The 288358-nt window shown below is 46.0% G+C and overlaps 2 protein-coding genes, 1 long non-coding RNA gene and 2 pseudogenes across 5 annotated transcripts; 3 read left to right on the top strand and 2 right to left on the bottom strand.

Annotated features, from left to right (window-relative positions):
* Positions 1-16931: 16931 nt before the first annotated feature.
* MNX1 (motor neuron and pancreas homeobox 1) lies at positions 16932-22224 on the bottom strand. Its single transcript, XM_021936486.2, is given in 4 exon segments — positions 16932-17290; positions 17896-18056; positions 21209-21451; positions 21454-22224. Coding segments are annotated over 4 exon segments (1203 nt in total). The 5' UTR covers positions 21899-22224; the 3' UTR covers positions 16932-16936.
* Positions 19069-27885, top strand: LOC108584811. The gene is made up of 2 exons (XR_002521262.2): positions 19069-19659; positions 27360-27885. It is a non-coding gene; the product is annotated as an uncharacterized LOC108584811 (long non-coding RNA).
* Positions 27886-147036: 119151 nt separating this feature from the next.
* On the top strand, positions 147037-263877 carry UBE3C (ubiquitin protein ligase E3C). 3 transcript variants are annotated; one of them, XM_031664970.1, is made up of 20 exons: positions 147037-147432; positions 175088-175141; positions 180167-180241; positions 181442-181588; positions 186847-186962; positions 191219-191376; positions 194060-194213; positions 194650-194870; positions 196374-196525; positions 199629-199816; positions 216143-216229; positions 221469-221626; positions 221774-222006; positions 231600-231704; positions 235660-235747; positions 238222-238319; positions 240340-240472; positions 245701-245948; positions 247720-247802; positions 263717-263877. In XM_031664970.1, exons 1-20 carry the CDS (start codon positions 147367-147369, stop codon positions 263853-263855), a joined length of 2703 nt encoding a protein of 900 aa, XP_031520830.1. In that variant the 5' UTR covers positions 147037-147366; the 3' UTR covers positions 263856-263877. The 3 variants fall into 3 exon arrangements, with proteins under 3 accessions (XP_031520830.1, XP_031520831.1, XP_031520832.1); XM_031664971.1 differs by lacking the exon at positions 263717-263877 and adding an exon at positions 257664-257767; XM_031664972.1 differs by lacking the exons at positions 245701-245948; positions 247720-247802 and having other exon boundaries at positions 263717-263837.
* On the top strand, positions 205128-206229 carry LOC108584783 (annotated as a pseudogene).
* On the bottom strand, positions 211434-212776 carry LOC110742927 (annotated as a pseudogene).
* Positions 263878-288358: the final 24481 nt, after the last annotated feature.

Raw genomic sequence — 288358 nt, 5'->3', positions numbered from 1 at the left:
CTGCACAGAGGCCGAGTTCACCAGAAGGTGACACTTATCTTGAATAGAGCTGGACAATGATGAAAAATGATGTTTGCGTGGTAAGATGATGAAAGAGAACAGGGCCAGTTTAACATGTCCTAGGATGCAGGGGGAGTTCAGAGCTCGGGGGCCGTGTGTTTGGGGAAACAATGGCCTGTGTGTCCCACAGGCCAGGCGAGCTCGGGCGCCAGAGTTAACCAGTGCTGACCTTGACATGTTCAGATGAGGATGCCTGGCCCCAGGCCTTCCGTGGCCCCCTCCCCATTCTCCCCAGCAAAGGTTGACCTTTCCAAGCATGACTGACCGTGGCTACCGCGGTGTTTCCCTCCCTCCTGCTCTGGGGAAGGAGCCATCAATCCCTCGCGCACCCAGGGCCACCAGGGCTGCTCCCACCTGGGGCTCACACTGATGTAAGGTGAGGCCTGATGAGCCTGGGCTTCACCAAGCAGAGCCAGGCCTCAAGCCCACGCCCGGGCAGCTTCAATTCTGGTGGAAGGAAAAACGATCAAGACTAGCTTTTAATGTATTTTCTATAGAAAATCATTGAGAATGGGCTGGGCATGGTGGCTCACACCTGTGATCCCAGCTACTTGGGAGGCTGAGACAGGAGAATCATTTGAACCTGGGAGGCAGAGGTTGCAGTGAGCCAAGGTTGCCCCACTGCACTTCAGCCTGGGCAACGAGCAAAACTCTGTCTCAAAAAAAGAAGAAAATGATTGAGAATGGTTTATTCATTTCATGTTGTCAGAAGTGTTTCCAAAGAAAAAGGGCAAATTCTTCCACTTATATTAGTATTATGTTTGCCGGTTAACATTTGGCCATGTTTGCTTTTCCTGTGGTTTTTCAGTACACATGTATATACAGTTACGGAGGGACCCATTTATAGCCACGCATGTTCTGATGCGATTGTTTGAGTACAGACATGGCGATGCTTCACCTGGTAGCCTCAGCCGGCAGCCTGGGAACGACAGCGTCCTCCACGGCACCACAGCACCTCTCGACCAGCTTCCAGTCCCGGCATTCTTCCTTAAAACTAAGACTTCCTGTGCCGCTCTCCCTCTGTCCCCCGCAGAGATCACTCTGCTCATCTTTAGGCCACTGAAGTAGTCCCGGAGGGCCTGGGTCCGCGAGCTTGGTGAAAAGCGATGCTCCGACCTCCTCATCTGTGACACTCGAGGGCTCCTCGTCCACTGTAGCAAGCGCAGAGGACGCGGCCCGGGCAGTGCCTGCGGGGAGACGGCGCCGGCCTGGGCTGCGCGGTGAGCAGGGCTCCTCAGGCTTCCTGGGCCCTTGTCCTCCCAGGCTGGTGGCACTGTGTGCCTGTCGTAGGGGGGCGGGTGCAGGCGGCGGGAAGGCCCAGGTGTGGCTTGCAGGCCTCTAATGCCAACTGCACCACCTTGAAGCTCCACTCCAGCTATGCTGTGGCCCCATGGCCAGGTCTGGGGTCGTTTCTTATGACACCACCTGTCCTGTTTTGTTACCTGGTCCCTGCGCTAGTTAAAAAGCAAGTAGAAAGGTTAAGCATCACTTGTGCGGTCCCCTGGCAGCTAGGTGACAGCCCCTCTGTCAGTCACGTCAGTCATCAGGGCTAGAAGGGTCCAGGCTCACTGGACCTGTCCGGCCTCCTCCTGATCATCAGCAAGGGCACCACCCACTCTGAGCTGCTGTGGTCCATGACGCCACCGTTTCCTTCCTCTCTAATTGTTCAGGCAGGCCTGTGGGCCCACAGAATGACAGCCTCAAGCTCTGGGCCTCAGGGTGGGCCCCTGACAAGGATTCTGTTCTTACCACTGATCTTTCATGCTGATGGAAAGGCACAGGGCAGGCCGCCGGCCAGCTGTCGCAGGCTCGAGTGAAATCTGTGGATAAGTGCGGAGACAGGAGACACTGCACTGGTGACACCTCAGGGCCTCGGGGCCACACCAACAGGGGCCGGCTGGTGCCGTGACCCAGTCACAGTGCCTGTCTCTGTCATCAGCTTTTCCTTTTCCCCCATATTTTCACCTTGGTTAGAGGGCAGGAGGTCCGCTCGGTTTGCCAGCAACCTCACATTGATAAGAGTAAGGGCACTTCTAGCTCTCCAATCCTGGGATTTTATGAGATATGACGGGTTTTGTGTCCCTGGAAGGATGTAGGACTGTGCCTGTCATTGGGTTGGTTCTCATCTAGACAGAGCGGGTGCCTGTTTATTGAGCAGCCTGGGTCTCCACCCCCAGAAGTGTGCGTAGGAGGATCTCTAAATCCATTCTTTTCATTCCCCACTCTGCTGTGAATACTGTTGCAAGCATCCACATTAATATCTATTTTGTAATTCTTTTTTTTTTTTTCTTTTTTGAAACGGAGTCTTTCTCTGTCGCCAGGCTGGAGTGCAGTGGAGCAATCTGAGCTCACTGCAACCTCCACCTCCTGGGTTCAAGTGATTCTCCTGCCTCAGCCTCCCGAGTAGCTGGGATTACAGGCACCTGCCACCACACCCAGCTATTTTTTGTATTTTTGGTAGAGACGGGGTTTCACCATGTTGGTCAGGATGGTCTCGATCTCTTGACCTCGTGATCCACCTGCCTCAGCCTCCCAAAGTGCTGGGATTACATATTTTGTAATTCTTAAAAACTGATGGATGATCCAGGACATCTGTGCTATCTCCAGGAGAAGTATCCTCATTGAAAGTAAACGAAGCTTCTTTTTTATTGGCTGGGCATGGTGGCTCATGCCTGTAATCCCATCACTTTGGGAGGCTGGGGTGGGAGGACTGCTTAAAACTAGGAGATTGAGATCAGCCTGGGCAACAAAGTGAGACCCACCCCGCATCCATACAAAAATTTAAAAGATTAGCCAGACATGTTGGCAGGCACCTGTAGTCCTAGCAACTCAGGAGGCTGAGATGGAGGGTCCCTGGAGCCCAGGAGTTCGAGGCTGCAGGGAGCTATGATCATACAACTGCGTTCCAGTCTGGGCAACAGAGTGAGACCCTGTGTCTTCATTCTTAAAAAAAAAAAAAAAAATTGAAATAGAAAGTCAAGCAAGGCTTGCAAAGGACAAGACAAGACCCAAGGCTCTCAGGACCAGCCTAACATCTCAGAGCCCAGCACTGCACGGCAGGCACCTGGCAGCCACCCTCCATCAAATGGAGGCTGTTACTGTTTCTATTACTATTACTACTATTATTCTTCCTTAATTTTGCCCAGCCTTGGCCAAATCTCTGATTTCCTAGGAAGACTCAATCCCAAACAGATGTGTGCAAAGGTCTGATTATCAGACAGGATGCAAAAACAAAGCACGACACACCTAGACCTCCTGGGAAGTCTTTGTCCGGCACTCACTGCATGTGGAAAAGCAAGCTCAGACAACCAGGACTTAAAACACACTCATTGAACTCATCAGAAATGCAAGGTGATTATTTGAGATTTATTTTATCCTTGCATTCAAAATTCTGATTCGTGAAGGAAATGCAAGTCAGTCCGATTCCAAGCCAGCCGGAGCAACCCTCAGGTCGCCAGCACTCTCGCCCTTTCTGACTTCAAGGGACAAAGGGTTTTAAAGGCCCTCTGTTTTCTGAATCAGACTTAATAGGGCTGACGGAGTCTGGTTTCCTACTTTAGTAAGGGTGGAAATAACACTGATAAATCAAGTTCTGGTGGTGGTCGAGCCTCACACCCAGGCAGCGGAGTGCGGGCTGGGGAGCTTGCGGGAACGTGCTGCGCTGGCCCAGCTGTCCTGCCGCACCCACGGAGCACTCAACGCAGAGCTGAGAGACAGCGGGTCTGTCACACAAGATGGACTTCCAGAACTGTTCCTCCACCCCTGTGTGTGTGAAGGAATGAGTGTTCCTTTTTTCCTGCACGTTGACACCGTTAAAATGGTTCACATGAGGACCAGGTGAGGTGGTTCACACCTATAATCCCAAGGGGATTTGGGAGGCCAAGGCAGGTGGATAATTTGAGGTCAGGAGTTCAAGACCAGCCTGGCCAACATGGTGAAACCCCGTCTCTACTAAAAATACAAAAATTAGCCGGGTGCGGTGGCACATGCCTGTAATCCCAGCTACTGGGGAGGCTGAGGCAGGAGAATCGCTTGAACCCAGAAGGCAAATGTTGCAGTGAGCCGAGATCACGCTGCTGCACTCCAGCCTGGGAGACAGAGTGAGACTCCGTTTTAATAAATAAATAAATAAATAAATAAATAAATAAATAAATAAATAAAAATAGCTCACACAGATGGGCAGAAGGCTGTTCACCCGGAAGGTTCTGGATGGGTCTGGTCTTCCTCAGAACTCTGAGGCATCACGTGTGAGGCATCAGAAGAGAGTGGGATTTTCACTTTGCCGTCTTTCACTCCAGGGTTCCTAGTCAGGGCCTGGACGAATCTGAGTTTCTGCAGCTCCCTAGGGGCAGCTGTAGCGGCTGTTCTGCCCCAAGACCTGTAGGGACCCTCATCTTCCCACGGAGACAGGCAGGTGCCGCGGCCTCCGGGACCCACTGGCTTCCTAGCTGGGTGTTTGGGAAGCACCTGGAGCAGCAGAAACAGCCACTGGTGCTGAGGAGTCAGGAGAGAGAGAGCGGCGAATGAGCTCTGGCTGCCCGAGCAGATTCCACAGCCAAAGCGGGGCATCTGGGTATGGCGGGAGCTGGGTCCTGGCGGCTGCAGGCTGTGCACGTGGTCAGGACTCAGGGAGGTCCGGGAGTAGGGCCAGGACACCGGGGAGCACCTGGGAGCTGCTCTCTTCCTCCCCTGCTTCCCTCAAATCGATGTCCTCTAGTTCCTACGGCCTTGGGGGCTCTGAGGGAAGCGACTCTGCACACGGATGGCAGGAGCTCTGTGCCCTCAAGCCTGCCACCCCGGAGAGCTTCCCAGGGCCTGGAGCCCAAAGTGCCATTGAAGTCGCAGTGGGAACACCTTGCCAAGCTGAGGCGCTCCCTGCCTAATGGGATAATAAAGCACTTTGTCACCCGTGAGTGAGAGGTCTGATAAAAGCAAAATATTATCACACCATCTGTGATTAGGAGGCAGCTGCACACTGGAGACACAGCCACATTTATGAGTAAATAGAATTTGTTTCTGTGCTCTGATTATGAAGGTCACGGTGGTTTAACCCTGTTGCGGAGGCCTCAGATACATTATCTGCTCAAATAGAACTGGGAAAGAAAACACCGGCGGTCATTAAAAGCAAATTACCTTGTTGTACGAAGATAGAAGGGAGAAGGCCGCAGAAATCTTGAGGTGTGGGGCCCTGGGGGTGCCACGGAAGGGCAGCATCTCTGGAGGCACCTGCAGGCAGGAGCTGGGACATGGGAGTGACCTGCCAGTCCACCAGCAGCCAGAGATTCAAAGAGGTCCAGGGCTCCCTATGGCTTCCTGGAAAGCTCTCAGGGTATTTGTAGGCAATTTTGGAAGCTGCCTAGAGTGCAGGAGGTGAGGGTACCTGTGCCTTCTTTACCTGTGAAAACAAAAGGAAGGATTTCTATGAGATGAAATCGGCCTGTGTTTCTGGTTTTTATTTATTTATTTATTGAGGCAGAGTTTCACTCTTGTTGCCCAAGCTGGAGTGCAATGGCACGATCTCAGCTCACTGCAACCTCTGCCTCCCGGTTCAAGCCATTCTCCTGCCTCAGCCTCCCATGTAGCTGGGACTACAGGTGTGCACCACCATGCCTAGCTAATTTTTTTGTATTTTTAGTAAAGATGGGGTTTCACCATGTTAGCCAGGCTGGTCTTGAACTCCTGACTTCAGATGATCCACCCGCCTTGGCCTTCCAAAGTTCTGGGATTACAGGTGTGATCCACCATGTTCGGCCGTGTTTCTGGCTTTAAATGCATAAAAGGACTTGCTTATGTTTTGATGCATTGATGCATTGGTTTTATTTTCAAAGTGAAATCTCTGGCCAGGGGATCTCTTTGGAAGGGGGGCTGGCACAGCACCATCTCTATACTGGATACTGTGGGGAGTGAAAAAAAGAACCAAAACCTGGCCACAGGCACCGTGGCTCACACCCACAATTCCAGCACCTCGGGAGGCCGAGGCAGGTGCATCGCTTGAGCTTAGGAGTTTGAGACCAGCCTGGGCAACACGGCAAAACTCCATCTCTACAAAAAATACAAAAAAAAAATTAGCTGGGCGTGGTGGCATGCATCTGTAGTCCCAGCTAATCGGGAGGCTGAGGCAGGAGGATTTCTTGAGCCTGGGAGGTTGAGGCTGCAGTGAGTCATCATTGCATCACTGTACTCCAGTCTGGGCGATAGAGCCAGACCATGTCTCAAAAAAAGAAAAAAAACATATCTGGAATAGGCAGATTCATAAATGGAGATGACCAGGGGCTTGGTGCAGGGGCAGGGGATGTCATGGTTAATGGGTGTACAGTTTGTGTGGAGATGATGAAAAAGTTTGAGGTGTAGCTAGTGGTGATGGCTACATCGCATTTCAAGTGTATCTAATACCACTCAATTGTACACTTACAAATGGTTAGAACAATAAATGCTGTTATGTATATTTTACCACAATAAAAAAAAAAAAAAAGGACTAGATGGATGCAGTGGCTTCTGCCTGTAATCCCAGTACTCTGGGAGGCCAAGGCAGGAAGATCACTTGGGTCCATGAGTTCAACACCAGCCTGAGCAACATGGTCTCTGCAAAATTTTAAAGAATTAGCCGAGTGTGGTGGCATGTGCCTGTGTCCCAGTTACTTGAGAGGCTGAGGCAGGAGAATCACTTGAGCCCAGGAGCTCAAGGTTACAGACAGCCATGATCACACCACCGCACTCCAGCCTTGGTGACAAAGCAAGACCCTGTCACTAAAATTGAAAAACACTTTATTGCTAAAAAATGCTAAACGTCATGGCCCTTTAGCAAGCTGCAGTGTTTTTGCTGGTAGTCTTGCCTCGATGTGGATGTCTACTGACTGATCAAGATGGTGGTTGCTGAAGGTTGGTGTGGCTGTGGCAATGCATCTCCCTCCCTCCTTCCCCCCTCCCCTCCACTTCCCCTCCCCCTCTTCCCCCTCCCCTCCCCTCCCCTCCCTTTCCCTTCCCTTCCTCTCCCTTCTTTTTTCCTTTGTTAGGTAAAGGGTTTCACTCTGTTGCCCAGGCTGGAGAGTAGCACCACAATCACAGCTCACTGTAGCCTTGAACTCCTGGGCTTCAGCAATCCTCTGGCCTCAGCCTCCGGAGTAGCTAGGATTACAGGTATGCACCACCACGCCCAGCTAATTTTTTGGTAGAGGGCTCTCCATATGTTGCCCAGGCTGGTCTCGAACTCCTGGGCTCAAGCAATCTTCTCACCTCAGCCTTCCAATGTGCTGGGATTATAGGCATGAGTCACCATGCCTGGCTGTAATTTCCTAAAATAAGACGACAATGAAGTTTGTCACATTGATTGACTCTTCCTTTCACGCCAGATTTCTCTGTAGCATGCAATGCTGTTTGATAGCATTTTACCCACAGTAGAACTTCCTTCAACATTGGAGTCAATCTTCTCCAACCCTCAAATTTATGTAATATTCTAAATCCTTTATTGTCGTTTCCACAATGTTCATAGCATCTTTACCAAGAGTAGATTCCAGCTCAATAAACCACTTTCTTTGCTCATCCCTAAGAAGCCACTCCTCATCGGTTCATGTGTTATCCTGAGATTGCAGCGACTCAGTCCCATCTTCAGGATCCATGTCTAGTTCTAGTTCTCTTGCTGTTTCCACCACATCTGCAGTCACTTCCTCCACCGAAGTCTTGAACCCCTCAAAGTCATCCATGAGAGTTGGAATCAGCTTCTTCCAAACTCCTATTGTCATATTTTGACCTCCCCCCATGAATCATGAATGTTCATAATGGCATCTAGGATGGTGAATCCTTTCCAGGAGGTTTTCAATTTACTTTACCCAGATTCATCAGAGGAATCACTATCTGTGGCATCTGTAGCCTCACAAAATGTATTTCTCAAATAAGCACACTTGAAAATCAGATTTACTTCTTGATCCATGGACTGCAGAATGCATGTTTGTTGTCTGTGTTAGAAGACATGAAAACAACATTAACCTCCTTGTACATCTCCATCAGAGCTCTTGGGTGACCAGGTGCATTGTCAATGAACAGTCATATTTTGAAAGGAGCCTTTTTTCTTAGCAGTAGGTCTCAACTTGGGCTTAACCTATTCAGTGAACCATGCTGTACGCAGATGTGCTGCCATCCAGGCTTTGTTGGGCCATTTGCAGAGCACAGGCAGAGTAGATTTAGCATCATTCTTAAGGGCCCTAGGATTTTCAGAATGCTAAATGAGCTTCAACTTAAGGTCACCAGCTGCAGTGGCCCCTCACAAGAGAGTCAGCCTGTCCTTTGAGGCTTTGAAGTCAGACACTGACTTCTCCTCTCCAGCTATGAAGGTCTTAGATGGCATCTTCTTCCAACAGAAGGCTGTTTTGTCGACACTGAAAACCTGTGTATGAGGTCACCATCATCAAATACCTTAGCTGGATCTTCTGGAGAACTTGCAGCAGCTTCTCCATCGGCACTTGCTGCTTCACCTTGCACTGTTATGTTATGTAGACGGCTTCTTTCCTTCAACCTTACGAACCAACCTCTGCCAGCTTCCAGCTCTTCTTCTGCAGCTTCCTCACCTATCAACCCTCCCAGAAGGCCCTTGGAGTTAGGGCCTGGCTCTGGATTAGGCTGTGGCTTAGGGAATGTTGTGGCTGGTTTAATCTCCTATTCAGAGCACTAAACCTCTCTCCGTATCAGCAGTAAGGCTGTTTCTGTCTTATTATTCGGATGTTTACTGGAGTAGCACTTTTAATTTCCTTCAACAACTTTTCCTTTGCATTCACAACTTGGCTAACTGACACAAGAGGCCTAGCTTTCAGCCTATCTCAGCTTTCAACATGCCTTCCTCACTAAGCTTAATCATTTCTAGGTTTTGATTGAAAGTAAGAGATGTGTGACTCTTCCTTTCACTTGAACACTTAGGGGACATTGCAGGGTTATTACATGGCCTAATTTCAATATTGTTGTGTCTCAGGGAACGGGGAGGCCCCAGGAGAGGGAGAGAGACGAAGGATAGCCAGTTGGTGGGGCAATCAGGACACACACATTTATCAATTAAGCTCACCATTTTATATGGGCAAGATTTGTGGGACCTCAAAACAATAGTGACATCAAAGGTCACTGATCTTAGATCACATAACAGATGTAATAATAATGAAACAATTTGATACTTGTGAGAATTCTTGGTAATTGCAAGAATTCCCAAATGTGACACAGACATGAAGTGAGCACAGGCTGTTGGAAAAACAGTGCAGACAAATTTACCTTGTGCAGGGTTGCCACAAGTCATCAATTTGTAAAATATGAAATCTCTGTGAAGTGCAAAAAAGCAAAAAGCACGATCAAACGAGGTCAGCCTGTGCTTAATCTGATGACATGTGTGCATCTAAAGACCTGGAATAAATTAATCATGAGAATAAATGGACCAGGTAGTAAAAGGTAATACATACATATTGCAGACTGAAGAAAAAACACAATTTGCATCGCATGTCCTCACTCATTTGTGGGATCTAAAAATCAAAACCACAGAACTCATGGAGATAGAGGGTAGAGGCTGGTTACCAGCGGCTGGGAAGGGGAGTGGTGCTGGGTGGGGACGACAGGGACACGACATTGCCGGGTAGGTAGGGAGGGTTAATAATGGGTACAAAAAAATAGAAAGAATGAATAAGACCTAGTATTTGATAGCACAGCAGGGTGACAATAGTCAATAATAATTTAACTGTACATTTAAAAATAACTAAGTCTAATTGGATTGTTTGTAACACAAAGAATAAATGCTGGAGGGGATGGGTGCACCATTCTCCATGAAGTAACTACTACAAGTTGCTTCTCATGTCAAAACATCTCATGTACCCCACACATCTATATACCTACTATGTGTCCGCAAAAATTAAAATTTAAGGCCAGGAGCGGTGGCTCACGCCTGTAATCCCAGCATTTTGGGAGGCCGAGGCGGGCAGATCATGAGGTCAGGAAATCGAGACCATCCTGGCTAACACGGTGAAACTCTGTTTCTACTAAAAATACAAAAAAACTAGCCGGGCGTGGTGTCAGGCGCCTGTGGTCCCAGCTGCTCGGGAGGCTGAGGCAGGAGAACGGCGTGAACCCGGGAGGCGGAGCTTGCAGTGAGCGGAGATCTGGTCACTGCACTCCAGCCTGGGCGACAGAGCGAGACTCCGTCTCAAAAAAAAAAACAAAACCTGTGAACCTGAGTTAAAAGATACGTTTCATTATTATTATTATTATTATTATTATTATTATTATTATTTTGAGAAGAGTCTCCTCTGTCATGAGCTGGAGTGCAGTGGCACGATAGCTCACTATAACCAGATTCAAAAAAAAAAAAAAAAAGACATTAAAATTTTAAAGAAGAGATAATAAGATGTAGTAAAGTTATTAGGAACCACCCCATAGCTTGCATTTCCTTTTAAGAATTTACATCTACTATTAAAGAAACACTGCAAGTTTCCTATTACAGGGATGGCCCCCCCTGCTCTGAACAGCCAGAACCCTCAGCCTCCTGGGTGCGGCCCTGCCTAAAGCAGGGACATTGACAGACGCAGTTCGCAGGAGCCAGCTAAGCCTGAGGCTTAACGGGCCGGAGCCTCCTCTCAGGTGCCTGGCCTGTCCGAGCTTTCTAGAAAAGACGCTGGGCGCTCTCATGCCCCTCACAAAGTCCCTTGCCCGGGAACTGATCCTTACGCTTTTATTTTTTAAATTTCTTTTCTTTTTTTCTCTCTTTCCTTCTTTCTTTCTTTCTTTTTAATATCACCATCGAAGAGGACATTCTTTGCTTGGCAGAAAGGCCGCTGAGCGGGAAGGTGAACCGCAATGTTAACAAAAGGCAGATACGAAACTACAGGCTTTGTCATAAAAACGGGCTGTTTCTTCCACGTTCTCTGAGTAATAAAATATCTAAAATATTACATATCAATACTTTTTGTAAAAAAAAAAACGAGTTCACTTCTAGCCTGAAGCGCCAACACCCGTTCCAGGCCCCGAGAGTCCCTGTTCTTTCGCTTGCAGCGCCCACTTCAGCAGTTTCCTCCGGACCCGGACGTCCTCAGGGCGGCGATCGGGGGTGAAACGCCCCGGGCCGAGCCCCTGGGTCACCGCGTCCTGAGCCCACCCAGCAAACCCCGAGTCCAGGTCTGCGCGGCGCCCCCGACCCCGTCCCGGGCTGGAGAGGCCCCGCCCGCGGCCCCCGGCCTGACCCCGGCCCGCCCCGGCCCGCGGGCGATAAGGCCGCGCCTTTGTTCCTGCCCCCAGCTGGGTAAACCGCGCCCCGCCTCGCTCGCCGCCTCGGGGGCACCTTTGTCCGGCCCGGGGCGCGCATTGTCCGCACGGTGTGTACACGGGGAGGGGCGCCAGGTGCGCGGGCGGAATGTAGGGTCGGCGCGGGGCCGGGGGGCGGGCCCGGGGCCGGGGGGTCCTCAGGAAGCCTCGGCTGGGCCCGCCTCCTCCCCGAGGGTCCCCTGCGGCCGCGGGTGGGGGAGCCTGGGGGGCGGAGCGGGGCGCGCGGGGGCGCAGGGGGCGGAGGGGGGGCGCGAACCCGGGGACCCCCGCGCTGGACAAACCCGCGGCCGCCGTCCGTTCCTGTTGGGTCCAGCTTGAGACACACCTGGCGCGTCGTAAAGTGATTTACGAAGTGAAAGTGTGAAACCAGGCCACCAGCTGGAGGCCCGGCCGGCTTTAGGAGTTTTATTAGGTGCCCTATTATGGAAAATAAACTTTAATCCCACCATAAAAACCAAATCTGAAAAACATATTTGCCCTTGTGGTCGGGAACGCCGCGGCATTCCTGGTGGAGGTCACACCTCCGAGGGGATTAGTTTTATGGAGGGAGACCGCGCTCCGCAGGACTTTGATACTGGGGGGCTGGGGGGCGCCCCACGCGGGTCCCAGAGCCCCTCCGCCCACACTCCCCTCCCCCTCGCCTGGCAGCCCCCTCCAAGCCTGGGGCGCACTCAGCGCTGCCCTGCACAGGGGGGCACCGGGTGGCCGCAGGTCAGTTAACCCGGAAACGTGAGAGGTGCTGACCGCCCGGGCGCCCCTCCGGAGCAGCTCAGCAAGGAGAGGCTGGGGTCGGAGGGGAGGAGAGGGAGAACGGCAGAGAAGAGGAAAAGGAAAGAAGAAAAAACAACAAAATTATTTTTACAATCATTGTGACCATTCGTGTTAGTACCGGAGGGTTAACTATGAGCAACAGATACTAGAACTCTCTCATCTTCCCAAACTGAAACTCTGTCCCCAAGAAACACCGACTCCCCAGTACCCACCTCCGAACCCCACCAGCAACCACCATTCTCCTCTCTGAGTCTGACTCATCTAAACTGATATTTCCTACGATCTTGCAGCATTTGTCTTTTTGTTTATTTGCTTGCTTATTTATTACTATTTTTTTTTTAGAGATAGGGTCTCACACCGTGGCCCAGGCTGGAGTGCAGTGGTGCCATCAAAGGTCACTGCATCCTGGACCTCCTGGGCCCCAGCCAGCCTTCTGCCTTGGCTCCTCAGTAGCTGGGACGGCAGGAGGGCGCCCCCACGCAGGGCCAGTGTTTGGCTTTTGTTATTGGGCATTTCACTCAGCATAAAGTCCTCAGAGTTCATGGGTGTTGTAGCACGGGACAGGATTTTCTTCTTTTTAAAGCCTGAATAGCGCTCCGCCGCCGCCCTATGTGTGCACCACATTTTCCTCAGCCATTTCTCTGTTGATGGACATGTAGGCTGCATCCACCTCTTGGCAATTGTGAAGAGTGTTGCAATGAACTCAGGTGTGCAAATGTCTCTTTGAGATCTTTTTTTTTTTTTTCCCAATTCTTTTGGATATATACCCAGAACTGAGACTGCTGGATCATATGGTAATTTCATTTTATTTATTAAATTTTTTGAGACTGAGTCTTGGGAGCCTTGCCCTGTCGCCCAGACTGGAGTGCAATGGCACATTCTCAGCTCACTCCAACCTCCGCCTCCAGGGTTCAAGCACTTCTCTGCCCCAGCCTCCCAAGTAGCTGGTGCTACAGGCGCCTGCCACCACACCCGGCTAATTTTTTGTATTTTTAGTGGAAACGGGGTTTCACCATCTTGGCCAGGCTGGTCTTGAACTCCTGACCTCATGATCCACCCGCCTTGGCCTCCTAAAGCGCTGGGATTACAGGCGTGAGCCACTGCGCCCAGCCTGATTTTTAATATTTTTAGGGAAATTCTGTATTATTTTACATAATGGCTATGACATGTTACATTCTGACCACAGCTCCAACTTCTCCACATCCTCATCATGACTTGTTATTTTCTGTGCTTTTTGTTTGTTTTATATTGGCCATCTTAACAGGTGTGAGGTGGATCTGTGGTTCTGACTTGCATTTCCCTGATGGTTAGTGGTGTTGAGCATCTTTTCATATGTGTGTTGTCATTTCAAAATTTTATTTGGAGTCATGTCTGATCAAGTCATTTGCCCATTTTGGTTTTGTTGTAGAGTGGTGAGAGTCACATACTCTGGATATTAACCCATTCCCTGATTCGCATTTGGCAGATGATGTCTCCCATTTCCAGGTTGCCTTTCACTCTTGTTGATCGTCCTTTGTGGCGCGTACGCTTTTCAGTTTGATGCAGTCCCATTTGTCTATTTTTGCTTTGGTTGCCTTGCGTTCTGTATCAAAGAAGGAAAGTCACCGGATCGGCGAAAGGACAGGTCCACCTCCTTTCCCTTCGAGTTGTTTCTTGACTCCCTGACACCAGGGATGACACGGAGATCCAGGAGGGGCTGGAAAGGAGTCCCCTGGGCCTCCCTCTGGGGCGCGTGTGTGAAGTGTTTTCTTCAGTCACAAAAACGGCTTCCCCACATGCGTTTGCACGCCCTGCAGAATTCACCCGCAGCAAGGCGCCCCTTTCTAAGAACGGAGGAGAACCCACATTGGAGCGAAGAAAACGGTGGCCAAGAGGTGGGGGCCTCGGTAGGAGAGGGGGGCCCGGCTGGGGTTCCAGGGGACAGGGTCAGCTTTGGGTGGGTCCCCTCCATGGGGACCCAGCGCCCCGGGTCGCAGTGACGGCCGCCGCGGGGTCTCCCCCTGCGTACCTTCTCTTGTCTTTAAGGCAGTGAGATCCCTAGGCCTCTAGGACAGCTAGAGGACGGCAGAAATGAGCCGTGGGGGAAGCCTGGGCCTGTCTGAAAACACCACCTCAGCTCCCTCCGGGGCCTCCTGCGTAGACCTGGCTCCAGGTGCTGAGAACCCGATTCTTGAGGGCTGCAAAGACTTTCTCCCCCATACGCGGGGTCAGCTGGCGGCTCAGGTGCGGTTGGAGGCCTGGGCCCCAAGGGACCACCGCCCCAGGCCGAGCCGAGTCAGCGACCCCGAGAGCGGCGCCCAGGGGTGGGGCGCGCGCCTGCAAGGCGGGCAGAGCGGGTCCTCGAGACCGTTCATTAGGCAGAATGAATTGTTCACCGTGCCCGGAGTGGATGAGGACGAGCCAGTGATTATATTTAAATTTGCTATAATTGATTTGGGGAAGAGCTACTGTGACAAGAACGAATTGATCATTAAATTTATTAGCGAGATAAATTCCGCGGAGATTGAGCGGCCTGCTGGAGGCGCAGGGGCCGGCGCAGGTCCGGGGCCTGGCTCTGCTGGAGGACGGGGGAGGGGCGGCGCTATTAACAGCGTCTTCCTTTGATGTCGCTCTTTCCTCGCGTCCCAGAGGAAGCGCCTGTCCCCTGGGGGTAGAGGGACACACCCTCCGCAGAGGCCTGGAGCACCCCAGCTCCGGGCCGAGCCCCCACTCTTCCCTGGCTGCCCAGTGTTGGCGGGGGCGCTGAGGCTGGGCTGGCTGAGCCCAAGGGGAAAATAATCCCCAGATGTGGGGCCAGCGGGGGGAGAGATTGTTGCAGGCTGAATCTCACCAATGTGTTAGAAATTAAAAAGAAATGTACAGATTGCAGATTTTTAAAAACCAAAAAAAAAAAAAAAAAGCATCTGTCTTCCCCCCTCCCTCTGGTTTTCCCACCCTCGTTCTCTGGGCACTCTGCCTCTTCCCCCAGTGGCAAACCCTCTACCAGTTCCCCCAAACACCTTTGGACCCCAGGCGACGGAGGCCCAGCCCCTGCGCCAGCGCCCGGCAGCTGCTTCTGCCTGGACTCCCAGCAGCCGCGCCCCGGCCTTGGTTGAGGTTGATTTTATGGAAGGGGCCCGGGGTGATAATGAGTTGCCAGAGAGGATATTAATCTCCCCGCGCCCTGAGGCAGAGGAGTGGCTGCGCTCGCCCCGCGGTAATCACCCAAATGAAACGCCAGGCCCTTCTGAACTCATTTTATCAGCTGGGAGGAGGGGAGGGGAGGAGGGAGGAGAAGGGCACACGCAGGTGCTGCTGAGAAAGTGACAAACAGAAGGAAGGAGGAAGGCCCGGGAGAGGAGACAGGAGCGGCGTCCCCGTCGCCCGTCTCCTCCGGAGCCAGGAGAGGCCACTAGGTCAGCGATGGGGGAAGGGGGCCGGGAGGCGCGCCGGGCTGGGTGGGCCGCGGGCCTGTGCTCCGGAGCTGGCGATAGCGCGGGCTGAGCCCGCATGTGTGGAGCACATGGCGCTGGGCCTGGCCGCGGTGATTGATGGAGCGCGCTGCAGAGGCTGATTAACCCGGAGCAGCTGCAGCCGCGGTGTGGAGCGCTGCTGCAGTCCGCTGCTGTCCTCGCAGACGTGTTTGCACAGAGCCAAGAAGACCGATCCTGGCCAGTCAAGGAAGGTTCTGCCAACAGAGAGGGCCGGGGTCGAGGCGAGAGAAAAGCACCGGGTAATTCGGCGCGTTCCGGGAAATGTGCCTAAGTAGCGCCTGAGGTCGCAGGGACTCCAGATACTACTAACGCCTAGTCGTTTGAAGCTTATTTTCTGAAACGTCCAAATGGTGTATTTCCACTTCTGGAGCGCCAACGAAGCGACAGCCCGCAAGGAAAAAGGAAAATAAATAGAATCCACAGCTCCGCTTCTGAGGGGCACGTGTCCCGGGGCAGGTGTGCACCAGGCAGCCCGGCATGCGCTGACACCTGACCACAGGTATTTTTGCCAACACTTCACACTGCGACTCCCCAGCAGGCGCGGAGGTGGTCCTGACACCCACTTGAGACTCCGATTTTCACCCTCAGCTGCCAACCGCCGAGTAGACACCCTCCCCATCATTTCTACAAGCAAACAGTAGAGCCTCAAGCATAACCCCCAAAAACGCGTGCACGCTGATCCAGTACAAAACCAATTTATTTTACATTCCATCGTGGGCGATGGGAGAAGCTAAATAATAATTTAGCATGCATATGTAGACGTTTCTTTTTATATATAAATACAATATACAAAAATAAAGACAGTACAGTTTTGAGATTTCCAGCAGTTTGAACGCTCGTGACACAATCCCCCCGAACCCAGAGACGTAAGCATAAACCCTTTTTCTTTTTCCAAATACTCTGCAGAATGGCCCCTCCAGAGGCGGTTTCAAGTTTCAGAAGTCAGATAACACTGTGGGTTTCCGCCTTCTCGGACGCTGGGAAAGGGGAGACGGGAGGCTTCCCCTTGCGGAGGTGGAGGGTGGGGGTCGGTTCTTCTCACGGGCACTCGCACCTCCCCCAACACCAACCAAAATTAATTTTAAAAGAACCATCAAGTTGCAGGCCCCTGGGTCTCCCTCTTGCTGTTTCTCGAAGAGCGGGTGAGGCGCCCTGGCTTAAAAGGGAAGTGCCCAGGACCGGAGGCCGCGGCCGAATCCCTCCAGCCCCGGCCTCGGCGAGGGGTCCACGGGGCGGCTGCCGAGCTGGCTCTCGGGGCCGGGCCGGGTGGGTGCGGGCGCCGGGGCCTCCGGGAGAAGCCGCCGGCCGGGGCGCTCCTTGCGCGCCACACCTGCTGGGCCCCGGGGCTCCTACTGGGGCGCGGGCTGGTGGCCCGGCCGCGGGGGTGGCGAGTCGTCCTCCGAGGAGCAGTCGGAGGAGGCGGCGTGGGTGCTGGCGCCATTGCTGTAGGGGAAATGGTCCTCGTCGTCCTCGTCCTCGTCCTCCTCGGGGTCACTGTCCCTCAAGTCCCGCAGGCGGCGTCCGCTGCCCTTGTCCCCGGGCGCAGTCGGCCCCAGCAGCTCCTCCGCGCCCGGCTCCTCCGCTCCGCCCTTCCCCGCGCCCCCGCCGCCGCCCTTCTGTTTCTCCGCTTCCTGCGCCGCCTGCTCTTTGGCCTTTTTGCTGCGTTTCCATTTCATCCGCCGGTTCTGGAACCAAATCTTCACCTGCGGGCATAAGCGGGCATGAGAAACCGGCCACCGCCACCCCAGGGCTTCCTGTCCCCGGAGTCCCCCGGCCGCGCGCGCCCGGGCCCCAGCGGGTGGGCCCTGGAATGGCCTCAGGGTGAGACGACTTAGAAGTGGAATGGGGAGGGGGCTTGCAGCTTCCTCCTCCCCCCAACCCACCACTCAGCAGCAAACCCCAGAGCTGGGCTTGAGCTCCGTGGGAGCTAGGACTATGTCCCCAACGACCCGGACCGGGGGCTTTTCTACCCGCGCCCTCCGTCTGCGGAGGAAGAGTCAGGGCAGCTGGCTACGTCGCGGTAAATCTCAGGATGTTCCCTCATCTCTTTCTGGAACAAAATTTCTCGAATGCGGCCTGGGGATCACCTTCTTCAGAATGAAAGGAGGGGTGGTTAGGTGCTGACTCTTGGGCCCCACCCGAAGCTACTGAATCGGCGCTCTGGGCTCCTTAGATGAACCCGTGCACCCGCCGTCTTAACTGTCGAGGCGCAGCGCCATATGCCCCAGACTGCCCGTGGGTCACGAGTGCAGAGGTAACAGTGTCCCCTGGGAGGCCGGGATGTGTCGGGGGCGGGGAGGGCGCGCACCTGGGTCTCGGTGAGCATGAGCGAGGTGGCCACCTCGAAGCGCTTGGGCCGCGACAGGTACTTGTTGAGCTTGAACTGATGCTCCAGCTCCAGCAGCTGCTGGCTGGTGAAGGCGGTGCGTGGCCGGCGGCACTTCCCCAAGAGGTTCGACTGTGCCTGGGCTGGGGACCAAAGGGCAGTGAGGCCCACAGCCGGCTCCGGTCCTCGCCCCAGCCCCTCCCGTGGCTGCTGGTACCACTGCCCTCAAGGCCCCAGTGCTGAAGGCCTGGCCCTGCAGAGGGCAGGGCTGTTCCCTCACTATCAGTGCTCACTCCCCAAGGAATGAGGACTCAGGACCACCAAGTGGAAATGGGTGGTTTGGGGTTAATGAGACCTTTTTTTTTTTTTTTTTTTTTTTGTCTGGGAGACATCTGAGTGTCCCTGTTAAACAGGGTCCATCGCAGGAGGCATCCTCTCCACATGAGCCGGCTTTGGTAGGAGTGGATTGACCCAGAGGCAAGAGAAGTGAGGCCAGCTGGGGGCCAAGATGGGAGGTTCCCAGGAGTTCAAGGCTGCAGTGAGCTAGACTGCACCCCTGTCCTGTACCCTGGGTGACACAGCAAGACCCCATCTCTCAATAAATAAAAAATAATAAAATAAAATAAAGGAGCAGTGAGTGGTGAGAACCAAATCTCTCCCCCTCTCCTCACTGCGCCTTCCTAGAGATTCAGGCTCAGATCCAAACAGGTCTGGGAAGAGCTGGTCCTGCAGTTCCAGGTCTCCCTCCACTGCCTCCTTAAGACAGAAGAGGAGGAGGAGAAAAAGAAAAGGAAGGAAGGAAGAGAGGTAAGGAGGGAGGGAGGGAAGAAGGAAGGAAGGAAGGAAAGAAGGAAGGAAGGGAGGGAGGAAGGAAGTGAAGGAGGAAGGGAGAGAGGGAAGGAAGGGAAGAAGGAAGAAAGGAAGGAAGGAAGAAGGGAGAGAGGGAAGAAGGGAGGGAGGGAGGGAGGAAGGAAGGAAGGAATGGAAGGAAGGGAGAGAGAACGGGTGGAACAGGACCAAACCCAGGGTCCAAGTCTGTGTATGTATTCATTAGGGACCCTACCACCTTTCCAGTGTTTTTCTTGACATGCCCCCTCCTCAGGGTGCGGGTGGCGGGGGGGGGGGGCAAGGCCTGGGGAGACTGGAAGCCTTTTCAGGACAATTCTCATTACGCAAATTAAAGGCAGAGGCGCAGGCAGGATCCGGTTCTCTGTGTGTTCGAGGAGGCCTGCCCGGCTTTATTTACATAATTTTGCACGGTTACATCACAGAGAATTTTATGACCTCAAAACGAGACTTCCCTTGATTTCCCAGGAGCCTGACAAGTGTTGGACAATAAAAGAAAGAAAGCAAAGGAAAGAAAGGAGGCCAGCCCCAGGCCTGGATGAGCTCAGGTCCCCGGGGATGGGCAATTTGCTTTAGAGGATGGCCCACGCCCCCTGCTTTAGTCAAACAAGGCCCCGAATTCCCAACTTGACAATACATTAGAACTTTAATTAAAACATTGGCTCTGGAGGGACCATTTGGGAAATGCCATCCCACAGGCAGAAACAACCAATTAAAGAAACCAAACAGGTTTTCCCTGTGACCAGCGAGGAGGACTTCTCAGAACATATTCTGCCGTCTTTGGCACGATTATGCCTGCCCTTTTGGATTGCCAGGTGCAGATTCCTCTTCTGAACTTAAAGCTGGCTGTGTTTAGAATTTGGCCAACTCTAGGTCAACATTCGGAATCAAACAGGCAAGGTATGTTGGGAAAGGTGTCTCACTTTAATAAATTTTCTGAGTGACCTTGGGCTCCAGAAAGCGCCCCGGTGGCCAGGGAGTCCAGGGCCCTAGGAGGCCTAGGACCACGGGCCCCTGGGCTGGCCAGCCCCCTCCGTGGGCGACTTAGCTCCTTAGCTCTGGGAAATGCAGTTCATATTGGTGGCTTTCTATCAGAAGGGCTGGGCCGTGGGTCGGCAGCCAGGCCCAGGAGGGCGCCCTGGGTTTAAGCCCAGGCTGGCAGGAGATTCGCAGACCCAGAGGTGTCTGAGGTGAGGGGCAGCTTTCCCTCTTCCGGCTGGAGTCAGTGGGGCTGACTTTCCCAAGTGAGGGATGGGTGGCCACTGGGGCCTTCTTGGAGCTGAGCTAGGAAAGCCTGGGGCGGCTGTGGGCAAACAGCGTTCTGCAGGGATTTTCTCACTCCCTTGTGACTTCTCCAGCCTCTGGGGTCCTAGATTTTCTCTGTTTAGTCACAATCACAGCTTCCAGCAAAGGAATCTGAATTCTGGAGTGTTTATTTCTGTTTTCTTTTTTGCTTTTCCCCTGCTCTGCCTGCATCTCCCCAGTCTAAACAAATTCACTCAGACAGAAACAATGGGGTCTCTTTGTTTGGGTGTTCGGCGGCTGAAAGCGTTGAGCGGAATGCATCTTCTGCTCAGCCCGACTCAAAAGTAGCTGACCCCGATGGGGCGATCAGGGAGAGCCAGAGCCCCGGAGTCCCAGCCCAGAGAGTCCCCGTGTGCCAGGAAAGCCTGAGGGGCCCAGGCCTCTGGCGAGGTGTCCCGCCCGGATGGAGAGGAAGCTGCCCGAAGCACAGCGGCTCTGGGGTGGGGGCTCCCTCGGCCCCACCTTGGAGGAGCATTCGTTACCTTGTTGGGCGCCCGGTATACCAGGCCAGGCACCTACTCTTTAGAATCTCCCCATAGCTGGTTCAAGCCAGGCCACCTGCCTCGGCCATCGCACCCCGGATCCAACGCCCTTCCAGAGGAGGGCAGCGCCCTGGTAAAAGCCGGGGGTTCCCTGCGCCCTGGCCTTGCCTCCCCGGGCCTCGAAGCCTATTTCTCTTGTTTGCTGCTCCTGAAGCACTCCCTCTCCCTGGAGGGGCTGCGGGTGTCTCTAGCGCCCCGAATGGGGGACGTGGCCCAAGTTCCCTTCCCCGGTGATAAGCCCTGACCCCCATTCCCGGGCCTGCCTAATTCAGGGCGCTCTCCGTTCGCCTTGCCCGGCGACTTCCTTCTCTTGCAGCCTTCAGGTTAATCATTAGATCTCAGTCTCACACCTCCAACTGCCCCTTCCCGTTAAGAGAGGAAGAGAAGGCAAGGCCTGCGCAGGGCCATTTTAATAATTCGCCGCCAGTCTCACGCCTGGGGGTCCAGGCGAGTCCTCGCAGGCCCCGGGCAGAGCCGAGGCGGCTTTGCAGCGCTTCCCCCGCTCGCTGGGAGCCAAGCGAAGAGAGGGGCAGGCGGTGCCGGGTGGAGGATGCACGAGGCCCTCCCGCCCCGCGCATCCACGGGGGCCGCAGGGTACTCACAGTTAAAGTCGGGCATCTTGGGCAGGATCATGCCCGCGGTGGATGCGCGCAGCCACTGGTCCAGCTGGAAGGTGCCGGCGCCCAGCTTGATGGGGTCGGCGGGGTGCGCGGGGTGCGCGCCCTGCACCTGCGGGTACGAGTAGGAGAGCGCCGGGTGCTGGCCAGCCAGCGCAGCCGCCGCCGCCGCCGCGGAGTAGCCGTAGACCGGGTGGCCGTAGAGCGCCGCCTGCGCCGGGAGGCCATACGCGCCCCCAGATTCTGGCAGCCAAGAGCCAGCAGGCCCCCAGCGGCCGCGGCGGCGGCGGCGGCGGCGGCTGCAGCGGCCGCTGCGCCCGGGTGCGCGTGGTGGTGGGGGCCCCCGTGCCCGCTGCCCGTGCCGCCGCCGCCGCCGCCCGCGCCCAGGAAGCCCGGCGGGCGGCAGCGCGCAGTGCCGCTGACCAAAAGGCGCGGCGGAGACGGGCTCTCGGCGCGCAGGCGGTCGGCGGGCGCAGCCGGCGGCTCAGAGGACGCGGGGCTGCAGCTGCCGCTAGTCCCGCCGCTCGCCCCGCCGCCGCCCCCGCCACCTCCGGTGCCAGATGCGGCGGCAGCGAGGGACGTGACCAAGGCCAGCGGCGCGCTCTGCGCAGAGGCGGCTCGCGGGGGGTCCACCGCCAGCAGGGCGTCGATGCGGAAATTTTTGGATTTTTCCATCGGCTCGTTTGGGGTTGGCGCTCAGGGCCGGGTGGCGGGCGACGCGGCCGTGTGCGGGGTCGCGGAGTCAGCGCGTGCGGCGCAAGCCCGGGGTCTCGGTATTGTTATGATGGTGATTTGCCAATAATCAAAGTCGCCGCCGGAAACTCAGCCGAGGGTGACCATGGTCCCGGCGCCTCCTCCGTGCGGGCCCCGCCCCGGGCCGCGCTCGCACAAACTTCCACGCGAGTGCTTCCCCGCGTCCGGGCCGGGGAGCCCGGCTCTCTGCGCTCCAGCCCTTAGGCGACCGCGCCGAGGCCGCTGGCGCCGTGCTGGGGACCCGCGCCCCTCCGCGCACTTGAAGCTCAGCGCGGCCTCCGATTGGCGCGCGCAGCGGGGGCCCGGGGAGGGCCGCGGACTCCGCCATTGGCCGAGGGGCGCACCTGTCACCGTCCCGGCCGCCCGCCGCCCCGCCCCCGCGCCGCGAGGTCCTAAGCACCCCGGGCTGTTGCGCGGCGCTGGCGGGCGGGGACACCGCCGGGGAGTGGATACTCCGAGGCGCAAACTGGGGCCTCTGCCCGCCCTCCCCTGGGTGCGGAGCCGGACGGCGGGCACTGGCAACCCCCGGGACCCTGGAGAGCCCCGCGGCGGCCCAAGACCCGCTCCCGAGACACCTGGCCCCCTCCGGACTTGGTTGGTCCCTGGAGCCAGCTGCGCGCGTCCTTTCCGGCCTCCTTGTCGGCGCTGGCGTGGGTCCACGTCTGCCTCGCGGAGCACGGTGGTTCCACGCTCCTGAGCGCCCATGCTGAGCGCAGACCTGGCCGATTTGCGAGGCGACGGCAGCGCACTGAAGACCGTGGTGTTTCCCAAGCCCTCCCTGCTCCCGGGTCTCCAGGGCGCAGCAGGGGAGGGTTTTGTCCCTGTGGCCAAAGCTCTGCAGGTCGAACCTTATCTGTACTGGGAAGGCCCCGCATTTTCAGGTGTGTGTGCGGGGACGTGGGGGTGTAAACGCGCATGTGAGTGTGAGTTTGGCCTCCACGAGCCCTCGCTGGGAGCCCCTGCCACAGTCAAGGCGGAGACGGCAGATATGGGCGCCCTGGCCTGCAGGACCAAAGTCGGCTTGCAGACGTCGCCCACGTGCTTGCTCAGTGGAGCGGGTCCTCGGTGGCAAAGCTCTTCCTCGCTGCCGAGGGATGCCCGTGGGCTTGCGGGAGTCGAGGCCCACACACCTCGGCCCTGAAAAACCCGTAGGGCCCGTCATCCTTCGGAAGCCCTGCCGCTGCGACCCCCGGCCAGTCCCCGGGCAGGAGGGGGGAAAGACGGTCTCCTGCTGCCAGGGCCTCCTGGGAAGGGGAGAGGAAAGGGCTTCCCGTGAGTGACTGAGGCACGGAGTGAGCACCCAGATCTCACCCCTCCCCCACACGCACACTTCAAATATTTACAGTAAAACCACTTCCAAGGACGTTTTTGAAGCTGAGGGAATCAACACAGGGGTCGGGAAGTCAAGCGGCATCAACACCAGGCTTTGTCAATAGCGCCATTAGACCCAGTTATCTTCCCCAGCAAGCGTGAGAACCGGGAGGGAGTTCCAGGTTCCAGGGCTTCCTATGCAGGTGAGAGGTGAATAAAGGACCGGAAGGGGCTGTGGAGAGGGGAGAGAGCCAAAGAGAAACTCAGTGCCAGGTAAACTTCAAAATTAGCAGGCCAGGTTGCTACCAGAGGGATTTTTAAAAAGGCAAATAGAGAGACCTTGCCACTTCTCTTCAAAAGGCTTTTTACCTAAGCGAGAGTTGATGACAGTGACTTTGTTGGTGTGAGTGATATCTTTTTCATTATAACACAGGGTAGTTCCCAGATGCACAGGACTGGTTGGAAGGTTAGGAGGATGGCAATGGATGAATAACAGCAACTTGGAATAAATGTGATCCAGCTTTGCAGAGCGACCACTGGGAAAAAGAAATCACCGGCATTCACACGGAGTTTGTCGTGCCTTTAGATGTCTTTGTGGTGACAGAAATGCACTTCTGCCTCCAAGTGGAGAGAGGGAAACACTCGCATTTCTTGAACACCTACTATATGCTACGCGCTTTCTAGAATTCTCTTCCTTGATCTTCACTCTGACACTAGAAGGAAGATTTTTATCATCTCCATTTTCTTTTCTTTTCTTTTTTTCTTTCTTTCTTTCTTTTCTTTTCTTTTTCTTTCTTTCTTTCTTTCTTTTTTTTTTTTTTTTTTTTTTTTTGAGGTGGAGTTTTGTTCTTGTTGCCCAGGCTAGAGTGCAATGGCACGATCATGGCTCACTGCAACCTCCATCTCCCAGGTTCAAGCGATTCTTCTGCCTCAGCCTCCCCAGTAGCTGAGATTACAGGCATGTGCCATCAGGCCAGGCTAATTTTTGTATTTTTAGTAGAGATGGGGTTTCACCATGTTGGTCAGGCTGGTCTCAAACTCCCGACCTCAGGTGATCCACCCACTTCGGCCTCCCAGAGTGCTGGGATTACAGGTGTGAGCGACTGCACCCGGCCTATCATCTCCATTTTCTAGAGTACAGGTTTAGAGAGTTTGGGTGCCTTGTTCCCAGCAGGCAGTTCAGCCTTAGAGCTGGGAGTGGAACCAGGTCTGACTGCAGAGGCCACACTGTTCCCACCCTGCTGCCCTCGAAGCTCTCAGGTACACCCAGCCCGGAGTCCCCATCCCATCTGTTACTTTTTGGGTGGGGGAAGGCTTGTAAAGGAGACCAGAGATTCTTAGCCACCTGTCCCAGGCAAGAAGCCCTAGCTGTGACTCTGCCTCCCCAGGGTAGAGAACACAGCCTTGGCCTCCTCCTCCTCCAGGGGTTTGGTGCCAAGACTGCCTTGCCTTTCTCATCTCATCACCCCCGTCTGCTGGGGGCAGGTTGCTTGGTCCTGAGGTCAATGATGTAGGAAGCTGGGGGAAGGGAGTGACTGCAGAAGAAATCTCCCAGGATGGACCTTGGAGAAGATGCTATTCCTCTCTCCAGCCGAAAATACCCACTGCCAGGGTAATTTTAGTTGGTGATGGGGTGTGTAGTCTAGACTCATGACATCAGCCATCTCCCTCAACAAAATCACAGTGGGTGTTTTCTGGCTTTTTTTTTTTTTTTTTGTAACTCCTAGAGGAATGCATTTCACCCCTTTTTGTTCTGCGGTAACCATGGTCCAAAACCCCTTCACACCCTGTCTCGTGTTTCTATTCTGCCTGAGACCTGCTGAGGACACCTTCCTGAAAACACAGACAGGACAACATGTGTGCAGGTCCTTCAGGTGTCTGTACCACCTGTAGGGCTGTGCAAGGCTGTCCGAGGAGGCCTGGCATAGCAGCCCTGCGTTCTGTCCGGACCGCCCCTCTAGCTGAGGTGCCATTTCAGCAGTCTGAAGCTCCTTTTCTTGATGGATTTGTTTCTTTGTCTACAGAAGCAGCGGTTGGACCAAATGGACTCTAAGGTGCTACAGGGCCTTTAAAATGATCCGATGTTCTACTTATATTTAAGAATACGTTATATAAAGTGGAGGCTCTCTGTAAAGTTGCATGGAGAGAGGCAGGTGTGGGGGAGAGAGGGGGCTATCTGGGAAGTGTAGATCTTTGTGTGGTTTACAACGTGTGAGGTGGAGCCTGCTGGGTCTCTTCCTGTTCCCAGTATCTGTATTGATCCAGACCAGCTGGCTTTGGGGCAGACTGGAGCTGGGCTTGGGTCTTGGGAAGGGCCACAGAGAGAGATCAAAGGTCTGATCCTAGTAGTGCTCCCAAACCTGAGTCTCCAGGTGAGTTTTCCCTCCAGCGGCCCCAGGGGCAGAACTCAGCCCTGGAGAGTTCTCCCTAGAACTCTTGGTTTCTCAAGACAGGCAGAGAAGGCCTGGTGCACCCTAATCAGCTGGCTCCCACCGCAGCTCCTCCCTGCCCGCCGCAGGTGCCTGCTTTCTACAGGCCTCCTGTTAAGGAATTAAAGAGTGCCTGCAGCTGCCCTTCCTTCCACTACTTGGGAAGGAGATGGTGATTTCTACAAACCATCGCAAAAGAAAACACTATTGTAGTCTGTGTCTATTTACATCTGGACTTACCCACGCAACTGGGAACCTGTGAGGATTGGGGGAAAAACCTGTACATTCACATATTCACAAGATGCGAGGCAAGTATCATGCATTTATTTATCATGTAGATATTGCTTTTTTCCATGTGAAATGGAGCAGGTGCCTGGAAGGGCACTCAGTGGCTGAAACAGGGGGCAGATCTTGCGTTTCTAAAACTGAAGCCGAGGGCCAACAGAGAGGATTTGGCTGCAGAGGGGCCCAGGTACATTAGTCCCGTCTTGCTGAAGCCATGTGGTCTTCAGGGACTCACGCAGTTCCGTTTCAATGTAAACTTTCAAGGCTTTCTTAAGGAAACAGGCATGAAGATGCCGTGTAACTGGCCAGAGGTCGGGACCTAAGCACGTGTTTGAGATGAGACTGGCCTCTGGCACAGGAAGTAGCTTAGTACGGCTGGCGTGGGAGCCCAGAGGGCCAGGGCAGGAATGGTGGGAGATGCTCCGACCTCCTTCCTGGAGCTCAGAGGGAAGGAGGATCTGCGGAGAGGGCCTAGGGTCACTGGAGCTGGGGACATCTGCTCAGGTCCCCCCACCCACCCCAGCCCCTTCAGAGCCACGGGGCCAAAGGCATCGAGTCATTAGTGCTGTCCTTTGATCTGCTGACCTCCTCTATGACCCCTGGGAGCTGGGCCTTAAAGGAGTCTGGAAAGGGTGGGCTCAGGAGTAGCAACCCAAAGACTCGCAGCTCAAACCCTCAAACCGAGGCAGGGCCTGAGGTGGGCCCAGGTCTGCTATGTGCTCCCCTGTAAGGGTGTTCTCCCTCAGCCCTTCTTCAGCCCCTCCCTGCAACCTGGATTTCCTGTTGCCATTTTAGAGGGCACCCTCACCCCAACTCCTTTCGCAGGGCCAGCACCACCCAGGCTTCACCGGGAATGTGAGCCCCCCAGAACACCCCTGAGTCACTGGCTTGACCCTCTCCTCTGGGCCCAGCCCTGGCTGCAAACAACCAGCCACTACCAGGGGGTTTGGCGAGAAGTTAGGGAAATGCCACAGGATTTAAATCAGTCAAATTCAGTGACCCAAGGGCCTTCTATTTTTAGAAATTTCCTCCAGAGACACAAATCTCTGCTTCCTCCCAGACCTTGGGCAGCCTCCTCGATTCCCTGGACCCTGAAGGGAAGGGACAGGCCTGGCCACCCTGGGCTCAGCTGCTGGCCCAGGTCTCCTTCTGACACAAGGAGGTGAAATCCTTTCCAGCCTCTTCGAAGCTTCTTGTATCATAAAGAGAAACAAACCTTGGGAGGGAAGGGAGGCTCCTTTCATTTGAGCCCCTTTCATTGTTTTGGGGGAATAACAACCCTCCACAGAAATGAAAGCCTTCTCTAGAGTCTTTTTTTCTTTGCTACAAACATTTTATTTTGTTTTATTTTATTCCAGATTCACGCAGGGCCCTCTGCAGACTGTTGGCAGAAACAAGGTAGACACCAAACACATGCGTAAGCTGGACTTTTTCCAGAATGTGCTGCAACAGAACTACCCTCCAGATAGACACCAGCCTGTGGGCCACAGTGCTGCGCGAGTCTTGCAAAGAGATCTTGATGACAAGGCTGAGAGCACTGCCTGCACACTTTACCGGAGCCCAGCCTCCATGGAAAATATGTTTCGGAATCAACACTCTTTCCAAATACTCCACACTGCTCTCTGGTAGCATTGGCCTGGGCGCCCAGGCACCCCTTTAGAACCCACCTGTTCCCCCCACCCACCCCAGCGGGAGGAGGAGAGGGTTACACTGACAGATACGGGCAGCTCTGCAGCGCTGGAACAACGCAGACAACATATAACTCGACACGAGTCACAGAAGGTGGCGTCCATCGCGCCTGGATGGTGACTACTGCCCTGCAGGCTGCTGGGTGGGTTGAAACAGGGAAGAAGCACAAACACACACCCAGATGTGGCTCAGGGACATTTGAACGCTTCAGTGCGTGAATTTTTTTAGCGCGTTCTGACTCGAAATTATGACTGAATAGTGGCGCACTAATGTCCAAGTCCATGTTCGATAATGGCAGGAAGTCTGCGCTAATTGGTCTATTTAGTAGTTGCTGAGGTGGCAAAAGCTGCAGCTGCTGGCGGCTGAGAGGGGAGGGAGAGAGAGAGAGAGTGAGAGAGAGAGAGAGAGAGAGAGAGAGAAAGACCTCCTCTTAGGCCACTTTCCAGAGCTGTGGCAGTGGGGAGGGGGGATTCCCCAGGATGAGCAAATGGTGTCTGTGGTCAAGTTCACCTCTTGCAACCCTCCCCAAGCTTCTTCTCACAGGTGCACACATTCAAGGCCTGAAGAGCCCTCCCCACCCCCAGCAGTGTTCATGACCCGGGTTGGGGGTCCACCGGGGAGGGGCTGGTTTGCCTCGCATTCTTCCCACTCTTCCCCTTTTCTAGGGCAGCTTTTCTCTCTGCACCTCATCTCTCTCCCCTTTGCTTTCTAACCGGGTTGGGAAGCTAATCTGTCAAGAACCCGCTGCTTAGCTGGCGCAGTGGCACGTGCCTGTGGTCCCAGCTACTTGGGAGGCTGGGACAGGAGAATCGCTTGAGCCCAGAGGTAGAGGTGAGGCTGCAGTGAGCTAGGATTGCACCATGGCACTCCAGCCTGGGCTACAGAGCAAGACCCTATCTGAAAAAAAGAACCTGCTGCCCACCTCACCATTTGAACTGGGAATATTTTACCAGAGAGAATGTGGGCAGGGAAAAGCCACCCTCACACACAGAGTAAGGGTGTGTGGGGTGGGGGCAGATTTAAGATGGACTCTAGGCCGTTCCCAAGCTCCTAGAGTGCCCATCCCTGCCAGGAGGCCCCAGACGCTCAGTGGTTTCAGCGGCCTTCTCCTGCAGCCTCAGCCAGTGCTTACACCACACCTGGGAGCAGCCTGGGCCGCCCTCTGCCTTACGGAGGGGCAAACCGGCTGAGGACCCAGGCACCAAGAGTGCCACCGGCTCTAACTGCAAGCCCTGTAGACCAGGGCTGCGTCCATAATCGGGGTTGATGGCATTAGTTATTATATTATAACCTCCTTGTTGCATAATTCTAATAATTTCTTTTCCCACTTGGCCTTTGACTGGACTGGGCTCCTCCCGGTGGAACAACTGCGGGGTGTCGTGTTTGCAGCAGAAGCGCGCACTAGGATCCTTTTTTGCAACAGCGGGGCCGGCTTCTGCACACAGGCCCCTCTCGGCTGTTTCTGCAGAGACCGAGGTGGGAGGGAGAAAGACCCTCCAGCCCGCTGCTCCCACCCTCCCCGCAGTCTCCCGGGCCCTGTGCTGCGGGCAAGATAATTTGGCTAATGAACGCGTTAAAGGGCCCCTGGTGACCCGCCCCGGCTTCCCCTCGGCCCATCTGGGAAATTCCATTGAAAGGCTGGAGAAGGTTCCTCAGTCCGGCCGCCTTCTGTCGCTGCTAGAGGCGCGAACCCGGTGACTCTGGGCCCCTTACATTAAAATAATTACCCGGCGGAACAGGTGGCCCACTCCCGGCGCCTGGGCGCATCTGGGCCCCCGGAGCCGCAGCCCGGGAGGAGGGGAGCGGCACGCCCAGGGGAGGGAAGGTCAGGCCCACTGGGCCGGGAGCCGGGAGGGTAGAGAGGGGCTTTCCTAGGGACAGACGGTCCCGGGACACCCAGGCCTCCGCGGCCTAGCGGGCTGAGGCCTGAGCAGGGAGGCCGCCGCCCTCAGGAGCAGGTAAGCGCACCCCGCGCGCCGCTTGGGACGCACCTGGCCACCTGCACTGCCACCCAAGCTTGGGGTATGCGGATGACCCAGCAGAACCCCGACTCTCACCGGGCTCCGAGGTTGGAGCAACTCCTAACACTGGGCTCCGAGCTAGGGGCTTGCTGGAGGCGCGCTTGCCGCGCCGGCCCTCGGGGCTCACAGACGGGCACGCCAGACTGCGGCGAGCGCGTGGGCGAGCGTGTCAGGAGTGTGCGCGCGTGCGAGAGCGCACGTGTAGGGTGGCTTCCAGTCCTCCCTTCCCGCCTGAGAAACGTCCACGCGGAGTTCCAGGTCGGGCGCTGGGGAACGAGGTCCCGGGGACGCTGCTAAAAAGAGAGCGGCCAGCCCAGGCGCGGGGCCAAGCCTATTGCCAAAAACATATTACCCTGCGACATTCTGTAAATGAGATAATGATCCATAAACCCGGATGATAGATGTGGCGTGCCTGCGATGTCTTCTCTAAATGAGCTGCTCGCATCGACTGCTAATAATGGTGAGTTTATGGAAGCGATTTCAGCGCAAACTGCGAGAGGGTCTTCTTACTCTAATCAGCCTGCCTGAGCTAATGGACGAGGGGGTCAGGCTGAGAGTTATTGACACGCCCGTGCCCTTAACCTGTTTCCCAATAAAGCTGATTAGTTTTTGTCAATTCATCAGCTAACCACTCTTGCTGGAACTGCATCAAAGCCTTATTTGCTCAGGGGAAATCAACAAGTCACAGATCAGCTCCATTAAGGGGCCCGGCCGGGCTAGGACAGTCCCGGAGCCGAGGGACGCCCCGACGGACCTCGGGCCTCCCCCGAGCTTCGCAGAGCGGCTGACAGCGTGGCCCCCCTTAACTCCCAGCACCACGACCCGGATGCACGTAACTGTGTCTGGAAACTTCTCTTTCTCTGCAGGCGGAGCAGCGCCTGTGCGGCTCAGCGATATGGCTCCAAGGCTCCGGCCCTGGCGTCTGGGCTCGGTCGGGGACAGTTTCCACGCGAGGCGGAGCTTAGCTGGAGGTCGCAGGGCGGTGGAGAGCGAGGGCATGAGGGAGGGAGCTGGGAACCGCGAAGTGTCCGTGGCCAGGCATCTCTCCTACGCGTCCCCACGAGGCGACCTAAGGGGAAGAGTGCAGGACCCTGGGACCCCGCCCTGGGCAGCGCGGGCCTGAGCTTGGGGGACAGGCAACAGGGGATCAAACCCGCACCCAGAGCAGACCCCTGCTTTGCTCGGTGACTTCGCAAGCTCGTGGGAGGGAGCTGGGGGCGCCCGAGGGCACCTGGGCTGAGGTTGCAGTAGCTGGCTCCACCTGGGCTTCAGGTGAGCGGCTGCAGGAAGGGCCCTCGCAGGCATCCCTCGGCTTCCGCTGGCAGGAGTGAGCCCATCCGCTGCCGGCGGAGGTGACCCCAACGCCCTGGCTCAGGGGCGGGGAAGGAAAATGTGCGTTGTCTCTTTAAGCCCCCGGCCACCGCCACCTCCCGGCCCCATCCCCCTTCAATTTAATTTCATTAAAACAGAGCATGAATATTTCTATTAAACCTAAAATGAAATATGAAGCCATTTAGACTCTGCCTGCACCAATCACCCAGATTTATGACTTTTATTCATCACATCAAGAGCTTGGAAAAATGAATTTTCTTCACCCAGGAAGGAAATAAAACCTCAGGCTTGGTCATTTCCAGAAAGCTGTTAATTTGACCATGTGGTAATTACTTTCACAATTAACTAAAATACAAATCAACTTGACAAATTGGGCTAGTTTATATATTAATTAGCCCCCTTAAATTTATTCATTATGAAAAGACAATTTAAGGGGACCTGCAGTGTCTGTTTTATTGCAATAAATTATTGTTAGGAAATGGGTCTAATAAAATATCTTAATATTTAAGGATATTGTATATGCGGGGGGTATGCTTTATTGACAATTTCATTTTCCAATTAGTAATTTTGTTGTAATATATCTGCGAACCGGGAACTCCCGGGCAGGGAGGCAGGATTCTCCCGGCTGGGGCGGTCTGAGTAGCTGGGTCTGAGCCTCGGGCTGAAAAGAGTAAATTCTGCGGAAAGGGCCGCGTCCGATGGGCACAAACGTTCGGTTCGTAGCAGGAGCTACTGCAGGCTGCCACTGCACCCCGGCCCAGGACTCGGCACTCCCGAAGCCCTCCTCCCCACGCAGGCCGCGGGGGCTGATTTAACAGAATGTCGATAGAATCATTCGATGCCTTTTAGCTTGTGATCTTTATAAATGTCCCTCTATTAAATTAGAAAATGATTCTCTTCTCGTTTAATTGTATTCTTTCGTTTCTTATTTCCAATTAATTAGTCCTATCGACGTTGCAATATTTTAAGTGACTTGAGTCCGTTTCCAGTTAGAATATATGGGTCAGCACATGCAATTTTATACCCGCCAGAACTATATAATGTGGGTTTTAACTACTCGTTCCTCATCTGTCTTAAACATCTGGCCAGGATGCGCCACCCGGCCTCTTCGCAGCTCCTTCCTGGGGCAGGTGGGCACCGCGCGGGACCCTCCCAGGGGCTCCCGCAGGCGCCTCCCGCCGCCCGGGGTCAAGGGTCGGGCCGCCCGTAGCGTCTGGCTTGGGCCTTTACTTGGAATTCTTTCTGTTTAAGACTTGGTCTCAGCCCAGTGGTTCTGGGATAAGAAGACCCCGCAAAGGGTCCAGCCGCCGCGTTCCTAAGAGACACCTGCGCCGCACTGCGTTTCCAGCGGCGGGCGAGGAGAGCGGTGACTCCCCAGCCTCCCCGTCGGCCTCAGAGGGATGGCTGGCCCGTGCCCCTCCGCGGTTCACCTCCCCAGGCGGATCCGCGCAGGGAGAGCCCGGCGGGCCTGGGCCTGGTCTTGGTTCGGGGGTGCAGGCCAAGAGGGGCGCCAGGCCAGGCTCCCCTACAGGAGCACGTCCGCCCCACCCCCCTCCCTTCTTGCTGCCCTACAAGACTTTAAAATCAATTTTTAAGAGACTGTGTCTCCTCTCGACAGCCCCCTCGACCTCTCCGCAGGCGCCTGAGCAGCCCTGCACCGAGGGGCGCACCTTTGCTTTTGCGGGCTCCGCTGCGCGGGCACCTGGGCTGCACTCAGTCCCCCACCCCCACAGCCCTCCCAACTGTCGGCCCCATTTCGGCTTAAACGGGAGGGGTGCTTCACCTTTCCTTAATTAATTGACGAAGTCACGGATTCCTCCCGGGCGGATTTATGGGGCTGCGCCTGGTGCCGGCACCCGCTGCTCCGCATCTGCGCGCCCACCCGGTGCCGAGCCCCGCCCTCAGCCCCAGCCCTAAGCTGCGCCCGCAGGCCTGGCCACAGGTGCCCTGGCGGCCCCGCCTGGCCCGAGGGAAGAGGGTAACTGGGAGGGGCCCCGGCCGCCGTCCGTTCCTGCTGCGGGTGAGCACCGGGTCCCCGCGGGTCTTGCGCGGTGCCCCCCAACTCGGCGTGGGCGCTCGTCGGCCCAGGGTCTGGGGCGTGGGGGCATCAGCACGCGGCCCACTCTCCGGTTCCCTCCGGGCTGCCTAGCCCCGCGTTTTCCTAGCTGGGGACGGCGGCTTCCCCTGTCCGCATCGCTGCCAGGCCCTGCCACCCCAACCCCGGCCGCAATGGCTGGAAGCCGTGGCCTTTTCCTGGCTGCGAGAGTCGGTGGGGCGGTTTTCCTTCCGCCGGGGTCTTGGGTGCCCCTCAGCCTCGCCCTCCCTGCAAGGAGAAACCTGTCTACTGAGTGAATTTCTAAGCAGCTGATCCTTCGAGGCCTAAGACTCCTAGAGTGGAAAGGGTTCCCCGGAATACTAAGCGCGCCATCACCTTGGGTTTCTTCCCAGAGCAAGGAGACCCCCGTTTTCCCCAAGACCCGCGTCGTAAAAGGAGGAGAGGTGAGATTCACTGGGAGTCGTGAACCTGCCCCCAGCTCCTCCTGGGGCAGCCTCCCCTGGCCAGGGGAGGAGGGAGCCCTTCCCTTCAATCCGGGAAGGTTCCTTCCTGGTCCCTAGCTTTGCTCTTTGCAGGCAGGGATGGGACTGGCAGGCCTTGTGAAGAATTTTACCGTTTTAAATCTGGACCTAGAGGCCAGGTCGGAAAGGGGAAAGAAGCTGCGCCTTGCCGAGGGTCCTGTGGCCGGAGTAGCGCCCCTTCTAGAAATTGTCCCTCCGGGGAGAATGCCTGCTGTTACACAATGGCATTTTTTTGGGGGGAGAGGAGAATTTCAGGTCAACTGAAGCTAGCAGCCATTCCTTCAGGGCCTCTGGCTAAGATGGAAGGGGAGGGAAGGGCACTGCGGTCCAGCAGCAGGTCAGCGACTCCTCAGAAATCTCCAGCACTGCAACCGCAGGTTGGCCATTCCCAGCAGGAGCTCAACAGCTGACCGTCTTCCTGTGTGCACCCGAGTCCATCTGGGGGGAAATTCAACATTTGCTCATCTTCTCCTAATGTTAGCTAGTGTTGTCTACGGACAGGTTAAAGGGGAAAAAGAGTCCTTGGCGATTAAAGAACACTAGATGGCTGAAATCTGCAGAAATCGACGCAGCCGCCCCCTCCTCCCCCAGCAGCACCTGGTCCACCCTGGGAAAATCATTGGCTTTCTTCCCATCTCTCCACTCCGTCTGAACATGATCGGAGACATAGCCTAAGAGGCCAGCCCAAGGGTGACCTGCCAGACTTGAGCGAGTGAGCGCTCCCTGAGGCCACACCTGCTGGGCGTGTGAGGCGGTCCCTCCCCCTGCTGTGAGTGACACTGGCCTGCAGTCTTCTAATCTCAAGGCTCCAACGAGGCTATTTAACTGGTCCAGCAAGTGCTTTGTGTGACCCACTTGATGCTGAAGGATAAGGAGGTGGCTTAAAATGCCCTTTCTGTGCTCAAGGAACTGAATGCCTCCTTGGAGGACGAAAGTGTGCACATGTGAAAAACCAGAGAACAGGAGCAAATCCGGTACACAGACACCAGAGCGGGGAAGGAGTCAGACTTAAAGCCTGCTGTTTCTGCACGATGGGGTGTGTCATAGAGTGTGTTTCCCAGAGTCTTTCAAAGGGAAAAGGACATGGGGATGCATGGGCAACAGGACGATGTCCTGCTTGTGGCCCTGGTTCGTCATGTTATTAAACCATTATCTTGTACACAGAGATAATTTGCATCCTGTAGGCAGGATGAAGTTTGCACATTTCTGAGGAGAACTCTGGCCACACTAGCAGCTCAGCCCCTTTCCGTGTCTTCAGGAGTTGGTTCCAACCACCTGTCTACTTGGAGCACCTTCCCAGGCAGCTTACAGTCAGGCATCAGGACACAGGCGCAAAATACGCAAACTAATGACATCTGAAGGCAGGAGGCCGCTGGGACAAATGGAGAAGTTATAAAGCTGTGGGACTGAGAGGGAGAGAGCAAAGACAGAAAAACCTCAGGAAAGATCAGCTTCAGTTCGTACCCTAATGTAACCAATTACATAAGGAAATGTTTCCCAACTACTGGTAGGCAAATATTAAACATAAACACAACAAAGATAAAAATGTAAAAGCCAAAAGACAAACTACAGAAATGTAACCAGAAAAACACAAATCATAGCAAATAGGGGAAAAGGAGAGAGTGGTTTTTTTTTTAAAACCAGCTCTGTTAAAGTATAACTGACAAATAAAATTCTATATATTTAAGGTATACAGTGTGATGATTTGATGTACATATAATGAAATGATTATCACAATCAAGTTAGTTAATCTCACATAGTTACCTTTTTCTTTTTTTGTGGTGAGAACATTGAAATATTTCAGTAAATTTCAAGTATACAATACAGTATTAACTACAGTCTCCAGAGTTTATTCATCTTAGAACTAAAAGTCGGTGCCCTCTAATATCTTCCCATTCCCCTCCCCCTCCCCCTGCGCCTCCCCCCTCCTGGCAGCCATATTCTACTCTTTTTTTTTTTTTTTTTTTTTTTGAGACGGAGTCTCACTCTGCCGCCCAGGCTGGAGTGCAGTGGCGTGATCTCGGCTCACTGCAAGCTCCACCTCCCGGGCTCACGCCATTCTCCTGCCTCAGCCTCCCGAACAGCTGGGACTACAGGCGCCTGCCACCGCGCCCGGCTAATTTTTTTTTTTGTATTTTTAGTAGAGATGGGGTTTCACCGTGGTCTCGATCTCCTGACCTTGTGATCCGCCCGCCTCGGCCTCCCAAAGTGCTGGGATTACAGGCGTGAGCCACCGCGCCTGGCCTCTACTCTTTTTTTAATCTTTTTGAGACAGAGTCTCTCTCTGTCACCCAGGCTGGAGTGCAGTGGTGTGATCTCAGCTCACTGCAACCTCCACCTCCCAAGTGCAAGTGCCTCTCCTGCCTCAGCCTCCCAAGTAGCTGGGATTACAGGCATGAACCACCACGCCTAGCTAATTTTTGTATTTTTAGTAGAGATTGGGTTTTGCCATGTTGGCCAGGCTGGTCTTGAACACCTGACCTCAGGTGATCCACCCGCCTTAGCCTCCCAAACTGCTGGGATCACAGGTGTGAGCCCCTGGCCCATCATTCTACTTTTTGCTTCTATGAATTTGACTTTTTTAGATTCCACATTTAAGGGAGACCAGCCTGGGCAATATAGTGAGACTTTGCCTCTATTAAAAATAAAAAATTAGCCAGGCACAGTTCGCCAGCCAGGTGGGAGGATCACCTCAGCCCAGGAGTCTGAGGGTGAAGTGAGCTATGATCGCCCCACTGCACTCCAGTCTGGGTGACAGAGTAAGACCATGTCTCAAAAAACAAAACCAAGTATTTTTTCATGATCATGCTGTGTTTGTCTTTTTCTGTCTGACTTACTTCACTTAGCATAATGCCCTCAAGGTTCATCCATGCTGTCACAAATGGCAGGATGTCATTCTTTTTTTATGGCTGAATAATATTCATGTGTGTGTGTGTGTATCACATTTTCCTTCCATGCATTTGTTGGTAGGTTATTTCATGATGTGGTTATTGCGAATAATGCTATAATAACAATGGGAGTGCAGATGTCTCTTTGAGATATTGACTTTGTTTCTTTTGGGCATATACCCAGAAGTGGGATGGCTGGGTCATATGGGAGTTCTCATTCTAAATTTTTTGAGGATCCTCCGAGCTGGTTCCCACAATGGCTGAACTAACTTCCTATTCCCACCACCGGTGTACAGGGTTCCCCTTCCTCTCCACCCTCACCAGGACTTACCTCTTGTCTTCTTGATAATAGCCACGCTAACAGATGTGAAGTGCTGCTTGTGGTTTTGATGCACATTTCTCTGATGGTTAGTGGAGTTGAGCACCTTTTTGTGTCCTTGTTGGTCATTTGTATGTCTCCTTTGGAAAAATGCATATTCAGGCCCTTTATCCATGTTAACATCAGATTATTCCTTTTTTTTTTTTTTTTTTTTTTGCTATTGAGATGTATGAGCTACTGATATATTTTGGATATCAACCTTTTATCAAATATGTGGTTTGCAAATGCTTCCTCCCATTTCATAGGTTGTCTTTCCATTGTGTTGACTGCTTTTTTTGCTGTACAAAAGCTTTCTAATGTGATGAAATTGCCCTAGTTCATTTTTGCTTCTGTTTCCTGTGCTTTTGGTGTCAAATCCAAAAAATTATTGCCAAGATCAATATCAATGAGATTTCTCCTATGTTTTCTTCTAGGAGTTTTACCATTTCAGGTCTTAAATTTAAGCCTTTGATCCATTTCGAGTTAATGTTTGTGAATGGTGTAAGATAAGGGTCAAAGTTTATTCTTATGCTTGTGTATATCTATTCTCCAACACTGTTTACTGAAGAGATAATTCTTCCCCCATTGTGTATTCTTGGCATCCTTGTCAAATATTAGTTAACCTGAGCCAAGCGTGGTGGTACATGCCTGTAATCCCAGCGACTTAGTACGCTGAGATGGGAGGATCACTTGAGCCTAGGGGTTCAAGATCAGACTAGGCGCTTTAGTGAGACCCCATCTCTATAGGAAATGTAGAAAAAATATCAGTTAACTATACATGTGTGGGATTACTTCTAGGCCCTAGATTTTGTTGCATTAGTCTATGTGTCTGTTTTTATGCCACAACCATGCTAATTTTTATTACATAGGTTTACAATGGAGTTTGAAATCAGGAAGTGGAATGCCTCCTGCTCTGTTCTTCTTTCTCAAGATTGTTTTGGCTACATGGGGTCTTTTGTGGTTCCATATGAATTTTGGGATTGTTTCTCTACTTATACAAAAAATGTCATTGGGATTTTGACAGGGATTGCATTGAATTTGTAGGTTGCTTTGGGTAATACTCACATTTTAACAATATTAATTCTTATTCATGAACAGGGGTTGCCTTTCCACTTATCTGTAGCCTTCTGTGTTTTCTTCAGTGTCTTATACGTTTTAGTACACAGATCTTTCACCTCCTTGGTTAAATTTACATGGAAGTATTTTATTTTTTTGATGCTATTGTAAATGGGATCATTTTCTTAATTTCCTTTTAAGATAGTTCATAGTGTATAGAAAGGCTACTGATTTATGTATGTTGATTTTGTATCTGTCAACTTTACTGAATTTGTTGATCAGTTCTAACAGTTTTTTGTGGGGTCTTCAGGGTTTTCTATATATAAGATCGTGTCATCTGCAAACAGAGACAATTTTACTGCCTCCTTTCCTATTTGATGCCTTTTATTTCTTTCTCCTGCCTAATTGCCCTGGCTAGCACTTCCAGGACAATGTTGAATAGAAGTGTGACAGTGGCTATCCTTGTCTTGTTCCTGATCTTAGAGGAAAAGCTTTCAGCTTTTCCCCATTGAGTATGATGCTAGCGGTGAGCTTGTCGTATATGGTCTTTACTATATTGAGGCACGTTCCTTCTACCATATACCTAATTTGTTGACGGTTTCTTTTATCATGAGAGGATGTTGAGTTTTGTTAAACACTTTTTATGAATTGAATGAGATGATCATATAGTTTTTGTCCTTCATTCTGTTAATGTGGTATATTGTACTTATTGATTTGTAATATTGAACCATCCTTGCATCCAGGGATAAATCCCACTTGATCACAGGGAATGATCCTTTTAAAGTGCTGTTGAATTCAGTCTGTTGGTGTTTTGTTGTGGATTTTTGCATCCATGTTTATCAGGGATATTGGTCTGTCATTTTCTCTTCTGGCTATGTCCTTATCTGTCTTTGATATCAGCAAAATAGTAGACTTGTAAAATGAGTTGGGAAGTGGTACCTAAAAGAGAGTTTTTGTTTGTTTGTTTGTTTTGAGATGGAGTCTCACTTTGTCACCCCCAGGTTGGAGTGCAATGGCATGGTCTTGGCTCACGGCAACCTCTGCCTCCCGGGTTCAAGTGATTCTCCTGCCTCAGCCTCCCAAGTAGCTGGGACTATAGGCATGTGCCACTACACCTGGGTAGTTTTTGTGTTTTTAGTAGAGACAGGGTTTCACTATGTTGGCCAGGCTGGTCTCGAACTCCTGACCTTGTGATCCACCTGCCTCGACCTCCCAAAGTGCTGGGATTACAGGAGGAGCTACCGTGCCCGGCCAATAGAGATGTTTTTAAAATCTTCGAAATTGCCTTCTCTGGCTGCATCTCATGATGAATCCCGGGAAGGGACAGAGGGGAAGTGATGCCAGTCTTCACACTCCCCAATCAGAACGTCCGACCTGGGTGTGTGCAACGGACACAGGCCCCAACACACTGTGAGGGAGCAGACACCAGGAACTGACTTAGACAAGAGGCAGCAACATCTGAGACATGAGTGGATGGGGATCTAGTGGTGGGGAAAGAAAAAAGAGGGCGGAATTCAGGCCAAGGGAATTGTGGAATACTGCCAAATGCGTGATGAGAAGCTTTAGTATTTGCCTGCTGGGCATTAAAATACCATGAATCATTGACAAGAAACCAAACAACGCTGGATCTATATAACAATTTGAACCCATATTGCTCCAAGTAAAATCAAATTAGAAGCCTTTCCCCAATTAGGTTATGCAAACGCTGACACAGAGTAGAGTTGTGTGTGCGGCACACATGACGCAACACCCACCTTACACCTCGCACAGCACGGATACTCTCAAGCACACCCATCTCGACACCGGGGTTGTGTCAACATTCTACCCCTAGATAATAAATATGAGACACAGCACACACTGCTTTTAATTGCATCGATAAACTGGGATTAACCCCCCAAGTCAGGTTTCACTATTGCAATTAAATGTCCTCAAATAAATTGTTTCCTCAATAAACAAATGGAAGGGGCTGTGTTTGCCCTGAATAATAACAGGTGTAATATTTTACTCGCTAAAGTTAAGTATTAAGTGGAATCACTTGCTAGTCCTGATTTATTCCCTGAGATCGGAAAGTCATTTTTCATACGTCATGTGCTGCTTCGGTACTGTATAAACAGCTAATAATGCACTAAATCAACCTGGCACGACCTTGCATTTCACCTAAAGCCACCAAGCTTCAAAATCCTAGAGTTGGGTGTTCCCACGGGAGCCAAAGAAAATAGCTGTCCTGCAAACATCGCTGGTGGACTGGTCTTCGGGTTTTTGTCTTTAGCTTCTACAATTCAAAATGTAAGAATTCCATAAAAATCTCCGGAGTCGTTGAACAATTCAGCAGCTCTTTATGGACTGTGTTCTCACTGGTCTTCCGGTTGCTGCAGGAGAGGCTGGCAGGCTCAGCCTGTGGGAAGACCACAGTGGGAGGACTTCCCTTGTGCCTTGGCTGAGTCTGCACCTTCTATCACCCTGTCCCGTTCATCGGTGAAACAGCACAAGGTGTTCCTAGAGCGACATTTCTCACTTAATCACAGAAACGCTCACCTCATTTTTGATGTGTTTGTGGACGTCGCATAGTTTTCAGGGCTTTTGATGTACATAGGTGAAGTTGGTGTATCAATGCTGCCCTTTATTCTTAAGGGGAAAGGGAAGGGAAAAGATAGTGAAGTATCCTTGGAGGTTGGGGGTGAACATTGTATTGGTTCTCAAATAACTAGGACCTATTCTTTTTCAATAGCATAGAATAACATTCTTGTTCCAGAATAGTCTACAGGGGGTAGGCCAGCGTTTTCTAAATGGTGAGTGGTGATTTGTTGAGCTATTAATATTTAATATAAATTATTAAAATTAACTCATTACTAGTTGTTCATTTTATTTGGTCTTTTCAAATTTGTGGGTTTTTTCCCCCTCTGATCTCTTAGCCAGATGTTTAGTAATGAGAATTTGTAACCTATGTGTTTTGATGTTCATTACAAATCTCTCTCTTTTTTTTTTTAATACAGATGAGATCTTGCTATGTTGTCCAGGCTTGTCTCAAACTCCTGAGCTCAAATGATCCTTTCGCCTCTGCCTCCTAAAGTGCTGGGATTACAGGCATGAGCCACCACATCTAGCCATAATTCTATCTCAATTTGTCTGTATATGATCTTTCTAGAATTCATTTGTTTGCTGCTTAAACTTTGCGCCATGAAAGACTCCTTATTTCCCCCAATAACCTTATACTTGCATACCAAGCTGTATTTAAAGTAATGCATTGCTTTACAAAAATTAGTTAAATCCATATTGAGCTTCTTGTCCACGTGAGAGGGAGAACACATGTCCTGCACTGAGGCAAGCTAACTCCGTTTCCAATAAGAGATTCCGAAGACTAGCTAAGGCCACCTCTTGAAGAGAGAGTGCAGGATTTCAATTAAGCTTTTATAAGTAACATATGGGAATTACCAGGAAGACAGTGCTCTCCCCTTCCCCATGGCTACCTTCCTAGGTGCCTAGAGACCTGGACACCCTAGGTTGGGATTTATTGATTTAATTAAGGAGCAATTTAGGAAACCTTTTATTAATACTCTCATCATCGGCATCACTGTCACCTTTCCATCATTCTGAGTGATCACCACTCTACACTTACTGGTAAATCTTTCATACTTAGATCACCTAAGAGGAAAATACTTGCTGGGCTCCTCCACAGACAGAAAATATGCAGAGGAATCATGGTGCGACTTACATACATCAAAACAGCCCTCCTTTTAATCGATGGCCTATAGCTTAAGAGAGAGAGTTGGCCGGGCACGGTGACTCACGCCTGTAATCCCAGCACTTTGGGAGGCCGAGGTGGGCAGATCACGAGGTCAGGAGATCGAGACCATCCTGGCTAACACAGCGAAACCCCATCTCTACTAAAAATACAAAAAATTAGTCGGGTGTGGTGGCAGGCGCCTGTAGTCCCAGCTACTCAGGAGGCTGAGGCAGGAAAATGGCGTGAACCTGGGAGGCAGAGCTTGCAGTGAGCCAAGATAGCGCCAGTGCACTCCAGCCTGGGCCACAGAGCAAGATTCTGTCTCAAAAAAAAGGAAAGAAAGAAAAAAAAAAAAGAGTTTGCTTTCCCCAAACTATTATAAAACATTTTTAGATGATAGAGGGCATCAGATGCAGAAGATAAAATATTTAACACATAGGACCTCATTCAGACCATGAATATAGATCTATAGGTAGTTGTAAGCTCCTAGGAATACTTGATGGGAAATGTATTGATAATACAATTATTCTTTTGAAAGGAACTGCAATGATGGTGAATTTGGTTTAATAATTAAATTAATAAGAACAATTTGATTCAAACATGAGCCTTTTAATGATACACAGAGTTAATAATATCTGTCTTGCCACCTAAAGAGGTTTGGTTTTTTTTGAGATGGAGACTCGCTCAGTCGCCCAGGCTGGAGAGTGCAGTGGCACCATCTCGGCTCACATGTTCCTTGGCTTTTGGCTGCCGGAGTCCAGGGCTCAGCCTCTCCCATTTGTTCTCCTGGGCAGCCCCCAGGGGTCTCTGTGGTGAGCTCGCATCTCGGATTGCTAACTGCTGAGATCCTGGAGGGAGGCATCTCCTGACACTGCCCCCTGGTCACTGCTTTCACTCTTTCCAAACGCAGGTTTTTACTAGGCACAGAAAGTCACAGGAAGCAGGGCAGGCCCTGGCATTCCCTCAGAGGGAAGCGCTTGGAGGGGTGACTCGCCCAGAGCCACAGAGCTGGGGCGGCAGAGCCAGGTTGATGGCTCAGGTGTGTTTGACTGCAAAGCAAAGGTCCCCAGCAGTGGAGTCTGAGTCTCCTGCGCAGGGAGGGGCCCAGCCCCACCAGAACAGGGTGCCTGAGCCCCAGTTCAACGACGATGGCCAACATCACCTGGCAGCTTACAGCAACCCAACACTGTTTGAAATGCGTGGCAGCGTCTTATCTCATTGGAAGCATAGGAGGCATTATTATTTTCACCCTTACTTTTCAGATGCACAAACTGAGAAGAGGAACTTGCCCAGGGCAGCAGAGTGTGCAGGTGGCAAAGCCGGGGCTCAGAGCCTGGGAGTCAGGGACCTCGCTCTGCCAGGTGTCTGGAGTGTGACCCCAGCCAGCAGGCAGCTCTGTCACAGCCTGCGAAATGACAATGTGGGTGGCAGGCAAGGCCTCAGTGCTCAGCGCCCACAGGAGTCCAGGGGTGCTGATTGAGGCCGCAGGACCTGTGCCAGGCCGCACTGGCCAGGGCTGAGCCTTCAGCCTAACACCCTCCCCATGGATTAACCAAACACTAGGACCTCATTAAGGAGGCCCTGAGTACATCCCAAAGCCCCTTTCTGTCCATCTGCATGGGAATTCTCACCCCTCCTCCGTCCTTGTAGATACTAGATGAGGACAGCAGGTTTTCCTGCGGAAAGCCGCGGCCATCGCAATAGGGTCTGAAAGAGCAGAGCCTGGGCTTGCAGGGCCGTGGTGGTGGAGATCCCTCGGTGGGATCCGGGCCCAGGATGTGGGGTGGGAGGCAGGAGTGAGGTGGCTGTGGAGATCAGGAGAAAAGCAGGGATGCCGAGAGCCCCAGGGTAGAGAAGAAATCAGAAGAGGAACAAGGACTTGGGGAGCACTGTCAACGGGGGCAGGAGCTGGAGCCAGTTGTGTTGGGGGCCGGATTACTTTTCCCCTACCACTCCCAAACCCCTGCCCATCTACAGTAGTCAGGCGGTGCTAGGCTCTGAAACAACTGTGGAGCAAATTGGAACATTTCCAGGGCCCTGGACAGACACCTGAAGCAAACTGGAACATTTCCAGGGCGCTGGACAGACACCCAGGGCTTTGGGCCGACTTGGCCTCAGCCTGTGCAATAGGGGCACCTGTGGGTCCCTCTAAGAATGGTGGGGCTGTGTCTGCTCTGCGGCAGCTGGAGGAGAGCATGGGGTAGGGCTGGTGTGGCCAGGCGAGGGGACAGCACTGGGATCTCACAGGTGCAGGTGACACTGCCGTCTCCGTCTTTCCAACTACTAGACAATGTTTCATAAAGAACATTAATTTCCCAAGAGGTTTCTCTGTATTACTCTAATTGCTTTTTCCTTGACTAATTTTGTAAATTGCAACTTTACAAAAAAAAAAATACCCACAAATATTTCTAAATGAGAAGTGTCTCAGTGGGAATACAGCTTTCAGGAAGGTTTGTAATCTTTACATCTGGATTATATAGTACCCTCCTATTGACACTACTTTTTGATTAATATTGTGTATAACATTCCTTAATGCATCTGCAGAATTAATTATGCAGAAGCATTCAGGCACACAGACATTATATTGATGAAATGACGTTTTATTGACAAAATGACAGTTTAATACTGAGCTTTCCTGAAGCTGTATATCTAATCGATTGCCTTGGTTCTGATAGCAAGGTAAATCTGTCCTGTCTACTGTGTACTCTCGGCAGATCAATCTGGAGCCACATACAGTGTATTTCTGTACAGAATTCTGATTTTTTAAAAATTTTAAATTTTGAGACAGGGTCTTGCTCTGTTGCCCAGGCTGGAGTGCAGTGACGTGATTACTGCAGCCTTGACCTCTTGGACTTAAGCAATTCTCCCACCTCAGCCTCCTGAGTAGCTGGGATTACAGGCGTGCACCACCACACCTGGCTAAGTTTTGTATTTTTAGTAGAGATGGGGTTTCACCATGTTGATCAGGCTGGTTTCGAACTGCTGACCTCAAGTAATCCACCTGCCTTGGCCTCCCAAAGTGCTGGGATTACAGGTGTGAACCACCACACCCAAGCCTTACATAACCATTTTATTTCTTCATTCTTCAGTTGGTGGACAGTTGTATTGCTTCCATCTTTGGGTTATGATGAAAAACATTGCTATCAACATTCACATGTGACTTTTGGGTAGACATACATTTTCATTTCTCTTGGGGTCATATGGTAATTCTGTGTGTCACGTTTCAACGAACTGCAAAAGTATTGTCACCATTTTATGTTGTCACTGGCAGTGAGGGTTTCTCCAGATCTTCACAATACCCTTGTTATCTCTGTTTCACTGTAGCCATGCTAGCAGGCATGACTTGGTATCTCACTTTGGTTTTGATTTCATTTTCCCAGTGGTTGATTATGTCAAACATTCTGTGTGCTTATTGGCCATTTTTGGGTCTTATTTGGAGAAATATCTATTCAGATCCCTGACCCTACTTTTTTTTTTTTTTTTTTTGAGACCAAGTTTCACTCTTGTTGCCCAGGCTGGAGTGCAATGGTGCAGTCTTGGCTCACTGCAACTTCCACCTCCTGGGTTCAAGCAATTTTCCTGCCTCAGTCTCCCGAGTAGCTGGGATTACAGGCATGCACCACCATGCACAGCTAATTTTGTATTTTTAGTTGAGATGGAGTTTCTCTGTTGGTCAGGCTGGTCCCGGTGATTGACCTGCCTTGGCCTCCCAAAGTGCTGGGATTACAGGCGTGAGCCACTGCACCTGGCCCTCCTTGGCCCATTTTTAATGGGTTTAAACATTATTATAGGAGTTCTTAAAATATTCTGGATATGAATCCCTTATCAGATATATGTTTTGAAAATATTTTCTCCCACCAAAAGGGTTGTCTTTTTACTTTCTTTCATTTATTTTTCTTCTGTCACTTATGCTTTTATTGTCATATCTAAGAAGGCTTTACCTAGCCCTGATCATGGAGACTTGCTCCTATGTTTTCTTCTAAGAATGTTATAGTTTCGGCTCTTACACTTAGGTCTATCATCCACTTTCAGTTAATTTGTCTGGTGTGAGGAAGGGGTCCAGCTTCATTCTTTTGCATGTGGATATCCAGTTTCCCAGCAACATTTGTTGAAAAAGCTGTGCTGTAATTGTTTTGATATCCTCATTGAAAATCAATTGACCATAAGTGTGAGGGCTTGTTTCTAGACTCTCAGTTCTATCCCACTGATCCATATAGCCATCCTTAGGCCAGTACCACACTGTCTTGATCACTGTAGCTTTATAAGATGTTTTAAAATTAGGAAGTATAAGTCCTCCCATTTTGTCCTTCTTTTCTAAGATTATGTGGCCATTGGTAATCTTCCATATTCTTTTGGACCCACTCCATATAGTCTACCCCACCCCTTCCCTGAAATTCCTCTCATTATGATCTTAGAGACCACCATGTTGCTAAATCCAGTGGCCAATTCTCAGTGTCAATATTATCAAAGCTCTTTGCAACAGTAGACATAGTGGATGACTTCATCTTTCTGGAAGTGCTCTCTTTATTTGGGATCCAGGGTATCCCCTTTTCAGGCTTTTTCTATTCTTCACTCACTGCTCCTTCGCAGTCCTCTTTTCTGGCTCATCCCCATTTTCTCAAGCTTTGAGCTTTGGAATGTGCCCAGTCTCCATCCTTGAACCTCTTTGCTCCCTCATGTCAAGTCTCTCCTGGGGGCCTTCACCAAGTCTCATGGCTTCGGATGTCTTCTACTTAATGATAGCTCCCAACTTTATATCTCCATCCTGGATTTCTCCTTTGGGCTTCTGATTTGTGTGTCCAACTGACACTGACCTCTCCAGGTAGGCACTCTGTGGGCATTTCAAACTCAGAGCATCCAAGAATCAGACCTTAGCCCCCCCTCTCATCAAGATGCACCTTTCCTCTTCCTCAGGAAATGGCAGCTCCATCCTTCCTGTCACTCAGACTGAAACCTTGGGGTTACTCCTCACACCTCCCCTTCTCGCCTGCTTTTATCCAACCTGTCTGAAGATTATCTCAGCTCTCTCTTCCCACTAGATCTGGAATCCAGCAACACAGCAGCAACAGCACTCATGTCCCTGGTCCAAGCCCCTCCTTCCTTACTGGAGTAGAGCAAAGCCTCCTGCCAAGCCCTCCTGCCCTCCTCATCCCCATGCAGCCTCCGAGCTGGTACATGGAGAGGCAGTTGCAGACCTTCCTGCTCAAAGCAGTCCAGGGAGCAGAAGCCAGAGCCCCACAGAGGACACTCTTGGGGTCTTGCTATGCTGCCCACCTGGTCTTTTACTTCTGGCCTCAAGCAACTCTTTCAAAGTGCTGGGATTACAGGCATGAGCCACCACACCCAGTCTTCTTTGTCTTGTTTCTTGTCCACTCCTTAGAGTGTGTGCTCAATGAGACCAAGAATCGGATCTATGTTGTTCTCTGCTGAGGTCTTTGGCATCTGGAAGGGTGCCCAGGGCACGGTAAAGGCTAAAAAGAAAAAGTTAAATAAGTGAATAAATGTTTTCATTTGCATAAATGAATGTGTTAGCAGAATAATGACCCTCTTTCCCCCGCCCCAAGGTATCCACATCCAAATCCCCGGGACTTGGGAATATGTTGGGTTACATGGCAAAGGGTATTTAGGATGGAATTGAAAGTGCTGCTTGGTTCACCTTCAAATAGGGAGGGAGGGTGTCCTGCATTATCAAGGTGGGCCCAGTAAAATCACAGGGTCCAGACAGGGGAAGAGGGAGGCAGGAGAAAGGGGAGGGAGCCTGGGGAGGGGTGAGGGGAGAGGGCAGAGGGAGGCAGCTCGGCTGTCTTTGACCATGGAGGACGGGATGAGAGCCATGGTATGTGGGCACCTCTCAAGCTGCGGGAGGCAGGAAGCGGGTCCTCCCCACAGTCCCTGAAAGACCACAGCCCACGATGCACTGATATAACCCTGGGAGACCATGCAGGGCTTCTAACCTGCCGAGCTGGAAGAGAAGACATTCACGATATTTAAGCCACTGCGTTTGTGGCGATTTGGTGACAGTGGCCAGGGGCATCGATGCAGGGACAATGGTAGTGAGTCTTTAATTCAGCAATTCACTGTGGTCTCACGGGCTTCCACTGCAAACCTAGCTTCCGCCACAGATCTAGCTTCTACCCCAGAAATGTGTGGCCAGTCAATGGAACACACCCGGTTAACGGGTCGTTTCTACGCACCCAGACGTCTGTGGATTATTTTTTAAAAGGATATGCAAATATCCTTTAAATTATGATGTTTTATGCAATATTAGGCAAACTGTGACTATAAAATAAAAAGATGTGGCCAGGCGCAGTGGCTCACGCCTGTAATCCCAACACTTTGGGAGGCCAAGGCGGGTGGATCACGTGAAGTCATGAGGTCAAGACCAGCCTGGCCAACATGGTGAAACCCTGTCTCTACTAAAACCACAAAAATTAGCCAGGTATGGTGGTGGGTGCCTATAATCCCAGCTACTGGGGAGGCTGAGGCAGGAGGATTGCTCGCACTCAGGAGGTGGAGGTTGCAGTGAGCCGAGATCGCACCACTGCACTCCAGCCTGGGAGACAGAGTGAGACTCCATTAAAAAAAAAAATTAAAAAACATAAAAAGACTTAAAAACAAACTCCAGCGACATCTGCCAGGGCGTTGGTCTCCAGGGCGTTCTTCTCATGACCGTGACACGTGTGTGTATTGAACCCACCGTGTAGGCCTCCTGAGGCCTTTCTGGGCTTGCTTGCCTCAGTACATGTGACCTTGTGACTTTCTAGTCCCAGTTCACCCTTGACCTGACAGTGCCTCAACCCAACTTCATCACCCATATCTGGTGCTTCTAAAAATCTATTTTCCCCTCAGAGAATCAAGTTTTGTTACCATTGAGGAAACTTTTAATTTTTGAGATGGAGTTTAGCTCTTGTTGCCCAGGCTGGAGTGCAATGGCTCGATCTTGGCTCACCACAACCTCCGCCTCCCGGGTCCAAGGGATTCTCCTGCCTCAGCCTCCCGAGTACCTGGGATTACAGGCATGGGCCACCATACCTGGCTAATTTTGTACTTTTAGTAGAGATGGGGTTTTTCCACGTTGGTCAGGCTGGTCTTGAGCTCTCGACCTTAGGTGATCTGCCTGCCTCGGCCTCCCAAAGTGCTGGGATTACAGGCGTGAGCCACCACGCCCAGCCGAGGAAACATTTTTTAAAGGTGCCGTGAACTGTGGAGGTGATTCTGGAGCGGGTTTGGAAAGCACCCTGAGTTAGTGCTGCTGAGACGACCTCCTCCAGATCTTCTGCTCAACTGGATGTCTGCATTTAGTGTCAGGTAAGCCAAGCACAGTGGCTCACACCTGTGATCCCAGCACTTTGGGAGGCTAAGGCAGGCAGATCACCTGAACGCAGGAGTTCGAGACCAGCCTGGGCAAGATGGCAAAACCCACACCTATAATTCCAGCTACTTGGGAGGCTGAGGCAGGAGAATCGCTTGAACCAGGGAGGCAGAGGTTTCAGTGAGCCGAGATCACGCCACTGTACTCCAGCCTGGGCAACAGAGCAAGACTCTGTCTCAAATGAAAGTGAAACCAAAACAGAATGTCAGCTAAACCAGGGTCACATTCCCCACGGCGAGTCTGCTCAGACGGCCCTGACCAAGTACCAAGACAGATCCTTGAAACAACAGAAATCTGTTCTCACAGTTCTGGGGCTGCAAGTCGGAGATCCAGGTGAGGGTAGGGCCCGCTCCCTCCACCTCTCCCAGCTCCCAGGGGCTCGGAATTCCTGGTATTTCTTGGTTGCAGCTGCCTGGCTCCAACTTCTGCCTTTGGTGTCACAGGCATTCTACCCACCACGTCTCTGTGTCTGTGGGACCATCTTCTTACAGGGACACAGTCACATCGAACGGGGGGCCCATCCTACTCCAGCAGATCCTCATCACTAACCACGCCTGCAAAACCCTGTTCCCCAGTGAGGTCCCGTTCTGAGACACTGGGGCCAGGACGTCCACCTGTCTCTTGGGAGACACAATTTAACCCGCAGCGCCACCACCGAGGAAACGTACGTGTGCTGAAGACGCAAACCTAACACACAGGAGGCAGGAACCGTCTGAGGCAGCCCTCTGGCAAATGTCAGGCTGTGTGGCTCAGACCCGGCACAGCCTCCGCAATGGGAGCTCTGCGTGGGCTGGCTGGGGACAAGGACAAGCAGACTTGGGAGGGACGGGGTTTGGGCATCTGGGAGACAGGAACTCCTTCCCGGGAGGAAGACCGTGATGGAGGCGTGGAAGCGGATGTGAGCCGGTGTGCACTGGGCTGCAATGCGCGCTGCTGGGCCAGTCCAGGAGCCCACACTGTTGGGTGCTGGCTGCTAGAAGCCCACAGCAGGGGCCCGAGGCCCACCCCCTAGCCTCAGGGCACAGCTTCCCGTGTCCAGTCAAGGCTGCCTTACCCAAGCCCTGGCCCTGCCCATTCCATGCCTTCTCCTGCAAGGCTTCCTCAAGAACACGCTGCGAAAACTTGCAGGCGTCGCCCCCAACACAAGGGTTGCTGCTAGGGAAACTGCCCTTCAACAGGGCGCTCTGATCCACCTGGCGCATATGCTGTTTAGGCTGTCGAGGAACAGCTACTTCAGTGACTGACCCGGGGCCTCCAGCTCTTCTTCCGCCTTTAAATTCCATGGACATGGCGGGGCTCAGTGCTCACGCCTGTACTCCCAGCACTTTGGGAGGCTGAGGTGGGTGGATCACCTGAGGTCAGGAGTTCGAGACCAGCCTGGCCAACATGGTGAAACCCCGTCTCTAATCAAATACAAAAAGGAGTTGGGCGTGGTCAGGAGGCTGAGGCAGGAGAATCGCTTGAACCCGAGAGGCGGAGGTCAGGGTGAGCAGAGATCGTGCCATTGCGCTCCAGCCTGGGTGACAGAGCGAGACTCCATCTCAAAGTAAATAAATAAATAAATAAACTAACAAATTCCATGGACAGGATTGATGGGCGCCGTAGGACATGGAGCTCTAAGGTGAGCAGGTCGAGACTGAAAACCAGCCAGAAACACATTCCTAGGTGTGAGTTCACACTGTTGTTCTTTCTACTTCGGTCATTGATGGGGCAGTTCCGACTGCAGTGTGGAGAAGTAGCCGGTGAAGGAGCCCACGAGGAGCAGCCTGGGGCCCCTGGAGCTGTGTGACAGATCTCCGGGTGCCGGCATGGTGAGAAGGTCGCCACGACAGACACATGCTTTACTCCGGCCCATTAGCCCTCGTCTGCGTCTGCAATGAGGCCGGCGGCTGCGCTGCTTGTAACTGTTGCATCAGCACAAACATCTGACTCCTGGATGGACTGGCACTGGAGCTCAGAGTGTGATTAGCATAATGAAGTGAGGGAAGATATTGACGTTTTGTGTATCTGCAGCCTGATAATGTTATATGAAAAGGGATATCTACAATGCTAATGGAAATGTAATTGATGTAAAACTGCAATTCCTACAATGAACTCAGAAGGCAAAGAGCTTACTTGTAAAATAGATAAGATTAGAGGGAGCGGCAGGAATCCCAAGACATTAATCCTGACTGTATTTCTGGTGCCAAGCGCTAATAAGTAAGTGATTGTTTTAATTCACATAGGTATCACAATATTTATTGTATGCTCCAGATCAAGTTTGCCTGAGGATGAATAAATCAGTAAGAACATCTCATTACTTTATTTCTTCTCCCTCAGCAGTGTCTGTGGCACAAGCATGCCTGCTGTTATCGATGAGATAAGTGGAGGGAGGTGGCTGCAGGAGCCCAGGAGCGGGCATTCCAGGTGCATAAATAACACACAGAGATGCGATGCTTTCTGTGGCCCGGCCAAGCCCAGGCGGCCGGAGCTGTCAGTGGATGCACATTGTGGGCCATGATGTTGAGACTGTGGTCTAACATCTAAATTTTCTCTCAAACTCTTTGTGTTGCTTGAGCTGGGGGAACGTGTTTGGACTTCGGAGAAACCCAGGACACTGATGGCAGTGCTTGGGCAGGCGAAAACTGCGGGATCCCACACCCTGCCGTTGCCTGGGGCCCTGGTCTCCTGTCCCCTGCTCTCCTGGAGCCCCGGCTGGCTAACCCTGCAACTCCGCAGACCATTGGCTTCTGGCTGGATCCTGATAACAAAGGTACAAGTGAAAGATGGGAAACAGAAAGAAGGGTGACACCAGGCATTTTGAGTGTTGGTGCCTCAGTGGGCGTCCCTGGCAGCTGGTGGTAGACTCCCCTGTGACTCCAGCTGCTCTAGAGTCTGAGACTGAGTAATGTAGACAGTTGTCACACGATGGTAAGGATTTGCATATCCAAACACATCAAACATAGAAAAGGCACAGTAAAAATATGGCATTAGAATCTTACGGGATGATGGCCAGGCGCGGCGGCTCACACTTGTAATCCCAGCACTTTGGGAGGCTGAGGCAGGTGGGTCACTTGAGGTCAGGAGTTCAAGACCAGTCTGGCCAACATGGTGAAACCCTGTCTCTATTAAAAATACAAAAATTAGCTGGGCATGGTGGCGGGCACCTGTAATCCCAGCTACTCGGGAGGCTGAGGCAGGAGAATCACTGGAGCCTGGGAGGTGGAGTTGTGGTGAGCCAAGATTGTGCCACTGCACTCCAGCCTGGGCCACAGAGTTAAGACTCCATCTCCAAAAAAAAAAAAAAAAGGTTCTTACAGGACTGCTGTTGTCTATGCGGTCTCGAAGTGACCACGGTTACATCTGCTGTTGTCTATTGGGTCTCGAGGTGACCACGGTTACATCCGCTGTTGTCTATGCGGTCTCGAGGTGACCGCGGTTACATCCGCTGTTGTCTATGCGGTCTCGAGGTGACCACGGTTACATCCGCTGTTGTCTATGCGGTCTTGAGGTGACCGCAGTTATATGGCATATGACAGCACTCACAGTGCCTTCTACTCTCCTGGTTGGAGTCTGACTCCAGTCCCAGTCCTAGGTCAGGGGCTCCCGAGGTGCCTTCCATTGCTGGGCTATTTGGTGGAACCCAGGGGTAGCTTCACAGAAGAAAATGTTTCAATGAATAATGCAAAATATGTAGGCTTAAGAAGGAGAACACTTATGTTGGAATATACTTATCAAAACACTTAAGCAAATGTGTAGAAGAGCACTGTGTACACCTCTCTGTTAATGCACGAAATGACCAGATCTCTGGGAGGGTCTAATCCTGGCTATTTCAAAGGAATGACGTGTGTAAACAATGTTCTAGGATCTCTGTAAAAATGTGAGGCATATGGAGACGTCCGCACTAGTGTGATAGTAAGAATATCTGTGCTTTCTGCTGGTGACAGAGCCACAGGATGAACTCCTACAGCTGTGCTTTGCAGTTCACGTTCGTTATTGAAGGGCATGTCAGATTTTAGTTGGAAATTAGTGAAAATAAACATATAATTATTTCTCACTCAAGTTCATGGACTTCTAAATTTTATCCACAGACCTCTTGGGGGGTTCTCTAAAATCCAGATTAACAACCTTGCTGGAGATAAATTAAACGTTCCCTTGGATTTTCAGGCTAAGACCCACACTATTCTTCCCGTTTCAGCTGGTGGTGGTTTTTTTGTTTGTTTTGTTTTGTTTTGTTTTGTTTTGTTTTTTTGGTTTTTTTTGAGATGGAGGCTTGCTCTGTCACCCAGGCTGGAGTGCAGTGGCATGATCGCGGCTTACTGCAACCTCTGCCTCCTGGGTTCAGGCGATTCTCCTGCCTCAGCCTCCCGAGTAGCTGGGATTACAGGCACCTGCCACCATGTCTGGTTAATTTTCTGTATTTTTAGTAGAGACGGGGTTTCCCTATGTTGGCCAGGCTGGTCTTGAACTCCTGACTTTGTGATCCGCCTGCCTCGGCCTCCCAATCAGCTGGGTTTGAAGTGACCATCCTTCTCTCTCCCAACCGCACAGCTGCCTTCCCCGCGGCATCTGATTCCTTGCAGAGTTAAAGTCGTTGCTCTTTGAGGCTGAATATTCTCAGCAGGCACCTCTGTCTGGGCTCAACAGAAGTCCACATTTTCCCACGACAGCCCTTCGGATGTGAAAGGCTTGGTGTAACTTCCAAAACCCCCAGGCCTGTCCTCGCTAGGACGCTGTGAATCAGTGTGGGCTGGTCCTCTCCAAGCAGAACTCCACTTTTAATATTTTAGGGAAATTATAGAATAATATATTTCCTCACAGGAGACAGTTTGCTGGCCCCAGAAGAAGCATTAGTCAGCTGTGGCGCAAGCAGCTTTCTTTCCTAATGGAGCCCTGTGCACATATCTCTGGCCCCACTGGAGTTCTGAATTAGGTCACAGAGGCAGGCGTTTGCTCGAAGAGGCTGCCGAGCTCAGACCCGGCGAGATGGTGGCAGGCCTCCACCCACAGCCTCCCTCGATCACCAGAACCGTGGAACCGGAAGTAAAGGGAGGCAAACTGCTGACAAAAGAGGGAAAGAAGATCCGCTAAACCAGTTGTCCGACGAGCTTGTCTTTTTTTCCCTTTAATTAAGTGGATGGTTCAGGTGACAATTGTCCAGGTGACTTGTGTGTCTGGACCTTGCATTGATGGTGTGACTCACGGGGTCCTGCAGCCCTGCTCTTCAGTGACATTAGTACTTTCCCAGGACCCCAGTAACAAAGTGGCACAAACCCCACGGCTTGAACAACGGAAATGCGTCCACTCACAGCTCAGAGACGGGAAGGCCAAGGCTGAGTCGTGGGCAGGGCTGGTTCCTTCTGAGGCTGAGCAGGAGTCCGTCCCAGGCCGCCCTCCAGCTTCTGGACGTTGCTGGCAGTCTCTGGTGGCCCCGGCTCCTGGAAGCATCACCCCACCTCTTCCTGCGTGCTCACCTGGCCTCTCCTCGTGTACAGTCTGTTTCTGTCTAAATCTCTCCCTTTCATAAGGACACAGGCACACGGGATTAAGGCCCATCCTAGAGACCTCATCCTACCTTGATTACATCTGCAAACACCCCGTTTCCACATGAGGCCACCTTCACAGGTACTGGGGCTTAGGCTCCAATGTGTGAGTTTTAGGGGACAAAATTCCACCCATAACACACATGATCTCTCTGGAAAGCGGAAGCTTCTCAATGCAGAAGCAGCGTCTCCAAGGCCTTCTTGCCTCTCAGACACAGGGTTCAATTTAGAAGTACGAGTTGAGCCAAATTCCCCCAGCCCCATTTCCTGCCTGACACCCCATGCTCAGGTAAGTTGGCCAAGGACTGGAACGGCCGATGCCGATGGAAATCCATGCTTTCTCTGTGACACGCTCCCACCCCACTGCTTTTCTCCCGGCCTTAGAAACCCCCTTCAACCGTGGCCTTGGCGGTGAGCTGTAAACCAGCGGTGTTGGAGCTGACGCCTGTCAGACGGAGCAGTTTATCACCATACTCAGTTGATTAATACCTGCCAGCGGGCGTTCAGACGTGCTGCAGCGCTGCCCTGGAGTCACAGAGGTGTCTGTGCGCACAGGACTCCAAGTCTCCCTATCTGCTGGGCAGACCGTGAGGTAGCCGTTGGGTGAAGGGCGGAGGCATGTCAAGCAGGGCACAGCCTCTATGCCACGGTGTCTGCCCCTCACCAGCAGGCTAGGGCAGACTCCCACCCTGGCAGAGGCCTGGCAAGGCCGAAAGGACCTGAGGAACTGGAGAACTGCCTCCAGGCTCAGCTCTCCGCAGGCACGACCGCAGCTCCGGGCTCAGCTTTCCACAGGCACGACCGCAGCGTGACTCCAGGCCTGTCGTTCACCGCTGTGGCTCCCCATGTCCCCATCTGTTCACGAAGGGCCTGAGCTGGAGGAAGTCTCTGGCCCTTCCACTTCTTGTAGCTATTCAGTGATCCGGCAGCCTGTCAGGGAGCACAACTGCCTCTCACGCATGGGACCCACCTTCCAGGTATCAGCCCTGCCCATGACTCCAATGCCTAGTGCTGGGGCTGTACCCGGCACAGGGTTGGCATCGGTCTTCATCAGGGCCTGTTTGGTTACAAGGAATAGAAACCCACTCAGCCTGGCCTGGGTAGCCTGGGGCCTGCTGGAGGGTACCCAGGTCATCCCACAGACACCCAAGGCAGAAGCCAAACCAGGCCATGTGTGTCTCAGACACCTCGGGCTGTCAAAGACATGACTTCTCCCTGTTTCATGGGGGCACATGGTCTGTGCACATCCACCTGTGCGTGCCCACACCTCACACATGCACACATGTGCGCGCACACACACACACAGGCCTTCAGCTTGCCTCAGCACAGACTCCGGTTCGGTTCTGCTTGGCCTTTCATTCCAGTATGAACTGTCAACTGTTGACTCCTGAGCTCTTAGTTCAAGGTACCAAGAGAGAGAAGGAGTAAGTTGGGCTGATGCTCCTTGGGTTGTGTTTTCAATGTTTTCATCTGTGATCAGCTGTGGAAGGAATTTAGAATAGAAAAAATGGCAAAGACAAAGGCAGGGGCTGGGGCTGGGGAAGGGTGTGGCGGGAAGCCCAGGCAACCATTGGTATTTCAGTTTTGATGCTCAATGAATGTTGATTGATTGATTGATTGATGAATAGTCTCCGAAGGGGAAGTTTGGGTCACTGCAGTAGACAGCTGCTCAGCATCCAGAGCTCATGCTCTGGGGGAGGAACCCCCATGCTGAATTTACGTAAGAGAAAGGGGCCGGGCGCAGTGGTTCACGCCTGTAATCCCAGCACTTTGGGAAGCTGAGGCCAGTGGATCATGAGGTCAAGAGATCAAGACCATCCTGGCCAACATGGCAAAACCCCATCTCTACTAAAAATACAAAAATTAGCTGGGCGTGGTGGCAGGCGCCTGTAGTCCCAGCTACTCTGGAGGCTGAGGCAGGAGAATTACTTGAACCCAGGAGGCAGAGGTTGCAGTGAGCTGAGATCGCGCCACTGCACTCCAGCCTAGCGACAGAGCGAGACTCCGTCTCAAAAAAACAAAAAACAAACAAACAAACAAAAAATAGAGGAAGGGCCTGCCCAGCATCCAGATCCCATACTCCGGGTGGGGAACCCCCATCTGGGTAGGGAACCCCCATGCCGAGTCTATGTAAGAGGAAGGACCTGCGTCTAGCCCCTGTGAAAGCCAGAGGGACCCATCCACCCTCCTCCCAGCTCCTATGCCCCAGCTTGTCCAGTTGGACTTTCCCATGCTGGGCCTGGAAGCAGCGACACATGATGAAGGGACCATGCGGATGCGTCACAGAACTGCAGGCAGCTGGGGCCTGAGTGAGTGCCTGAGGGGAGCCTGGCTGTGAGTCTACCATCAGCAATGCTGCTCTCTGAGCCTACTCTCAAGTCTTCCCACTCATTCCATGATCTCTCTGATGTATTTCCAATAAATTCCTTTTTTTTTTTTTTTTTGCTTAGATTTACCGGTTCCTGTTTTTTGTAGCCAATAACCTCAACTAATTGGATTTAGTGGAAGATTTTTAAGTAAATGAGTGCAGGAATGCTGGCCGTGGATGGCCGAAGAAGCACAGAGGACCCTCGGTGGTCTCTCCTGTGGGGCACCTGTCACAGGCCAGTGCAGGGTGTGGGGAACCCAGACACGCTGCTGCCTTTCTGTTAGATCCAGCGGGGCTTGCTGTGGCTGGCCTTGGGAAGGAGGTGGATGCCGTCTTCCGTGCCCTGTGCACTCTCTGTTATTACCTTTCTGCTGCCTGTCTGATACGGTCAATGATTAAGCTGCATAACTTAAATATTTATTGAGTGCATGCCTTACTCTAAGCCAAGATGAGGAGCCCTTGGCCCAAGGTGCTACTAAAAACTACTATGATGAATATCCTTAAAAAGATATTTTTGGCCAGGCACAGTGGCTTGTACCTGTAATTCCAGCACTTTGGGAGGCTGAAGCAGGAGGATTGCTTGAGGCCAGGAGTTACAGACCAGCCTGGGCCACATGGTGAGCCCCCGTCTCTACAAAAAAATAAAATAAAATAGCCAGATGTGGTGGTGTGCACTTGTGATCTCAGCTACTTGGAAGGCTGAGATGGGTGGGAGAATTGTCTGAGCCTGGGAGTTTGAGCCCAGTGAGGTATAATCACACCACTGCACTCCAGCCTGGGTGGCAGAATGAGACTCCATCTCAAAAAATATATGTTTATATATTATCTATAATATATAATTATACAATATATATAATATGTAAATATATATAATATAAATTATATGTAATATAAATTATATATAATATATAAATATATAATATAATATGAATTATATAAAAATTATATATAATATATAACTACATATTTTTGTATAATTAATTAAATATTAATTAAATATTAATTAATTAATTAAATTAATATATGGATATTATATAATTATAATTTATATTATATATAATTTATATCTTATATAAAGATATATTTACAAGGACATTTAGAGAGGAATTCTTGGGACAGAGGGTATATTCATTTAAAATGTTTATAGGTAATACCAAATTGTCCACCAAAGAGATTGAGCAATTTGTGAAAAGCTTGTTTTTATACCTCCTTACTCCAAACTTTATCCTCTTTGCCAGTCTAGTAGGTGAGAAATAGTATTTCTTTTTGAGGCGGAGTCGCTCTGTCGCCCAGGCTTTGGGTGCAGTGGCCAGATCTCAGCTCACTGCAAGCTCCGCCTCCCAGTTCATTCTCTGCCTCAGCCTCCCGGTAGCTGGGACCCCAGGTGCCCGCCACCTGCGCCTGGCTAGTTTTGTATTTTTTTAGTGAGAGCGAGGTTTCACCGTGTTAGCCAGAATGGTCTTGATCTCTGACCTGTGATCCGCCCATCTTGGCCTCCCAAAGTGCTGGGATTACAGGCTTGAGCCACCGCGCCTGGCCAAAATAGTATTTCAATTTAGTCCTCCCTCCTCCCTCCCTCCCTCCTCCACTCCTCCCTCCTTCCTTCCTTCCTTCCCTTCCCTTCCTTCCTTCCTTCCTTCCTTCCTTCCTTCCTTCCCTTCTTTCTTTACTTCTTTCTTTCCTTTCTTTTTTTTTTCTTTTTTTTTTTTTGACAGTCTTGCTCTGTTGCCCAGACTGGAGTACAGGGGCACGATCTCAGTTCACTGCAACCTCTGCCTCTCAGGTTCAAGTGATCCTCCCATCTCAGCCTCCCAAGTAGCTGGGATTACACGTGTGAACCACCCACGTGTGGTTAATTTTTGTTGTTGTTGTTGTTTTTGAGACAGAGTCTCACTCTGTTGCTCAGGTTGGAGTGCAGTGGCACGATCTCAGCTCACTGCAACCTCTACCTCCTGAGCTCAAGTGACTCTCATCCTTCAGCCTCCCAAGTAGCTGGGGTTACAGGTGCCCGCCACCACACCCTGCTAATTTTTGTACTTTTAGTAGAGACAGGGTTTCACCATGTTGGCCAGGCTGGTCAAACTGTTGACCTCAAGTGATCTGTCCACCTTGGCCTCCCAAAGTGCTGGGATTACAGGCGTGAGCCACCGTGCCCAGCCTCAATTTAGTCTTAACTTGCATTTATCTTTCCTTATGAGTGATGGTGGGCATGTTTTCATCGATATAAAACCATTTGTGTTTCTTTTCCTAAGAACCATCTGTCCTTTGCCCATGTTTTTCTCTTGGATTCTTGGTCTTTTTCTTCCAGATCATAGGAGCCCTTTGCAAATTGAGGAGATTAGCTCTCAGTCTACTGTATGTGTTGTAAATGTTTATCCTCAGTTTGTCTCTATAATGGTTTGATTTATGCATTTTTCTTTTCAAAAAACTGTTACATTTTTATTTAGTCAAATTTATCAACATTTTCCTTTATGGCTTCCGGGTTTTATGATGTCTTAGAAACACCCTGAGATTATTAAAAGCACACGAACCATTCTTTCTTTTTACTCCGTGCATGAGCGCGGAGCCACACACGCAGGAACAGCCTGCCGCTTTCATGACCAGTGGCCGCATCCTGTGCTCCATGTGGCTCTACCCACGTCCTGCATCAAGGCAACGCCAGTTCTGGAACATTCTGAACACCGCCCCTGTTTGATTGGTTCTATGTTTTCTTTAAAGACACTGAAGATTTTAGAGTGGGGAATGGAGATGGTCAGATTCACATCTAGTAAAGATGGAAGATGATTCTGGAAGATGCTGTGGCAATTTGGCCACGAGGCTCCAGAGATGGCGGTCTCAAAGGGGAGCAGGAGGAGCAAACGGATCGGGAGGAATTTTTCTATTTTTTTCTGGGACATGTATTTTTGATGATGTAGAACTTATTTTCTGATAGAAAAGTAAACAAAACATGTAAATTGTTGCTATCTACTGTTCAGTGGAGATCTTCTGTACACCCATCCGGCACCCAGTTCACACCACATTGCTAAGAATGTGCTACATACACCCCCGGGGTTCCTTCACGGCGTGCACATAAACAATCCTGCATCTGTACACCCACAGGTCACCACGTGTGCATAGTTATTGAGTATATGTTAATAATTACAACTACTTTTTTTTTTTTTTGAGACAGAGTCTCGCTCTGTTGCCCAGGCTGGAGTGCAGTGGCGTGATCTTGGCTCATTGCAACCTGCATCCCCCCAGGTTCAAGCGATTTTCCTGCCTCAGCCTCCCGAGTAGCTGGGATTACAGGCACCTGCCACCACGCCCGGCTAATTTTTTGTATTTTTAGTAAAGACGTGGTTTCACTGTGTTGGCCAGGCTGGTCTTGAACTCCTGACCTTGTGATCCACCCGCCTCAGCCTCCCAAAGTCCTAGGATTACAGGCGTGAGCCACGAAGCCTGGCCTCCAGTCTTTGTTAGTTGTCATTTTTACGCTCCCAAGTTCTATGCTCATGTTTTGTTTTGTAATTATAATCAAATCTTCCACACTTTGTTTATAGGGTGATTCTGTAACTGGAAAATGCAGTAAAAGACATTTGCATTATTAGGGAAATACAAGTCGAAACCACAGTGAGACACCACTTCATACCCCCGAGGATGGCTATTATCAAAATCACGGGTAATAACAAGTGTTGGCAAGATGTGGAAAAACGGGACCCTGGTACATTGCCCACGGGAACGTAACGTAAAATGGTGCAGCCACTTTGGAAGCAGTTTGGCAGTTTCTCAGAAACTTAAACATAGGCCGGGCGTGGTGGCTCATGCCTGTAATCCTAGCAGTTTAGGAGGCTGGCGTGGAAGGATCACTTGAGCCCAGGAGTTCAAGACCAGCCTGGGCAACACAGAGAGACCCTGACTCTACAAAAAATTTAAAACTTAGCCAGACGTGGTGGTGCATACCTGTAGTCCTAGCTAACTGGGAGGCTGAGGTGGGAGGAGCTCTTGAGTGCAGGAAGTGGAGGTTGCGATGAGCCATTATTGTGCTGCTGTGCTCCAGGTGGGGTAACAGAGTCAGACCCTGTCTTTAAAAAAAGGTTTTATGTATTTATTTAATTTATTTGTTTTTTTTTTTTTTTTGAGACAGAGTCTCACTCTGTCACCCAGGCTGGAGTGCAGTGGCCGGATCTCAGCTCACTGCAAGCTCCGCCTCCCGGGTTCCCGCCATTCTCCTGCCTCAGCCTCCCGAGTAGCTGGGACTACAGGCGCCGCCACCACCCCCGGCTAATTTTTTGTATTTTTTAGTAGACTGGGGTTTCACCGTGTTAGCCAGGATGGTCTCGATCTCCTGACCTCGTGATCCGCCCGTCTCGGCCTCCCAAAGTGCTGGGATTACAGGCTTGAGCCACCGCGCCCGGCATATTTATTTAATTAAAAAACAAACAAACAAACAGTTAAACAGGGCTGGGTGTGGTGGCTCACGCCTGTAATCCCAGCACTTTGTGAGGCCACGGTGGGCGGATCACTTGAGGTCAGGAGTTTGAGACCAGTCTGGCCAACGTAGCGAAACTCTGTCTCTACTAAATATATAAAAATTAGCCGGGCGTGGTGGAGTGTGCCTGTAATCCCAGCTACTCATGAGGCTGAGGCACGAGAATTGCTTGAACCTGAGAGGTGGAGGCTGTAGTGAGCTGAGATTGTGCCACTGCATTCTAGCCTGGGTGACAGAGCAAGACTCTGTTTCAAAAAAACAAACAAAAAGTTAAACATAAAGTTACCATATGGCCACTCCTAGGTATATACCCAGGAAGAATGAACAAGTATGTTCACCCAAAACTTATTCATAAATGTTCACAGTAGCATTATTTATATGATAACCAAAAAGTGGAGATAACCCAAATATCCAGCGACTGATGAATGGATAAATGAAATGTGGAATACCCATGCAATGGAAGATTATTCAGCAGTGAAAAGGAATTATTGATAAACGCTACAACATAGATAAGCCTTGAAAACATCCTGCCACTGAATTGTACAGTTTAAATGGATGGTCTATGAATTACATCTCAATAAAATTGTTTAAAAATACACTTATTCAAGCCTGTAATCCCAGCACTTTGGGAGGCCGAGACGGGCGGATCACGAGGTCAGGAGATCGAGACCATCCTGGCTAACACGGTGAAACCCCGTCTCTACTAAAAATACAAAAAAAAAACTAGCCGGGCGAGGTGACGGGCGCCTGTAGTCCCAGCTACTCGGGAGGCTGAGGCAGGAGAATGGCGGGAACCCGGGAGGCGGAGCTTGCAGTGAACTGAGATCCGGCCACTGCACTCCAGCCTGGGTGACAGAGCCAGACTCCGTCACAAAAAAAAAAAAAAAAAAATACACTTATGATTTTATGATTATGTGATTCCCTTTGGAGCCAAACAGTATGCCTGGACCTATAAAAACGAAATGTAATGCTTGGCTCCCAAAGCTTTGCTGCTCAAAGTAGACTCTTGCAAACACCAAGGTCTAGGTGACTCTCTTAATTTTTTCTAGCTTTGCACTTATTGTCTAATAGACTTGTGCTTTGCTTTGTTTATATTTTTGTTTTTCAAATTTTATAATAATGTGTATGTGTGTGTACATTCTCCTTGTAAAATTTAAAATATTATTGAAAAGTCTACAGTCACTTTGATCACACCCACTGCTCTCAAACCCCCCAACTTCCTCCTACCACGCCTGTGTATACCCCCAGACCTTTACATTTGAATTTTCCTAAGTCTTCATGTATCTATAATAGTATACAATAATTTGCATCTGTGTATGTGTGTGTTTAGCAAAAACAGCATTCCGTGTCACGCTGCAGCTTGTCCTGTGCACTCAGCGATGTCCGTATTGGTCTCTCCTGGTTGGCCCCATTCTTCTCAGCTGCTGCTTAGTTTTCCATCATGTATCAGGGCCATAGTTCCTCCAGTCATTCCACTATGGCGGATATTGATATTTAGGTGCCCCAGAATCCTGTATTTCATGCTTTTCTCTTTTTGTGAATTCCTTTTTCATTTTGCTGGAGCACCACCTTGAGTAGTTTGTTCAAGTCTTGTGTGGCATGTCGATATCCATTTCTTGACCTCACAGATGGCTAATTGTTCATGTGCTATAGAATTCTAGGTTCAGCAACTTTTCCTCTGAGTTTTGGACACTTCATTTCGTTGTATTATTATATATTATCCCCAAGAAGAAATCTGAGGAGTCTTGTCACTTTATAGGTACCTTCTCCTCTCCTCCCAGAAGCTCTTAGGATTTTTTTTTTTTTCCATTTTTGGAATTCTGAAATTTCACCAGAGTGTGTCCAGGTTTGAGGGCATTTTAAAAATTAATTCTGCTGGTATTCTCTAGGTCTTTGTCATCCAGTAACATGACTTTCTTCTGCTCAGAGAAATTGTCTTCTATTATTTCTTTCATGTTTTATTTCTTTGATATTTTCTTTCCTTCTGTAGTCTCTTTTCTGTAACTCCTATTACATAGATATCAAATCTCTGTGGGATTTTGTTTGTTTGTTTGTTTGAGATGGAGTCTTGCTCTGTCACCCAGGCTGGAGTGCAGTGGTGTGATCTTGGTTTACTGCAACCTCTGCCTCCCAGATTCAAGCAATTCTTCTGCCTCAGCCTCCTGAGTAGAGTAGGTGGGACTACACATGTGTGCCACCATGTCTGGCTAATTTTTGTACTTTTAGTAGAGACAGGGTTTCACCATGTTGATCAGGCTAGTCTCGAACTCCTGACCTCGGGTGATCTGCCTGCCTTGGCCTCCCAAAGTGCTGGGATTACAGGTGTGAGCCACTGCACTTGACCCGCTATGGTTTCTTAATGTTTCTCTGATAATTTCCATCTCTTCATTGTTTTGCTCTATTTGGAGGGAAGATTCCTTCCCATTTATCTTCCAGTGTATCAACTTAATCTTCAGTGTACCAGTGAAGACTTTTATTTCATCAATTATATACTTCTTTCTAAAGATATTTTTGATTTCTCCTTCTCTGAGGAACTCACTCTTCTTTAGTGAAGCCACCCACTCTGTTGAGCGTCTCTGAGGATACTGGGAATTTTTCGCAGGTTTTATACTACCCTCCCGGTTATCAGCTGTTCTGCTGTTTCCTCTGGGATCTTCTTTCGCATGCTGGGTTTTTGGAAATGCCTGGTTGGTTGTGTGCTCCATGTGTTTATGAGACAGGGGCCGTGTAGGTCTCTGGAGCCGAGTTTAGTTTAGTTCTAGGGTTTAGTTCAAGAAAAGGACTTAGTTCTAGAAAAGCCTGGTCTTCTGTCTCTTCAGAGGTCCTTCGACGTCTTCCCTCTCCGGTTTGTTTCCTCAGCTTCATGAACACACAGCCTCAGCCTCGGCCTCAGCTCTGCACGTTTGCACAGAACTTCCCTCCCCCAGACGCTGCCAACAGGATGCAAAGGTTTCTAGGAGCGGGTAGGTTGTGGTGTCAACATATTTACATAAAACACCAGTGGGAATTTTACGGGTCTAAACTCTAGTTCAGAGGAGCTGCCACTCCAGGGATTTCACTTCACTTCCACATAAAAGAGCTACTGTCATGAAATTCCAAGGAATCCAGGCTCGCCAGGCCTGGCTCTGTGCTGGGTCTCCATGTGCATTACTCAGTGCAGGGTGCAGACGCCACAGTGACCGTCCCTGTTGTGAAGGTGGGAAATGGGTACTGTCATCGTTCCCAACGTAGACAGTGGGAAACGACTGCAGGGAGACACCAGGTGATCTGAGGCTGCAGAGCAGCATATGGCCCAGGTGGGACGTGAACCTGGGACCTGAGCTCCAGCCACTGTCAGTGGACGGCTGCACGGCTGCTTCCCTCCCACGGCTCCACCTGCAGGGAGGATCCCGTGCCTGTCCTCAAGGGGCACACAGACGGAAATGGAAACTCTGGGCTGCTCTCTTACCAGCCACGTGACCACAGACAGTGACATAACCTCTCAACAGCCCGCTTCTTCAGCACTGAAATGGCAGCAAGAATACCAAGCAGCTCCTGGGTTGTTGTGAGAATTCAGCCAGGGGTAGTGCATACAGCAGCCGCCAAATACATGTTCATTACCTGATGGTCTCACTGGGGTCATAAGACAAGGGGCCTGTGAAACAATCACAGAAAAAAAAAGCAAGAAAATATCACATTTTGCTAAATATACTCTGTCCCATGCTATATTAAAAATTAAACACCTCAGCCAGGTGCGGTGGCTCACACCTGTAATCCCAGCACTTTGGGAGGCCCAGGTGGGTGGATCACCTGAGGTCAGGAGTTCGAGACCATCCTGGCCACCATCCTGGCCAACATGGAGAAACCCTGTCTCTACTAAAAATATGAAATTAGCCGGGGGTGGTGGTGTATGCCTGTAATCCTAGCTACTCAGGAGGCTGAGGCAGGAGAATCGCTTGAACCCTGGAGGCAGAGGTTGCAGTGAGCCGAGATTGTGCCCTTGCACTCCAGCCTGGGCGACAAGAATGAAACTCCGTCTCAAAAATAAATAAATTAATTAATTAAAATAAAATTTTTAATTAAACACCTCTTGGTTAAATGAACTCTGATCCCATACCATAGGCTCTCAGGACACCGAGGTGGCTGGCACATTAAAGGGCAGTTGACTGGCCAGGCGCAGTGGCTCACACCTGTACTCCCAGCACTTTGGGAGGCCAAGGTGGACAGATCACTTGAGGTCAGGAGTTCAAGACCAGCCTGGCCAACATGGCAAAACCCCGTTCCTACTAAAATTACAAAAATTAGTCAGGCGTGGTAGCATGCGCCTGTAGTCCCAGCTACTCAGGAGGCTGAGGCAGGAGAATTGCTTGAACCTGGGAGGCGGAGGTAGCAGTGAGCTGAGATCGGGCCACTGCACTCCAGCCTGGGTGACAGAGCGAGACTCCATCTCAAAAAAAAAAAAAAGAGCAGCTGACCAAGAGACCAAGAGATCCACCAGTGGGTGGATGGAGAGCCCTCGGCAATCCGGGGGCCATTTACTTCCCATGACAGCTCGCACCTGGGCACAGGTGGGCCATCTGCCCTCCCAGGGGGCACCACCACCCTCCCTGCCTCTGCAGGAATGTACGAGCCTCTTGGGGAGGAGGGTGCAGTCTCACACTGGCCGCTAAGAACTCCTCTGCCTCCTCCAAAGTGACTTTCCGAAAGTTACCCTCCCTCTGTTCAGCACCCAGTGCCCCTCCCACTCCTTTCCGGAGAATTCTTTCTTTGTTGGAGCCCTGGCCTATGTAGCTGGGGCTCCCCCGTAAACACCCTGTGTGGTTTCACATAAAACAAAGGAGTCGTATAAAGAACCGAGTGCCGGCGCCTCCCCTCGCTCTGCGGAGTGTCTGTCCTCCCCCGTTCGTGCCTCCTGCCCTCCTGGGAAGAACCTGTCCCAATGTCCAAGTTGTAAGCAGGTACTCGGCTTAGGTTGAAATGGCCTAAGCGATGGCCTGGTACTTGGACAAGGCATTAAAGCCATTCTTAACACACTAAAAACAATACCACAAAGGTTGTTTCTGAATAAAAGGGAAGATCTTTGTGCACTGAATAACTCAGATTGGTTCTGTCCAAGGATGGCCTTGGGCAGGGTTCAGGCCCAGCTCTCTTGTCCCTCAGTCTCCGAAGGCCTCCTCTGGGAAATGCCATGACTGTGCCCTGACTAGACTCAATAAGGCCAGCTGGTACCAGTCCCTCCTTGAGGTCCCGCTCATCTCTGCCGGGGTGCCCGTCCCTCCCTGAGGTCCCACTCATCTCTGCTGGGGTGCCTGTCCCTCCCTGTGGTCCTGCTCATCTCTGTAGGGTGCCTGTCGCTCCCTGAGGTCCCACTCATCTCTGCCGGGGTGCCTGTCCCTCCCTGTGGTCCTGCTCATCTCTGCCGGGGTGCCTGTCCCTCCATGTGGTCCCGCTCATCTCTGTAGGGTGCCTGTCCCTCCCTGTGGTCCCGCTCATCTCTGCTGGGCTTACAGGGGAAGAGCCGCTCTACCGAAGCCACAGCGGGACTCACCTCCCACGAGGCAGCACTCTTGCGGTCCCCTCCCCGTGGTAAGGCACTTCCCACTTCAGTTGCTGGAGTGATGGTGGGGTAACTCAAGCCTTTGATCCAAGGTTGTTTACCTCCTCAGGGACACCGATAGCTTTCCTGAACAATGGCAACCCTCCAGGGTTCTCTTGGACCCAAGTCTAGTACCAGAACAATCAACTCTAAGTTGTTTAAAAAGGCTGTGTACATTAAAACAGCCATAAATCATGGTAATGAATCCCGCAGCATGGAGAGAAATCCATTATACATCTGATACGCGGGGCTATGACTTCAGGACTTGATGCACGCGCCCATGAGGGCATAAAATGCAGTATTAACAAACTGCCCATGAAGGAAAACGTTGCACTTTCAGCGGCTGGAGGGGAGAGAACCCACCCAACATGGAAATGCTTTATTATTATAAAATTTCTGGAGGCCAACAGTTCAGCAAGGAGGATTTATAAACACATCACTTCGCCTCTTGGAAGGATTTCAGCATAATTAGCTGAACCCCTTCAGCAAGGTGAAGCGCATCTCAAGTCTCTGGGGAGCCATAAAAAAGCGAGAAGTGGCGCTGGCGCGTGCGCACGAATTCACCACCTCTGAAAAGGCTTCCTGCTTTCCAAACTAAATGGGTCTGCCTTTGAGACGGGCAGGAACGGCAGGGAACGTCCTGAGCCTTACCAAAAAGCACGGGCGCTCTGAGCAGAAGTGTCGGCGCCAGGCCCGTGCCTGCCAGGCAGCCCAAGGTCAGCTGTCTTCTGAAATCCTTTCTGTTGGAAGTGAAAATGCTGATGCATTTCGGCACAGTCCTCATTTGATTTCCATTTGCAAATGAACAGGAATGATTTCTTCCACTTACCCTTGGTGATTAACCGTTGGCAATCAACATTGCACAAACAAATGAGCTTGCCCCAGTTTTCAACTTCATAAATTGGACACTTCAGAAATGCCACATCTCAGGTTTCTGGGTCACGTGTGAACAAGCCCAGGGTGAGTCTACAAGTCCTTAACCTTGTGTGGTTTCTGGGTCACTGTGAATAAGCCCAGGGTAAGTCTCCACAAGTCCTTAACCTCGCGTTTGGGTCTGGCGGGTTCTCATCTTGGGTCCCTTCTTTTCTGTTTTTAGTCCTGCTTTGGGTTCTTTTGAGTAGGCGACCACCTGGGCGACCTTCACAAAGAGCACTGAGACGTGTGGGTAAAGAAATGGCGGGGCTAATCGGCGGTGTTCATTCCAGGGTAAAGATGCCTCCAGGATTGTTCCAGAGGATCAACTCACTTTGGCTATTAGGGAATTCTGGTTCCCCACTAATCCCGGAAGTTTTCAGAGCAGTGTCCCCACGGTGGTCCGTGGGTGGACACCTTCTCCTTGAGGTGCCCGTGGGGAAGGCGTGGGGCGGGTGTGGAGCTGCTTCTCAACACTCCCTGTGAGCTTCCTCGGCATGGGGAGTGTCCCAGGCCCGCACTAGGCCACAGCGAGGGAGGCAGCCACTGAGACACTAAAGGACCCGTGTCTGTGAAGGAGGAACGAAAATCCACATCTGCAAGAGAAAACTTCCGGGTCCACATGTTTTTCTTACTATACAAACGTGACCACAGAAAGTCCATTTACGGTATTCAGGCTGGAACAAGTGTTTTATCATTGCCTGGGACCCCCAAGGGGGAAAGGAGACAACTTAGGACAGAAATGTGATGGATGGGAAGTGGTTAGAAGAAAGGAAATGGTATGTGTCTCCACTCAAATCTCATCTGAATTATAGCTCCCATAATCCCCTCGTATCATGGGAGGGACCCGGTGGGAGGTAATTGAATCATGGGGACAGGTTTTTCCTATGCTGTTCTCGAGATAGTGAACGTGTCTCATGAGATCTGGTGGTTTTATAAAGGATGCTCTCTTGCCTGCCGCCATGTAAGACATGCCTTTGTTCCTCCTTCACCTTCTGCTATAATTGTGAGGCCTCCCCAGCCATGTGTAACTGTGAGTCCATTAAATCTCTTTTTCATTACAAAGTACCCAGTCTTGGGTATTTCTTCATAGCAGTATGAAAATGGACTAATACAAGAAGTCATTTGGCAGTGGCAATTCGAAGATCTAGACATTTTACAAAAGAGGACAGTTTTATTCCTGAGTCCCTCCTAGTTTTCCCCCTTTGTCTCTGGTGGCTCCTGCTCCCTCTCCACCCTGCCCAGCAGGGACCTCCCTCAATCTGCATGCCCCACCCATCACTGACCTGCACAGAACCTTCCCTGGAATAGTTCCTGAACCTGTTGCTCTTCGTCCCCACCTCCCTAGTCTCAGCCCTCATCAGCACCTGCCTGAGCTTTTACAATAGCCTGAGGGTCTCCCCGCACTTATTAAATGTGGGTTTTTCTCAAGGTTCAGGCCTTGCTCTCTTCTCATTCTAAGCTATCTTCCTGTGCAACTAATCTAGTTTCATGGTTCTAAGTCCCAAATCTGTATCTTTACCCAAAACTTCTTTTTAGAGCTCTAGATGGAAATGTTCAACTACTTATCTGATGTCTCCACCTGGATGTCTCACAGGCCACTCAAATTCAACCTGATCCAAACTGGACTCCTCCTTACTCCCAGACCTGTTCCTCTTCTGGTGTGGTGTCAAGGGCGCACCATCCTCCAGCCAGCTAAGAAGCCAGACACCCAGGAGTCACGCTGGTGTTCTCCCTCATGATCCACCTTCTCATCCGACCCACCGCCGAAATGTGTGGAGTCCTCCATCCCAATGGCTCCTGAAATCTATTGCTCTTTACCCACCGTGGTCTCTGCCTTCCTCGATAACTTCCTAAGCTTTGGCAATTGCTTGCTGGTATCCCTGTATCGATTTTGGCTTTCTCCAATCCATTTCCCAAACTTTTCAACAACAACAAAGTCTTCTGATAGTTTCCTGTGCACATACAATCAAATCTAAAACTTATAACACGGTAGACAAAGTTCTGAGTGATTTGGCAACAACACAATGGACAAATAAATCATGATGTAGTAATTCAGTGAAACGCCATACAGCAAAGAGAAAAAAACCAACCATGGCTACACACAGCAATGTGGATGAAGATCTCAAAATACTTCAAAACGTTTTCTTTAAAAATGGATTGTGTCGACCAGGCACTGTGGCTCATTCCTGTAATCCCAGCACTTTGGGAGGCCAAGGCGGGTGGATCACCTGAAGTCAGGAGTTCGAGACCAGCCTGGCCAACATGGCAAAACCCGTCTCTATAAAAATTAGCTGGGCGTGGAGGCAGGTGCCTGTAGTCCCAGCTACTCAGGAGGCTGAGGCAGGAGAATCTCTTGAACTCGGGAGGCGGAGGTTGCAATGAGCTGAGATTATGCCACTGCATTCCAGCCTGGTGACAAGATCAAGACTCTGTCTTAAAAAAAAAATAGATTGTGTCTACTGAAGCTTAGCAAACAATAAATATAACAAAAATAAATGAAAACCACAAAAGAAGAAGAAAAATGTAGGAAAATAGAAAATATGAAAAAAAAAAGAAAAAAGAAAAAAATGGATTATAGTCTGGGCAATATGGTGAGATTCCATCTCTACAAAAATTTTTTTTTTAGTTAGCCAGACATGGTGGTGGCACCAATAGTCCTAGCTACTCAGGAGGCTGAGGTGAGAGGATCTCTTGAGCTTAAGAGGTTGAGGCTGCAGTGAGCCAAGGTCATGCCACTGAAGTCCAGCCTGGGTGACAGAACAAGACCCTGTCTCACCCCCTGCAAAAAAAAAAAAAAAAAGAATTGTGTTTGATAGTGGAAGAGACCATGCATATGTGGGAATGGGGCTTTGTAAGAAATTTCTCTACCTTCTGCTCCATTTTGCTTTGAACCTATTTTCTAACTGCTGGAATGCAGTGGCACGATCTTGGCTCACCGCAACCTCCACCTCCCAGGTTCAAGAGACTCTCCTGCCTCAGCCCCACAAGTAGCTAGGATTACAGGCACCCGCCACCATGCCTGACTTTTTGTTATTTTTAGTAGAGACAGGGTTTCACCATGTCGGCCAGCCTGGTCTCGAACTCCTGACCTCTAATGATCCACCTGCCTCGGCCTCCCAAAGTGCTGGGATTACAGGCATGAGACACCATGCCCGGCCCTACCCCCATAATAACTTTTTTTTTTTTTTACAGTTTCTTTTATTATTTCTGTCTCTTTATTCTTTCTTTTTATCTCTGTCTTCGTATTAGAGGCTTTCCTCAAATGTCTTGTGATCTTTGGCTATCAGTTCACATTTGAGAATGAGAGATACTAAAAAACTATTGAAAGCTTCGTGTGTGGTAGATTAAGAAAGCCACAGATTATTTCTCAAACTCCTGACCTCAAGTGATCTGCCCACCTCGGCCTCCCAAAGTGTTGGGATTACAGGCATGAGCCACCGCGCCTGGCCTGCCACAAATTATTTCTAATTCTCTTATTGAGAGGTAGACCTAATCTCCCGTCGCTTGAACTTAGGTCACCTTGTGACTTCCTGGACAAATGGAATATAGTAGAAGTGACTTCCAAGGCTTCCAAGATCATAGAAAGTTCTGGGCTTCTACCCAGGCTTCTTGCCATTCTTGCTCATGGAGTTCAGCCACCATGCTGTGAGGAAGCTCAAGCAGTGCCCTGGAGGGGCCCATGTAGAGAGGCACCAAGGCCCCTGGCCAACTTCCTGGATTGCACGGCCAGTCTACAGCCACGTGAAGGAGCCATTTTGGAGGCAGACCCTCCAGCCCCAGCCAAACCGCTCCAGATGACATCATGTGAAGGAAAAATGAGCTGTCCTCACTGAGACCTGCCCAAATTCTGGATTTGTATGGAATGTAAGTGATTGTTGTTGTTTTAAACCACTACATTTTGGGGTGGCTTGTTACACAGCAATAGACAACCATTCACCTCCTGCCTGGGTGCCAAGGGGAAGATGGCAAAGCGTGTTGCCACCCAGTCTGAGACTCATCTGCTCTTCCCACCTCCTTCCGCACTCTGTGTCCTCATGTAAGAAGTCCCTTTAGTTCAATTTCTCTAGAGATCTCCAGTCTCCTGCGGACGGCATTGCAGGTTGGGGAGGGGACAGGCAGGTCTCACGTCAATGCATCCACATTGCCAAACCATCCTGTGTTTGATGTACACGTGGCAAATAAGCACTTGAAGGTTGTTCAACATTGTCCTCCATCAGAGACACACAGATGAGTGCGTGAGACATCACTGCACATCTATCAGAAAGGTCAAAATCCAAAGCCAATAATACAAATGCTGGCAAGGATGCTGAGAAACGGGGCCACTTATACATTGCTGATGAGAATGCACATGGGTAGGGACAGCTGCTGTGGACTATAGTTTGGCAGTTCCTTTTAAAACTAGAAACGGACTTACCATGTGACCCAGCTGTTACACTCCTGGGCATGTATCCCTAAGAAATGAAAACTGATAGAAACTTGTGCACAAATGTTCGTACCAGCTGTATTTGTAATAGCCCCAAATTGGAAACTACCCACATGTCCTTCAATCAATGAATGGTTAAATAAATGGTGGGTCATCCATACAAGGCAGTGGCATTTAACAACAAAAAGGAACGAGCTATTGATATGTACAACTTGGATGACCCTCAAAGAAATCGGGCTGCATGGGAAGCAGATCTCAAAGGGACACAGACTGCATTCAGTGTTAACGTAATCATCAGGTTAGTGGTTGTCAGGGGTTAGGGATGGGGCAGAGAGGGTGGGTGTCTGGGGAGTCCAGGGGAGTCTTGTGGTGCTAGTCTAGTTGAATGCCTGATTGTGGTGGTTCCATGAAGTTACGTGTGTGGTAATGTCTTGTAGCTACACACACACACGCACACACATGAGTGCATGTCTAACTGATGAAATCTGAAAAAGATCCATGGATTGTACCAGTTTCCTGGTTTTGATATTATCATATAATTGGGTAAAAATTCAACACTGGGGGAGGCTGAGTGGAGAGTGTGTGGAAACTTTCTATACATTTCTTCACAACTTCTTGTGAATCTATAATTATTACAAAAGTAAAAGTTATGGCCAGGTGTGGTGGCTCACACCAGTAATCCCAGCACTTTGGGAGGCTGAGGCAAGTGGATCGCTTGCAGCCAGGAGTTTGAGACCTGCCTGGACACTGTAGTGAGACCCCATCTCTAAAAAAAAAAAAAAAAGCAAAAGTTAATTAAGAAAAGAAATAGGCTTGACTTCTGGACAATGATAAATAGTAACTTTAAAGAAACATGTGGACAGCCCTCCCTGTACAATCAAAGTCTCTCCTGTCCATCTTTATGCTCCTCATCATATACTCTCCAGTTTCCTGGGGAGAGCAATGCCTTGTCCCTCTGAGTCAGTGATGGCTACATCTCCTCCAGCATCTGTTTTCTTTTTCATCTTTAGTGATAGAATTTCTGATTCTTAGCTAGATATTTACCCACCCAGAATAAAGGTGACCTTTTCCAGCCTCTCTGGGATCTACGTGGGTTTGGAAGGAGGGCCATCTGCGGTCTCTAGAATGGACATTTGATGGGAAGAATCATGTCATTTGCCTCTTTCCCCTTCCTGGAAGGTAGGCGATGGCTGGAGCTCAAGTGTCCTCTTGAGTAGAAGAGGTAGGAGACACTATTATTCTGGATTTTCCATCCTCAGTCAATCCCATTCTTCACTTACACACCATCTCAGGCCTCTAAACGTACCAACCTCAGCCCAGAACTCTTCTCTCTTGATGTAGTTTGGCTGTGTCCCCACCCAAATTTCAACTTGAATTGTATCTCCCAGAATTCCCACGTGTTGTGGGAGGGACCCAGGGGGAGGTAATTGAACCAAGGGGGCCAGTCTTTCCCATGCTATTCTCATGATAGTGAATACGTCTCCCACGATCTGATGGGTTTATCAGGGGTTTCCACTTTTGCTTCCTCTCATTTTCTCTTGCTGCTGCCATATAAGAAGTGCCTTTTGCCTCTCACCATGATTCTGAGGCCTCCCCAGCCACATGGAACTGTAAGTCCAACTAAACATCTTTTTCTTCCCAGTCTCAGGTAAGTCTTTATCAGCAGCATGAAAACAGACTAATACATCTCTCTTCCATCTTTCTGCTCCAATAATGCCTCTTCGTTTCTAAGATCTTAGGTTGAATTCTGCTTCCTCCAGGAAACCTTCCCTGAGCTGAAACTCAGATGAGTTATAAGCCCCTTTTGGGGTGACTTCCCTTTTTATGATAGTTTCTCTTCACTGATAACTTCCGGCTCTCTAAAAACAGAATTACAGGGGAAGACCCCAGGAGCCATGTCTGTCTGTCACAACTGACGAGGGACGGATGGACCCTGACCCAGCCTGGGCGAAGCGGCGCTCTCTGCTCTGGGAGCTTGGGTTTGCGACCCAGCCTCCTCACAGGGTTGAGCCTGTGAGCCCTGACTAACTTGGGTGCTGTGGACAGCCATGCTGTGTTACACAACCTGAGGGGCAGGAAAAGCTTGTTTGCCGAGAGAAGACAGTGAAGCTGACCCAGAGGCGGAACAGAAACAGGGTCTACGAAGAGCGGGTGTTCCCACTCCCTGGTTTCATCCCACCAAGATGGGTCTCTGTCTGTCTCCTCGGTTCACTCAAACAACACTATCACCTTATTGTCATGGTACTACATTCTACCCCACTTTTTCTCTCCACCCCACCCAAATTGTGGTAAAGTACGTATAACATAATATTTACCATCTTAATGATTTGTAAGTGTCTAGTTTGGAGGCGTTGGGTAGCATTCACATTGCTACCCAACAATTCACATTGCTACACCATGACCGCTGCTGTGCACCCACAGAACGTTCATCATCTTGCAAAACTGACATTCTACTACCTTGCTTAAATAAGAAGCTGACTTCAATTGGTTTCCATTACTTGTAGGTAAGATTTCTAAGGCATGTGGGATTCTGCAAGATGTGTGGAAGTCATCAAGAGTTCCCTAGTGTTTCTGTGAGAAGCCGTGGGCGAAAGGCGAGTCTGAATGGGACTGAGGTAGGTTTAAAGTTAAACTAAGTTAGAATGTTACTTCCTTAGTGATAAGAAGATGCTGTGTGTTTCTGAACAGGGGCAATAAGTGTAAAACCGGGTCTTGGGAAGTCGGATTCAGCACTGATTCTCAGTAGTATAGCTTAAAGAAGAATATTTAAAAATGTTTTAATTGATATGTAATAATTGTACATGTCAATTAATGTATGGGGTACAGACTTTTGTTTGTTTGTTTGTTTGAGACGGAATCTTGCTCTCTCACCCAGGCTGGAGTGCAGTGGTGCAATCTTGGCTTATTGCAACCTCCGCCTCCCGGGTTCAAGAGATTCTCGTGCTTCAGCCTCCTGAGTAGCTGGGATTACAGGTATGTACCACCACACCCAGCTAATTTTTGTATTTTTAGTAGAGACGGAGTTTTGCCTGTTGGCAAGGCTGGTCTCTAACTCCTGGCCTCAAGTGATCCACCCACCTTGGCCCCCCAAAGTGCTGGGATTACAGGTGTAAGCCATCACACCCAGCCTGATATTTCAATATAGGTATACAATGTATAATAATAAAATCACAATAAGGAGCATATCCATCACCTCAAACATTTATCATTTTTTTGCTTTGGGAGCATTCAAAATCATCTCTTCTAGCTATTTGAAAATACACAGTAAGTTACTGTTAACTATAGTCACCTCACAGTGCTATAGAGGACTGTAACTTATAATTCCTATCTAGCTAGAATTTTATGTCCATTAACCTATTGCTTCTGTTTTTTCCTATTTCTGTGAAGAATGTCATTGGTATTTTCATGGGGATTGCATTGAATCAGAAGATTGCTTTGGGTAATACAGTCATTTTAACAATATTAATTCTTCCAATCTGTAAACATGGAAGGTCTTTCTCTTTTTTGTATCTTCTTCAATTTTTTTCATCAGTGTTTTGTAGTTTTTATTGCAGAGATCTTTCCCCTCCTTAGTTAAATTTATTTCTAGTTTTTTTTTGTTTTTGTTTTTGTTTTGTAGCTATTGTAAATGGGATTGTTTTCTTGATTTCTTTTCAGCTAGTTTATTATTGGTGTACAGAAACACTACTCATTTTGTATGTTGATTTTGTATCCTACAACTTTACTAAATTCATTGATCAGTTCTAAGTTTATTAGTGGAGTCTTTAGGATTTTCTATATATAAGATCATGTCATCTGCAAAAAGGGGCAATTTGACTTCCTCTTTTCCAATTTAGATGCCTTTTATTTCTTTCTCTTGCCTAATTGCTCTGGCTAGTATTTCCAGTACAATGCTGAATAAAAGTGGTAAAAGCAGACATCCTTGTCTTGTTTCAATTCATAGATAGAAATATTTCAGTTTTTCCCTGTTCAGTAGGATGTAAGTTGTGGGTTTTGTTGCTTATGGCCTTTATCGTGTTGAGGTACTTTTATGCCTGCGTTGTTGAGTTTTTATCATGAAGGAACATTGAACTTTATCAAATGCTTTTTCTCTGTCTATGGAGAGGATCATTTGGTTTTTGTCCTTCATTCAGTTGACATGATGTATCACATTTGTTGATATGTCAAACCATCCTTTCATTCCTGGTATAAATTCCACTTCATCATAATATAATCTTTGTGTTTGGTTTGCTAGTATTTTGTTGGAAATTTTTGTACCTGTGTTTGTCAGGGATATTGGCCCATAGTTTTCTTTTTTGAGTGTGTGTCCTTGTCTGGTTTTGGTATCAGGATAATGCTGGCTTCATAGAGAGAGTCAGGAATAATTTCCTCCTCTTCAATTTTTCGGAGTAGTTTGAGAAATTGGTGTTAGTTCTTCTAGAAAAGTTTGATAGGCTGGGTGTAATGGCTCATGCCTGTAATCCCAACAGTTTGGGAGGCTGAGATAAGAGGATCACTTAAAGTCAGGAGTTCAAGACTAACCTGGGAAACACAGGGAGGCCCTGTCTCTACCAAAAAAAAAAATATATACACACACACACACACACACACACACACACACACACACACATTTTGAAATGGAGTTTTGCTCTTGTTGCCCAGGCTGGAGTGCAATGGCGTGATCTCTGCTCACTGCAACCACTGTCTCACGAGTTCAAGTGATTCTCCTGCCTCCGCCTCCTGAGTAGCTTGGATTACAGGCGCCCACCACCATGCCTGGCTAATTTTGTATTTTTAGTAGAGATGGGGTTTCTCCATGTTGGTCAGGCTGGTCTCAAACTCCTGACCTCAGGTGATCCACCCACCTCAGCCTCCCAAAGTACTGGGATTACAGTTGTGGGCCATCATGCCTGGCTACAAAAAAGTAATTTAAAAAAATTAGCTGGGTATGGTGGTGCACTCCTGTAGTTCCAGCTACTTGGGAAGCTAAGGTGGGAGGAAAGCTTGGACCCAGGAGTTTGAGGCTGCAGTGAGCTATGATCATGCCATTGCACTCCAGCCTGGATAACAGAGAGAGTTCCTGTCTCCCAGAAAAAAAAAAATAGAAAAATTGGTACAATTCAGCAGCAAAGCCATCCAGTCCTGGGCTTTTTGTTGTTGTCATCGTTGGGAGACTTTTCAATACTGATTCAATCATGATACTCGTTATTTATCTGTTTAGGCTTTCTGTTTCTTCCTGGTTCAATCTTGGTAGGTTGCATGTGTCCAAGAGTTTATCCATTTCCTCTAGATTTTCCCATTTGTTGGCATATAGTTATTCCTAATAGTCTCTAATAATTCTTAGCATTTATGTAACATCAGTTGTAATATCTCCTTTTTTGTTTCTGATTTTGTTTGAGTCTTCTCTTTTCTCTTAGTTTGTCTAGCTAATAGCTTGTCAATTTTTTCTTTTCAAAAACCAACTTTTCATTTCACTGATATTTTGTATTTTTTGTCTCTATTTTGTTTAGTTCTATTCTGATCTTTTTTTTGGAAACAGAGTCTCACTCTGTTGCTCAGGTTGGAGTGCAGTGGCACTATCTCGGCTCACTGCAACTTCCACCTCAGTCTCCCAAGTAGCTGTGAGTACAGGCATCCACCACCACGCCTACCTAATTTTTGTATTTTTAGTAGAGACATGGTTTTTCTATGTTGCCCAGGCTGGTCTTAAACTCCTAACCTTCATGTGATCCACCCGCCTTGGCCTCCCAAACTGCTGGGATTACAGGCGTGAGCCACCGTGCCTGGCCTATTCTGATGTTAATTATTTTTTTCCTTCTACTAATTTGGGGTTTCGTTTGTTCTTGTTTTTCTAGTTCCTTAAGGTGAATTGCTAGGTTGTTTATTTGAAACCTTTCTACATTTTTGATGTGGGCATTTATTGCTATAAACTTCCCTCTTGAGTATTGCTTTTTCTGTATCCCATAGGTTTTGGTATGTTGTGTATCTATCTTCATTGTTTTAAGGAATTTTAAAATTTTCTTCTTAATTTCATCATAGATTCACTGGTCATTGAGGAGCAGGTTATTTAATTTCCATATATTTGTATCATTTCCAAAATTCCTTTTGTTACTGATTTCTAGTTGTATTCCATTGTGTCTGAAGAGACACTTGATATAATTTTCATTTTTAAAAATTTGTTGAGACTTGTTTTGTGGCCTATCGTATAATCTATCCTGGAGAATATCCCATGTGCTGATTAGAATAATGTGTATTCTGCAGCTATTGAATGAAATGTTTTGTAAATGTCTGTTAGATCCATTTGGCCTAAATCAGTTTAACTCTGATGTTTCTTTGATGACTTTCTGTCTACACAATCTGACCAATGGTAATAGCAGGGTGTTAAAATCCCCAACTATTATTATATTGCGGTCTATTTCTTCCTTTAGCTCTAATAATATTGGCTTTATATATCCGGGTGCCCTGGTGTTAGGTGTAAATATATATTTATAATTGTTATATCCTTTTACTGAATTAATCCCTTTATTGTTGTATAATGACCTTCCTTGTCTCTTTTTACATTTTTTACTTAAAGACTATTTTTTTTTCCCAAACTAAGCATAGCTATTCATGCTAGCTTTTAGTTTTTGTTTGCATGGAATATCTTTTTTCATCCTTCACCTTCAGTCCATATGTGTCTTTACAGGTGAAATGAGTTTCTTGTAGGCAGCTATAGTTGAATCTTATTTTTCTATCTGTTCACCCAATCTGTATCTTTTACTTGGGGGATTTAAATTGTTTATATTTAAAGTTGTTATTGATAGATGAGGACTTACTCGTGTCATTTTGTCAACTGTTTCCTGATTGTTTTGTATACTTCTCTTCCTTTTTTCCTCTCTTATTGGTGATTTTTGCAGTTTGATGGTTTTCTGTAGTGAAATTATTTGATTCCTTTATCTTTCTCATGTGTGTGTCTGCTTTACTTGTGAGTTTTATACGTTTTCATGATGGTAGGTATTGTCCTTTTGTTTCCAGCTGTAGGACTTTCTTAAGCATTTATTGTAAGATGAGTCTAGTGGTGATGAATTCCCTCAGCTTTTGCTTATCTGGGGAAGACTTTCTCTTTCATTTTTGAAAGTTAAGAATTGTGGCCTGGTGCGGTGGCTCATGCCTGTAATCCCAGAACTTTGGGAGGTGGAGGTGGGCGGATCATGAGGTCAGGAGATCGAGACTATCCTGGCTAACACAGTGAAACCCCATCTCTACTAAAAACACAAAAAATTAGCCAGGCGTGGTGGCGGGCACCTGTAGTCCCAGCTACTCGGGAGGCTGAGGCAACAGAATGGCGTGAACCCGGGAGGTGGTGCTTGCAGTGAGCCGAGATCACACCACTACACTCCAGCCTGGGCAATAGAGTGAGACTCCGTCTCAAAAAAAAAAGAAAAAAAGAAAAAGAAAAAAGAAAGTTAAGATTTGTTAGGTATCATATTCTTAACTGACAATTTCGATGATTGTCATTGAAATTGACATATTTATCTGTCAGTATATATTTATTTATTTATTTGAGACAGAGTCTCACTCTGTTGCCCAAGCTGGAGTGCAGTGGCAAGATCTCGGCTCACTGCAACCTCTGCCTCCCAGATTCAAGCAATTCTCTGGCCTCACCTCCCTAGTAGCTGGGACTACAGGCATGCTCCACCATGCCCGGCTAATTTTTTGTATTTTTAGTAGAGATGGGGTTTCACCATGGTGGCCAGGCTGATCTTGAATTCCTGACCTCTGGTGATCTGCCCCCCTCAGCCTCCTAAAGTGCTGGGATTATAGGCATGAGGCACCACACCCAGGCTGTCAATATATATTAACAATATACACTCAGCACTTTGAATAAATCATCCCATTCTTACTTGGCCTGTAAGGTTGCTACTGAGAAATTCACTGTTAGTCTGATGGAGGTTTCCTTATATTTGACTTAATGCATTTTTCCTTGTATTCTTTTCTCTCTTTGTCTTTGACTTTTGACAGTTTGACAATAGTGAGGCTTGGAGAAGGCCTTTTTGGGGTGAACCTGTATAGAACATTTTGAATTTCCTGTATTTGGATGTCCGTATCTCTCCTATGATTTGGGAGATTTTCAGTTATTATTTGTTTTTCCTGTCTCTTCTCCTGTGGAACTCCCATAATGGAAACACTTTTTCACTTAATGGTGTCCCATATGTCCTGTAGGTTTTTTCATTCTTTTTTCTTATCTAACTGGATTATTTTAAAAGATCTGTCTTGAAGTTCAGAAGTTATTTCTTCTTGATCTAGTCTATTGTTGAAGCCCTCAATTGTATTTTTTCTTTCAGTGCCAGGAATTCTGTTTCATTCCTTTTCATAACTTCTTGTTACATTTCTCATTCAGATTATGCATTCTTTTCCTGCTTTTGTTGAAGCATCTGTGTTCTGTTATATCTTGCTGACTGTCCTTAAGATCATTGTTTTGAATTCCTTTTCAGGCATTTGATGGACTTCTTTTTCGTTGAGGTCAGTTACTGGAGGATTATTGTGTTCCTTTGAAGACACTCTGTTTCCTTGCTTTTTCAGGCTTCTTGTGTCCCTAAGTTGATATCTGCACACCTGGTGGAACAGCCATTTCTTCCAACTTTAATGGAGTAGCTTTTGTAGGGAAATTTTTTTCCCCTAGATGTGTCCAGTGGTGTCAATTGGGTAAGGCACTTTGCCTTTGCTTCTGGGTAGCCGTAGTAGTATAGTCTTCATTTGATTTCTTCAACTGTAATCAGTGTCAGTGGTGTCTGTGAGTGCCTTGGTGGCCTAGGCTGCAGTTGTTTGTGAAAGCTATAGCATGGCTGTGTTGGGAGCAGGGATGCTGGGCAGGCCAGTCCTCAGGGCCTGCAGTGGGTATGTGTGGGTATCTGGTGACTCCACCTTTGGAGGGGGCAGGGTCACTAGTGAGGGCAGCAGTGGGCCCCAGTCAAGCAGCTCTCAGGTTCTGGGGAGCAAGTGCATCAGCTTCCACTGTCCTGGGGGCAATCTCCTCTCTATGCTGGACTACCTGTGCCTTCGAGCGCAAACTGGTGCTCAGGTGCCAGAGTCATGGCTGCACAGCTGGGTCCAGCTGGTGTTGCAATGCTGTAGTCTTCTGTGTAGATGTGGGGTACTGTAAGTGGGGTCCCAGGGATGTGGTGATGTGGGGGCTATTGGGACTCAGGGCAAGATGCACTCAGGTGGTGGCTCTGTTCTCACAATGACGACATGTTGTGGTGTTCTGGGGGTGGGGGACCCAGTGTGAATTTCCTAAAGAGGAATATTAAAGAAAAGGAGATGACATCATTAATTCAACAAGGATTTATTAAGCTCCTGCTATATAGCGAGCCCTGAAAATACAAGGGATATAATAGACAAAGTCGGCCGGGCGCGGTGGCTCAAGCCTGTAATCCCAGCACTTTAGGAGGCCGAGACGGGCGGATCACGAGGTCAGGAGATCGAGACCATCATGGCAAACACGATGAAACCCTGTCTCTACTAAAAAATACAAAAAACTAGCCGGGCGAGGTGGCGGCACCTGTAGTCCCAGCTACTCGGGAGGCTGAGGCAGGAGAATGGCATAAACCCGGGAGGCGGAGCTTGCAGTGAGCTGAGATCCGGCCACTGCACTCCAGCCTGGGCGACAGAGCCAGACTCCATCTCAAAAAAAAAAAAAAAAAAAAAAAAGTCATTGCCACCAGTAAATTACCTTTCTGCTTGGGAAAGACATGTAATGTATAAGTCAGGTCGGACACGGTAGCTCACACCTGTAATCCCAGCACTTCGGAGGCCAAGGCAGGTGGATCACCTGGGAGAGTTTGACCCTAGCCTGGCCAACATGGTGAAATCACGTTTCTACTAAAAATACCAAAATTAGCCGGGTGAGGTGACACGTGCCTATAGTCCCAGCTACTCGAGAGGCTTGAACCCAAGAGGATCACTTGAACCCAGGAAGCAGAGGTTGCAGTGAGCCGGGATTGTGCCACTGCACTTCAGCCTGGGTGACAGAGTGAGAGTCCCTCTCTAAAATAAATAACTAATTAAATAAAATTTTTTTTTTTTAATTAAAGAAAAAACAATAGGGCCAGGAGCAGTGGCTCATGCTTATAATCCCAGCACTTTGGGAGGCCGAGGCAGGCAGGTTGCTTGAGCTCAGGAGTTCAAGACTAGCCTGGGCAACATAGCAAAATCCCACTTTTACCAAAAAAAAAAAAAATTAGCTTGGTGTGCTGGCATGAACCTGTAGTCCCAGCAACTCAGGAAGCTGAGATTGCTTGAGCCTAGGAGGAAGAGGTTGCAGTAAGCCAAGACCATGCACTCCAGCCTGGGTGACAGTGAGACTCTGTCAAAAAAAAAAAAAAAAAAAGACATGTAATGTACAAGTAAACAAATAAATGCACACGGTAATTTCAGAGAGCAAAAACTGTTTTTAAAGCAATGAAATGAGATATTGTATTAGTCTATTTTGTGTTGCTATGAAGGAATGCCTGAGTCCAGGTAATTTGCAACTAAAAGAGGTTTATTTGGCTCATGGTTCTGCAGGCTGTACAAGAAGTATGGGTGCTGACATCTGGGCAGCTTCGGTAAGAGCTTTTGTGTTGTATCAAAACATGGCGGAGAAGTTCCAGTGGGAACCTGTCACATGCAAAGAGGAGCCAAACCTAAGGGATGTCCTAGCTGACAACCCACTTTCACAAGAATTAATCCATTACCTCAAGAACCAATCCAGCTTCCTGAGAGCAAGAACTCAGTCACTACCATGAGAACAGCACCAACCCATTCATGAAGGATCCACCCCCAGGACCCAAACATCTCCCACTAGGCTGCACCTCCCAACCACCATACAGGGGATTAATCTCAACATGCGATTTGGTGGAGACAAACAAACCACATCTAAACCATTGCAGATAGTAAGATAAATAGTGACTGGAGAGGGTCTATTTTAGGTGGATGACTGACCAAGACTGGAATTAAAGTGGGGAAATGGAATTGATAAATAGGAAAGATTTTAGCCAAGAAAGAGTTTGAATCATTCCAGTTAAACCCATTATGATTCATCTACTTGCATTAAAGCTTCATGGTGTTGGGCATCATACCAGCCTACAGTCCAGCGGTTTTTTGCTTAGACGGAGATAGGGGATTGAACGGGAGGCCAGGGGTTAGGCAGTGCTGTAGTGTAGGCAGCACTACAACTCGCTGAATAGGAAAATTGTAGTGGAATCAGAATGTCTGAAGGAGAATTTGTTTTGGGGGAAAGTTGATTCATTCTGCTTGAACTTGGTGGTTTTGGTGTATTCGTGGGATAGCCAAGTAGAAATGTCCAGCAGATCCCAAGGTCAAACCTGAAAACTTCCGGTCTAGGAGCATCCTCAGCTCCTTCCTTTCCCTCTACCTCCTCACCCACGTGGTCACCCAGTGCTGTGGCAGCTCCCTCTTCTCAAGCCAACAGTATCCTCAACCTTCATCCCATTGCCACGGCCTAAAAGCAGCTCGGGATCCACGCTGCCTGTATCTCGGCAGCCGTCACCTTCTCTGATATCTCTTGGGGTGTGAGGCACACAGTAGATGCTTTATAAATGTTGGCTGTGTATGAAAGGAAATCAGAAAAGTATGAAAAGAGGGGAGTGTCAAGGTGCTGAATTAGGAGTTGGCAGCATTTTTACTTATTTTTAATTTTGTTATTACAAAAGTAAAAGAATCAAAGAATAGCTACTCCATTGGCAGAGCAGCCAGCGTTTTTATTTTTATTTTTCTAGACTGGTAAGAAGAGGAGACTGATGGGTTACCAAATGCCACCACAGTAGGGGCATCTTGGCACCTATGAGGTGCCTCATGCCATGGTGCCTCTGCTGTCCACCGAGAGGAATGGAGAACATGGTGAGGATAAAGGGCAGCTTGGGGCTTTAAGTAGTGGAGTGTCAGCAAGTCCTGAGCAGCCCACACCCATGTTCTGGAGCCATGTTTTGGTTTAAGTGTATACCCCGTTCTCCTCTCCAACCTCACCACCTTCCTCATTATTTAACAATCATCTGCTGACCCTTAAATCATTAAGTAATTAGTGTGGTGTCAGGGAAAGTCACCGCTGAGTGAGCTGCAGCAGTGGAGGAGGAGGCTGAGGCTCAGAGACTGAAAGTCACTTGTCCACGGCCATACAGTGGGTTAGGAATGGTAGATGATGGGGTAGTTTTTTTTGTTGTTTTTTATCACATCGTCGTGCTTCAAAATTTGAAACAGTCGGTTTTGACGCCTCTGGGGGTGTCTAAGCACTTGCACTGCTAGCCCATCCCAGAATGGATCCCCTCCTTCCCTCCCTGCACCCCCTTCAGACAAGATTTACTGAAGTCAGGTGAACCTTGGTTCAACCTTGCTTGTGGGTTCTAAGTGGTCGTTTCATTTAAGACATTTAACTAAAAGCCCTTTCCATAGAACCAGCTCCTGCAGGCGTGCTGCCAGCAATTAATGAAAGATGATAAAATAATAAAAGAAGTAATACATTAACTATATTATCCTTGCACATTTGGGCAGTCCTTTTCATTATATCCTCTTTATGGACATTCTCCAGCAACATTTGAAGAGCTACTTTATTGCTGTTCTGTGACTGTTTGGGTTTCCAGACATTAACAGGCTCCTTAAATGCTAATGCTCTGCTGGCTCCCCGTCTCTGCCCGGTGGGTTGGATGCAAATGCTCGGTGAGGTGCATTCCATCTGCACCTTTCCCTCTTTCTGCTTGGAGAGGGAGCTGGAAGAGAACTTGGGATGACAGATTTCATTTTTGGACTCTCAGCCTCTGAAAGAAATTGGTTTGTTAATTAAGAGAAATGATACAATTGGCCTCTGTCTGTAATTTGCTTAAAGAACAATTTGGTCTAGGAGCTGAGCGTCCCCGTGGGGACTTACGATTTTCAGGTCACAGTCTGTCGTGGGCATGACTGAGATCTTTCATGCCCTGAGCAGCAAAACGCATGGGGACGCCTGCACGTCTGTGCCTCTCCTCAATGGAATCGGCCCTCCCCACCTTCCACCCCAGTTCTTACCAGATTCCCTAGCACCGGTGTCTGAAATTATAGCCCTATATGTTGCACCTGAGGCCTAAGCACTTCCTTACTAAAAGAACTCTGATTTTGGAGGAGGGGAAATGTGCCTGACTAAAACGCCAGCCTGCCAAAGACTGTTTGCAGCAGTGGGGGCCATGTCTCACCATTCTGACCGATGGGATGTGAGGTGAGGTGTGGGCAGGATGTCTGGGACAGTTCAAGTGACCATGTGGGACAGCCCTGACCAATGAGACAAGAATAGAAGTATAGGTGCGACGTCTGGGAAGGTTCTGCTAGCCTGATACAGGAAGCACTCCTTCCTCCCCTTCCTTCCCTTCCCTTCTTTTCCCCGTCTGGAACCAGGGCAGGTGTAACTTCTGGATAGGCAGCCAGCCTGCATCTTTTTTTTCTTTTTTGAGGCAGAGTCTCACTCTGTTGCCCAATCTGGAGTGCAGTGGCACGATCCAAGCTCGCTGCAGCCTCGATCTCCCATGCTCAAGTGATCCTCCCACCTCAGCCTCCTGAGTAGCTGGGACTACAGGCTCGCACCACCACACCCGCTACATTTTAAAATGTTTTGTTGAGACAGGATCTTGCTATGTTGCCTAGGCTGGTCTTGAACTCCTGGGCTCAGGCTGCCTCAGCCTCCCAAAGTGCTGGGGTTACAGGTGTGAGCTGCCGCGCCCAGCCCAGCCTGCTCCTTGGAACCACCAAGTGACATCTATGAGGCTGGAAGCTCCTTCACCAGGGAGGACAGAGCAGAGACACAAAAAGGGCCTGAGTCCCTGGCTGTATGTTTGAGCTGCTGCACCTGCCATGGGTTACCAACATCAGAACTTCTTGTAACATGATACGAAGGGGCTGCAGGTGTTGAAGCCACTGTCGGGAAAGCTTTCTGTCACGTGCAGGGGGTTGCAGTCCTCATGGATACAGGATCTCAGGAGCGAGCGTGGGGCTGGACCAGTGCAGTGATCCCTCTATAAGTGGGGAGAACCGAGTGTTGGCCATGGTCTGCTCTGGCCAGAGCCAGTCTCCTCTGCATTCCTTCTTCCGGCCTCATGCCTCCTCAACTCCTGTCCTGTCACCCTCGTGCTGAGCTGTTTGGGCAAGGACTCTGCAGCCCTGGCCTTGACTGGGACGGGGGAGCCTCTCTCCTTCTCATTCCTGTGTCCCCACCTTGGCCGTGGCTTCCAGTCCTGAGTGTGTTGATAAGGGGGGCCCCAGCCCTCACTTCTGCCTCCAGCAGACAATGGCTCATCAGAGGCAGAGCCTGTGGCCTGAGTGGGCCGAGGGTAAGACAACAGTCCCAGAGGGCAGCAGTGCGTGTCCTGATGGCCGGAGTGGGGCAACCTAACAAGGAACGCACTCTGTAGCCTTACTGTGTCTCCCTTCCTTCCCCAAATCCTCACCACAGGAACCTCACCGGGTTTGTTTGTTTGTTTGTTTGTGTTTTGTTTTTTTTGCTAAGCAAAGGAAATGAGTGAGCCCGGAAAAAAAAAAAAAGTACCGTGGGAAGAAGAGAGGGTGTTGGACTCATACAATGGGACTCGTTGGCGGTCTCACACGAGCACTGTGAGAATAGGCGAGCCGCTAGTAACTCCCACACATGTTTTATTATTTTATGTTTTGAGAGACAGGGTCTCTCCTGCCCAGGCTGGAGTGCAGTGGTGCGAAAATGGCTCACTGAAGGCTTGAACTCCTGGACTCGAGTGATCCTCCTGCCTCAGCCTCCTGAGTAGCTGAGACTACAGGCACGCATCACCATGCCTGGCTAATTTTTTAATATTTTGTAGAGATGGGTTCTCGCTATATTGCCCAGGCTGGTCTGGAACTCCTGGGTTCAAGCAATCCTCCCACCTCGGGAGTCAGGGCCAAGCCGATCTCGAACTCCTGGGCTCAGGCTGCCTCAGCCAAGGGCTGGGATTACAGGTGTGAGCCACTGCACCTGGCCTCCCACCCGTTTTAGAATTGTCTTTTGTCATTGTATTTTCCAGCTATTTTTATCAAGAACCAGTGTTGAGTTGCTGGTCCCTTTGCTTGGCTGGGTTCTGGGAAGCCCAGTGCCCTTGCCAGGGTGGTTCCAGAATCAGTGTCGGGGCAAACGCCTGACTGGTTTTCACTCCTTTCCTTAGAGGAGATGCGAGGCCTGCCAGTCCCCACCCCCGGTCATCTTCAGTGTCCTGGGAGCCTCCCTTCTTCTGGTAGAACAAGAGCAAGCGCAGCAGGAGACGCTGGGGAGGGAGAGGCCCAGCCCACGCTGAGATTGGGGACACCGAGGTCAGAGAGTCCTTGTCAGGCAAGTTTGGGGGCAGAGACGGGACGCTAACCCAGGAGGTGCAGAGGGCTCCCCTAAATCCGAAGCTATCCCCTGCCCTCCCTTCCTCGCGTGGCTTTCCAGGCAAGCCCTGCCTGTCTGCGGGGACTCCAGGTGTCCTGTTTTCAGCTCCCGGCTCCTGCCCGCGTGTGTGGCCAGGCTGGGCGCTCGGGTTTCCTCCTCCCAGGCCCACGACGGCTTCCGTCCTCGCAGGGGCGATCTTACCCCGGCCGGACAGTTAGGACGCGGTTGTGCTGACCTGAGGCTTGGCCCTGACTCCGGTGAACAGCCCCCGCTCCAGAGGCGGGGGGTCTGAACACTGGCCTGTGAGCCCCTGAGAAAAGCCCCTGTTTGCAGACCAGGTGTCTTTGTGGACGAGGACTTTGTTTTTTTTTTTTTTTTTTTCTTTGAGACGGAGTCTCGCGCTGTGTCACCCAGGCTGGAGTGCAGTGGCGCGATCTCGGCTCACTGCAAGCTCCGCCTCCCAGGTTCAGGCCATTCTCCTGCCTCAGCCTCCGAGTAGCTGGGACTACAGGCGCCCGCCACCACGCCCGGCTAGTTTTTTGTATTTTTAGTAGAGACGGGGTTTCACCATGTTAGCCAGGATGGTCTCGATCTCCTGACCTCGTGATCCGCCCGCCTCGGCCTCCCAAAGTGCTGGGATTACAGGCTTGAGCCACCGCGCCCGGCCCCTTGAGGACTTTGAATGCTACAGAGAGTTCATCTTCAAAGCTCTTGGCAATAAGGTTTTTGTTTGTTTGTTTGTTTTTTAACTCATGACCCCCTGCAGAGAGAACCAACTAAAGAATCTAGCTGGGCGAACACCCACACGTTGCCAATAAGAAAAGGTCCTGCTTTTACAAGCCTTCAGCTCTGTTGGGCAGTGAGATTGATTTGCTCGCTAGTGAAAAAACAACTGGGGCCTATATTTCCCATATCCATATTTTGTGAATGGTTTTTCTTAGTATCTTTTAAAATTCTTTTTCATTTTGAGCTCGGAAGAAACCCTCATAACCTTTCAATGTAGAGATTTCATATTATTCACTATGGAAATCAAACGGCTTTGCCAGATTGGAACTGAAATGTCAATTAATTGTCAATTCTTCACATCGAGTAATTGATTAATTGGCACAATGTTAATCCCTAAATCAGTGGTAATAAATTACTTGGTTTTTAATCTTGACCTTCAGAGTGCTAAAGCTCTTCAAATTGCCACTGTCCCTGCGGGAAATGACTGATGAAGCTACTCTCCTCCCATAATTCGTGTTGCTCCTAAACTTTCTACCTAATTGAGAATCACAGGAGTGCCTGGAAGCCCGTCTGCCAGAGCGCGCCAGCCTTGCCCAGACGTCAGGTGGAAACTGGGCCACTGCCGGGCTGCAGTGACTTTCGGCTGATGATTTTTTTTTTTTCCTGCAAACCTAATCACTTTAATATCACATAGAGTTAATTTAATAGGTGTCCTATTTATCACAAAATTTATGGCTAAACCACTGGGAAAGTGTTCTTTTCTCCTTTCTTCATTGGCTAGGCGGAACACGGAGTGAGCGGTGACTGTGTCTCCTGCAGTTTTGAACACCCGGTTTCCTCATGTTATGGCTTCACGTTTACGCAGCCCGTGTTCTCCTTGAGCAATGGCTGTGTGTCTTTAGATAAATGCCTTCAGCCTGACCCCAGATGGCTTCACTGGTTAACATTTTTATAGTCGGGGAAGCTTTGGGAATCACTGTGGTATTCCCTTCTAAACATAGACTTGGCCGGGCACAGTGGCTCACACCTGTAATCCCAGCACTCTGGGAGGCCGAGATGGGTGGATCACTGAGGTCAGGAGTTTGAGACCAGCCTGGCCAACATGACAAAACCCTGTCTCTTCTGAAATATACAAATTATCCAGGTGTGGTGGCACGCACCTATAATCCCAGCTGCTCAGGAGGCTGAGGCAGGAGAATCGCTTGAACCCAGGAGGCAGAGGTTGCAGTGAGCCGAGATTGCACCACTGTACGCTGGCCTGGGCGACAGACTGAGACTTCATCTCAAAACCAAAAAAAAATCTTAAAAAATAAACATAGGCTTGTTCAGGAATATACCTGCTTTTGGTAAAAAATAAACAAACATACGCTTGGAGTTTTGCTTTTGCAGGATAGGCTCAGGGCGAAATTGTGAGGCAGGTCTACTCCCATGCCTTCAGCCCTCCACTGCGCCCTCTTGTCCCGTGCCCTCGTCTTTCCTGATAAGGTACAACCATAACTAAAATGTGCACAGTGCCACCTCTCAGGGCTGCTTGTGAATGAAGTCCTCTTGAAGTCCCACAGCTGTCCCCTTGATGCCCGGGAGCCGCTGATGGGCAGCCCTGGCCCCTCTCCGCACCGCTGTGATCTCTTGGGTCACACTGCTCCACAGGCACTGTCCACAGGCTGCCATGGGACTGGAGCATGAGCCCCTCCAGGCAGGGACAGTTCCTTCATCAACTTACACCCACCAGGGCCAACCATGAAGAAGAAGCTGCGTTGTTTAACCAAGTCACTCAGTCATTTAGAATTTCTCTGCTTGATTCCTTTTAAATTAGTTGACATAAGCCGGGAACAGTGACTCACACCTGTAACCAATCCCAGCACCTTGGGAGGCTGAGGCAGGGAGATTGCTTGACTCAGGAGTTCAAGACCAGCCTGGGCAACATGACAAAACCCCCATCTCGACTACAAAATACAAAAAAAATGAGTTGGGGCTGGACACAGTGGCTCATGTCTGTAATCCTAACACTTTAGGAGGCTGAGATGGGTGGATCACCTGAGGTCAGGAGTTCAAGACCAGCCTGGCCAACATGGTGAAAATCTGTCTCTACTAAAAATACAAAAAAATTAGCTGGGCGTGGTGGCTTGTGCGTGTAGTCTCAGCTACTTGGGAGTCTGAGGCAGGAGGATCACTTGAGCCTGGGAGGCAGAGGTTGCAATGAGCTGAGACTGTGTCACTGTACTCCAGCCTGGGTAACAAAATGAGACTTCATATTTTAAAAAAAAATTAGTTGGGCATGGTGGTGCATACCTGTAGTCCCAGCTACTCAGGAGGCTGAGGTGGGAGAATCACCTGAGCCCGGGAGGTCAAGGCTGCAGTGAGCTGTAATTACATCACTGCACTCCAGCCTGGGTAACAGAGTGAGACCCTGTCTCAAAAAAAAATTAATTGACATATTTTAATGAAATTTGACTCACATAAGTGTCAAGATAAGCATAAACACATCGATAGTTCCATCGACCTTGCTAACACAAAATGGTGGCCAAGTAACACTTTTAAATATACACGCGATGTGTAAACCCCAGCGGTCTCCTAAGAGTGTGGGTGCACTTTCTATGTGAAATGAGATCTGTTTCCATAATTGTGATACGAGCAGCCACCACCCATGCCAAGCGACCGCTTACACCGTCAGATCGAAGGCCAACTGGAAAGAGCTAGAACGATCTTCCTGCTGTCTGCATCTGGTCGGTTGTTAAGTGAACATTATCCAATGTCCAAACACCCAGGTTCTCACCACGCGAGTGCCGGTCCCTGTCTGTTTCTGAAAATTCACGCTCACCTCCCTGAGGGTGTCCCATTAGCAAAATGAGGACAATGTTGTTACCTCAGAGGGCTGTTTTTGAAAATTAGCCAGTATCTGCAAACATGCTGATGAAATGTTGCATTATGGATATGTTAGGTAGAGTCGTGCTATTATGATGTTTCCGGGAATTCTGGTGGAATTCATGGCTTTCTTTTCTGGGAACCTGCAAGTGTGGAGCTGGGAGGCCTGGAGCCCCGATACTACCTTGCGGCCCCCTGGGGGGTCAGCCTGGTGGAATGGGGGTGGAATGGGCTTGGCCAGGTCTCTGCAGGATGAGGGTCACCTCCAGGCCTCTAAGGTACTGATCCCCAGGCCAGGCGACTTGAGTGTGGACTCCAGCCCTCCCTGAATCCCATTCCAGGGATCCAGGCGGGGAATGTGAAGAGGAAAGTGGGTTGGCTCCAAGAGAGTGGGATGGGAAGGAGAGAGAGCACGTCTGCCCCTTGCCCACACAAAAAGATGACCTTCAGTGTCAGCCTCACCTCTGTTGCACCCATCGCAGGCATCCCACTGGGAGGTGGCCAGAGGCACAGCCTGGACCCCCAACACACTGGGCCTCTGGCCCGTAAGAGACGCCGGAGGAACCCCCAAGTGCAAAGTGTGAATCATGAGTGGATCTTGACATATAAAAACGTCAACTGGCAGGGCGCGGTGGCTCATGCCTGTAATCCCAGCACTTTGGGAGGCCGAGGCGAGCGGATCACCTAAGGTCAGGAGTTCAAGACCAGCCTGGCCAACATGGTGAAACCCTGCCTCTACTAAAAATACAAAAATTAGCCGGGCGTCGTGGTACGTGCCTGTAATCCCAGCTACTTAGAAGGCTGAGGCAGGAGAATCGCTTGAACCCAGGAGGCTGAGGTTGCAGTGAGCCGAGATTGTGCCATTGTACTACAGCCTGGGCAACAAGAGCAAAACTCCATCTCAGAAAATTTTAAAAATTAAAAAATTAAAAAAATTAAAAGTCGCCGGGCGCGGTGGCTCATGCCTGTAATCCCAGCACTTTGGGAGGCTGAGGCAGGCGGATCACAAGGTCAGGAGATCGAGACCATCCTGGCTAACACGGTGAAACCCCGTCTCTACTAAAAATACAAAAAAGAAAATTAGCCGGGCGAGGTGGTGGGCGCCTGTAGCCCCAGCTACTCTGGAGGCTGAGGTGGGAGAATGGCGTGAACCCAGGAGGCGGAGCTTGCAGTGAGCTGAGATCCGGCCACTGCACTCCAGCCTGGGCGACAGAGTGAGACTCTCGTCTCAAAAAAAAAAAAAAAAAAAAAAATTAAAAGTCAACCTTAAATGATGTGTAGGGAGAATTGGGCAAATGTGAACGTGGATGGTGGCACATTGTGTGATATTGTGGAAATGCCTGTTGTCTTCGGTGTGACAGTGTGATTGAAGGGGTGCAGGAGAATGCCCTTGTTTTAGGAGATACCTGCTGGCCAAGGGTTTACAGGTGAACAGTCTTGATGTTTGGCATTAACTTTCAAGTGGTTCAGCAAAATAAAAAGGGCAAACACACAGCCATACCTAAATATATATGTGTCCACACCTGAACCTACATGTATGTACTCACCCACACACTCACACCTACACATATACAAATCCGCTGATATGATTTGAATCTGTGTCCCTTCCCAAATCTCATGTCAAATTGTAATCCCCAATGTTGGAGGAGGGGCCAGATGGAGGTGACTGATGCATGGGGGCAGATTTCTCCCTTGCTGCTGTCGTGAAAATGAGTGAGTGCTCATGAGATCTGGTTGTTTAAGAGTGTGTAGCGCCTCTTCCTTTCCTGTCTTCCTTTTTCTCATGCCAGGTAAGATGTGCCTCCTTCCCCTTCTGCCATGATTGTAAATTTCCTAAGGTCTCCCCAGCCATGCTTCCTGTATAGCCTGTGGAACTGTGACTCAGTTAAACCTCTTTTTAAAATAAATTACCCAGTCTCAGGTAGTTCTTTATAGCAATGCTAGAATGAACTAATATAGAAAATTGGTACCAGAAAGTGGGGCATTGCTATAAAGATATCTGAAACTGTGGAAGCAACTTTGGAACTGGGTAATGGGCAGAGTTTGAAACAGTTTGGATGGAGGACTTAGAAGAAGATAGGAAGATGAAGGAAAGTTTGGAACTTCTAGAGACTTATTAAATTGCTGTGACCAAAATGCTGATAGTGACATGGACAATGAAGACCAGGCTGAGGAAGTCTCAGATGGAGATGGGGAATTCATTGGGAACTGAAGTAAATGTCAGTCCTGCTATGCTTTAGCAAAGAGACTGGAGGCATTGTGCCCCTGCTCTAGGGATCTGTGGAACTTTGAACTTGAGAGTGATGATTTAGAGTATCTGGCAGAAGAAATTTCTAAGTAGCTAGCCAGGTGTGGTGGCTCATTCCTGTAATATCAGCAGTTCGGAAGGCCAAGGCGGGTGGATTACCTGAGGTCAGGAGCTCGAAACCAGCCTGTCCAACGTGGTGAAACCCTGTCTCTACTAAAAATACAAAAATTAGCCAGGCATGGTGGCAGGCACCTGTAATCCCAGCTACCCAGGAGGCTGAGGCATGAGAATCACTTGAACCCGGGAGGTAGAGGTTGCAGTGAGCCAAGATCACACCACTGCACTCCAGCCTGGGTAACAGAGCAAGACTCTGTCTCAAAAAAAATTCTAAGCAGCAAAACATTCAAGATGTAGCCTGGCTGCTTCTAACAGCATATGGTCATATGCATGAGCAATGAGATGACCCAAAACTGGAACTTATGTTTATTTATTTATTTTTTGAGTCAGAATCTCACTATGTCTCCCCAGGCTGGAGTGCAGTGGTGCAGCCTCAGCTCACTGCAGCCTCTGCCTCCTGGGTTCAAGCGATTCTTCTGCCTCAGCCTCCCAAGTAACTGGGACTATAGGTGTGTGTCGCTATGCCCGGATAATTTTTGTATTTTTAGTAGTGACAAGGTTTCGCCATGTTAGCCAAGTTGGTCTCAAACTCCTAACCTCAAGTGATCTACTGTCCTTGGCTTCTCAAAGTGCTGGGATTACAGTTATGAGCCACCATGGCTGCCCTGGAACTTATATTTAAAAGGGAAGCAGAGCATAACAATTTAGAAAATTTTCAGCCTGACCATGTGGTACAAAGGAAAAACACATTTTCTGGGGAGGAATTCAAGCCAGCTACAAAAATTTGCATAAGTAAAGGGAAGCCAAATGTTAATAGCCAAGACAACAGGGAAAGTTCCTGGAAGGCATTTCAGAGACCTTCTCGACAGCCCCTCCCATCACAGGCTCGGAGTGCTAGGAGGGAAAAATGGTTTTGCAGGCCAGGCCCAGGGCCCCACTGCCTTGCACAACATTGGGACACTGCTCCCTGTGTTCCAGCAACTCCAGCTCCAGCTGTGGCTAAAAGAGCCCCACAAATGTCTCAGGCTACTGCTCAGAGGGTGCAAGCCACAAGCCGTGGTGGCTTCCACATGGTATTAAGCCTGTGGGTTCCCAGAGGGCAAGAGTTGAGGCTTGGGAGCCTCCGCCTAAATGTCAGAGGATGTATGGAAAGGCCTGAATGTCCAAGCAGAAGTCCGCTGCAGGGGCAGAGCCCTCATGGAGAACCCCTACTAGGGCAATGTGGGAGGGAAATGTGGGGTTGGAGCCTCTACACAGAGTCCCCACTGAGGCACTGCTTAGTGGAGTGGTGAGAAGAGGACCACTGTCCTCCAGACCCCAGAATGGTAGATCCATTGACGGCTTGCACCATGTACCTGGAAAAACAGTAGGCAGTCAATACCAGCCCTTGGGAGCAGCTGTAGGGGCTGTACCCTGCAGAGCCACAGGGGCAGATTTGCCCAAGGCCTTGGGAGCCCACCCCTTGCATCAATGTTGCCTGGATGTGAGACATGGAGGCAAAGGAGATTATTTTAAAGCTTTGAGACTTAATGACTGCCCTGCTGGGTTTTGGACTTGCATGGGGCCTATAGTCCCTTTGTTTTGACCGGTTTCTTCCTTGTGGAATGAGAGCATTAGGCCAATGTCTGTATCCCCACTGTATCTTGGAAGTAACTAACTGGTTTTGATTTCCCAGGATTATAGGTAGAAGGAACTTGCCTTGTCTCAGAAGAGACTTTGGACTTTTGAGTTAATGCTGGAATGAGTTAAGACTTTGGAGGACTATTGGGAAGGCATGATTGTATTTTGAAATGTGAGAAGGACATGAGATTTGAGAGGGGTCCGTGGCAGAATGATACGGTTTGGATGGTGTCCCTGCCCAAATCTCATGTTGAATCATAGACCCCAGTGTTGGAGGTGGGACCTGGTGGGAGGTGACTGAATCACATGGATGGATTTCCCCCTTGCTGTTCTCTTGATAGTGAGGGAGTCCTCACAAAATCGGGTTGTTTAAAAGTGTGTAGTGGTGGCTCACACCTGTAATCCCAGCACTTTTGGAGGCTGAGAAGGGTGGATCATCTGAGGTCAAGAGTTCGAGACCAGCCTGGCCAACATGGTGAAACCTCATCTCTACTAAAAATACAAAACTTAGCCAGACATGGTGGCAAGTACCTGTAATCCCAGCTACTTGGGAGGCTGAGGCACAAGAATCACTTGAACCCAGGAGGTGGAGGTTGCAGTGAGCCGAGATCGCGCCATTGCACTCCAGCCTGGGCAACAGAGCAAAAAGTCCATCTAAAAAAAAAAAAAAACAGTATGTATCACCTCCCGCATCCTCCCCCTTTCCTCTCTTCCTCCTTCTCTGGCCATCTAAGATGTGCATTCTTCCCCTTCCCCTTCCACTATGATTGTAAGTTTCCTGAGGCCTCCCCTCCACATGTCCTGTACAGCCTGCAGAACTGTGAGTCAATTAAACTTTGTTTCTTTATAAATTACCCAGTCTCAAGGCAGTTCTTTTTTTTTTTTTCCTTGAGATGCAGTTTCGCTTTTGTTGCCCAGGCTGGAGTGCAATGGCATGATCTTGGCTTACTGCAACCTCCACCTCCTGGGTTCAAGCCATTCTCCTGCCTCAGCCTCCCTAGTAGCTGGGATTACAGGCATGTGCCACCATGCCTGACTAATTTCTGTATTTTTAGTAGAGATGGGGTTTCACCATGTTGGTTAGGCTTGTCTCAAACTCCTGACCTCAGGTGATCTGCCCACCTCAGCCTCCCAAAGTACTGGGATTATAGGTGTGAACCACTGTGCCTGGCCTCAGGTAGTTCTTTACAGCAATGTGACAATGGACTAAATACACCCACACACCCACACCTATATACATACATGCCACACACTCACCCCTACATATATACACACCCACCCACCCATGCAGATATACACACCACAAACCCACCCCTACATATATACACACCCCACCCCCACATATATACACACCACATACCCATCCTACATACATACACACCCACACACCCACCCCGACATATATACACACCCACATGGCCACCCCTATATATATACACAAATCCACACACCCACCCTACATACACACCCACATACACCCCCACATATATACACACCACATATGCACCCTACATGCATACACATCCACACACCCACCCCGATGTATATAAACACACACCCACACAGCCACCCCACATATATACACACCCACACACCCACCCTACATAGATACACACACCCACACCCCCCCACATATATATACACCACATACCCACCCTACACACATACACACCCACACACACACCTCGACTTATATAAACACCACACACCTACCCCGACATATATACACACCCACACAGCCACCCCTATATATACACACCCACACACCCACCCTACATAGATACACACCCACACACACACCCTACATAGATACACACCCACACACCCACCCCAACATATACACACCACACACCCACGCCGACATATATACACACCCACACAGCCACCCTACATAGATACACACCTACACATCCCCCCACATATATACACACCACATACCCACCCTACATACATACACACCCACACACCCACCGCCACCCTATATATATATACACCTACACACCCACTCTACATAGATACACACCCACACACCCACCCTACATAGATACACACTCACACACCCACCCTACATAGATACACACCCACACACCCACTTCTATGTATATTACACACCCACACACCAACCCCTACATATATACACACCCACCCCTACATATATATACACCACACACCCACCCCTACATATATACACATCACACACCCACCACTACATATATACACACCTACACACCCAGCCCTATGTATATACACACCACACACCTACCCCTACAAATATACACACCACATGCCCGCCCCTACATATATACACACCCACACCCATATATATACACACCCACACACCCACCCCTACATATACACACACCACATGACCACCCTTACAAATATACACACCACACCTACATATATACACACCTCCACACCCACCCCTACATAGATACACACCACCTACATATATACACACAGCACACGCCCACCCCTATGTATATACACACCACACGCCCACTACTACATATATACACACCCACACACCCAGCCCTATATAGATACACAGCACACGCCCCCACCTACATATATACACACCACATGACCACCCCTATATAGGTACACACATGCCCACACCTACGTATATACATGCCCACATGTGCACATCTTCCTATATACATGCCCACACACCCACACCCACATATATACGCGCATCCCCTGGTCCACATTCCTCTACACCTGTGTCTATACCTTTGCACCCCAGGACTACACACATTTAGCTGCACATGAATAGGTAGAGAAAAGCAAATGTGCCCTAATGTTAACTAGCAGTGAATTTAGGGACAGGATATATGGATAATCATTGTACTATTTTTTAAATTTTCTCAAAATTTGAACATTTTGAAAATAAAAATGAGGTGAGTAAGACACTGTCCAGATAAAAGTAAAACTCATTTGTAGGTTGCATTTCACCCACTGGTTACTTATAGTAAATTTTGGAACTGGAAGTTTATTTAAATTCAGATTGAAGCTTTCTTTTTGAGTCTTTTAAGTTGCTGTAAGTTTTTTAAAATGTATATTTGAAACTCAGTAGAGAAATAGTATTTGCTCTAGCTTTTTGCTCTCTTTTTTGTTTGTGGAAGAAAAACTCTACTTTGACAAAAGAAAATCTATATGAAATAGAAATCGGTTTTGATGACATTAGTAGAGAATCTAGGGGAGAGGCCAACACCTAATGAGAAAGCAGCCTCCTGTGTGGGGAATTGGGGGTGAAACCTGGAGAAATGCTACACTTTGCACAAACCAAGTTGAATTGTTTTCAAAAGTGTAAGGTTCTACGTAGCAAGAGGCTTTTCTCATATGCACTTCACTTTCTTAGTTGGAGTGCAGAAATACCTCAACACAGAAGAACGTGCCCGCAAGGCCTCACTCCGGCATATAATAGCGCTTGCTACAGACGATGAGCACACCTGCGGCTCCGGCAACTACGAGGCAGTGCTCACGGAGAGCGTGGCCCTCGGTGTGGATATCCGGAAGGCAGCCACCACCTTCTTCTGTGTTCTTGTTTTGCATTTTCCTTCATTTCTATCAACCGACTTTGCTGTTATAGCTGCTGCTTAGCAAACCCGGTAAACATGAGGTTGTAATCATTGAACACGGCACTCTGGCAACTGAGACGCTGAAAGGCTGCCTTTTCTGGGATGAAGAAGGACTATGTGGCGTTCAGATATCTAATTACGTACAGGATGGTCACAGATCTTCTTGGCTGAAGATTAGCACAACTTTTCTGCTCAGGCCACCACAGGACGTCTGACTTGAATGTGTTTCAAAGCTAACGTAAGTAAATTCTAGTCCTGGAGTGACGTGAATTGTCCCATGGATTCCATCTGATTTCATTCCATTCACTGAATCCCCAGAAGGGCTGCCCGGTGAGTCCTCAATGACAGAACCTGGTGTCAGGTCGAGAGTGCCACAGCCTTTGCAGAAACAGAGTCGCTCATATAGGACTGGTCCATAACTGTTGGTCAAGCTGCCTCATCAGAATGGCCAGGGTTTGCTCTGGCTGGTTGATTAGTGGCCCTGGTAAATCGGGAGTAGACAAGTACTAACGGTCAGAATTCGTGTGTCCCATACAATATGCTGTTCCATTTGGGAAAATTACATTAAGAAGCTCCAGGAAGTTCCAGGGTGGGCATCCTTGGTGAGGGGGCTACATTACATTCTTATGAAAATAAAAGAAACTTTGTGGGTTTTTTTCTTTCTTTTGAGATGGAGTCTCACTCTATTGCACAGGCTGGAGTACAGTGGCATGATCTCAGATCACTGCAACCTCCACCTCCTGGGTTCAAGGAGTTCTCATGCCTCAGCCTCCTGAGTAGCTGGGACTACAGGTGCGTGCCACCACACCCAGCTAGTTTTTGCATTTTTAGTACAGACATGGTTTCACCATATTGGCCAGGCTGGTCTCAAACTATTAGCCTCAAGTGATTTGCCCACCTCGGCCTCCCAAACTGTTGGGATTACAGGCATGATCCACCGCGCCTGGCCTAAAAGAAACCTTAAATGGAGCCAAACTCACTGTATACCCCAACAGACTTCAACAGCAAGGGGGTGGCCCACATGGCTTCAAAACGTGGCTTCAAAGTATCTCCTGGAGACAAACATGTACTGTCACTGAGCACACAAGCGTCCGGCTTTGCCGTTTTGCTCACACTTAGGATTGAACACGGCACTTCCTTCAAAAAGCATGTCCCACCTGGATCTTGGGAGGTGCAAGGGTCCCAGGTCCTTGGTTTGTATGGGTTTGTGGTCAGGGGAATTGAACCCCCAGCAGCTTCTCGGTCCCTTAGGAAAAGTGCCCGGCTTCTGACCAACCACAGCCACAGGGAACAAGCTGGATTCAATTCTTGCTCTGTCGCCCAGGCTGGAGCATAGTGACATGATGTCAGCTCACTGCAACCTCCACTTCCTGGGTTCAAGCCATTCTCCTGCCTCAGCCTCCTGAGTAGCTGGGATTACAGGTGCATGCCACCACATATGGTATCTAAACTAATGTTTATATTTTTAGTAGAGACAGGGTTTCGCCATGTTGGCCAGGCTGGTCTCAAACTCCTGACCTCAAGTGATCCACCCGCCGTGGCCTCCCAAAGTGCTGGGATTATAGTCGTGAGCCACCGTGCCCGTCCTGGACTTCTAATTGTAGTAGAAAATGCCTGGCTGTGGTGTGACATCCTATCCATGTTTAACATCTTTAATCACAAGTCCTCTTTCCAAATCAGAATGTAAGAAGTTTAGGGAGTGTAGTCACGTTTGTTTTAATTAGGAACATGTTTAGAGGGCAGGAATTAGCTCGAATGAATGACAGGGTCCCCACTTAGCCTGCGAAAGTCAGTATCTGCCTGTGATACAGCCACAGGTGGGAAACTATAGCCTTTATTGCGTGTTCCTCCACCATACCAGCCTTTCTGCTTTGGAGGAAAACTAGATATTAGCACAGAGCCACAGCTTGGCCTCTAGGAGGAGGTTTCCTAGCCTGAGTCACGTGTTGGGGATGACTTGCAATCGGGGCTCCCCTGACGATGTTTGCACCCGCACTTGCCACGCTTGGCCAGGGAACGGAGGACAGATGGCTCGGCCAGCCTCTCATTTACAGAAGTGGCTTCACAGAAGGCTTCGTTTTTCTCGCTGCTCAGCGCCCCAGCCCATGACACCAGGCAGGAGGGGAACTGCTCCTCCCCAGGATGTGGGGGCTCTGGGTCCTCGCTGTCTGTCCTTCCATGGGAAATTGGAGTCACGCCCTCGGAGGCCACGTCTGGACTGAAACCATTGTCCTTGGCTTTGGTGGGGAGTTTCCACGGGGGCCATGAAAAGGAGCAACAGGGAAGACAAACGACAAGTCTGTTTGAAAGGGGACAGGCTACAAATCAATACCGGGGGGAGTGGGGGAAGAGGGGAGCAAAGGTTGGAGGCAGGAATGAGGGAAAGATTGGGGGGGCTACTGCCCTGCGAATAGGACAGGAAGCCTTTGAAACGAAATCCCACTTTTTATACCTAAAAATGTAAAGCTGTCAATTTTCATTAAGGATGAAGCAAATGAAATCTAGATGGTGCCAAATAATTAACGACTTTTAATAACCCTCATAAATTTGGATTTCGTCAAATCCACATTGCCGATCATTGGCGATCGCTAGCAGGAATGGGGAGCTGGGAGGGGCCTCACGCCTGTGTAAAAGTGGACGCAGCTGACATCCCTCCCAGGTACATCAATTATCATTAAAGAGTAATAAGAATGCCAAGATGGACTGCTTTAGCCCTTCAGTACGGAGGCCCTTACATTTAAAATTAAATCCATTAATTGTAACTACTCTACTTTTGTGATCCCACAGGTAGTGCACAAACTAATTCATTGCTTTGGCAATCACGCAGGTCTTTGTTCATTAAGGATCTTGATTTATTTCTCATAGGGAAGTCCACACGCGTGTGCCCAAAATCACACTGATAAAGGGTCATTCGATCATTTTGTTCCAGACAGTTAGAAACTGACCGTGAAATATGTCTCTGGAATCTGGACCAGGGTTGACTCACAGCAGGTGAGGGAGTGGACGACAGGGGCCCCCAGTGCTCCTGGAAATCCTAGGAAGAGGCAGGGCTTCCTCTCGCCTGTGTGGCACAAATTTATTTTAAAATAAAAGTTTCTTAATGGCGCTTGGCATTTTCTCTGACTGTTCCAGGTGGCAGCCACTTTGATTCATCAGTTTCCATGCTGGCAGGGGCCGGAGGGACAGAGGAGGAATTGGCCTCACAGGCCTGCAAGGCCCTGGCTGGAGGAGGAAGAGGGATTTGAACAACAGCCCCCGGGGCTGCGCTAGCCCAGGGGCACCTGGGGCAGCCTTGAGGCAGCTGGACTCAGCACGCAGGCCCCTGGGCTCTTGTGTGGCTGCAGGGACTTGCCCAGGGAGCTGGCCTGGCTGACCACCCCTGCCTCACCCTCCCCCAAGACCCCAAGGTCAGGGGTGCCTGGCCCGGGCCCTGGACGTCATTCTGAGGACTCAGTGCCAGCCTGGCAGCTAGCAGGGGCAGGACCAGCCAACTGCGTTTTGGGGACACGGTGGCCCTGAGAACAGCATCTCAGGGGACGCAGGCTGAGGCAGGACAGGAGCTGTGCAGGGTGGGACACCACAGGTAAGGGCAGGAGACAGCCCGGGAAGAGCTGCCTCACGGCTGACACCATGACTTTCGGGTGGCACAGAAGCTGCAGGCATCAGTGGAGAGCAGTGCCAAGTAGACAGCAGAGATTCGCACAGCTGGTCGGGGCAGCTCCATCACCCATGACCACGAGAGCGAGCCACCGCAGCGTGGCTGTTGTGGGCTGTGCCGCCCCATGATTTGCCAACTGTGGGCTCATGCGAGTGTCCTGAGGTGAGTGCAGTTAAGGTAGGCAAGGCTAAACATGATGTTCCATAGGGTGGGCGTGTTCAATGCAGTTTCAATCTTCCATATTTTCAACCTACCAGGGGCTGATTGGGACATAACCCCGTCCCCAGTTGAGGAGCATCTGTAGTTACCATCCCTTGCCCGGGGTTATAGGCACCCTAAGGAAGCTTCCCTAAACGGTGTATGAGCTAATAATAATCAGTTGTAGCTCCTGCATCCCCTCAAAAACGTGCTCTTTTTTTTCTTTCTCTATTTTTATTTTATTATTTCATCCACTCGAGCACACATGTGCTCCTTCTTCAATCTGACAGTCTCTCAAGTATTTTAAATAAAAGATACGCGGGCTGGGTGCAGTGGCTCTTGCCTGTAATCCCAGCACTTTGGAAGGCTGAGGCGGGTGGATCACTTGAGGTCAGGAGATAGAGACCAGCCTGGCCAACATGGTGAAACCCTGTCTCTACTCAAAATACAAAAATTAGCTGGGCGTGGTGGCACGAGCCTGTAGTCCCAACTACTTGGGAGGCTGAGGCAGGAGAATCGCTTCAACCCAGAAGGTGGGGGTTGCAGTGAGCCAAGATCATGCCACTGCATTCCAGCCTGGGTGACAGAGAAAGACTCCATCTCAAAATAAATAAATAAATAAATACAAGATATGCTTGTGGTAGGCAGAAAATTCACCCCAAAGAGGCCACACTCTCATCCCTCCAACCTGGGACTACGTTACCTTACAGCAAAAGGGACCTTGCAGATGTCATGAAGTCAAGGATTTTGCCAGGGGAGGTGATCCTGGGTTACGTGGTGGACCCCATGTCATCCCAGGGTGCCCATGATGGGAAGGCAGGAGCGTCAGTCAGAGAAGGGAATTGAGGACAGAGCAGTGGTTGGTGTGAAGTGATTGCTGGAATGGGCCATGAGCCAGGGAATGCCGGACGGGGCAAGAACAGAGCCTTCTCCCACGTCTGCAGAAGGACCCCGCCCTGTGACACCTTGGTTTCAGCCCAGGGAGACCCATGAGGACTTCTGACCCCCAGAACTGTAGCACAACACATTCCTGTTGTTTCAAGCAATTGAATATGTGGTCACGTATTACTGCAGCCCCAGGGAACTCACCCCTTGGAGGCTCACCTCCTGCCATTGAAGCTGCAGCTCCCCTCTCTCCACAAGAGCAAAGCGCAACAGAACCCAGAAGATTGGCCCTAAAGGAGAAAAAGAAAGGCAAAATGAATATAAGCAGAGAGTTGATTTGGCCCAAGTTTGAGGACTGCAGCCCAGGAACATAGATTCGAGTTGCCTCGAATGCGGACTCCGATTAGCAGCAGTGACAAGCGAGTTGTAAAAAGAAGCAAAAGGAGGAAGGAAGGAAAAGGAAACAAAGGAGAAGAAGAGGGATGGTCTGTGTGGTGGCTCACACTCATAATGCCAGCACTTCAGGAGGCCAAGGTGGGAGGACTGCTTGAGGCCAGGAGTTTGAGACCAGCCTGGGCTACCTTAGAGATAATGAGATCCCCATCTCTACAGAAAAAATAGTCGTAAAAAATTAGCCAGGCATGTTGGTACCTGTCTGTAGTACCAGCTCCTCAGGAGGCTGAGGTGGGAAGATTGCTTGAGCCCAGGAGGCTAAGGTTGCAGCAAGCTATGATTGTGCCACTGCACTTCAGCACCCTGGGTTACAGAGCAAGACCCCTTCTCTATACAAGAAAAAAGAGTTCCTAAGTTGTTTACCAGTAAGTTACATTAAAGTAACATATGCTATTGATTGGCTATACATTGTTCTTTGTATCACAAATTCCAGGAACATGAAAACAATGGGCGAGGCTGCCGATCATTATCAAAATGCCTTTAAACAGTTGCCCCCAGATGTGGGTCCCTGACTGCTCTGAGCTACTTTTCTTTTCTGCTCAGCTATTTTCAGCACTGTAGGTGGATGCCCCACCAGCCGTGTAGGAGGGGGTGAGTGAAACTGCCTCTGCAAGATGATGACAGAGAGAGAAGCCTGGCATGGCTGACTCCATCTTACCTCTGTCCTCACCGGCGGGCTGTCCTCATTAGCTCCTGGGCGTAGGCCACTCTAACCATGGGAGGGAGTTAGTTAATAGTTTAACTTGAGCCGGGCGCGGTGGCTCAAGCCTGTAATCCCAGCACTTTGGGAGGCCGAGACGGGCGGATCACGAGGTCAGGAGATCGAGACTATCCTGGCTAACACGGTGAAACCCCGTCTCTATTAAGAAATACAAAAAAAAAAACTAGCCGGGCGAGGTGGCGGGCGCCTGTAGTCCCAGCTACTCGGGAGGCTGAGACCGGAGAATGGCGTGAACCTGGGAGGCGGAGCTTGCAGTGGGCCTGAGACCCGGCCACTGCACCCCAGCCGGGGCAACGGGGGGGACCCCGGCCCAAAAGAAAAAAAAAAAAAAATAGTTTAACTTGAAAGGATGGTGTAATAGTCCCTCCCTGACATTGCTTCCCTTCCCGAGCGGGACTGAAACCGCCTTTGTGAGACTAATGAAAGGCCACGAGATTCGGATGCTGGGAGGAGCCTGGGTTCTGCTAACATGCAGGTACAGCTAAACATCAACCAGCCATTGTTCCCCAGCTTGTTTTCTGTAATTTCTTAACACTCAGGAGGCATGTGGCCAGAGGTCACAAGATTTGTGGCTTCCTCTGTTGCTCCTAGAGATAACATGACTCTCCTAAGACCTAAGATTGGTCTGTTGAGATGTTTTTCAGATTTTTGCATTCTGGCAACCAACTGACCCCACCCAGACATGTGACTCATAACTCAACTGTGGCCCCCCGCAGAGGTGGGTTCAGTGCACAAGGACCATCTTCCACAGTTCCATTACTTCATCCCTAACCAATCAGCAGCACCCATTCCCTAGCCCCTCTGCCCACCTAATGGCCCATAAAAATCCTAGCCTCTGTGGCCAGGCTCGTGCCTATAATCCCATAATCCCAGCACTTTGGGAGGCTGAGGTGGGAGGATTGCTTGAGCCCAGGAGTTCAAGACCAGCCCAGGGAACATAGCAAGCCCATATATCTTAAAAAAAACAAAAAAACAAAAAAAAAACTGGGCATGGCAGCATGCACCTGTAGTCTCAGCTATACTCAAGAGGCTGAGACAGGAGGATTGCTTGAGCCTGGGAGGTCAAGGCTGCAGTGAGCCATGGTTGTACCATTGTACTTCAGCCTGGGCAACAGAGTGAAACCCTATCTCAAAAAGAAAAAAAAGAAAAAAATTTAAAAAACAGGCCAGGCACAGAGGTTCATACCTATAATCCCAGCACTTTTGGAGACCAAGCTGGGCAGATCACAAGATCAGGAGTTTGAGACCAGCCTGACCAACATGGTGAAAACCTGTCTCTACTGAAAATATAAAAATTAGCTGGGCATGGTGGCACACATCTGTAATCCCAGCTACTCAGGAGGCTGAGGCAGGAGAATCACTTGAACCTGGGAGGCAGGGGTTGCAGTGAGTCGAGACTGCACCACTGCACTCCAGCATGGGCGACACAGCGAGACTCCATCTCAAAAAAAAAATTACTAGCCTCTGAGTTCTCAGGAAGGCTGATTAGAGTAATGATAAGCTCCTGGGCTTCCACTTGGCTGTCCTTGTGTTAATTAAATGCTTTCTTTACTGCAGTAACAGTGTCTCAGTGAATTGGTTTTCTCTGTGCACTGGGGCAAGAAGAACCTGTCAAGCAATTACTTGAGGACCTTCAAAGACTCCCCTGCTGGCCCCTCTCCCTTGCTGGCAGCCACTTCATGACAACCACGGCCATCTGGTGTCAGCGCATTCTGAAGAAGCCCCCCTGACTGGCCTCTGTAGTGTGTGTGTGTGTGTGTGTGTGTGTGTGTGTGTGTGTGTGTGTATTTGGCAGAGCCTTGCTCCATCACCCAGGCTGGAGAGCAATGGCACGATCTCTGCTCACTGCAACCTCCACCTCCAGGGTTCAAGCAATTCTCCTGTCTCAGCCTCCTGAGTAGCTGGGAGTACAGGTGCCCACTACCACACCCGGCTAATTTTTGTATTTTTGGTAGAGACGGGGTTTCACCTTGTTGGTCAGGCTGGTCTCGAACTCCTGACCTCAGGTGATCCACCCGCCTCGGCCTTCCAAAGTGCTGGGATTATAGGCATGAGCCACTGCACCTGGCCTTGTGGTTTGTTAAGTAAAAATTATTGGAGGCCTTTGCTCTAGACTAAGCTCCTGCACTAGATCTTGACACACCCGACTAAAAACCAACATGGAGTCACTCACGCTAACATTCCAAGTCACTCAACAAAAACTGAGTTGCTATCTGGCCTTCTAAGAAATCACGAGAGAATGACAACACCAAATTTCCCCAACTGGCAGCTTCAATGGGCCTGATAATGAATCAAATGTCACCTGAAGGAACCTGAAACCCGCCAGCCAGCTATTTTTCTGTTTCCCTGTTCCCACCATACAAGGAAAGTAACTTTGAAATGACCAATTCACTTTTTTTCTTTTTTTGAGACAGGGTCTTGCTCTTCTGGCCAGGCTGGAGTGCAGTGGTGCAAGTACGACTCACTGCAGCCTCGAACTCTGGGGCTCAAGTGATCCTCCTGCCTCAGCCTCCTGAATAGCTAAGATCACAGGTGCACACCACCACGCCCAGCTGACCAATCTGATTTTTTGTTCTTTGTTTCTGCTTTCTTTAGCCTTTTTCTGTCTTTAAAACCAACTTCCTCTGCTTAGTTCATTGGCGCACTTATTTATTTTATTTTATTCTTTTTTTTTGAGAGAGAGAGTCTCACTCTGTCACCCAGGCTGGAGTACAATGGCATGATCTCAGTTCACTGCAACCTCTGCCTCCCGGGTTCAAGCGATTCTCCTGCCTCAGCCTTCCAAGTGGCTGTGACTACAGGCATGCGCCACCACGCCCAGCTAATTTTTGTATTTTTAGTAGAGACTAGGTTTTGCCATGTTGGCCAGGCTGGTCTCGAACTCCTGACCCCAGGTTATCCACCCGCCTCAGCCCCCCGAAGTGCTAGGATTACAGACTTGTTGAAAGAAGCGTTGCCGGATTCTAGAATTGCAAATAAAGCAATTAGTTTAGATCTTCAAACTAAATCTGTTGTAATTTTGTCTTTTCGCAGGTTTATTCAATTATTACCTTAAGACTGCCTGGAGCAACAAACAAGTGAATCTGAGATTGTCTAGTACGTTAATAACTGATCACTTAATACAAATGATCACAGTGTGGGTGGGCGTCCTCCGTTTGGCTTTCAACATTCTAGACTTTTTATTATTTTCGTTTGAATCTACCTTTACAACGTACTCAATGTCCTCAGCCACATCGTCCAATGCTGGTACTTTCTTTTAAGTCAAAGAGAGTGAAAATTTAATCTTGAAAATTATTTCAACCTGTCTTAAGACTCCAACTTTGCTCTGAGGGTCCCCCAGGTTTCACCAGCTGTGGGCCAGGGTGCTGCCAGGTGCAGCATTTGCTACGGCGATTGCACAGGGCAACTGTCACCTGGGTTTTGGTTTATGGGCTGCAACATGAGGCTTGTTCTGAGCAGGAAAGCACTACCCACAGCCTGCTGTTCTACGCCTGTTCAGGATGATGTGAAAAGCATCTCAAAGATGTGCTGCCTCTGTGGCAAAATGCTGTTCCCATTGCTATAAGGTGGGTCTGAACAAACCCCCCGCAGTGCGGGAGGGGCAGTGGGCTAGAACTTGCTGCCCCACGGCCTGGAAGGTGACGGAAACAGGGCGCGCAGGAGGGCAGCGAGCCGGCCATTTCCAGAGCGAAAAACGACCTGCGGTGGTTGTTTTGGTTTATGAATTTCCTCTCCAGGAGCAGGGAACCCTGGTGGGGCCTCTGGCCAGGCCTGCGAACAGCGCTGGTCCCTCTGAAGATTAGGTTGTCTCGATTTCATTTCATCTTACAGGCTGAGTATATTTTATGGGTTTTCGTGAAAGGCATGATTTATGCTTTGAGACTCCTGGAAAAGCTCCTGGCTTTTAAAAATAATCTCTGAAAATGAATTTCTTCTGGGGGTCAGTGACATTGTCTTGTGGCCCAGGAGGGCTCAGGACTCGCCAGCATCAGAGTTTAGGTGTTTTCCTCTCCTTTCAAAATTTGCTTCTTCTTTCAAAATTTGTTTTAAAAATATCAGCTATGTGAAATATGTGCGTCGACTTATCTTTTACATGTTTGTGCCCCTCCCCTGGCACTTCTCTGCCCTCTTCCTCCATAGCAGGCCCGTTGTAGCCATTTGTTGATTGAATTTTCAGGGAGTGTGCAAATGTTGCTCAGGTGGAAGCAGGGGTAGGGCTGTGCTTTGGAACCGAGGGCCTCGGGCTTTTACGAGACCCCTGCTGCTGGCCCCTCATGCGCCAACACACGCTCCCTAATCAGGACTTCTGAGGACATCTTGGGAGGGGCTGGGCTGTGGCTTCACTTTGCTCTGCTTCTCATTGAAATGACCCCTTCCCCCTGGCAATTGCCTGAAAAGATTAAAGATCAATCTGCTCCAGCTCAGGGTGCGTCAGCCCAGCCCCTGGCCAGCCCCAGTCTGGGAAGGGAAAACAAAATCAGTGAGGGAACTGGGCACGGTGGCTCATGCCTGTAATCCCAGCACTTTGGGAGGCCAAGGCAGGCAGATCACCTGAGGTCGGGAGTTCGAGACCAGCCTGGCCAACATGGTGAAACCCCGTCTCTACTGAAAATACAAAAATTAGCTGGGCGTGGTGGCACGCGCCTGTAATCCCAGCTACTTGGGAGGCTGGGGCAGGAGAATGGCTTACACCCAGGAGGAGGTTGCAGTGAGCCGAGATTGTGCCACTGCACTCCAGCCTGGGCAACAAAGCAAAACTCCATCTCAAATTTAAAAAAAAAGAAGAAAGAAAAAAGAAAAGAAACTCATTGAGGGAATAAGGAAGGAGGAGGGCAGGTGGAAGAGTTCTATGATCTCCAGGGACAGGCGATGGCAGGTGGCAGGGTGCTAGAAGGTGGCCGTGTGTCCCTCCCTGGTCCTGAGGGGTAATTGAAGTTAGGGCGGGAAGGAAGGGATGGGCACTGTGATGAGGTGTCTGATGGGGAGGGGCAGGCACCGTGGCCACCGATCTGCTCTGCGGCTTCCTCTCTTCTATCGCTCTCCAAACTCCCTCCAAATCCCTTGTGTTTAAAAGTTTATTATTTTATTATAATTTTCAGACAAGGTCTCCCTCTGTCTCCCAGGCTGGAGTGCAATGACACGATCACAGCTCACTGCAGCCTTGACCCCCTGGGCTCAAATGATTCTCCCACTTCAGCCTCCCGCATGGGACCACTGGCTCACACCACCACACCAGACTAATTATTGTATTTCTTATTTCATTATTATTATTATTATTATTTTGAGATGGAGTCTTGCTCTATCACCCAGGCTGGAGTGCAGTGGCACGATCTTGGCTCACTGCAAGCCCTGTCTCCCGGGTTCACACCATTCTCCTGCCTCAGCCTCCCGAGTAGCTGGGACTACAGGCACCTGCCACCATGCCTGGCTAATTTTTTGTATTTTAGTAGAGACGGGGTTTCACCGTGTTAGCCAGGATTGTCTTGATCTCCTGACCTCGTGATCTGCCCACCTCGGCCTCCCAAAGTGCTGGGATTACAGGCATGAGCCACCGCATCCAGCCATTGTATTTTTAGTAGAGACAGGGTTTTGCCATGTTGCCCAGTCTGGTCTCCAACTCCTGGGCTCAAGTGATCTACCTGCGTCAGTCTTTCAAAGCGTTGGGATTACAGGCATGAGCCACCTCACCTGACCTAAGAAAATTTCAAATTTATTTTTATTTTTAATTATGGTAAAATAAACGTAACATAAAATTGACCATTTTAACATTTTTAAGTGTCCGTTTCAGTGGCATTAAGCACATGTGCATTTTGTGCAACCATGACCACCATCCATCTCCGGAGCTCTTTCCTTCTCCCCGGCTACAATCAAGCTCTGTCCTCATTCCTCACCAACTCCCATCCCCTCACCCCTCAGCCCTTGGCAACCACCATTCTACATCCTCTGTTAATTTCTTTCTTTTTTTTTTTTTTTTTGTTTGAGACAGAGTCTTGCTGTGTCTCCCAGACTGGAGTGCAGTGGTGCGATCTCGGCTCACTGCAAGCTCCACCACCCAGGTTCAGGCCATTCTCCTGCCTCAGCCTCCCGAGTAGCTGGGACTACAGGCGCCCGCCACCACGCCCGGCTAATTTTTTGTATTTTTAGTAGAGACAGGGTTTCACCTTGTTAGCCAGGATGGTCTCGATCTCCTGACCTCGTGATCCACCCACCTCGGCCTCCCAAAGTGCTGGGATTACAGACGTGAGCCACCACGCCCGGCCTCTTTCTTTTTTCTTTTAAGACGGAGTTTTGCTCTATCACCCAGGCTGGACTGCAGTGGTGCGATCTCAGCTCACTTGTAACCTCCCACTCCCAGGTTCAAGTGATTCTTCTGCCTCAGCCTCCTAAGAAACTGGGATTACAGGTATCTGCCACCACGCCCAGCTAATTTTTTGTATTTTTAGTAGAGACGGGGTTTTGCCCTATTGGCCAGAGAGGTCTCGAACTTCTGACCTCAAGTGATCCACCTGCCTTGGCCTCCTAAAGTGCTGGGATTACAGGCATAAGCCCTCTGCGCCCCGCCTGTATTAACTTTAAATATATCTTTTCTTTTCTTTTCTTTTTTCTTTTTTTTTTTTTGAGACAGGATATTGCTCTATTGCCCAGGCTGGAGTACAGTGGTGCAATCTTGGCTCACTGCACCCTCCGTCTCCTGGGTTCAAGCAATTCTCCTGCCTCAGCCTCCCAAGTAGCAGGCGTGCACCACCATGTCTGGCTAATTTTTGTATCTTTAGTAGAGACAGGGTTTCACCATGTTGGCCAGTCTGGTCTCAAACTCCTGACTTCGTGATCCACCCGCCTCTGCCTCCCAAAGTGCTGGGATTACAGGCGTAAGCCACTGTGCCCGGCCTTTTTTTTTTTTTTCTTTTCTAACTACACATCACCTTCCTGGGAGAATTTTAGATATTTCACGTAAGTAGAATGATATAGTATTGGTCCTTTTGTGACTTGACAGTGAGCATAATTGCACCTGCCCTCACAGGGTTAACCTGAATCACATGCCGTGTTCTGGGCGCGAATAGAGTTGTGATGAAGCGTTCATCAGGCTGCACTGTGGCCCACTTCATGGGCGCTAAAGTCCCGTAGCCCTCGCCCCGGACCACGTGCAGCCCCAGTTTTCCTACAGAGGCTGACGTTAGCATAATGAGGCTCTTGTTTAAGAATTGCCGAGTTGTGCCGGGCGCGGTGGCTCACGCCTGTAATCCCAGCACTTTGGGAGGCCGAGGCGGGCGGATCACAAGGTCAGGAGATCGAGACCACAGTGAAACCCCGTCTCTACTAAAAATACAAGAAATTAGCCGGGCGTGGTGGCTGGTGCCTGTAGTCCCAGCTACTCAGGAGGCTGAGGCAGGAGAATGGCGTGAACCCGGGAGGTGGAGCTTGCAGTGAGCCGAGATCGCCCCACTGCACTCCAGCCTGCGACAGAGCGAGACTCCGTCTCAAAAAAAAAAAAAAAAAAGAATTGCCGAGTTGTGCCTCAGTTCCTGGATTCCAGCAGAAAAGCTGACTCTGACCAGTGTGAAGACCCCGTGGAGGAGCAGAGTCTGCCTGAGAATGCAGATTCTTCCTCTCTCTGTCGTGTGACTTCTCCCCACACTCTTCCACCCATCAACGATCTGGTCCCACACCTCGGCCCACCCCGACCCCCGGAAATCCCTAGCCCCAAACTCGCCAGGGGGCGGATTGGAGGAGTTCTCCCTTCTGCTGGTTCACAGGCCTTGAGATTAAAACTCTGTCTTCTGCAACCCTGGACGTGGGTGTCTGAGTACTGACTCACTGTGCCCCAGGCCTGTTACAGTCACGCAGTGTCCTCAGGGCCCATCCCTAAATCTCTCTTTCAATGCATACTTTTTTTTTTTGGAGACAGAGTCTTGCTCTGTCATCTAGGCTGGAGTGCAATGGCACAATCTTGGCTCTCTGCAACCTTGGCCTCCCAGGTTCAAGAGATTCTCCTGTCTCAGCCTCCCAAGCAGCTGGGATTATAGGCATCTGCCACCACTCCTGGCTAATTTCTGTATTTTTAGTAGAGATGAGGTTTCGCCATGTTGGCCAGGTTGGTCTCTAACTCCTAATCTCAGGTGATCCACCCACCTCAGCCTCCCAAATTGCTGGGATTACAGGCGTGAGCCACCGCGACCAGCCTCATAATTTGTTTGCGTGCTGTTGATTGGAAGGAAAAAGGTGGAGGTCTTCACAGATTGTGAGTCAAATCTTGCCCCAATGCTGCTTAAAGCCTCCTGCAGCTTCCCCTTAGAGGTGTGGCAGGCTGAAGCCCCAGCCCCATCTTCCGGGCCTGCCTCTCTCCAGACAGTCCCAGGTAGGTGCTGGGATCCCCGCTCTTCACTGAGTGCCTTGAATGGGCTGAGGCTGCTTTGCTGCAGGCCATCCCTCCTGGCTGTTCCTGGGCCCTAAGTACCTTCTTCAAACTCTGTCTTTTGGGTCTTGTTGGAGAAAAGAGTCAAACTCTTTAAAACAGTTGAAATTTATTCTGAGCCAAATGAGTGACCATGGCCTGGGGCAGGATCTCAAGAGGTCCTGAGAACATGTGCGTAAGGTGGTTGGGCTACAGCTTGGTTTTATATGTTTTAGGGGGACATAGGCCATCAATCAGTACATGTGAGATGTACATTGGTTCAGTCTGGAAAGGCGGGACAGTTCGCAGTAGTGGGGTGGGACTCCAGGTCACAGATGGATTCAAAGATGCTCTGATTGGTAATTGGTCGAAAGAGTTAAGTCATATCTAGAGACCTGGATGACTAGAAAGGAATGTCCTGGTGAAGATAAGGGTTCGATAAGGTTTGGCTGCGTCCCTGTTCAAATCTCAACTTCAATGGTATTGCCCAGAACTCTCAGGTGTTGTGGGAGGAACCCAGGCGGAGGTAACTTAATCATGGGGGCCGGTCTTTCCCGCCCTATTCTCGTGATAGTGAATAAGTTTCATGAGATCTGACGGGTTTACCAGGGCTTTCTGCTCTTGCTTCTTCCTCATTCTTTCTTGCTGCTGCCACGTAAGAGGTGCCTTTCACCCTCCGCCATGAATATGAGACCTCCCCAGCCATGTGGAACTGTAAGTCCAATTAAACCTCCTTTTCTTTTCTTTTCTTTTTTTTTTTTTTTTTTTTTTGTTGTTGTTGTTGAGATGGAGCCTCGCTCTGTCACCCAGGCTGGAGTGCAGTGGTGCAATCTCAGCTCACTGCAACCTCTGCCTCCCGGGTTCAAGCGATTCTCCTGCCTCAGCCTCCCGAGTAGCTGGGATTACAGGCGCCCGCCACCATGCCTGGCTAATTTTTTTGTATTTTTAGAAGAGATGGGGTTTCACTGTGTTGGCCAGGATGGCCTTGAACTCCCGACCTCATGACTCGTCCGCCTTGGCCTCCCAAAGTGCTAGGATCACAGACGTGAGCCACCGCGCCTGCTCTAAACCTCCTTTTCTTCCCAGTCTTGGGTATGTCTTTATCAGCAGTGTAAAAACAGACCGATACGGGGTTTTAGAGACCGAGGTTCTCTCACGCGGATGAACCTCTCCAGGTAGCAGCTTCAGAGAGAAGAGATTGCAGTTGTTCCTTATCAGAAGGTGCCAGGCTCTTAGTTAATTATCTCCTGGATCAGGAAAAGATCTAGAAAGGGAAGGTGATTCTCTACAGAATGTAGATTTTCCCCACAAAAGACAGCTTTGGAGGCCACTTCAAAATATGTCAAAGAAAAATATCTTGGAGTAAACCACTTCCACGTATTTCAGGACCAGCGACCTGCCACGTTGGTACCTTGTGGCAGCAAAGAGTCGGCCTTGTCCTTCTTCAGGTCCCTGTTTCAATGTTCATCTGGTCAGCCGTGCCTGAACTCCAAAGGGAAGAGGGCAGAATGACGGGAGTCTGACCACCCCTTCCCATCACGGCCTCAACTAGTGTTTCAGGTTTACTTTGGAATGTCCTTGGCCGAGAGCAGGGGTCCATTTAGTTGGCTGGGGGCCTTTGAATTTTATTTTTGGTTTGCAGTCTCAACTCAACTGTTCAAGTCACCCTCTGAAATCTTAAAGAGGCTTTCCTTTGCCGCCTTCTTTTTTTTTTTTTTTTTTCAAGACACAGTCTCGCTCTGTCACCCAGGCTAGAGTGCAGTGGCATGATCTAGGCTCACTGCAAGCTCCACCTCCTGGGTTCAAGCAATTCTCCTGCGTCAACCTTCCAAGCAGCTGGGATTACAGACATGCACCACTAGGTCCATCTAAATTTTGTGGTTTTTTTGGTAGAGACAGGGTTTCACCATGTTGGCCAGGCTGGTCTCAAACTCCTGACCTCCAGTGATCTGCCCGCCTTGGCCTCCCAACGTGCTGGGATTATAGGTGTGAGCCACTGTCCCGGCCTTTTTTTTTGAGTCAGAATTTTTCTCTGCCATCCAGGCTGTGATGTGAAACCACCTTTGCAAAATTATGACAGTAAAAGAAGCCTGCCACAGCTGACTCCATCTTGCTTCTAAGTGCTAAGCTGTCTTCCCTCGTCCCTGGGGGTAGGCCAAGCTAACCTTGGGAGGAATTTATAGTTCAACTTGAAAGCGAGGATGATGATAGTCCCTCCCTAAAACTAAATCACTCCTTGCCCAGGGACTCAAAACTGCCTTTGTAAGACTAAGGAAAGTCCACGAGATTAGGCTTGTGGGAGGGACCTGAATTCTGCTAAAATGTACATATAGTTTCTATAATCTCTTGCTGTTCAAGAGTCACATGGCCAGAGGTCAGGATCTGTGATTTCCCAGATTGGTCCTATAGATAACAGCACTCTTACAGAACCTAAGGTTGGCCTTTGAGATTTTTTCAGATTTCTGGCAATGGACTGAGCCCCTCCAGACCCATGACTCGTGACTCAGTCTGTCCTGGGGCCTCACCCAGAGGTGGGCTCAGTGCATGAAGAGTGTTTTCCACGCCCCTGTGATTTCATCCCCAGCCAATCAGCAGCACGCATTCCCCAGGCGCCTGCCCACCAGGTTGTCCATAAAAACCGTAGGCTCTGAATTCTTGGGGAGACTGACTTGAGTAGGAACTCCATCTCCCAAATGGCCAGCCTCACATCAATTAAACTCTTTCTTTACTGCAATGCTGTGGTCTCAGTGAATTGATTTTGTCTGTGCAGCAGCTAGGAAGAACCCATTAGACAAGTACAATCGTATTATCTTCCTCTGCAGAAGGAAGCTAGCTCTACATGAATAAGGACCTAGTTTTTATAGTCCAGAGTTTGGTTGAGCATGGCACAGATGCACTGGAGACCCGTCTGTTACCCTCATACCTGAGGCTGGGTGAGCCCCCAATGCAGGAGGTGGAGAGTGAAGGGTTGAGCAGGGAGGGTCAAGAGATGAACACCCAAGTGTACCAAATTTCTCTTCTCACCACTTAGGAAGGAGTTTGGGAAGCTAAACCAAAGGCTGTGAGTGTGAATGAAATCTCACTTGCCTTTACTAAACTTAGGTAACTTGTCTGTGTGTGTGATTCCTCTGGCTTTGCCAATGAGCAGACTTGAGAGGCAGAATGGCAGGGCAGGAGAGTTGTTTGCACTGGACAGAAAGGCCCGGGACTGCAGCGGACCAGGGACTCTTTGCACCTCGATGCCTTGTGTGAGTCTAGCTGTAGTTACCTGAATAAGCAAAGTCTGGGGTTCCTCCTCCTAATCAAAGCTTATGGCTATCTGCCCCATTAATGTGCTAGTGTTTTGCCAGACCCCTGTTGATTCCAACAGGGAGGGCACTGGGTCTCAGAGGTTGAAGAATAGACTTGGAGCCAGTGAGTGCGGCATAGGGGTTACTGAAAACTTACATACAGTACAGTCCAGGAGTGGCGGGCTGGACAGGAAAACTCTACTGTGTGTAAAAAGTAAGCAGTTTATGCAGCATTTTCCCTTAGCGCCCTCTCCTAGCAACCTTCATTTAACCCAAAACAAAGGGCCTTGATCCCCTGTTCAGCCTGTGTTCCAAGGAATGGGCCAGGGGTTCGGAGGTCCTTCACAGATGGAAAGAGAAACTCCCAGGTGGCCACCCCCAGATTCCTTCACTCGGGACTCTGAACACACACCCTTCTTAGACCACAGCGTCATTCTCGGGATATTTTGAGTGTTTGCTGTCAGGTGCATCTGCACCAGGTATAGCCTCTAATGCTCTGTAGCCACCACCTTGACTGGCAGCAACTGGAACGTTTCTGCAGAATGAACTCTATTGTCTGGATTTTGTTTCTGGACTATGTTCAGTAATTCAGAAAGAGCAAGTTAGTTGTCACTCAGGGAACTTACAAGTGGTTTGTTAGAGAAGGGTATCGTGCTCACGAACTCTCCTGAGAACTCTCGAGGGTGGTCTGCCCTAGAGTAAGCAAGTGTGCCTGGAAAATAGAAAACCTAACGAGTGAAAAGGGGGCTGGATGCAGCGGCTCACACCTGGAATCCCAGAAGTTTGGGAGGCCGAGGCAGGTGGATCACCTGAGGTGAGGAGTTCCAGCTTGACCAACATGGCGAAACCCCGTCTCTACTAAAAATACAAACATTAGCGAGGCGTGGTGGTGCATGCCTGCAATCCCAGCTACCTGGGAAGCTAAGGCAGGAGAATCACTTGAACCTGGGAGGCGGAGGTTGCAGTCAGCCAAAATTGTGCCATTGCACTCCGGCCTGGGCAACAACAGCGAAGCTTCGTCTCAAAAGAGAAAAAAAAAATAGTGAAAAGGGGAGAACCCTTCTAGTTACCCTGCACTCACGTGATCATCACATCCTTCCCTGGATCTTGCCAATATGAAGAAAATAAAAATGGCTCCCACGTATTGAGCACATACTATACCTTAGACAAATACTATGTGTATTAGCTCAAGTTGCACCACAACCCTGTAAGTAAGGACTATTGGAGAATTAAAATGATGGGTTTGATTACCCATCAATGTAATGTAACTGTGTAACCATTAGTTACACAGCTAATATACCACAGATTGGGGTTCAAAGCTAAGTCTGTGTGACTCCCAGGTCTATCCCTTGAGCAGAAAAACCACTCTCACTTAGCAACACAATTTTAGGATTATCTAAAGACTTCTAACCAAAAGTATGGTCTGATATCAATGGTGCAACTCCCTCCCTTAGAGAGTTTGGGGCAAAGTCCTAAAGAATATTTGTAGCAAGATATCATCTATCTTACTATAGATTTTTAATTAAAAAATCTTAACTAAAACTATAATTGATTTAAACTATTATTTTAGATAGTTGTGTGCATTTTTTAAATACAAAAGGCTTACCATTTCTTTATTTTTTTTATTTTTTTATTTTTTGAGGCAGAGTCTCACTCTGTCTCCCAGACTGGAGTGCAGTGGCGCAATCTCGGCTCACTGCAACCTCTGCCTCCGGGGTTCCATCAATTCTCCCACCTCAGCCTCCTGAATAGCTGGGATTACAGGCATGTGCCACCACACCTGGCCTTATGGTTTCAAGATGATGGGATGGCAGCATGTCTACCTTACTCTCTGCCTGAACCAAAATGAGGCAGCAAAGTCACAAGAACAGAAGTCTTGCTTTTGGTAAGACTACAAGATACCTGGAAACCTGACTCACAGCGTAGAAGAACGGCAGCAGACAGTGGACACAAACATGACCCCACAGAGAGGACAGTTGGGAGCAGCCAGCGGATCCCTCCACATGACCCGCCTAAAAGGAAAGGAGAATCTCAAGACCAAACTCGCCATGCCAAACGGAACTGAGTCACGCAATGCCTGCCTTCCCTCTGTTTCCAGACAGATGTGATCCCCATGCCTGCGTTATCTCATGTGAAATGTAGACCTATTGAGCATGAGACGAATGCATGACTGGCTTTTCCCGCCAATCTGTTTTTTTGTTTTGTTTTGTTTTTGTTTTTGTTTTTGTTTTTTGAGATGGAGTCTCAATCTGTCATCCAGGCTGGAGTGCAGTGGGGTGATCTTGGCTCATTGCAACCTCCACCTCCTGGGTGCAAATGAGCCTCCTGCCTCAGCCTCCTGAGTAGCTGAGATTACAGGCACATGCCATCATGCCTGGCTAACTTTTTTGTATTTTTAGAGATGGGGTTTTGGCATGTTGGCTAGGCTGGTCTCGAACTCCTGGCTTCAAGTGATCTGCCCATCTCAGCCTTCCAAAGCACTGGGATTACAGGCGTGAGCCTCCCCGCCCGGCCAGCTCCATTCTTTACACAGGTGAAATGAAGATTCTCTGAGTGTTAATCAGAGCCTCATGAGAATGTGGCCTCTCACCTGTTTGCCTACCCCCTTTGTTTCCCTTTACTCTTTTCTCTTAAAATATTGAAGTCCTCAAAACCCTCTTTGGTAAAAGCACAGGACACAGACTCTATTGTGGCTTGTGTTTCTTTTTTCTGGGCACATGCTCAACCTCAGCAAAATATATCTCTAAGCCGATTGGGAGCTGCCTGTCACGTTTTGTTTTGTTTTTCAGTAGGCCATTTTAAGGACTTGATTGGTCACTGTTTGGTTTACATCCAATAAAGACAAGGGAACAACCACAGGTGCTGGGCCCCTTGCACGGTCGGGGCCATGCAGGAGTGGTGAACTGGCTATTGTTTGTTTAAAGTCTGGATAAGGACTAGTTAGACCCCCAGTTCCCAGCCCCTACAGTTAGTCAATCACTCTTTCCCGTTCATTTAGGGGTTTAGAGTTTTAATTTATAACAATGGAACTGGAGAGATTCCAGTTTGGGAACCAGGCTGATGGAAGGACAGGTATTGAAGCAGGATGTTTCCGGGACCTCGCTGCCGGCGGGAACTGAAGTGCATGGGCACCGGCAAGGGACCAACTCCACTCACTTCCGGCTCCGCCCCTCGTGGGAGCACAGGTGCGCATGTGTGGGAGTCCGAGAGCTTCCGGGTGCGCTAGAGCGAACTCCATGCTGGCGACCCTGGCAGTGTTTGAAGGAGGGTGCCTGCAACCCCTGAAGCCCCAAAGGAAGTGTTACAGCGCCCTTTGAGCTTTGCCATCTGTGGCTTAAGTGTTAACAGCTCAGCAGAGGGTCAGTGTGACAGCCTTTTGCACCCACATTTGTAGAACTTGAGTTCTTGTCTGGCGCCCAGGAGGAATGAGGTTGCATGAATGAATTGAAGGTGGTACACGCAGGAGATTTTGTTGCTGATGAAAGTGGCTCTTAGTGGTAAGGGGAGCTGAAAAGGGGACAAAGTGGGAAGGTAATCTTTCCAAAGCTATGCCATCAAGTTGTTCCTCTGAACTCAGGCCACTTCTCTCCAACATCCAGCTGCTGCTTCTCTCCCTGCCAGCTTAGCCAGGGGTTTTTATGGGCACAGGACTGCAGGTGAGGCGGGCCATGAGTGGTTTTGGAAAAGGCAACATTCGAGCTGGAAAACACAGATGTATGTTTTCACTTTGGGCCACAGTACTAGGTTTTTAGGCTTGAGGGTGTGGCCCTCACTGGAGACCCAGCCTCCTCTGCCCAGAAATTCCTTGCCTCCCGTCCTTATCAGTATTTGGTGAGTTAAGTATTTTTAATTTCTTTGGGTGTGATAATGGAACTGTAGTTACGGTTTACCAAAAACCCAGTCCTTATCTTTTAGCAATACATCCTGAAATGTTGATGGGTTAAGTGGCACAATGTGTGGGCTGGCTCCAAAATAAGCTGGGCGGGAAGAGGGTGCAGGTGCAGGGAGAAGGTGGCTGTGGAGCAGATAAAGCGAGTGATGCACTGGTGGCTGCTGTGGCTGAGTGATTGGCATGTGAGGCTTTATTAAGCTCATCTCTCTACTTCTGTAGATGTTTAGAATTTTCTGCAATAAGATGCTTAAAAAAATTAAATGATGGCCTGGTGTGGTGGCTCATACCTATAATCCAAGTACTTTGGGAGGCTGAGGTGGGCAGATTGCTTGAACCCAGGAGTTCGAGACCAGCCTGGGCAACATGGTGAAACCCTGCCTCTACAAAAAATACAAAAATTACCCAGGTATGGTGGTACATGCCTATAGTCCCAGCTACTCAGGAGGCTGAGGTGGGAGTATCAGTTGAGCCTGGGAGGTTGAGGCTGAAGTGAGCTGAGATTGCACCACTGTACTTCAGCCTGGGTGACAGAGTGAGACCTTGTCTTAAAAAAAAAAAAAAAAAATTAAATGATGTTACCTGGGCAGAATGAAACAGTAACCCACAGCCACCACTTCAGAACAGTCATGGAGGTGAGGGATCTGGGGAAGCAGAATCCAGGCTGGGTGCCTTCAACAGAGAGGCCTTCCCCAGTATTACCCAAAGAGTGGTTCGTCAACCGGGGCAGGGCTGGCCCAGAACCTGTGCAGCGGCAGGGAAGTTCTACAAAGGAAGAAAGAGATTCTATAAGGGAGGGAGAAAGGGGGAGGACAGGGGCAAACAGATGGCCAGCATGGCCCCACATGGGTGTACTTTGCTCAATGATCCCCTAATCTTGAAAAGTAAGGAAAAAGGCTCCCTTTGAAACATGACTGAAATAATTTTAGCACAATAACAAGGCATCATGATATTAATATAAAGAAAGAGAATTGGAAATTGCATCCACCTGGGTAATTTTCTATCCTTGCTGAGATCAAATTTTCTAATCTGTAAAATGAGGGGGTTGGACAAGATCCATGGCTATCAATCTTCATCCTACTTAATACTGAGCTATTTACTATCTGTATGTCAGTCTTTGCACCTCAGAAATACATAAAATATCTTAAAGTAATCATATTTCCCCAGGAAAAATATAATCAAAAACCTACTTAGCAAATTTAATTTGAAAGATGATGAGGCAGGAGGATCAGTTGAGGCCAGGAGTTTGAGACCAGGTTGGGCAACATAGTGAGACCCTGTCTCTACAAAAAAATTTAAAAATTAGCTGGGCATAGTGGTACATACTTGTAGTCCCAGCTACTTGGGAGGCTGAGGCAGGAGGATTACTTCAGCCTGGGAGTCAAAGGCTGCAGTGAGCTATTATCGTGCTACTGAGTTCCAACCTGAGTCACAGAGTGAGATTCTGTGTCTAAAAATATAATAAAAAGTTGAAAGATGAAGGATGTAGTTTGGCTGTGAACCCACCCAAATTTCATCTTGAATTGTAGTTCCCATAATCCCCACCTGTGGCAGGAGGGACTTGGTGGGAGGTGATTGAATCATGGGAGTGGTTTCCCCCATGTTGTTTTCATGGTAGTAAGTTCTCACAAGATGTGATGGTTTTATAAGGGGCTTCTCCCTTCACTCGGCTCTCATTCTTCTCCCTCCTGCTGCCATGTGAAGAAAGACATGTTTGCTTCCCTACTTCCCCTTCTTTTTTTCTTTTCTTTTTTTTTTTTTTTGAGACGGAGTCTCTCTCTGTCGCCCATTCTGGAGTGCAGTGGCACAATCTCGGCTCACTGCAAGCTCTGCCTCCTGGGTTCACACCATTCTGCCTCAGTCTCCTGAGTAGCTGGGACTACAGGTGCCACCACCACGCCCAGCTAATTTTTTTGTATTTTTAGTAGAGATGGGGTTTCACCGTGTTAGCCAGGATGGCCTCGATCTCCTGACCTCATGATCTGCCCACCTCGGCCTCCCAAAGTGCCGGGATTACAGGCGTGAGCCACTGCGCCCGGCTGTTTGCTTCCCCTTCTATCACGATGGGTAAGTTTCCTGAGGCCTCTCCAGCCATGCTAAACCATGAGCCAATTAAACCTCCTTCCTTCATAAACTACCCAGTCTCGGGGATGTCCTCGTAGCAGGGTGAGAACAGACAAATACAGTGAGCCCCGGATGGATATGAAGGGGGCTTGCTTTCTAGTGTGGCATTGGACAATTGGATGTGCGTTCGCGGCTCTGCATCTGGTTGATCGTTCTCCGGTTTCCATGTAGAAGTGACTGTAAGCCGTACGGTTTGAATTCTCCGTTTTTTCCGTGTAGAAGCGACTGTAAAACCCCGCGTCTGGTTGATTGCTCTCCGTTTTCCGTGTAGAAGCGACTGGCAACCCTCGTCTGGTTAGTTTGCTCCTCCGTTTTCGTGTAGAACTGACTGTAAAACCCTGCATCTGGTTGACTGTTTCGTTTTCCGTAGGGCGACTGTAAACCCTGCGTCTGGTTGACTGTTTTCCGTTTTCCGTGTAGAACTGACTGTGAAACCCTGCATCTGGTTGACTGTTTTCCGTTTTCCGTGTAGAACTGACTGTAAACCCTGCATCTGGTTGACTGTTCTCCGTTTTCCATGTAGAAGTGACTGTAAACCCAACTTCAGGATATCACTAGGTTGTCGTTAAAAATGTTTAACTTTAAATCTCTATTGTATATTAATTACACAATTTTTAAAATTACCAAATCAAGGTTTACGATCTGAAACAGACTGTGAATCCCATCACAGTGTTCAGTTTCACAAGGAACACCCCCATGTGTGTGGAGCCTTATGCTGCCCTTCATTGGCCATCAGTCTTGTGATTTTCCTGTGAAAAGTTGTCATGGGTGGAGAAGAAACTAAATCAACCTTTGTTTTCTCATCCATACCAGATCTGAATTTTCTTTTCTGTGGCTATGATTTTGCCACAACAGAGAAGACGTTTTGCCTTAAAAACATAGGTTTCTGGCCAGGCGCGGTGGCTCACGCCTGTAATCCCAGCACTTTGGGAGGCCGAGGCAGGCGGATCATGAGGTCAGGAGATCGAGACCATCCTGGTTAACACGGTGAAACCCCATCTCTACTAAAAATACAAAAAAAGTTAGCCGGGCGTGGTGGCGGGCTGTAGTCCCAGCTGCTCAGGAGGCTGAGGCAGGAGAATGGCGTGAACCCGGGAGGCGGAGCTTGCAGTGAGCCGAGATCGCGCCACTGCACTCCAACCTGGGCAACAGTGAGACTCCGTCTCAAAAAAAAAAAAAAAAGTAAGTTTCTTGACCTCCTAGGTATATGTCCAAAAGAATTGAAAGGGGGGACTCAATCAGATATTTGTATACCAATACATTTTTTTTAAGAGGCGGGTTCTTGCTTGTCATCCAGGCTGGAGAGCAGTGGCACAATCACAGCTCACTGCAGCCTCAAACTCCTGGGCTCAAGGGATCCTCTTACCTCAGCCTCTTGAATAGCTGGGGCAATAGGCATACCCCACCATACCTGACTAATTTTTATTTTTTATTTTTTAGAGACAGGATCTCACTTGTCGCCCAAGTTGGTCATGAACTGCTGGCCTGAAACTATCCTCCCGCCTCAGCCGCATAAGTCATTAGAATTATAGGCGTGAACCACCATGCCTGTACGATATCAATATTTGTATAGCAGTGTTACAGTCGCCAAAATGTAAAGCAACCCAAGTGTCCATCAACAGATAAATGGATGAACAAATTGTGGTCTGTCCATACAATCGAATATGATTGTGTCTTACAAAGGAAAGAAATTATGACACAGGGTACAATACCACTGAACCTCAGAAACATTATGCTAAGTGAAGTAAGCCAGACACAAGAGAACAAATGCTGCATGACTCCACTTTCAGAAGAGGCACCTTCACAGTCAGATTCATAGTGACAGAAGTTCCAGGGCTTGGGGCAGAGGGGGATGGAGAGTTAGTGTTTAATAGGGACAAAGTCTCCGATTGGAAAGATGAGAAAGTTTGGAGATGGATGGTGGTAATCATTGCAAAACAATGTGAGTGTACTTAATGTCAGTGAACTGTATGTTTAAAAATGGCTAAATGAGGCCAGTTATGGTGACCCACAGTTATGGAGGCTCACAACTATGGTGGTTCACAGTTATCGTGGCTCACAGTTACGATGGCTCAACCTGTAATTCCAGCACTTTGGGAGGCCAAGGCAGGAGGATTGCTTGAACCCAGGAGTTCGAGACCAGCCTTGGCAACACAGTGAGACCCTATCTCTACGAAAAATTTAAAAATTAGTCAAGTGTGGTGGCATGCCCCTGTAGTCCCAGCTACTCAGGAGGCTGAGGCAGGAGGATCGCTTGAGCATGAGAGGTCAAGGCTGTAGTGATCTGTGATCGTGTCACTGCACTCCAGCCTGGAGAACAGAGCGAGACCCTGTCTCAAAAACAAGCAAAAGTTAAATGATTGATATTATGTAATTTTACCACAATAAAAATTTTAGAATAAGAAATTTAGGGCCGGGCAAGGTGGCTCAAGCCTGTAATCTCAGCACTTTGGGAGGCCGAGACGGGCAGATCACGAGGTCAGGAGATCGAGACCATCCTGGCTAACATGGTGAAACCCCGTCTCTACTAAAAAATAGAAAAACTAGCCGGGCGAGATGGCGGGCGCCAGCTACTCAGGAGGCTGAGGCAGGAGAATGGTGTAAACCTGGGAGGCGGAGCTTGCAGTGAGCTGAGATCCAGCCACTGGATGACAGAGCAAGACTCCATGTCAAAAAGAAAAAAAAAAGAAATTTAGGTTTACACTTTTGGAGGCCTAGTCGGGTGGATCACTTGAGCCCAGGAGTTTGAGACTAGCCTAGTCAACATGGCAAAACCCCATCTCTACTAAAAATACAAAAATCACCTGGGTGGTGGTGCCTGCATGTAGTCCCAGCTACTCAGGAGACTGAGGCAGGGGAATCGCTTGAACTGGGGAAGCAGAGGTTGCAGTGATCTGAGATCGTGCCACTGAACTCTAGCCTGGGTGACAAAACGAGACTCCATCTCGAAAAAAAAAAATTAGGTTTAGCTCATTCTTGTTAAAAAAAAAAAAAGGTGAATCTGATAGGAGGTAAAACTGCAGTCAGGTAACTACCTTCTGTTCAGTGGGTAATGAACACACCAAATGCAAAGAAGGCACAAAGAACCAATGCATGAATGCTACAGTATTCTAAGTACAGCCCCACTTCAGTCGGCAGCTACTCCTTAGTACTTCGCTTTGATTCAATGGCCATGCATTGTGGAGTCTCACATCTTTGCAGGTTATACACAATGCTTGGCTTTCTGGGGCCCAGGTTTTATACAATTTACCATGTGGATCGCGCTCTCTAGTCCATCCTCGCTAAGACTGTGAGAGTCTTCTATGTTGTGGATTGTCAGTAGTGATGAACAGAGTGAGCCACTGCACTATGAATTTCCCAGCTTTCTTTGAGGTCCCACCAGGAGAAACCAAAACAGTGATTTCCAAAGGAATGTGGGCATGAGTATTTTATCTTATTTTATTTTATTTTTGAGACAGAATTTCGCTGTTGTTGCCCAGGTTAGAGTACAATGGCACGATTTTGGCTCACTAAAACCTCTGCCTCCTGGGTTCAAGTGAGTCTCCTGCCTCAATCTCCCAAGTAGCTTGGATTATAGGTGCCTGCCACCAAGCCTGGCTAATTTTTTGGTATTTTTAATAGAGACAGGGTTTCACCACGTTGGCCAGGCTGGTCTCGAACCCCTGACCTCAGGTGATCCACCCAGCTCGGCCTCCCGAAATGTTGGGATTACAGGCGTGAGCCACGGCACTCAGCTGGCATGAGTATTTTAAACAACAACCACACAACTTTAGTAGATTTTCAAGCAGTGATGTCTCCCTTCCACTCATAGTCATCCAACTCCAAGCTAAGGATTTCTGAGCTAGGATACACTCAGAGAGGCAGCAGGGCATAATTCATGACTATTGGTCAGCAGACCTCCTGCAAGCCTTGGCCTTGTCACTTCACCAGCTGTGACAACTTGGGTGAGTCACTCAACATTTCTGGGCTGGTTTTGGTTTCATTATCTATAGGACATCCATGATGATACTTCCTCACTTTGCCTGTCTCTCAGGGATTTCTGGAGGGCTCAATGAGCTAGCGCACGCACTGGTTTGTAAACTAATTTTTTTTTTTAAAAGACGGGGGTCTCACTATGTTGCCCAGGCTGGTCTTGAACTCCTAGCCTCAAGTGATCCTCCCACCTTGTCTCCCAAAGTGCTGGGATTACAAGTGTGAGCCCCTGTGCCTGGCCTTGGTTTGTAAACTGTAAAGCAAACATCATCTTTTGCTTTTAATGGAGAATCACTGGGCTGTCCATTCAACCTCTTTAGACCTCATTTTCATGTGGGACTCAAATTTTCTCAAGGTCTTATCCAGCTCCAACATTTGGGCTGGGTTGATTAAGGACAGCTTCATGGAGGATCAGCACTTTAGCCTCTTTGGGTCTCCCAAGAAAGACTGCACTTAGCCATTTAAAAATTAAGGAAAAGACTGAAACAGAAGGCAGAAACGACCATCAAAGGGACGGAGGTGCAGGTGAGCAGAGCACTTAACTTCAGAGAAGCTGCCCCTGGGTGGGGAGCACACAGTCACTGTGCAAGGGCTACTTGCATCAGCCAAGCTAGCACGCGGTGTCACATCAGTATTGTTAATTTGAATGTTAATTGTTCGGCAGTTTGGTTAATTTTTAATTTGTAAATTATTTTACTTCTATGGTTGCATCACGGCATGAAGCATCAGAAGCTTACGGAGTTTTACATTTACACGGGTTTAAGTAAAATTGTACTCAAAATAACACTGAAGGTACATGAGAAATGTTTCCTTTACATGTAATCTACTGTGTCCCCCCAGATCCCTTCTCTCCTTTGCTAATCATGTAGCTGCAGAAGGGATTGAGCCATCCTCAATTGCCAGAATCACCCCGATTTCTTCAATTCTTCCTCTCTGCCACTGATTGGTTAAATTCTAGCCAATCAGCACATGGCATTTCCCTAGTCAATGGGATTAGCTCCAAATGGGCACATGACCCAATGGTAGGGCAGACATGCCAGTAGAGGTGTGTGGGGCTCTCTCTAAAAGATAACTTCTTTTCCGGAGTTGTTCTTTGAAGAGCTACTGAGGGCTGCCACTTTCTCCCTTTCTGGTATATGTCCATGAAACCTGGAACTGCTACTGCTGCTGTTTTGCAGATGTGTAGAAGACCCGTGCTAGGGGGAAGCAGGGCAGTAGCACAGGAAAGCACATCCTTACCTGTCGGGGCAGCTGAGTCGTCATACCCATCCTGAAGCCCACTCATTTCTCGGACAACCTAGCGTGTGAGTTTATAAGTCCCCTTTAAGTTTAAGTCTTTCTGCTGTAAGAGGTAGCCTCACAACTTCATGCTATAAAACAATTACAACAGTATTTTTTATTTTTATTTATTTATTTTAGACAACGTCTCACTCTGTCTCCCAGTCCGGAGTGCAGTGGCGCAATCATGGCTCACTGCAACCTCCGCCTCCCAGGCTCAAGGGATTCTTGTGCCTCAGCCTCCCGAGTAGCTGGGACCGGCTAATCTTTGTATTTTTAGTAGAGACGGGGTTTCGCCATGTTGGCCAGGCTGGTCTCAAACTCCTGAGCTGAAGTGATGTGCCTGCCTCAGCCTCCCAAAGTATTGGGATTACAGGTGTGATCCATCACACCCATCCAACCATGTTTATTTTGCCATGAATCTATAATTTGGGCAGGGCTTGTCAGGCCCAGCTTATCTCTGTTTTGTCAGCTTCAGCTGGAGCTCCTGAAAAGTGAAGGGCTGGGACCACCTAGAGCCCATCCACTCCACAGGCCAGGTGTCCTGGACCTTCGCTGAAACACTTGCAGCAATCTCTGCTTACAACTGGGGCTGCCTCACTGCAGATGACTGGGATCCAAGGGACAGAGGAAGGGAGAGAAAGCAAACAAGCAAGAAAGTGAGTGCTTGCACAAACCAGGTGGAAGCCATATTGCTCCTGTGACCTGACCTTGGGATCACCTTGGAGATGACCTGCATCTTCCCCTGAGTCCTGTGCACAGAGGCAGCTTCAAGTGGAGGGAAATAGACTGTCTTCCTTTTTTTTTTTTTTTAGACAGAGTCTTACTCTATCACCTAGGCCAGAGTGTCATGGCATGGTCTCAGCTCACTCTAGCCTTACCTCCTGGGCTCAAGCAATCCTCCAGCCTCAGCCTTCTGAGTAACTGGGACCACAGGTGGGCACCACCACACCCAGCTAATTTTTATATTTTTTTAGAGACGGGGCCTCACCATGTTGCCCAGGCTTGTTTTGAACTCCCGGGCTCAAGCAGTCCACCTGCCCTGGCTTCCCAAAGTGCTGGGATTAAATATTACTTGGCCGGGCATGGTGGCTCACACCTGTAATCTCAGCACTTTGGGAGGCCGAGGTGGCAGGATTGCTTGTGCTCACGAGTTGGAGACCAGCCTGGGCAACATAGGGAAATCCATCTCTACAAAATAAAATTTTAAAATGAAAAATCTATATTACTTTTCTTACTATAACACAGGTTTGATAATACCTGCTTGATGGATTATTACAGGGATTAATGAGAAAATACAAGTAAAATTATTTTGTAAGCTATAAAGCTCTATACAAATGTAAATGATTGTTTAAATTCAGTATTTTAAAATTCAAAACCAAACTGATTCAACTGGTCATTTAAGTCCAGGAGGTAACTGCTTCCTTCTTGCTTCTAATGCCTGACAGTGAGGAACAGAACTGGGGTTGAGGCTGCTCTCCAGGGAAGGGGGCAGATGCATCAGAGAAGGTCATGTTTTATTTGTAAATTGGGCAATGGGTCCTTTGAACTTGATATTTTATCCTTTTAGTCATTTTGTATGTCCAAAATATTTCATCATAAATTTAAGTAAATCCCTTCCCTTGATTTTCTATTAATACATGAGACACTGGGCCAGGAGAAGTCAGATAGGGTCCCTTCCTGTCAGCTGGGAAGTTTCTGTGGTGACTGCTCCATTGGATAAGATTTTAGCTTTGTTGATCAGCCCATCTACACCTCCTGAATGTGAGGTGGTGCAGACAGGACCAGGTGCTGAGAGGTCAGAAGAAACAATGGATGGCCACTTGGGTGTGAGCGTCACACGGAGAGGGGGCTTGTCTCTGTTGCGGTGTCTCCGGCTCCTGGCGCACAGCCCACGTGTACCTGCCGAATGCGGGCAGCCCTGGAGCGGGGTCTTTGCTTTCTCTTCCTGTCTGTGTCTCCTGTTCTCCTGGGCCCCTAGATGATCCCACATCTTCGTGTCCTGGCAGTTGGGTGGGTCTAGGGACCGTGGGATAAGATTCTGCCAGTGGGCATGCATGGGAGGACCATGTGCCACATCTCATCACCCTGAGACCATCGTGTTCTTGTCCCCACTGTGGAGATGGAGGCACGAGAGCCGGGCGGCCTGACCTGTCAAGTGGCCGCGGCGGATACTGTGCTGGAGAGCCGTCCAGGCTCCCAGCAGACCTTGCGTTAGCACCAGGTAAACCTAGGGGTTGTTTGTACCTGAGCATGACGTAGCTTGCCCTGACAATTTCACGCTCCCGTCAAGAAGTGCGAGCTGCTGCATCCACACACAGCCGTTCTCGGGAGGAAAAGCATCACAGGCAAGGCAAGGGAGACGGAGAGGAAGGTACATTTTAATAACAAATGGTCGAGGCTTTAAGTGAAATGGAAGACCTTTATGTGAAAAACGGCTGAGACCTGGTGATAATTTGAAGGTAAAATCCATGGTCCTTGTTTCTGTAACTGCAGTTTGAGGAAGCTGCATGTTCACTGGTCTTCCTAGTGAAGGTGTCTACAGACTAGGACTAAAGCCGTGGTTGCATAAAAGACATTTTCATAACTAAACTGTTTTTTAAATGTGCGTCACTGAGCACCCAGTGTGGCTTCCAAGATAGTTAAGCGGGACGCAGGGTAAGGTGTGGAGGCAAAAGTGCGTCTCACCCAGACCCAGCGGTCGAGAGGGCTCTGTGGCCACCTCCACCAGCTTCTTAGCCACTGGCCATTTCAATCCAGGTGAGCACAGCACAGATGGGCAGGATTCCAAACCCCCTGCACCTCTGTCTGGAAATCTCTGGAACTGACTAGAAGGTGGTTCTGGAAACTTCTCTAGAGATTTTCTCTCCAGGCCTAAGTGCTGCAAATGGTACTGGCAGAGCCCAGCTTGGAGATTCTGAGGTTAGACCCGCTGGCACTGCTGCACAGCGAACTACCCAACACTTGGCTCACAAGCAAGACACATCTGGTGCCCAGCTGCTGCGGGCCAGGGGTTTGGGGATGGCTTCGCTAGGTGGTTCTCCCTCGGGGCCTCTTGCGAGGCTGCAGTCAAGAGGCTGGCTGTGGCTGCATTTGCCAAAGGCTCAACGGAGGCAGGTGGGCCCACCTCAGGATGGCCCTGTTGTTGGGGAGTGGAGCTGGAAGCCTCGGCTCCGTGCCGCATGGGGCCCTCTGTGCACTGCCTGAGGATCCTCCCTGTGGGGTGTTTGCCTTCTCCAGGGTGCATGACCCAAGAGAGGGAGCACACAGGAAGCCGAGTGCCTCGCATGAATGTGTCTCCGAGGCCCACGCTGCCATGTCCAGGTTTCTTCTACTCAGCAGAAAGGAGCAGCTAAATCCAACCTGTGCTCAGGGGAGAGGCATAGGCGCCATCTTTTTTTTTTTTTGAGATTGGTCTGGCCATGTTGTCCAGGCTAATCTTGAATTTCTGAACGCCCCCCATCTCAGCCTCCCACGTAGCTGAGTCTACAGTATAAGCCATGTCACCTGGCTTCAGGATCCATCTTTTGTTTCTTTGTTTGTTTTTGGCACTGAGTCTCACTGTGTTGCCAGGGCTGGAGTGCAGTGGCGTGATCTTGGTTCACTGCACCCTCCACCTCCTGGGTTCAAGTGATTCTCCTGCCTCAGCCTCCTGAGTAGCTGGGATTATAGGTGCCCGACACCAAGCCTGGCTAATTTTTGTATTTTTAGTAGAGACAGGGTTTCACCATGTCGGCCAGGCTGGTCTTGAACTCCTGACCTCAGGTGATCCGCCCACCTTGGCCACTCAAAGTGCTGGGATTACTGGCGTGAGCCACTGCGGCTGGCCCAGGCTCCATCTTTTGAAGAGAGTGCCAGAGAAGCTGTGCACATACAGGCTAAGCATCCCTAATCTGAAAATCCCAAATCTGAAAAACTCCAAAATTCAAAACCTTTTGAGCACCAACATGATGCCACAAGTGGAAAATCTCGTGCGTGCCCTCACGTGATGGGTCACGGTCAAAATGCAAACTTTGTTTTCTGCACAAAATTATGTTTAAGTATTACATCAAGTTATTTTCAGCTATGTGTGTAAGGTGTATATGAAACATAAATGAATTTCATGTTTAGATTTGGGTCCCACCCTCAATATAATCTGATTATTACATATATTCCAAAATCTGAAAAAATCAAAATCTGGCCGGGCGCGGTGGCTCACGCCTGTAATCCCAGCACTTTGGGAGGCCGAGGCGGGCGGATCACAAGGTCAGGAGATCGAGACCACAGTGAAACCCTGTCTCTACTAAAAATAGAAAAAATTAGCCGGGCGCGGTGGTGGGCGCCTGTAGTCCCAGCTACTCAGGAGGCTGAGGCAGGAGAATGGCGTGAACCCAGGAGGCGGAGCTTGCAGTGAGCCGAGATCGCGCCACTGCACTCCAGCCTGGGCGACAGCGTGAGACTCCGTCTCAAAAAAAAAAAAAAAAAAAATCAAAATCTGAAACACTTCTAGTTCAAACTGTGTTGGATAAGAGATTATAACTACTATTTTAAATGCCATAAGATTTAATTAGCTAATATTTAGCGATAACTATAATGTGCCAAGTACTAAGCTGCATTTAAAAAAACAAGTTGTCTAATCAAATGGTCGGTGTGATCCTCTCTGAGTTACACACAAGCAGACAGATCTCAGAGGTGGCCTGACTTGCTCATACAGGCAGTACCTGAGATTTGAACCTTGGTCCTTTGATGCTGTAGTAACCATGTTGTTTATTTTCTGTATCTGATGCTCTGACACCTGGGGCCTGTTGACCCTGGGAGGCTGCCCCTCCCACAAACAGCCAATTCCTGGATAGTGAACACTTGCCCACCCCACACAGGCTTTCCACATGCAAACCCTGCAGTGCAGAGCCCACACCCACCGCCTCCTCTGTGGGCTACACCCCAGGCCACTGTTCACCCCAGGGCAGGTACCAGACGTGGGGCAGCCCCTGGCCCCAGAGAGCTGGAATTATTCAAGCTGGGCAGTCCCGGGCCTTCTGACCCTGCCTTGGCCTCCCTTATTGTGGAAACCACAATAGAGGCTCCTGCTCGGTTCCTCCACCCCCCAGCATCACGACCAACCCCCGCGCACCCCTGTGTGGCCTCTGTGGTGCGACCTGCCCTCCTCTCGGGATCGGTAACAAGCCATCTTTTCAATGGCAGCCGTCCTGGATCTGTTGTCCTCACCATGCTGACCATAATCAAGCCTGTTGAACACAGATAGATGCCTGACCTGGTCCTCCCCGCCTCCCATCCCCACCCCCCTGCCACACTTGCTGCTCCGGTGTGCACCGTGGTGAGGGCACAGGGAGGCCCCACCTGCGTAGATCTCACAACAGCACATGGAGAGCTCTGCGCCAGGCCTCGGGTGCTCCTGGATTCCTTGCGGCTGGTGATTATTTCAGGCTCACCGTTGCCTGCAGCCTTGGCTCTTCAATTAACTCCTTGCATCGGAAGAGATTTACTGCTCTAACTAGATCTGTATCTCAATTTAATGAAAATGTTAAGGATACTTTGATGGTCTTGCGCCAGTGTAATTTTAAATGAAATGTCTTCGCTCTTTGGCAGCCTGCGCTGCTGGGATGTTTCACTCTCAGAAAGTGCTTAAGTGAAGTGCTCTTTGCAATACTGTCTTTACATAAGCTTGTTTTACAGCATTTTTTTTTTCCCTAGAGTAAACAAAATAAGTTTTATGGGTATCTTTGAGGCAAAGCCTCATCTGTGTTGCTAGAAATTAAACCCTGGCCATCGTAGGTTACAAAGCGGTGCGTCTCGGGAAATTTGACCCCGGCCACCGTAGGTTACAAAGTGGTGCGTCCTGGGGGAGCCACCAGGCCCGGGGCTTCTTTCTAAGCTTCAGTTTCCACGTTTGTAAAATGTGGGTAATAACGTTTCCCTCATAGGACTGCTCTGCGCACATAAGTTTAAAAGTCTGTATGGGGCTGCGCACAGGCTCACACCTGTAAGAGACTGCCCAGAGGACCAAATAAAGAACTAAAAAACTAAGCTGGGCGCAGTGGCTCACGCCTGTAATCCCAGCACTTTGGGAAGCTGAGGCAGGCCATCACCTGAGGTCAGCAGTTCGAGACCAACCTGGGCGACATGGTGAACCCCCCATCTCTACTAAAAATATGAAAATTAGCTGGGCATGGTAGTGGGCGTCTGTAATCCCAGCTACTTGGGAGGCTGAGGCAGGAGAATCGCTTGAACCCAGGAGGTGGAGGTTGCGCCATCTCAAAAAAAAAAGTCTATATGGCATGTCGTGTCATACCTGACAAAATACGAATCCTCAGTAAAGAGGAGCTTTGATTTCCCACTGCTGTGCTGATATGTTCCAACACTTGATTATTCATAGATGACTTTGAGCAGAAGTGTAAGTGCATCTTCCCAAAACACAGGACGCTCCGCGCTCTGGAGGAGGAACGCTCCTTGGCTGTCCCAGCAGCTTCCAGCGGTCCAAGGCGACAAGGAGCACTTGCAATTTGGCCTCCTGCTTCCCACACGTTGAAGGGCTGCCAAACACACGCTTAATTGTCTAACCTTTTTAAATGATTAAAATGATGATGATGATCATGCAGAAAAGAGTAGAATGTTAACAGCAGCATATTATCAATACTTGGTGTTTTCATACTGTTTATTATCACAGTTCTTTCAGCCTATGAACTTAGCAAAATGCCCTTTGAGTGCAGATGCTGAGTGCTAATAACACTGGTCTGAAACGACCGGGCTCATTCAGCGTTTGTATCACTAAAATGTAGCTCTCAAGAGTGGAGCCTGGCCAGGCCCATGCCTTCCACCTCGTGAGGCATCCTGCCCACTTGGCAGATGAAGTTGATGAGGTTAAGTGACTCACCAAAGTCATGCAGTTAGGAAGGGTCAGGGAAGGGCTGGAACCCAAGTCTCAACAATGCTTTACTACTAGGAGACGTCTTAAGCGTTAGGAAGTTGAAAGCATGCATGGATGTCTGAATATTACTCAGTCTGCAATTGACAGTGTAAACAAGGTTTCATGGAAGAACAGCTCCACGGTCTGCACCGGGTAGCTGTGAAGTCACAGCCATGTCGGCCCACGGATAGTGGACACTGTTCCGATTTTAGCAAAAAACTCCACAATCCTTAACCTTAAAGAGCTTTATGAGAAAAGAAGAAAATGGAAATGCCCAGACTCATGAGGCGTGCTGCCTACCTTCCTCCAAGGAAGGAGGAAGCCTCTGGGTCCCCACGCCTCCAGGCAGTCAGGCTCTGGCCCTTCTCTCTTGTCCCAGACACGCTGTCTTTCTTCTGTTCCAAGTGGGGCCTTCACCTGCCTTCACACTCACCCCGCCCCTCCTGGCCCTTGTTCAGCCAAGCTCCTCCCGTGACTCAGCCCTTCCCTCCCCTCCACACTTGCATTTTGAGTTCATTTCTGAGAACTGGGAGCCTGGGACACAGATCTTTGGGGAATCATTTCACACCTGGAGAAGGAGCCCCTGGCAGTGCTTTGGCCATTGCCCCAGGCCTCGGAGCTGAGCGCCGGCCCCAGGGAGGCCTGGGTCTCACAGCAAACCCCGCAGGAGCATCCCCGGCAGTGCAGCCGGCTGTTTACAGCTGCAGCTTGAGGCGAGGATGGACATCATAGGCCACATAACATTTTGGCCTTATTGGGTGACTGCAGCTCACAGGGGAGGGCCCAGGTGCAGAGGCTGCCTGTCTCTGGAGTGCCCTGGGCCTTATGCGGCAAGGCGTGAGCAAGGGTGTGGGCTGTGGACCTCAGAGCAGGCAAGGGCCAGGCTCAGGGGAGTCTGAGGGGCATCTCAGCTGCACACCGAGGCCCCTCGGGACAGCTGCACACCAAGACCCCACCTCTCCTGGGGAAGTTCAACTCAAGGTGCAGAACGAGTCAGGTCGAGGCCGAGAGCCTGGGTGGGGGATGTGGGCAGGGGGAGGCTTCCGGTGACCCTACGGGAAACCCCGCAGAGCCTCTGGGGGCAGGATTCATGGCTATAGGGCAGGAGTCACTGTGAGGTGAGGACAGAACCATTCGGAGTCGCCATCCACGGGCAGATGCGGTTCTACAGGGTGAGGCAGGACAAGGCATGCCCCAGCACTGACTTGAAACTGTCCTGAAGCCACTGGAGCTGGTGTCCCAGGCAGAGAGGTCACACAGGCAGAGCTCTGAGTGCCAGAGCCGTGGGACTCATCAGGTAAAGGAAAGGAGGGTTTCAAAAATTTGGGATCGGCCAGAAAAGCACCTGAAGTAAGGCCTGATTGAGCTTGCCCCTGTGCCTTGAATACCACCTTCTGGGGTGCGGGAGAGGACGTGCAGGCCACAGTTGCAGGCTGGAGTGCAATGGCATGATCTCAGCTCACTGCAACCTCCGCCTCCCAGGCTCAAGCAATTCTTGTGCCTCAGCCTCCCCAGTAGCTGGGACTACAGGCATGTGCCACCATATCTGGCTAATTTTCATATTTCTAGTAGAGACAGGGTCTCACCATGTTGGCCAGGCAGGTCTTGAACTCTTGACCTCAAATGATCCACCCGCCTCAGCCTCCCAAAATGCTGGGATTACAGGCGTGAGCCACCGCACCTGACCAGCAACTGAGAATTTTTGGTATGGATTCTGGCTAAGCTGCACAGAGGGTTTGCATTTTGGTGAGTGGAAAATGGTATCTACCCTCCTGTTAAATGCCATGGTCCCTGCTGTGATCTCTGGTACATTGTGTCTTCATTCTTATTCATCTCAAAGTATTTTGTGGTTTCTGTTTTTCTTAGACTAATTGGCTATTTAGGAGTGTGTTGTATAATTTCCACATATTTGTGAGTTTCCCAAATTGTCTCCACAAAGGCTCACTCTGTCGCCCAGGCTGGAGTGCAGTGGCGCCATGATGGCTCACTGCAGTCTTGAACTCCTGGGCTCAAGTGATCTTCCCATCTCAGCCTCCCAAGTAGCTGGGACTATAGGCACGTGCCCCTACACCAACTAATTTGTTAATTTTTTTTTTTTATAGAGAAATGGGGTCTTGCTATGTAGCCCAGACAGGCATCGAGCTCCTGGCCTCAAGTGATCCTCCCACATCGGCCTTCCAAAGTGCTGGAATTACAGGTGTGAGTGCTGTGCCCGACTCTTGTCATCGATTTCTAATGTCACTCCCTCATGCTTGGGGCATGTGCTCTGAGTTACCTGCTCCTTTGCAGGTGTGCTGAAGCTTGCTTTACGGCCTCGCACATGGGCTATCCTGGAGAATCCTCCGTGTGCCCTGGAGAATCACATGTGTTCTGTTGGTGCTGGCAGAGTGTCCACAGTGTTATGTCTAGTTGGATTGTATTGTTATTTAAATGTTCTCATCTTTCTTTTGTCTAGTTTCTTTTTTTTTGTTTTTTGTTTTTTGTTTTTTTAAGACGGAGTCTCGCTCTGTCGCCCAGGCTGGAGTGCAGTGGCCGGATCTCAGCTCACTGCAAGCTCCGCCTCCCGGGTTTACGCCATTCTCCTGCCTCAGCCTCCCGAGTAGCTGGGACTACAGGCGCCCGCCACCTCGCCCGGCTAGTTTTTTGTATTTTTTAGTAGAGACGGGGTTTCACCATGTTAGCCAGGATGGTCTCGATCTCCTGACCTCGTGATCCGCCCGTCTCGGCCTCCCAAAGTGCTGGGATTACAGGCTTGAGCCACCGCGCCCGGCCTTCTTTTGTCTAGTTTCTATGCATTAAAATTGAGGTAGTGGGGCTGGCGCGGTGGCTTATGCCTGTAATCCCAGCACTTTGGGTGGGCGGATCACGAGGTCAAGAGATTGAGACCATCCTGGCCAACATGGTGAAACCCCATCTCTACTAAAAATACAAAAACTAGCTGGGTGTGGTGGCGGGTGCCCGTAGTCCCAGCTACTCAGGAGGTTGAGACAGGAAAATTGTTTGAACCCAGGAGGCGGAGGTTGCAATGAGCTCAGATGGTGCCACTGCACTCTAGCCTGGCAACAGAGCAAGACTCAAAAAAAAAAAAAAAAAAAATTAAAGTAGTGAAGTCTCTAGTTACTACTTTGAATTGTCCATTCTCCCTTCATTTCTGTCCATTTTAATTATTTTGGACTTTAATATTTGAGACTTTAATCTTGTGGAACAATTTAATTTTTTTAATGCTTTAACTTCCCCTGGAATATGATAATGAAGAGGAGAATATATTCAAATGCAGAACATCTTATTGTGGGCATTTTATTAATGAGGTTTATTTTTCTAAACAATTATTATTAAAGTTATTATACCTACAGAAAGTGTATTAAACAGATATTTAAATTTTGAAGAGTAAGATCGAAGCACACGTCTCAAGGAAGACCACCCAGCTTGAGACACTCTGTGGGCACTAACTGGGAAGTTGTCGTGGTGGTCTTTTCTGCGCAGTAACTGCCATCCCCATATTTCTTTACAATTGTGTTTATTGGAAAGTCTTTTTGTATTTTATTTTCAGAGAATACTTTTTTTTTTTTTTTTTTCTTGAGACAGAGTCTCACTCTGTCATCCAGGCTGGAGTACAGTGGCATGATCTTGGCTCACTGCAACCGCCACCTCCTGGGTTCAAGTGATTCTCCTACCTCAGCCTCCCAAGTAGCTGGGCTTACAGGTGCCCACCACCACACCTGGCTAATTTTTGTGTTTTTAGTAGAGATGGGGATTTCATCATGTTGCCCAGGCTGGTCTCAAACTCCCGTCCTCAAGTGATATGCCTGCCTCAGCCTCCCAAAGTGCTGGGATTACAGAGGTGAGTCACTGTGCCCAGCCAATAATCAGAGAATCTTAATGTGACCACTTAATCTCATTGATAACTTCTGATGAGCTCTATCGGACAGGGTGGCTGGACATAATTTGGTATAGTAAATGGAGGAAGGAGAGAATGTTCAGCCTCAGGTGTACTGTGGCCACGGCGTTCATTTAATGAATATTTTCTATGGACCCACTTCAGAGCCTCTGGGATCCAAATCTACCTTGCTCGCTGGTGGTCCCAGGATGATACCTGAAGGAGAGGTGGTGTGTCTTTTGGGGTTAGCAGTTAACAGAACCTATTGAAATTTAGGCATGTATACCCTTCAACTCGGCCGTACCATGGTTTCATTTCCTTTGGGTATATAGCCTGGAGTGGAATTGCTGGATCATAGGGTAGTTCTACTCTTAATTTTCTGAGGAACCTCCATGCCGTTTTCCATACTGGCTATACCAATTCACATTCACACAGTGTACAAGGTTTGCTTTTCTCCTCATCCTCACCAACACCTGTTACCTCCTGTCTCTTGGATAGCAGCCGTGCTAGCAGGTGTGAGGAGCTGGCTCAGCAGGGCTTGGCGTGCATGTGCCTGATGCTGGGTGATGGCGAGTGCCCTTCCATGCAGCGATGGAGCTACGCCCTTTCGAGTGTCCATCCTGCAGAAAGAGCTCCCACCTGTGTGCAAGAATGTTCTTGCAGCCTAAATTGAAATAGGAAGAGAAAAAAAAAAGAGACATCCGCCTAGGTGTGAAACAATGGGGAAATGGTAAAATAATAAATTCTGGAGTGTTCATACAATAAGATTCTAAGCATTCCAGTTAATGCAGTAAAATGAGTTAATTAATGTTAAAATTAATGCACTACATCTCTAGTTATGACATATTTTGGTTCCCAAAGAAAGAAAGTTTTGGGGGAAATGAGGAAAATGATCTTGTTTAAAAACAAAAAAATTGTAGATGGATAGTATGGCACACAGAATCATGGTTCCCTAAATACGTCCATGTCCTAATCCTGTGAACATGTGGATGTTATCTTACACAGCAAAAGGAACCTTGCAGATGTCATGAAGTCAAGGATTTTGCCAGGGGAGGTGATCCTGGGTTACATGGTGGACCCCATGTCATCCCAGGGTGCCTGTGATGGGAAGTCAGGAGGGTCAGTCAGGGAAGGGAATTGAGGACAGAGCAGTGGTTGGTGTGAAGTGATTGCTGGAATGGGCCATGAGCCAGAGAACGCTGGACAGGGCAAGAACAGAGCCTCCCCCGGTGTCTGCAGAAGGACCCTGCCCTTTGATGCCTTGGTTTCAGCCCAGGGAGACCTGTGAGGACTTCTGACCTCCAGAGCTGTAGAGCAATGCATTTGTGTTGTTTTAAGCCTCTCAGCTTGTGGCAATTTGTTACAGGAGTGATAAGAAACTAAGAGAGAGAGAGAGAGATGATAGATCAATAATCTCAAAGATACGATGAGGAGGTAGGGCAAATAGGATTTTTTTCATTTATTACTTTGTGTACATTGGAATTGATTTTTAAAATAATTAACATGTATTACTATTCTAAATAATGAATTTTTAAAATAAAAATACAGCCAATTTTTATCATATGTTTGAATTGTGAGGTAACTAAGACAAGATAGTGTGTAAGACGGAAGAAATTGGATAAACGACTTTCTTGGTGAAAGCAGCTCTTCACTTTCCCTCCTGCAGTTTGCAAAAGAACTTCTGAAACAATGTGTGGTTTTCAGATAGAATCTTCAGATACTGGGAAGCTCTTACAAGCGTCCATAAACAATAACTTAAAAATATATTGCATTTTATATTAGATTCCTTTGGAGCAAAGGGATAGACGGAAGGAAGGAGAGATAGGAGGAGTCTATATGTTTCCTAATAGAGTGCGATGAGACATTCGGGGCTTTTTCAAACACTGGAAAATTTGAGCCATAGGGGAGATACATGTTTTCTCTCTCTCATATATAGCCTATTATGTTAGGCTATATATAATACATATATTATATAATATATATTATATTATATATATTAGGCTATATATTAATCTCTCTCTTATATATATATTAGGGTATATATTAGTATAAACTAATCTCTGTATTAGGGTCTCCAGAGAAACAGAACCAATATGAGGTATATATCTATAGCTATACCTATATCTGCATTTGAGAGAGATTTACAATGAGGAATTGGCTCAGGTGGTTGTGGCGGCCGGGAACTCCCACCATCTGCCGTCTGTAATCCTGAGACGCAGAAGAGCTGGTGGCGTGGGACAGGGTGAAGAGCCAGTGAAGTCCCAGAGTCTGAAGCAATAGCCCGGAGCTCTGATGCCCGCGGAGAGAAGACGATGAATGTCCCAGCTCAAGAACAAAGAGGGAGAAGTTTCCCTCAGGTTCCGTCCTTCCACCTTTTTTTTTTTCCTCCATATAATCTTGCTCCTCCTAAACACCTTTCTCTTCTATTCAGGCTCTGAGTGAGTTGGAGGTTGCCTGCTCATGTTGGTGAAGGCAGCACCCAGAATCATGTTTTACTAGCTATCTGGGCATCCCTTAGGGCCCTCAGGTTGACACAAATATTAACCATCACAGCTGGGCATGATGGCTCATGCCTGTAATTCCAGCACTTTGAGAGGCCGAGGCAGGCGACCAGCCTGGGCAACATGGCAAAACCCCATTTCCACAAAAAATACAAAAATTAGCCTGGCATGGTGGCATAGGTCAAGTTACAAAATTGCTCCATCACCACAATGGCCTCCCTTTGAAGCCCGCCTCCTCCTCTTCCTCCCTGTCCTTGTCATGTGAATGGAGTCATACAGTATGGTGTGACCTTCTGGGACTGGCTTTTCCCGTCAGCAGGATGCCCTTGAGGGCTGTCTGTGGGCATCAGTAGTTTGTTCTTTGTAAAAATTGCTGAGTAGTGTCCATGGCGTGCACCTGCTGAGGTTTGTTTAACTATCATCCTTTGAAGGGCATTTTGGTGTTTCCAAATTTGGGCTATTACAAATCAAGCTGCTGTGGACATCTGTGTAAAATGTTTTATAGACATAAGTTCTCATTAGTCTGAGGTAAATGCACAGGAATGCAATTGCTGGGTCCTGTGGTAAGTGTATGTTTAGTTTATAAATTAAATTAATTACATTTTCTTTGAGACAGGGTCTCATTGTGTTGCCCAGGCTCGAGTGCAGTGGCACAGTCACATCTTACTGCAGCCTCAACCTCCTAGGCTCAAACAATCCTCCCACCTCAGCCCCCTGAGTAGCTGGGACTGCAGGCACCAGCCACCATGCCCAGCTAAAAGCTTTTTTATTAAAGTCACTGCCAAACTATTTTCCAGACTGGTTGCACCATTTTACTTTCCCACAGTGACATATGAGAGGTGCAGTTTCTTCACCTCCTTGCTAGCATTTGATGCTGTCAGTATTTATTTTAGCTGCTCTGATAGGTATGTAGTAGTTGTAGGATTTTGACCTACTCTTTCCACAATCATCTGTTTAATCCAACACATATTTGAGGGCCTGCAGTTGGTACAAAAGTGAGGTAGACAGCTCCTCACCCTTTAGGAGTGTGCTGTCTACATGAGGAAGTAGGCCAAGTAAACATTGCTGTTCACCGGAGTCGGAGTGTACAAGCATTAGGTTCTAGGTCAGCACCTATGGTTGGAATTTTTTTTTTTTTTTTTTTTTTTTTGAGACAGGGTCTGTCTGTCTCCCCCAGGCTGGTGTGGAGTGGTGCAATCTCCACTCACTGCAATCTCTGCCTCCCAGCCTCAAGGGATCTTCCCACCTTAGCCTCCCGAGTAGCTGGGACTACAGCCACCATGCCTGGCTAATTTTTGTATTTTTTTTTTTTTTTAGGGATGGGATCTTGCTATGTGGTCCAAGCTGGTCTCGAATTCCTGAGCTGAAGCGATCCACCCACCTTGGCCTCCCAAAGTGCTGGGATTACAGGTGTGAGCCACCATGCCCAGCCTGAAAATCTTTTATAGTGAAAATTACTCTTGAAAATTATTAATCTTTATAGAGCGATAACGAGATCATAATCTTGTACAAATATTCCACTTTTTAAGAGATACTGACGAAACGACGTCTGGAATTTGCTTCAAAGGGATGGAGGGGAGTCTGTCACATAAGACTGGCCCCGGGGTGGGCAGTCACCAACGCTGGGCGATAGCTGATGGAGACTGATTGGTCATATGAGTCTCCCCGGCTTGTTGAGTTTAAAATTTTCTATAAAAAGGTACTTTTAAAATCCTTGAAAATCCTTCATTAGGAATCAAGTTAAAGACAATGAAATGATCCTGATAAGACATCTTTTCCTGTAGTATCACTGGTTCTCCAGTGGACACCAGGGGAAGAAGCGGCTCCTGGAGCAGGGCCACCCAGCAGACACACCGACCTCAGCACAGAGACGCGCCCACCCTGGGCTGAGTGTGGAAACAGACCAGACGCCGGACAGTGGTGTTGAGATGGGTAGACGTGCAGTCAGGAGCACTTCTTCCCTACCCACGTGGGCCAGTCAGAACGTTTGAAAGAGGCCCAGCAGATGTGGGAGAGCACCCCCCAGTTACCAGCAACACTGAGGTTGGTGTGAGAGTCACATGAGCATGCTTGCTTCTCCTCCTAGTCCAGACATTGGAAGGATTCATTCGAAGCAGAATCTGAGACTTCAGGCCTGGCGCAGTGGCTCACGCTTGTAATCCCAGCACTTTGGGAGGCCGAGGCGGGCAGATCACCTGAGGTCAGGAGTTCAAGACCAGCCTGGTCAACATGGTGAAACCCCATCTCTACTAAAAACACAAAAATTAGCCGGGCATGGTGGCACGCCTATAATCCCAGCTACTCAGTAGGCCGAGGCAGGAGAATCACTTGAACCCAGGAGGTGGAGAGGTGGAGGTTGCAGTTAGCAGAGATCATGCCATTGTACTCCAGCCTGGGCAACAAGAGCCAAGACTCTGTCTCAAAAAAAAAAAAAAGGAATCTGAGACTTCAGAGCAGACTTACAGAGGTCACAAATATTGATATTACCAATTTTAAATCTTTGCTAACCTGAAAGGTAAAAACAAAAGGTTATATCTTTTTTAATTGACAAAATTTGTAAACTTTCAAAATGGTAAAATTGGGACATTTTATGATTAGAAATACATTCTATACTGTGACAGTTCAAATATATGTATGAACTGTGATAGTTCATACATATATGTATGAGCTGTGATAGTTCATATATATATGTATGAGCTGTGATAGTTCATATATATATGTATGAACTGTGATAGTTCATACATATATGTATGAGCTGTGATAGTTCATATATATATGTATGAGCTGTGATAGTTCATATATATATGTATGAACTGTGATAGTTCATACATATATATATATATGTGAACAGAGACATGTCCACCCTGGGTGAATGTGGAAACAGACCACACTTACATGTATATATTCATATATATGAACCGTGACCTTGTTCACATATATATTTACACGCACACATTTGTGTCTGGGTGTGGGTGCCTATTCTATTTGGGTTGCTATAACAAAATGCCTTAGCCTGGGTAATTTTTGGACAACAGAAATGTATTTCTCCCAGCTCTGGAATCTGGGAAGTCCAAGATCAAGGCACCCTACATTCTGTGTCTGAGGACTCTGCTTCATGGGTGGTGCCTTCTTGCTGTTTCTCCACATGGCAGACGGGACAAACAGGCCGCCTTGGGCACTGGTTTCCTTCATGGGGGTGGAGCCTCATGCTTTAAGACTTCCTAATGGCCCCTCCTCTTAATATGATCACATTGGGGACTAAGTTTCAAACTATGATTTTGGGGAGACACCAACATTCAGACAACAGTAGAGTGTTTGTATATCTTTCTAACCATCTATCTATCTATATTTAATTTATATGGCAGAATTTTTCAAACTGTGAGCTGAGACCCATTAGTAGGTTGTGAAACGTATTTAGTGCTTTGCATCTAGCATTAAAAAGAAGAAGATGACAGCCGGGTGCAGTGGCTCATGCCTGTAATCCCAGCACTTTGGGAGGCCGAGGCAGGAGGATCTCTTGAGCCCAGGAATCCGAGACCAGCCTGGGCAACATAATGAGACCCACCTGTGCAAGAAGTAGGGGAAAAAAATAGCCAGGCTGCTGGCACACACCTGCAGTCCAGCCATTTGGGAGGCTGAGGTGGGAGAATTGCTTGAGCACAGGAGGTTGAGGCTGCAGTGAGCTGTGATTGCACCACAGCACTCCAGCCTGGGCAACAGAGTGAAACCCTGTCTCAAAAAAATAATAATAAAATAAAGAGATTTAAAAAAAAAAAACCCCAAAACAGCGCATTCCACATAGTAACGACAAATATTAGTTTTAAAAGTTGGGTTTTCCCAATTAAAAAACAAGCAAAGGGCCTGAATTTTTCCAAATAGACATAAAAATGGCCAAGAGGTAATGAAAAGGTGCTCATCATCAGTAACTATCAAGGAAATGCAAAACAAAACCATGATGAAATATCACCTCACAGTACTAGCATGGCCATTATCCAAAAGACAAGTGTTGGTGAGGGTGTGGGCAAATCGAAACCTTTGCCCATCGGAGGTACAGCCATTTTGGCAAACAGTATGGAGTTTCCACAAAAAAACAAAACTAGAACTACCACATGACTCAGCCATCCCTCTGCTGGTTCTATCACTACAGGAAATGAAATTGTTTCTTCTGGTGCTCCTCTCAGTTCATTGCAACATTATTCATAACAGCAAGATACAGAAGGCACTCCTGTCATTGGCTACATGTATGAACCTGGAGGACATGATGCCAAGTGAAATAAGAGAGACAGAGAGAAAGATACTGATGAGCTCACTTGCACATGGAATCCAACAGTCAAATCCCATCTAGAAACACAGAGTAGAGTGATGCTTCCTGGGGCTGCGGAAAATGGGGAGATATATGTAAAAGGACACAAACTTGCAGTTATGTAGCATAAATATGCCCATAGATCTAATGTTCACAGGAGGACTGTTTTTTATTATTATTATTTATTTTTATTTTTTGAGACAGAGTCTCACTCTGTCACCCAGGCTGGAGTACAGTGGCAGGATCTCAGCTCATTGCAACCTCTGCCTCGTGGACTCAAGCGAGTCTCTTGTCTCAGCCTCCCAGTAGCTAGAAGTTTAAGAACTTTAAGTTGGGGACCACCTATACATAAACATGCCACCACGCCCAGCCAATTTTTGTATTTTTGGTAGAGAGTGGGTTCCCCCATGTTGGCGAGGCTGGTCTCAAACTCCTGACCTCAGGTGATCCACCTGCCTCGGCCTCCCAAAGTGCTGTGATTACAGGCGGTGCCAGGACTGTATTTCTTTTTTTCTTTTTTCGTTTTGAGACGGAGTCTTGCTTTGTCACCCAGGCTGGAGTGCAATAACGTGATCTCGGCTCACTGCAACCTCTGCCTCCCAGTTCAAGCGATTCTCCTGCCTCAGCCTCCAGAGTAGCTTGGACTACAGGTGCGCACCACCACGCTGGCCTAATTTTTGTATTTTTGGTAGAGATGGGATTTCACCATGTTAGCGAGACTGGTCTCGAACTTCTGACCTCAGGTGATCCACCCGCCTTGGCCTCCCAGAGTGCTGGGATTACCGACGTGAGCCACCGTGCTCAGCTGCAGGAGGACTGTAGATGATATCATACTGTGTGTTGAAATTTTGCCAAGAGTAGATTTTACCCTCACAAACAAACACAAAGAGGGTAGTCATTTCACAATGTGTCTATGAAATCATGTTGCATACCTTGTATACAACCAAAAATCAATTTTTAGAAATTGGCTTCAATCGTGTATGATATATACGTATATGCACATGTATATGAGAGATTATTTATGTATACATATAACAAGACACATGTTTATGTATAGGTGGTCCCCAACTTAAAATGGCTCAACTCACAATTTTCTGACTTTGTGATGGGTTTATTGTAGTATTAAATACATTTTCAACTTACAATATTTTCATCTTACGATGGGTTTATCAGGACAAAGCCCCATGGTAAGTCCAGGAGCATATTTATGCATACACAGGTATGTGTACATGATACATATTGATATGTATTGATGCTGTGTGGATATATTGATGCATATGTGTGCTGTGTATGTATGAGGCAAATCTGCGCATGTCTGTGTACATGGTAAATATTTACGTCCGTCTGTGCGTGTCATAGACATAGAACAGGTGGGGTGTAAACAGACGGGCTGGGCCTAGCTGCTCCTTTCCCGCCTCACTCACTCGAGTCTGGCACCAGATTGGCCGCTCCGGGTGCCGGCCCCTGCACCCCACCCTACACCACGCACCCTGCCGTGCACCCCACCCCGGCCCACGCCTTGCACTCCGCCTTCCCTGCATCCCGCCCCGCACCCAAAACCTCCCTCACCCCGCCCCGACCCCGCCGCGCCCCCCGCCGCGCCCCCCGCCGCGCCCTCCGCACGCACCAGGCCCCGCCCACTCCGCCGCGTGCCCAGGTCACCGCCCTCCTCCCCAGGCTCCAGCGCGCCTTGCGGGGCCGCGCACGCTGGCGGAGGCGCCGGGAGGAGCGCCGTGCCGTCGATGGCGGAGGCGCGCACGTCTGCAGGGCCGCGCACGCAGTGACGGCTGACCGCCATCTTCCTTCCCGAGGCGGCAGTTCCAGGTGCAAGCGCCGGGTTTGCTGCCCGCTGGGCGCCCCTGCAGCGGCCGGAGCAGTGGCCGGCGTGGATGAGGGGCAGGCGAGGCAGGGCCGCCCCTCCAGTGTTGCCGCCCCTCCCGCCCCAGGGCAGGGCTGGGAGGGTACAGCCCGGGGGCGGGCTCGGGTCGCCTCCCGGCCGCCGCGTCCTCGCTGCCCTGGGCCGGGCGGGCGGGCGCCGAGAGCCTCCCAGCCCGCCCCGTGCCCCGCCCGCCCGGCTGCTTCCGCGGCGGCGCCGTCCGCACATGGGCTAGGCTGCCAGGATGTTCAGCTTCGAAGGCGACTTCAAGACGCGGCCCAAGGTGTCTCTTGGCGGCGCGAGCAGGAAGGTGAGGCCCGGGTTGGCGGGGCTCCCTCGGCTCGGGACCTGCACGGCCGGGGCTCGGGGCTGGACTCGGGGCCTCCCTGGCCGGGACTCGGGGCTTCCTCGCCGGATCTCGGGTCAGCCCCAGCAAGGACTCGGGGTTGGACTCGGGGCCGAGACTTGGGGCCAGGACTCTGCCTAGGACTTAGGGCTGGACTCGGGGCCTCCTTGGCTGGAACTGGAGGCCGCGCCCGTGGGGGCCTTGCCTGTCCGCTGCGCTTCGGGACCCGGGCGCGCTGGCCGTGGCTCCCTTCCATGCAGGCGGCCGGTGAACCCTGGCATGCTTTGTGCCACCCAAGGTGAACTTACCCTTTCTGGGTGTTTGCTTTCAGAAATGGGGCTTTCCGTGCTCGCTCCCGCATGGCATCAGGGAGTGGCTGCTTTTCGAATGCCACCTGAAGGGCGTTTTCGGTTGTAGAAGGTGAACGGCACGCATTTGCTGATGTCAATAATCTCTGAAGTGGAGGCAGAACGCCTCATGAATAGCCACGTGTTTGAATCCAAGACCAGGGCAATTATTCGCTACCAGCCTCCCGGAAACTGTGGAGAGACTCCGGACTTGTATCTGTTGTGATGGGCCATAAGTTGTTCGCATGGTCATTGTTTAGGATAAGGGTAGGCAAACCATGACGCCTCTGTTCTAGTCTAGAATTTCCAGCTGTCTGTCCCTGAAGACGGGCATCAGTTGGTTCACTGGAACCGCTAAGTCTTTGAATGCTGTGTGGTCTTGCTCCCGCCCCTCCCTTCCCACCCCTTCCCATCATTTCTGAAATGTTCTTTAAATTGCTTCACCTAGTTTTTGTTGTTTGTCAGTATATTCTGTATATCACAACCACCAGGTAGGCACGTAACGCGGAGTGGATGCTGGCAGGCCAAGGAGGAACTGCTGTTAAGATTGTGCCATGGTGCTGTGTTTGGTAGTTTCTGAGGGTAGAAGGGAACCTGGGTCAAGAGTTGGGAGAGAAGTGTGCTGATCCTTTTTAAGCTTTGAGGTTTGTGTGATGGTGATTGCTTGCAAGTCGCTGTGCTCCACAACTAAGTACTGTGCGGTTACAGGGTGGGCGTGGTAGCACCTAGGGGCTTCCACGTTAATGAAAATTTCTTAAGAGATCAAAGGATTTCTCCAGTTAGAAGAGACTTCCGAGAATCTCTGGACCAAATTTCCTTGCTTACAAGTTGGGAAGGTGAGCTGCAGAGCATTTGAACGAGTGCACATTCACACAGCAAGCTAGTGGCAGACCACCTGAGACTCCATGCCATTTTCATAGCGCAGCGCGGCCTCTGTTGCGGGCAGGAACACCCCACAGGCCGTGGATGTTGGTCCGTTTTCACCAAGGAGTGCATCTCTGCTCTGAGGGAGTGAGGTTTCTTATCTGTTGATCAGAATCTCAAGGGAAGATACCCTGAGCTGTGTGAAACAATCACCCCTTTAAAAACAAAACACTTTTTATTGGGGTATAAGGTAAGATACAGTCAGCTTCACAAGCACTAAGGAGATCCTTGTGCAAGTGAAATTGAAGAGGAAGGGCGTGAGGGAAGCTGGGTAGGGAAGGAAAAGGCATCTCAGCTGGAGGCTTGCTTTAGCCCCATCTCACGAGGAGCTTGCCACAATTGGCCCTAATTGTTGCAGAGGGGCTGGTGGCTGTAGGCTCCCCCCCCACCCCGGGATGAGGGTGGGAGTGTGGCACTGCTGACCCTGAGCCGAGGGCCATTCTTCTGGGAGAGAGTGGCAGTAAAGAGCCCTTAGTAGCAACTGGCAGCAGCTGGGGCATGGGTGCCCTGGCCTGGTTAAGGAATCTGGGTGGGGACCCAGCTGTATGTACAGCTTGAAGGATTTTTGCATATGGACACTCTCCTGTAGAGGGAATACCACTCACATCAAAGGAAGACCATTCCCAGCATTCCAGAGGCTCCCTTGCACTCTCACCCTTTAATTACAGTCATGTGTGACTTAAAGAGGGGGACACTGTCACTAGGCCAATTGGTTGTTGTGGGACCATCAGAGTGCACTTAACACACACCTAGCTGGTGTTGCCCACTACATACCTAGCGGCTTGGTACAGCCAGTTGCTCCTGTGCTACCCTCCTGGACAGCGTGTTTCTGTACTGAATACTGTAGGCAACTCTTAATGCAGTGGTGAATATTTGTGCATCCAAACATAGATACAGTAAAAATACAAATTATAATCTTATGGTACCACGGTGTATATGTGGTCTGTTGTTGACAGACTGAAAGGTCATTATGCCGGGTATGTCTGTATTCCAGCCCCACAAAGGTGACTGTCCTCCTGACCTCCGTTACTGTAGATTAGCGTTACCTGTTGAACTTCAGGGTCATGGAGCCACTTGCCGCTTGTCCTTTGTGCCTGGCTTGTTTGGCTCGGCTTCTGTCTTAGAGGCGGATTCCACCCGCCTCTGTGCACGGCACTGCCCTTTGTGTGAACGCACCATGGTTTATTCTGTTTTCTTACAGGCATTTGGCGTGTGTGCCTTCTGGTGCACCTAATACTCTTGTGCTGGGTCCTCGGTTAAATGTATGTTCAGCTGTTGTGCACACCGCTGCCACAGTTTCCCCACGTCGCATGTCCACAGCATCTGAAGGTGTCCAGGTTTCCACATCTTTGCCAACACTTGATATTGCAAGCCCTTTAATTTTAGTGAGGATGTAGTTTCTTTGTGGTTTTAATTTTGTTTCCTGACAACTAATTATGTTGAGCACCTACATATGCTTATTTTCCTGAATTCTCTTTGACTGCCACATAAGTCCCTTCCCTTGTTGGAAAAATGAGAAGTTATAGTTGCTCTTTTCTCATGTCTTAAATTATTATTTGAAATCTTCCCTTTCTGGAGCTTAGTGGAAAATGGAGTAGTTACCATCTGTCGAATAACCTTTTTCTTTTTTCAAGTTAAATACTTTTAGTACTTATTATTTGTATAGATCTGTGTACAACAAGTCTGGCTTGAAGAAGTTTATAATCTTGCTGGGCAGATAAGACTTAAGCAATTAAAAATTAAATAACAATAGAGAGTAATTGCTACATTCTAAATTTCCCTTGATCCTGATTCAGAAAAAGTAAAGTAGTTTGGAGCTTAGTCCTGAAGGATGGGTGGAAGACAAGAAGGCATTCAGGTTTGTGGAGTGGGGGTGTGTGGAGTAGATGTAGATTGGATTCCATTGATTCAGAGTCACTTTGGGGAGCTAAACATGGATTACACATGGACATAAAGATGGGGACGATAGACAGCAGGGACCACTAGAGGAGGAAAAAGAGGGACAGGGAAAAGGGCTGGGGAACTGAACTACCTGTTGGTTACTACGCTCACCCCCTGGGTGATGGGGTCCTTTGTACCCCAAACCTCAGCGTCATGCAGTATATTCTTTTTTTTTTTTTTTTTTTTTGAGACGGAGTCTCGCTCTGTCACCCAGACTGGAGTGTAGTGGCGCGATCCTGGCTCACTGCAAGCTCCGCCGCCTCCCGAGTTCAAGCCATTCTCCTGCCTCAGCCTCCCTAGAAGCTGGGACTACAGGCGCCACCACCGCGCCCGGGTAATTTTTTTGTATTTTTAGTAGAGACGGGGTTTCACCGTGTTCGCCAGGATGGTCTTGATCTCCTGACCTTGTGATCCGCCCGCCTCGGCCTCCCAAAGTGCTGGGATTACAGGCTTGAGCCACCGCGCCTGGCCCATGCAGTATATTCTTGTAACAAACCTGCATAGGTACCCCCTGAATCTAAAATAAAAGTTGAATTTTTGTTTTGTTTTGTTTTGTTTTGTTTTGTTTGAAACGGAGTTTCGCTCCTGCTGGAGTGCAGTGTTGCCCAGGCTGGAGTGCAATGGCTGGATCTCAGCTCACCGCAAACCTCCGCCTCCTGGGTTCAAACGATTCTCCTGCCCCAGCCTCCCAAGTAGCTGGGTTTACAGGCATGCGCCACCACGCCTGGCTAATTTTGTATTTTCAGTAGAGATGGGGTTTCTCCATGTTGGTCAGGCTGGCCCTGACCTCAGGTGATCCGCCTGCCTCGGCCTCCCAAAGTGCTGGGATTACAGGCGTGAGCCACCATACTCAGCCTGAAATTTAATTTTTTAAGTCATACTGATTTCTACCTTTAAATATTTCTGACATCAGGATACACACTGATAGCATGATACAGTTTAATTGGTGGTATGTTTTTCTTGGTAGTGTATAGAAGAATATCTTGGGGTAATCTGATTTTAGGTACAGAAATGGACTAAAACTGGCTTAGTAGGCAAAACAAAGAGAAACAAAAGCAAGTTTATGAAAGGATAGGTGTGTCTGACGGAATAGCAAGGTCGGAAACACCCAGACAGCATGTCACCACCACAGGAGCCACTTGTCTTTCTCTGGGAGCTGGGTGTACCCCCTTCTTTGTCTCCTTCATTCCTGGCTCTGCAGACTGGCTTTCTCCATTTCACACACATGGTTTCCTAGCTTAAGCGTCAAGAAAGTTTGATCATAATTACCAATTTTCAGGAGAGGAAAGTCTGATTGGCCTGGGTCATATTTCCAGCTGATAAGCTCAGTCTGAGGGGGTCTTGGAGGCTTAGTTCAAATGGAGCAGTCTAGGTGCACCTGTGAGCGGGGGTAGCTTCTTCAAGAAGCAGGGAGTGGTTGTTGACTGAATGCCTGGGTTCCTGTGGGACAGACACAGGAAGCAGTCTGGGCTAGAGATGCAGATTTGGGGGTTATCAACAGACTGGTGGCTTGGAACACAGTTCCCTAAGAGGGCTTGGAGTTTGGGACAGGGTGGGACTCGTGAGGTACTGCAACGTTTAATACGTGTGGGGGTTGGGGGCGGGGCTTACAACAGAGTCACACCTCCTAGAGTGGAGGACAGCGGTGTCCCGGGAGTGAATCTCAAGGAGGGAGGAGTGACAGGCAGTGCCAAGTGCTGCACAGACACAGAGCCCACTGGCTGCGGAGCTGGGAAGAATTGGTGATTTGAGCATATTCTGTAGGGTAGTCAGAGTTGGAAGTCAAGAGCATAGCACATTGAAGAGCAGATGGAAAGTCAGAAACAGGGCCGACCGCAGGCCGGATGCTGTGGCACATGCCTGTAATCCGCCACACCGAAGGCTGAGGCGGGAGGATCGCTGGCGTGCGGGAGCTCAAGGCTGCAGTGAGCTGTGATCATGCGTAGCACCCCAGCCTAGGCAACACAGCATGACGCCATCTCTTAAAAAATAAGGCAGGGGCGAGGCAACAGGGTAGACCTTTTTTGAAAAGAAACAGAAGATTGGATGATAGAGGGAAATTCGGGGTCTCGGAAGAGTTTTGTTTGTTTTGGGGGACGGGGGAAACAAGTTTATAGACTGGGAAGTGAGGGCGTTAAAAATGTAGGGAAGACAGAAGTGGCATAACTTTCAGAGTCTTGGAGAATACCCGAGAGTGGGGAGAACTGAGTGTGAGCAGGCAATGGGAAGGATTTTGAGACTTAAAGAAGCTAGGGATGGATATGGATATAGAAAAGTTTGTAGACCAGAGGAACTGAAAATTTGTAACTTTTCGTAGATAGTTCTGACAATAGTGGGAGTAGAATTAAGATCACTTTAATGTTTGTCCAGTGCTTTTTTTAAAAAAAAAAAAAGGTTATTTTTTAGAGCAGTTTCAGGTTTACAATCAAGCAGAGGGTAGGGTTCCCATATGCCTAGTCTCCCTCACCTCACTTTTCTCTGTTACTAGCATCTGGCATTAGTGTGGATCATTGGTTACAATGGATAAACCAGTGCTGATGTGTTATTATTAATTGAAGTCCATAGTGTACATTCAGGCTCACACTGTGTGTTGTGCATTGTGTAGGTTTTGAAGAATATGTGATGACATATATCTATTGTTACAGCATTATGTAGAAGAGTGTCACTGCCCTAGAAATCCTCAGTGCTGGCCAGGTGCGGTGGCTCACGCCTGTAATCCCAGCACTTTTGGAGGCCGAGGCAGGCAGTCAGGAGTTTGAGACCAGCCTGGCCAACATGGTGAAACCCCGTCTCTACTAAAAATACGAAAAATTAGTTGGGCATGGGAGGCTGAGGCAGGAGAATTGCTTGAGTCCCGGTGGTGGAGGTTGCAGTGAGCCTGGATTGTGCCACTGCATTCCAGCCTGCGTGGCAGAGCATGACTCTGTCTCCAAAAAAAAAAAAAAAAGAGAAAAAAGAAGGAGGCCTGGCACTTTGGAAGGCCAAGGAGGGTGGATCTCCTGGAGTCAAGAGTTAGAGACCAGCCTGGCCAACATGGTGAAACTGTTGTCTCGACTAAAAATAGAAAAATTAGCTGGGCGTGGTGGCAGGTGCCTGTAATCCCAGCTACTCAGGAGGCTGAGGCAGGAGAATTGGTTGAACCCGAGAGGCAGAGATTGCAGTGAGCTGAAATTGCGCCATTGCACTCCAGCCTAGGCGGCAAGAGTGACACTCTTTTAAAAAAGAAAGAAATCCTCATTGCTCTCATGTTCATCCGTCCCTCCCATCCCTGTAACACCTGGCAACCACTGCTCTTTTTACTGTTTCTACTCTAGCCTCTTCCACAATGTCATATAGTTGGAATCATACACTATATAATCTTTTCAGATTGGTTTCTTTCACTTAGTAATATGCATTTAAGGCTCTTTTCATGGCTTGACAGCTCATTTCTTTTTACTTTATTTTTTTATCAATTAATAGGCTATTTTTTTTTTTTTTTAGAGTGGTTTAAGGTTTACAGAATAATTGATGGGAAACTGTAGAGTCCTCAAAACCTCCTCTCAGCTGTGCGCTGTTCCTTTGTTATTTACATCTTGTATCTGTGTGCTACATTTGTGACATTGGATAACTATTGAATTTTAATGAAGTCCAACTCGCCAGTGTTTTTTTCATGGATCTTGCTTCTGGCCTTGTATCTAAAAAGTCATTATCAAAGCCAAGGTAACCTAAATTTTCTCGTATATTCTAGTAGTTTTATAATTTTGTATTTTACATTTAGGTCTCTGATACATTTTGAGTTAATTTTTGTGAAGGTTATAAAATCTGTGTCTAGATTTTTAATTTTTGAAGTTTGTTTGTTTGTGGATGTCCAGTTAGCACCATTTCTGAAAAGACATTCCCCGACTCCATTGAATGCCTGCCTTTGCTCCTTTGTCAAAGATCAGTTGGCTATATTTTTATGGATCTATTTCTCTTTTGTTTTTTTGAGACGGAGTCTCGCTGTGTCTCCCAGGCTGGAGTGCAGTGGCGCAATCTTGGCTTACTGCAACCTCTGCCTCCTGGGTTCAAGCAGTGCTCCGGCCTCAGCCTCCCAAGTAGCTAGGATTACAGGTGTGCACCATCACACCTGGCTACTTTTTGTAGTTTTAGTAGAGATGAGGTTTCACCATGTTGGTCAGGCTGGTCTTGAACTCCTGACCTCGTGATCTGCCAATTTCGGCGTCCCAAAGTGCTGGGATTACAGGCATGAGCCCCCGTGTCTGGCCTTTATGGGTCCATTTCTAAACTCTGTTATGGCTTTATTCTCTCCTCCACTGATCTCTCTCTCTTTTGTCAATACCATACCATCTTGATTACTGTAGATTTATAGTAAAGTATAATACTTAGTGTATGTACTGAACTTTTTAAAATTTGAGACGGAGTCTCCTGTTGTCCAGGCTGGAGTGCAGTGGTATGATCTTGGCTCACTGTAACCTCTGCTTTCCGGGTTCAAGTGATTCTTCTACCTCAGCATCCTGAGTAGCTAGGATTATGGGCATGTGCCACCATACCTGGCTAATTTTTGTATTTTTAGTAGAAACGGGATTTTACCATGTTGGCCAGGCTGGTCTTGAACTCCTGACCTGAAGTAATCTGCCTGCCTTGGCCTCCCAAAGTGCTGAGGTTACAGGCGTGAGCCACCGCGCCCAACCATAGGAAGCATTGATGTCTGGTAGTGTGAGTCCTTCGACTTCCTTCTTCTTTAGTATTGTGTTGGCTCTTCTGGATCTTTTGCCTCTCCATAAGAGGCAGTTTGTTGATATTCACACACACACACACACACACAAAACCTGTTGGAATTTTGATTGGGATTGCGTTGAATTGGTAGATGAAGTTGGGAAGAACTAAAATCTTGACAGTGTTGAGCCTTCCTATCCATGATTATGGAATATCTGTTAATTTGTTTAGTTCTTTTCTTTCTTTCATTGGTTATATAATTTTCCTTATATATACCTTATACATGTTTTGTTAGATTTATACCTAAGTGTTTGTTTTGGGGAGGTGCTAATGTGAATGGTGTTGTGTTTCAGTTTCAAATTCCAGTTCATTGCTTATGGGTAGAGGAGCAGTTGACTTTTATGTATATTAACCTTATGTCCTGAAATCTTGCTATAACCACTTCTTAATTCCAGGAGGGGTTTTTTGGTTGATCTTTGGAATTTTCTGCATAGATAATCATTTCATTTGCAGCCAAAGACAGTTTTATTTCTTCCTTTCTGATGTGTATGCCTTTTTTTTTTTCTTCTTTTTTCTTTTCTAAGACCGTCAGAAAGCAATGTGTTTTATTGTCTTACTGCATTAGGTAGGATTATACTTGAAAAGGAGTGGTGAAAACTTGCCTTGTTCTCAATCTTAGTGGGGAAGCTTTGAGTTTCTCATCATTAAGTATGATGTTTGGTGGGTTTTTTGGTAGATACTCTTTATCATATTGGGGAAATTCCCCTCTATTCCTAGATTGCAGAGTTTTTATCGTGAATGAATGTTGGGTTTTGTCAGATGCTTTTTCTGTATCTGTTAATGTTACATGTGATTTTCCTTCTGCAACCTGTGGATATGATGGATCATATTAAGTCGTTTTAGAATATTGAGCCTGTCTTGCATATCTGGGATAAATCCCACTTGATTGTGATGCGTAATTCTTTGTATACATTGTTAGATTGAGCTTGTTGATATTTCGTTCAGGATTTTTGCATCTGTTCTGATAAGGGACATCAGTTTGTGGAGTTTTTGTGATGTCTTTGGTTTGGTATTAGGGTGTTACTGGCCTTATGGAATGAGGATACTCTAGGGCCTACCAAAACCAATTACTGTAGTTTTGTTTTGTTTTGTTTTGTTTTGTTTTTTTGAGACAGTCTCCTTCTGTCACGTAGGCTGGAGTGCCTGGAGTACAGCGGTGCAATCTCACTGCCACCTCCATCTTCTGAATTCAAGTGATTCTCCTGTCTCAGCCTCCTGAGTAGCTGGGATTACAGGTGCCACTACCTTGTCCAGCTAATTTTTCTTGTGTTTTTAGTAGAGATGGGGTTTTGCCATGTTGGCCATGCTAACCTTGAACTCCTGGCCTCAAGTGGTCTGCCCGCCTCAACTTCCCAAAGTGCTGGGATTACAGGTGTGAGCCACCGTGCTTGACCTCATTTACTCCAGTTTTAATTCCTCCCCTTTGATATGTCTAGATTGTTAAGATGATAAGACCTTGATTGCTTAGCTTTGTAAAACTGCCTTCTATTATATAATTGAAGGGATTACCTAGATTACCTAGAATATTTTAAAACATTTTATGCTATTTTGTTTTAAAAAGCATGCATGTAATGCATGTGTTAGTATAATGCTCCATATACATTGCAATGGAACATAAAAACTTTTTCTTACAGATCTGGCATCAAATAAAGTCAATATTTTCTAAGATCAAATTAGTTCCTTTTTTTTTTTTTTTTTTTTTTTTTTTTTTCCGTTTAAGAGACAGGGCCTCACTGTGTACCCCAGGCTGGAGTGCGATAGCTATTCACAGGCATGATCGTAGTGCACAGCAGCCTCAAACTCCTGGTCTCCAGCGATTCTCCTGCCTCAGCCTCCTGAGGAGCTGGAACTCCAGGCTTGCCACTACCCAACCCCAGACTGACTCTGAAAATGTTGATTGACTGTCAGGACTGGTATTATTTAGCAACACTGTATTTGTTCCCTTGAATACAGTTATGCTGTATCCTTTACATATAGGAGCAGAAGACTGTAGTTCCCTGCTACAGATAAGGTCAAGAATTCTTTTTTTTTTGGTTTTTTGAGGTAGAGTTTTGCTCTTGTCGCCCAGGATGGAGTGCAGTGGCGCGATCTCGGCTCACTGCAACCTCCGCCTCGCAGGTTCAAGCAATGCTCCTGCCTCTGCCTCCCGAGTAGCTGGGATTACAGGCACCCGCCACCGCGCCTGGCTAATTTTTGTATTTTTAGTAAAGACGGGGGTTTCACCGTGTGGGCCAGGCTGGTCTCGAACTCCTAACCTCAGATGATCCACCCACCTCAGCCTCCTAAAGTGCTGGGATTACAGGCGTGAGCCACTATGCCCGGCCAGGAATTCAACCGATTTTTAAAAATAGAAACCAAGCAGAATGCAAGGAGTGAGACTTGAGACTAATTGTCTCATTTTCTTTGGACATTAAATCTAGGCGTACAGGGAAGTGGGTAAAGTATGATACAAAATTTAAGGAGACACTGTCAGGTTCATGCACGGGCTGACTCTGCAGTGGCACATCCCTGAGAGTGAATGCCTCCTTAAATTTGTGCCTTAGGCATCTGGCTTGCCTCATCATATCCCCTACTTGGCTTTGACCACTTGAATGTGTGCTGATTTTCTTGAGTTACAGTGTGAATCGCCAGCTAGGATCTTTAAAAGGTTAAAAAATAGATGGTCTCATAAGACTGTAGAATAGCCTCAAAAGAAGTTCTTGCAAAAGCTGTAAGGAGCTTCCCTCTGTGACTTTTCTTTAATTCTTCTATTATAGAATGTAGACACCTAGGAATTTGGAAGTGGGGCATCTTATTCTTTGACTGTGACCTGTGTTGTATACTGCCTTTAAAGCAACTGCTTTCTGCATGCCTCTGTTCTCTTCAGGCCTCCAAATGCCACCCTTTACCATTTGTCAGCATGAAGGAGAAGCCATGCTTTCCATAGCCCGTCACCTTTGGTGGTGGTCAAATTACAGGCGGTAATGCCTGCTGCTGCTAAGGGCATACGTACAGACACTGGGCATAACCCACCTAGGGTTGGTTATGACAGGTTTATCAAGAGTCTAACAAGGCCAGGCATGGTGACTCACACCTGTAATCCGAGCACTTTGGGAGGTGGAGGCTGGCAGGTCACTTGAGGTCAGGAGTTCCAGAGCAGCCTGGCCAATGTGGTGAAACCCCATCTCTACTAAAAATACAAAAAATTAGCTGAGCGTGGTGGCACCCACCTGTAATCCCAGCTACTCGGGAGGCAGAGGCGGAAGAATCGCTTGATCCTGGCAGGCAGAGATTGCAGTGAGCTGAGATCATACCACTGCCCTCCAGCCTGGGTGACAGGCCAAGACTCTGTCTCAAAAAAAAAAAGTCTAACAAGATACGTCCCCTCTGATCCAGCAGAACAAATTTCTACATTTAGAAATGTAAAAATGTATTCTAGTGAACTAATATGCATAGGAGAAGATGCATGGGAAAGGTGATTTTATGGCGTTACTTATAATACTGAAAAATACTGAAACAGCCTACATGTCTAAATATGGGACATTTGTTAAATAACCGTTAATATAATAATGCAGTGAAATACTGTGCAGCCATTTAAAGTGGTCATGATGTATATTAATGTCTATCATTAATTTATTAGCATACTTATGAACATGATTTTTTGTTAATGGAAATAAGTAGATTACAAAACAGTATTGCAGTCTGCATTTAAATTATGTTAATCTGAACAGTCAAGATAGCTACTTTCCCAGTTTCTTAATTTCCACTGAATGAAAGAAAGATACTCGTTGCTTATTGCTGTATAATAGAGCTTAAAGCAATACGTTTTTGTTACCTTGGTCAGTTCTGTGGGGCAGGCATCTGGATCCACTTTGGGGCTGGCCCATTCACAAGCCTGGAAGTTAGTGCTGGCCGTTGGCAGGAGAGTCAGTTCTCGGCCGCTTGCGGGGCTCCTTAGGGATACCGTGTCCTCATGGCAGCTGGCTTCCCGCTAAGCTGCTGACCAGACAGAGCAGGGAGGAAGGGCAAAGCCTGTGGTGACTGACCGTCTCAAAGCCACACACTGTGACTTTGGTCATAGTGAATTTGTCCAGCCCACTCTTGGGGTGAGGGAAATCGGGCTCCACCTCCTGAAGGGAAGCAATAGCAAAGCATTTGTGGAAATAATCCTAAAGCCACCGTAGAAGGGAACTTCGGTTTTAGCTAAGTCGTAAATGTTAGCACTGCAAAACAAATACGCTGTGTTTTCTGTCTCAGCCTATTAGTTAAAAGTTGTGGTTTTCCTTCTTACCTCTTTCCTTCTATATCAGTAGTTATTGGCTACATAAATAACAACACAGTGAGTTAAAAAGCAAGCATTGTCAACATACATTTTGGTGAATGTGAGTTCACTCAGAGGAGATTGTGTAGCTCTTTGGAAATGTAACAAAGAAATTGGCATACTAGGAGCAGCTTGAAAAACAAGCAAATAGAGAACTGACTTAAAATGCCATTTTTCTAGATGAGCCCTCCTGATCATGTGCTGTCTTTTCTTGTGAACTCTTACCTTCTCCTTTATGCTGCTTGGAAACGTTTAGGTTCCTGCATTACCCTGCCTGAAATACTATTAAGCCGTTTAAGTGTCTTCCTCAAAAAAGCCTGGTAGAACCATAAGGAGTCATTTGTTTGTAACAATGCAAATTCACTGATTTAGATCATTTAGCTTTTTAATCCATTTACTCTTGGAGAGAAGAGGGGCCTCTGCAGTTGGACCAAGGGGAGTCAATGATTTTGGAGTTAGTCAGTCCTTGGTTTGTCACCATGACAACCGTAGGGCAGGCGGTGGCCCTGTCATGACGGGGAGGAGAGGTGAGGGAAGTGAGAAGCAGTGGAGCATCACAGAAAAGTGGCCGTCATCTGAGAACACTTCCGCACAGCCTTGTACCCAGAAGTTGGTTTACCTTCTGTTCTAGTACCATGTGTGTATCCTATTTCCAGATCCCCAAGCAAGCATCAGTTCTTGTGTGCTGGACTGGGTGGGAGTCTTAGGACTATTTACATATTAACATTACTGTCACCAGTTAGAGGGACAGCGTGGGCAAAGGTGTCCAACCATGGAGACAGGGTGTTCAGCTACAGGTTGTGGCCAGAATGGGGGTGGGCAAAGGGTGTGGGCAAAGTAGAAGAGAAGGCTGGAAGGAAGGTAGTCAGGGACAGAGCTGGGAGGAAGGTAATCAGGGACAGAGCTGGGGGGGGTGGGGCACATTGTAGGCCACAGTAAGGCATACTCAGGGAGGACTGGAAAGCCGCTAAAGGGTTTTAAGCGCATTAATGAGACTTAGGTTTTAGAGATGCGTGGGGGGCAGTTTGGGTGTTTGATTCTAGGGAGTCAAGGCCTGAAGCCAGGGAAATCAATGGAGAAGCACCCGCACTTGTGCCTGAAGAGCAATGAGGGCCTAAAACCTGCAGAGGGCATTTTCTTTCTTTCTTTTTTTTTTTTAAATTATACTTTAAGTTCTAGGGTACATGTGCATAACGTGCAGGTTTGTTACATATGTATACTTGTGCCATGTTGGTGTGCTGCACCCATCAACTCGTCAGCACCCATCAACTCATCATTTACATCAGGTATAACTCCCAATGCAATCCCTCCCCCCTCCCCGCTCCCTGTGATAGGCCCCGGTGTGTGATGTTCCCCTTCCCGAGTCCAAGTGATCTCATTGTTCAGTTCCCACCTATGAGTGAGAACATGCGGTGTTTGGTTTTCTGTTCTTGCGATAGTTTGCTGAGAATGATGGTTTCCAGCTGCATCCATGTCTCTACAAAGGACACAAACTCATCCTTTTTTATGGCTACATAGTATGCCATGGTGTATATGTGCCACATTTTCTTAATCCAGTCTGTCACTGATGGACATTTGGGTTGATTCCAAATCTTTGCTATTGTGAATAGTGCTGCAGTAAACATACGTGTGCATGTGTCTTTATAGCAGCGTGATTTATAATCCTTTGGGTATATACCCAGTAATGAGATGGCTGGGTCATATGGTACTTCTAGTTCTAGATCCTTGAGGAATCGCCATACTGTTTTCCATAATGGTTGAACTAGTTTACAATCCCACCAACAGTGTAAAAGTGTACCTATTTCTCCACATCCTCTCCAGCACCTGTTGTTTCCTGACTTTTTAATGATCGCCATTCCAACTGGTGTGAGATGGTATCTCATTGTGGTTTTGATTTGCGTTTCTCTGATGGCCGGTGATGAGCATTTTTTCATGTGTCTGTTGGCTGTATGAATGTCCTCTTTTGAGAAATGTCTGTTCATATCCTTTGCCCACTTTTTGATGGGGTTGTTTGTTTTTTTCTTGTAAATTTGTTTGAGTTCTTTGTAGGTTCTGGATATTAGCCCTTTGTCTGATGAGTAGATTGCAAAAATTTTCTCCCATTCTGTAGGTTGCCTGTTCACTCTGATGGTAGTTTCTTTTGCTGTGCAGAAGCTCTTTAGTTTAATTAGATCCCATTTGTCAATTTTGGCTTTTGTTGCCGTTGCTTTTGGTGTTTTAGACATGAAGTCCTTGCCCATGCCTATGTCTTGAATGGTATTACCTAGGTTTTCTTCTAGGGTTTTTATGGTATTAGGTCTAACATTTAAGTCTCTAATCCATCTTGAATTAATTTTCGTATAAGGAGTAAGGAAAGGATCCAGTTTCAGCTTTCTACTTATGGCTAGCCAGTTATCCTAGCACCATTTATTAAATAGGGAATCCTTTCTCCATTTCTTGTTTTTCTCAGGTTTGTCAAAGATCAGATGGCTGTAGATGTGTGGTATTATTTCTGAGGATTCAGTTCTGTTCCATTGGTCTATATCTCTGTTTTGGTACCAGTACCATGCTGTTTTGGTTACTGTAGCCTTGTAGTATAGTTTGAAGTCAGTTAGCATGATGCCTCCAGCTTTGTTCTTTTGACTTAGGATTGTCTTGGAGATGTGGGCTCTTTTTTGGTTCCATATGAACTTTAAAGCAGTTTTTTCCAGTTCTGTGAAGAAACTCATTGGTAGCTTGATGGGGATGGCATTGAATCTATAAATTACCTTGGGCAGTATGGCCATTTTCACGATATTGATTCTTCCTATCCATGAGCATGGTATGTTCTTCCATTTGTTTGTGTCCTCTTTTATTTCACTGAGCAGTGGTTTGTAGTTCTCCTTGAAGAGGTCCTTTACATCCCTTGTAAGTTGGATTGCTAGGTATTTTATTCTCTTTGAAGCAATTGTGAATGGAAGTCCATTCATGATTTGGCTCTCTGATTGTCTGTTACTGGTGTATAAGAATGCTTGTGATTTTTGCACATTAATTTTGTATCCTGAGACTTTGCTGAAGTTTCTTATCAGCTTAAGGAGATTTTGGGCTGAGACAATGGGGTTTTCTAAATATACAATCATGTCATCTGCAAACAGGGACAATTTGACTTCTTCTTTTCCTAACTGAATACCCCTGATTTCTTTCTCTTGCCTGATTGCCCTAGCCAGAACTTCCAACACTATGTTGAATAGGAGTGGTGAGAGAGGGCATCCCTGTCTTGTGCCAGTTTTCAAAGGGAATTTTTCCAGTTTTTGCCCATTCAGTATGATATTGGCTGTGGGTTTGTCATAAATAGCTCTTATTATTTTGAGGTACGTTCCATCAATACCGAATTTATTGAGAGTTTTTAGCATGAAGGGCTGTTGAATTTTGTCAAAGGCCTTTTCTGCATCTATTGAGATAATCATGTGGTTTGGTACAAGGAGGAGCTGGTACCATTCCTTCTGAAACTATTCCAATCAATAGAAAAAGAGGGAATCCTCCCTAACTCATTTTATGAGGCCAACATCATCCTGATACCAAAGCCTGGCAGAGACACAACCAAAAAAGAGAATTTTAGACCAATATCCCTGATGAACATCGATGCAAAAATCCTCAATAAAATACTGGGAAACCAGATCCAGCAGCACATAAAAAAGCTTATCCACCGTGATCAAGAGGGCATTTTCTTTTAAGGATGTTTGTTTCTCTCCTTATTTGCCACGTTGAGATCTGCTGTGATACTCATTATTTGTTCTCCTGCAGGGCGCTTTTCTTGTATGTGCTCATTGATCTTGACTTCTGTTATGTGAGGCAGAGGTGTTAGTGTCCTGTGGAGGAAGAAATTAAGGCCCAGAGTGTCCAAATAATTTAGCAAAACCCACAACACTGCCCTGTGGTTTGTCCGGATGCCGTAAGGCCTCTCCCTTGTGTCTGGGCAGGTTGTCTTGCCTGCACATCTTGCTTCTGTCTCCTGCTTTACTTGTGCATTCCTGTAACTGCTTGGAAAGTTGAGGACCACATCCTGCAGGCACTGAGAAGGGGGCTCCAACAGTCCTATATCTTTTGGAACTAATTTTTCTTACAATGCAGCTTTAACGTTGTTTAATTTTTTGCCAGGCGTGGTGGCTCACGCCTGTAATCCTAGCGCTTTGGGAGTCCGAGGGGGGTGGATTGCCTGAGGTCAGGAGTTTGAGACCGGCCTGGCCAACATGATGAAACCCCGTCTCTACTAAAAATACTAAAATTAGCCAGGCATGGTGGCAGGCGCCTGTAATCCCAGCTACTCAGGAGGCTGAGGCAGGAGAATGGCTTGAACCCCAGAGGAGCGGAGGTCGCAGTGAGCAGAGATCGTACCACTTCACTTCAGCCTGGGTGAAAGAGTGGGACTCCTTCTCAAAAACAACACAAAATTGTTTAATTTTTTAAATATTATTTTAGAGATGTGTTAGTAGATACTAGTTTGTTGGCAGTTAGCACAGTTCACATCACATCTTGCTACTGTGAAACCCCTTTACTGCAAAAGATGAAATCGTAGAAAGTGTAACCTTGAAAAAAGAATAGTTAACTCTGGAACCAACTGTCTGTGACTTAGCTGTTCATCTTTTCTGGGCTTTTCTTTATTGGATCATGTAATGGGAAAGTCATAATTCTCTTTTTAATTTTTTTTTTTTTTTTTAACAGAGTCAAGGTCTCACGTGTTGCCCAGGCTGGTCTTGAACTGAGCTCAGTTGATCCTCCCACCTTGGTTTCCCCAAGTGTTGGGATTACAGGCATGAGCCACCACGCCCAGCCAGAAAGTCATAATTCTTGATAATGAGAAAGCCAAACTAGATTATCACGAGTCTTTCTTGCTCTAAGAATGATTACGTTTCTACTCTGCAGTCAGTGAGTGGCTTTTTAAAAAAGTTTACTTTCCTCCCAGCACTCTGGAAGGCTGAGGCAGGCAGATGCCTTGAGCCCAAGACTTCCAGATCAGCCTGGGCAACATGGTGAGATCCCGTCTATACCAAAAATACAAAAAAAAATAAAAAAATAAAAAAGGGGCATGGTGGTATGCACCTGTGGTTTCAGTTACTCGGGAGGCTGAGGTGGGAGGATGGTTTGGCAGGGTGGGGGCAAGGTTGCGGTGAGCCAAGACTGCACCACTGCACTCCAGCGAGGCCCTGTCTGGGAGAAAAAAAGTTAACTTTTTCTGTTTTAAAAAAATGATAGGCCAGGCATGGTGGCTCACACCTGTAATCCCAGCACTTTGGGAGGCCAAGGTGGGTGGATCACAAGGTCAGGAGTTCAGACCTGTCTGGCCAAGATGGTGAAACCCCGTCTCTACTAAAAATACAGAAATTAGCCAGGTGTAGTGGCAGGCGGCTGTAATCCCAGCTACTTGGGAGGCTGAGGCGGAGAATTGCTTGAACCCGGGAGGTGGAGGTTGCAGTGAGCCAAGATCACACCACTACACTCCAGTGTGGTGATAGATTGAGATTCTGTCTCAAAAAAATAAAAAAATAAAAAATAAATAAATAGACCTTCTAAAGAGCATCCATGAAATCATCATGTCACTGAACCCCCTAACTTCCCACTATTATTTTCTCAGTATCCTTTCAGAACAAGTCTAAACATAAACTGTCCTCCCCTCATTTGCAGTTAAAATGAGAGATCATATTGCTTTTTCACCTCAAAAAAATGTCTTTAGTGGTTCCATATCAGCATCTTTATATTGGTTATTTTTTGTGGTATATAATATTCCATAGCATAGTTTATATCATACTTAATATAACCACTTTCCTATCAATGGATACATATAAATTGTCTTTAGAGTTTTGCTATTAAAATAGTGTCTTATTTACGACACAATTCTGAGGTAAGAAAAGAAAGTCTCTTGGTGTATATTGTGATATTTAAATGATTGCATTTTGCATTGGATACTTCATTTTTTCTCTAGTCAAGTGAAGCAGGAGTGGAGAAGGAACAAAGAAATCTGTAACTGGTTGTAGTCAGTTAGACTTTATTTTTAGAAATGAGCTCATGATTATAAGATAATATTGATAATTGGAAATGTAGGATATACTGAAATGTGTTTAACAATTACCTATTGGAACCCTATCCATCTCTTAGAAATGAAATGCTGTTAATGCATAGTCAGTTTTTTTCCCCATCGTTGTGATGGTAAATGGTCAAATATTTTCCTAGCATTTTAAAAAATTTCTTTAGAATTTGCATCATTTTGTGCATTCTGTTTTATAAATATGATTTCTAGTGGCTTATGATGATGCACCTTTAAGTATGTTTTGCATATGTGAAATTGGTGATTCTCATATTTTCATAGAGGTTCTTATTTCATGTAGGTCTACAAAAAAGAACCCCACCCCCCACACACACATTTTAGCTTATGCATTATTCACAAATGTTAACTTTTAACATTTTCGTTTACTCAAAGGCAGTATTCTTTGAAGTGTATAAAATGGCTAGCATTGTGTTAGTGCCTGAGAGCCAGAAAATACTGAACTGAAACGGATGTGAAGCTGATAATACTGTGTAAATGGAGTAAATTGTTAATGGAAGATAAGCCAAATAGATGAAACAAAAACTTCACAGTTTTTTTTTTTTTTTAAATCAAGATATTTACAAACATGCTAACAATCATTCTATAAATGCTTAGCAATTAATTTGGGCATGTTGTCTTTTGAAAGTTACTTAAATTTACTTTGACATTCACTCTAGTTTTTTAACATAAAAATTTTAATGAAATCTGATTTAAACTATGTATGCTTTACTATTTCAAATAAAGAATAAACTTTGTTACCACTAAACTTAGTGAAGAAAGCATTTTCCCTCCATTTAAAATCATTTAGTGAAGAAAGCATTTTCCCCACATTAAAAAAAAAAAAAAAAAAAACGAAAAGAAAAGAAAATCATCTTGGTAAATGGTGTTTGTAAAGTTTGGTCATATTTAATGTTCAGAGAAGATAAGGATAGTACCTAAAGCTGCACGGCACCCAGAGCAGTTGGCTGTGCTCACTGTGGATTTCATGTTGGTGAGTAGTTAACAGCAGGGAGCGTGCACGCTGTCAGGACAACGGCCTCGGTTGTTTCAGAGACCCTTTGGATGTTTGATGGACCTTGTATGTAACTGCTACTGGGCATCCCTATGGGTTCTACATCTGCGTAATTTAAAAGATAAGGATGTTTTCAGCTATGAGTACAATAAATTGAAATAAAAAACTTGTTTATCAATAGGAAGTTTAGTCCTTTGTTAAAATCTGAATGTGCTTTCTCCTGGTACCTTACTTGCCCCTTTCCTCCCAGCCACTTAGTGATGAACTAATTCCTCATTATATTGAGCTGTTTTTAGAACTTGTTCTCATATTACTTTGTTACTACTTTTAGAAAGTGAGAAAATATTATAAGTACATGGGTAATCATTCAAACAGGGGAATATGAAAATTCAGATAAAATACTAGAAGTTTTCTTGCCTTTCACCTCCACTCCTCACACCCCCAGTTCTTTTTTTGTTTCTTGAAAACAAAAACAAATTTCCATAGCATAGTTTATATCATACTTAATATAACCACTTTCCTATCAATGGATACATATAAATTGTCTTTAGAGTTTTGCTATTAAAATAGTGCCTTATTTACGACACAATTCTGAAGTAAGAAAAGAAAGTCTCTTGGTGTATATTGTGATATTTAAATGATTGCATTTTGCATTGGATATTTCATTTTTTCTCTAGTCAAGTGAAGCAGAGTCCTGCTTTGTTGCCTGGGCTGGAGTGCAGTGGCATGATCTCGGCTCACTGCAACCTCCACCTCCGAGGTTGAAGCGATTCTTGTGCCTCAGCCTTTCGAGTAGCTGGTACTACAGGCGCACGTCACCACCCCCGGCTAATTTTTGTATTTTTCATAGGGACGGGGTTTCACTACGTTGGCTGGGCTGGTTTCGAACTCCTAATCTCAAGTGATCCACTGCCCTGGCCTCCCAAACTGCTTGCATTATAGGCATGAGCCGCTGTGTCCGGCCCCAATTCTTTAATCCTTATATTCACACTCTATTTTGGGATTTTTACACATCCTGTCAGAGCTGTTCTCTACATATATAATCATATAGGTGTGTAAATTCCCTTCTTTTTGAAAAAACACAAGCTAGAGCATATTGAACAGATTGCTGTACTTCTGTCCCCCTTAACAGTACATCTCGGAGACAGTTCCTGATCAGTAGATGGATCTGCCACATTCCTTTAAAGAGCTATGTGATACTCCATATAGTGAATGCCCTGTAATTTATTCAGCAGCCAAAAAAATAAAGCCGATTCCAATGGGTTATTAATGTGGTCCTTACGATATGTGAAGACAGCCCTATTTATAGTTAGTGTGTTCAGTTATAAGACAGTCTTCATCATTCGACTTCTAAAAGCTCATGTCAGGCCCAGCTGGTAGGAGGAAAAAATAAATGTGTAGGCATGATCCTAATTCACAATTATGAATATCAGCATGTGGCTCACACTAGTGTCAGCTTCTGAAAGTGAGATTTCAGCATGCTATTAAAAATAAACCTGCAACAATGCATTAAAAAATTTAGCATACAGAAATCCATGCTAGTGATATGGATGGTAATAGTCCATGCTATGCATATAATCCTAAGCTGCAGCTACTGAATTCTTGAGAAATTTGAGTACATTAAGAATTAAAACTTTGTATATAGAAAAATATAACCAAGGTTAAAGACAGTGACAAAGGGAATATTTGTAGCATCATGAAAATGATTTTTTGTAAAACAATACGAAAAGATCAATCAAATGGAAAAATTAAATGGTTCAAACTGCATAGGGAAATAAAAATATCCTTTAAACATAAGAACTTTAGCCTTATTTTAAAAAATACAGTTAGTACTACAGTGAAATAAGGCTTTGTGCCTATCTACTTGGCAAACATAAAAAGTTAGATGCCGCACTGTGCAAGTGAAGACAAGGGACAGCAGTCACTTTTCATACATTGACATGATCTCCTTGGAGGACAATTTGGAAATATTTATTAAAATTCAAAATGCACATAGCCTTTGACCTGGCAGTTTTATTTCTGGAAATTTAACCTACAGACATTACTGACACATTTGCAAGGATATCCACTGCAGTTTTATTTGAATTAGCCAAAAACTGAAAACAACCTAAGTGACCATTAAGATATAACGTGGTGGCTGGGCGTGGTGGCTCATGCCTGTAATTCTAGCACTTTGGGAGGCTGAGGTGGGTGGATCACCTGAGGTCAACAGTTTTGAGACCAGCCTGGCCAACGTGGTGAAACCTGGTCTGTACTTTAAAAAACAACACAAAAATTAGCCAGGCATGGTGGTGGAAGCCTGTAATCCCAGCTGCTCGGAGGCTGAGGCAGGAGAATTGCTTGAACCTGGGAGGCGGAGGTTACAGTCAGCCGAGATCGTGCCACTGCACTCCAGCCTGGGCAACAGATATATATATATATGTGTGTGTGTGTGTGTGTGTGTGTGTGTATATATATATATATAGAGAGAGAGAGAGAGAGATAAACATGGTGAGACCCAATGTCTACCTCTTTTTTCCTTTTTTTTTTTTTTGTAAAGAAAGTCTTGTTTCATGGCCCAGGCTGGTCTTGAACTCTTGGCTTCCAGTGATCCTCCTGCCTCGGCCTCCCAAAGTGCTGGGATTACAAGTGTGAAACACTGTGCCCGGCCCTAGAGTCAGCTTTAACTTGGTGGCTGTGAAGAAAATCAAAGGAAACACAAATATAATGAAGCTTTTTGAAAACCAGTTTTTCATGGACTGGCTGAGAGAGGGAACCTAATCTATTACATGCCAAATTCCAGTGTGAAACCATGCACTCATGCTTTATTTTGAAACCATAAGCCATAGCACCCAAAACCTCTGTTCAGCTTTTGGGAACAAACAGGTTCAAAGTAGATGCACAGAGTGGCAGGACCGACGTGGAGAACGCTGCATCCGTGCATTGTGTTTAATCACAAAGGCTGGAGCTGCTAATTGGCCAAATGGGAAGCTGCTGCCAAAGCTGTGATTAAAAGTGATGATTAGTCAGAAAGCAAATAAAATAATGGACAAGATTCCTTTGTCTAATGAGTTAGCTCATTGTCCATTTTTAGATAGGGACAGATACGTTGAGCAGCTGTTACTTTCCTGGGGAAGACAAACTTGGTTCTGTTCGCTGGAGACCGATGAGCCCACTGATATTCTGAACTCAGTTAATCCTTTGCTTTGTCAGGCGTGAGCTGAATAGACAAGTCCATGGAGACATTTTTTTCCTAGCTCATAAATTAGAAGAAATGCTTTAAAATCTATTGTTGATTTTATGACAAATGATGACAGACTCCAAGTGTGTTGAATGGGAAAAGCAGAGATTGTGTCTTGGGTTAATATGAGAATTTGGTCCCATTGTGCTACAGCACCGGAAACTTTACCAGAACTCAAGTCTGCTCCCTTTTTGTATTGAAAACGCAGTCCTACTAGTCTCATATGTGGGGATATTAAGTCTGTTATCAGTAGAGTGTGAAATCATCACTCTTGTGAAAGGCAGAGACTTAATTCTCTAGCCTTGTGAAGTGGGCAGTAACTACCAGCACCCACTTCTCCCTCATCCTGAAAGCTTGTAGGTAGCAGAGTCTGTCCTTGAATGTTCTCTCAAGAAGAATGTCATATCTTTGTGGAGTAAAACTTTCACCATGGCATACACATCTTGATGTGGAGGAAAGAATTGTGAAAAACTTGAAAAAAGTATTTTGAATATGGCATTTACAAAGTTAGGAGCATTTGACACAGCAGCATGTGGGAAAAAAGAAAAGAATAAAAAAAAAAAAATACAGAGTTAGGCTTAAAGGTCTCCATGAGGGTTTTTCTAAACCAGTTGGTGGTGAATGGATAAAGACAGTCTCCCCCTCCCTGTTTTATTAACATGTGAATATTACCAAGTAAAAGGACACATTCAAAAGATCAGACTGTGGATGGTTTCTTGAAGCAAAAGTTTGTTGAAGCAAAATGGCATTTTGGTTAGGAATTCCTTTTCAGAATCCAGTTCTGTCAGAGAACATGATTAAATACCATTTGCAGCTGGGTGCGGTGACGCACGCCTGTAATCCCAGCACTTTGGGAGGCCGAGATGGGTGGATCTCTTGAGGTCAGGAGTTTGAGACCAACATGGTGAAACCTTGTCTGTACTAAAAATACAGAAACTTAGCCAAGCGTGGTGGCACATGCCTGTAATCCTGGGGGCAGAGGTTGCAGTGAGCCAAGATTGCCCCACTGCACTCCAGCCTGGGCCAGAGCGAGACTGTCTCCAAAAAAATAAATAAATACCATTTGCCTGCCTGATCTGATTACAGACATGTAAATTAGAATTCTTTGGTTAATATCAAAATTAAAAAATAAAACTGTCTAACAGAGCCTAATCTTCCTCTTAAACTAAGCAGCATAGTGTCTCGTATTCTTTTATTGTGATTATAAACAATTTCTTTTACCTTGAGGAATCAAGTTTCACATAGGGCTTTTTATAAACAAACTTGCTAGATTTTTGTGTAATTCTGTGATTATTTCTTTCTTTCTTTCTTTCTTTTTTTTTTTTTTTTTTTAAGAGATGGAGTCTTGTTCTATCACCCAGGCTGGAGTGCAGTGGCGTGATCTCGGCTCATTGCAACCTCTGCCTCCCAGGTTCGAGTGATTCTCCTGCCTCAGGCTTCCAAGTCGCTGAGACTACAAGTGCACACCACCACGCCCAGCTAATTTTTATATTTTTAGTAGAGACGGGATTTCACCATGTTGGTCATACTGGTCTCAAACTCCTGACCTCAGGTGATCTGCCGGCCTTGGCCTCCCAAAGTACTAGGATTACATGCGTGAGCCACTGCAGCATCCACTTTCAAATTTAACTTTAAAAATACAGTTTTCATTGTATTTAATTTGGGGGGGATACCTTCTGTTTGTGAGCAGTGATGCTGTTTTTCTATTTAGTGATGAAAGATTTCCCCTTGAGATAAATACATTTAGGTTAAAAAAGAGTCTTTTGGCAAGACTAACACAATAGTTGATTGTATCGTTTGTATGGACCAAGCAGTAGTTCATTATGCCCTTATGTTTTGTAGCTGAGCCAGCTGGTGTCTTAGTTGGTGGTGTCTGCAAGATTTCTCCGCTCTGAATTTTCTGTCTTTCCCTTGTCAATTGATCTATCTCTTGAGAGACACTTCGAGACTAGGCAAATCCTGGTTTTCCTCAAACTTTTCCCACTAATGTTAGCAGACATTAGTAGATGTTGTCTGCAGTGTTTATCACTGTAGTGTTTGGTGATTCTGTTTTTCTCTTTCCTTCTACATTTTTAAACTGGATTCTGTGAGGAAAAGAGTTTTCTTTTCCCTTGCTTGTTTATTGATTTGGTTATTTATATAAGTATTGAGTCCATGGTGCGTGTATGTGCGTATAATCCTATGGATTAAAATCTAATGCTATCATTATTGCATAACCTTACTGTAATCGTGAGAGTATTGGAAAAACCCAAATTGAGGGACAGCATCCAGGACATGAAAGATGAAGACAAGAACTATATAGATTGGAGGAAGATTAAGAGGAAATAGTACCTAAATATAATGTGGGGTCCTGGATAGGATTCTAGAACAGATAAACGGCATTAGTGGGAAAATTGGTGGATTTCTAATTAAGTTTGTAGATTAGTTAACGTTACTGTATCAGTGCTAATTTCCTGTTGATAATTGTATCTGCTTAATGTAGAAGTGAGTAAGACATATGGAATAAGGGAACTTGTATCATTTTTGCAGTTTTTCTTTGTCTAAAATTAGTTTTTAAAAGTTTAAAAAATTAAAGAATATTAAGTAAACAATCATGAATCATTTTAGTTAAGTTTAAAACAATATTTTTTCTGCTGTTGGACATGTGATAAGGGTTTTTTATGTGAAATTTTCTATGATAGAAAATATCTGGAGGATTAATTTCTTTGACTTTACTTTTCTTTTTTTTTTTTTTTTTTTTTTTGAGACAGGGTCTTGCTTCATGACTCCGGCAAGAGTACAGAGGCACAATCTTGGCTCACTGCAGCCTCAGCCTCCCCAGTTCAAGTGATCTTTCTCCATCAACCCCCAAGTAGCTGGGACTACAGGCATGCGTCACCATACCCTGCTAATTTGTTTTGTATTTTTTGTGGAAATAGGGTTTCAACATGTGGCCCAGGCTGGTCTCGTACTCCTGAGCTCAAGTGATCTGCCCACCTCGGCCTTCCAACGTGCTGGGATTATAGGCATGAGCCACTGCACCAGGCCTGGCTTTACATTTTGACAGTTAGAAACTTGATTCTAGGCTGAACATGGTGGCTCATGTCTGTAATCCCAGCAGTTTGGGAGGCTGAGGCAGGCAGATCACTTGAGGCCAGGAGTTTGAGAGACCAACCTGGCCAATGTGGCGAAAACCCATCTGTACTAAAAATACAAGTTAGCCAGGTGTGGTGGTGTGCACCTGTGGTCCCAGTTACTCGGGAGGCTGAGGCATGAGAATTGTTTGAACCCGGGAGGCAGACGTTGCAGTAAGCCAAAATCGCCATTGCACTCCAGCTTGGGTGACAGAGTAAGATTCTGTCTCAATTTAAAAAAAAGATAGAAACTTTGATTCTGAATATTGTTAGTTCACATATCAGTGTATAATTTTAAGTTGGCTTAACTACTCTTCTGATTAAATATATCTCTCAAGATATTTAATTTTTTTTTTTGTTTTTTTTGAGACAAAGTCTCACTCTGTTGCCCAGGCTGGAGGGCAGTGGCATGATCTCGGCTCACTGCAAGCTCCGCTTCCCAGGTTCAAGCGATTCTTCTGCCTCAGCCTCTCGAGTAGCTGGGACTACAGGCGCCCGCCACCATGCTCAGCTAGTTTTTGTATTTTTAGTGGAGACGGGGTTTCACTATGTTGGCCAGGCTGGTCTCGAATTCCTGATCTCATGATCTGCCCGCCTTGGCCTCCCAGAGTGCTGGGATTACAGGCATGAGCCACTGTGCCCCCTTAAATGTATTTTTTTCTAATGATTCATATATAGTGTCTCTGACCTTTAACTTTTTTTTTTTTTTTTTTTTTTGACAGGATCTTGCTTTGTCACTCAAGACTGGAAGTGGCTCAATCCTGGCTCACTGCAGCCTCGACCTCCTGGGCCTAAGTGATTCTCCTACCTCAGCCCCCTGAGTGGCTGGGACTACAGGCACATGCTGCTGCACCCAACTATTTTTAAAAAGTTTTTGTAGAGGCTGGTCTCAAACTCCTGGGCTCAAGTGATTCTCCCACCTTGGCTTCCCAAAGTGCTGGGATTACAGGCATGAGCCACCTCGCCCAGCCTGGACCTTTAATTTTATTTTGGAAGAAATTCACAAAAATAAAATGTCCATACACTAAAGACTGGAACAATTTGGGGGGGAGAAGAGGGTTCTCTTTAAGTATTTTTCATTTATTTGAAGTTTTATTCTTTCACTTCCTTCTATAAACCAAGTGATTTTGTTCAAAACTTAGTTTTACTTATGAAAAAAAATTTCCATCAGAGAAATTGATTTCTTCATTGAAATTTTTGTTGAGGTAATTGTAGATTCATATGCAACTGTTAGAAATGATACCGAGAGACGGCCGGGCACAGTGGCTCACGCCTGTAATCACAGCACTTTGGGAGGCCGAGGCAGGCGGATCACGAGGTCAGGAGATCGAGACCATCCTGGCTAACATGGTGAAACCCCGTCTCTACTAAAAAAAAATACAAAAAATTAGCCAGGCATGGTGGCGGGCGCTTGTAGTCCCAGCTACTTGGGAGGCTGAGGCAGGAGAATGGCGTGAGCCCAGGAGGTGGAGCTTGCAGTGAGCTGAGATGGCACCCCTGCCCTCCAGCCTGGGTGACAGAGCGAGACTCCGTGTCAAAAAAAAAAAAAAAAAAACAAAAAACAAAAGAAAAGAAGTGATACCCAGAGACCCCGTCCACATTGCCCAGTTTCCTCTGGGTAGCATTTTACAAAGCTAGTAAGATGTTGCAGCCGGAACTCTGACGTTGGTACAGAGCACCAGTCTTACTCACATTTCCCCAGTTCTACCTGTACTCATTTGTATATGTGAAGAAATCGGTTTTTATTCTTAGAAAGCTACTGAAGTACTAACTTGCATTATATCTAGTGACTTCTGGGAAACCATTTAACTTCTTGTGCCTCAGATTTTCTCATCTGATTAAGTCAGCTTTTTTGCATGATCTTAGAATCTTTTTTTGGGTGAAAACTTTCTATAATTTTTGTATGGGAGTTTAAAAATTGAAATTATAACCTTCCTTACCTCCTTTTTTCTCTTGTTTGGGTGTAGGAGGAAAAGGCTTCTCTTTTACATCGTACTCAGGAAGAAAGAAGAAAGAGAGAGGTAAAAACAGTTTTGTAATACTCTGTAGATAAGCATTTTTTCTACAGCATTTAAACACGCCTTGGTTTTACCGTATATATGTATATGTGTATGTATTTGTTATATATGACAGAATGTGTGTGTGTGTGTTTAGCTTTAGAAACATTTTTTTATTTCACTGTAAGTTACTTATTCTGGAGCCAGTGTAGAAAAAGATGGACTAAAAAGGCAGTTTCCAGACTGAAGAAGGAACATGGGCTTTTGGTTGACTTACATAATGATATGGTTTCCAGAAGATCTAGAAAGCCGTATTATAAACATAATGTTCATGTTTCTTTTTTTTGTTTGTTTTTTTAAGAGATTGAGTCTTGCTCTGTGACCCAGGCTGGAATGCAGTGGCAAGATCATAGCTCACTGTAGCCTTGACCTCCTGGGCTCAGGTGATCTGCCTGCTCTAGCCTCCTGTAGCTGGGACTACAGGTGCATGCCACCATGCCCAGCTAATTTTAAAAATTTTTACATAGATGGGGTCTTGCTTTGTTGCCAAGGCTGATTTCAAACTTATGACCTCATGCAGCTGCCTCCCTCATTTTCCCAAAGTGTTGGGATTATAGGCGTGAACTGCCTCATCTGGCTTATGATGTTGATGTTTCATGACACAAAAGGAGAAAGCTCACTGTTAAGACATGTGTCTTAACTGTTTGTGAAGAAGTTGAAAGAAAGACACTAATGGCATTTTTATTGTTTATCCTACATTATATGTTGTGATAGTTTCTTTAAATAGCTTTATTTTATTGATTAATCTGCAATTGTACTATCTTATGGCCTGCTTTTTTAGAGTTTTTTGTTTTGTTATCTTAATAATTCATTTAGGCCTCTAACAAATATTTTTTGAGAACTTATTGTGTATGTACTAGGTATTGCTCTGCTTGCTGAGTATACAGATAGTGAATAAGACAGACAAGGTTCCTGCTCAGTGGTAGAACAGAGCCGTGAACCAGGATACTGAGGTGGTGACAAGACCTATGAGGGCGACAGAGTAATGTGATTACAACTGGAAGGGCCTATATTAGGCATGGTGTTTAGGGGAAGGGCTCTCTGAGGTGGTTAGAGTGAAAAGAGTTTTAGTCAGGATTTTCCAACCTTGGCACTGATGTTTTTGAACAGATAATTTTTTGTTGTGGGGAACTGCTCTGTACTCTGTACGTTGGAGATGTTTAGCAACATCCATGGCCTCTACCCACTAAATGCCAGTAGCACTCCGTTCCCTCAATTGTGACAACCAAAAATGTCACCAGAAATTACCAGATGTCCCCGGGAGGGCACTGCTCAACCAAGAAAGATATTTGTTGGGTGGTGTTTTCAATCTTGTTTTATGGAAAATTCTGGGCTATTCTCTCTTCCATTAGTGCTTTTGCTTCATTCTCCTCCTCCTCTCCTACTTGGACTCAGACTGTAAATGTATTTGACCTTTGCATTGTGTCCCATATATCCTTCATGTGCTTTTCTGGGACTACAGGCACCCGCCACTGCACCCAGCTGTTTTTTTTTTGTATTTTTAGTAGAGATGGGGTTTTGCCATGTTGGGCAGGCTGGTCTTGAACTCCTAACCTCAAGTGATCCGCCTGTCTCAGCCTGCCAAAGTGCTGGGATTACAAGCGTGAGCCACCCTGCCCGGCCTAATTGTTGAATACATCCATTGACTTCTTAATTTCAGCTTTTGTTATTTCAGTTCTAGAACTTTTTTTCATTCTTTTATATAGTCTTTAGTTCTCTTTTAATTTCTTGAACATAATTATAGATTTTTTAAGACAATGTTTAAACTCCAGTAATTGGATCTTCTGTGGGGTTTGTTTCTACTGTTTTTCCTCTTGATTTTTAATCTGATGGGTTTTCCTTTATAGGTGACTAGCTGCTTTTCTTTTGATGCTTTTAGAATTCAGTTTTTATCTTTCTCTTTAGATAGTCTGATTATTTGCTTGGGGATGGTTGAGCCTGCTGTATGTGAGTGTCTAAATCTCTTGTGAGACAGGAAGTTTTCATCTATTATTTCATTAAATAGGTTTCCTAATCCTTTCTTTGACTCTTTGACCTTGATATTACCAATACTTTGAATATTTTATTGCTTTATATTATCCCAAATATCATGAATGCTTTGCTCATTCTTTTTTCTGTATTTTTGTCTGGCTGGATTATTTCAAAAGACTTGTCTTCAAGTTCTGAGATTCTTTTCTTTTGCCTGATCAGTCTGTCTTGAAGCTTTCAAATGTATTTTGTATTTCTTTAAATGAATTCTTCACTTCCAGAATTTCTAGTTGATTCTTTTTAAAACTACCGGTCTCTTTGGTAAGTTGCTCGCTTATATACCAAATTATTTTTCTGACTGTATTTTTCAGAATTCCCTTGTATCTCACTGAGCTTTAAAACCAATATTTTGAGGGTTGGGCGCGGTGGCTCACGCCTGTATTCTCAGCACTTTGGGAGGCCGAGGCGGGTGGATCACCTGAGGTCAGGAGTCTGAGACCAGCCTGATCAACATGAAGAAACCCTGTCTCTACTAAAAATACAAAATTAGCTGGGTGTGCTGGTGCATGCCTGTAATCCCAGCTACTCAGGAGCCTAAGGCAGGAGAATCGCTTGAACTCGGGAGGCAGAGGTTGCGGTGAGCTGAGATCACGCCGTTGCACTCCAGCCTAGAGTGAAACTCCATCAAAAAAAAAAAAAAATTCAATAGTTTGAATTATTTGAGATTTTCAAAATTTCTATTTGATTAAAATCTATTGCTAGAGAATTATTGTATTCCTTTGGAGATGTCGTATTTCCTTGTTTTTTCCTGTTTCCAGTGTCCTTACATTGACATGTGCATCTGGTGAAAGTCACTTTTTCCTGGTGTTTTTTTTTTTTTTTTTTTTTTTTTTGAGACAAAGTGTCGCTCTGTCACCTGGGCTGGAGTGCAGTGACGTGATCTCAGCTCACTTCAGCATTCACCTCCCAGCTTCAAGTGATTCTCCTGCCTCAGCCTCCCAAGTAGCTGGGATTACAGGCGTGCACCACCATGCTCAGCTAATTTTTTGTATTTTTAGTAGAGATGGAATTTCACCACGTTGGCCAGGCTAGTCTGGAATTCCTGATCTCAAGTGATCTGCCTGCCTCGGCCTCCCAAACTGCTGGGTTTATAGGCGTGAGCCACTATGCCCGGCCTCACAGGATTTTTTAATAACCATTTCAAGCCCAGAAAGTACATCTATATGACTTGATGGTGTTCTTGAATCCCACAGTGTGTGTGTTAGTCTCAGCTTTGTAGATGGCATTCATAGAAGACGTGAAACAATGTAGTATGGTGAGATGGAGTACAGGCTTTATTATCATACCTGAGTTTGAATTCTGCCTTACATCTTTGGGTGTTGCTTAATCTTTATAGCAGTCTCAGTTTCTGTATCTTTAAACTGGAAGTGATGCTCACCTGTAAGATGACTCTGCATTTGGATATAAACTGCCTCTCTTTTTTTTTTTTTTTTTTTTTTTGAGACGGAGTCTTGCTCTGTCACCCAGGCTGGAATGCAGTGGTGCGATCTCGGCTCACTGCAACCTCCACCTCCCGGGTTCACACCGTTCTCCTGCCTCTGCCTACCGAGTAGCTGGGAGTATAGGCGTCCGCCACCAAGCCTGGCTAATTTTTTGTATTTTTAGTAGAGGCAGGATTTCAGCATGTTAACCAGGATGGTCTCAATCTCCTGACATCGTCATCCTCCCACCTCGGCCTCCCAAAGTGCTGGGATTACAGGCATGAGCCACCATGCCTGGCTTAAAGTGCCTCTCATAGGGCTGACACATAGTAGTAGGCTGTCCAACAGTGGTAGCACTGGTCATAACAATGAAGAACACATATTTTTGCCAGGTCACTGAGCATTTTAAAGATAGTCTCAAGTCAATGAAAATTGGAATTTTCTCTTGAAACAAGAAAGTGACCTTTAAAATAAATGCTGGTGTTGTCTGTTTGTATTCCTTTAATATTTAAAACTTTAAGAAGTCCTGCTAACTGGGCACAGTGGCTCATGCCTGTAATCTCAGCACTTTGGGAGGCCAAGGCGGGAGGATCATGAGATCAGGAGATCGAGACCATCCTGGCTAACACGGTGAAACCCCGTCTCTACTAAAAATACAAAAAATTAGCCAGGTGTGGTGATGGGCACCTGTAGTCCCAGCCACCCGGGAAACTGAGGCTGGAGAATGGCGTGAACCCAGGAGGCAGAACTTGCAGTGAGCCAAAATCGCACTACCACACTCCAGCATGGGCGACAAAGCAAGACTCTGTCTCAAAAATAAATAAATAAAATAAAACAAAACAAAAAGTCCTACTATGCTGGTGGGATTGTAAAATGGTGTTGGCATTTTGGAAAACAGTGTGGCAATTCCTCAATGATAACTGTACTTCTAAGTTTATGCTCAACAGAAATGAAAACCTGTATCCACAACAAAACTTCTCTATGAATGTTCATAGCAGCCTTAATTCATAATAGACCAAAGTGGAAGCAGCCCACATGTCCATCAGTAGATGAATGCATGAATTCAGCATGGTCTGTCAATACACTGGAACGTTACTCTCAGCCTTAGAAAGGAATTAAGTTCTCACATATGCTGTAATATAGGTGGATCTTGAAAACATCATGCTAAGTGAAGAAAACCAGACACAACATACTGTATGATCCCATTATATCAACTGTCCAGAATAAGCAAATCCATAGGATAGAAGTAGATGAATGATTGCCAGGGGCAAGGGAAGGGCCGGCAGGAAACTGGGGGTGACTGTGAATGGAGACAGGGCTTCTGGTTGTGGGTGATGAAGGTATTCTAAAAATCAGTGGTGATGGTTATAGGACTGTTAATATATTAAATGCATATTTGGTGGGTGTTACCATTTAAAGAATGAATTTTATGGTATGTGAATTACATCACCATTAAGTGTTTTTAAAGTCTGTACTAGCAAAATGTCATTTTCACTCAGTTCTGACCAGTTGCTCCCTCACTCCTCCTTTTATTGTTTAGGAAGAAAGGCGAAGGTTGAAAAATGCAATAATTATCCAGTCATTTATTCGAGGCTATAGAGACAGAAAACAGCAAGTAAGTTTGTTTGTTTTAAAATGAGAAGAATAGTAGGGCATGGGAGAGCTTATTTTAAATATGGTATCTTTGTACACCTTGTTAATGGAAGTCAATGTTGACAATAGTATTCTTCCCAATAAATAATTTTATTTGTTCTGATTATTGTAAAGATTTATAGATAGGTGAGTTTTTAGGTAATTTTTAAATAATAAAATGCAAACATGGGCCTAACCACAGTTGAAAATCAAAATAGAAGAAAGTCGTGGGAGATTCTTTATTTTTTTTTTTTCAAATTGAGACTGAGTCTCACTGTGTTGCCCAGGCCAGACTCCAGTGGCATGATCTTGGCTCACTGCAACCTCTACCTCCTGGGTTCAAGCAATTCTACTGCCTCAGCCTCCCAAGTAGCTGGGATTACAGGCGCGTGCTACCATGCCCAGCTGATTTTTGTATTTTTAGTAGAGTTGGGGTTTTACCATGTTGGCCAGGCTGGTCTCGAACTCCTGACCTCAAATGATTTGCCTGCCTTGGCCTCCCAAAGTGCTGGGATTGCAAGCATAAGCCACTGCGCCTGGCTTGTTTTTGTTTTGTTTTTTGTTTTTTGAGAGTGTCTTGCCCTGTCACCCAAGCTGGAGTGCAGTTGCACAATCTTGGCTCACTGCAAGCTCTGCCCCCAGGTTCAAGCGATTCTCCTGCTCCAGCCTCCTGAGTAGCAGGGACTACAGGTGCATACCACCACAGCTGACTAACTGTTTTTGTATTTTCAGTAGAGATGGGGTTTCACCATGTTGGCAGGCTGGTCTCAAACTCCCGACCTCAGGTGATCCACCCACCTTGACCTCCCAAAGTGCTGTGATTATAGGCATGAGCCTCCGTGCCCAGCCTAGCTTTTGCATTTTTGGTAGAGACGGGGTTTTGCCATGTTGGCCAGCCTGATCTTGAACTCCTGACCTCAGGTGATCCACCTGCCTTGGCCTCCTGAAGTGCTGGGATTAAAGGCTTAAGCCACCATGCCTAGCTTTTTTTTTTTTCTTCTTTTTTTTTTTTTTTTAACCTTTTTTTTTTTCCCTACAACTCAACTGTGAGCAAGGACCAATAGTGACGTTTTCATTGTCAATTTCCACCATTCCTGTAAACACAGCAACGTATATTTACATCATAAGAATTGTGTGTCCAAATACTGTATTTATGGGTCATTTTGTTTTGTTTTTCTTCCAGTATTCCATCCAAAGAAGTGCATTTGATCGCTGTGCCACCTTGTCACAGTCCGGGGGCGCTTTTCCCATTGCTAATGGCCCCAACCTTACCCTTTTGGTAAGGCAGCTTCTGTTTTTTTACAAACAAAATGAAGACTCAAAACGTTTGGTGAGTGTTAACTACACTTTCACTTGTCCTGGTTTACACGTGTTCTACTTTTTTGTTTAAAGTGGAAATGGCATCTCATCAGAAAGTTAAGCAGCTCTCCACTGCGTCCAGGCTTTGCGAACTTCTCAGCTAGCTGTGAGAGGTTACCTTTGTGGTGATGTGTTTTACCTCTTAAAATTTGATACACATAAAAATGTGTGTCCAAAAATAGGCTTTTTCGTATTTTTTTTACAGTGGAAAACCTTAAGCATTTAAAAAGTAGAATATTTTGCCCACCTGTCATGTACCCTGACACAGCCTCAGCAGTTGCCAGCACACCTAGGTCAGTGGGAAGTGCACTCTGAATACCACATCGTGATTACCTGCAAACTCTAAAATGCAGGGTCTCAGTGTTTACATTTTATTATTGTTATATTAGAGATGGGGTCTTGCTCTGTTGCTTGAATTCCCAGGCTTAAGCAGTCCTCCCACCTCAGCCTCTCAGGTAGCTGGGCCTACAGGTGTGTGTACATCTTGTTAATGTTAAGGCTAATTTTTTTTTTTTTTTTTTTTTGTAGAGATGAGGTCTTGCTATGTTGTCCAGGCTGTTCGCAAACTCCTAGCCTCAAGTGATTTTCCCTCCCTGGCTTCTCAAAGTGCTGGAATTATAGGCGTGAGCCACTGTTCATGATTTAGGGTCTCTTTTTTGCGGGGGCATTGGGGGAGTAGAGCTTTGCTCTGTCACCTAGGCTGGAGTGCAGTGGTGCATTCTTGGCCCACTGCAACCTTCGCCTCTCGGGCCCAAGCAATTCTCGTGTCTCAGCCACCTAAGTGGCTGGAATTACAGGCATGTTACCAACATGCCTGGCTAATTTTTCTATTTTTAGTGGAGACGGGGTTTCACCATGTTGGCCAGACTAGCCTGCAACTCCTGGCCTCAAGTGATCCTCCCACCTCAGCCTCCCAAAGTGCTAGGATTGTAAGCATAAGGCACCACGCCCAGCCTTCGAGTCTCATTTAAAAAAAAAAAAAAATCCCAAATATAATCGTAGTTCTCTAAAATTTTGTAGGCTTTTGATCTTAGTGCTGAGGAACAGTGTGTATTAATGGTGGAAAATACATAAATACATCTAAATGCATAGAAGAATATTTTTAAAAAATGGAACTTGTTACTGTCCATTTTCTCAGGGAATATTAAGAGATTTGTATATAATTGTTGGGTTATATATATATTTTATATAATTTTATTTATATATATATATATATATATATTTTTTTTTTTTTTTTTTTTTTTGAGACAGAGTCTTGCTTTGTCACCCAGGCTGGAGTGCAGTGGCGTGATCTTGGCTCACTGTAACCTCTGCCTCCCAGGTTCAAGCGATTCTCCTGCTTCATCCTCCCAAGTAGCTGGAATTACAGACGTGTACCACCACGCCCAGCTAAGTTTTGTATTTTTAGTAGAGATGGGGTGTTGCCATGTTGGGCAGGCTGGTCTCGAACTCCTGGCCTTGGGTGATCCACCTGCCTCGGCCTCCCATAGTGCTGGGATTACAGGCGTCAGCACCGCGCCTGGCCTAGGGTTAAATATACTATTTATCTTTTTTTTTTTTTCCTTTTCGAGATGGAGTCTCGCTCACTCTGTCGCCCAGGCTGGAGTGTAGTGGTGTGATCTCAGCTCACTGCAACCTCGTCTCCTGGGTTCAAGCGATTCTCCTACCTGAGCCCCCTGAGTAGCTGGGATTGCAAGCTTATGCCACCACCCCCAGCTAATTTTTTTTGTATTTTTAGTAGAGGCAGGTTTCACCATGTTGGCCAGGCTGGTCTTGAACTCCTGACCTCAAGTGATGCACTTGCCTCAATATCCCAAAGTACTGGGATTACAGGCATGAACCACCACACCCAGCCAGGTTAAATATATTATTTATTTTTAGAAATTTGTGTTTATCGGCCGGGCGTGGTGGCTCAAGCCTGTAATCCCAGCACTTTGGGAGGCCGAGACGGGCGGATCACGAGGTCAGTAGATCGAGACCATCCTGGTTAATATGGTGAAACCCCGTCTCTACTAAAAAGTACAAAAAAAAAAACTAGCCGGGCAAGGTGGCGGGCGCCTGTAGTCCCAGCTACTTGGGAGGCTGAGGCAGGAGAATGGCGTGAACCCGGGAGGCAGAGCTTGTAGTGAGCTGAGATCTGGCCACTGCACTCCAGCCTGGGCGATAGAGCGAAACTCCGTCTCAAAAAAAAAAAAAGAAATTTGTGTTTATCTGTGTTAAAAATCTCAAATTGCATGAAAAGGGGAGTATACAGTGAAAAATAAGTCTTCTTTGCTACAAACTATCCCTACTGAATGATCCTACACGAATTAATTACAGCACACAAAGGAATATATGATTACTCCACTGGTGTTCGGCTTTAAAACCCAGCATTGCCTCCGGAGTTGAGCTAAGCTGGAACATGGGGAAAACTTTCTGTAAACCGAGAAGGTGCAGAGAAAGAACTGAGAGCCAGTCTGGAGAGGCAGTGAAAGCCGTTGAATGTACCCATTCTAGACTTCAGTTAAGTGCAGGCTCTTTCCAGGCTTTCTGAAGTTGATGAAAAAAAGAATCAGAACAGTACAATGGCAGATAATCGGGCTTGCTTTCTGGAACAGGCTCTCCTGGCCTCACATACTCTAATCTTGTAGATTGCAAGATCGCCAAGGAGCACAGAGGCAGGTGATGTGAGATGTTGGTTGGTGTCTCTCCAGAGCACCTGTTACCTTTAAGTGAGGTCCTCAGTCTTAGTCATCAATCACGACGTGGTTTATAAACATGGTGTAGCTTCACAGTCTTGCTTCAGAAGCCGTCTGTGAAAAGCTTGGAGGTAAATGAACTATTTGACTTTAGGCCTCGAGCAAATATCAAGCAAATTGCTCATGTGCAAGTATTCTGAAACCTTAAATAGAATTAAATGTCCTAAGACCCGTCCAGGAAAAGGATAAAAGAAAAGTGGTCTGGACACAGTGGCTCATGCCTGTATTACCAACACTTTGCGGGGCTGAGGTGGGAGGATCCCTCCAGGCCAGGAGTTTGAGACCAGCCTGGCCAAAATACCAGACTCCACTTATAAAACAAAGCAAAAAATAAATTAGCATGCTGCTGTAGTCCAGCTACTTAGGAGGCTGAGGCAGGAGGATCGTTTGAGCACAGGTATTCAAGGCTGCAGTGAGCTGTGATCCTGCCACTGCACTCCAGCCTGGGCAGTTGAATGTTGATTCAGTTCTCAAGCATAGATGCGATAGCAATAAATTAATCTTAACATAGGGGAAAATGTCTCCTGCCCCCGTCTTCACATTGTTTGCTTTTTACTCTAGGAGTAAGCATAATGCCACTTTTGATAGGTTTTCAAAGCTATTCTATGCAAAAATCAACATATATGGCTATTTCTTCCTCAACTCCCCCTTTTTAAACATTTTTTATTATGACTTTAAGTCAAATATGGTACTAAGATGATATTTTATGTTCAGTTTAATTCTGGAATTAATAATTGCCTCACTTTTTAGTTGCTTAATTTTCTTTGAATCTTTTGATGAAGTCTTCTTCCAACAGTCCTATTATATAATGTATAGTTATTTTACATCTCATTTGTTAACTGGTAATAGAAATTTTAGGAAGAACTACATGTCAGCTAGTGAAGGAATTATTCGTATCTTATTTGTTCCTGAGAAAATGTGGGCAAGGTAGCTCCGAACACCTCAAGAGAAAGCCTGTGTGTAGGCAAATTAGCTAATATTAGGAGTAGTTCAGAATTATTTCATCCCAGCTTAAGACATGTGCTAATTTATTATGCAGAGTGCTTTTGTGTTGGTAATTTCATTGTTAATAGCATTTTATGGCAAAGAAATGTTAATGTCAAAGAAGAAACTACTTAAAAGTAATAGGCAAAGAAAAGGCTATGTGGCATATTTATATCTAGCTACACTTAAGAGGCTATCTTTGCCGAGTGTGGTGGCTCATGTGTATAATCCCAGCGCTTTGGGAGGCTGAGATTGGCAGATCACTTGAGGCCAGGAGTTCGAGAATAGCCTGGCCAACATGGCGAAACCCCATCCCTACTAAAAATATAAAAATTAGCTGGGCTTGGTGGCAGGCACCCATAATCTGAGCTACTTGGGAGGCTAAGGCATGAGACTCGCTTGAACCTAGGAGAAGTTGCAGTGGGCCAAGATTGCATCACTGCTCTCCAGCCTGGGTGACAGAGTGAGACTCTGTCTCAAAAGAAAAAACAAAGGCTATCTTTTCATTCTAGATGATTCTAAATGGGCCTTATGAAAGGCAAAAATAAAATACCAGTCTGTTTCACAAAGGTATAGTAGAGAAAGTGGAAGAGATTCCTTGTTGAGTATTGTGTTTTCAAAGTAATAGGGCAGCTTCATACATACTGTCTAGTCAGGCCTCTTGATTGCAAGTGACGGAAATCTGCATCTGCATTTAATGAACTCACTGACTATCCTTTTATCCAGGACAATGGAGAGTTCTGGCCAGCCAGAACTCAGTGGGGCCATAGGATTGCCTTCCCTATCAAAAAAATGATGGAGTTAGAGAGGGGAAGTATCCAAAAGGAACAGATGCTAGAGACACACAGGCACACACATCCGCAGAGAAAAAAGGTGAAAAGAAACAGATATCCTCTGTAACTTGGGATTAATATTCGTATTTCTCATATATTTTTATTACAGATTCCTGATTTTTGCAAATGAACTATTGTTGTTTCAGATTGACATGAGCTTTAAGTGTACTTTGTTTTAGTTACTAATTTAGTAATTTAATACTGATGTATTAAGATTGAAAATGCAAGTACTTTTGTTTTTTTGGAGACAAGGTCTCTCTGTCATCCAGGCAGTGCAGTGACTTAATGTTGGCTCACTGCAGCCTCCACCCACACCCCCCAAGTTCAAGTGATCCTCCCATCTCAGCCTCCTGAGTAGCTGGGATTACAGGTGTGTGCTGCCACGCTCAGCTAATTTTTGTATTTTTTGGTAGAGACAGGGTTTCACCATGTTGGCCAACCTCAAGTGAGCTGCCTGCCTCGGCCTCCCACAGTTACAGATGTGAGCCACCGCGCCTGGCTGGAAAATGAATATGCCTCTAAATAAAACCTGACTTAGAATATTTACTTCTTACCATCTTTTGATTAGGTTTGATTAAATGTGCATTGCCACTTAAGGAAATTTGGGGTATTATGTAAATTAGCAAACTTAAATTGTCATTGAGAGTTATATATTGTGTGTTTTGCTGTTTCAGATATGGCTGTATCAGAACTTAATTAAACACAGCTCTCTGTTTGTCAAGCAGTTGGATGGATCTGAGAGACTTACATGCTTATTTCAAATAAAAAGATTGATGAGCCTCTGTTGCAGGTAAAATTCTATTGTAAGTCAGCAACGTATATAATGTATTGATCACCTTGTTTAGGGGAATACCTTTTGACTTTTATTTTCAGAGACAGTGACTTTTCCATACCTTTTTTTTTTTAAATGAGATCATGGACTTTTTTTTTTCTTTGAGACGGAGTCTCTCTGTCTCCCAGGCTGGAGTGCAGTGGTGCGATCTCGGCTCATTGCAAACTGCGCCTCCCAGGTTCACACCATTCTCCTGCCTCAGCCTCCTGAGCAGCTGGGATTTCAAGTGCCCACCACCATGCCCGGCTAATTTTTTGTGTTTTTGGTAGAGACGGGGTTTCACTGTGTTAGCTAGGATGGTCTCAGTCTCCTGACCTCATGATCTGCCCACCTTGGCTTCCCAAAGTGCTGGGATTACAGGCGTGAGCCACCGCGCCTGGCCATGGACTTCTATATATTACAATTTTTACTCTAGGTGATTCAGGCCGGCATGAGATATAAATGAAGACACATATATCAGTATCTTTCAGATGACTTTTTCTTTCAAGGATGCCCTGGAATTATCTTGTGAATGTTGGCCATCCTGGTTACTGGAGAATGGAAGGCCAGCCAAAAGAGGACTCCTGATGTGTGAGAATGATTCCATTCCATAGGGGTCTCCACCAAAATGCAGTTTGAAAGCCCCTTCTTTAGAATACACCTTTCATCAGGCTTTTTATTATTTATGTAGGAACTCAACATAAGCCACTGCCGTGACTTTCTTGCATTCAGTGTCCAAAAGAACACGTGTAAGTAATGTGAATTATATTGCCTGAATGTAACACCTTTACCAGTTTTTAATAAATTGCTTATGTCTCAACAGTAGTAAAATTTTCAAATGATTCTGAACCTTCAGTATAATTTCAGTTAATTTTCTGGACACTGCCTGTAATATTTGTTTAGGATTACTATCAGAACTAGTCTTTTCTAACTGATTTTTCCAAAATACTTAGCTGGACCAAAGATAGGAATAAAGAACCTATTAGTAGAAGAGAGAACCAGGAGGATCCCAGATGCTAGTAATTCATATTTTTTCCAACTTATTTCTTTGATAAACTTTTAGTTTGAAAAACACATTGTATACATTCTTTCTGTAAAGCAGGAGTTTGCAAACTTTTTCTGTAAATGGTGAGATAGCAAGTATTTTAGGGTTTGTGGTCCACATATGGTCTCTATTATATATTTTTCTTGCCTTTTGCTTACAACTCTGTAAAAATAAAGGAATCATGCTTCACTCAACAGCTGTACAAAAAACAGCCCTGGGGCTGGTTTGGCCTGTGGGTTGTAGTTTGTAAAACACCTCTAACGTAACTTTTGAATGTATTTGTATAAGCAAATTATCTAAATATAATTATTCTTTTCCCAACTTTTATTTTTAAAAATTTCTAATACAAGAAACTCCTAATGCCCAGGAGTTCGAGGCTGCAGTGAGCTGTGCAGCAGAACTCCCGTTTGGGCAGCAGAGCAATACCATGTTTCTTTTTTATTATTTATTTATTATTTTTTATTTATTTATTTTTATTTTTGAGATAGAGTCTTGCTCTGTCACCCAGGCTGGAGTGCAGTGGCGCAATCTTGGCTCACTGCAACCTCTGCCTCCTGGGTTCAAGCAGTTCTCCTACCCCAGCCTCTCGAGTAGCTGGGACCACAGGTATGTGCCACCACATCCAGCTAATTTTTGTATTTTTAGTAGAGACGTGGTTTTGCCATGTTGGCCAGGCTGGTCTCGAATTCCTGACCTCAGTTCATCCACCTGCCTTGGCCTCCCAAAGTGCTGGGATTACAGGCGTGAGATACCGTGCCCAGCCAAATCCATGTTTCTTTAACAACAACGACAAAACACTGCTCCTCATCTTTCCTCTTTAATCTCATTAAGGTCTTGTGTATTTTTAAAAATACGGTGTGTTTTAGTGGTCTGCTTATAGGTAGAGAGCGCCCTGTAAGGAGCCTGTTTTTCTTTTCTTCTTTCTTTTTTTTTTTTTTTTTGAGACGGTGTCTTGCTCTGTCGCCCAGGCTGGAGTGCAGTGGTGCGATCTCGGCTCACTGCAAGCTCTGCCTCCCAGGTTCACGCCTTTCTCCTGCCTCAGCCTCCTGGGTAGCTGGGACTACAGGCGCTCACCACCACGCCCGGCTAATTTTTTGTATTTTTAGTAGAGACGGGGTTTCACCATATTAGCCAGGATGGTCTCAATCTCCTGACCTCGTGATCTGCCCGCCTTGGCTTCCCAAAGTGCTGGGATTACAGGCGTGAGCCACCGCGCCCGGCCAAGTAGCCCGTTTTGCTTGGCTTGGCCTCATTTGTATTTTGAGAGATCTTTGTTTTCTGTGAGGTCACAGAGGCTCAAGTGCTCTCTCTGCCCCAGGCCTGGGGCTGTTTTCTCTAAGGAGCACTGATTCTTTTTGATGAGAAATGGAATTTTAACAAAATGTAAATGTTAGAAATTGTATTTCAGGTGTGTGTTAGTAAGTCGACAGTCTCATCTGCCATGTGCCAGAACATTGAATTTTTCTTTTTCTGTAAATGTGGCCTTCCAGAACCACCTGTAGCTCCTTTTGTGACTATAATCACATTCATATTTTTCATGCTGTTGAATATTTCCAAAGTCATGGAATCACTGGGTCACATGGTAGTTACATATTTCACTTTAGAAGAAACTACCGAACTTAGAACAGCAGCATATGAGAGGCGCAGTTCCTCCGTATCCTGAACCCTTGGTATTGACATCTGTCAAAACCCAGCCATTCTGATGGGTGTGTGGTTGTATTTTATTGTGATTGGAATTTGTATTTCCTGGATTACTAATGGTGATGGGTGTTTTTCAGGAGCATACTGGTCACTCACATGGCTCTTCTTCAAGAGTCTGCTCAAATCTTCCACTTTTTTAAGTGGGTTGTCTCTGGGCAATATGGATATCCTTTTCCCGTCCAAGGCTGTCCCCATAACCCTGGAGCTACATCCTGTGCTGTCTCTCACTCGAGTTTCCATTCCGGCACTTTTCCCTGTTGCATTATCAGGTTTCTCTCTCACATGGGATCATCAGCACACATGCTGCTGACTTTCCGGGTTGACAAGAGGCTCTCCCACCGCCTGCCGCCGCCCTTTGTGGCTATCCGCTTGTTATGTGTCACCTCACTCCTCCTGCACTCCTACACCCCTCACGAGACACCAGTGTGGTGCTGAGGGGAAAGTTGTGAAAAGGGCAAAAGCAAAACAAGGTCTTGCTGGGTGTCCTGCCCGCTGGGTCTTCACCCCCTGTCTCTCCTGGGCTTTGCGGCTCTATCGCGACAGAAGGCAGCCTGCAGTAAGTGGATGAGCCACGTAGACACACCCCACCCAGAGCCCTGCACGTTATTCACCTCCTGGCAGGGCAGAATGCTTTTGTCACATAGAGAAGTCAGTTTCAGTGAGGCACCAAAACAGCCTCCTGGGTCCCTCATTAAAGGTGATGTGTGATCAGATGGATTCTGTTTTTTTAAAAAAAGGAAAAACAGCTATAAAATACATTGTGGAGACAACAGGAGAAATCTGAAAATAAGTTCGGTGTTAGACAAAGTTTTTGATAGAAAAAAGGATTGGGGTAGGGGAGAAAGAGGGAGGAATGGACTAGAGACAGCCAAGAAGAAACTTTTGTGAGTGACGGATGTGTTCTGTGTCTTGATTGGTGTGACCGGTCCAGACTTATTGTACTGCCCTCTTTAAATGGATAACTAAGCCTTCCCTTCTGCCTGCAGTTCTTCTCATAGTAAGAAGGGAAGCCTTAGTCAAAATGAGAGTTGACTTAGGATCAGAAATATATCGTTGTTCTATTTGGGGGATATTGCAGGCATGGAAAGTCTCAAAAGCATCTTTAAGGAGATGATATGATGCACTGTTAAAGAGATTCGTATCTGAGTTTAATTAAATGCAGCTTACTGGTACAATTCATGGATTATAATACTTCTTATAGTGTTTTGTAATCTTTAATTTTTCGTGTTCATTTCTCCACTGTCCATTTTTCTTGTCAGTGAACTTTGCCAGCATACCGTTTGGCATATAATGAGAATTCTTTTAAAAACTGTCTGAATGACTGAATGTTAGTTGGATATTTCCCTGTCTATCTGTAAAATGTCCCTATTTTCAGAGATAATCTTGTACTGGAATAATTTCTTAACCATTGTCACTGAGAGTAACTTGGGGAAGCTAGTGACATTTTGCCATCCAGGCAGTGTGTGAATACTTTCTTTCATTTTTACAGGTTGCTGCAAAACTGTAATGATGACAGTTTGAATGTTGCGCTTCCAATGAGAATGCTTGAAGTATTTTCGTCTGAGGATACTTACTTGCCTGTTTTACAAGATGCTAGCTATGTAGTGTCAGTGATTGAACAGATTTTGCACTACATGATTCACAATGGTGAGTAGCAGGCAGGGTCAGAACTGTGGCTCAGCCTCCCGATGAGGAGTAAGCAGAGGCCAGCCTGCTGCTGTGAGCCTGTGCACTCAGTCTCAGTGTCAGAGCGGCACTGGTGTGCCAGACGCCTTGTGCTCCATCCACAGGTGCCCACCAGAGTCCCAGATTCCAGCATCTGTCCTTGGCTCCGCCCACTCTGAAAATTCAGAAACATGCTACTCTCTTTGCCTTTTTCTTTTGCTTGGAAATGAGCAAAACTGACGTATGCTTTCATCAGTTGTTCCGTCATCCAAGATTTGTGTCTGCAGTGCAGCTACCGGTCCTTCACCTGAGCAGGAAGGGCTCTTACCGCCTTGTGGTCATTCTGAGTGAATGGGAAAGATAGTGCCACCAATGTATGAGTTGAACATCACTCCAAGAGCCTTATGAAAAAGTAAATTTTGTTAAATGATTTTTCTTCCCAGAATGATGTCATCTCACATTAGTTCAGTAGAAGAGAACAGGATATTTAGTTTGAATTTTCTAACTCAGTGCTAAAGTTTTAATACATTGATAATGCTCCTAAAATGACTACATTGTAGAAGCTATAATGAACTATGTCTGAGACCCGTGAGGACACATTAGTGACACTTTGGAGAAAAGGTATGAAATAAACATTTTTAAGCTTTTATGAAATGAGCAGTATAAATCCTAAAACAAACTTTCGGTTCCAACATCCTTATAGGTAGAAACGCAAGCACTTCAGGACTCCTGGACTTGAGAAATATTTGTCAGCATTAAAAATGTGTGCGAGACTAGTTGTGAAGGGAGGTCTAGAAAGCTATGGCTACAGATAGAATTATAAGTAGCTGTGCTTTATGTTCACTTGAAGTCATAGTCTAGGATACATCTAGCAGACTTGAAATCTGGACCACCTGGTCCTCTGTTAAAACTACAGAAAGTAAATTCATATTTATTTCAACCCTTCTGCTTGGCATATTACTATTTTTTAGACTCCTTAGTTTGTTGAAAACTTAGGGAAACAGTATTCTGAGTTAATTAAAAGTAAACTGAAAGTTGTGGAATTTGATCTTTTAAAAACTGGTAATTAAAAGTGGTTCATTGTGTTAGTTGACATATATACCGTTTTAAGACTAAGCATTTGAGAATTTGTACTTGTTTTCTAAAATTATAAGGAAGATAGTTAAGAAATAGGCATTATTTGAAATGTGTCCCAATAGAAGAAATACTTTAACATCTTACACAGAAACTGCTGCTTCTAGCATCTTCTCTGGTACAGCAGTTGTTTTACTTCCTAACAGTCTATAAAATTTTAGCCTTTTTAAATTATAGTATAATTACTTGTATTGTTATTGCACGTTATGTGCCGTGAAGCTTTTTAACCTTTGCGACAGAACCTTTGTCATGTCGTCCGTCTGTTCAGTATGTGCAGTGTTAGTTACGTTACATTATTAGTTACGTTACATTGTTAGTTACGTTAGTCACTTTTTTAAAAAAAGTCTCGATGTATTTTTTAAAATTCTCGATGTATTTTTATCTTTTTAGTTTCATAGCAAAAGAGCTTTCAAGCTTTCATATTGAGTTTTATTAGTTATCAGTATACACTGTGTTTGATGGGGTAGTTACAAAGTGAGTCTAATGATGAAGTCCCGAGTATGCATTGTTTAGTGATCTTCACTCAAATATGAGGCTGTGTAGGACTGTTTCAAAAACAGCCCACGCAGATGGATTGTTTTTAATGTGCTACCAAGTATGCTTGTATATGATGAGATACTCAAGAATTGCACTTGAACGTTATTCTTATTCTATAAAAATGGAGTAAGTGATTCTGAAAGAATATATTATTTGGATCACTCTTGATACCCAGAGTTTATGTTCACTGCCCCCTACCCAGAGTTCCTATCAAAAGCATAGGCTGGAAATTTTAAGAGGTTCTGAAAGTTGTTTCAGTTTACGTATAAGTTGCCTTTAAACTGTTAACTTCTTCAGTTCCCAGATTGTGGTCTCCAAATACATCATCTCCTCTAAAAGGAGCTTAAGAGTTCCTGGAGAAAAGGCTGATTGCAGGGTGGGGCGCAGGACTACCAGTGACCCTGGGGCTCAGGAGCCTCCTAAAGCCCACCCCAGGGCCCCAGGTGGAGCAGCGTGAGGTCGGGACTACAGTGGAATGAAACGTACCAATGTGTTCAACTCTATGAATTCAACATGGTGTTTAAAAAATGCACAAATCAGGGACAAATTATAAAATCACAGTATTTGGTCCTTATTCAGTTCCTGATGCAAGCAAACTAGTTAAACAGAATTGCTAACATGAGACAGTTGGACACTTGAACACTGACTAGATACTTGTGGTATTAAGGAACTCCTCTTCGTTTATTTTAGCTGTGATAATGGTTTTAAAAATAGTCTCTTAATGATATACTAAAATAATTACATCTTAGACATCCTTCCAAATGAGTGTATACAGGTGAAATGAGCTTGGCTGTAGTTGACAGTTGCTGGTACATGAGGTTTATATACCTTTCAGCTGCCTATATATTTGTTTAGTTTTCCTTACTAACATGTTAAAGAACTAACTTAAGTTTGGACCTGTAGAGATTGTAAAAAGCATTTAAAAATTGGCAAGTTTTTTCCCTTATTACAGGAAAATATGTAAAAAATTTTAAATATGTGTTTTTCCTTGTAGGGTATTATAGGTCTCTCTATTTGTTGATTAACAGCAAGCTTCCATCAAGTATTGAATATTCTGATTTATCTCGAGTTCCTATAGCAAAAATTTTGCTAGAGAATGTTCTAAAACCATTGCACTTTATTTACAACTCCTGTCCGGAAGGTGCGAGGTGAGACTGGAATAGATTTCTTGATTTTGTCATTTCACAAGATCTATATCTGATTGTAACTTTTACATAGGATGTGATTTTCAATATAGACTTGAAAGTCAGATTTTTACTTTATTAGTGTTGGTTTAGTTTATAGGAAAGTGTACTTTTTCTTTCTGGCCTGTAGCCTAATACAAATTTGTGATTCTGATAACATGGCTATTTTCCTGCTTTTCTAAGTAACTGTCAAAAATTAATGAAAACATGGTGGTTATCTTAATAGAGAAGACATTAAGTTTACTTTAGGTTGATCTAGTTGATATGAAAATGGTTAACTTGGCTAATTTAGAAGAGTAGTTTATGTTTTTAGAAGGGTATTTTGAAAGGTTATTTTAATCAGGGTTTGGGTGGACAGTATAATTTGATTTTATAGAAAGCTTCTATTTTTCTTTTTCAGGCAACAAGTTTTTACAGCCTTCACAGAGGAGTTTCTGGCAGCACCTTTTACAGATCAGATTTTTCATTTCATCATTCCGGCGCTAGCAGATGCACAGACCGTTTTCCCTTATGAGCCCTTTCTGAATGCACTGTTGTTAATAGAGAGTAGATGTTCAAGAAAGAGTGGTGGAGCGCCCTGGCTTTTCTATTTCGTTTTAACTGTTGGCGAAAATTATTTGGGTATGAAATACAAGATCTTTTTTACCTGAACACACATATGGGTAGCATTGGCAGATGAGTCAAGAGAAGGCCGTGTGGTGGCAGGTGTTATGGAAAGGTGGGCCTCTCCTGGAAGAGTGTATTTGCTGAAGGGCTGTGGTATGGGCAGCGTTCCTGGGGAGACTTTCCAGATACAGTGGAAAAGACTGACATACATATATGTCAGTTCTTCTGTGAGTCAGGCTGTTTCCCTACCTCTGCTAAACTTCCAGTGTGCCTCTTCTAGAATAACATCTTCCTGTAGTATGTTTGAAAACATACATACATACATGCATGAATTATTCATGAAAGAAATTTAGGAAAACCCGAAAACCAAACTTTTTGTGGCGCCGGGGCGGAGGGGAGACGGAGTCTCGCTCTGTCGCCAGGCTGGAGTGCAGTGGCTCCATCTCAGCTCACTACAACCTCTGCCTCCCGGGTTCAAGTGATTCTCCTGCCTCAGCCTCCTGAATAGCTGGGACTACAGGCGCATGCCACCACACTCAGCTAATTTTTGTATTTTTAGTAGAGACGGGGTTTCACTATGTTGGCCAGGATGGTCTCAATCTCTTGACCTCATTATCTGCCCACCTCGGCCTTCCAAAGTGCTGGGATTACAGGCTTGAGCCACTGCGCCCAGCCCAAACTGTTTTTCTTACTCTCTCACTCAACACTGAAAAATTCTATGAGCAGAAATGTGGGTGTGGTTTTTTTCCCCACACACCAAGCAGTTCTGCAGTGGACACCAACTAGGTGTTCTACAGTTCAGTTCAATTCTGATGCCGTCCACCCAGAGATAATGTCAAATCCCATCATCTGAGGGCTTAGTCCTGCAAGACTACACCCACTTCAGAGGCCGATTACAAATAGTAGGTTGTCACCTATACTTGTGACCAACCTGCAAAAATGGGGGCTCCTCAGCCCCTCCTTGGGTTTGGTAATTGACTAGGACAGCTCACAGAACTCGGGAAGCTGAGGTGTGCAGGAATGCCAAGCTTCCGTGCCTTCTCCAGGCACTCCACGCTCAACACCTCCCTGTGTTTAGCTCATTGTGTCTTCCTGTTGAGTTTTACGGTGCTGCTTCTCCAGTGTCCCTCCCCACAGACAGCCCTTTGGAAGTTGGTGCGTGGGGCTGAACGTTCCAACCCTCTGATCACTGCGTTTTTCTGGTGAAAAGCCCCATTCTGAGTCCCCTAGATGGCCTCACCGTAAGTCACTTCAGTGCATAAACTCAAGTATGATCACAAAGGGCTGGCTATGAATAACAAGAGACACTTACCTTTCAGGAAATTCCAAGAGTTGTAGGTGCTTTCTGACATGAATGGGGACAAAATCTAAATATGTTTCCTATTATAACACAGTTAGAATTTTTAAAATAAGATCTGGTCAGAAATGCCTCTCTGCATGTGAGGAAAAATGGCGTCATTTTCCATTTTAAAAAATAATGTTTAACTAAAATAGGTTTTAATTGATTGTTTTACAAAGGGGCCCTCTCTGAGGAAGGGCTGCTGGTGTATTTGCGGGTGCTGCAGACCTTCCTCTCTCAGTTACCAGTGTCTCCTGCCAGCGCGAGCTGTCACGACTCAGCCAGTGACTCCGAGGAGGAGAGTGAAGAAGCCGACAAGCCCTCAAGCCCGGTAAGCCCCGTGCCCTGCATCTGGGGGGCTGCGATGCAAGCGGCCCCATGGGATCTTCTAACTTTCTGTCCACCTATAGTTTCAGTTACACGAGTCAGACCCGCAAGCAGCCTTTGCAGAGAAGCCCCTTCAGCCCCCCACCACAGTTTGTAATGATTGGAAACAGTCTCTTCCACCGCTTTCTTAGTACATTTATGGAAGTGTAAATGGAGACACATAGCTTTGTGTTTGGTTTTTTAGGCAAAATAGGATTATACTGTATGTTAACTTAGTTATTAGGAAATATTTTCTAGAAGTGAAATTGTTGGGTCAAAAAGTTCCTTTTTACCCTATCCTGTGAACACCGGGTAGTGTCTTCCATTAATTCCTGCTAATTTTATAGAGGATAAATGTTATTTATTTAAAAATTACTTTAAAGTTCTTACCTCTTTTCTTCCTTACTATTGAGTTTACAGCATATTTTCAAGAGAGAAAAAACTTTAAAATTATATATACAAGCATATATAATTTGTGTTTTACTTAAAGAATTTAACTGCCAGTGAGTTTTTTTGGTCTTAAGCAATTGAAATGGCTTAAGCTGTGGCTATCATAAGTTATTTTTTCATTAAGGAGTTTTATATTGATTACTACTAAGTGTAATCACAAAATATACTTGAGAGGGTCTCGGCTTCCAGGTGAAGTAAATTTGTAGAATATTGTGAAGTGGGTGTGTCAGTGCAGTGCCGCACCTTCCTGGACAAAGAGCTTCACCAGCATCAAATGAAAGAGATCACAGCAGTAAGAAAAGGATTGAGAAGTAAGGTCAGGGCTTGATTTTTTTTTTTTTTAAATAAAAAAAGATGAAGAAAGGAACAGATAATATTCACTGCCAGAGCTCATGGCTGAGGGGTGGGCTGATTACAAAGGGGTGAAGCCGCTTTTATAGTGGATAGTGGATGCTGGAACTGTTGGATCTGTCCAAACTGTACACCAATAAGTATTCATTTTTTCTTGTATGGTTATAAAAAGTGGGTTCTGTAGATGGAATGTAGATAAAATTTTTGTTTTTGGAAGAAAGTTATTAAATAGTTACCTCCCATAGAATTTGTGAAGTTAAACCCTTATTTATACACAGTGAATTTTGTATTCATGCGAAGATGAGGCTGTGGGCTTTCTCAGCGAGAGAGGACAGAGTTTTTCCTCACTGTGGGTGTGCAGACACGACGAAGGCAGAGCGTGAGGACCCGGAAGGAGCCTGCGGGCTCTCTTGCTTGTGCTTACACTTTGAACATTTAAGAAGTGGGATCAGTTTCTTGATTTTTAAAATTATTTACAACTGTAGAAAATATTACTCTATATTCTTTTTTAAGGGTTTCAAGGTCTGTGTATTATATAACTTTATACTTTAATTTCCTTTTTTCGTTTATTCTCTTCATTCTTCCTTTGCCTTGGGGATTGTCCACATTTGGGCTGAGAACTAAAGACCCTGTTTTGAGCTGGGCACTCGTAGGGTTCACTCCAAGTCATTCTTTCTTTGCCAGGTCTTTTACGTGTATGTTTCTGTGTTGCCTTTTCTTTCCCACGGCACTTAATTATATAAAACCTAATGTGATTGTATGAGATTTTTCCAAGGTCAGAGTTCTCCCTTGATAAGCTCTTTTGCCTTTAGGTTTCTGTGTAATCTGTTCACTTGTAGCTTATGTATAATTTATTTTGAAATTGTACACTACAAAAATAGTAGTGCTAGGATTACTCTCTCATTCTGACATACCTTTTATTAGGCTTTATGTTAAAGATTCATGTTTGACAGATGAATTTACTGCTTTTATCTATAAAGCAGTGTTTGGTAAGTTACTATAAATTACATAAATTGTATTCATCCAAGTTTCCAAACAGTACAGTCAGCAATACCCGATGTTATGTGTATATTCACATTCGTATATATATTCATATATACACATATATATGAAAAAAGTATATGTCTTTGGTTACTGCCCCAAATGAGTAAATTGCATAGATTGGCTTGGGTTTTATTCAGCGAATCAAATCTTCTGGAGAGATTAAGATATAAAATAGATGCCGGGCGCGGTGGCTCAAGCCTGTAATCCCAGCACTTTGGGAGGCCGAGACGGGCGGATCACGAGGTCAGGAGATCGAGACCATCCTGGCTAACACGGTGAAACCCCGTCTCTACTAAAAAATACAAAAAACTAGCCGGGCGAGGTGGCGGGCGCTTGTAGTCCCAGCTACTCAGGAGGCTGAGGCAGGAGAATGGTCTAAACCCAGGAGGCGGAGCTTGCAGTGAGCTGAGATCCGGCCACTGCACCCCAGCCTGGGAGACAGAGCAAGACTCTGTCTCAAAAAAAAAAAAAAAAGATATAAAATAGATTTCTTTTGTATAGCCTTTGATTTTAAAAAGTTCTTTAATAGGCTGGGAGCAGTGGCTCCTACCTGTAATCTCAGCACTTTGGAAGGCTGAGGCGGCTGGATCACTTGAGGTTAGGAGTTCCAGACCAGCCTGACCAACATGGTGAAGCCCTGTCTCTGCTAAAAATACAAAAATCAGCTGGGTGTGGAGGCAGGCGAGTCCCAGCTACTTGGGAAGCTGAGGTGGGAGAATTGCTTGAATACGGGAGGTAGAGGTTGCAGTGAGCCGAGATTGTGCCACTCAGTCCGGTCTGGGTGACAGAGCAAGACAGTCTCAAAAAAAATTGTTTTTTTAAATTTAATACTCTCACTTATTTTGGTTAAATAGTGATCTCAAATTAAAATGAAAATGCCATCAGATGATAATAGTTTCACTATGTATGCTTGTCTTAGTACAGCTTGATCTAAAAAAAAAAATAGGAAATGAAGTTTTTTTGAAATGCAAATACTGAAGCTACTGTTATCATGGGCAAAAACCGGGTATTCACAGTTTGTTACTGTGTTCAGCAAAATGGATGCCTGCTGTTGACTGGATCTCGAGAGGATTTCACACTAAGTTTATTGTGATGTGGATAATTTTGAGATGATGCCTATCTTTCTTTGCCTGAAGAAGAATGTGATTTCGTATACATTTGTAGTGTAGAGGACATTCCAGTTGAGCACATTTATGGAGACTGGTGGTTCTGGTATGTTCTAGGAGGATGGCAGACTGTCAGTATCATACATAACAGAGGAATGTCTGAAGAAGCTGGACACAAAGCAGCAGACCAACACCCTGCTCAACCTGGTGTGGAGGGACTCTGCAAGCGAGGAGGTCTTCACCACCATGGCCTCCGTCTGCCACACACTGATGGTGCAGCACCGCATGATGGTGCCCAAAGTCAGGCAAGTATCCGTGGGCTTCTGTGCCAGGGGGCGCCAGCCAGAGAACGTACCTTCCTCCCTGGGAATTACTCTCCTCTTAAGTTTCATCTGCTCTTTTCTGGTAGAGCTTGATGTAGGATATTCTGCTGTCCAAGCGTTTCATAAAAAATCGTTCGTGATTTTCTTTTCTAAACCAACAAATACTGAGACCTTTTTCTGGCCTGTGAGGCTCTGAAGTACCCTATGTGTAATATTTTCTGTAGTACCTTACGAATGTGAGTTTATTCGCCCATTTGAAAGATTGGACTCATACCTGCATTAGTGAACCACTGTGTTACATATCTTTTTAGGCTTTTTTTCATAGTACTCGTGTTTTGTGAGGTATTTTTTGTTTTGTTTTGTTTTTCTTCAGACAGCATCTCACTCTGTTGTCCAGAGTGCAGTGGTGTGATCATAGCTCACTGCAGCCTTCACTTCCTGGGCTCAAGCGATCCTTTCACCCCAGCCTCCTGAGTAGCTGGGACCACAGGCGTGCACCACCACACCTGGCTAATTTTTTGTATTTTTTGTAGAGACAGGGCCTCACTATGTTCTCCAGGCTGTCTCAAACTCCAGGGCTCAAGCGATCTTTCTGCCTCAGCCTCCCAAAGTGCTGGGATTACAGGCGTGAGCCACCACACCCAGCCTTCATAGTATCCTTTTAATTAGATTGTCCTTGACAATTTATCCATAAAAATAAATTTTTGTTTTTCAGCCTTTGAAATAAACTTTTGGTTCAGACAAAACAAAACATGCAAGTTAAAAATATGGCCAATTTGTGCTTAGAAAATTGTGACAATAATCTTAAACTGTTTTTCTTTCCCTCCATTTTGAGTGATATGTTAGTGGTTTCTTGAGAATTTAACAGGAAAATGCTCAATTGGATACAGTGTAAAATATATGTAGTAGTTCTGCTAGGACCCAAGGGACTGATGCTGCACAGGCAAAAGCTATCAGTAAGTAAGCAGGTCTGACATTAATTCATGCTACCCTACGGAATTCTCTTTGTTATAAAATGCCATCCCATCATATGAAGAGTCGTTTCTGTTGGTTAGGAAAGCATTCTTTGAAATGAACTGTAAGTAAGGAACCCATCGGTTGAAATGGCCTTGTAAACACTAATGTAGCCAACTAATGAGGTGCTGTCTTCACTCACTGGTGTTTATTACCATCGGAGGAAGTGGATGTCAGTGAAACTGTGGCTCCTAGATTAGGTCATTAGCTCTTTGCAGGCTAATTGCATGAGAGCAGGATGTGAGATCTGAGGATCGTAGCAGCTGAACCAGGACACTTGCTTTTATTGTAGCAGACAGCCCATTGCTGTGGGTAGTAATTGCTGGATTGAAATGCATCACTGCCCTGGTCTGAGGTTTACTAGAGAACTGCTTCCAAAAGGTGTTTAATGGGTGAAGGAACTTTCTGTGTAGGCTTGATTTTATGAGTACAGCACCTATTTCCTCTAAGAAACTACTCTAGGAATTTTATTTATGGCTTAAACATATTAGGTTCTTGTATTTAGAGAGAGCAAATAGGCTTACTTTAACTGTTACAGATTTTAACTGCTTTCAATTTTGATTTTTTTTAAAAAGTATTTAAAAGATTAGTATGTTCCCAGGCTGATAACTCATTCTCGAGCCCTCACTGATTAATGTTAGTCCCTTTTATTTTCAGAGTTAGGATTTGCCATTTAATTTCTGTGTAACACTGATTGTCAGGGTATACAAATGAATGTGGAGACCTTTGTACCCTGACATGGAAAGATTTCCGAGACAGATGCATACATGAAAACAGGGAAGACACAGGACAGCATATAGAAGAACCAGCTTTTCCTGTAAGAAGGATGGAAAAAATGAGAATATATATTCATAATGCATAAAGAAACTTGGAAGCATATACAAGAAACTCATAAAAGTGAACACTTGTGTCTGAATATGCCGAGGAAGCTGGGGCTGGAGCAGACGTTCTCTTCTGAGTGCACTATCTTTATATCACTTTGAGTTTTGGATTAGGTGAATGACTTCATATTTTAAAATTGGTTAAATAATAAAAGAATTGCCAGCTCCTTTTTTGAGGGGAAATTTTAGATATATTATCATTGGACGTGGAAATTTGGATGTAACGTTTTTAATATCCACTATTTTAAAATATGAGTAAATATTCACTGGCTGTATTGTATGGGGACAAAAAATAAAGGCTCTACTCCAGTGTCAGACAACTAAAATAAGAAAGTGGGCTACCAAAGACAGCCTGTTAGAAAAGTGTTTGACTTTCATCCTGGCGTACTTGGGATTTTTAGTGGGTACTGTTTCAGTGTTTCATTGACTGCCTTTGTGACCCTACTTAGATGAAGCCTGTGGTGCCCACTCAGCCCCGCGGCATTCCTGGCCTTTGTGTGTATTTGACATTCCTCGTCCTTCCTTTTCCTGACCCTCTTTCACCCGCTTCTTTCATAGACACCATATTCACGTGATTTTTCCTTTACTCGGGCCTCTCGGTTTCTTTTGTGGGTTCCTTTTTCCCCTCTTTTTCACTGTTTCCTAAACTTCTTTTCGTATTCAGTTTTTTAGGGTCGTTTGTTTGTTTGCGGCAGTCTTGCCTTGTCGCCCAGGCTGGAGTGCAATGGTGTGATCTCGGCTCACTGCAACCTCCACCTCCAGGGTTCAAGCGATTCTCCTACCTCAGCCTTCCGAGTAGCTGGGATTACAGACACCCACCACCACGCCCAGCTAATTTTTGTATTTTTAGTAGAGACGGGGTTTCACCATGTTGGCCAGGCTGGTCTCGAACTCCTGACTTCAGGTGATCGCCTGCCTCAGCTTCCCAAAGTGCTGAGATTACAAGCGTGAGCCACTGCGCCCAGCCTAGTTTTTTAGTTCTTTATTTGGTCCTCTGGGTAATCTCTTTCATACAAGTGGCTTCAGCTACATTCTAGTGACTCTCACATTTGGGTCTTTAGTTTAAGTAACTTTTTGGAGCTCCAGACACAAGTGCACCTGCTTAATAGGAGATGTCCCTGGGGACCTCTCTTCTGTCCCCTCCCAGGGTCTGAAGTTGAGTCCAACATCTCTCCCTCTTAAGAGTCTCCTTTTTCTGTCCCTATTTTGGTGAACAGGCTCATCATCTACTTGGTTGTCTGTATCTGCAACCTGAAGCTACAGTGTCCTGCATGGTAGCCACCAGTGACGTGTGTTTTAAAGTAAATTAAATAGAAGCACAGACTCAGATCCTCGGCTACCCAAGCCACATTTCAAGTGCCCAGTAGCCACATGTAGCCAGGGGCTGCCTTATCGGACAGCACAGATTAGAAAACACCCACCCTCACAGAAGGTGCAGGTGGACAGTGTTGCCCAGGGTGTCGGCTCGGTATTCCCACTGCGGTACTTGAGAGCTGTGTTCTCTATGTTGTGGTTTGCCAGTCTGACTTGTGGAAAATATAACCCTGATTATTGCATTCTCTTGAACAGTGTAGACTCCCTTTGCTTTTAGGAAAATAATCACATTCCTTAGATTATTGATTTTTGCAGTATCCCCTTGTTATCAAGCATTTGTTTACCTCTCAACTTTATTTCTAGCACAAAATACTTTTTCTCCAACCGTAAATGAGGCAGAAAGGCATATATTGCATTTTCTTGATCCCACTGTGCTGTTTTATGCCTCCATGGCGTTTCATGCCCCTTTCCTTTTACGTATGCCAGTCTCTTCCCGTCAATGTCTGGGCTGGCGTGTTGTCAGGGGCTTGGCTCTTTTACCCCATCGATGGATCTGGAAGTTTTGAAGTAGAATTTTGAAGACAGTGTTTTAGAGATCAAAGAGGTTAATGTTATAATTTGCCCGCAGTTTCATACATAAATCATAAGACACTTCTAGTTTTATTTCAACATATGCTTGATTTTTCCACCAAAAACTATTACAGTGAGGCAACTTAATTATGTCTTGTGTTATTAATCATTGTGATTCAGATAAACAGTGGCGTGCCTCGAAGTGCAGTGCTTCTTTTCTGTCCGCACGCGCGCGCGTGTGTGTGGTGTTTGTTGGTTTCGTCTTTATTTTTGTTTTTGTTTTTTGAGACAAGGTCTCACTTTGTCACCCAGGCTGGAGTGCAGTGGCGTGATCTCGGCTCACTGAAACCTCCGCCTCCCGGGCTCAGGTGATCCTCCTACCTCAGCACCCTTGAGTAGCTGGGACTATAGGCGTGCCACCACACCTGGCTAATTTTTTGTAATTTTTGTAGAAACAGAGTTTTGCCGTGTTGCCTAGGCTGGTCTCCAACACCTGGGCCCAAGTTATCTGCTTGTCTCAGCCCTCAGCCTCGCAGAGCGCTGCGATTGCAGGTTGGAGTCACTGCTTCCGGCCCCGCGTGTGTTTTCTAACCAGTTCTTTGCCATGTGTTTTCCAAGAACTGTGGTGTGTGTGGTGGTGATGAATGCTCTTTAGCTCTGAGAAGTTTATAACTTCTTATCTCATACTTCAATCATTGGGGCTAAAATGATTACACAGATGACTTCAATGCAGAAGAATACAGATTTGTTTTTCATTGTATATGTAGAATTAAATATGTATGTACATATATATGTGTTTGTAAACAAGTTTTTATAATATTTTAGAAAAAATATTGAGGATGTACCTGGAGAGAGAAATAAATTTTGCCTATAATTTCATAGTTGCTTTTATTATCAGTGATATTTTCATTATAATCAATAAAATTAATAAGTATTGATGATTCATGTTAAAAATTTGTATTCTCTTTCATGAAGTTCAAATAACATTGATGAGCTTTTAAACATTTCAGCACATAGTGATCTTAAAATTGAATCTGTTTTGAAATCCTATATAGATTATAAACTAATTTCCATTAGCTATTGTTAGACACATCGAATAAATAAAATAGACTTACCTTCATCAACTTTAGCAATGTAATTCATAGTTCTGAATCTTCTAAGAATTTTCAGAACATTTGTGAATGATAGTTGTTTCACGGGAAATATGAGTAAACTTGGAAGAAGCATATTCCAGCAAAGCGATTCTAAATCCCTACCACGTTTTTGAAGTTTTCTTTTACACTCGTTAAGAAACAGTAAGAGGGCGGGGCGCGGTGGCTCAAGCCTGTGATCCCAGCACTTTGGGAGGCCAAGACGGGCGGATCAGAAGGTCAAGAGATCGAGACCATCCTGGCTAACATGGTGAAACCCCATCTCTACTAAAAAAATACAAAAAACTAGGTGGGCGCCTGTAGTCTCAGCTACTCGGGAGGCTGAGGCAGCATAAACCCGGGAGGCGGAGCTTGCAGTGAGCTAAGATCCGGCCACTGCACTCCAGCCCGGGTGACAGAGCGAGTGTCCGTCTCAAAAAAAAAAAAGAAACAGTAAGAGAAGGAGCTTCCCTTTCCATCCGCCATCTGCGGTGGAGCCGCCACCAAAATGCAGATTTTCATGAAATTACGGGGAAGACCATCACCCTCGAGGTCAAACCCATGGATACGGTACAAAATGTAAAGACCAAGATCCAGGATCCTGATGAGCAGAGACTGATCTTTGCTGGCAAGCAACTGGAATATGGATGTACTGTCTGACTACAACATTCAAAAGGAGCCCACTCTTCATCTTGTGTTGAGACTTCCTGGTGGTGCTAAGAAAAGGAAGGAGTCTTACCCCATTCCCAAGAGGAAGAAGCACAAGAGAAAGAAGGGGAAGCTGGCTGTCTTCAAGTATTAGAAGGTGGATGAGAATGGCAAAATGAGCTGTCTTCGTCGAGAGTGCCCATCTGATGAATGTGGTGCTGGGGTGTTTATGGCAAGTCACTTTGACAGACATTATTGTGGCAAATGTTGTCTGACTACTGCTTCAACAAACGAGAAGACAAGTGACTGTGTGTGAGTTAATAAAAGACATAAACTTAAAAAAAGGAGAGAGAAGGGATTTTCAAAGAAGACATTTGAGGTAATGAATGCCACTTTCCCCCATTTTAAACTGTCGCACGAGGGAAAGTATATGTTTTGAATCTGTAAATCTTTTAATTAAAGAAAATTAATTACCAGTAAAAAGGGGACTGACTGTTTAAACTGGTTATGGTTTTAGTACTGGAATGTTAACACATCTGATTGTCTAAAGCTTATCTTCTATTCTTAGCTACTAGTTTGTGAAGAACAATTTTTTAGCGACTTGTCTTCATAAGAAATATACCCTAAAGTTTTTATTAGTAAGGACATTTGGAATTTATTTTTAATCTTGCATTATCTGATGCAAATTATTATATGTCTGTTTTATTGCTTTTTATGGCATTAGAAGTATCCAGTAATACTTTTTTTTAAAGAAAAATTTCAACAGAAAAACACAAATTATTGCATTTGTCGTTGTGTGCTGTAAGTTAGACAGATCATTGGGTGCCTCACTGTTTCTTTTTTTTTTTTGAGGCGGAGTCTCGCTCTGTCGCCCAGGCTGGAGTGCGGTGGCCGGATCTCAGCTCACTGCAAGCTCCGCCTCCCGGGTTCACGCCATTCTCCTGCCTCAGCCTCCCGAGTAGCTGGGACTACAGGCGCCCGCCACCTCGCCCGGCTAGTTTTTTGTATTTTTTTAGTAGAGACGGGGTTTCACAGTGTTAGCCAGGATGGTCTCGATCTCCTGACCTCGTGATCCGCCCGTCTCGGCCTCCCAAAGTGCTGGGATTACAGGCTTGAGCCACCGCGCCCGGCCCTCACTGTTTCTTTTACCTGTGGCACCTGGACTTAGCCGGGAATTCTCAGAGGATGCCGTGCTGTGGTGGCCTTGACTCCTTGTGTGGGAGCCAGTGTCTTCCATTGTGTTCTCCTTCATAACTCAAGAGAGTCCCCATGGATAACTGGCCTGAATTTCTGACCCGGCTTACTGATTAACTCATGGGATTGTTACAGCTAAATAAAGCTTAATGAGTAATTTTTAATCCATCCCACTATGTGGGAGAAGAATATCACTTCTTTACATTTTAGAAGTAGAGCCCCAAACTAAATAACTGTCAGAGATTTGTCTTTGTTTTTTTTGTATGTTTTTTTCAGTGAAAACATTCTTTATTAGTAAACAGACATTTCAAACTTTTTGATTACGTACATCATGCAAAATGACTGACCTCACGCATGGTTGTCTGTTCATTGTGACATCTTTTTTGAGATGATTATAAATTTAAGATGACTGCAGTAGTAAAAATAATTCATGAAAATGACTCTCAATGAAGCAAAACACTACATAGTACACATGAAATACTGTTCATCCTTCCTGGATGTTTAATTCTCTCCTAATATAAATCTCTATTTTGGAAGACTATTATATACAAAACTGGCAGTTGTTTTTGTATGTGCATCTGTAGGCACTGAAATGATAAAAACAAGAAAATTTCAAATAATTTTACAAGATTTGGTTGTTTTTCCTGTTTTGTTAATCCAAAACAGGACAATGCCCTTTGATTTACAATGTTCAAGATGATTTTGACCCATGAAAAAGTTGTTTTACCCTGGTAATCTTTTTGAAATGGAGCTGGCTGATACACATTATCCAGGTTGTTTTCAGTAAGTGAAAAGGAATAGGGCTTGTTTTGAGAATAATTCCTCTAAATTATGGTGCTGAGAAAACTTCTCTGCAGTGGTGGGCTCACCACTTTCATCCTGTGGTAGTTCTGGTAGCACTCCCAGTATGAAAACCCTAGCACAGGTAAATTCACCTCTTTGAAATGAGCAGTGACCCTGGAGAAAGGTGAATTCCAAATACAGTAGCATATTCAAGTCATCTGGCAACAAAGTAGGCATCAAAGACTTCTAGGTACTTGGGGTGCTGCTGTAGCAAATACCTAAAAATGGAAAAATGGCTCTGGACTTGGGCAGTAGGTAGAGGCTGGAAGAAGTCTGAGGAGCATGCCAGAAAGAAGCTGAATTGCCTTAAACAGACTGTTAGTAGAAATGTGGAATGTTAATGCTAGGGAGGCCTTGAAGGAAGAAAGTATCGTAGAGAATACCTCAATTGCTGTAGAATATCGAAATCATCATGAATAGACAGTTGGTGGAAAATGAGGAATATGTTATTGGAAAACTGGAGGAAAGGGGTCCTTGTTACATAGTGGCAAAAAGCTAAGCTGAATTGTGTCCTGTAGTTATGGGTAAAGCAGAATTTTTAAGTGATGACTTCAATATTTAGTTGAGGATATTTCTAAGCAAGCGGTGGAAGGTACAGCCTGCTGTCTTCTTGCTGATTATAGTAAAACGTGGAAGGAGGTAGATAAATTGAGGGAAGAACTGTTACATATAAAGAAACCAGGACTTGATGATTTGGGAAATTCGTGGCCTATTCAAAGCAACAGCCACTAAAACTTAAGAGATTCACTGTCAGGACGGCCTTCTCTAGAGAAAGTGATGAAGGTTATGGCTGTATAACCTGCTAATACTTCAGAAACATCAAAAGGTCTGAGTATGAAGTCACACAAAAAGCTCTTTGAAGAGATTAAGGGTATAAATCGTAGATCCTCTCAGCTATTTCAGAAAAAGCCAAAAATAGAGACAGGATTTTCTAGGAAAGATATGTGAGGAGCCTCCTGTCTAAATGAGTGAATCTCCATGACATACGTAAGAGACCCACAAGTTTCTTGACAATGTTATAGCAGCAGAAAACCACCATTTTTTTTTTTTTTTTTTTTTTTTTTTTTGAGGCGGAGTCTCGCTCTGTCGCCCAGGCTGGAGTGCAGTGGCGCGATCTCGGCTCACTGCAAGCTCCGCCTCCCGGGTTTACGCCATTCTCCTGCCTCAGCCTCCCGAGTAGCTGGGACTACAGGCGCCGCCACCACGCCCGGCTAATTTTTTGTATTTTTAGTAGAGACGGGGTTTCACTGTGTTAGCCAGGATGGTCTCGATCTCCTGACCTCGTGATCTGCCCGTCTCGGCCTCCCAAAGTGCTGGGATTACAGGCTTGAGCCACCGCGCCCGGCCAAAACCACCATTTTTAACAGAAAGCTTTAGAGAACATAAAAGAAGAAACAAACTGATAAGCTGATACTGAGCTGCAAACGTGTGCTACCTTTTGTGAAAAAGTAAAGATGACCAAGACAGTCACAAGCCCAGAGAACTGAGCAGTGAGCTGAAGATTACTCCCAGGCCTTGAAACTTAAAGGACGGTGCCTGGCTGGTTTTGCAAATTGATTGGTGCTGATGGGTCCTTTTTTCATCTCAATTTCTGCTTTTTGAACAGGAATGTGTATAACTGTTACTGTATGCCTGTCACACCATCATACTTGGGAGCAGATAACTTGTTCTCTAGGTTCGCAAGTGCACAGATGGAGGAGAATTGTGCCCCAGAAATCACACCCAGATCCTCTCCCAAATTTAGATGGCTTTAATGTGAGATTTCAGACTTTTGAGTTGGTGAGACTCAGATAAGATTTTGGATTTAGAGTTGATGCTGTAATAATGGGTTGTGACTTTTGAGCACCTATGAGTGACGTAAATTTATTTGTGATGGATCTGAATCTTGAACACAGGGGTGGAGCGGGGATAGGGGGGCACTGTAGTAGGCAAGAAGACTAATGTTCCATGTAAAATGTTAATGTCCTAATCTCCAAACCTGTATGTAACCTTAAATGGTAGAAGAGATTTTGCGGATGTAATTAAGGTTACTGTGGATTTCAAGATGAGGAGATAAGCCCAGATTATCCAGTGGGCCTAATTTAATCATGAGTCCTGCAGAGAGCCCCTCCAGGCTGGCGTCAGAGAGGTGTGATAACAGACGGGTGGTAGAGATGAAACAGTGCTGGGTTTTTAATCATGAGTCCTGCAGAGAGCCCCTCCAGGCTGGCCCCAGAGAGATGTGATAACAGACGGGTCGTAGAGATGAAACAGTGCTGGTTTTTAAGGTGGAAGAAGGAGGCCACAAGCCAAGGAATGTGGATGTCCTCTAGAAGGTGGAATGATAAGGAAATGATTCTCCTCTGCAACCCTGCCAACAAACTGATCTTAAAAGCACCACGAAACCCGTTTGGACTCCTGACCTATAGAATTGTTAAGATAATAAATTTGTGCTATTTTAAGCCACATTTTGTAACTTGTTATGGTGGCGATGGGAAACTAACCAGAAGTGATAACTAAGGATGACGTGGTGTCTGGGGAGAAGGAAGCACTTCTGGCTTCAGAAATGCAAACATTTATGCTGGTAATTCTTTTGATCTAGTCTGTCTGACAGAATATACGTTCCTGTATTTCTACACTAGTCTGGTTCTGGAGAAGACGTTCTAGGTTGAGCACATAGAAGAGTGTTTAGTGTGTATAGTGAGTTTCCTAGAAAAATGTGTTGAATGAATAAATGAATGTGATCAAGGCAAGCTTTGGGAGGGACTGTAATTACTTGATTTTGAAATGTTGCTGCTGTTTACCATATCTTCTTAAGAATTGCTGACCTTTAGGCTGGGCGCAGTGGCTCACGCCTGTAATCCCAGCACTTTGGGAGGCTGAGGTGGGTGGATCACTTGAGGTCAGGAGTTTGAGACCAGCCTGACCAACAAGGAGAAACTCTGTCTCTACTAAAAATACAAAAATTAGCCGGGCATGGTGGCACTTACCTGTAATCCCAGCTACTCGGGAGGCTGAGGCAGGAGAATGTCTTGAACCTGGGAAGGAGGGTTTAGGTGTGAGATATGCCATTGCACTCCACCCTGGGCAACAAGAGCAAAACTCCATCTCAGAAAAAAGAATTGCTGACCATTATGTGTTTCTGTTTAAGTTCACAACAGTCATAATTCTGTAAAATACAAGGCAAAACTTTAGTTTCTGATACTAGTAATATATCTATAGTAAATAAATGTACTAGTAAGAAAAAAGGATGTATAAATCTCTTTTTTTTTTTTTTTTGTTTAGACGCAGTCTCGCTCTGTCGCCCAGGCTGGAAGTGCAGTGGCGGTTCTCCAGCTCACTGCAAGCTCCGCCTCCCGGGTTCCCGCCATTCTCCTGCCTCAGCCTCCCGAGTAGCTGGGACTACAGGCGCCCGCCACCTCGCCCGGCTAGTTTTTTTTTTTTGTATTTTTTTTAGTAGAGACGGGGTTTCACTGTGTTAGCCAGGATGGTCTCGATCTCCTGACCTCGTGATCCGCCCATCTCGGCCTCCCAAAGTGCTGGGATTACAGGCTTGAGCCACCGCGCCCGGCCGTAAAATCTTAATAGGATAAATAATTATTGTATGATCAAACAATTTCAAAATCAAAATAGACACTTTTCAGTATTTATTACAAATTTTCAACTTATTTGATAAAAAGATTTCTTAGTGGCTGTTGGTCAGTGCTGCATCAAGAAACTAGTGCAAATTTTACCAAATGCATTTATCAGAAAGGGATTTTGTCCATTTTTTTTCTGCAAACGAATGTTGTTACATTAACACTAAGCATGTAACAAACTGATTTGCCTACAAATCCAAAAGCTATCAACATAAGCCAATCCTTCAACTGAAAACTCAAACATACTTATCTCAAGGTCTGTTCCTGATCCAGATTTGTCTGTATTCGGGTTGGAAGACAGAATAACAATAAAACCAAAATTTATCTGTAAAAATAATCATCTTTTTTTTTAATGCTGGGGAGGTATTGTCCTTACTAATATGACACATCATCTATTCCCACATGCTACTGCATGGACAGGAACAGTATTATTTAGTCGCTGGAGTAACACAGTGTTAAGAATATCTGCTTCTAGCAGTGTCAGGTTTTCATCTGTTAGCTCTTTATTCGGAAATGAAGTCACAAGAATAAAGAGCTGCAAATTCAGGACGAGACTGTACAATAAAGTTCCGGACATCCAGGATCCTGTGTGTACTCTTGAATCTTTGTATCAGACGACTCCCATCCGCTAACCTGATTTGAATTTTTGTTGTTGGCACTGAATCATCAATGAGAACAACTGCGTTAAGTATTGATTTATCCTCCTCAGATGTAAGGCTTTCAAGTTTTTGTTCTTCTCCACTAAAAGCCTTGAACCTCAATCTAGGTTTTATGTATTCTTGATCCTAATGATCCTCCATATCCAAATTCACTTGGCCACCATGAACAAGGCGCTGAAGCTCCAGGGGAATCTCTCTTTCTTTTATTTTTTTTGAGACAGTCTTGCTCCATCGCCTAGGCTGGAGTACAGTGGCGCGATCTCAACTCACCGCAAGCTCTGCCTCCCGGGTTCACACCATTCTCCTGCCTCAGCCTCCCAAGTAGCTGGGACTACAGGCGCCCGCCACCACACCCGGCTAATTTTTTGTATTTTTAGTAGAAACGGGGTTTCACCGTGTTAGCCAGGATGGTCTTGATCTCCTGACCTTGTGATCCGCCCGCCTCGGCCTCCCAAAGTGCTGGGACTACAGGCGTGAGCCAATGTGCCCAGCCTCTCTCCTCTCTCAGCAGACTCCAGAAATTGAGCATTTGTTGATTCATTGTAAGGTCTCAATTCTCCATCATCTAAACTGAAACCATTGCTCCACAGTTTAAGCAAAATCTGAATATCTTGCAGCTGATTTTCTCCATAGCTATATTCAGACTGCTTACAAAAGGAATTGCCCAATCTGTATCCTCCACCTGTGAATGACGATGAGGTGGTGTCCATGGGCTCTTGAAGACTGCAGCATTAGGTCTATCAGACTTGGAAGATCTGCACTCCACTTCATTTTCATACAGTTCTGCCAAGGCCAATTTATTTCTTGATATGTCATCCCTTTGGCTGTTTTCAAGTGTCTTTGCAAGTTCTTCACATTCGTATTAAGTTCTGCAAATCCTGCGTGCTCAGAGGTCGCAGCCCAGAAGACCTCCTCTCCCGTGCACCGAGCTCAGGCCTCCTGCCCTTCGCCATCTTCCGCTGGCTCTATTTGTCTGTCTCTTTAAATTTTTTTCGAGAGGGGTCTTTTTCTGTCACCCAGGCTGAAGTGCAGTGGCGCCATCTCTGCTCACTGCAACCTCCACCTCCAAGGTTCAAGTGATTCCCCTGCCTCAGCCTCCTGAGCAGCTGGAATTACAGGCACATGCCACCATACGTAGCGAATTTTTGTATTTTTAGTAGAGACGGGGTTTCACCGTGTTGACCAGGATGATCTCGAACCCCTGACCTCAGGTGATCTACCCACCTAGGCCTCCCAAAGTGCTGGGATTATAGGCGTGAGCGCCTGGCCCAGAAATTTATTTTTAGAAGTTTAATAATTTGTTTTATTATTGCTTATTGAGTGATTTAATAAATATTCTCTCAAGGTTAGCTTGAAATATAAATTTTAAAATGTGTATTTTAAATGTGTATTTCTGAAAATGGTATTCCAGAAATGTGTATACATTCATATGGAAAGATGTTAATTATAATCTTAGTGACAAACTCTCTTAGAACGTGTAGGAAGAACTCATTTTTGTTTCCATGTGTACACACAAGGATCTGGATGGATTTATAGCAGGATATTGACTGATGATTTCTGGGTAGATGAGATGAAATGTGGCTAACATTATTTTGCCTTATTTTGTTTTAATAACATTTTTTTTAAAAGTTTCTTGACTAAAGAGAAAATAAGCAAATACTACCTTCTCAAATTATTTCAAAAGTTCATGTTTTTCGTAGCTTTTTTCTTACTCTTTTTTCCATATGACAGTTGCGTATTCTTAGCAAATAAAACTCCACAAAGGCAAGAAAAAAAGTTAACACTCTTATCAGGTATATGGTAAGGATTTTAAATATCTCAGAGATAAGGGCCGGGCTCGGTGGCTCAAGCCTGTAATCCCAGCACTTTGGGAGGCCGAGACGGGCGGATCACGAGGTCAGGAGATCGAGACCATCCTGGCTAACACAGTGAAACCCCGTCTCTACTAAAAAATACAAAAAAATACTAGCTGGGCGAGGTGGCGGGCGCCTGTAGTCCCAGCTACTCGGGAGGCTGAGGCAGGAGAATGGCGTAAACCCGGGAGGCGGAGCTTGCAGTGAGCTGAGATCCGGCCACTGCACTCCAGCCCGGGCGACAGAGCGAGACTCCGTCTCAGGAAAAAAAAAAAAAAAAAAATCTCAGAGATAAGGTATCTATTATCCTATTATCATTTTCTAATACAGCTCCCCTTTTCAACAGTATAATCTTTTTCAGAGGTTTTTGGGTTTTTTTGAGTCCGAGTCTCACTCTGTCGCCCAGCTGGAGTGCGGTGTTGTGATCTCGGCTCACTGCAACCTCAACCTCTCAGGTTCAAGCTATTCTTCTGCCTCAGCCTCCTGAGTAGCTGGGATTACAGGCGCCTGCCACCACGCCCGGCTCATTTTTCTATTTTTAGTAGAGACGGGTTTCACCACATTGGCCAGTCTGGTCTCGAACTCCGGACCTCAAGTGATCCGCCCACCTCAGCCTCCCAAACTGCTGGGACTACAGGCGTGAGCCACCATGTCCGGCCATATTTCAGAGTGATTTTTAAGTGGAAATTTGCTCGAACACTAATGACAGACAGCATACTTAGTTACATGTCTTAATTGGTCTCCTTTAACTTATATTGCCATTTTTCCAATAATATTAAATATTTATTAAGTAATATTTTCCAATAATATTAAATAATATTTGTTGGAGACTCCGTTTGGGATTCTGCTCTTGCTGGAATGAATGCAGTGTGTCCTCACTTTGTCATGGCGTGTGACTGATAAACATCATGCATGTTTTCATAAAATCATAATACTTCTGAGCTGGAAGGACCTTAGAACAGATGTATTACTGCCCCTTCATTTTCTTATGCAAACATTGCTTTTAGCCTACATGACATTGGAAAGATAGCTGGGCTGAATGATCTAATAGATTCTTTCTAGCTTAAGATTTCCTGCTTCTAGGTAAATTTCACGTGTTCTTTCATGCTTTCACTGTTTTTTCAATGATGTACCCTTATTGCCATCTGGATATCTCAAAATGCATTACATTAATATAAGAATGGAGTTCAGTTGTTGTTTTTTAATCACTACTCCATAATTCCTGTGGTGTACTCGGAAAGTGCCGACACGGAACAATGCATTTGATGTTTTGGGCTGAGTGCAGGAAATTACTCGACCGATCAAATGTGAGATTTTTTTTATTGGATTTTGAAAGACCTCATCTCTTAAAAAAATGTTTATGCTAGCTGATTACACAATTATGGCTAGAATGTTTATCCTGTCACAAACATGCAATATACAACATAGAGCTAATTTAAATGCTCATGCATTCTTCACAAAGTTCATCTTTTTAAAATCTAATGTTATAGAGGAACAGTTTTTAATTTTTATTTATTTTTATTGTTTTGGGATAGGATCTCACTTTGTCACACAGGCTGGAGTGTAGTGGTGCGATCTCGGCTCACTGCAGCCTCGAACTTCTGGACTCTGTCGATTCTCCTACCTCACCCTCATGAGTAGCTGGGACTACAGCCACCACACCCAGCTTTTCATAGAGACGAGGTCTCACCACATTGCTCAGTCTGGTCTCAAACTCCTAGGCTGAAGCAGTCTGCCTCCCTTGGCCTCCCAGAGTGCTGGGATTACAGGCATGAGCCACCATGCCCGGCCTAAAAGTCTTTAAGATACATTTTTTAGATTTATTTTTGAGGTGTTAACAGCACCTTTTTTTGTATTTCAAGAAAAATGACTTGAGTCCATCACTAAATATTTTACAAATTTTAAACGTGTTAAGTAGGCCAGGTGCAATGGTACACGCCTGTAATCCCAGCACTTTGGGATGCTGAGATGGGTGGATCACTTGAGGTCAGGAGTTCAAATCAAGACCAGCCTGGCCAACATTGTGAAACCTCATCTCTACTAAAAATACAAAAATTTGCCAGGCATGGTGGCAGGCACCTGTAATCCCAGCTACTCAGGGTGCTGAGGCAGGAGAACCACTTCCACCCAGGAGGTGGAGGTTGCAGTGAGCCGAGATTGTGGTGCTACACTCCAGCCTGAGCAACAGAGCAAGACCCTGTCTCAAAAAAAAAAAAAAAGTATTAGCAGTAGTAACAGTAGTAATATAGAATATTGTGGCATATTAATATGATACGTAGCAGAGGGGGAGCAGGTTCAACTTGTGCATGAAAACAGCTTATATCTTCATCTTTTGGGGTACATCTCACAGCCACGGGGGAGGAGGCGCTTTCCTAGCTTGGTAACAGCGCGGATTGACACCTCTGGGAGCCGTGTCTCGGTGTTCTCATCAAATGGCTGGTTGTCTGAGGCAGCTTTTTGTGGTATTAGCACAGAGATTTGCTAAACTGTATGTTGATCTTCAGTGTATTGCTTTTTCTTTTTAAAGAAATGTTTTGAATAAGTAATTGCTTACTGTTCTGTGTTTTCCCCCTATTCCTTTTTAGGCTTCTCTACAGTTTAGCCTTTAATGCCAGGTTTCTGAGACATCTTTGGTTTCTAATATCTTCCATGTCAACACGGATGATCACAGGGTATGTATTATACAGACTTATAAATTGAGCTCACAGGCACAGGAAGTAGCAGCCTAATCGGAAATGCTGCCAGAACCTGTTTTTAAGTCCTGCTTATACTGGACTTACTTCATATTAGAAGGAAAGTTCCAGATGGTCTCAGTTGCACAAAAAGAAAAATCAGAGTCTAATCTTAACAGTTACTTATCTGTATATATTATTGAGAGTATGGTTTTATCTGAAGGTAACTTTGCTTTAAATATCCTAGCCATTTTTTTAAAAAAAGTAGACATTTGGAAATTACTTTGCTCCATATGATTTTACTATTCTTTTCACAGTGAAAATACAGATTTGAAGTAAATTTAAGACTGCTGCAAACATTAGAACAGTGTAGACATTTTTAAACATTTGTTTAAATAATTAGATTTTTCTTATTTGAATCGTGTAATTTAAAAAATAGCATCTTTGACATACATATTTTAATTGTGTAATAGGTAGGAATTTCATACTTAAAATCCTTCATGGTAAACTGACTTAGCCTAGTACTCTGTTGTTGAATTTTTCCTCTGCCAGGAGTCTCAGCCGGCCGGGCGCGGTGGCTCACGCCTGTAATTCCAGCACTTTGGGAGGCCGAGGCCAGTGGATCACCTGAGGTCAGGAGTTCAAAACCAGCCTGGCCAACATGGTGAAACCCCATCTCTACTAAAAATATAAAAATTAGTCGGGCATGGTGGCACCTGCCTGTAATCCCAGCTACTCGGGAGGCTGATGCAGGAGAATCGTTTGAACCTGGAAGGCGGAGGTTGCAGTGAGTCGAGATCGTGCCACTGCAGTCCAGCCTGGGTGAGAGCAAGACTTCCTCTCAAAAAAAAAGAAAAAAAGAAGTCTAAGCCAGTCCCCCTGTACTGTTATTGGAAAAGATGAAGTGTGTAATTCAGTTAATTGGAGACTAAACTTACAAGATGCCACCTGCATATCATGCTCATGAGAGTGGTGATAATAGCAGTCACCGTTACTGACTCCATGCTGTGAACCAGCTCATTCGGTGGTGGGAAGACACATCTCAGTTGTAGGGCAAGAGTGTAGGAAGTGGTCTTGTTTTCTTTTTAGGAACAGGAAGTTAGAAGAAAGAATTTTTGGTGGATTGGGGTGGTATATCTAAAATATAAACACATGCTCATCTGCAGTCTGACTTGCTGTGTACAGTCATAATGAAAACTCTTGTTGAGATTTCTGAATTTTGAGCTTTTTCATGCAATATGTAGAGCAAAAGATATTCATATGTTATTCAGCCACGCACAGTCAGCCCCTTTATGATGGAACTGGTGTTCAAATCATCTGGGCAACACAGTTCATACTAATGAAAGGGGAATGTCAGTTTCTCAATATTATTACTTAAAATTTTTCATTTTTTTAATTGCATCTTAAGTGAGGAAAAGGGAGTTTTAATGCTGCCACTGTGACTGGTGAAACTCCTAAAGGTTAAGTGAGTTTATCTTGCATCAGCAATGGGTGGCTAAAGCACTCCTAGAAATGCTTTCTAGACGAAAGACTCCTAGAATGATTTACTGTCCTGATAAATGCTTTTCTTTCATTTCCAAACCAAAATACAGGATTTTAGGTGTGTTTTGTTGTGTTTTTTGGTGCATTTCAGCCACTTCTGACTATGCCAACCTTGGTTTTCATTAGTGACAGGTTTGTTTCGGGCAGAAGGAGATTGAGAATCATCAGGACAGGAAATTATCATTTACCCATAAGTGCCCCAGCTTAGCAACAGAGACACTGTCATAGTTCTGCCTGATAATTGCTTATTTGTTTATGGCATTTGTCTCTTGCTAAGGAAATGGAGTCGTGGTGTATGAAAGAAAAGTGGGATATTGTTAATTATATTAAATTATTAATACTATTTTATGATAGGGGAGTTTTATAAATCTTATTAAAAGACAGTTTGAGAATTGGAATGTCTTTTTACTTGTTTAATTTATTAGAATGAAGTCCCTCAAGAAACTGACAGTGTATTAATACGTTCTCAATACAGATGCTCCTTGAGGTACAATGGGGCTGTGTCCTGATAAACCCATTGTAAGTTGAAAATATCATAAGTCGAAATGCATTTAAGACACCTAGCCTACTGAGGCCTCACAGCTTCGCCTAGCCTACCTGAAACGTGCTCAAAACACCTGCATTAGCCTACAGCTAGGCAAAATCATCAAACACTAGGCCAATTTTACAATAAAGTGTTGAATGTCTCATGTAATTTATTGAATATTGTACTGAAAGTGAAAAAACAGAATGGTTTATGGATACTCGAAGTACGGTTTCTACTGAATGGGAATCGCCTTTGACCATCTTGAAGTTGCAGGATCCTAAATTGAACCATTGTAAGTCAGGCACCATCTGTATATGTCTCATATTTCCTACTGGGAATAAAGTTTAAAATGAAATGACTGATTTTCTGAAACTGGCACTCAATTCAAGTCAAAAATAGTTTCACAGTAAGGCTTGCATTGCTAGGACTTTCAGCTTTAGTGGGCAGAAGTACCATCAGGGGAGCGTGTTAAAATGCATATTCTCGTGAGACGAGATTGTGCCATTGCACTCCAGCCTGGGTAACAAGAGGGAAACTTTGTCTCAAAAAAAAAAAAAAAAAAATCAGATTCTCTGATCCTGCCCTAAGACTTGGGTTAGAAACCCTGGAGACTGCGACCTCACAGGCTCATCAGGTGATTGAGGTGCAGATGGTTTGGGGGCCAACCGAGATGCACTATTCTTCACCCCAGTCTAGCAGACCACATTTAAACAATCTCCAGATGGATAGTGAATTTTGGCACATCAGACATTTTGCAAATAACATCTTTATTCGTGTACCTGATTTTCAGTACTTGCTATTGTAATCAGCCAGTTTAGTTTCCCTCTTCTTGAAGATGAAGGAACCCATAGCCAGCTGGTACTTTTTCCATTAGGCATCCGTTGACTATGACATAGCAGAGATGCTTTGCCCAGAAGTCTTCAATGTGGGCAGTAGGTGCCGATGTTGGCTGTTTTATAAATAATCTCAAAACAGTCTACAGTAGTATTCTGAAACCTGTTAAAGCAAGAATCCGTTCTTAAGACTAAAAGCTCTTTGCAAGGGTAAGGGACATTGAACGAGGAGGAGGAGTGGTTCCCACAGGCACGCAATGTGAAAACCCTTGTTCTCAAGATCTAGACAGAGGTTAGGGATTGCCTCGGGTCTCACTGATGGTGAGTAATTCACCTAGCTCCCCTGAGTTATGTGTGAATCAATGTCTTTTCCATTACAGTAAGTTACAGACTTTTTATTTGCACATAAGTCCTTGAGATTGACCTGTTTTCAGAGGAATATTTGAGTCAGTGTTTATAGCAGAAAGAGTGGTCAGCAGAGAACTCAGAGACCTGTGTCTCGTTCGTGCCCTGTCTGCAGGACAGCATTGGCACGTATCCTTCTTGCCAATCCCACTTTTTGTGTCATCTTGGCTTCCGCAATGAGGTAGGACAGTTGTGCTTTGTCCCTTTTTGATTGTCCCTACAACGTTTAAAGTTTGGATGGATGGCATTCATTCATTAATTGATTATTACATTCAGCGTAGTGCTAAATGCAGAGTGTCACAACTACAAATAGGGATCATGTATGCTCCGGTTGTGTAGCATGTGGACATAGTGTATCTTCTCTGTGGGAACAGTTTCGGGTGCACATATGGGTTCCTGTTCTCAAAGCAGTTGATGATGGCAGTGCCCTCCCCTGAACCATGTACCATGGAGACTCAAAAGCTCCAGGTGGCTCAGCCAAGCTCCTTATGGCCCTGCTAATTATAACAAGTGGTCTTACCTTCTGCTTTGCTTTCATATGTGATTTGTAGCTCCTGACTCCTGGTTTCATCTCATCCACTATATACCTGTAGTTTTGTGGAAATGGATATTTGGGGAGATAAGAGAGTGATCTTGCTCTCAATGTCTGTTAACCTATGATTGATTTGACTTGGTAGAGGGGACCATGGACTTTATAGAAAGAGCTTGCAGGTGATTCTGTGTTAGCTAAATGTTCCATAAGACAAGGAACCAGACTTAAAAACGACAGAAAAGGAAGACGTTCTAGGTGAAATAAGTCAATATAATATATTGTAGCTTTTTATTTGTTTGTTTATATTTTTGGAGACAGAGTCTCACCCTGTTTCCCAGGCATGATCTCAGCTCACTGCAACCTCTGCCTCCCAAGTTCAAGTGATTCCCCTGCCTCAGCCTCCCAAGTAGTTGGAATTACAGGCACACGCCACCACGCCCAGCTAATTTTTTGTGTCTTTAGTAGAGAGGGTTTCATCATGTTGGCCAGGCTGGTCTTGAACTCCTGACCTTGTGATCCACCCACATCGGCCTCCCAAAGTGCTGGGATTACAGGTGTGAGCCACCACACCTGGCCTTTTTTTTTTTTTTTCTTAACATTTTAAACTTTTTTTGAAACAGAATCTGGCTCTGTTGCCCAGGCTGGAGTGCAGTGGCACAATCTCAGCTCATGGCATCCTCCGCCTCCTGGTCTCAAGCCATTCTCCTGCCTCAGCCTCCTAAGTAACTGGGACTGTGGGCACATATCATTACACCTGGCTAATTAATTTATCATATCATAGCTCTTGATGGGTGACAGGGGCTGCTGAGTAAAGACCACCTTAGCTGCTGTGAAAGCAGGAGCAGGATGGGAGCTGGTGAATAAAGCAGACAGTGGGAACAAGGCCACTGTAGAGAACCAAAAACTTTGTTTCTTAAGGTTCCAGTTTGGCTTCAATATTGAATAGCTTTCAGCCTTACCAAAAGTAAGTCGCTGGATAAATTTTTCCTGAGAGCAGAATGATTTGCCTTTATTAAATATGTTGAGTAGATGGGAAGGGGGATGGTTTCCTCATAAAAGTAAAGTACATGTGTGTCTTGAATAGCGGCCTTATTAGACCTCTTCTTAGGGCCTTAGCCTGGGAACGACTGGCTCACTCTTAGTAACTTCATTATCCGGTTGATGTAGGTAGCAGGAACCTTAGTGAAGATTAATGGGTTGGTATGCTATTTTATGTATTAATCTGTGCTGTTTATTAACCTGCATTGCCATGGTGACTTTACCTTGCCTTTAAGTAGTTTAATTCCTAATGCAAATGTTACTTTCCCTGATTATATTTGTTTGATGTTATGTTTTAATTAGTTCCCAAACTAAGACTAATTGTAAAGTGACTGGTTTTTTTCTTCTTTTCTTTAATTCAAGGTCTATGGTACCATTGCTTCAGGTGATATCCAGGGGTTCTCCTATGTCTTTTGAAGATTCTAGTCGAATCATCCCACTCTTTTACCTTTTTAGCTCCTTGTTTAGTCATTCACTAATTTCCATACATGATAATGAATTCTTCGGTGATCCCATAGAAGGTAAGGATTTTGAGAAACCAGTTTGCTGCTGGCCACATGGCCCAACAGTTTTCATAGACAGTAGAAAAGTTTTAAGCTTTTTAAGTCTTTCAGTGTGTGTTAAAAGATGGAAAAAGAAATGATAGAAAATTGGATTGTATTTTTTAGTTGTAGGTCAAAGACAATCATCGATGATGCCTTTTACTTTAGAAGAGCTGATAATGTTGTCTCGATGCCTTCGAGATGCATGCCTGGGGATCATCAAGTTGGCTTATCCAGAAACCAAACCAGAAGTTCGAGAAGAATATGTTACAGCATTTCAGAGTATTGGGGTCACCACTAGCTCTGAAATGCAACAATGCATACAGATGGAGCAGAAACGATGGATTCAGTTATTTAAGGTATAGAGTATATGTATTTTTTTGTTTGCTGACACTGAAAAATATACACATTTTTGTCTTGACCATTGCAGAGGAATAAAAATACAGGTTTGTTTCAGACATGCGTTAATTTGCAAGACCTTTTTTTTTTTTTTTTAAATATATACATGGACTTGATGTGTCTCCTAGGCTGAAGTGCAGTGACACCATCATATCCCGCTGCAGCCTTGAACTCCTGGGATCAAGCAATCCTCTCACCTCAGCCTCCTGAGGAACTCGGGCTACTGGCACGTGCCACCATGCCCAGCTAATTTGTTAGTTTTTTTGTAGAGCCAGAGTCTCACTGTGTTACCCAGGCTGGTCTCAAACCCCTGGCCTCATGGGTTCCTCCTGCTTCTGCCTCCCATAATGCTGGGATTATAGGCATGAGCCACTGCAGCTGGCCTGTACAACTTTTTAATTAAGAAAAGTAATTTTAGTACTTTTGATTAAGGTAATTTAATTAACTAAAATTACTTTCATTTTAATTTACATTTGCCTCACTTAAAACCATGTTTTTAAACCTTGTTACGTGCATCTTTTCTGTGTGGCCCTAAATACTTAACTGTGATACGATGAAATATAAATACAGTTTTTAAAATGTTTTTATTTTTCAGTAAGTATTTCTTAGATTTTATTATTTTTTGAAACCTTTCAAAAATTGATTAACAAGGTAAAATAGGTCATTAATTTTTAATGCTAGTTGTATATAAATTATTTTAACATATCTTCATTCTTAACCAGAAAGTGAAGTTTTGAGTTACTATGGCTGGAATGTTGGCAGGAAACCACCACCAGTGAGAATGTAACTGTTGGGACGGAAAAAAAGAAAAGAAAAGGAAAAGGGTGCTTGACTTCCCATGAAATTTCTGCAGCAAACACATCTAGTCAGCTAAAATTGCTCATTAAAGGAGTGAGAGCAGAAGAAGTGCATTTTCCAAATTGAATGCTGGATTTACAGTCCGTTTAATACCAGCGACCTCTCGCACACTAATGTTCAGTTCGAGTCATCAGCTGTCCCTTTGGGTCTTTTATCACTGCTTTTGTCAAGCTATCTATTTAATTGAAAGAAGTTAATTGAATGAAAATGATCAACTAAGCTTGTATTAATATTACTAATGGAACTTTCTTCTTGGCCGTGTTTGGAGAAAGATGTCAAGCTAGACTTTAGGAAGGGCCCATTAATGCTTGCACTTACCCTGATGGGCTAATTAAGGAATGCTTATTCATCCTCCAGGTCCACGAGAGTCTCTCTCCAGCCCGTTCTGCCTGGTTTTACAACACATTTCTCTTAGGAGCATGAGCATTAGCAGCAGCAGCAGTAACTGATAATGTTTTGATTGCACTGAATACAGTCCTAATGCATCATTGAATTTATAATTTGGGCAGATTGATGTAATATATGTTTGCACAATTTATTTTAATTACCTGTTTCTGTAGTCCTAAGTAAACTGGAAAGGTCACATGGTAAGCCTTTACTATATCCTTTCTTAAAGATTGACAATTTTGCAACTTTTCTATGTTAAAAAATAAGCAATCTCACCTATTTAAAACTTACAATTCTTATATAAGCTTTTCCTGGACGTGGGTGTTACAGGTAGCATGTTTGTTTTCCTTTCCATATTTGATTAAACCCTGGGGTCTTTATTAACAATAAAGCTTTCCATGATGTGGAATATCAGGTGTTGTGTATGATATCAGATCATTTCACTGCTTTATAGCACCTGTTGAGAGTTTCATAATTTCCATATGACAGCCTTATCTTTAGTATGTAGAAATCTCTGAACTTAATAATGCCATATAAGGTATTTTCCACCCTGACCTTATTTTGTTTTGGTTAAGCATTAAGTGAAGAGTTTGTACAGAATTTTTTATGCCTCAAAATGACTCCCTGCCACCTTATTAACCATTGAAGGTTTTAAGAATTGGGGTGAGGCCAGGTGTGGTGACTCACGCCTATAATCCCAGCACTTTGGGAGGCCAAGGCAGGTGGATCATGAGCTCAGGAGTTGGAGACCAACCTGGCCAACGTGGTGAAACCCCATCTCTACTAAAGATACCAAAAATTAGCTGGGCGTGGTGATCCACGCCTGTAATCCCAGCTACTGGGGAGGCTGGGGCAGGAGAATCGCTAGAACTCGGGAGGCGGAGGTTGCAATCAGCCGAGATAGCACCACTGCACTCCAGCCTAGGCCATAAGGTGAGACTCTCTCTCAAAAAAAAAGAGGGTGAATGTTTACCTTTTTTTTGTTGGTGGTGGTGATCGTTTTAGGTTTGAAATAAGTTGTTCTAAGACCTTTTGAGTTTAGAATTGTTTAAAGACCTTTTTTTTTTTTAAAGGATTTCTGTTCTTTGGCCTCCTGTCCCCCAAACCATTTTATGCTACCTGCTGTTGAGCTGAGCCCCCCAAAATAAAAATCACTGCATAATTTTTGAGTAATCAGCTGCTATTAGCTTTTCTTTTAAGAAAATACTATCTTTATTATGAAGATATATGAACTTACACCTCTGCAATTAACTGTGTTTTAGGCAGTATTCTAAGAGCTTTGCCTATATTCATTTAATGCAATAGTTCTGCGAGAAAGATACTGTAATTTGTTTTTACAGTTGAGGTCACGTATATGATGGTAGAACTAGCTACTATTCTACATTCCCCTTCTGAAAAGAATAAAAATTTTATCAGCATTTTTCATATTATTATTGTACCAAATTTGAGTTGAAGAATTCGAGGTAGAATCAACCAAAGAAGGCAAAAGCATTTTGCCCATGATCTCCTGCCTTCCATTGATTTTGACAGAATTGCAAATGATGAGACCTGACTCCTTCAACACCGACCATTTTCATTTTTCAGTCGTATCATGGTCCTCCCAAAGTCATTTGTGTGAGAGGCTCTGTTGGCTGGTCACAGAAACATAGAATTTTAAGTGGATAGAGTCATCTTTCTTTGTCACTATAAGAATTGAGGTCACTTTCTAAGCCCTGCCTTGACACTGCTAAAACAGTTTATGCATTTATCAAATTTATAAACTCCTCTTGAAGTGTAATTTATAGCTATAATTACTTTAGCTTGATGAGATAGGAAATCCTGTTTTGAGATGTCTGTATGCATCTACCAAACTTAACAGGAGTTACCTCCTGTGATAGGGAAACAGGAGGAAGTAGCAGGGAATGAGGAAGGTTCTCATGCCCTCGTTGTCCATATGTCTGTATGGAGAGAGAGAGAGACCCATATTGTGAGTTTTTTACTTCCTTAGTGGTTAAGTTGTATTTTTTTCAATTCCAAAAAGCTATTTTTAAAAAGTAGTAAAGCAACAGCAGTGCCCTGTTAATATAATCCTAAAAGGCGGCCATTTAGGTGTCCATGTTACAGCTAAGAGACCTAAAGCTTGTAGCGCTATGCCATAGCCTTTTCTGTTCTGAAGATTTGATTCACTTTTTGTTTTTTGACTAAAGTGGATACTATATGAAGTAATTTTATAATGTTTTAAATATGTGCTGAAGAATACTGTTTTTCAAAATACACCAGTTTTTAACCTGTTTATGCCAGAGGTTGCAAATTTTTTGTGTGAAAAATCAGGCCTTGGCCATGACCTTGAGCAGTAGAATATAAATCCCACAAGCTTAGCGTTCCGATAATGGAACACTAGGCATAAATGGGTTAACAAGTGGTAACTAAGGGCTATATAAAATTTGGTTAACCCTTGACAGCAGCAGTGCATACCAGATATTTCATGACTTTCATAGGTTAGAATGTTTATTCTCAGTTATTTGAACATTCACAGTATTCATCCCACCCATAGTGACACAGCTCTATGCTAAGGGATCGTGAATGAATTCACACTGGGTGCCTGTTCCTGCAGTATCACCATGTAATGAAGGAGACATGCATTCAGCTAATGACAGTGGGAAACAGCAAATCGCAGAGGCTGGGCCTGTGGAAGCACACAGGAGAGAAGCACCAGCTGCTGCTCGCCTGACACAACTCAGTTGAGGAAAATGGTTGTTTTCCAACGAGGTCATGTTCTTAGAGCTTTTTCTGACACATTACTTTCATATTCTTCTTATGAAGTCAAATTGTAAAAATCCATTGTCGTTTGATGTATTTCCCACATTACACATTTACTGCACTTCAGAACCTGGAAATTGTGTGCTAAGTATGCTTTGTATTTTGCTTTTTAAAGAACTAACTCATCTGGTTTCAGGACTACATCTACTCTAGAAAGGAAAAAAAAAAAGAAAAATAATTAACTCAGTTGTTTGGTTTTAGTTACCAGATTTTACATATCACATTCAAGATAAAAAAGATACTTTTATTTTATGTTATGATGCAATTAGTCTTTCAGTTGCCCTTTAAAACTTGGACTATATGTGCTTTTTTGGTTGCAATACTGTATCTAAATATCCGTCGTCTCCATACAGAAATGTCACAACTTAGGATTGATAGCCTTGTCGTCTAATTTATGTATACATTTGTGATAATATAGCTAGTGCTTAAGAATATTTCTCCAAGGTCAGTTAAGCAAGACTTTCTTATGATCATCATTGCCATGAACTCTCAAACATAGGGATCTTGTGAAAACAGTGCCTGTTAATTTATAATGTTTACCTTGAACAGTTGCCAAGTGTGATTTTTATAAGGAGTTGGTATGTTTCTAAGCAGTTATCTACTTGATCTTTTTAATATTGGGGTTAAGGGAAACCTGCTTACAGCATCACCTATTTTTCATTCAAATGGCACATTAAAATCGAGCATGTGTAACAGTTGTGCACCTTTGTGGGTTTTTGTTGGTTTTGTTTTTTTTTTTTTTTTTGAGACAGGGTTTTGTTCTGTTGCCCAGGCTGGAGTACAGTGGCTCGATCTCATTGCAACCTCCACCCCCCAGGCTCAAGTGATTCTTTCACCTTGGCCTCCTTAGTAGCTGGGACTCAGGCATGCACCACCACACCTGGCTAATTTTTGTATTTTTTGTAGAGATGGGGTTTCGCGGTGTTACCCAAGCTGGTCTTAAACTCCTAGGCTCAAGTGATCTGCCTGCCTCGGCCTCCCAAAATGCTAGGATTACAGGTGTGAGCCACCATGCCTGGCAGTGTGCGCGTTTCTGAATAAATTTATTAGTACTTGAATAATGTATTTTCTGCATTTATTTAATGTAATGTTTTGATCTAGCGTGGAAGAACTTGAGAGGAGGGACAAGAGTTAACACATGAGATGAACATAATGCTGTTGTATTTCAGAACTTAAAATCCACTAAAATTGTGTATATTCCGCTAGATACAGCTAGTTGTTCCACTGTTTGCTATCTTATTTCATATAACTTACCACACTGGTTCTCAAGTCATAACTACCTATCAGAGTCATCTGGGGGAGCAGTGGAAAACTCGACTGGCTCCACCTCAGACGAATTGAATTCGAGTCAGTGATGGCGGCACGCCCGTGGTGGGCTTTTCATAGTACTCCAGGTGATTCTAAAATGCAGCAAAGGTTAAGAGCCACAGGCTCTAACTCACTTTGAGCAGATGTAGTCACTTCATGTGATTTGGGCATGGTTGCCTCTACGAACTTTCCCTTTTTGGTGCTAGATACTTGTAGAGCAGTTGAGTTTGTGATTCTGAAAGTGAATGTGGAAAAAAGGAATGTGTTAAGGTGTTTCGAGATCACAAAATGGATCCAGTCAAATTTTCATGTTTATATTTTTCATTAAAAACTTAGGAGAAAAATAGTTGATGTAAAGGAGGGAAAAATGTTCTTAGTTGAATTTTAAGGTTTGGTATTTGATATTCTAAATAAGTATTTTGGGAATTGGTCCAGGACTAGTCATGCCATATTTAGCAAATAAAAAGACAGGTCACCTAGTTAAAAATTGAATTATGGATAAATCACAATTACTTTTAAAAATGTAATTATGTCCCATGCAGTATTGTGGACATACTTAAAGCAATATTTTAGACATATTTATACTAAAAATATATTATTTGATATAAATAAATATAAATATATTTGATGTTTATTAAACCATGCCTTACCACAGTGCCTTCTATCTTTTTTTTTTTTTTTTTTTTTGAGAGGGAGTCTGGCTCTGTCGCCCAGGCTGGAGTGCAGTGGCCAGATCTCAGCTCACTGCAAGCTCCGCCTCCCGGGTTTACGCCATTCTCCTGCCTCAGCCTCCCGAGTAGCTGGGACAACAGGCGCCCGCCACCTCGCCCGGCTAGTTTTTTTTGTATTTTTTAGTAGAGACGGGGTTTCACCGTGTTAGCCAGGGTGGTCTTGATCTCCTGACCTCGTGATCCGCCGGTCTCAGCCTCCCAAAGTGCTGGGATTACAGGCTTGAGCCACCGCGCCTGGCCAGTGCCTTCTATCTTGATATCCTGTCCTTAACATAGCTCCCTTGGCTGGACTCACTTTTTTACCTTCTCCTTTCCTCCTCCTTTCTCCCCATCTCCCTTCACCCCCTTTTTTTGATTCACCAAGAATCCATGGTAGTACTGGCATGTTATATTGGTAACATGTAGTTACTTCTTTTTTCATATTTAGGATTGGAAATATGAAAGAGGATACACTATATTGAAATTCTTTTAGGCCGGGCGCGGTGGCTCAAGCCTGTAATCCCAGCATCTCTTTAGAGGCCGAGACGGTGGATCATGAGGTCAGAGATCGAGACTATCCTGGCTAACACGTGAAACCCCCGGCTCTACTAAAAAAATACAAAAACTAGCCGGGCGAGGTGGCGGGCTTCTGTAGTCCCAGCTACTTGGGAGGCTGGAGGCGGTGAGAATGGCGTGAACCCGGGAGCGGAGCGCTTGGAGTGAGCTGAGATCCTGCCACTGCACTCCAGCCTGGGTGGCAGAGCGAGACTCCATCTCAAAAAAAAAAAAAAAAAAAAAAAAATTTAACGTTTAATTTTATAATAATTTAGTAGAAGAATGTAAGTGAGAACTCGTCTCATATAATTTGATAATGTTTGTAATCTATAGAAAATATATGTCCTCATGAACAGAGATTGAATAGAAATAGATATCTAGGAGTTAGGCAGACCTGATCTTTCCCTTGCCCAACCTGGATCAAGTTACGCCCTCAATACAGCTAAGTTTCCTTGGGGATGATGAATTCACAGGGACCCCAGGATTCCGTGGGATGATGCAGATGTAAATATGTCGGAAAGCATGACCTTTGTTAACGGTTGGGGTGATTATGAAAGGGCCAGTTTCAGCATGGTAACTATTAAATCTAGATTTAAAGTATCAATTTAATTGGTCATAAAAATGGAAAGACCAGACACGATCATCTTCAAACAAAAAGATTGTACTTCTGTTACTGTTGGAAGGGTGTGTGTTGTGTGTGTACTACCTGAATTTATCCCATACAAGGATAGCACATGTAATTAGCATAGCTCAGTGAGATTTCATCTTTCCTTTTGAAGAGTAAAATGAATGACTTTCAAGAATTACTGTATTAGGTCAGTGACAGTACTTTGTTTCAGCCAAACAGTTAACCAGACAGAACCAGTAATGAGGTTCTCTCCAGTCTGCCTAGGCTGCATAAGAAACCATTAATTGTAAGATGTTGTGTGTGCAGCTGAGCCCCTGAGCAACACCACGGAGTCAAGGGTCAAGGAATAACTGACTCCACTTTACCCTGATTACTTAGCTAAACATTTCCACTCGTTTAAGAAGGATGGTATTTCCATAGCGTTGTGATAGGTTTTAAAATGCCACAAGATAATCGCCACTTCTGAATTGGTAAGAAATATCCACCACTTATAAAGCTGTATCTTTGATCTTGAGTGGGTTTTTACTATGCAGTTTTATCTGCATGAGCAAATTGCTCAAATAACACTTTTTCTCTGTCCATGGGTAGGTCATTCAAGGGGTGTCCACATTGCAGTGGCCTGAGATATCAACCCAAGTACCCTTCACTTTTTTCCTTAGGCACACAGAATTTCTGGTATCCCTGCATGCCTTGGATTTGCATTTCATAAAATAAGCATTTGTATTTCATTGTATGTAAATGCTAAATTACGGAATTTTAAAGGGAAATCTCAACGATTGTGTGATCTTTATAATGTATCTAATATATCCATTATATATTAGATATATTATAAATTTATATATTATATATACTAGATACATAGTATATATTAATTTATAATTACAAATTATATAATATATAAATTATTATAAATTAGTATATATTAGAAATCTTATTTCTAATCTATCCGGTGGGTATATTATAAATCAGATTGTCCTCATTTTGTTTTTTCTGTGATGATTTCCATTGTCTTTAATTAGAGGTAGCATGCGTACAGACAGGCCTGGCCAACTTTTTCAGAAAACGCTGTCTTGAGCTCTGTAGTAGTTATATGATCAGTCCTGGTGGTAGACATTTAAAATGTTGGATTTACAATTTTGGTTTATCTTTGTTTATTACAAAATGCATTTCTATTCGATAGAGAACTTTAGGTCTTTTTAAAGTAGTGCTATTAGATCTCTTTAATCATATATCATAAAATTTACAATTATTGATCCCAAGTCAGTCATTTAGTACCTGCTAGGTTCCAAGGTGGCTAGTTGGATTCTATTTGTAAGGAACTCACTGCACAACCAGAGAGGAACTGTTCTGAAGGAATATTGTAGTTTTTTAAATCCATGATAAAATACTAACTTGTGATGATATAACGAAGTGTGTCCAGGCCAGACTGTTTGGAAAGGTTATCAAGGAGATCAGACTCGAGTTTTCTAGAGTTACGATCACAAACCTAACTTCATTTGCTTATGTGAGGCAAATGCTGAAATTGTTTTTCTCTTTGGGAGATATGACAGTGATGCTGGGGTGCTGCTTTTTTCCCCTAGTGCCCTTAGTACATTGTTTCTCAGAAAATTCAGAAATGCTATTTCAGGAAAAAGTTTTACAAAATTGCATCACTTAAAGGTATCTTTCATTAGAACTCAGATGAGCTAAGACATTTCCAAATTCGTGGAGGGGGGAGTTGTTTGTTTTTAATATTTTAGGTTTGGGGGTACATGTGAAGTCTTGTTACGTAGATAAACGTGTCCTCGGAGTTTGTTGTGCACATCATTAGGTCACTCAGGTATTAAGCTCGGTCCCCAGGAGTCATCTTTTCTGCCCTCTCCCTCCTCCCACCCTCTCCCTTCAAGTTGATCCCAGTGTCTATCCTTTCCTTCTTTGTGTTCATGAGTTCTTATCATTTAGCTGCCACCAAATTTGTGTTTCAAAGCTTAATCACCACCTCCGTGGTAACTTAAAATTATCGTGTACGTGTGTTCGTGTTTGTTGTTGTGCACGTGTTGGCAGATAGCTGCTTTGTGTACATCGCTGTGATGGAATCTGCTTTGTGTACATGACTGTGATGGAATCTGCTTTGTGTACATGACTGTGATGGAATCTGCTTTGTGTACATGACTGTGAGGGAAGCCCTTTTCTGTGAGCGGGTTTGGTGTCCGGCTCCACCGGGTGCCTGCACCACCGCTGTGCGCTCCTCCTTAGTGAATGTATTGCTCACTGTGCGTTGTGGCTGCCGAGCTCACGTGTGTGACACGGATTTGTTCTTTCTTTTCAGGTTATCACCAATCTAGTGAAAATGTTGAAGTCCAGAGACACTAGGAGAAATTTTTGTCCTCCAAACCACTGGCTGTCAGAACAAGAAGATATTAAAGCAGATAAGGTGATATTGAAAGATCTTTTTAATATTTATCATTAAAAATATACGTTCAACTTGTGTTTTTCTGGGAGAGAAGAATTAAGCCCTTTAAAATTATTTTTTTATGACTTATACGACTAGTAACGGTAAACCTTATTACTAACTCCTACGCCAACTTCTTAATGGGACATATAGTAGTATCATTGACTTAAAATGATATTCTGAGTTATCCTCAATTTTCCTTTTTAACATGAGATTATATTAAAGCCTAGTAATTCTTTGTTGAGGTTGAAAAATACTTTGCTTTTATTAGTATTAATGTATGTCTAGTACTTAAAAGAGATGGGTCTTGTGCCTAATTTTTGTGTTTTTTGTTTTGAGACGGAATCTTGCTATGTTTGCTCTTGGTGGTCTCGAACTCCCAGCCTGAAGGGATCCTCCCACCTTGGCTTCCCAGAGTGCTGGGATTACAGACGTGAGCCACCACACCAATCTTTTATCCTTGATTTTCTGAAAGAACAGACACAAATTTGAATATTACTAACACCTACATCCAAAGCAGATTCAGTAGTATGATACGTTAGTAAAAAATTTAAGTGGCCAGGCGCGGTGGCTCATGCCTGTAATCCCAGCACTATGGGAGGCCGAGACGGCAGATCACTTGAAGCCAGGAGTTCAAGACCAGCCTGGCCAACGTGGCGAAACCCTGTATCTCTACTGAAAATACAAAAATTAGCCGGGTGTGGTGGCAGGCACCTGTAATCCTAGCTACTCGGGAGGCTGAGGCAGGAGAATCGCTTGAACCCGGGAGGCGGAGGTTGCAGTAAGCTGAAGCTGTGCCATTGCACTCCATCCTGGGCCACAAAAGTGAAACTGTCTCAAAAAATATATATATATAAAAAAAAGAGGCCGATCATGGTTGCTCACTTCTGTAATCCCAACACTTTGGGAGGCCAAGGCAGGCAGATCACCTGAGCGAAACCCCATTTCTACTAAAAATACAAAAATTAGCCAGGTGTGGTGGCAGACGCCTGTAATCCCAGCTACTCTGGAGGCTAAGGCAGGAGAATCACTTGAACCCGGGAGTCAGAGGTTGCAGTGAGCTGAGACCGCGCCATTGCACTCCAGCCTGGATGACAAGAGTAAAATTCCGTCTCAAAAAAAGAAAGAAAAATGAAAGAAAATACAAATATTAGCCGGGCATGGTAAGTGTCCCCCTGTAGTCCCAGCTACTGGGGAGGCTGAGGTATGAGAATCCCTTGAGCCCTGGAAGCGGAGGTTGCAGTGAGCCGAGATCGTGCCACTGCACTCCAACCTGGGTGACAGAGCGAGATTCTGTCTCCAAAAAAACAAAAAATGTAAGTGATGTTAACAGAGGGACATAGGGTATATTCAGTTTTGTTCTTGAGAAAAAGTCATAACTGGATAGAATATTGGGAGTAGGAGATGGAATGGTGGAGGGTATAAAAGAAACCATGTCAGCCAGGCACGGTGGCTCATGCCTATAATCCCAGCACTTTGGGAGGCCAAGGTGGGTGGATTGCCTGAGCTCAGGAATTTGCGACCAGCCTTGGCAACATGGTCAAACCCAGTCTCTACTAAAATACAAAAAATTAGCCGGGCATGGTGGTGTGCACCCATAGTCCCAGCTACTTGGGACTGAGGCTGAGGCTGGAGAATCACTTGAACCCGGGATGTGAAGGTTGCAGTGAGCTGAGATCGCACCACTGCACTCCAGCCTGGGCGACAGAGCAAGACTCCATCTCAAAAAAAAAAAAAAAAAAGAAACCATATCACAGAAATATTAGAGGAGAGAAAGCAGGAGTGTTTTAGAAAAATTTTATAAGCATGACTATGTCCTCATGAGATATTTGGGAGTTAAGCCTGTTGCTTCTGACTCTGCCCACTGACAAGGTACAGCAATGGTGGCAGATCCCGCGGCAGTGAACAGCTCCGGGACCCAGGCCGGGGTCACTTCACAGCAAAAGAAGCAGTCCTGGCACGGTGCTTGGTTCCAGGTCTGGGAGGACCCTACAAGATGGGTGTAGAGTGTTCTGTCATGCTGGAGAGCGAGGAAGCCATTGCAGGGTGGCTGGGGCTGGGAGACAGGGTTAGGAGCCTGTCTGTAGCTGGTCATGGGCGGAAACTTGAAGCATTCATGAAAGCAGCTAACTCTTGAGTTCGCAAGGACGCTAACAAAACCCTTCATCGTCATATTTGTAGGATGCAAAGGAACCGTCTCATTATTTTGAATACTGTTTTGAAAAAAGAAGTACTCAATTTATAAACTGTACCTCAGGCAGAACAGATAATTGATGATGTGTGATCTTTTGCATAGAAGTATTCCAGCGAATACTACGTGAAAATGATTTTTGCAAAATGGAATCAGCCTGTTGCAGGCTCTGGTGAAGGAGATGACCAGGGCGGTGCCACTCCAGGTGCAGCACTTGTCTGGGGTCTGCTGGTCTGAGATGGTGTGTTGACCTCCCAGGAGAGGAGGATCTGGGCCCAGAATGCAAATGACTGCACCTCTTCCTTACTCCAGAAAGTTGTGCGATGGGAAGATGTCAGCTGAACCCAGCAGTGTGTTTAGCGATTTAATTGATTTACATTTTGGCACAAGTCCCTTATCTCATCAGCAACTGGTAGTATACAGTGCACACACCCACACTCGAAGTAGGTTTCACCTCTGCAGTGATAAGCAGAGATGGGGGCCTCTCGATGAACGAGCATCCCACGACGTAGGAAACGTTCTCGCCAGAACGTTAAATCTAAATGTGGTGGAACCTCTACATCTAACTACAAAATTACAGGAAACGGGTTAGAAGTACATCTTTAACAACACCATGAGGGTGCAATTAGCAAAATCTAGATTATGGGAAATTTTACAGGATAAAAATTTCTTCATTAAAAATTGCAAGGGTGGCTGAACGCAGTGGCTCACACCTGTAATCCCAGCACTTTGGGAGGCCGAGGTGGGCAGATCGCCTGAGGTCAGTTCGAGACCACCCTGGCCAACATGGTGAAACCCCATCTCTACTAAAAATAAAAAAGTTAGCCGGGCATAGTGGCATGCGCCGGTAATCCCAGCTACTTGGGAGGCTGAGGCAGGAGAATCGCTTGAACCTGGGAGGCAGAGGTTGCAGTGAGCCAAGATCAGGCCACTGCACTCCAACCTGGGCAACAGTGAATGAGACTCCATCTAAAAAGAAAAAAAATTGCAAGGGCCAACCAGGCGTGATGGCTCATGCCTGTAACCCAGGCACTTTGGGATGCTGAGGCGGGTGGATTGCTTAAGCTCAGAAGTTCAAGACCAATCTGGGCAAGATAGCAAAACTCCATCTCTACAAAATATACAAAAATAAACCACGCGTGGTGGTATACACCTGTAGTCCCAGCTACTCAGGAGGCTGAGGTGGGAGGATCACTTGAAACCAGGAGGTGGAGGTCGCAGTGAGCTGAGGTTGCACCACTGCATTCCAGCCTGGGTGACAGAGTGAGATCCTGTATCAAAAAGTAAAAAATTGCAAGGACCAAAAATAAGGGATGAGAGGAACTGACAGATGAAAAATAAGAGAAAATATACTATCTCTGTTTTATTTGAATACTGCCACAACCAAATGGAAAAAAAAAACCAGAAAGTGAATCTTTGATAATAATTTTTAAGGTGATCTATTTTGCTTCACAAAGCAATTATATTGTTTTACTATGTTTAGATATTATGCATCATTAAATAAAACAATTAGAGATTTCTTTGGGGTGTATTAGAAAACATGGTTAACTGTAGAAGTATGAAAGGACAGCCAGTGTGAGAGAGGACTTGAAAAGGTAGTCCAAAAGGGGACGTGAAGGGATGAGGTCCGAGAGAGGGCCCAGTCCATAGTAGAGAAGTGTCCAACACCAATTCTGTTCAAGTGTGATCAGGTCAAAGTGTGTGCTAGAGCACAGGGGAGTTCTGAACCAGGATTGCCCCCGACAGGTCACTCAGCTCTATGTGCCAGCATCCAGACATGTGTGGAGGTTCCGGCGGATGGGGAGGATAGGCCCGCTGCAGTCCACCCTGGACGGTGAGTTCTCTAGGACACAGGGTTACTGAGGTATGAATTACACGCTGTCACATTCACTCCTTTAATTTACAGAGCGGTAAACTCATACAGCATGTCACCCCCACCAGGAGCTACCATGTAGAAAAGTCATCACCCCCAAAATTGCCTCTGGCTCCATTGCGGCCACCTCTTCAGCAGCCACCCATTTCTGTTTCGTCCTGTCACTTTGCCTTTTGCAAAAGGCCTCCAAGGGGAACCATGCTGTGTAGTCTGCTCCTGGCTCCTTTTGGTCAGCACAGTGCATTTGAGGGTGCTGTGTGGGTTGGTTGCTCCCTCTGTTGCTCAGCTGTATTCCAGTGTGAGGATGCACCACAGTTTGTGAATCCATTAATTCGTTGAAAGACATGTGGTTTTTTTTTTTTTTTCAGTCTCTGGGAATGTGAGTACAGTTGCTATAAACATCTATGTACAGGTTTTTCTGTGAACGTACATTTTGTTTGACATGGAGTAAGTTTCACTGGGAGTAAGAATCCTGAGACATTTGGCAAGTTGATGTTTAACTTGATGAGAAGCTGCAGAACTGTGCTCCAGGGTGGCTGCACCGCTTTGCGTTCAGACCAGCAATTAATGAGAGCCCCTGTTGCTCCCAGTCCTCACTGGCAATTATAGTTGTCATTTTGAAAAGAATTTTATGGGCGGGGCGCGGTGGCTCACTCCTGTAATCCCCATCACTTTAGGAGTTCGAGGTGGGCGGATCGCGAGGTCAGGAGTTCAAGACCAGCCTGACGAGCATAGTAAAACCCCATCTCTACTAAAAATACAAAAAAGTAGCTGGGCGCGTGGCGTACACCTGTAATCTCAGCTACTTGGGAGGCTGAGGCAGGAGAATCGCTTGAACCCAGGAGGCAGAGGTTGCAGTGAGCCAAGACCACGCCACTGCACTCCAGCCTGGATGACAATACAAGACTATATTAAAAAAAAAAATTATCCATTATAAAAGGTGGGAAATGATATCATATTGTGGTTTTAATTTGTATCTACCAGCCAACTAATGATATTCAGCATCTTTTTCATGAATTTGATTTTTTCTTTTGGTTTTTTTTTTTTTTTTTTTTGGAGACAATCTCACTGTGTTGCTCAGGCTGGAGCGCAGTGGTGCAATCACAGCTCACTGCAGCCTTGACTTCCCGGGCTTCGGCAATCTTCATGCCTTAGCCTCCACAGTAGTTGTGACCACAGGCATGTGCCACCACACCTGGCCAATTTTTTATTTTTATTTTTGTAGAGTTGGAATCTGTGTATGTTGCCCAGGCTGACCTTTAACTCCTGGGCTCAAGGGATCTTCCCACCTTGGCCTCCCAAAGTACTATGATTACAGGTGTGAGCCGCTGCACACTGCCTGTGAACATGTTTTTTAGTTATTGAATTTTGAGAGTTACAAAGCTATTCTGGATATAGTTTATCAGATATGTATTTGCAAATATTTTGTCCCAATCTGTGGCTTGTCTTTTTCTTTTCTTAGCAGTGTCTTTCAAGGAGGAGAAGTTTTAAATTTGATAGAATCCCATTTACCTTTTTTTTCTTTAATGAAATTGTGCTTTTGATATGATGTCTAAGATACCTTCACGTAACACTTTTCCTTTTTTTTTCTTTTTTTTTTTTTTTTTTTGAGATAGGGTCTTACTGTGTCACCAGGCTGGAGTGCAGTGGTGCAATCGCAGCTCACTGCAGCCTTGAACTCCGCAGTCTCAGGCAGTCCTCTCACCTCAGCCTCCTGCATTGCTGGGACTATAGGCGTGTGCCACCATGCCCAGCTAGTTTTTAAAAAAAAATTTTTGTAGAGGCAAGGCTTCTCTGTGTTGCTCAGTTTCTCAAACTCCTGAGCTCAAGGGATCCTCTCGCCTCAGCCTAGGATTACAGGCATAATTTGCCATCCCCAGCTCCTTGAAATGAGTTTTAAGAGGCCAAGTTATGATTTATTGTTGGAAAGGAATGGGATACGTGTTTATTCATGAAATACTGCCTGGGGCCCACTGTGTATACAACCTTCTCCCAGGCACCATCTCATGCACACACGCCTGGTCTGGGAGGATCGTTGTTGCCATAGTAGGAGAAAAAAGGACATGAAGGTGGTCGGGGGTGGCCGGGGCACCTGCCACTGCCGAATCTGGCTGCGTTCGGGTCTCACCGCGAGTGCTCGGGCTAGCTGTGCACTTGAGACATGCTAGACAGCTGGAGCAGAAGTGTAGTTCTTGATTAGGACATCTTTAGTATTCGATCAAGGTGTGTATTTGGGGAGCTACTGAAGACTTCTGTGCTGATCCTGCACTGTGCGTGGCTCATGGGTCTGCCTGAGGCGGGGGTGTGTTCATGGAACTGGATTTAGATAAATGAGTTAATCAGGATGATTTCATGAGCCTTCACCTTAATAATTGTCAGTGGGAATGCAACGGAAAATGCAAGTGAACTAATTAAGGTTTTAAAATGTGTTGTAGTGGGTTTGGAGTCCCCGCCGCTGTCAGTGTCTGAGGAAAGACAGCTTGCCGTCTTGACAGAGTTGCCTTTTGTGGTTCCATTTGAGGAACGAGTAAAGGTATGCAATTTGGTTTATTTATTGTCACTACGTATCATATTAGCGTTAAGAAATTAACACACCCACCAAAGAAATCTCTAAAGGTGCCTAGTGCCTAGCTGATTACATAACATACTTTTCTCATTAGGTTGAAATAGGTAAGAATGATTTATAAAACCCAACTAGATACCTCTTTTTACAAACTGAAAGTATTTTCTTAGTTACAACTGGTGGAAAGCCCTTTTACACTATAGATTTCTTACAACAAGGGTCTAACGTCATTTATCTCTATTAAATTTTGCATTGTTTGGCCAGGTACAGTGGCTCATGCCTGTAATCCCAGCACTTTGGGAGGCTGAGGCAGGCAGATCGAGCCCGTGGGTTTAAGACCAGCCGGGGCAACATAGCAAAACCCTGTCTCTACAAAGAATACAAAAGTTAGTTGGGCATGGTGGCGTGCAGCTGTAGTCCCACCTACTCGGGATGCTGAGGTAGGAGAATCATTTGAGCCTGGGAGGCAGAGGTTGCAGTGAGCCAAGATGGCGCCACTTACACTCAGCCTGGGCAACAAAGCAAGATCCTATCTCAAAGAGGGGAAAATATTTTGCATTGTTTTTGAAAATGCCAATTTTTTGTGAAGATACGCTTCTGTACATTCATGTTTAAGTTGTTTATCAGAAACGCTGTTTTATTTTTATTTTTCTGAGACGGGATCTCACTCTGTCACCTGAGCGAGAAAGTAGTGCTGTGATCATAGCTCACTGCAGCATCAAACTCCTGGGCGCAAGCCACCATCTCACCTAAAGTGCTGGGATTACAGGCATCACCCACTGCACCCGGCCCGGAAACACAACTTTTTTTTTTTTTTTTTTTTGAGATGGAGTCTCCTCTGTCGCCAGGCTGGAGTGCAGTGGTATGATCTTGGCTCACGACCTCTGCGTCCCAGGTTCAAGTGGTTCTCCTGCCTCAGCCTCCCAAGTAGCTAGGACTACAGGCACGTGTCACCACGCCCGGCTAATTTTTTGTATTTTTAGTAGAAACGGGGTTTCACCGTGTTAGCCAGGATGCTCTCGATCTCCTGACCTTGTGATCTGCCCACCTTGGCCTCCCGAAGTGCTGGGATTACAGGCGTGAGCCACCGCGCCCGCCACTTTATAAAAAAAGAAATGGACAAATATCTTAATTCCTTGTCTGGTGTCTTGGATGTACAAAATTTTGTTTATATATGTTTCCACATTTTAAAATGTTTTGTTTTTATTTGTCAATTATTTTTACCAAATTTCTGAAGATTAGCTGGTTCCGTTCTCCAGTAATGGCTTCAAGAGTGTATTTTTTAGGCCTGTACACTCTGTTTATATGGTGAACAAAAGAGTTTCTTTTGAAGCTATTCATGTCCCTTCACGAAACCCTCCCTGCACGTGCGTACACACTCACACACTCTCTCTCTCTCTGTCTCTCTCACTCACATAATTCCTGAGCTCCCTCTACTGGATTTTTAACATCAAAAAGATTATTTGAATTTTGTCGTAGAGATATTTCTACTAGTGTTAGTATACAGCTTTTACAAAGCTGTTCTACGTAAGTTTTTATAAAGGATTTATAAATGAAAATATTCTATAGCATGGGGTTTTAATTTTAATTTTAATTTATTTTATTTTTGAGACAGTCTCACTCTGTCACCAGGCCTGAGTGCAGCGGTGCAGTCTCAGCTCACTGCAACCTCTGCCTCCCGGGTTCACGAGATTCTCGTGCCTCAGCCTCCCAAGTAGCTGGGATTACAGGCATGAACCACAATGCCTGGCTGGATTTTTAAAGTTTATTCTTAACTGGGCAAAGGAGCAACATTCGAAATATTTAAATATGATATACATTATATATTATCTATATATTTATTGATAAAAATCACTATTTGATACCTTGACTATTAGCATTTATTTCAGAATTTATGAAGATACAAAGATAAGATTTAGCAGTTTATTCTTTGGTAACTTGTAACAGGTCTTTTGTTCCTAATAACCTTACAGCTTTCCTTGTTTGTTAGATCTTTCAGAGGTTGATTTATGCAGATAAGCAAGAAGTTCAAGGAGATGGTCCATTTCTGGATGGAATTAATGTCACTATAAGAAGAAATTACATTTATGAAGATGCTTATGACAAACTTTCTCCAGAAAATGGTATATATAATTCTCTAGATGTATTATTTGGCAGGTGGAGGCTAGGGAATTGCTTTAGAAAATGGTGGTGGTTTAAAAATTAGTGTCCATCATCTTGTTCCATAATGACTTAAAAACTGAAATGTGCGGCTGGGCATGGCGGCTCACAGTTATAATCCCGGCACTTTGGGAGGCTGAGGCGAGAGGATTGCTTGAGCTCAGGAGTTAGAGGCCAGTCTGGGCAACGTACTGAGACCCTGCCTTGACAAAAAAAAAAAAAAGTGAGCTTATCTGGGTATGTTAGTGTGCTCCTGTTGTCTGCGCTCTGCAAAAGGCTGAGGCGGGAGGATGGCTTGAGCCTGGGAGGTCAAGGCTGCAGTCGAACCTTGATTGTGCTACTGCTCCGGCCTTGGCAATAGAGCCAGACCCAGTCTCCAAAAAAAAGTATAGCAAGTCAGATTTGGGAGACATGTTATTAAGTAATATTTCTAAAATTGACAGTTACTACAACAGAAGCCTTTAAAAAATATTAATTATTTTTAAAGGGCAAGAAAGTTACCGGTTCCCCACCTCCCAATGTCTGCCCCAAAAATTTAGTTTGCAAGCTGTCATTCTAAAAATCTCGATGGCAGCCATTTACATTCTGTGTTTTTGTATAAATATTTATATAAAATCACAAATTGTAAGCCAAAATAAATATACTAAAATAAATGCCATAGCAATCCAAGTTTCTTTATAAAAAGATAAGTGTGCTTCAATGACACTGCCATTAGTAAAGCAGGATTATATTGTAACAGCAATTTGGATAGCATTTGGAGCTCACTGGCACATTTTGTCTTATGTTAATATTTGATACTTAGTCTTCAAAGTTTGTGTGCTATTAACCTTTAATATATTAGCAGTTTTAACTTCGAAATATTGTGATTATGATAATACATTAATTCAATGTTGGTCAATACCAAAGGGATTAAAATGAAAGCTTAGGCTGGATCTAAAATTAAAAATGAAATCATCTTACCCAGTTTTTGGAAGGTGACAGGTTGTCCGATGTGAAATGACAATTGCCTTTTCTTCTAGGGGAACGACTTAATTTTCTTCTAAGGAAATGAAACCTGATTTCTAGTAATTTTTATTGCTTACATAAAGAGCTAATTTTGTCATAATATTGGAACAGTGGAGGAAAGCTAACATCAGTTGTTTCCTTACTCTATTTCGAGCTTTTATTTTTTCACACAATTTACTGTTGCCATTGAATCTTTGCCATGGCCCTCTGATGCCGAGTGTCATCAGCTAAGACCGAGTGAACTCAGGTCTGCGTACAGGCTGTGGCCTCTCCACAGGGCCAGGTTTCCCTTGCCTATCTGATTGTGTTTTCAGAATATTTGGTGTAAATGAGAGACTCCTAATCTAACTAATTGTCTAATTGAGAGATGTTTTGGGGTCCCATAGTACCTTATAAATCAATTCTTAATAGTTCTTGTGTTGTATTTTTATTAGCAGATTTCATGTTCATCTCTCCCACTTGACCCTGAAGGTTTTTACAGCTTGGGATGGAATTGTTTATTTGGTGTACACAGCTGGTGCTCAGTAGATGCTTGTTCAATTTGTGGTTGAATCCCGGGGGAAAAAAGTAGATGTGACAAAATAATGAGTTTGCCAGTGATCGTGTAGTGTTTAGAGAAGAGTGAGCTGTTTAACGTTGAAGGGCCTTACGAGAGGCAGTTCTGGAGCGGCGCCTGTAGGGGAGGAGCTGAGTTTGTGGGTGAGGGGCACTCCGAGGGCGCAGGTGCTGTGGTGCGGGGCACTTGCAAGTAGGGGGCCGTAAGCTCTTCAGCCAGAGTAGAACGTGTTTCTTATTTACCAGCAATTTAAAATTAACTGTAAAACTACTCCATGTAGATGAGTCTTTGATGTTACTGTCCAGTTATAACAGACCTCCGATTTCCTAATGAATCCTTAAGCTTTAAACATTATTTAAAAACGGATCACACCCCACCTCCCTAAATGCATGCTAATAATTGCACTGAAGTTAAAAGATTTGGAAGAATCTTCTCATGATGTTTATACTGTAATGCTTAAAATCTTTATAAATGTTGTCAAGTACTATAAGAATGATTAAGCCATGTGTTAAAATGTGGTGTTTTGCTCGGCAAATTAGTAAAGTCAGATATCTCAGAATCATTAATTTACTTGTGAGAGAATGGTTTGAGGTGCGTTTTTGACCAATAATTTACATATAATCAACTAATGTGATTATTCCACATACCATCTAGTCGTTGAAGCGAACCCATGCTGTACGATGCTGGTCTGCCTCATCTCGGAGCGGTTCTCTGAAGTGTGCATGTTCACCCCTGTTACCCATAAGCTGACTGAGTGAAATGCAGAGAGGCTGATGGCTGCTCCTGCAGTTGGTGCTCAGAGAGCAGAGAGGGGCTGGGGTCTCACAGGGATGCCCACGCACTCCCTGCCTGCACTGCACCACCTTGTTACAGTGTGGAATATTGGGAGAAACTGTCACATTCCCTCATGGGATTGCTGTAAGAATTATAAAGTGGGTAACACAGTTCCCTTGGGGCCTGGAGCTCACACTGTCATTGACTCTTGGGTGAGAATGAGGCAAAGCTGGCTCCGCGGTCTGCTGTCATCAGTTCTGGAGAGCCTCACTTGTCTGCTTTTGTTGGTTGGTTACTTTTATTTTATCTCATTTAATGGGCAGAATTACCATTTCTTCCTGAAGCAGAGGACATTTCTTCCAGAAGCAGGAAAGCAAGCTGGAGCCAAATGGCTTAGATGTGTTTACCTGATTCCCAAGGGTGACACGGACACTGAGCCAGAGGTTGGGTGGCACAGCCAGGCAGCACTGCATCCTTGCTGTTGTGCAGAGTGGCCCCATCTTGTCCATTCAGTCAGCGACCATTCTCAGTGAATGGGAACTTGGTATGTGGTGGCTGTAAGCCTCAGTCAGTCCAGTAAATTGTATTTGCCCTACTTGACACATATCATAGACTATTTACACTCCAGGTACTGAAACTTCAAAATTACTGACATGTGTACATAGCAATGTTGAGATAAAGAGGGTTTTGAGGAGATTGCCTGGAGGCTGTATCAAGCATTCTGCTAAACCCCTTTTCCAGGATGCTTCTAAAGGTTATGTGTCCCTTGAGATGCTCCAGGGCAGATATGTGTGGGTGACTGTGCACCAAAGCTGACAGAGGGCGGCAGCGCGTGGGGTCTGTGAAAGTGTCGAATGTACGCTATGTGCCGGTGCTTTCCCACTTCCCCTGACTTCATGCAGCAGCTTCTCCCCAGCTCTCGCCTCTCCTTCACCCTATCTTTTCTGCAAAGCACCTGTAGAACTTTCTCACGAAAGGATAAAGGACATTTCACTTACTTCCCCAAAGCTGTTCTCTGATGCAGCCTGTTTATCAGATCACATCTTAACTTGGTCCACCTTGTGGTTTTTTTTGGTTTTGGGTTTTTGTTTGTTTTTTGAAATGGAACTTCTCTCTTGTTGCCCAGGCTGGAATGCAGTGGCACAATCTTGACTCACTGCAACCTCCACCTCCTGGGTTCAAGCGATTCTCCTGCCTCAGCCTCCTGAGTAGCTGGGATTACAGCTGTGCACCACCATGCCTGGCTAATTTTTTTTGTATTTAGTAGAAACGGGGTTTCACCATATTAGGCCGGTCTCAAACTCCTGACCTCAAGTGACCCACCTGCCTTGGCCTCCCAAAGTGCTAGGATTACAGGCTCGTGCCACCGCACCTGGCCTGTTTTGGGGGTTTTTTAATTTTTATTTTAGAGATGGGGGTCTCGCTTTCACCCAGGCTGGAGTGCAGTGGTGCAGTCATAGCTCACTGCAGCCTCAAACTCCTGGGCTCAAGTGATCCTCTTGAGTAGCTGGGATTACAGGCACACACCACCATGCCCAGCTTTTCTTAATATTTTGTGGAGAAAGGGTCTTGCTGGTGTTGCCCAGGCTGGTCTTGGACTCCTGGCCTCAGGCAGTCCTGCCTTGGCTTCCCAAAGTGCTGGGATTACAGAAGTGAACCTCTGTGCCCAAAGACAATGTTTTAATTTACTTTTTTTTTTTTTTTTGAGACTGTCACGCAGGCTGAGGTGCAGTGACACGATATTGGCTTACTGCAACCTTTGCCTCCCGACTTCAAGCAATTCTCCGGCCTCAGCCACCCAAGTAGCTGGGATTACAGACATGTGCCACCATGCCCAGCTAGTTTTTGTACTTTTAGTAGAGATGGGGTTTCACCTTGTTGGCCAGGCTGGTCTCGAACTGCTGACCTCAAAGCAATCCACCCACCTCAGCCTCCCAAAGTGCTGGGATTACAGACATGAGCCACTGCACCTGGCCTTAATTTACTCTTTGTGGCAAATTATATAACCAGTAATTTTCCCCCCTTTTCAGCCAAATACAGCTATTGAAAGATCATATAGATCAGGGTTGTCCAATCCTTTGGCTTCCCTGAGCCACATTGGAAGAGGAATAATTGTCTTGGACCACACGTAAAATACACTAACGATACCTGATAAGCTTTAAAAAAAAAAAAAAAAAAAATCACAGGCTGTGCGCGGTGGCTCATGCCTGTAATCCCAGCACTTTGGGAAGCTGAGGCGGGCAGATGACAAGGTCAGGAGTTCGAGACCAGCCTGGCCAATATGGTGAAACCCCATCTCTACTAAAAATAGAAAAATTAGCCAGGCATGGCGGCGCACACCTATAGTCCCAGCTACTTGGGGTGGCTGAAGCAGAAGAATCACTTGAACCCTGGAGGCGGAGGTTGCAGTGAGCTGAGATGGCACCACTGCACTCTAGACTGAATGACAGAAGGAGACCCCGTCTCAAAAAAGAAAAAAGGAAAAAAAAAAAAAAACTAATGTTTTAAGAATTTAAGAATTTGTGTTGGGCCGCATTCAAAGCCATCCTGGGCCACATCGGCCTGTAGGCTGCAGGTTGAGGACAAGCTTGCTGTAGACTCTGGAGGACCAACTCCCTGAGAGTTCGTGGAGGCAGAGGTTGCAGTGAGCCGAGATCATGCCACTGCACTCCAGCCTGGGTGACAGAGCAAGACTCTGTCTCAAAAAATAATGATAATATCATTGCTGTTTTGAGTCCTATGTTAAAATGTCCCTAAGATCCTCGCACCCCTTCCCCAAGCCTTCCTGTAAGGCCAGTTGATGTTTTTGCTTTCTTGTAACATCTTTCCTCCTCACCCTCCCATTTTTTTGAACAGAGCCTGATTTGAAAAAGCGGATCCGTGTGCACTTGCTCAATGCCCATGGCCTGGATGAAGCTGGCATTGATGGTGGTGGTATTTTCAGAGAGTTTTTAAATGAACTACTGAAGTCAGGATTTAACCCCAACCAGGGGTTCTTTAAGACTACTAATGAAGGGCTTCTGTACCCCAACCCGGCTGCTCAGATGCTTGTGGGAGATTCTTTTGCCAGACATTACTACTTCCTAGGCAGAATGCTTGGAAAGGTAAAGTAACCTTCATATAAAAATAGACCTCGGACCAAAAGATGTTGATATTTTATGTTTATGTGTGGTTGTTATCCAAGTTTATCATAAAATACTGTGTGTTTTAAATTTGGATGCTAAATGTTGCAAAAGCACTGCACGAAACAAATTTGTATGGTTATCTAAGTAGGTGCTATGGTTTGAATGTCCCCTCCAAACTCGTGTTGAAACTTGATCCCCAGTGTGCCAGTATTGAGAGGTGGAACCTTTTAAGAGGTGATTAGATCATGCGAGCTCGGCCTTCATGAATGAATGAGTGGTTTATTGTGGGAGGGGCCCTGATGACTTTACAGGAGGGAGCCCCTAACCTTGTGATGCCCTGTGCCGCCTCTGGACTCTGCAGAGTCCCCACCACTGAGAAGGCCTCACCAGGGGCTGCCCCTGGACCCTGGGCTCCTGGCCTTCCAGCTATAAGAAATAGATTTCAGTTTTTATTAATTACTCGTTTCAGGTCTTCCACTATAAGCAGTCAAAATGGACTAAGACAGTAAGTTACTGCCTAGTGACTATTAGTTTACTCGGACTGCTGCAACAAATCACCACATGCTTTTGGGGGTGAGGAGGGGGGCTTAGAAAAACTGAAATGTATTATTTGACAGTTCTAGAGGCCAGAAGTCCAAACTTAGGGTGTCAGCAGCAGCATAGATTCCTTTTTAGAGGCTCTAGAATAATCCGTTCTTCTGGTCTTGCCAATAGCCCTTGACGTTTTTTGGCTTGTAGATTCATCATTTTGATCTCTGCCTCTGCGCTAATGTGGACTTCTCCCTGAGTGTCTGTGTCAACATTGCCTTCTATTTTTTAAAATAAGGACACCTGTCATTGTAGTTGGGTCCTGCCCTGATCCAGTGTGACTTCATCTTAATTTGATTATCTGCAAATACCTCATTTCCATAGAAGGTTATATTCACAGATTAGGATTTGAATTTGTCTTTTAGGGGGACACAGCTCTACCTGCTAGAGTGACATTTATCAAGTTGAGTATTAAGGAATTATTATTAGCTAGTTTGTTTCTTTGAGACGGAATCTCTCCTTGCTCTGTTGCCCAGGCTGGAGTGCTGTGGCGTCATCTCTGCTCACTGCAAACTCCACCTCCCAGGTTCAAGGGATTGTCCTGCACCAGCCTCCTGAACTGCAGGTGTGCACCACCATGCCCAGCTAATTTTTGTATTTTTAGTAGAGATAGGGGTTTCCACCATGTTGTACAGGATGGTCTTGAACTCCTGACCTCAAGTGTCCACCTGCCTCAGCCTCCCAAAGTGCTGGGATTACAAGTGTGAGCCACTGCACCTGGCCTGTTACTAACATTCTTAAATAAATTAGAAATTAAGACCGGGCGCGGTGGCTCATGCCTGTAATCCCAGCACTTTGGGAGGCCGAGGCGGGCGGATCACGAGGTCAGGAGATCGAGACCATCCTGGCTAACATGGTGAAACCTCATCTCTACTAAAACTATAAAAAATTAGCTGGGCGTGGTGGCGGGCGCCTGTAGTCCCAGCTACCCGGGAGGCCGAGGCAGGAGAATGGCGTGAACCTGGGAGGCAGAGCTTGCAGTGAGCCAAGATCGCACCACTGCACTCCAGCCTGGGTGACAGAGTGAAACTCTGTCTCTAAAAATAAAAATAAATAAATAAATTAGAAATTAATGTTGCTATTGTGATTAATTTCTGTAAGAATTAATCAGAGCTATACTCATTTTCAACTTTGTAATAAAATTTCTTTATCTCATTGGTAGTTCTGTTCTCCGAGAAGCATAGTGCATGGAGTGCCTGTTTTGAGAAGTAGCTTAATTGGAAATCAGTGCCTGCAAAACAGATGGTACTTTTATGACTTCTTTTACATAACAATTTTATTAAAATATAACTCACATCATGGAAAATTGAACCTTTTAAAGTGTACAGTTCAGTGGTTTTTAATGTATTCACTGTGCTGTGTGACCATCACCAATATCTAACTTGGAAGCAGTGTCATCATCCCAAAAAGGAAACCCTACGTAGTCCCTCCCTATCCTGCCCTTCCTCCCCCAGCCCTGGCCAACCACTCATCTACTTTCAGTCTGTATGGATTTTTTTTTTTTTTCCTGGACATTTCATATAAGTGGAATCATTTGTTTTATCGACTATAAATTTGTGACCTTTTGTTATTGGCTTCTTTGATTTAGCATGTTTTCAGGTTTCATTAATGTCCTAATAGGTCAGAGCTTCACTCCTTTTAAGGGCTGAATCTTATTTCATTGTATGGATATACCACACTTTGGAGTTTGTTTTGTTCATTTTGAAACAGACTGCCACCTAGGCAGTGCTGCAAACACGGCTCAGTCCTGTGCTTAAGCAATCCTCCTGCTTTCAGCCTGCCAACTGTGGCAACAGTTGCTTGCTACCACACCTAATTGTTTCATTTTATTGTAGAGGCAGGCTCTCGCCATGTTGCCCAGGCTGGTCTTGAACTCCTGGTGTCAAGCAGTCCTCCTGCCTCAATCTCTCAAAAGGCTAGGATTACAGGTGTGAGCCACCACACCCAGTCACCACATTTTGTTTACTTACTCATCCCAGCCTGGAGTGCAATGGTACATTTGCATTGTTTCCACCTTTTGGCTATTATGAATAATGCTGCTACAAACATTTGTATACAGGCTGTTATTTGGACATAGTTTTTTCATTTTTCTTGGGCATATACCTAGACATGAAAGTGTTAGGTTGTACAGTACTCCACGTCAAAGTGTCTGCAACCTTTTACAATCCCAGCAGCAATTTGTGAAGGTTTCAGTGACTCCACATCCTTGTCAGCACTTACTTAGTCTTGTCTTTTTCATTGCAGCCATTCTAGTGGGTGGGAATTGGTGTCTCGTTGTGGTTTTAATTTCCCTGATGACCAATAATGTTAACCATCTTTTCATGTGCTCCATGACTTCTGTTGAGAAATGTCTATTCAAGTCCATTGCCTATTTTTTTATTGGATTGTCTTTTATTATTAAGTCCCTGAAATGCAATGAGTTATGAAATTTATATTTTCTGAGGAAGCTAAAACATTGTCAGGTAAATGATTTGCAAGTATTTTCTTCCTTCTCTGGGTGGTCTCTTCACTTTCATGATGATTTCCTTTGAAGAATGAACACTTTTAATTTTGAAGTCTAATGTGTTTTTTTTTCTTTTGTTGCTTGTTTTTGGTGTCTTATCCATTCCCTGACCTAAAATCACAAATATTTCCACCTGTATGTTCTTCTGACAGTTCTGTAGTTTTAACCGTTACATTTTGGTCTTTGATCTTTTTTGAGTTAATTTTTGTAGATTGTATGAGTTAGGCATCCTCATGTTCTTGCCACCCTTGTTGAAAATTAGTAGACTATACACTTAACACTGTGGGTCTGCCCTTACGCAATATGGTCTTGATTACTGTAGCTTTGCAGTATGGGTTATGTGTGTATTTATGTATAGCAAATGGGAGTAGAACCGCAGCCTTGTTAAGCAGGGGTAGTGGGAAGGAATCAGTCTATCCTGGATATAGAATAATTCCCCTTTATTTGTGTCTCTCTGAAATGCATTGTCACAGCCCCAGTTGTTTCTTTGTTCAGACTCCCAGTGATTTTAAGTGCTCTTCAGGTTTGAGAAAGGGCTCCAACATGACTTCACTACCATAACGGTATGTGTTATATCATCATCTTCAGGCTCGCCATATTTCAGGTGGCAGATTTCAGGTGTTGATTTGATGTTGATTTGATGTTGATTTGTGAGCTGGCTTTGGTTTCAGTTTGCGGATAGCATCTCTCTCTTCGTTGATGGTCACACAGCCTACTTCTCAGTTTCAGCTTCCTCTGGAGGATGTACATTTCATAATTCATTGTATGAAAATCTTTACAATGAGCTGGACATGGTGGCTCACACCTGTAATCCCAGCACTTTAGGAGGCCAAGGCGGGCAGATCACCTGAAGTCGGGAGCTCGAGACTAGCCTGACCGACATGGAGAAACTCTGTCTCTATTAAAAATACAAAATCAGCTGGGCGTGGTGGTGCATGCCTGTAATCCCAGCTACTCAGGAGGCTGAGGCAGGAGAATCGCTTGAATCTGGGAAGCGGAGGTTGTGGTGAGCCAAGATCACACCATTGCACTCCAGCCTTTGTAACAAGAGCAAAACTCTGTCTCAAAAAAAAGAGAAAAGAAAATCTTTACAATGAAATCCCATAGTTCTTTCTGTTAAAGTGAGCCCAAGAACCTTCTAACTTAATAATATATATGTGAAAATAAAGGTGAGTGTTTTGCTAGGCTAACCTGAAAAACTGTAAACTTAGTGGTTTTCGCACAATGCAGTTACAGAAGATACAGCATTAATTTTATCTGCATGAATTAAACCTTAAGATTATATACTACTTTTTCTTCCTGAATGTATAAATCATCCAGTCTTGATTAATGTAGAAGCTAATAGTTATGTAAGTCTGGTGAGGATAAACTCATTTTCTCCTGTTTATTGACATATTGCTTATAATTGAAATTATTCTGAATATGATGTCATTGTACAGTACTGTACTTTGGAATGTGTATATATTTACACAAGATCCAGGGAAGAGAATTTGTGATTTTAAACCTTTCTCCCACAAATGAAGTTTATGTAAGTTATATCTTATTAAGGCTGTTTAAAATAGTAAAGTTTAGACTAATAACAAAACTATAGTTGTTTGAGGATGGTAGTTAACTTAGTTTCACATATTTAAGACTTTCCTTACATTATTTTCTGCATGGAAATTCCCAAGGGGTTACCAACTTCCAAAACATCAACCATCTGATGACAGAGTTAAACTTTGTACTAACATGCTAAAAATTGCTCAGATCTAAGTAAGTGTAATAGTACAACAACTAATAGTGTGGTACCTGAACATTACGTCTTTAAGAGATGAAAATTGTATATTGATTGATTATGATATTTATTGGGTCATAATGTATTTAAATTTTCTTTAATGCATATGTTAGTGATTGTTTACTGTGATAAAGTACAAAGAGGTCTTCAGGAGTGATCCTACAGAGGGAGAATTACCTCCTGTCACTGGCCACTTCTCAATTAAAAGTTCCATTAGCAAATGATTCTTGCTTCTGGTGTGGGTCATGATTGCATTTTATCGCCTGTAAATCAGGCTGCAGACAGGGAATAAATAAACAGCCCAAGGATGTGGTAATGTCATCTTGAACTTTTTTTTACAGATAGAAGCACCTAGGTCCATTTAAACCAATTAAGTTCAGAATATTTATTGAGGCTAAGCCTTTATCATATTTGAATTCTATTTGAAAATGGCTTTTTTTCTTGCTTTAGAATATTGATTTAATTGGAATGGCATGCCTATAAATCAGATTATTTGATATTATCTTGGTTATATATTTGAAAATTTTAATTAGATTGTATAACTTCAGCATGGTTTATAATTTTTTATTACAGTAGAATTCAGTGTGCATTTATTGTATTATGTAGTATAATATTGGCACTTAACAGTTTATATTGAGATTTTCAAAAGTTGGAAAGTTTCTTTTTCTCCATCATTAGCATCCTTTTGTAAAATGCTCACTGAATTTGCTGAAGCTTTAAACATCTAAATTGAGGTGAATACTAGTCATTTTAGTTGCCTTAGCCCTTAAAGAGGCAGAGCTTCTCTTGTATAATACCTTGTTCTGGCCGGGCGTGGTGGCTCAAGCCTGTAATCCCAGAACTTTGGGAGGCCGAGACGGGCGGATCACGAGGTCAGGAGATTGAGACCATCCTGGCTAACACGGTGAAACCTTGTCTCTACTAAAAAATACAAAAAACTAGCCGGGCAAGGTGGTGGGCGCCTGTAGTCCCAGCTACTCGGGAGGCTGAGGCAGGAGAATGGCGTAAACCCGGGAGGCAGAGCTTGCAGTGAGCTGAGATGCTCGCTGCAACCTCCGCTTCCTGGGTTCAAGTGATTCTCCTGCCTCAGCCTCCTGAGTAGCTGGGATTACAGGTATCCACCACCCTGTTCAGCTAATTTTTGTATTTTTGGTAGAGATGGGGTTTCACCATGTTGGCCAGGCTGGTCTGGAACTCCTGACCTCAAGTGATCCGCCTGCCTCAGCCTCCTAAAGTGCTGGTATCACAGGCGCGAGCCACCGCACCCGGCAAGACGGTTTTCTATGTAAGTTTATTTCTTCAGAATTAACCATAAAATACAAATGGTTTAGATTCTACAGTAAAAATGAGAGATGTATTCCTGAATTCAGTTGATTGCTGCACCTAAATAAGATTTCTTGGCCGGGTGCGGTGGCTCACGCCTGTAATCCTAGCACTTTGGGAGGCCAAGGCGGGTGGATCACTAGGTCAGGAGATCGAAACCATCCTGGCTAACACAGTGAAACCCCATCTCTACTAAAAATACAAAAAATTAGCCGGGCATGGTGGCGGGCGCCTGTTGTCCCAGCTCCTCAGGAGGCTGAAGCAGGAGAATGGCATGAACCCAGGAGGCGTAGCTTGCAGTGAGCCAAGATCGCACCACTGCACTCCAGCCTGGACGACAGAGCCAGACTCCGTCTCAAAAAAAAAAAAAAAAAAGATTTCTCACTGTAGGTTTAGCACCACAAGGTAAATTCTTTCTGCCCTTGGATTAAGTAAGTCTTGCTTACTGTTGAGTTATTACTTCCTGTTTATTTTTCTGATCACTCCCAAGCAATAGTTAAACATCTGAAATTCATGAGGAGAATGGATCAGTATGATATTGAGACCATTCTCTTTTTTCTGGGCCATGTTTGTCACCATGAAGGTTAGAAGCACACACTCTTGCTGGCCCTACTTAAAGTCTCCTGTTTATCTTTGGCTCTTATTTGTGCAATAAAGACAACAAATAATCTAAAAAATAGCGTTGGGTGCAGTAGCTCATACCTGTAATCCCAGCACTTTGGGAGGCCAAGGTGGGAAGATCACTTAAGCCCAGGAGTTCAAGACCAGCCTAGGCATACATAGGGAGACCTAGTCTCTACTGCTAAAAAAAAAAAAAAGAAGAGAAAAGTAGCCAGACGTGGTGCTATGTGTCTGTAGTCCCAGCTACTTGGGAGGCTGAGGTGGGAGGATTGCTTGAGCCTGGGATGTAGAGGCAGCAGTGAGCCATGATGGCACCACCACACTCCAGCCTGGGTGACAGAGACCTTGTCTCAAAATAATGATAAAATAGGGCCCATGTAAATCCTTTTAAACATTTAAATATTCATTTAGATTTAGCAAATGTAACTTTTTGAAATAAAAGCCAAATGAAGGTGTATGGTGTTAATTTTGTTGTTTCTAAACTCAAAATCAGCTTTGAGAGGCAGCAGTAAGTAAAGTGGTGGAGGTCACGCTCTGGAGTAAGACAGGCCAGTGGGGACTCCTGGCGACACCAACAGAGGGCTGGCAGAATCTGGCCTGTGTTGTCATGGGCCTCCTTGGCTTTGGTATAAGCTTGCATTGGTCACGCACTCAAGGTGGGACACCAGATGGAGTGTCACGTCGTTCGGGTGGAGTGAGGATGCTGCCTACGACCTGGTGGTAGTGCTGGTAAGAAGTCATCGTATTCAAGGAGATTTGCTGATGAATCAGATGTTGGGATGTGTGAGGACAAGAGAAGGTAAGGGGACCGCCTGGGTTCTGTTCTGAGAACTAGAAGGATGGAGGTCATGTTGACTAACCTGGGGAAGGTCTGGGCAGGAGCAGGTGTGGGGAGGGAGTCATTCTTATGGAGGCTTAATGGGGGGCAGTTGAGGATAGGGGCCTCAAGTTCAGAGGCAATATCTGGGCTGAGCCATCAGCTTTCCCAGGGTACTTAAAGTCATGAGCCTGAATTAGATCACACAGGGTGTAGGTGTCACTAGAGAAGAAAAGAGATGAAGAACTGAGCCCCAGGGCTCTCCAAGGTTTAGAGTCCAGAGAGTGGAGAATTGACTAATAGAAGTTCAGGAGATGAAGCTGGAAAGTAAGGGAGAAAACCAGAAAAGTGGAATTTCAGGTACCAAATACAGATGGTGTTTGAAAGGGAGAGAAAGGTGGGTATTGTGTGATGGTACCGTTAGACCAAGTAAGGTTTAGCACTGAGAAGTGGCCATGTCATTTAGCACAGTGGACAAGTGATTTCTGTGGCGTGGTGAAGGCAAAAACCTCAGCACATGGGTTGAAAATGTCAGGATTTTCTTCTTAAAGTATCATATGAAAGCTGAAAATACATCACATCACAACAGAAGTGTGTACATATTCATTAGAATACATGTGAAAGAATGTTTATAGTAACACTGTATAGCCCCTAAACTGGAAACTACACAAATGTCCTTCAAAAGCATAATAATAATAAATAAGTTGTAGGATAGTCACAAGACTTATTGAATGAACAAACTACAGCTACTCAAAATGGTATGAGTGAACGGCACAGACCTAACATTGAGTTGGAGAATCCGGACACACAAAAGTACATTTTGTCAGATTTCATTTATAGAAGTTCAGAAACAAGCAAAGCTCATTGCAGTTTTTGGAAGGCAGGATCCTGATGCTCCTGGGAGGGTAACACTGGAAGGGGCGCAGGGGGCTTCCAAGGTGCTAGGCATTTTCTGTGCTGTGGACTAAGTGCTTTTCCATGAGTGTGTTCACTGGTTGAAAATGGATGGAGCCACAGGTTTGTGATGAGGGCACTCTGCAGCAGTAGACTTCAGAGCAGTTACAAGAGGAAGGATTGGAGAAGAATTGGGGAACTGGTTATCAAGAAAACTATGAGCAGCCGCTTAAGGGATATGGGGCTAGGAAAGCTGTATTCTGAAGATGGGAGAAGTAACGGCATGTGCGCGTGCTGCTGGAAATGAGTCAGTGGAATTGCTGAGGGAGAGAGGAACTGCACCCTGCAGAGTGAGGGTGTGGGGTCTGGTGCTGAAGCAGGGGGCGCCACAGGCCGTGTGTCCAAGAAGAGGGAGAGGAACACTGTGGGTGCAGCTGCATGAGCTGGGGAGCAGGAGCTCATTCTGACTGCTTCCCACTGTTGCTGCTTTCTGGGTGATGCAGCAGAAGGCGAGGATGGGAAGAGCAACGTTCCCAGTCCAGCCTCCTGCCTCACCTGAGGATCTGTTAGAAATGCAGATTCTTGGGCTCCCCCCCAGACCTTCTGAATCTGGAATTCTAGGGCTAGGGCTCAGCAAGCTGTGTGTTTTGGTTTTTGGTTTGGGGGGGTTTTTGAGACAGTCTCGCTCTTGCCCAGGCTAAAATACAGTGGCATGGCTCACTGCGACCTCTGCCTCCCAGTTCAAGCAATTCTTGTGCCTCAGCCTCCCAAGTAACTGGGACTACGGTGCCCACCACCACGCCTGGCTAATTTTTGTATTTTTACTAGAGATGGGGTTTCGCCATGTTGGCCAGGCTGGTCTCGAATTCCTGGCCTCAAGTAATCCACCTGCCTTGGCCTCCCAAAGTGCTGGGATTATAGGTGTGAGCCACAACACGCGGCCAGCAAGCTACGAATAGGCTTAAATTAATAAGCGTGACTCTGATACACAGTAAAATTTGAGAATTACTGGACTATGGAAATATAATAGGATTGCCAGTTAATGTAGGGCTCACTTGACGTTAATATAAAGTGAAGTGAGACCAGCCACGTGGGTTGCCTGTTTTTCTACACCCATGAACAGCTATGTGGGTCTGACGAGGATGTAGAGTCGGATTTAACCAGGGATGGGGTTTTTTGCCAAGTGACTATAATAAAGGGTGAATTGGTTGCAAGTTCATAGTGGTCACAAGAGCCTACCTTTGAATCTAGGCTGTTGAGAGAGGAAATTAATCCATGAATGGAGATTTGAGGGCAAGGGAAGCTGGATGGGAGAGGAGACCTGTGGAGTCGAGGTCCTTCAGGGAGTCAGTGTAGGGGTGGTTATAGCTAAGATCAGAGGGACTTAGTTACTGGTAATGCCACTTGGAGGACAGGGCTGAAGGAATTGGTAGCTAAGGTGGAGTTGAGGGACAGCCAGGATGTTAGAATGACAGTCAACTGTGGGCCACAGATGTCACCAAAAATTATCACCAGAGTGCGTTAGACTCTCAGAAGCTAAAATCTTGAATTTAAGGGGCAGTAACTGCACCTGGGAGAAGTAATGGATGCTCAAGCCCAGTGCATGAGATTGAAAGCCAGGGATTTTAAGGGGGAAGGAAGGAAAGGATGGTCTGGGAGTGGCAGTAAGGATAGCACAGGGGGCCTACCTCCCTTCTGTGCCCAGTGGTTCAAGGGTGCAAAAGAGACCACAACTACTCACGCAGAGTGTTCTGAGGAACACAGAGCGCTGCAGGGCATACGGGAAAATGGACTGCTGAGTGTCGCAACATAGTCAGAAAAAAATCCTGTTTTAGCTATGAGACCAGGAGCACAAACAATAAAAGGAAAAATGAACTGGACTTAAAAACATTTGTGCTTCAAAAGACACCATCAAGAATCTGAAAATTCAACACACTGAAAGAGAAGATACTTGTGGCATATATATGAAGGACTCCATGATAAAAAGATAGCCTAATTAAAAATGGGCAAAGGATCCAATTGGGCATCTCTCCAGGGACTGGCAGCAAGCAAATGGGCCATCAGCTCATGCAAAGATGGCCCGCATCACTAGTCGTCAGGGAAGGGCAAAGCACAGCCACAGGCTGCCGCGCACACCCGCGAGCACGGTGGGAATCAAACCAGGAATTGCAGGGTTGGTGAGGATTTGGAGGAATCAGTCCTCGTGCATTGCCAATGGGAGTGTAAAACAGTGCAGCCACTTTGGAAAAGTTTAGCAATTCCTCAAAAGGTTACTTACCTTTTGACCCAGCAAACATATATTTACACAAAAACTTACACACAAATTCTCACAGTAGCATTATTCATAATAGCTAAAAGATGGAAATGGCTCCAAGGCCCATCAGCTGGCAAATGGGTAAACAGAATACGGTTCATCCATACAGTGGAGTATTACGGGGCCATAAAAAGGGGTAAAGCACTGACACATGGCACACATGGATGTACCTTGAGAATGTTCTGCTCGGTGAAAGAGAGCGGATGCAGAAATCACCAAAGACATGCTTCCATTTATGTGAAATGTCCAAAACAGGAAAATATAAAGAGACAGAAGGTGGATGAGTGATCGCCAGGGCTGGGAGGAACCAGGAGTGGCAGCTAAGGGATGTGGAGTTTCTTTTTAGAATAATGAAAATCTTCAGAAATTGATTGTGGTGATGGTTGTACAACTTTATGAATATAATAAAACCTTTTAATGTAAGTTATGTGGATGATACCCCAGTAAAGCTGTTACAGAGGAATCATGCGGTAGGTAACGTGGCTGACTGAGCCAGTGTCACAAAAGTTAGAGAAAGCAGCAGTCAGTATAAATTGGAGTTCATGGGTGCTATTGTTCTAAAGCTGGAAGGAGTATAGCCATTAGAGCGTCAGCTCTTGTTAGGGATACAGTACCCCATGGTAACAAAATCTTGTATCATCGAAGGCATCAGTATCCTCAAATTTCTCAGGAGGTGGCTTGACAGATTTCTAGTCTGATATTTTATTCCCCTATATGGCAAAAGTAGAATTTTGAAACTTGAAAGATGTTTTCTTCTAATTGTTGAAAGTAGTTCTTGGTTATATGGGATACCTTGAGACTGGGCCTGCGTTTTTTGTTTGTTTGTTTGTTTGTTTGTTTTAATTCCTACTGTCTTTCAGAAGCAGGAGTGTAAAAACTGCCCTCAAATGCTCAGCTGTTTGCTTCTTGTCAGTGGAAGTGGGAATATGGGTTTGCTACTTTGGCGAACTTCCTTGTTCATGAAGATGTAAGTTTTCTATCTTCTAGAAATATTTTGGTGAGCAGGGTCGGGGGTTTCTTTGTTTTGGAGCCTGAACCTGGGAGCCACAGAACTAGAAGTCGAAGAAAAAAAGGAAGGGTTGAGCCAGGTGTGGTGGCTCACGCCTGTAATCCCAGCACTTTGGGAGGCTGAGGCGGGCAGATCACAAGGTTAGGAGTCTGAGACCAGCCTGACCAACATGGTGAAACCCCTGTCTCAAAATACAAAAATAGCTGGGCATGGTGGCGGTTGCCTCTAATTCCAGCTACTTGGGTGGCTGAGGCAGGAGAATCGCTTGAAACCGGAAGGCACAGATTGTGATGAGCCAAGATTGTGCCACTGCACTCCAGCCTGGGCAAAAGAGGGAAACTCCGTCTCAAAAAAACAAAAAAGGAAGGGTCAACTCCAAGCTCCTCAAAATGTATCATATTGTGGCTCGATCACTGGAGGCAACTATGAGGAAAATAAGACTGAAGACGTGCACTTCGAGTCTCCCCCATAGCCCCCACCCCCATTCCCTGTGCCCTGCAGGGCCTCTGAAGTGAAAGGAGAGTTGGAGACAAGAAGGGGAATCTGTGCAGGCTTTCCTTGTCTTTATGGAGTGCCACACAAGAAAAGATGTGAGCACTGTGAGGCCTGGGCAGCTCTGTGTGCTGGGGATTTGGGCAGCCTTTGTAGAGAAGTAAGAGTGCGGCACCCATGTCCTGATGTGGTGGCTCAGGATTTGCAAGGCAGAATTGCTCTTTTTCTCTGAGTAGCAGCTAGTGGGCTCTGCTCAGTTATCTGTGGTAGACATCTGCTGAATCGAGAGCGAGTTCACTTCAGCTCACGTTTAAAGATTGGCTTTAGGGCACCTGCCAGTGTAGTATTAGAGTGAGGCCCGCAGCCTGGCCTCTCCCAGGGAGCTTGGTGTCTTCCTCCTGCTGTTCCTGCATGGGAGGCGCATGGGACACTGGGACAACATGGATTTTTTAGTGCCAGGGTAGCTGTGTAGACAAAGTGTTGCAGGAGTTGACGGTGTAGAAAGCTCTCTGGAATAGGATTGTGAAGATCTAGGACTTGAAATGGGTGTTGACATATATATAATCTGAAACCCACAATCCGAAAACTCTTAACACAAGAATGAATGGGTTTTCTTGCAAACAGATTCATGAATGCAGAATTCCAGTATGTAATGTGGTCCCTGACATATAGTTGGCACTTAATAAATGTTTGTTACATGAATGGGTACCATATGTTATATTTGAACTCTTGCATTAAAGATGAGGTATGTTGCCGGGCGCGGTGACTCACACCTGTAATCCCAGCACTTTGGGAGGCCAAGGCTGGTGGATCAGCTGAGGTCAGGAGTTCAAGACAATCCTGGCCAACATGAGGAAACCCTGTCTCTACTAAAAATACAAAAATTTGCTGGGCATGGTGTGCGCACCTGTAATCCCAGCTGCTTGGGAGGCTGAGGCAGGAGAATCACTTGAACCCAGGAGGTGGAGGTTGCAGTGAGCTGAGATTGTGCCATTCATTGCACTCCAGCCTGGGTGATAGAGCGAAACTCTGTCTCCAAATAAAAGAAAGATGAGGTATATCTGCTGCCCCGTAGGAGCTTAGAGTTAGTTATGCAAGCCCCTAGTGGTCCCAGTGACTGAAGGGACTTCGTTTTTCGATTCCAACTTATTGATTCTGAAGCACAATTGTTAAATAGCATGTTGCTGTTAGTATACATTCTTATTTTACATTGCTTTTTTGTTTTTTAAAGTATGCAGTTAGTATGATTTGAAATAATTAAAATTATCTGGTTGCTCAATTAGGATGGCTTTAAAGCAAGACATCATCTCTTATATAGTTTTTAGATTAAGTTATAAATGTTCCCTTTAAAGCTGCCTGAAGATTGATAGAGATGCATTTGAAAAGCATTATTTTTTTTATTGATTCTTAATGTAGTAAATTACTGAAGTTATTTGGCGGCAAACAGAAATGGCCTGTGATGTGGTTCACATTTATTCTCCTGATAGAGCCACAATTTGCATTAATTGCGTCGCGACTGCACTCACTTATATTAAAAGGCTTCTACTATAATTAATCCTTTTTATTTCAAATCATTTTGGCACGATTTCTAGCTATAAACATTCATAAAAGACAGACAGTTGAAAAATTCGTTACAGGTTTTTTCCATATACCTATTGCTATTTTTTTCATGACAAGTAGTTATTGATATGCTTCTAGGAACAAGTGTGGTACAGCTGGCTGAGAATTAAGGCCAATGTGAAAAATGCTAAGTGGATTATTTTGCATAAAAAATAGGCAGTTTTTGAAGTTGTATAATTAACCTGTGTTTAGAAAATACCTTGATTTATGCTTACATTTGTATCTCAGTTGCATACATTATGGAAATTTAATTTATAATCCATTTAGCTGATGCAATCATAGTTTTTAGTGCCATCATTTATTGGTGCTTGTATATTAAATGCTCTGAAGGTTTAAACCTGCCTTATGTAAAAAATTATACCTATGCATTTACATTTTATGAGTCACAGTGGGATTTCTGTTTAAAATTCAGGTAGTTCTGATATATTTAACTAGTTTCACTGGTTTATTGTTACTAATGCAGAAATGGCAAACAGTGACCTTATATATTGAACATCAAATGATTTACATTTCCAGTTTACTTTTAAAATCCACTGTACAAATGAGGGCTTTTCTTCAACACCTGGAATCAATCATGTAGTTTTATGCAGAATGTTCTCCTTGGCTTTGAACTCGTCATTCATTTCGAAATGATGACATTTATCAGTGCCCCAGGTTAATAGTATTAACCATCCTTAACTTTAAACGAACTGTGCCTTTTCAACACAACTTTCTTTACATTGTCAGCAGATGATGACTATGTGCCTGTTGCCATTTTATTCATTCTCTCATTAAGAAACCCTTTTTTGCCATCTTTTCAAAATTAATTGGGTAATCATTAGTCCTCAAATCAGAAATAAAAACACAAGGACATAATACTTTGGTTTACCTGGCAGAGGCCAGCCGCAGTCTTCTTGGAGGGGATATTATGCCGGCTCTAGTTATCAGACATGCACTGGGCTCCTTAAAAAAACATTCTTCAGTCAGGAGTTCGAGACCAGCCTGGCCAATATGGTGAAACCCCATCTCTACTGAAAATGCAAAAATTAGCTGGGCGTGGTGGTGCACACCTGTAGTCCTAGCTACTCAGGAAACTGAGACAGGAGAATCGCTGGAGCTCGGGAGGCAGAGGCTGCAGTGAGCCAAGATCGTGCCACTGCACTCCAGACTGGGCAACAGAGGGAGACTCCGTCTCAAAAAAAAAAAATAAGCATTCTTCACAATGTCTGTCATTTTCTGAAACAAAAACCCAGTGGCATTCTAGATGTTTGCTTTTGGGAAAACCTCAACAGCTGTTTTCTCGTTTTCTCCGGTCATATTAGTGGACACGTCCTTAAAATGTGACTCTCAAGGGGAGTCTGAGCATGCCCTGTTGGAGTGTGTAAGTTCTGGAGTGCTTGTTTAAGGATGCGCATTTTATGGACTACACATACGAGATAGATTACTAAACACGGTAACTGGCTGGAAGCTATGACTAAGCGAAGGACTCGCTCCCCACAGGAGCAATGGTTTACAGTTGAAACGTTTCTCCTTTGCTGGAAGCTTGCAGAAGCACAGTCCCGGCTCTTTGGAAGCTGCTTACTCCCATGTTTTTAATTCACACAGATCTCTCTAAAACATATCTAGCAGGGCATGATACGTTTGGGTGATGGCCTCTAGGTTGGAAGGGTGACTTCTGAGTTGACTGTCTCCTGGATGAATGACTACCCCATAAAGTTTTGTTTTGATTTTGGTATTGCCTGGGTAGCACGAAAGCACTCAAATCTTAAAACAGTGGGATAAAGAGGGCCTGGGTCTATCACAGCATCTCCTGTGGTACAGCTCATAATAGTCATTTGCAAGGTGTGGTTAGTCCAGCCTTCACCTTCCCTCTCTCTGTCCTTCCTGGCGTCCCTCATTCTCGGGCAGAAATTCCAGTGCTGCACCTCCAGACGGTAGGAAGCCCGCGACCGCCTCTGTGGAGAGGGTTTCTTTCTCTACAACTAGGCCACCGGTTCTCCACACACCCTGGGGGTCATTAGACCACCTCTGTTCGACCTGGGAAAATAGGAGCACTGGAAATACACATCTCTCTGAAGACTGGATGTTTTCTTTTTTTTTTTTTTTTTTTGATACAGAGTTTTTGCTCTTGTTGCCCAGACTGGAGTGCAGTGGCACAATCTCGGCTCACTGCAGCCTCCACCTCCCGGGTTCAAGTGATTCTCCTGCCTCAGCCTCCCGAGTAGCTGGGATTACAGGCATGTGCCACTGCACTTGGCTAATTTTTATTTTTATTTTTTTTAATAGAGATGGGGTTTCACCATGTCAGTTGGTCTGGAACTCCTGACCTCAGGTGATCCAGTCGCCTGGGCCTCCCAAAGTGCTGGGATTACAGACGTGAGCCACTGCACCCGGCCTGACTGGATATATTCTAACACAAATGACTTTTGTAGAGGAAATCGAGATTTCTTATTTACTTCCATTCCTTTACCTTAAGTTAAAAAATTGTCCAGATAGACCACATGGAAACAAGATAACTAATGTCTAACTGCATGCCTAGCACAGTGTCTGGCACCTCATACCTAGTAAGTACTCAAGAAATGGTAACTGTTGTCTCTGTTGTCTTTATTAGAAAACTTTTGGCCGGGTGTGGTGGCTCACACCTATAATCCCAGCACTCTGGGAGGCCAAAGTGGGCGGATCCCCTGAGCTCAGGAGTTTGAGACAATTCTGGCCAATGTGGCAAAATCCCGTCTCTACTAAAAACACAGAAATTAGCTGGGCGTGGTGGTGGGTGCCTGTAATCCCAGCTACTCGGGAGGCTGAGCCAGGAGAATTGCTTTAACCTGGGAGGTGGAGGGTGCAGTGAGCTGATTGCGTGGCTGCACTCCAGCCTGGGCGACAGAGCAAGACTCCATCTTCAAAACAAAAAAAAAACAGTAATATTTCTTGACATGTGAAAATCACATGACACCCAAATTTGGAACATAGCCACCCTCACTCATTGACACATTGTCTGTGGCTGCTTTTGTGCTGCAGGGCAGAGTGGCATATGCGGTTATGAACTGGGACCCCAAAAACTGTGCTCAAATCCTAATACCCTGTCCTGTGAACATGGCCTTGTTTGGAAATAGGGTCTTTGCAAAGTTTTGGTGAGATCATCTCATCTTAATCCTCCTCAAGTTAAGATGAGGTCATAGTAAATAAGAGTGGGTCCCGAAATCCAGTTGCTGGTGTCTTGATAAGACAAAGAAGAGATTCAGACCCAGAGAGCACACAGGGAAGACATCTGTGAGAAGAGACAGGAAAGAGGGTGAAGGAGCCACAACCAAGGCCCACCGAGGGTTACCCTGAGACACCAGGAGCTGGAGACACAGTGAGGTCTCCTCCCCTGGATCTTGGACCTGTGGCCCGTGGAGCCGCGAGGCCATGAGTTCGTGTTGTTTTCAGTCTCACAGTGTGTGATCATTTGCCATAGCCACCTCGGGAGACTTAACAAACCTGCAGTTCTTAAAGGATTCACCGTCCTTCTCTTGAGGAGAAGCATTTGTTGGCTTCTGTTTCACAGGAAGGATCTGGCTCTTCATAATTCCACGATTTCGCCCCTAGGTGGTCTGTTCCAGAGTTCTCCGCATGCTGAATGCGTGCATTGAATGCCTTTGTGGGAGCCTGGAGCGTGGTACTTGCCCACTGAATATCAGCTTCCACCTTCGGTACTAGGAGAAAATACCTGCTCTCTTAGGGTTGGGTTTAATATCAAGTTGAGCATATGGCTCTTTGTTTGTAGAAGGCTTGTATATTCGATGCTAACGTTGTCACTGTTCTCTTTTGAAGGCTCTCTATGAGAACATGCTGGTGGAGCTGCCCTTTGCGGGCTTCTTCCTTTCCAAGTTGCTTGGAACCAGTGCGGATGTGGACATTCACCACCTCGCCTCCCTGGACCCTGAGGTGTATAAGAATTTGCTCTTCCTGAAGAGCTACGAGGACGATGTGGAGGAGCTTGGGTTGAACTTCACTGTGGTGAACAACGACCTGGGAGAGGCGCAGGTGAGGGGTCAGGAGGATTCACACACCTCTAGAGCAAGTAGCAGCATCTCCTTTTGTGTGGAAGTCCATTTGTGTTATAGTGTTTGACTTCTGCACATTTTAGTTAGAATGACCGTGGCTGTGAGTTAGACGTCGAAGCATGTAGCTCCGAAGCACCTTAGCCCTGGCCTCTGAGCTGAGCGCAGTTCCTGCTCCCACGCTTGAGGCCTGTTCCTGCCCGGCAGCCCCTCCTGCAGAGCTGTCCTCTTGAGGCTGCGGCCCAGGCTTGCTGCTTGTCTGGCTCTTCCTGGTGCTGGGGGTGGCCGTTCAGCAGCTTCCCGGCAGGACCCCTTACTTCGTCCTCACTCCTTACCCACTCAGAGCCACCACAGCTGCTCCAGCACTGTCTGGGGTGTGTGTTCATTACCCGTCTGGTTACTTTTGTTACTTACATCCTTTTTAAAAAAGAAAAAAGAAAGGTCTGTATTAGAGATTCAAACTGATTTTCTTAATAACAGCTTTATCAACATGTAACTCACATACCATAAAATCTGCCCTTTTTGGTATATGATGCAGTGGTTTTTAGTGTATTCATAGAGTTGGGCAGCCATCATCACCCCAGCCAATGTTAGCACATTTTCCTTGCTCTACAGAGCAACCGTGCACCCGTTAGCAGGCTCCCCCACCCCATACAGGCAGCCACCAGTCTGTTGTGTGTCTGCATAGGCCTGCTGTGGACACTTCACATCAATGGAGTCTTTTTTTTTTTTTTTTTTTTTTGAGATGGAGTTTCACTCTTGTTACCCAGGCTGGAGTGCAGTGGCGTGATCTCGGCTCACCACAACCTCCACCTCCCAGGTTCAAGCGGTTCTCCTGCCTCAGCCTCCTGAGTAGCTGGGACTACAGGCATGCGCCACCACGCCCGGCTAATTTTGTGTTTTTAGTGGAGACGGGGTTTCTCCATATTGGTCAGGCTGGTCTGGAACTCAGGTGATCTGCCCGTCTTGGCCTCCCAAAGTGCTAGGATTACAGGTGTGAGCCACCGCCCCGACCCGACGGAGTCTTTTACATGGTCTTCCTTCAGTTGTAGCTGCATGGATCAGGACTTCATTCCTTTTCTTTCCAGATGATGTTCCATTATGTGGATCTACCACAAGGTCTTTATTGGTTGGTGGACATTTGCGTTGTTCCTGTGTTTGGGCTATTAAGAATATTGTGGTTATAAACATCCACATACAGCATACCAAAATAATTATTAGTGAGTTAGTAACATCTGGGATTTGCTTCAGATACACTCTGAGCATCCATAATCTGAAAATCCAGAATGTTCCAAAATCCAAAACTTTGTGAGTGCTGACATGAAGCTCAAAGGAAATGCTCATTGGGCCATTTCAGGTTTTTGGATTAAGGATTCTTACTGATGAGTATAATGCAAGTATTCCAAAATTTGGGGGAAAAAATGCAAATCCAAACACTTCTGGCCCAAATATTTCACTCACATAAGGGATACTGGCCCTAAGTGGTGAGAACAGGGGCAGGAAGTGGGGGTATCAGTGCCAGAGACTGGCCGGGAGGTGTGATGCCTGATGAACTGGCTGTGTGGGGTTGGGAGCTCATACACTATTCTGTCTACTTTAGCATGTGGGGTTTTTTGTTGTATTGTTTTGAGACAGGGTCTCACTCTGTCACCCAGGCTGGAGGAGTGTAGTGATGCCGTCTCGGCTCACTGCACCCTCAGCCTCCTGAGTAGCTGGGATTACAGGCGTGCACCACCAAACCTGGCTCATTTTTGTGTTTTTTGTAGAGACAGTGTCGCCCTGTGTTACCCACGTTGATCTCAAATTCCTGAGCTCAAGCGATCCTCCTGCCTCAGCCTCCCAAAGTGCTGGGATTACAGGCGTGAGCCACCATTCCTGGCTGATTTTTGTATTTTTTGTAGACATGGGTGTCTCCCTGTGTTGTCCAGGCTGGTCTCAAACTCCTGGGCTCAAGTGATCCTCCTGCCTCCGCCTCCCCAAGTGCTGGGATTACAGATGCAAGCTGCCTTTCTGTCCAAGAGCCATATTTTATTTGGTTACAGTTTATTTAGTTGCTTTTGTTTCTACGTATTTTTCCATACCATAGAGCTGAATTTTCAACAATGCGAAGTTTAGATAATTTGGGGGCTCTCACTGTCATCAGGAAGTGCTGACACCCAGTGATGTTGCTGCTGTGGCCTTGCGCCACCTAGTGGCCTGATTTCTAAGTGGCACAAAAGCCTCCGGACGGTGAGTGTTGTGTGACCTGCCTGAGGCCTTTGCTAATGTGAGCGTTTCCCATTTTTCCTTCTGAAATAAATGGTAATAGTGAAACGTCGCATATGCAAGAATTCCATTAAAGCACTGCCGATAATACTGGAATCTGTTAAAAGCAAAAGTGTGAAGTTAAGATGGTCCAATTATTCATAGAAATTCCCACTGAGGTAAAAATTATAGATAATGTATGAGAATAATTATACTAAAGAGCCTAATTAGAAAAATTAAGAAATTCACTAGTGAAGCAGCTAATTTAGAGGAAGATCTTAAGGATTTCTATAGAAACAAATAGGTAGTCCTCCATATAAGTTTTTAAGTTTATAAAGTATGATTTAAAGACTTGTAATATGCAAATACTTTATTGTGTCAGCAGGTTATGTTAATCATCCCTTTTAAAATATGGTGCTTCTCTCAAATTTGTTTTCCTCAGTGTAATCAGTTTGGCTGTTAATCTGTTTAATAGTGACCATGAAATTTTAGACGACTAATTTACATATAACTCTTTCTAGCGGAAAATGCTAAGGGTTTAAGTGTAAGAAGGACCCACAAATAACCATCTGTTAGGTAAAAAAAGATTGGACTTGAGTCACGACACCTTGCTTCAGGTCCTGGTTTGGCCGCTTTTCTGTGAGTCTTAAGGAAGTCACAAGACCCCTTCCTCATCTCAGATGGGTGTGAGTGCCGGAGGATGAAATGAGCTAATGGAAGTAGGTCATGTACGGTGGTGTCTTGTGGGGCCTTATGGATTCCAAGTGAAAATAGACCTTTTGGAGGAACAGAGAGGACAGCTCTTGGTATCTTGCTGTCCTGAGAACTGCTCTAGTTAAATATATTTGTATTTAGAATAAAATTTTTTTTTTTTTTTTTTGAGACGGAGTCTTGCTCTGTCGCCCAGGCTGGAGTGCAGTGGCACAGTCTCGGCTCACTGCAAGCTCCGCCTCCCAGGTTCACACCATTCTCCTGCCTCAGCCTCCCGAGTAGCTGGGACTACAGGCACCCGCCACCACACCCGGCTAATTTTTTGTATTTTTAGTGGAGACGGGGTTTCACCGTGTTAACCAGGATGGTCTCGATCTCCTGACCTCGTGATCCACCTGCCTCGGCCTCCCAAAGTGCTGGGATTATACAGGCGTGAGCCACCATGCCCGATCTAGAGGAAATTTTAAGTATGTCCCTCAGATCTGAAATTTAGCACTTATGTGACATGATTTTTAAGTACACATAGTTGTTTAGGCTTAGCCTGAGAGAAGATTTTAAATTAAAAGTAGTGTAACCATGTATTAGAGGGGCCGGGTGCAGTGGCTCACGGCTATAATCACAACACTTTGGGAGGCCAAGGCAGGTGGATCATTTGAGGTCAGGAGTTCAGACCAGCCTGGCCAACATGGTGAAACCCTGTCTCTACTAAAAATACAAAAACATGAGCCGGGCGTGGTGACGTGTGCCTGTAATCCCAGCTACTCGGGAGGTTGAGGCACAAGAATCGCTTGAACCCAGGTGGCGGAGGTTGCAGTGAGCCGAAATTGCTCCGACAGAGTGAGACCTTGTCTCAAAAAAAAAAAAAGTTACTAGAAATGTCTACTTTTTCTGATCAGGCAAGGTAATTGGGAGCCTTGGAAGTTCCTTTAACTGATAACTTCACTGGTCCTTTGTCTTCCAAATCATACAAGTACATCATCATTTATTACCTACCTCTAATCCATTTAAAGGAAGGGGTGGTATTTTATATATTGAAATATAATAGCTAGCCTCCTGAGGCTTGGTTAACAGATGGACTGTCAGCTGAGTACAAGCAAAGGAATTAAGGTAATGAACACAATCTTTAATCAGAATGAAGACAATGGAATTGAAAGCCCATTCTTAGGCTTGATGGTTCCAAACCTTAGGAAGTGAATTAGTGAGAATAATTGAATCATCGTTTAAAATGTGAAACGTTAAAAGAAGCAGATCTGGTAAGTTGAACGTTCAAGTTCAATTTGAACATTCTGTGTAAAATGAGAACCAGCAAATGACTCTCCTGTAACCATCAGCTGTAGGATGACTTAAGTCAGGCTCTCTAGCAGATTTGTGAAACAGTCTTTCTGTAAATGGTAAGAGACTGGGACATCAGTGCCGTTGCCCAGAGGCAGCAGTCTTGTCTGTTACTCTAGGAATATTAAAGCTACCAGGAAACTGAAGGCTGTGAAAAGAAAAGAATGGAAAGGTAGGGAAGTTGATGTGTCTTTGTTCATTTATTTTGGGCTTATTTTATATTTTCTTTGTCCATAGTATAGGCTGCCCTAATCTAACCCCAGGAATGCAGTTGGGGTGTTTTTGTTGGTTTTTTTGTTTTGTTTTGTTTTGTTTTAGAAATGTAGGTGGGGGTCTTGCTTTATCTCAAACTCCTGGGCTTAAGGGATCCTCCTGCCTCAGCCTCCCACAGTGCTGGGATTAGAGGCGTGAGCCACTATACCAGCCTGTTTTTTGGTTTTCTTAATAAATACTTTTTAAAATTTTTTTTATTTAAAATATACTCTTTATAAATTATGATTAAATGCTTATAGTATTTTGCTCATGTACTGTTTTGTATTTATTAATTCATTCAATCTCATAATCACAGCAATTCCAAGTCAGACAAATATCACCATTTTATTAATGGCCAAAAATTTCAAGGTGTAAAGTGACTTGTCTGTCATACAAGTGGGGGACAGTAAGATCCAGGTCTGTGTTTCCGCTATGTTGCTTTTCTCATGAGCACTCTCATGGTGCTTTTGGGAGCCCCACGTTATACCTGCAAATTCTGTGAGTGTAGCCATGTACTAATAAAAAGTGTTCTTACTCACTCTGTTTATATACACAAGAAATTGGCTGATGTATTATCACTGATCGTTACCACCACCCTTTGCGTCGTAATTAAAGTGCTTTATGGTAATGGCATTGTGGAAGCACAGGTAAGTGTGTGCTGCTTATATGGATGAAAATGAGTAATCACTTTACTACAGCCTTTGCGTTTCCTCCAGAATGAGTCGCGTTTTCTCTTCTGACTTACGGTGATTGTTTGCTTCATATCTTTGCCCTTCGTGATTTCTCATTTTTGTTTAAATAAAATTGCCATGGTGACATTGCTGCACAATTCCCTAGTGTTTTGGAGGAAACATGGATGGTTAGTGATCTTAAAGACAGAATAAGGTGCTGGGCTTTGGAGACTCTTCTTGGAGGTGCAGCTTTGCATCTGTGCACGATGGTATGCATACTCACGTACTGTTTCGTATTTAGATCCTCATTCACAAAGCATCAAGTCCTATTTCCTTAAAACATTTGTTTCTTGCTTTTTTTTTTTTCAACCTATTATCATACTTTGAGGATTTTGAGATCCTTATGTTTTGTATTTCCAGGTAGTTGAACTAAAATTTGGTGGGAAAGACATCCCTGTCACCAGCGCCAACCGGATTGCGTACATCCACTTGGTGGCGGACTACAGGCTCAACAGGCAGATCCGCCAGCACTGCCTGGCTTTCCGACAGGGCCTTGCCAATGTTGTCAGCCTCGAGTGGCTCCGAATGTTTGATCAGCAAGAAATTCAGGTACCATACCTGCTGACTTTCTGGGACACGCTTGTCACAGGAAATGAAAAGCCTTTCTTAAAATTTACCTCAAATGTTGTTATTTGAACTTTTTTCCTTAGGTATTAATTTCTGGTGCACAAGTTCCCATAAGCCTAGAGGACCTAAAATCCTTTACAAACTATTCAGGTATGTTATCATTACTGGTTATTGTTTCTGAAAATGTTGCAGGTGATATTTCCAAAGTAATTTTTATTTTTTTATTTTTTATTTTTTTTCAGAGTTTCACTCTTGTCTCCCAGGCTAGAGTGCAGTGGCGCGATCCCAGCTCACTGAAACCTTTGCCTCCCCGGTTGAAGCAATTCTCCTGCGTCAGCCTCCCAAATAGCTGGGATTACAGGCACCTGCCACCAGGCCCACCTAATTTTTGTATTTTGAGTAGAGACAGGGTTTCGCCATGTTGGCGAGGATGGTTTCCTGGTAGCATGAGCTACCATGCCTGGCCCTTGCCAAAGTAATTTTTACTGTAATCTTTTGTATGGGTAATTTACATGGTTCAGAAACCAGATGGCTGAGTGCAGTGGCTCACGCCTGTAATCCCAGCCTTTGGGAAGCTGAGGCAGGTGGATCACTTGACCTCGGGAGTTTGAAACCAGCCTGGGCAATGTGGCGAAATCCCATCTCTACAAAAAAATACAAAAATTAGCTGGGCGTGGTGGCGCACACCTGTAGTCCCAGCTACTTGGGGTGCTGAGGCAGGAGAAGCACTTGAGCTGGGAAACAGGTCGTGGGCTCTGAGCGTGGGCAGTGAGCTGAGAGCATGCCACTGCACTCCAGCCTGGGCGACAGGAGTGAAACTAAATAAATAAATACATACATACATACATACATGAGCAAAAACAATTAAACAGATGTTTAACATAAGAAGTTAGATAAATGGCCAGTAAGCAAATAAGCACACGACACGATGTGCAACACTGTTAGTCATAGAAAAATGCCACTTAAATCCAAATGAGATAACCCCACATACCCACTAGTTGTCTACTGGGTGCAAGTGAAAGCTTTTTGAGGAAGTGGAAATATTCTAAAGCTGGATTGTGCTGATGGCTGCAAAACTCTAAATTTACAAAAAATCATTCTTACATATACCTGTGTGTATCCATGTGTATGTATCTCTTATCTGTAGTTAGTTTGTATCGCCCTAAATTTGAAGTCTAATCTTTATGTAAAAGCAAGTAATGCCTAAGGTCACATTGTCCCCATGATCAGGTCGTAAGTTTAAGGAAATGAAATCAGTCTGACCTTTCATTTGCCAAGAGATTGTCTTTGGTTATTTGCGTTACCCATCTGCACTGAGGGTTTACACCTTTAATAATCTCAGCTATGCCAGTAAATAGGTTTAAAATAGTCTATTCATTGTGGTGCCAATTAATGCACTTAAGATATTTTATTGGTGTTATTTCTGTAGTGTATTAACAATGAGGGAACAATATATAGCAATTATTTTAGGTTTAGGAAGCACTTTACTAGATTAAAAGCTGTAAGTGGCAGACATTACATTTTAGAATAGTGATCTCATCGTATGGTGAGATTGGTTGTTAGCCATGGTATTAATATTGGAATGATAATAAGTTATCAGAAGGAAAAATGATAAAATTAATTTAGACACCAAATCATGCTGGGAAAACACCCAGCTGTATTAGTACTGGACCCATTGTCTGTCGTTTCAGATCTGTGGCCACATGCAAACCCGTTCTCCACAGTCTGCTCAGCAGTGGCTTTGAACTGCTAGCACAGTTCTTCAAAATAAGGCTCATTTGCAGTAGCTTTTGGTGCCTGCATTCATCTTTATAGCTACAGGGTGATCCTTATTCTAGCTTTTTATTTTATTTTTTGAGGGCAAATCTCGCCCTGTCACCCAGGCTGGAGTGCAGTGATGCAATCTCAGCTCACTGCAACCTCCACCTTCTGGGTTCAAGTGATTCTCCCACCTCAGCCCCCCGAGAAGCTGAGATGACGGGTGTGCCCCACGACGTCCAGCTAATTTTTGTACTTTTGGTAGAGACGATTTCACCACATTGGCCAGGCTGCTCTTGAGCTCCCAGCCTCAAGTGATCCGACAGCCCGGGCCTCCCACAGTGCTGGGATTACAGGTGTGAGCCACTGTGCCTGGCCCTGCTTTGACCCTCCTTAAGTTGCTCCTCTTCTTGTACTTTGCCCATCACCTCCACATAATTGGCAGTGGGTGGGGCAGAGGCAAGGGGAGTCAGAGAATTCCACTTTTGCATTTACAATCGGTCCTTCATATCTGTGGGTTCTTTCCACATCCATGGCTTCAACCAATTGCAGATTTAAAATATTTGAGGAAAAAGCAGTGGTTGTGTCTGCACTGAATGTGTGCTAAACAATAAATATGTCACAGCCATTTTGCATGGCCTCTGCGTTAGGTTAGATACTCTAAATTACTCTAGAGATCATGGAAATTACAGAAAAGGCGTAACGGTTAACGTTTTTATGAAGGGACCGAGGAGATCCAGGTGGACTACCGGTATCCTAGGTGGGGGTCTGGACCAATCCCTGTGGGTCCTGAAGGGTGGGTGTGCATTTCATAAACCATGTGTTCACTTTGCCATAGGAGGCTATTCAGACCATCCTGTTATTAAACCATGTGTTCACTTTGCCATAGGAGGCTATTCCGCAGACCATCCTGTTATTAAACCGTAATGTTCCTTTTGCCGCTAGGGAGGCTATTCATGGACCATCCTGTTATTGAAGCCATGTATTCGTTTGCCATGGAGGTATTCCATGAACCATCCTGTTGTGTTAGGCGCGTTGATACGATTTCGTTTGTAGGGGCTGTTCGCAGACCATCCTAATGGTAGGGTCTTCGGAGTTGTGGAGGCTACTTTCGGTGAAGAAGGCAGGTTTGTGACAGAAGCAACCGACCCTCTATTAGGAATTTAAAATTACAACTGCTGAACATTGCTTTAAAGACCATCATCACTTAAGAAACCTTAGAAGATTCGAAGTAAAGGTTAAACGAAGTCCTTTTACATACACTTCAGTTTTTATCTTCAGCTAGATGTTTAATTAAGTACTCGTTATGATGTATATATTTCAGTGCTAGTTTTATTTGGGGTTGCTTTTTTTGTTTGTTCACAATAACCTATTCACATGATAGTTGTACATTGTGGTTATGATTGCCTGGGAACAAACCCTGCATTTGGAGGGACTGTTTGCAATATTAATAATCAGTCTCATAAATCTGTAACACATCTTGGGCTTTTTGCTACTGAACTGAAGCAGGTACAACCTAGAGATGTTGATGGAGTGTATATGCTACCGAGCCTTATTTTACCACTTCTAGAAATTAATGTTGATCTTACGTAATTTGGCTTATTTTTAGCAATTAAAATTGCCTCAGGCAGGTGGATCATTTGAAATCAGGAGTTCGAGACCAGCCTGGCCAACATGATGAAACCTTGTCTCTGCTAAAAATACAGAAAAATGAGCCAGGCATGGTGGTGTGCGCCTGTAATCCCAGTTACTTGGGAGGCTGAGGCACGAGAATTGCTTGAACCCAGGAGGTGGAGGTTGCAGTGAGCCGAGATCGCGCCACTGCGCTACACTTCAGCCTGGGTGACAAAGTGAGACCCTGTCTCAAAAAAAAAAAAAAAAAAAAAGCCTCAGGAACGTCTAATCATAATTCCTGTATTCATTGTAAATTAAAATAAAGCCATATTAACATTTAAAAATATACTGATATATATTATAGAATAATATATAATTAGGTAAGTACTGTATGTAGCTTGTGCTTATGAAACTTAATAGGCATTCACTTTCTTTTTTCCTTTTGTTTTTAATTAAGATGGGCACTTGCTGTATCACCCAGGCTGGAGTGCAGTGGTGTGATCACAGCTCACTGCAGCCTCAACCACCCAGACTCAAGCATATTCCCACCTCAGCCTCCCAAGTAGCTGGGACTACAGGCATATACCACCGTGCCTGGCTAATATTTTGATTTTTTGTAGAGAGGGGTTTCACTGTATTCCCCAGGCTGGCCTCCAGCTCCTGGGCCCAAGCAGTCCTCTCACTTCAGCCCCCCAAGGTGCTAGGATGACAGGTGTGAACCACCACACCATGCCCAGCTGGATTCACTTTCAAATAACGTTCAATCAGAAAGACTTCCTGCACACTTACGTAGTCCCAGCTACTCTTGAGGCTGAGGTAGGAGGATTAGTTGAGCCCAGGAGTTTAAGACCAACCTGGGCAATGTGGTAGCAAGATCCCGTCTCAGGGGGGAAAAAAGTAATGTTGTTTTTTTGCTTTTTGGTGGTTGTTTTGTTCATTTGTTTGTTTGTTTTTTGAGGCAGAGTTTTACTCTGTCGCCCAGGCTGGAGTGCAGAGGGCAATGGCACAATCTCGGCTCACTGCAACCTCTCCCTCCCTGGTTCAAGCAATTCTGCTGCCTCCGCCTCCTAAGTAGCTGTGATTACAGGCGTGCGCCACCATGCCTGGCTAATTTTTGTATTTTTAGTAGAGACGGAGTTTCACCATGTTGGCTAGGCTGGTCTCAAACTCCTGACCTCAAGTGATCCACCCGCCTTGGCCTTACACAGTGCTGGGATTATAGGCGTGAGCCATCGTGCCCAGCCCCCCAAGTATGTTATTATATTTCTGAGTGAAGTTATTCTTTAACTTTTTACTTTGAAACTATTTTAAATGTATAGAAAAGTTGTGAGAATTGACCAGGAACTTCTAAACCCGCACTGACCAATTGTTAACGTTTTGCTACATTTACTTTATCATTCTTTTCATGCATTTCTTTCCTGAGTCATTTGAGAGTAGGTTGAAGACATGAGGTCTTCCCTAAATATTTCAGCGCATACTTCCTAAGACTAGAGACATTTTTTAAATGGCCACAATGAAATTATTACAAGTCCAGAAACTGGACTCTGACACACAGCACTAGTCGGATCCACTGGCTGCAGAGTGTGGTCCTGGGACGAGCAGTTGCAGCATCACTTGAGCACATGTTAAAAATGAACATTTTCAGGCCCCACTCAGACCTGAGTCAACGCTCAGTGGGGACGGAGCACCGCAGTCACCTTGTGACCGGCTCTTCAGGTGTTAGGCCAGTTGTCCCTTCACGCCCTTCGTAAATTCCTATCCAGGACCACACGTTGCATTTAATTGGCATGCTCTTTAGTTTCCTTTCTTCTGTATCCCCATTTTCAAGGGGTGCAGGCACGTTATCTTGAGAATGTTCGTCAGTGTGATGTCGCAGCCCCACTCTTGTGAGTGTACAGATGGCAGCGTATGTTTACACAGTGTGTATATGAATGTTCAGAGCAAGTCTTCATAATGGCCAAAAACTGGAAATAAGTACACAAACTGCTAGTAAATTCTATAGATTAAGAGATATTCAGAATTTAAAAGCAATAAATGATATCTACTACACTGTGTATGAATATTGAAAACACTGTGCTAAGTGAACAAAGCAGACACAGTACGACGTATTAATTACACGTAATTCTGTGTGGATAAACTGTCCTTTGAAAGGCACTTTTTTTTTTTTTTTTTTTTGAGATAGAGTCTCGCTCTGTTGCCCAGGCTGGAGTGCAGTGGCGCGATCTCAGCTCACTGCAAGCTCCGCCTCCCAGGTTCCCGCCATTCTCCTGCCTCAGCCTCCTCAGCAGCTGGGACTACAGGCGCCTGGCACCGCGCCCAGCTAATTTTTTTTTTGTATTTTTAGTAGACACGGGGTTTCACCGTGTTAGCCAGGATGGTCTTGATCTCCTGACCTTGTGATCTGCCCGCCTTGGCCTCCCAAAGTGCTGGGATTACAGACGTCAGCCACCGCGGCCAGCCTGAAAGGCACATTTACAGACACAGAGCGGGTCGCGGGCTGCACAGGACTGGAGGTGGCAGCAGGAGCTTCGGAGAAGTGGAGTGACCCAAAACCGGATTGTGGGGGTCGCTGTGGAACTCTGTAAATTTGCTGAAATCATTGGATTGTACATTTAAAGGGATAATCTTATAGTATGCCAAGTACACCTCAATTAAGCTATTAAAAATTGACTATAGCCGGGCGCGGTGGCTCAAGCCTGTAATCCCAGCACTTTGGGAGGCCGAGATGGGCGGATCACGAGGTCAGGAGATCGAGACCATCCTGGCTAACACGGTGAAACCCCGTCTCTACTAAGAAATACAAAAAATAGCCAGGCGAGGTGGCAGCGCCTGTAGTCCCAGCTACTCGGGAGGCTGAGGCCGGAGAATGGCGTGAACCCGGGAGGCGGAGCTTGCAGTGAGCTGAGATCCGGCCACTGCACTCCAGCCTGGGCGACAGCGCGAGACTCCGTCTCAAAAAAAAAAAAAAAAAAAAAAAAAATGACTATAAACTAACACAGCGTCTCAGTAAGTGCCCTCAGAACTGGAGCTGGGACCCAGTAGAGAGGTGGGAAGAAGTGAGGCCTAACTGCAGTTTGTTTCAAATAGGAGGTCGATCATCGACACCGTTACGTTCTGGAAGTAATGAATAATAAAGATGTATAAACTTAAACGTGTTAGTAAATACCATTACTCAGTGATATTAGTAGAAATGATAATCTTCCAAATTGTTGGAGAGAAAAAAATAACCATGCAAAACAAGACAAACAGAACCAACAACTCTGTTGACCAGATACAGGGGTTGGGGTAGGAAATAACATTCAGAATCATAAAATAGAAAACATAAAATGAGAGAAGCCTGAGCGTTCCAACAGTGAGTGCGGAGAAACTCACGTATTAAAAGAAAAAGACTTTGAGACAGGGCTAGGAAAACGCTGCCGCCTACAAGCGGTACACCTAACCAGAGCGACCCAGAACGGTTTAGTGGCACGTCCTGGTTCGTGTGTAAAGAAATAGATGGGTCTCCTTCAGAGGTGGAAGTGCGACCCATGTGACCAGATACGAAAATCTCTCAAGCGCAGTGAAAACTGGGCACGTCCTGTGCTGGTGGTGGAGTCTGGAGGGCTTGCTGTGCTGGGGTCTAAAGAGCAGGAGGACTGCAGGTGAGGCATGCAGACGACGTTTTATCAGTAAAGGTGTTAATACCATTTGGTAATTTTATTAACATTTATTATGATAGACAAGCCTTCTAGTATCTTTGTTTCAAAACTAGTTTGTTCCAAAGCTAGAGATAAGAAAATTATGCATCTCATCTAATTTCATAAAAGGAAGTTTGGAGGACCTGCTCCCATCAAAACACTGGAAGACGCAGAGATTTTTGTCAGCTCCTGGCTAATGAGATAATGCTAATCATGTGCGTAGCAATAAAAATTAGAAGTCCTACCAGACGTAGGTTCTAGACATTCTGACAGCCAACTAAAGAACCAGCAATAACGTGTGCCTAGAAGTGCAAGAGCCTTCTCCACCTCCGTGATGCCTCCGGGTTTGTGCATGGCCACTTCAGCTGCATGAGCGTCGTAGGTTTAGGGGAACAGAAGTAGAGGGATTTACATTAGCTTTTAAAATCCCAAATAGACTGGCCTGGCGCAGTGGCTCACGCCTGTAATCCCAGCACTTTGGGAGGCCAAGGCAGGTGGATCACCTGAGGTCAGGAGTTTGAGACGAGCCTGACCAACATGGTGAAACCCCGTCTCTACTAAATACAAAAAACAACTTAGCCAGGCATGGTGGTGCATGCCTGTAGTCCCAGCTACTCGGGAGGCTGAGGCAGGAGAATTGCTTGAACCCGGGAGGCGGAGGTTGCAGTGAACCAAGATTGCGTCATTGCACTCCAGCCTGGGCAACAAGAGCAAAACTCAAAAAAAAAAAAAAAAAAAAAAATCGCAAATAGACTAAAAGGGAAAATCCCCTACCCCAATCATGACCCTGCACAATTGTAATGGAGTTATACCATGGAAAACACTTCTTGAGCATCCATGAGACAGTCTTCCTATTATTTTATTTTTCTCAGTGTTCTAACATATGTGAAATTTAATTGATTTTTCCATGATAAGTGTTTTTGAAGTTGTTATATGTTAGACATCCAGTTTGGAAAAATCATCTTAATATTTAGGCTTTCCGGTTAGCTTAGTATGCCTGGATTTGCCAGGGCTGCCATAATTAATGTAGACTTAAAGGAAGAAAATGTCTTTCAGTTGAAGTACTATAAATAGCAAAGGCAGGCAGGCATAATTTTAAAGTTATGAAACTCCTCAGTGCCAGATTATTGGAGAAGAATAACATCTGCTAAAGCTAATTAAAGTTTAATATGTTTAATAAATGTGATTGTTACAGACAAAAAATCATTAAAGTGCTGTAGAAAATTGTTAAGTTACCATCAGGCCACATAATAAATGGATGATTTTTCTCACTCTGAATTAATGCAAATTCCCGTTGTACTGTATTTAATTATGCACAAAATGGTGCCCTTGACTCAGATTTCAGTGAAGAACTTCATTTTTTTACTTTTAAGACTCCAAGTAGGAAATTCAATTAGCCTTGTGAAAGAAACACTAAATGTGGCATTTAATTGCAAAATATATTTTAAGCTTTTCATTTATGCAGTGACTTTGCCAGCATCACTGACCCCCTCATTCAGAGATCCTTTTCTGTTTCAAAAATGCGATGCTTCCATTTTAGTATATTCAAGCATTTGTGAGAATTATTGCCCTCACACACTCAGAATGCTGAATAATAAGTGTGATAAATGTTCTTTCTAGTTCTCCTTTGGTTCTCGTTCTAACATTTTTATGAGAGATTTAAAGTAGCAAATAAACTGTAATTAGAAAAAAAAGACAATGGATTTTAGCACATATTATATGCCACATATATATTTTTAATGACGTTTATATTTAACAGTAGAGAGACCTACAAAGATCGGTAATAAGAATCATGTCAGTCTCTTCATAGCTTTTTTTTTTTTTTTTTTTTTGAGCTAGAGTTTCGCTCTTGTTGCCCAGGCTGGAGTACAGTGGTGCGATCTCGGCTCACTGCAGCCTCCACCTGGGTTCAAGTAATTCTCTTGCCGCATCCTCCCGAGTAGCGGGGATTACAGGCACCTACCACCACTCCCAGCTAATTTTTTTGTGTTTTTAGTAGAGGCAGGATTTCACTATGTTGGCCAGGCTGGTCTTGAACTCCTGACCTCCGGTGGTCTACCCACCTCAGCCTCCCAAAGTGCTGGGAGTACAGGCATGAGCCACCGCGCCCGCCCTCTTCATAGCATTTTGTGGGCTGTGCTCTTACTAGTTTTACCCTTAACATAAATTATATGCTAAACTCAACACATAATTGAAACAAAATCCAACCGAAATGCGGGTGTGGCCAGTTGGGTGCCTGTCGTTCTTTGTGACAGCTTCAGGGCTTCCAAAGGTTCCTGCAGAATGGGACATTGCTCTAGTTTTATTCACATTCGACTACAGTTGTTAGAAGGTAATTACCTTTTCTATTTTTTTAATTTTTAATTTTTTTATTTTTGAACATAAGATTGTATTGTCTTCATAATAAAACAAAAGATGACACTTAGAGCTGGATCTCTTGGCCCTTCCTCCTCTTCTCTCCTCCCAGTTCAGAATGCTCCCATCTCCTTATAGCCAGCATTCTCTTAGATCTGCACCTATGCTCAATGCCCTCAAGCCTCAGCACAAGCTTCTTCATAGTTCTAGTCTTTTCCCGGAAAATCAGCTTAGTCTGCCCACCGTAGCCGCTCTGCTTCCTGTCCTAACGCCACTTTCCCGGGCATACAGAGAATCCATGCCCTTTTGTACCGTGGCGCTTTGTGGGGTTGCCACACTTACAGAAAGTCGAACGGGGGCCGGGTATGGGAGGCTGAGGCAGGCGGATCACCTGAGATCAGGAATTCTTGACCAGCCTAGCCAACGTGGTGAAACTCCATCTCTACTAAAAATACAAAAATTAGCTAGGCATGATGATGGGCACCTATAGTCCCAGCTACTGGGGAGGTTGAGGCAAGAGATTTACTCGAACCTGGGAGGCAGAGTTTGCAGTGAGCCGAGATTGTGCCCTTGTACGCCAGCTTTGTTGAGAGAGCAAGACTCCGACTAAAAGAAGAAAAAAGTGTAGCAGGTTTCAGGAACATTCACCAGGTTTGTGGGAGCACTGTTGACACAGAAAGCACATTTTTTTATATTGTTGGATTTTTTTTTAACCTTCCAATAAAAGTAATGTTTTCATTATAGAAAATTGGAAATTGTGATCAAGTATAAGAAATCTATATTTTCTCCCATTCTAACCATTATTATGTTTTTTTATGTTTCCTTTTATTAGTACACGTTTTTATCTACGTACATGAGTGTGTGTTAATGTATATATGCATAATTTTTTCTGTTTTTGGTAGAGGTAGGATCTTGCTCTGTTGCCCAGGCTGTCTCAAACTCCTGGCCTTGAGTGATCTCTCACCTCAGCCTCCCAAAGCACCAGTATTACAGGTGTGAGCCAACATGCTCGGCCTGTTACACACACACAGACACACCCCTGGTATTACAGATGTGAGCCAACATACTCGGCCTGTTACACCCACACACACACATATATATATTTTTAAGACAGAGTTCACTCTTATTGCCCAGACTGGCTTGCAATGCGTGATCTCGGCTCACTGCAGCCTGCAACCTCTGCCTCCTGCCTCAGCCTCTCAAGTAGCTGGGATTTTACAGGCCTGCACCACCACAGCGGGCTAATTTTGTATTTTTAGTAGAGATGGGGTTTCGCCACGTTGGTCAGGCTGGTCTCGGAAATCCTGACCTCAGATGATCCACCCGTTTCGGCCTCCCAAAGTGCTGTGATTACAGTCATGAACCACTGCTCCTGGTCATGTAATTTTTAAATATAATTTTAGCTGTATCCTGTGTTCAGTTTTATAGGCTACCTTTTTTACTCAACATTACATCAGGATCATTTTTCCTCGTGTTATTCTTTGAAATATTTTTAATGGACTTTGTGGTGTCCCATCATGTGAGTTTACTGGTTTACTTCCTGTTATTTAGTTGTTGACAGCTCTTCTTCACTGCCATGCTGTGAACCTCTTGTGCATCAGTTATCACATGCGCCTCTAACCATTTCTTAGAGTGCAGTCCCAGGAGTTGTGGACATGGGTGAAGCTCCTGCTCCTGTTGCCAGGCCCACCTCTCAAGACTTTCGTGTACACGTGTGCAGTGAAGGGCTGACCTAGTTAAGTCTCTGAAATCCGTGCCAGATACTAAATCTGCACAGGCTGGGACCGTGAGCAGACTGAGGGCAGTCTCTGCCTTACTGTCTTGCGGTTGGAAGAGAACACGTAAATCACGTGTCTCAAATTTGAGGCAAGTAGCTAATGATGTTTGTGTATAAGAGGAAGGTGGAGTTACTGGTTCTCTGTGGCCATCAGAGGACCGACATTCCTATAGGTCTCATGCATTAAGTCTGTGTTCAGCAATCCCTAACAGAATTTTTGCCTACAGATACGTTTGCACAGTTGTGCAAACTAAGTACATATTCATTGCATCATTTTTTGTAAGAAGCTGAGAAAATTACCCACCAGCACATCGTGCCACACACGTCCATGGAACACCATGCAGCCTCACCGTTGATAGGGAAGATGACCGAGACACATTATCAGATGAGAAAAGCAAGGCACGGAATAGTGTGTCTAATGTGCTCACTGCCTCAATTTTAAAACTAGAGGAGGGAGAGCGTTTTCTCGTGCATGCATTAAATCTCTGGGAGCACTTAAGACGCTGAAGCGTTGGTTGCCCATGGGAATGGGAGCCGGGCGTCTGTGAGACAGGGATGAGAATTTTCACACTGCACCTTAGACACCAGAGCGTCACGAACATCTGAAACAATGTTCAGATTTCCCGATCATCTTGCTTTTTTTGTTAACAATTATTTAAATTCTGGCACAAGCAAGCCATCATGCATTTCATCATGCATTTGGCCCACCTCCCTCAATTTTGCCTTGTAATTTAATTAATAGGGGAACTGGAACTGGGGCCCAGTGCGGTGGCTCACGCCTGTAATCCCAGCACTTTGGGAGGCCGAGGTGGTCGGATCATGAGGTCAGGAGATTGAGACCATCCTGGCTGACACGGTGAAACCCCGTCTCTACTAAAAATACAAAAAATTAGCCGGGCGTGGTGGCGGGCACCTGTAGCCCCAGCTACTCGGGAGGCTGAGGCAGAAGAATGGCGTGAACCCGGGAGGTGGAGCTTGCAGTGAGTCGAAATTGCACCACTGCACTCCAGCCTGGGCGACGGAGCGAGACTCCGTCTCAAAAAACTAAATAAAAATAATAGGGGAACTGGGTTGCACTACGTTGCTTCTTTGTATCTCTTGAAAACCGATAGAGGTCTCATCAGATTCTAAATTTGAGTTTTTCTTTTTTTGGCAATAATATCACATAGATAATGTCGTATGCTTCCCATTCCCTTAATCATCGTAGAGATCCACTTCTCGTGAGTCATCTCCCCACAATGCTGGAATCAATCTCCGTGTCAAAATTCCTCTTGATTTTAGTGGTCACTTACTATCACTGCCTAGATCCATTGTTTAATGTGCTTCTAAAACAGCCGTGTTCTAATTACATAATTGTATCATGTATTAGCTGGAATTTTCTATTTAAAAACAGCTTTGTTTCTTCTCACCAGTTATTTGGTTAACCCGAGGAATAGCTTGTACAGGAAAGATAGAATAAATCTTGATTCTTTTATAGACAGGGTCTCGCTGTGCATTGCCCAGGCTGGAGTGCCGTGGTGTGATCATACCTCAGTAATCTCGACCTCCTGGACTCGAGAGATCTTTTCACCTCAGCCTCCCAGGTAGCTGGGAATATAGGGGCACACCACTCACCACACCTGGCTAATTGTTTTGATTTTTTTGTTTTTAGTTGAAATGAGGTCTTGTTATGTTGCCCAGGCTGGTCTCGAACTCCTAAGCTCAAGCCATCCCCTAGCTAGGCCTCCCACAGTGCTGGGACTGCAGGTGTGAGCTATGCGCCTGGCCTGGAATGTTATTTATCCCTTTTTATGCCTGAAGCACAGTGCACAGGTTTTTATATAATTTAGAATTAAGCCATCAACGTAATTTTTTAAAAAAGCAAATGTGGGCCGGGCATAGTGGCTCGCGCCTATAATCCCAACACTTTGGGAGGCGAAGGTAGGCGGATCATGAGGTCAGGAGTTCGAGACCAACCTGGCCAATGTGGTGAAACCCCATGTCTACTAAAAATACAAAAATTAGCTAGGCATGGTGGCGGGCGCCTCTAATCCCAGCTACCTGGGAGGCTGAGGCAGGAGAATTGCTTGAACCCGGGAGGCAGAGGTTGCTGTGAGACAAGATGGCGCCACTGCACTGCAGTATGGGCAACAAGAGCAAGACTCAGTCTCAAAAAACAACAACAACAAAGCAATTGTGGTTTCAGGAAAATGTGACTGCAGCGGTAACTTTTTACTGATTGGAGTTGGCACATTTTGTGTGCTTTGTATTAAAACTCATGTAATACCATGCTTGTTACAGTGACATCTTGTACACATGCTGTTTTTCAGGAGTTGTATCCCGCATTTTGTATTCACAACGGAGGCTCTGACCTTGAGCGGCTCCCCACAGCCAGCACCTGCATGAACCTGCTGAAGCTCCCTGAGTTCTATGACGAGACACTTTTGCGAAGTAAACTTCTCTATGCTATTGAATGTGCTGCTGGCTTTGAGCTGAGCTGAAGCTGATGCTAGGATCCGACCCCTGCAGAGAACCAGTGCTTCCTTCGTCAGCAGCGCCTCCCCAGACCCACGAGGATACTCAAACTGCACGCCTGAGGCTCTCCCAAGCTCCTTCTTTCATTCTGCCATTCCTCCTTCTCTTCCTTTTTTAAATGATTTTTATTACGGTGTGGTCACTTATTTAGAGGGACATTGCTTTTCAAATAACTTAAAATAACACGTTATGTGCCATGTGTCTACTTTAGTAACATTGCCAAGAAGAGCACAGATTCTAGACTAGTGGCATCTCAGCGAAATTAACCAAAGATGAAGCTTTGGCTTTGCTGATGAGATCAGAGCCCTCCTGAACAGGCAGGGCTGCTCCAGGGTTCAGACAAGGCTGCGCGGGCGGCAGAGATACAGGGTCTGAGGCTGAGACGCCACGGGGCCGCTGCTGCTCATGTTGGATTGTTTACAAGCCTCATTATTAAAACTGAAGGCATTTTTTTCTGCTGCCTTTCCCAGAGTGGTTAGGTTTGGAAAAGAGATGACGATGGTAATATTTTATTTGTGCTTTTTAAGCCATTTCCCCCAAATGGGACTAGCATGCTTGTTTTCAGTATACCATGGCCTGCCTCATGATGGTTTGGAGATACCGTCTGTGGAGGTGAGGTGGGGACTTCATTCATTGTCCTATTTCTATCTCCACTTTGTGCCTGGAGAGCTTTCAGGGGAGGTGGAAGAGGAGGGTCTGCCCAGCTCCTGCAACATCTGTCACCCACTATACCCAGTTACTTGGGGGGAGGACAGACACTGGGGTGTCGTTAAAGTCGTTTGAACCAAAGTGGCTGCTGCATCTTTGTCCCGATGCTAGCCGTGCCGGTCTCTCCATCATCCGCTCGCCCTCCTTGCCCCTGGGCTGCGCCCACTTGTCTTCCTGGATATTTGGGGGTGACTGGCCGTGCTCAGCACCCTCTGCTTCCTGGTGCTGCTCTGACTCGAAGACGGGACAGTCCCTGGTGCAGACCCAGGGAAGGGGAGTGTCAGTAGTTCTTGCAGTAGGCACTTTATCAGGACCTGACTTGTTGCTGGGTGGTTTTAGTCTCGACAAACAGAAACGTTTCAAAGCGTCAGCTGTGGGAGCAGAGTGACCCTTTGCTGATGCTGGGGGAGGGGATTTAAATCCTCATTCATCTCTTCTGTCTAGTGTTTTACTGTCACTGGAGGCTCTGTGGGCTGTCATAGTTAATTGACCATAATTAGCAATATACTTTTAAATGTGGGAAAGCTGAATGACACTTTTAAGACAATGAACATGATCAAAACAAAATGTGTAATTTCTTAATTTGAATAATAAATTAAGCATTTAAATGCTATTCGTAGTCTTGATATACAGAAATAAAATAGTTAGGGTTGGTCTTTTTTATTTTAGGTTGTTTTATGTTGAATGTTCTATATCTTATTAGTTAATTTGTATATTTTATTATCAGTATTTTGGAAAATAGCATATCTGAGACTGAAGAGAAATTGACAATTCACTTATTTGTGGTTTTTTTCCTCAGCTATTCTGAGCTTATTTATTTATTTGTATGTTCTAATGGCTAAACATTTACATTAAATGTTTTTTTTTCCCAAGACTGTGTTGGAGTCCTACCGCAGATCGTTGTGATTAGTGCCACTCTGCCTTTGTAAAGCCACAGCTTCCGAATGGTACTAGTTTTATCACAGGTGCTTGCATGTCTCCAGCTAATGGAGTATAGTGAGATGGCCGACACTCCCTGAGAATCAGAGGTCCTCGGGAGCAGTGCCTGTCATCGGGGCTGGGCTGAGCGTGGCTTCCAGGCCGGCAGCCGGTGTGCTCCTATCCAACCAGCCACGGGTGTTGCCTTCCCGAGTCTCCCATTGGGTCTGGCATTAGTTCTTGAAAAATTTCTGGAGGAAGTTTCTTTGTTTTTTGTTTTGTTTGCGCTTTTCTAGGTTCTGTCCTACTTTCTGCTTTCTGGTAATTTTGTACACAAACCTAAATGTTGCCTTGGGGTTATTGAGATATTTCTCATGAGGTGGTATCTGCAGAGAGATCTTTGTTTTGGTATCCTGAGCTCGTTAAGGCAGCTTTATCGATTGCAGTGGTTTGCACGATGGTGTGTGCTTTTGCAGAGTGTGCGAACCCAGGTACTGTCCCACCCCATCGTGAGCCTGCAGTCTACACTCTGTGCATCCATGCCTTTGACAGGCAGGCCTCCAGTGGTGGAACTGGGAGCACGGGAAAGGCTGTGGTAGGGTTAATGACTCCTTCCAGGAACTTCCTGAGGAGGTGAGTGGTGAACCTGAAATAATTGAATACGTCAGCTTTCTCATACTTTAAAGAAAAATAAACAGCTAAAGGCATCCAGTTAACTCAAATAGAAATTCAGGGCATGCTCAGCTCATTGAGATTTGCCGCAAGCATCACAGCTAGCAGGATAGTCTAGGAAGTGTCGCAGCCACCCTGTGCATCCCTCACAGAACAGCAGGTTCACCTGGAGGTTTTTCTAATGAGAGATGACCTAGACTTCCCAAACACGGGCTGCGAGTGCCACACTGCGGCATGCTGGGATCAACCCAGCGGGGGGGGGGGGTTTCCTGGTGCTTGGATGGTGGCCAAAGTTGGTGACCTGAAGAGACTGGTGACCAGCATGTCCAGGTGGGAAAAGGCACTGACTACACAAAGGTCTCTGCTTGCAGAAAATTCTGAGGGTAAGTTCTTGAGGCTAAGTGCTTTGTGCCTCGGCTGATTGATCTGTGGAACAGGGACAGTCTAGAGGCTTAGGTTTCACGGGAGCATTCTGGAGATGTGATGGGCATTGCAGACAGGCTTTTGACTTTTTAACATACTGTGAACACAATAGAACCATGTTTGAATTTGTCTCCCTAGGTGACTGGCATCATAGGTTGCAAACATCGCATCTTCAGAAGCTCTAACAGCTTACAAGGTTAGAATAGTTTTGACCAAGGTCTTAATGATGAAAATGTTGCTGTATAAAGGCAACGTTTCTACATTACTACTCCTTTTTCTTCTGCAGAAGTAGGCAGGAAACAGTAATCTCTTTAAGTACTGATCTCTTTTTATGTGCTTTTTTTTTTTTTTTTTTTTTTTTTTTTTGGAGACAGTCTTGCTCGTTTGCCCTGGCTGGAGTACAGTAGCACTATCTGGACTCACTGCAACCTCCGCCTCCGGGGTTCGAGTGATTCTCCTGCCTCAGCCTCCCGAGTAGCTGGGATTACAGGCGTGAGCCACTGCGCCTGGCCCCACTTTTGCTTTAAAAGGATGGTTCACGTTCTGATTACCGAGATGGACTGCTGTGGTTTGGATTCATCGATTGCCCACTTCTAAATGTTGACAGGAGGCAATGTCCATCATTAGCTTATAACTGAAGGCCTTATTTATGTTCAAAATACTGAGCTGAAGATCTCTTGACACCAATTTTCGGGTTCAGATAGGAACTCCCACCACCAGCCTCGTCTTCCCTGAGCCAGGAGTGGGAAAAAGCAAGAGCAGAGGCTCGAAGGGTGTCACAGGAGGGAACCATAGCCAGCCAACTGGTGCTGCCTAGAGGCAAACAGCAGAAGCCGTTGGGTTTTTCTTTCTGCAGGATCCAGAATGAAGGCACATCTGTTGTGCTCATTAAGGCAATTTTATGTCATGAAAAACAGCCTATTTTCAGTCTTGAATTTATTGTGGAGGGTGTTCACATATTGAGTCACCCAAAGGATTCAGTTGCTGGGAATGTTTCTTAGATTTGTGTAGCACAAGGTCCAGGTGTCTCCTTGAACTGCCAGGATTGCAGACAGAAGTCTACCTCCATGATGGGCGCTCCACGCCTTCACAGCTCAGGACCCGCGTGTGAACTGGCCGGCATCACTCCACGTACACGCTGTGCTAGGTACTGGGATGGTGCTGATGGACTGATGAGTTGGAGGTGATGACTGAATGGATGCTGTCGTGCTCACATCCACAGAACCACAGACTTGACAGGACCAGAGCTGGTAGAGCTCATTCAAGTGGGGGGGGAGGTGGTCGTTCTTAAAATGGCATCGTGTTCGTGGTCATCAGCTCCCTGTGGCTGCCATAGCAAATTAACCACAAATCAGGTGGCTTAAAGCAGCAGCATTTCTCCTCTCCAGGGATCAGGAGGCCTCACAGCCTCAGGGAGGACCCCTTTGTCTCCTCCAGCTTCTGGGAGCTGGTGTCTTCTCCCCCTGTCTCCAGTGTCCTGCCTTTTTCCTATAAAGACACCCCAGTAATCCAGGATGATCTCATCTCAAGATCCTCAGTTACATCTGCAAAGACTTTTTCCAAATAAGACCATGTACACATTCTGGGGCTCAGGACGTGGGCCTGTTTGGGCAGCACCGTTGAGCTGGCTGTGTTTGTTTTGTGTGGTAGGTAGACCCTTGGGGATTTGGAAACGTGTTCTGGTTGTACTTGGCTGTTGCCCACACAGACTTGAACAAGCCTTTCCTTTGACTCAGTAAAACGAGGGACGTACCAGGTCAGTGTTCCCAGCCCTTTCTGAAGGTGATTGTGTCTCTAGGGGTGGGGGCCTAGCAGTCTGTATTTTTTAAAGTGTCTTGGATAATCCTTCCCAAATGATTTCTGGAAAACAATTAGACATTCTCAGAAAATCCTTTTCAGTGTGAAAAATTTCTAGGGTGGGAGTTGCAGGCCGTTCCAGCTGATTTGCCTGGAGTTCAGTTCTGGTGCTCTGGGGAATCTTGATGCCGGCAGCACCTGGGCCGGTACCTCCAGCTGTACGTGCCATCCAGGCTCCATGGAGGATGGGTCCTGGGCACAGCTGCCGACTGCACGACTGCGGCCTGGCCCACAGCCCTTCGAGCCTCTGCTTTTGCTTTTGCCCACTCGGGGGTCAGGGAAGACGAGGCTGGCGGTGGGAG

Source organism: Papio anubis, chromosome 4 (assembly GCF_008728515.1).
Source record: "Papio anubis isolate 15944 chromosome 4, Panubis1.0, whole genome shotgun sequence".
In the NCBI taxonomy this organism is placed as follows: Eukaryota; Metazoa; Chordata; class Mammalia; order Primates; family Cercopithecidae; genus Papio; species Papio anubis.
The sequence above is the reverse complement of the archived record's forward strand: the minus strand, read 5'-3'. Positions and strand labels throughout refer to the sequence as shown.

What these genes read in the sequence shown, in the direction of transcription:
- UBE3C (XM_031664970.1), top strand. Translation starts at nt 147,367, where the DNA reads ATGTTCAGCTTCGAAGGCGACTTCAAGACGCGGCCCAAGGTGTCTCTT. An exon ending in CCGACAAGCCCTCAAGCCCG is followed by an intron (nt 196,526 to 199,628) that starts GTAAGCCCCGTG and finishes GGTATGTTCTAG; the next exon opens with GAGGATGGCAGACTGTCAGT. An exon ending in CAGTGCCTGCAAAACAGATG is followed by an intron (nt 247,803 to 263,716) that starts GTACTTTTATGA and finishes TCTCTTTTGAAG; the next exon opens with GCTCTCTATGAGAACATGCT.